The sequence below is a fragment of the Jaculus jaculus genome, chromosome 3, assembly GCF_020740685.1.
Source record: "Jaculus jaculus isolate mJacJac1 chromosome 3, mJacJac1.mat.Y.cur, whole genome shotgun sequence".
NCBI lineage: Eukaryota > Metazoa > Chordata > Mammalia > Rodentia > Dipodidae > Jaculus > Jaculus jaculus.
Window position 1 is genome coordinate 157,642,919 of NC_059104.1, and position 251,744 is coordinate 157,894,662.

General features: G+C 40.4%; 2 protein-coding genes, 1 non-coding gene and 1 pseudogene across 22 annotated transcripts; 2 read left to right on the forward strand and 2 right to left on the reverse strand.

Moving 5' to 3' along the window:
* Positions 1–24,303: 24,303 nt before the first annotated feature.
* On the forward strand, positions 24,304–144,731 carry Picalm (phosphatidylinositol binding clathrin assembly protein). 17 transcript variants are annotated; one of them, XM_045145078.1, is made up of 22 exons: positions 24,304–24,522; positions 61,913–62,055; positions 66,533–66,608; positions 70,081–70,183; positions 78,250–78,343; positions 79,053–79,164; positions 81,622–81,728; positions 84,315–84,356; positions 103,096–103,181; positions 106,224–106,347; positions 106,836–106,972; positions 107,473–107,576; positions 115,738–115,887; positions 123,055–123,162; positions 125,042–125,173; positions 125,262–125,292; positions 125,672–125,771; positions 129,529–129,552; positions 131,216–131,275; positions 133,187–133,291; positions 141,853–141,955; positions 143,382–144,731. In XM_045145078.1, the coding sequence occupies exons 1-21, from the start codon at positions 24,393–24,395 to the stop codon at positions 141,943–141,945; spliced, it is 2,061 nt and encodes a 686-aa protein (XP_045001013.1). In that variant the 5' UTR covers positions 24,304–24,392; the 3' UTR covers positions 141,946–141,955; positions 143,382–144,731. The 17 variants fall into 17 exon arrangements, with proteins under 17 accessions (XP_045001013.1, XP_045001014.1, XP_045001015.1 ...); XM_045145079.1 differs by having other exon boundaries at positions 125,057–125,173; XM_045145080.1 differs by having other exon boundaries at positions 115,759–115,887.
* On the reverse strand, positions 134,672–134,786 carry LOC123459971 (annotated as a pseudogene).
* Positions 144,732–161,402: 16,671 nt separating the features above from the next.
* Ccdc83 (coiled-coil domain containing 83) lies at positions 161,403–207,638 on the reverse strand. Of its 4 annotated transcripts, none has more exons than XM_045145995.1 (12): positions 207,544–207,638; positions 206,818–206,879; positions 199,650–199,768; positions 194,941–195,025; positions 190,844–191,006; positions 187,242–187,409; positions 183,990–184,081; positions 179,307–179,375; positions 169,764–169,885; positions 163,951–164,027; positions 162,662–162,837; positions 161,403–161,619 (listed from the first exon to the last, which is right to left on the reverse strand). In XM_045145995.1, exons 3-12 carry the CDS (start codon positions 199,742–199,744, stop codon positions 161,458–161,460), a joined length of 1,209 nt encoding a protein of 402 aa, XP_045001930.1. In that variant the 5' UTR covers positions 199,745–199,768; positions 206,818–206,879; positions 207,544–207,638; the 3' UTR covers positions 161,403–161,457. The 4 variants fall into 4 exon arrangements, with proteins under 4 accessions (XP_045001930.1, XP_045001931.1, XP_045001929.1 ...); XM_045145996.1 differs by lacking the exon at positions 207,544–207,638 and adding an exon at positions 207,234–207,244; XM_045145994.1 differs by lacking the exon at positions 207,544–207,638 and adding an exon at positions 207,053–207,193.
* Positions 207,639–217,759: 10,121 nt separating this feature from the next.
* Positions 217,760–217,863, forward strand: LOC123459716. Its single transcript, XR_006636470.1, has one exon. It is a non-coding gene; the product is annotated as a U6 spliceosomal RNA (small nuclear RNA).
* Positions 217,864–251,744: the final 33,881 nt, after the last annotated feature.

The following is a 251,744-nucleotide window of genomic DNA, read 5'->3' on the forward strand; positions in this document are numbered from 1 at the left end:
TTAGGTTACACAGCCTAAGAAAGTCAAACACTTCATGTTCTCTCCCATACGTGGCCAGCTGAAGAGGAGTGCAAAAAGCAGTAAGCAGGCCAGGCATGGTGGTGCCTTTAATCCCAGCACTTGAGTGGCAGAGGTAGGAGGATCGCCATGAGCTTGAGGCCACCCTGAGACTACATAGTTAATTCCAGGTCAGCCTGGGCCAGACTGAGACCCTACCTTAAAAAAAACCAAAAGAAAAAAAAAAAAAAGGCAGTAAGCATTAGTACAACTAGAATGAGACCAGGAAAAAGTGAAAACATGGAGGGAGGTGAGGAGGGGATAACAGACAAACTAACACAGGGAAAGACTATTGAAAGGTGGGAGAGGGAGAGAAACCAAGGGATGGGAGGGGGAGGGGAACTACACAAAACTAAAGACTTAAGTGGTTAGCACCTTAGGAACCGCCCTCCAGGATACCAGTATAGAAGATATAACCCCCAAAGGCTAGGGGAGCTACTGTGTGACAATAGTCACCGACAGCACAAGTAAGCAGGATACCCTGAAAACTACCCAACCTACCAGACAGACAAGAAGCACATATGGGTAACCAACTGCCCTCAGATTGAACATGAGGCCTTCTCAGTGTGAGAGAGCTCATAAATGGGGATGGGAACCAAACCAGGAAACTCACAACCCCCAGAGGGAGAGGTTCCTATTGTTCTCTGGTATCCTCATCAAGATCTCTCAGAGCTATGTGCATATGCCTCTTAATCAAAGCTGCTCTCACCCTTGGTTGGAGAATCTGTTTTATCTTACAGAAGGCAGAGAATACCGGGGAGATCCAAGATCCACTAAGTCACCCTCATGGGCTCTAGGAGAAACCACAGAGGAAGCCACAACTCCAGAACTGCTCCCAATGCTAGCCTGACAACCACCTCCAGGGAAATAGCAGCAAATATGGAGGGGAAATCAAATACATCGTTAATAGAAATAGAGGCTGGGCTAGAGAGATTGCTAAGTGGTTAAGGCGTTTGCCTGCAAAGCCAAAGGATCTCAGTTCAATTCTCCAGGACCCACGTAAGCCAGATGCACAAGGGGGAGCTTGCATCTGGTGTCCATTTGAAGTGGCTGGAGGACCTGGCACACCCATTCTTTTCCTCTATCTTTCTCTCTCTGTGCCTCTTTCTCTCTCTCAAATAAATAAATAAAATATATTTAAAAATAAAAAGAAATAAAGAGGCTATAGAAAAATCAACACTAAATTATAAAAGTCTGCTAACACACCCAAAGCTTAGGGATAGTTGTGGAAGGGGGAGTGGGAAGATTTTAAAAGCCCAGAAATATCTGAAGGTATAGCCCTCACTCACAGAAACTAACAGAGACCCTAATTACCTCACAGTGAACACCAAGACCCTTACTGAGGAAGGTCCTAGGGGAAATGGTGACTGGAGGTGAGGGTATACAAGACTATATCCTATGTAAAAAAAAAAAAAAAAAAAAAAAAAGTTACATATGCTAGGGGAGGTGGTGCACACCTTTAGTCCCAGTACTCAGGAGGCAGAGGCAGGAGGATTGCTGTGAATTTAAGGCCAGCCTGAGAATACAGAGTGAAATCCAGGTCAGTCTGGGCTAGAGTAAGACCTTGCCTTGAAAAACCAACCAAACAGACAAAAAAAAAATATATAGTGCAGGAGGGCTGGAGAGATGGTTTAGCAGTTAAGGTGCTTGCCTGTGAATCCTAAGGACTCTGCACTTGGGAGGCAGAGGTAGGAGGATCGCTGTGAGTTCAAGGCCACCCTGAGACCACATAATGAATTCCAGACCAACCTGGGCTAGAGCAAAACCCTACCTCAAACAACCAAAAAAAAAAGGACATTTCTTGAGCCAGAATGCTTTTTGCATAGGCACCTGTGGTGGTTTGATTCAGGTGTCCCCCATAAACTTAGGTGTTGTGAATGCTAGCTCCCCAGCTGATGGATATTTGGGAATTAATGCCTCCTGGAGGGAGTGTATTCTTGGGGGTGGGCTTATGGGGTTTATAGTCAGTTTCCCCATGCCAATGTTTGGCACACCCTCCTGTTGCTGTGGTCCACCTTATGTTGGCCAGGGGGTGATGTCCACCCTCTGCTCATGCCATAGTTTTCCCCTGCCATCGTGGAGCTTCCCCGTGAGCCTGTAAGCCAAAATAAATCTCTTTTTCCCAGAAACTGCTCTTGGTTGGGTGATTTCTCCCAGCAAGGCAAACCAGACTGCAACAGCACCTAAGCCACCTATATGTGGAGCTGCACAGATAAGCAACTCTTTGGAGTTATGAACATATATGACTATCACATATTTAGATAATCCATTCTTGTTATTTTCATGTAGGTTGAACCACATGAAATCTGTTAATTCTGTTGGCTAAATATTGTCTATTTTGGGGTCTCCCAAGTGGTCATGGTCATCTGCATGGACAAGTGAAGCTTCTCTTACACAAAGTGAGAGTAGCATTAATACATGGTCATCAACATAAACGTTTAGTGGGCAGTTTGGTCCTGTACAATAGGAGCAGGAAAATGATGACATCAACACAGAAGGGAATGCAGGGCGTGGTGGCGCACACCTTTAATCCCAGCACTCAGGAGTCAGAGGTAGGAGGATCACTGTGAGTTTGAGGCCACCCTGAGATTACATAGTGAGTTCCAGGTCAGCCTAGGCTAGAGTGAGTCCCTATCTCAAAAAAATATAAATAAATGAATAAAATAAAATAAAACAGGAGAGACACTCGTCGGAAAGAAGGGATTGAGTGGAGGGAGTACTAGGGGGAGGAAAAGGGAGGGCAGTAGGAGGGAAGTATTGTTTATGTGTATGGAGGCTGTCATCAAGAGTCTTAAAAGAATGGAAAAGCCAAAAAGATTGTTGGGTTGGAGAGATGGCTCAGGGGTTAAAGCTCCTGCCTATAAAGCCTAACAACCAAAGTTCAATTTCCCAATACCCACATAAAAAGCCAGATGCGGGCTGGAGAGATGGTTTAGCGGTTAAGCACTTGCCTGTGAAGCTTAAGGATCCCGGTTCAAGACTCGACTCCCCAGGACCCACGTTAGCCAGATGCACAAGGGGCGCACCCACCTGGAAATTGTTTGCAGTGGCTGGAAGCTCTGGCATGCCCATTCATTCTCTCTCTATCTCTATCTGCCTCTTTCTCTCTGTCGCTCTCAAACAAGTAAAAACAAACAAACAAACAAAAAAAGCCATATGCACAAAGTGGTACATGCATCTGCAACTTGTTTGCTGTGGCTATTGGGCCTGGTGCACCCACTAACACACACACACTCTCTCTCTCCTTATAAATAATTTAAAAAAAAAAAGATTGTCTATTATCAGCAATGTCATGTTTGCAACCTACTACTACAAAGTGGAAGTACAAGCTAAGCTGTCTTAGATAGATATTGAGAAAATAAAAACTTAAAACCACTTCATTTCCAGGCACCATTTATGATCACACTTGTGATCCCAACACTCAGGAAGCTATAGCAGGAGGACTACTGCAAATTCAAGGCTAGCCTGGGCTACAGTGTAAGATACTTTCTCAAAAAAAAAAATATATATATATATATATGTGTGTGTGTGTGTGTGTGTGTGTGTGTGTGTGTGTATACACACACACACACACACACACACATACTAGTTAACCACAGTTTCTCTCTCTCTGTCTCAAATAAATAAATAAAATAGATAAACAAAACGCTTAAAACTATCAGGGGCTGGAGAGATTGCTTAGTGGTTAAGGCATATGCCTACAAAGCCTAAGGACCCAGGTTCGATTATCCAGGTCCCATGTAAGCCAGAAGGACATGGTGGTGCATGTGTCTGGCGTTTGTTTGCAGTGGCTGGAGGCCCTGGTGCGCCCATTCTCACTGTCTCTGTCTCTTTCTCTCTCTCTCTCTCTGTCTCTCTCTCTCTGCCTCAAATAAATAAGTAAAATGGATAAATAAAATGTTCAAAACTAGCCAGGCATGGTGGCACACGCCTTTAATCCCAGCACTCGGGAGGCAGAGGTAGGAGGATCGCCATGAGTTCAAGGCCACCCTGAGACTCCATAGTGAACTCCAGGTCAGCCCGGGCTACAGTGAGACCCTATCTCAAAAAACCAAAAAAAAAAAAAAAAAAAAGTTCAAAACTGGTTAACCCTAATTTTAAACAAACCAGAATAAGGGAGTCTTAAGTTACCTGGTTATTTAAAATGCCACTATAGCTTTGATGTTTCTGTAAATTTTTATATCCATGAGCCAAAGACAATAGGATACAAGTTCTCACAGGGAAATAAGTCAGTGTGATCTTTAGAACCAACTTTCTTCATCTGTAAAAAGAAGAATTAGACAAGGTGGCATCTAAGAAGTCTTTCTGTATCACCATTTTTTAAATATATGTTTATTTATTTGCAAGGAGAGACAGAAAATATATAAATATGAATATGGGCATGCCAGGACCTCTAACCACTGCAAACAAATTCCAGACGCGTGTGCCACCTTACGCATCTGGCTTTATGTGAGTACTAGGACATTGAATCAGGATTATTAGGCTTTGTAGGCAAGTACCTTAACCACAGAGAAATCTCCCCAGCCCAACATTTTTAAAACATGTCTTTAGGGGCTGCGCAGATGACTCAGCAGTTAAGGTGCTTGCCTGAAAAGCCTAATGACCCAAGTTTGATTCCTCAGTACCCAACTTAAAGTTGATTCACAAAGTGGCACCTGCAACTGGAGTCCATTTGCAGTGGCTGGAGGCCCCGATGTGCCTATTCTTTCTGTGTCTCTTCTTTTTTTAAAATTTTTTTGTTTATTTTTATGTATTTATTTGAGAGTGACAGGTAGAGAGAGAGAGAGGAGAGTGGGCGCGCCAGGGCTTCTAGCCACTGCAAACGAACTGCCCCCTTGTGCAACTGGCTAACGTCGGTCCTGGGGAATCCAGCCTCCAACCAGGGTCCTTAGGCTTCACAGGCAAGCGCTTAACCATTAAGCCATCTCTCCAGCCCTCTTTTTTTTAAAAAAAACATTTTTTTACTACCTCAACAACAATTTGTTCTTTTTGTTTGTTTATTTATTTATTTATTTGAAAGTGACAGACAGAGAGAGAAAGAGGCAGATAGAGAGAGAGAGAGAATGGGCACACCAGGGTCTTCAACCACTGCAAACGAACTCCAGATGTGTGCGCCCCCTTGTGCATCTGACTAACATGGGTCCTGGGGAATCGAGCCTCGAACCAGGGTCCTTAGGCTTCACAGGCAAGTGCTTAACTACTAAGCCATCTCTCCAGCCCTCTTTCTGTATCTCTTTTAGCTCTCTCTGCTTGCAAATAAATAAAAATATTAAGTAAATAAAACATACAACATGTCTTTATATGCTACATAAGAGCCAGAAACAGTTCCTTTCTTAAACTCATGTAAGAACAGTGTCATATGTAAGTGGATCATACTAAATCTCTTCCAGTAAACATATTCATTTATCAACATACCTAGTATTAATAGTTAAGATCATGTTCCCTTCTGTTTTTAGTATTCCAGACCTACCATCTTCTTTCCTGCTTTGTTCTCTCGAAAGCATAGACTGCCCTTTCGTAAGTCATTTTATTTAATTTAACTTGCTATATTTGACAACATTTTTTGGGTTTACATATTTTTTATGTGCCAAGTCCTGCATTTTTCATTTCCCACAGAATCAGGACAAACTGTACATCCCCTGCAGTGTCCAGAGAAGATCTGGCTAAATGTCAACTATGTTAATTGGTATAGAGAAAACAACAGCTCCATTTTTATCTGATTAAAAATCCCCACAAACATTCTTCTATAAACTAAAGCTATGTCAGTACAAAGCAACTTAATTATAATATAAAATTTGGCAGATGTGTCTCTCCTGCCTTTTCACTGTACCATGTCGAAATCTTACTGTTTCTTGGAATCTTCCAGCATCTAAAATTTTAATTATATTTTTGGAACTTTATAATTTGGTACACAAATCTTTCTTTGGATTACCAATTAGAATGAAATATCCTTATTTAACACTAAGGTGCTTCAGCAAATGATTTACTGAGTATTCTATAGATATTTATCTAAGGTAGTCTGAGATATTTTTTCTACTGTTAAAACGTCTACATCTTTTTAAAAGCTCCAGAATGGGCAGATTATATAATGTAATTGCTTCAGTTAATTGGGGTGTGGGAGGTGTAGGTGTAAAAGAGTAAAAGGTAATGAACTTGATACATTTATATGAGCAATAAGAAGGTACCAGGGGGAAACTTCATTTTTACCAGAGAGATTGTACCTTCAAAGCTTGTTCCTAACCGTACGTCGCCTCTTTAAGGTTAAGAGCTTCCCAGGACTACTCTGCCTTTAGCTTGTTCCTAGGTAACCTTCATATGCTCTGTGATTTTGCCAGTTGCACACTCTTATTGTATGGGTCTGTGTCTCGGGATTACTAAAAGCCACAGTAGCCCTTTGTTATCTTAGCAAGCTAGCTCCATTTGGATGTCTCATGAGCAACTACAAATCAATATGATCAAGATTTTTCATTTACATTCCAGCCTGCAAGTTCCTTAACATTTTACCACTTCAGAACTAGGCATGGTGGCGCACGCCTTTAATCCCAGCGCTCAGGAGGCAGAGGTAGGAGGATCACCAAGAGTTCAAAGCCACCCTGAGACTACATAGTGGATTCCTGGTCAGCCTTAGCTACAGTGAGGCCCTACCTCAGAAAACCAAAAAACAAAACAAAACAAAAAACCTACAAAATTTTGCAACAGTGTTAATTAGAAAGGCATCATAGACTAAGGGGAAATGTTTACTATATATGCACATATATAGTATTGTTTTCCAAAATATACAAAAAAACTAATTTTTTTTTTTTAAAGTAGGGTCTCACTCTGGCCCAGGCTGGCCCTGAAATCATGGCGATCCTCCCACCTCTGCCTCCCGAGTGCTGGGATTAAAGGCATGCACCACCATGCCTAGCAACAAAAAAACCCCTATTTTTTAAAGATTTATTTATTAGAGAGAGAGAGAGAGTGAGTGAGAATGGGCACACCAGGGCCTCTAACCACTGCAGACGAACTTTGGATGCATGTGCCACCATGTGCACCTGGCTTATGTGGGACCTGGAGAATTGCACTTGCGTCCTTGGGCTTTGCAGGCATGCACCTTAACTGCTAAGCCATCTCTCCAGACACACACACACACACACAAAACCTCTTTAAAAAAGAAAATCAATGGGGGAGGGGGTTTGCAGGAAGATGTCTTAAGTGGCTAAAGGTGCTTGCTACCAAAGCCTGCAGTTATGGGTTCCTTTGTCCAGTGCCCACATAGGGCCAGATGGCACATGCTTCAGAGTTCATTTGCAGTGGCAAGAGACCCCAGTGTGTGCATATTCTCATTCTCTCTTTCTGCTTGGAAATAAATAAATAAAATTTAGAAAAACTTACTTAAAATAAAACAAATGTTCTGAGTATAAAAAAAGTCAAAAAACCTGAATAGATACTTCACAAAAAATTACAGATGCAAAGTGTGTGAAAAGATATTTCACATTACATGTCATTGCAAGCTAAAACAACAAGGTAGTACTATACATTTATTAAAATAGATAATCTCTACAATACTGACACCACTAAACGCTGGTAAGAATGTGGAGCTACCCCCTTTGAAAGACAATTTGGCAGTTTCTTTTTTCTTTTCTTTTTAAAAAATATTTTGTTTATTTATTTGCGAGAGACAGAGAGAGAGAATGTGGGTGCACCAGGGCCTCTAGCCACTGCAAACAAACTCCAAATGCACATACCACTTTGTGCACCTGGCTTTATATGGGTACTGGGGAATCAAACCTAGGTTGTTAAGCATTGTGGGAAAGTGCCTTAAGTGCTGAGCAATCTCTCCAGCCCAGGTTTTTTTTTTCTTCCCAATTTTTTTATTTTTTCTTTTTTTTGGTTTTTCGAGGTAGGGTCTCACTCTGGTCCAGGCTGACCTGGAATTAACTCTGTAGTCTCAGGGTGGCCTTGAACTCATGGCGATCCTCCTACCTCTGCCTCCCGAGTGCTGGGATTAAAGGCGTGCGCCACCACGCCCGGCTTTCTTCCCAATTTTTATTAACAACTTCCATGATTATAAAAAATATCCCATGGTAATACCTTCCCTTCCCCCACTTTCCCCTTTGAAACTCCATTCTCCATCATACCCCTTCCCCAACTCAATCAGTTTCTCTTTTAATTTTGATGTCATGATATTTCCCTCCTTTTATGATGGTCTTGTGCAGGTAGTGTCAGGCACTGTGAGGTCATGGATATCCAGGCCATTTTGTGTCTGGATGGAGCACATTGTGTGGAGTCCTACTCTTCCTTTGACTCTTACATTCTTTCCACCACCTTTTCCGTGTTAGACCCTGAGCCTTGGAAGATGTGATAGAGATATTGCAGTACTGAGCACTGCGGTCATTTCTTTCCATCACCATGATACCTTCTGAGTCATCCCAAAGTCACTCCCATCTGAAAAGAGAAGATTCTCTACCGTATGAACATTAACAGAAGTGCTTACTGGGTAATTTGATAAGCATAGTATATACATTTAGCCAGACAACAGCAGACGTTACACCCCTAGGGCTTATGACTACCTGTTTTAAGTTTTCAGTATCAGGGATGTATTCCCTCCCATGGAGCGGGTCTCCAATCCAGTTAGAGAGCAGTTGGTTTCCCCCTTAACAGACTTGCCACTATTGCACCCGTTGGCTCATTTGGCCTGGCTGGCCAAATATAAGGCTTGCAGTGTCCACTGTTGAGTATCTTCACTGGTGATTTCTCTTTCTCCCATTGAACTGCATGCAAAATGGTTTCTTCCAGCTTTCTGTCAGCCAGCTTTTATTTTTAATTATGAGTCTTAATAATGCATCTTCTACATATGATCTCTGTTGTGGAATGCAGCCCTCCAAGCATAACAGCCATTGCCATCTTAAGCAGCTGTGAAAACCCACAAGAGTCCCTCAAGATCAGGCATGTTAATGTTCCCTCATAAGAGGGTGTAGGAGGGTCATTTGACCTTCACCTGAGATCTCAGCCACTTCCTGCCCCTGTACTTCCCTCCCAGCTCATATAATTCTGTCCCATTTTCCCTTGGTCTTGGGAGGTGCTAGAGTCTACAAAATGTGAAAAATTCACCTAAAGGAGTACTACATCTGTGCAGCTAGAGAGGTCACCTTCAAGCTGGGGTGAGACTTTTTGGCAATGCACCACTTCTGGGGTCATCAGTATCCCTTCAATCATTTTCCTGTAAGTAAGCCTAATATATTTATGGGCTCACCAAGCTGTTGTTGGATGGAATCATTGTTTTGTTCAGACAATGGTCCCCTATCTGGAGTGAGTAGATGTTTGCTTGTGTTTTTCCCAGGACAAACACATGAAGTCATCAATCAGCTGTGCTCTTAAGTGGTTAACAGATAAACTGGAAACATGTTTAGCACACACAAAATTCTGAAGATATTTATGGCAACTTTATTCATAACTGCTGAAGGGTGGGACAAACAAAGATGTCCTTCAATGTGAACTGACATGTCCTGACAACAGAAATTATTCAGTGTTAAAGAAAGTGACCTATCTGAAAAGACATCAAGGAATCTTTTTTGTTGTTGTTGTCATTTTGACACAAAGTCTTGCATATGTAGCCCAGGATGGCTTCACACTTGTCCTTCTGCCTCAGCTTCCCAAATGCAAGGATTAAAGGCATGTTCCACCACACCCAGATTGCATGGATGTATCATTTTTAAAAATATATTTTTATTGATTTGAGAGAGAGAGAGAAAGTAGATGTACCAGGGCCTCTAGCCACTACAAACAAACTCTAGATACATGTGCCACCTTGTGCATCTGGCTTATATGAGTACTGGGGAATTGAACCTGGGTCCTTAAGCTTCACAGGCAAGCATCTAAACCATCTCAAAATATTTTTATTTATTTGCAAGCAAAGAGATAAAGGGAGAAAAAGAATGGGCGCTCCAGATTCACTAGCCATTGAAAACAAACTCTAGATACATGTGTCACTTTGCACATCTATGGCTCTACATGGGTGCTAGGGAATTGAACCTGGGTCATTAGCCTTTGCAGGCAAGCATCTTAATCACTGAACCATCTCTCTAGCCCCCATGGAGGAATTTCAATCTCAAATACATATTTTAAAGTGATAGCCAATCTGAAAGTACTAAGTACTATAATTCACAAATATACTATTCTCCAAAAGGACAAATTATGGAGACAGTCAAAAATATCAGTGGTTGTCAGAGACTAGAAGGAAGGTATGGATAAGTAGAGCACACAGTTGGAATGTTTTGTTTTGTTTTGTTTGGGTAGGATCTTGCTCTAGCCCAAGCTGGCCTGGGATTCACTGTACTCTTGGCTAGCCTTGAGCTCATAGCAATCTTCCTACCTCTGCTTCCCAAGTGCTGGGACTAAAGGTATATGCCACCATGCCCAGTGATCATAGAGGATTTTTTTAAGGTAGGAAAACAATTTTGTATATAATGGTAGATTCATGTAATTATTTATTTGTCAAAACCCATAGAATGTACGACACCAAGAATGGGCCCTAATGTAAACTATGAGCTTTAGGTGATAATGATGTACCAATAATGTGTTATTTATTGTAAAAAATGTATCACTGTAGCCTATAATGTCACACTGGGGGAAGGTGTACATGTGTGGGGACAGAAGCTATATGAGAACTAAATTGGGCTTTATATTCAACTTTTCTTTGAACCTAAAATTTCTTTAAAAATAATATACAGTGTTTAAGATGTGAGTGGTGGTTCAGGCATGTAATCCTAGCACTTGAGCATCTTAGATAAGAGAATTTATATGAGTTTAGGTCAGCCTTGACTACAGATCCTGTCTCAAAAAACATCAAAATTATAATAATAGTTTGTGTTGCCTTGCATAGTGGCGCATGCCTTTAATCCCAGATCCCAGGAGTCAGAGGTAGGAGGATCTGTGTGAGTTTGAAGCCAGCCTGGGACTACAGAGTGAGTTCTAGGTCAGCATGGGCTAGAGTGAGACTCTATCATGGAAAAAACAAACAAACAAACAAACAGAAAGACTTTTGGGAGCTGGAGAGATTGCTCAGTGGTTAAAGGTACTTGCTTGCAAAGCCTGATGGCCTGAGTTTAGTTCTCCAATGCCCGCATATAGCCAGATGCATAGAGTGGCATATGCATCTGGAGTTTGTTTGCAGTAGCAGTAAGCCATTTGTAAGTAAATGAATTTTTAAAAAACTGTGGGCTGGAACCAGGCATGATGGTGCACGCTTTTAATCCCAGTACTTGGGAGGCAGAGGTAGGAGGATCACTATGAGTTCGAGGCCACCCTGAGACTACAAAGTGAATTGCAGGTCAGCCTGGGCTACAGTGAGACCTCAAAAAACCGAAAGAAAAACAACAACAACAAAACCTGTGGGAGGGCTAGAGAGATGGCTTAGTGGTTAAGTGCTTGCCTGTGAAGCCTAAGGATCCCGGTTCGAGGCTCAATTCCCCAGGACCCAATTTAGCCAGATGCACAAGGGGGCGCACACATCTGGAGTTCGTTTGCAGTGGCTGGAGGCCCTGGAGCGCCCATTCTCTCTCTCTCTCTCTCTCTTTCTCTCTCTCTTTCTCGCTCTCCAATAAAAATAAAAATAAATATTTTTTAAAAAACCTGTGGGCTGGAGAGATGGCTCTGCAGTAAAGGCACCTGTGTTGGATTCCCCAGTACCCATATAATGCCAGGTACACAAAGTGCTATGTGCATTTTTGAGTTCCCTTGCAGCTGCTGGAGGCCCTGGCATGTCAATTCTCATTCTCTCTCTCTCTCTTCCTCTCCTTGCAAATAATACATAAGTTTTTAAAAAGAAAAAAATAATTTTTTTTTTTTGGTTTTTCAAGGTAGGGTCTCACTCTAGCCCAGGCTAACCTGAAATTCACCATGTACTCTCGGGGTGGCCTCGAACTCACAGTGATCCACTTACCTCTGCCTTCCAAGTGCTAGGATTAAAGATGAGCACCACCACGCCTGGCTAACTGAGACATTTCTTTTGGTAAATTTTTGCCCCAACCTACAAGAAAAGCGCTCAATCCAGATATGCATTGTTATTTGATAAATCACAATTATATGTTGTTTTTGTAGCAACTTGAATGTAAAGCTGTCCCCATAGCCTCATGTATTTGTGATTAAGTCTCATATTTAATCCCCAAGTGGAGCAGCCTTGCTGAAGGAGGTGCATCACTGGGGCCCAGCTGATCTTTGGGGTGCTAGAGTTTCTCATTTGTCACACTCAGCGAGCTCATTTCCTTGGCTTCCTACCTGCTGCTATGGTGATGTGACACCTGGTTGTCTCTTCCTGCCATGCTTTCCCCTTCATGACAGAAACTTCCCTTCTGCCTGGAGTGGTGGCCCATGCCTTTAAGCCCAGCACTAGGGAGGCAGAGGTAGGAGGATTGCTGTGAGTTTGAGGCCACCCTGAGAATACATGGTGAATCCAGATCAGTCTGGGCTAGAGTGCAACCCTACCTTGAAAAACAAAACAGAACAAAAAAAGAAAAAGAAAAGAAACTTCCCCTCTAACTTATAAGATGAAATAAACCCTTCCCTTCCATAATTTGCCCCTGTTTGGGTGTTTTGTCCCAGCAATGAAAAGGTAGCGGTTGCAGTGTTTCATGGTAGTCATGTTGCTCTCTGTGTCAGATCTCCTTGTTCTTTTTGTTAGATGATGATTTGTAAATCATCTGTGTAACACTGATTGTGCAGCAGCATTTAAGACTGAAGAACACAGGGATGGAGAAATGGCTCAGCAGTTAAAGGTATTCACTTGAAAAGCCTGATGGGCTGGGTTTAATTCCCCAATACCAACATAAAGCCAGATGCTCAAAATGACACATGCATGTGGAGTGCATATGCAAAGGGTAGAGGCCTTAGTGCAACCATGCTCACTCTCTCTCTCTCTCTCTCTCTCTCTCTCTAATAAATAAACAAAATAGGTGTTTTTCTGTAAGTTTAAGAACTAAAACAGACTGAAGATTATCTGGTAACTGTATTGCAGAAAGATAATCAGACAAAAAAAATTTGGATTTTCCAGGTATTTCAAAGCCATATCCCCAAATTTCCAAAACCAGCCCATAAAAGCATGTGCCAAAATGTATCTAGATCTTCCTTATAGAATCAAGTGTCTTGTTTCCTTAATCTAGGTATTTGCCATTCAACCTTACCTGAGTGTGAAGAACTAGCCCCATGTCATCATTGTCAAGGTTATGGATCCTAGGAACATCAGGAGCACAGAACGAGGGTGTCCATTAGCAATGAAGGACATCATTCCCTTAGAAGGCTGGCCTACACTCACAAAAATTCTCTTATCTGAGCCTCCCAAGTGGTATTATTCCCTTAGAAGGACATTATTCCGGGGCTGGAGGGATGACTTGGCAGTTAAGGTGCTTGCTTGAAAGGCCAAAGGACCCAACTTCAATGCCCCAGGACCCATATAAGCCAGATGCACAAGGTGGCACATGCATCTGGAGTTCATTTGTAACACCTAAAGCCCCTGGCGTGCCCATTCTCTCTGTCTCTATCTGCCTCTCTCTCTCTTCTCAATAAATAAAATAACTAAGTTAAAGTCTATTAAAAAGAGGACATTATTCCCTTAGAAGGGGATACACTCCAGTCCAATGTCATCACCTTAGAAATGCTCTTTCTTAACAGCAATTTAAATAGGAAAGATAATAAAAATTACAAAGTCGAGAGGACAAGCATGCAAAGAGTGCAGTAATCAGTGGAGTCTTCCTCCACTGGTCTTGCTCGGATGGAAATAACCTACCTCATTGGTCTTCAGCTCATCACAGAGACTCTGAGCTAGCTGCCTATTTTCACATCTACCTGTGGATAAGATCTAGACTTCCTCACATATTTTATAAAAACCCTTCATAGACTGGAGATACCTTTGAGGTCAACTCTTAAGCATCTATTTCTTTATCACTGTCTGGCCCTCTTATTACAAGATAAATCTATGTACTTAATGATGAATGCATGAAGAATAGTTTCTTTTCTTAGGCAATGCTGGGTATAAAACCCAAGGCCTGGATGGAGAGATGGCTTAGCAGTTAAAGTGTTTGCCTGCGAAGACTAAGGACCTAGGTTCGAGTCCCCAAAGCCCATGTAAACCGGATGCACAAGGTGGTACATTTGTCTGGAGTTCAATTGCAGTGGCTAGATATCCTGGTGTGCCAATTATCTGTCTCTCTCTTGCTCTCTCTCATTAAAAGAAAAAAAAAAAAACAAAAAAACAAAGCCTTACATATACCAGACTAGCAGTCTACTACTGAACTACATCCCAGGCCTGAATCTCAATTTCTTTATCAACAAAATAAATAAATTAAGGGGAAAGAAGTATATTAAAAGGGCAGCTAATTATGACAGCAATGAATACAAAAATTTCAGAGACATAATTTAATAAGGCAAATAAAACCTATTTCTGGTGTTCCTGGTCATGAAGTTCTCCTAGGTCGCATTCTTCCAAGGATGCTTTTTTGAACCCAGAGTTCTTCCATTCTGTGACTTCAGCTTCCTTTTTCTTATTTCTTATTCTTTATTCAGGTGGAAGTAGAGAAATAAAGAGAATGTGGAACATGTATTGGAGGTTTTCAGAGCTCATTTCCCATGTCTTCATCATTTCTACCCACATTCTCTTGGACAAAAATCAGTCAGTTTACCCCAATTAATCATAAAGGTGGCAGAGAAATAGTCTAACAGTGTGCTTAAGAGAAGAAATAAACTGTTTGGTGATCAGATGTTCCTGCCATTCAAGGTCATGACTCTGCTTCAGGATGAAAGAGATAATGCATTTAATGTGGTTGGCACAGGGTAAGTAATCATAATTACCTGCTATTATTACCAATAGTACAAATGCTGAGAGCTCAAATAAGTATTCCACTTGGAAGTGGAGAACTTGCTTAAGTTCTAATATGAATAACTAATATATATATATATATATATATATATATATATATATATATATATATATATATCTCCTAAAATGTACCTTATGGGGGCTGGAGAATTGGCTTAGTGGTTAAAGAGCTTGCCTGCAAGGTCAAAGGACCCAGGTTCAATTCCCCAGGGCCACATTAGCCAGATGCATAAGGTGGCACACGTGTCTGGAGTTCATTTGCAGTAGGTGAAGGCCCTGGCATGCCCCTTCTCTCTCTTTCCTTACCTCTTTCTCGCAAATAAATAAAATAAAGTTTGTTTTTTTTTTAACTTCTTACCTTTTCATAAAGTTTTATGAGGTAAGCTTTTACAGGTTTGGCTTCATTGTGAAGTGAAATTATCTACAGGTGAGGGAGAATTGGGTTGCCAGATTTTCACATATGCTTAGTTAACAGAATGTCAAGAGTAGAATTTAGCTGGGTGTGGTGGTGCACACCTTTAATCCCAGTACTTGAGAGGCAGTGGTAGGAGGATCGCCATGAGTTCAAGGCTACCCTGAGACTACATACTGAATTCTAGGTCAGTCTGGACCAGAGTGAGACCCTACTTCGAAAAAGCAAAAAAAAAAAAAAAAGAATGTCACACGTAGAATTTAGACAATATGAAGTTCTGAAAACAGTGAGAATAGAGAACTATTAGGCTCTCTTTGTACCTGAAGATGGGTCTAAGTGAAGTAATTAGTGTAGATATTCTTGTCATTCTTCCATACTCTTTTTTTTCTCCAACTTCTAATCATAGACATGTAAGAAATATACTTTTTACTTCCTTTTTTTTTTTCTAAGGTAGGGTCTCACTCTAGCTCAGGCTGACCTGGAATTCACTATGGATTCTCAGGGTGGCCTCGAACTCTCGGCAATCCTCCTACCTCTGCCTCCCGAGTGCTGAGATTAAAGGCATGTGCCACCACGCCCGGCTAACTTAAAATTTTTAAATGTTTAATAATAGGCTGATGATGGTGGTATGTATCTATAATCCCAGCGCTCAGGAGGCTGAGGCTAGAGGACTGTGAGTTTGAGTCCAGCCTAAGCTAAAAAGTGAATTTAAGGCTATTTTGGACTACGTACGAAGACCTTGTCTCAAAACAAAACAAAACACAAAAATTGTCAAACAAGCACTGCACAGAGACTGTGTTTGTCTTGCACATTGTTGTATCTTTTTTTAAAAAAATTTTATTAGCATTTTCCATGATTATAAAAAAAATCCCATGTTAATTCCCTCCCCCCCCCCCCACACACTTTCCCCTTTGTATATCTTAACATCTGGCAAAGCCTAGCACATTGCATATAGGCAAAAACTACTGTTTGATTGAATTTAATCTATACTGGCAGGTGCTTCAAGTTTTGGCTAAAGCATCTGGAGAAATAATGTAAAGAGAATGAGTTCTTTGTTTTTATTTATTTTTGGTTTTTCGAGGTAGGGTCTCGCTCTAGCCCCGGCTGTCCTGGAATGTACTATGTAGTCTCAGGGTGGCCTCGAACTCATGCGATCCTCCTACCTCTGCCTCCTGAGTGCTGAGAATAAAGGTGTGTGCCACCAAGCCCAGGTGAAAATAAGTTCTTAAACCACTGTTCTGCCACTGAGAATCTGTGGGACTTAGGGAAGTTCCTTAATTTCTAAGGCTCCTTTGTGCTGCTGATTTAGATAACCATAACACTTTCTTGAGTCATTATAATGAACATTAAATGAAAAAAAAAAAAAAGGGTTGTATTCCTAGTATATAGAAGGCATTCAGAAAACTGTTGCTCCTTACCCCTGGACTCCAGGCCTCTCCACATCATGAGTTTTTGTTGGGAGAGCCTGGGAAATAACCTATGCTATTCACATTGTTTCCTTCTGTTTTGGGACTGTTCACTTGTAAAGCAAACAAGCCTTCAAGCTGGTGATTGAAATGGAAGATTGCTTAGTTCTTAAAGAACTAACAGAATTAGAACAGAATGCAGTATCTAAAGTGGTGCTTGACCCACAGTATTTATTCAATACATATTTTTGTTTGTTTGTTTTTTGTTTTTCAAAGTGGTGTCTCACTCTGGCTAAGATAACCTGGAATTCACTATGTAGTCTCAGGGTGGCCTTGAATTCACAGCGATCCTCCTACATCTGCCTCCCAGGTACTGGGATTAAAGACATGTGCCACCACATCAGGCTTCATTTTTTTTTTTGTAAGTGTATATTTTGTTGTGTGTGTGTGTGTATGAGTGTGTGTGTATGAGTGCACCACATATACACATGGGCAGAAGCCAGAGGGAGATGTCGAGTGTCTGATTCTACTATTTTTTCTACAAACCAGGTTTGTCCATCTTAGTCCTGGGAATGCAGGCATATTGAGGTAAGCATAGATTTTTTTTTTTTTCTTTAAAGTAGGGTCTTGCTCTAGCCCAGCCTGACCTGGAATTCACTATATAGTCTCAGGGAGAACTCAAGGAGATGCTCCTACCTCTAGTTCCTGAGTGCTGGGATTTAAAGGCATGTGCCACCATGCCTGGCCAGATTTTTTAAGAATATTTTATTTTTATTTATTTATTTGAGAGAGACAGAGAGGACATGCTAGGGCCTCTAGCCACTGCAAACCAACTCTAGATACATGTGCCACCTTAAGCCTCTGGTTTATTTGGGTCCCAAGAAAATGAACCGTGGTCTGGCCAGATTTTTATGTGGGTGCATGCTGGAGCCAAATTCAGGTGAGCCATCTCCTAAACCTCCAGTACATATTTTCTGAAACAATGAATTAACACAGGACTGAACAAAGATAATGGCCCAGGCAGATAGTTATGGGATGCACATTTGTGAAAAATTGGGCAGATTTTATTAAATGAAAGATTTGGAGTGGTGACCTAGTCAAATGGACTACTTAAGTGTATTCATTCAGCCAACCATCACTCCACTGTGTGTATGGTATACACCAGTTATAACAGTAGCATAGGCCGGGCGTGGTGGCGCACGCCTTTAATCCCAGCACTCGGGAGGCAGAGGTAGGAGGATCGCCAAGAGTTCGAGGCCACCCTGAGACTACAGAGTTAATTCCAGGTCAGCCTGGACCAGAGTGAGACCCTACCTCGAAAAACCAAAAAAAAAAAAAAAAAAAACAGTAGCATAGTGGTATCTATTAGTTACTTTCTCATCACTGTGACAAAATACCTGACAGAAACAACTTAAAGGAGGAATAATTTTGGCTCCTACTTTCATACTATTTGAGTCCATTCATCATGGTAGGAAAGGCATGACAGAGTGGCACTGTAGCGGCAGGATCACGTCATGGGACATCTAACATGGCAGATTGACCAGGAAGCAGAGAGCAGTACCAGAAGTAGGGTCTGGCTATCACCCTGAGGAACCTTCTTCCAGTGACCTACCTCCATCAGATAGTCTCCCAAGACAAAAGTCATCAGCTAGGGAACAGGTGTCCTGTAGAAGACAGCTCAGAGTCAAACTGTAATAGTATATCTAACTGTCCCTACCCATTTAGTGCAATACAGCAATTACAGACATTATATGACTAGCAAAAGGAGACTGCTGCTTGCCTATTGGGGTGTAAAACAGCATGGTATTTCCAAGTCTATAAAGTAGTGTGATACTGGCTACATCTGTGTCAGAGAATGGGAATGAGACTCACCATGTACTTAGGAAAGGCCTAGATCATTAGAGCTTTATGTTAATGGTTCAGAGTCTAAGATAGTGATAGTATAGCCTGTCTTAATCATTTTCTGCCACTGTAGTAGAATACCCCAGACAGGTAGTTTTTTTTTATTTTTTATTTTCAAGGGATGGTCTCAATCTAGCCCAGACTGATTTGCAATTCACTATGTAGTCTCAGGGTGGCCTTGAACTCATGGTGATCCTCCTACTTATGCCTCCCAAGTGCTGGGATTAAAGGTGTGTACCACCATGCCCAAATATTTTATTTATTTGAGAGCAACAGACACAGAGAGAGAAAGAGACAGATAGAGAGAGGGAGAATGGGCAAGCCAGGGCCTCCAGCCACAGCAAACGAACTCCAGATGCGTGCGCCCCCTTGTGCATCTGGCTAATGTGGGTCCTGGGGAATCAAGCCTTGAATCAGGGTCCTTAGGCTTCACAGGCAAGCACTTAACCACTAAGCATCTCTCCAGTCCTATTTTTTTTTTTTATTGACAAAATCCATAATCATAGGGAGTAAACCATGACAATCCCTTCCCTTTTCCTACTTTCCCCTTTATAAATTTACTTTCCATCATATCCTCCCCCCCCCCCATTAGTCTCTCTTTTATTTTGCTGTCATCATCTTTTTCTTCTATTATGAGGGTCTAGTGTAGGTAGTACCAGGCACTGCAAGGTCACGGATATGAAGGCCATTTTGTGTCTGGAAGCCTGCATTGTAACAGTCCTACCCTTCCTTTGTGTCCTACATTCTTTCTACCATCTCTTTCACAATCCACCCCAAGCCTTGGATAAAGATGTTTCAGTGGTCAACACTCCTCTGTCACTTCTCCTTAACACTATGTTGCCTTTAAAAAATTATTTTTAGGAGAAAGTGTGGGGAGGAGGGAGGGAATTAACATGGGATATTTTTTAATAATCATGGACAATGCTAATAAAAATTTAAAAATAATAATAATTAAAAAATATTTTTATTTATTTATGAGAGAGAGAAAATGGGCACACCAGGGCCTCTAGTGCTGCAATTGAACTCCAGATGCAAGCGCCACCTTGTGCATCTATCTGGCTTATGTGGGTCTTGGGGAATTGAACCTGTGTCCTTGGGCTTTGCAGGCAAGTGCCTTAACTGCTAAGCCATCTTTCCAGCCCTTTTGAGTCTTCCCAGAGGTCACCATCATCTGAAAAATAAAATCTTCTGTAACCCAAAAGTGAGAGTAGCATTAATATATGGGCATGAACATTAAGAGAAGTGCTTAGTGGGCAGTTAGGTAAATATAATATATGCATTTAGCCAGACATCAGCTGGCGTTACACTCTTAGGGCTCATGACCTCCTTTGTCATAGGTTTTCAGTACCAGGCATGTATTTCCTTGGGCCTCCAGTCCAATTAGTGATCATTTGGTTTTACCCATAATAGACATGCCATTATTGCACTCGTTGGCTTACTTGGCCTGGCTGGCCCAACTCAAGGCTTGCAGTGTCCACTGTTGTTTATGTCCACTAATGATGACTTCTCTCTTTCATAGGGCTGCATGCAGCGTAGCTTTTTCAAGCTTTCTGTCAGCTGGTCTACAGAGAGGAAGTTTTCAGCTCAACTTCAGTGGTAATTATTTTTACATGTATGTGTGTGGATGTGTTCGTGTGTGTTTGTATTTGTGTGGGCACCTGTATGTCAGGTGTACATGCATGTGTGGGTGTGTATGTGTGAAATCCAGAAGCTGACATTGGGTGTCTTTATCCACCCTTCTCCACTTTTTTTCTTTTTTGAAGTAGGGTCTCAGTCTAGTCCAGGCTGACCTGGAATTCACTATGTAGTCTCAGTGTGGTCTTGAACTCATAGCAATCCACCTTCCTCTGCCTCCCATTTGCTGGTATTAAAGGCATAAACCATCATGCCCAACCTGTTCTCCACTTTTAATTTATACAGAATTTCTAGGAAATTTTAGTGTAGAGAAAAAGATAATCCTACCAGGTGTGGTATGCACTCAGGAGGCAGAGGTAGGAGTATCACTCTGAGACTACATAGTGAATTCCAGGTCAGCCTGAACCAGAGTGAAACCCTATGTTGAAAAAACAATCAATCAAACAAACAAACAAACAAAAAGATAGTCCTATCCACTTTTAGGTTCAGAAAATCTCACTTAGGGGGTTAATAAGGTATGAGAGGCAGAGAAATCAGCTAAGAATTTACTGGAATTGTCTAGAAATGAAAGGGGTCATAAAGGCTGAAAGTAAGAGAACAGCAGTGGTGTTAAAGACAGAAGGCATCTGACAGATATTAGAAGACTGGGTTAAATGATGGAAATAAAAGAAAAGGAGCACATAGGATGAACCACAGGTTTCTGATTTGGGTTTCTTTATATGTGGCGAGGCCATTGATAGACATAGCGAGCAAAGGAGCGGAGCATAGGGATTAAGATGTGGCATAGTGGACAAGAACAATGAGTTAATCTTTAGGATTTCAGGTATAAATTTTTGTTTTTTGTATTTCAAGGCAGCCTCTCACTGCAGTCCACGCTAACCTGGAACTCCTTCTGCAGTCCCAGGCTGGCTTTCAATTTACAATAATCCTCCTATGTCTGCCTCCTGATGAAACTGTAATTTTGGGGTTCCTTGACAAAATACCAATACACCTACCCACCAATAAATTTAGGGTACTCCAGATTCTTGCTTTATGAATTAAAAGAATTATAATCCATAGACCAGAGGGTAAGGTTTAGAATGACTTTATTAGATTAAGAGAAGAAAGTGTAGAGAGCTTCTGTCATGTGGAAGGCAGGGGTTAGAGAGCTCATGTGGGATTAAGGGGAGAAAGGTCTCCCCTTGTTTCAGCCCAGTTGGAAGCTTACCAGAACCTAGAAGTTCAGAAGCCAGCCAAGAAAGAACTTATGCCCTGGTACACATCCATTTTATAGCCTTATTGTGGTGGGCTCCACTTTCCTGCTCAGGTGAGCCAGAATGAGAGTTTATTGGTCTGGGCTAGGGGCTAGCTCAGAAAAAGGCTAGCCATGGCACCAAGTTCTGGGAGCTGAACTTGACTAAGTACAATAACAGGATTAGATTTAAATTCTAGGAAAGGGGCCCTCCCTCAGAAGAGGGGTTCAGGTTGTTTGTGGTAAAACAGATCTAGGCAACTCCTTTGGATAAGAGATAAGAAGTCAGATCATCCTTTGATCTCTAGCAAAGTGGAGATTGCAAGGCAAACTTAAGGACATTCCGGCCTTTACTGTGGGGAGGCACAGTCACCTTAACTGCCTTTAGTGAACGCTAGAATTAAAGGCATGCACCACCATGCCCTGGGAGATATTTCTTGATTATGCAAACTGGAACATAGACAAAATTCAAGCATATAAGATAAGGTAGATCATTAATTACTCTCCTTAAAACTCCTTATCTTCCCTTCCAAATTTATTCATAGTTTTTAGTTTACAAGTGCATATAAACCTCTACAATGACTGCCTTTTACATTTCAGGCATTTACAAAATGTATAGCATTTTGTTTAACTAGTTTGTTAATAAGGTAAACACACTCAAGATTATTTGAATAAAGGTGACTTAAAGGAACCTTTTTGGTAATGGTAAAATACTTCCTTTGAATAGCAGTGCATAAGATGGGTTTCCTGCTGCTTATTTAGGAATAACTTTATTTTTCATAAGGGTAAAATATTTAGCTGATAGACTATGGTAGTTTTGATCTCAAATTGGTATTTATTAGCTCAGAGGCTCTAGCAAATCAATGTCTTAAGCAGTGACCTATAGTAGAGTAGTAATGATGGTTGACATGTCTTCAGAACTGGGTAATTCCACCGCCTGATAAATATGGGGTAGCAAACTGAGCACCAAATTACAAATGGATTGCAGATGCACCAAAGGAAGTTATTAGGGTTTTACGAATTTCAGGCTGGTTTGACAAGAATGAAACCTGCTGGTTTAAGAACAGCAAGTTCTTGGCAAAAGCATGGTGTTGCAGAATTTCAAACAGCCATTGTGTGTGTGGGGGGGGGGAGGGGAGATTTTGTGTGTGTGTGTGTGTGTGTGTGTGTGCGCGCGCGCGCGCGCGCGCGCTCTTGTGCAAAGGATGAGAGGAGACTACAGAATTCCTGATACCACCTAATAAATGTCAAACATTAGTTTTGTATCTTTTGAGAATCACCAGATTTAAGCACAGTATTTTAGATTTGGTTGGCAGATGGTGTACACAGATTTTGAGTATGTTAGCATTTCATTTGAAACTAGCAAGATTATATGTGACTATGATGGTAACAACATTCACAGAGATTTTTTTTTCCTCTATTTTATCCCTAACTCTGGTTTCAATGTAGGGCACTAATAACATTTTAAAAGGCTTTGTTAATAGCTCTCTGGATCTTATAGACCAGACTCTCAGGGTATAATAGGTCTCCAAAAATGACTATAGTGCAGTATTCAGTGTCTTTTCCACGGAAATCTTGGCTCACGCTAGAAAAGAGGCCAAAGGGAAGCAAGACTTAACCTGGGGAGATGGCAGGTACAGATGTCTGACTCTTTGAATGGGACTTCTCCATTTACCAAGCCGTCTCACTTCCTTCTATGGTCTGGACCTTTAATCACCCCACCAGTCAGCCTTGTAGGGTCAAACTAATCACTGTTGACATCATCCCACTACTTCCCTTTTTTAAAAAAAAAAAACAAAAAAAATTCCAGCAAAGCTATGTTTCCTGTCGCGTTTGACAACTCTTCTAAAAGAGAATGAGTTACCGGGGTTGGTTTGTATCTAAATTCAGAGCGACAGGCAGGATCGGGTCCAATTTGAGTGGTCCAGATCAAACAAAACCGGGTGGTGACATGTGTGGTAAAGCCTCCGGGGCGGCGGCGGGACGGGACGGCGAGGCCTGCGCGCGCGCGCTCACCGATCCGGGGGCTCTCTTCCTTCGAAGCCCGCCGCAGGGCCCGAGGAGAGCCACAGCCCCGCCGCAGCTCTTTGTCCAAGCCGTGGGCTTCCCAGAGACACGCGGACACCCTCCCCCCCCAGCCCCCGCCACGCTCCCCCGCCCCCCGCCTCTTATGACACGCGGGCCCGGCCTGACGCGGGCGACCTGTTGGCAAGGGCGGGTCACGTGACGCGCGCGCCGGCCCGCCCCTCCCCCTCCGCACCCCAGGGCGGGCCTCCTGTTGCGCCCGCCGGGCGGGTCCCTCCACGTAGCGCGCGCGCGCGCGGGCGCGGGCGCGGGCGCGGACGAGGGAGGAAGGGAGGGCGGGAGGGCGGTGGTGAGGGAGGGAGGGGGAGGGGGAGAGACGCCGGAGAGGAAAGGGAAGGGAAAGGGGGCGGCGCCCGAGTCACGTGACCCAGGGGCAGCCCGGAAAGCTCCGAGGAGGAGCCTGGCGCCGCCATTTTCCTGCGAGCTGCCTGTCCCTCTTTTTCCCCCCCCTCCCCGCCCACCCCTGCGCGGCTGCCGCTGACCCCCGGGGACGGAGGTGTGGGGTGGCCGGGCTCGAGAGAGCCGAGGCGGGAGCCGACCTCGGGCGCGGGTTCCCGGCTTCGGGGGGGAGGAGCGGGGGGCGACGCGAGCCGCTTCTCTAATCTCCCCCCCCTCCCCAGCCGGCCGGGTGGCAGCGCGCGGCCCTGAGCCCCGCCCCAGGCCGGGGAAGCCGGTGGGAGGAGGAAGAGGAGCAGGGAGGGGAGCAGAAAAAGGGGTGCGGTGCGGGGGGGTGGGGTGGGGACCCTCCGACCCTTGGGGGTCCCGATCCCCGCCGGCTGCCGCTCAGGGACGGGTGGCGGAGGAGCTGCAGAGATGTCTGGCCAGAGCCTGACGGACCGGATCACCGCCGCCCAGCACAGTGTCACTGGCTCGGCGGTGTCCAAGACGGTATGCAAGGCCACGACCCACGAGATCATGGGGCCCAAGAAGAAGCACCTGGACTGTGAGTGAAGCCCGCCGCCCCTCCTCCCCAGCCCTCCTCCCGGCCCGCGTCCGCTGCGCACGGCGGCGCCCCGGCCGGCCGCTCTTTCTGCTCCCACCACACCTGCCTCCGGTGGCCTTGCCGGCTTCTCCCACCTCCTCCAAACACACACACACACACACACACACACACACACACACACACACACACACACACACAAAGTGACAAGCCATTCCCCCGCTGGGGACTCTCGAGTCCCCGGTCCGTGCACCGGCGACCCGGTCGTCCTCGGCCCACTTGCCTCCCCGCCCCGCGGCTCGCCCGCACTCCCCTCTCTCTCTCTCCCCGGCCACCGCATCCCTCCGGCCCGGATCGCCCTCGCCCGAGCGTCTCCCCGCCGGCCACTGCCCTCGCCGCCCCATTGTTTCCCCCAATCAGCCTTTCTCGGTTTCCGTAGTCGCCTGGTTCTAATGGGCCCAGATCCCTGTCATCCGCAGCCCTGGTAAGGGTTCCCACTTCCTTTTCTCTCCCGGATTCTTCTGCCGCCACCACCACCACCACCACCACCACCCCAGGTTCTCGTTCTCCCTTTGGGGGTTACCTTTCTTTGCCTCTGTGGCTTCAGTTAAGTTCTTTTGACTCACCTCCCTCTCCCTCCATACCCAGTTACACGAGTTCTTTATTTTTATTTTTAAGTCCCGTATCACCTTCAAATCGTGGGGAGTAAAACTAAAGCATTCAGTTCGGTGTGAGAGCGTTGTGGGAAGTGACTATTTTTATTTGCCTCTGGTGGACCTTAATCATTGTATTATCCTTTTTTTTTTATTACTAGTGAGTGATGAATGCCAGAACCTCCCCTTCATTTAGATGGAATATCGAAAGGACTCCCCACGCCCCTTGGTATAATTAAGTATCAGTTTCTGAAACTGTTAACCCTCGTTATTTGAATTTAGAAGGTTGATTGTGGAGCGTGGTTATGATTCGAATACGATTAATCAATGTAACTACCAATAATCTGGCTGGAAACGTTTAATGCTCATTATCTTTGGAGTAACTATGTTTTCTCATGCAGCATAGTATTACTCAATTTACTAACTTAGATACAATTAGTAGAACTCCTCCCAGTTTTTTCTCTAACCTGGAAGCCACCTGTAAACCACCTTTTTCCTTACACTCCTTCACCTCAGGGGACAAAGCTCAATGGCTTACTCAGTCCATGACTCAGTAGAGCTTTGACCTGAAACTTTTCAGGAAAAAAAAAAAAAAAACAGATATAGTCACAACAGCAAATTCGCTTTTTAAATGACTCCTGGACACATTCTTTGGGCTGACTTTCATCATACATGAAAGTTACCTTGTGAAGCAAGAGTGAGCTTGTCCTGAAAGGGAATTCACTGTCAGGAATCCTGTTTTCTCATTTGGACTTTGGCTATAAAGGTTTGCACCTAGGGAAAAAGAAGTACTACGTGTGAATTCTCTAAGATACATTCATTGCTCGTGAAGTGCTGTTACAAGTTAACTGCCACAGACAGATCCATTATTCATTGTGATTTGTTCTGCCACTGGGGAAAGCTTTAGAAAAATCTTTAGTTTGGTTATACCCACCCAGGCTACATTTTACCCGGCTTTGCCTGTTTAGAGAGTTGGAGAATATATTTAAATGGTGACACTCCTATAAGCAGAACATTCTTTAAAATTCATTGTGAATACATCATGAATTATTTTCTAATATTTGGAGTAGACATTTCTCTTTTCACCCCTTCAAAGCACTACTTTGTTTGCTTTACCAGATTTTGTCCATTCTCCCCCCCACCCCCCATGCTCTTGAACTTGAGGCCATCTTTTTGCTTGAGCCTTCTGAGTGCTGGGATTATTAGACATGTGCTACCCATGCCTGGCTCTGCCCTCCCAACCTGATTAATTATTTTTCTTTTATCTTTTCATTATTTTTTTTTTCCTGATTCAGAGGGAGAAAGTTTCCTCTCACTCAAAATGACAATTTTTTAAATGACATTTTAACAATAGATGCAGCTTTATAAAGTCCTTTTTATTTATTTATTTAAGAGGGAGCACCACTGCAAACTCCACACATATGCACCACCTTGTGCATCTGGCTTCTGTGGGTACTGGGGAATTGAACCTGGGTTCTTAGGCTTCACAGGCAAGAGTTTTAACGGCTAAGCCATCTCTCCAGCTCTATAAAGTCTTTTTTAAATAAATTTTTAAAATATTTATTTTAATTTATGAGAGAGAATGGGCACACCAGGGCCTCTAGCCACTGCAAATGGACTCCAGACACATGTGCCACTGTGTGCATCTAGCTTACATTGGTACTGGAGAATTGAACCTGAGTCCTTATAGGCTTAGCAGGCAAGTGCCTTAACTCCTAAGCTATCTCTCCATCTATAAAGCCTTTTTTGTGTTTCTTTTTATTTGTTTGTTTGTTTGTTTTTTGAGGTAGGGTCCCATTCTGGCCCATGCTGACCTGGAATTCAGTATGTAGTCTCAGGGTGGCCTTGAACTCAAAGCAATCCTCCTACCTCTGCCTCCAGAGTGCTCGGATTAAAGGCATGTGCCTTTATATATTTATATGTATGTTTTATATATTTATATATTTTATATAGCCTTCATATATTCATATAATGTACTTGATCACAATCCTTTTCCATTACCTTCTTTTAAGTCTTCTTAAAGGTTGTATCTTCAGATGTAACAGTGATTCTTCAAATGTGTTGATAGAAAAAGGTAGTAAATTGGTGGTTTTATCATCGTTTATGATTTTTCTCTGCCACTGTTGTGCTTGCTTGTGGGCTCTCATGGTTCTAGAGCTTGAATATATCTGGTAATGTTTTATCATTTTAAACTATTAAAAAGGTGATTTGATTTCTTCTCAATGAGGTTTTAAAACAGTGATACTGTCTCTGCTCTATTATGTAAAAGAGTCTTAAAACTAGTTTTCATATAATAAAATTTAAGTAAAATCTCACCAATAATTGGTTTGTAGCCCCCTGCCCACTTTAACGTTCTTTGAGAGAGACAATTCTTAGTGTTGACATGCATTTGAGGCTTTAATATAGGATGTGTTATTTCAAGTAATTTTTTTTCTCATTTAGAACTTTTTTGTAACTGAAAGCTTAGTCCTTTTCCACTTTTTTTTTTTTTTTTTTTTTTTTTTTTGGTTTTTCGAGGTAGGGTCTCACTCTGGCCCAGACTGACCTGGAATTCACTATGGAGTCTCAGGGTAGCCTTGAACTCACCGCTATCCTCCTACCTCTGCCTCCCGAGTACTGGGATTAAAGGCGTGCGCCACCACACCTGGCCTTTTCCACTTTTTAATGTCCCCAGCTCCTAATGTCTTTGAATTGTGGGGAGACAATTTCATTTTTAAAAATGGCAGTATGTAACAAAAACCTGTTTAGTACTATTGTTTTCCCTGTAAACTGTTAAAAAGTGTGGAGGTAGTTTTTGTGGATTTCCTTGCCAAGATCTTTCTATATTAGGAGTGATTATTATAATCTACAAATTATGGTTCAATTCACATTACATTATATACTTACTGGAGAAAGACTTTTCTTTTGCTTGTAGGTTCCAGGGTATTAAAATGTTAACTAGTGTTCCTTTTGTGAAAAGAATTTTAAACTTGAAATATGTGTACAAGTGAACATTATTTCCATTTAATTTCAGGTCTCTATATTAAAGACTTCAGTTTTCTACGCACAGATACCTCACCACACCAAAATCCATCAGTGGTTAATTCCCTTATGTGAAATGGTTTATTATTTGCATACAATCTACACAAGACCTATACATATCCTCCTGTATGTTTTAAGTCATGTCTAGATAAATTATATCTGATACCTTGTAACTATTTTTTAAACTTTTATTACATGAGAGAGAGAGAGAGAAAGAGGCAGATTGAGGGAGAGAATGAATGCACAGGGCCTTCAGCCACTGCAAATGAACTCCAGTCACATGTACCACCATGTGTATCTGGCGTATGTGGATCCTGGGGTCCTTTGACTTTGCAGGAAAGTGCCTTAACCACTAAGCCATCTCTCCAGCCCACAGTGTAACTATTATATGGTTGTATTGTTTAGGAAGAATAAGGGAAATGTGTGTGCATGTTCATTATGGACAAAATTTTTTCCTCAAAATATTTTTGATCTGAGTTGGTTGAATTCCAGGATGTGAAACCTATATAAACAGAGGGGCAACTGTACTATGTAGTACAAACAAGAAACTTTTTAAAAGAGAACTGACGTTCACATTTACATTTTTGTAGCTGCCCTGTTTGCAGTCAGCAAATGAATTCAGAAACATCTTTTCAGAGTAATTGTGCTTTCCTGATGGGCTTATTAAAGAGCATCATGCTTCTTATGTTTATTATATATTCTTTATATGTGGGTAGTTTTTAAGTATTTGTATTTAATTTACAGTTGGCTACTTTTTTTTTTCCCAAGGTAGGTTCTTGCTGGATCCTAGACTTATATTTTCTTTCACCTGGTTTGCATGTTATGTAGCTCAAGCTGGCCTTAAACTTTGTCCTGCCTCTGGAGAGGGTATTGCAGGCATGTACCTGTAGGTTTTCCTATAAAGTGGTTGTGTGAAACACATTGATGCTCCATGAGTACATAGTCTTAAGAGTAATCTTAATCATCAGAATTAACTTTAATTAATGGTGCTGGGGATTGAACCCTATTAGGCTCTATTCTCAGCACCCCTTTTACTTTTGAGACAAGGGTCTGTCCAGTTTGCCCAAGAAGGCCTTGAATTTGCTATAGCCCAGGCAGTCTTTGAACTTGTGATCATCCTGCTGCAGTCTCCTGTGTAATGGTATTACAGACCTATGTTTGTAGTCCAGTTTTTGCTTTAAGTGTGTTTAGTTTGACCCGTACCATTTAGAAAATTTCATGTGTACCAGGTGTGATGGCACACACCTTTAATCACAGCACTTGGGAGGCAGACGTGGGAGGATTACCATGACATCGAGGCCAGCCTGAGACTACATAGTGAATTCCAGGACAGTCTAGGTTAGAGCAAGACCCTACCTTGAAAAACAAAACAAAAGTTTCATGTGAAAGTTTGCCATAAAACATAGAAAACTGCCTGTTTATTTTCTTCAGTGTCAAAAGTGTTCAATTTGCTATTTCTCTTTAAAATTGAAAAGGTAAGAAAAATAAGTATAAAGACTTCTTGGTAAGAGGTTACAGCTCTCCCAAGAAGAGGTAGCCTTAGCTGTTCAAAGTAAAGCTTTAATATTTGCTCTTCCTGTTCTTTTAGTGGCTGAAGTGGCATTTCCGTTACTTTGTGTTCTGAGTGTGTTCCCAGTTGAGCTGCTTTATGCATTTCTCTAGAGAATTGAAATTTTGGGTTTGACCTTTTAGAATTTTCTGTGTTCATTGTATATATTGTTTTCATGGAGGAATTATTCCAGTAGATTTGACTAGATAATTCATTTAAAAGGGAATCTTGATGACCTAACTGTATTAAATTATGTTCAGAGTTGTGGTTTGTTGGATTACCAAATCCCTAAGAATTTCTCATGGTGTTTTTTTTTTCTTTTTTTTTTTTTTTGTGGTAGCCCAGGCTAACCTGGAATTCACTGTGTAGTCTCAGGTTGGTCTTGAACTCACAGCAATCCAACTATGTCAGCCTCCCAAATGCTGGGATTAAAGGCTAGCACAATCACACTCAGCTGATTTCTTATGTATTTACTTATTTATTTATCTGAGGGAAAGAGAGGGAATGCGTGTGCAAGGGCCTCTGCCACAGCAAATGAACTTCAGAAGCATGTACCACTTGGTGCATCTGGCTTTAAGTGGGTACTGGGAAACTGAACTTGGGTCCTTAGGCTTTGCAGACAAGCACCTTAAACCACTAAGCAATCTCTCCAGTCCCCCCCCCCCCTTTTTTTTAAATTTGTTAGCACAGAGAGAATGAGAATGGATGTACCAGGGCTTCTAGCCACTGCAAACAAACTCCAGATGTACGGGCCACTTGGGAATTGAACACTGGTTGTAAGGCTTTGAAGGCGAGTGCCTTAAAGGCTGAGCCATTTCTCCAGTCCCCCCTCCCACCGTAGCGTCTCACTATAGCTCAAGCTGACCTGGAATTCACTTTGTTGTCTCAGAGTGGTCTCAAACTCACCATGATCCTCCTACCTCTGCCCCCCCCCCCCCCGAGTGCTGAGATTAAAGACATACACCACCATGCCCAGCTCAGCTTTCTTTTAAATATTTTATTTTATTTGATTTATTTGAGAGAGAAGTAGAGAGACAGAGGGAAAGGGAGAGAATGAGCATGCCAGGGCCATCAGTCACTGCAAATGAACTCCAGATGTGTGCGCCACGTTGGGCATATGGGTTATGTGGGTACTGGGGAATTGAACCTAGGTCTTTAGGCTTTACAGGCAAGTGCCTTAACCACTAAGCCATCTCTCCAGCCCCCAAGTTCTTTCTTTTTAATAGCTTTGTGAAAGGCTCTGTTGTTCCCACAAGATCACACGTCTTAGAAGAGGTGAACTGTGGCTGGAACCCAAGCATAGCATTGGGATTTGTGCTATCATTTAATTGTGATTTTTTTTTTACATAATCATTTTTCAAGTCCAGAAGATGAATATTTTTAGAGCAGTTTTAGATTCATAGAAGCAAAATTTACCTAAGATTGTGTAGAGATTTCCAGTGTGCCTTGCATTAGTTATTATTTGTTTTTAAGGTATGGTTTTACTATAGCCCAGGCTGTCCTGGAATTCACTGTGTAGTTTCAGGCTGGCCTCGAACTCATGGCAATCAGCCTCCCAAGAATCAGGATTAAAGACATGCATCACCATGCCCAGTTTGTTGCTTTTCTTTTCTTTTCTTTCCTTGCTTTTCTTTTCTTTTCTTTCCTTTCTTTTCTTTTTTTTTTTTTGCTACTGTAACCAAATAACTGACAAAAAATAAATGAGAAAGGGTTTATTTTGGTGTACAGTTTGAAGGAGATACTATCAATTATGGTGGGACTGGCATGGAGGCAGGAGCAGGAAACACCTGGTCACATTGCCTCTGCTGTAGGGAAACAGAAACAGATAAATACTGGTGCTCAGCTTGGTTTTCTCCTTTTTATTCAGTCCAGAATCCCAGCCCATGGAATGGTGCCATCCACAATTAGGGTGAACCTTCCCTCCTCAACCTAGTCTAGAAAACCCATCACATACATGCCCAGAAATTTATCTCCTGGGAATTCTAGATCCCATCAAGTTAACAAGATTAACTCTCGCATACCACTATTTTCACATGTCTTATTAACTACAGCCCTTACCAAAGGCATGCGTTTGTATAAGTGAATGATGAACCCATACTGACACATGTTGCTCAAAGCCTACAATTCGCATTAGTGTTCACTCTTGATGTACATTTTATGGATTTGAGCAAGTGTATAGAGTAGTCTAACTGTCCTGAAAAACGAGTTTCTGCAATCCCCTTGAGTCTTCTCATCTTTTCACTGTCTGTAGTTTTGCCATTCCTATAATGTCATATATAGTTGGAACCATGCAATACGTGGGTTTGTCAGATTGTGTTTTTCTCACTTAGTCATACATTTTAGATTCTTCCATGTCTTTAAGTGATCTAATATATCTTTATTTTGTGTTTTTCAAGGTAGGATCTCCCTCTAGCCCAGGCTGACCTGGAACTAAACTCTGTAGTCCCAGGTTGGCCAGGAACTCATGATGATCCTTCTACCTCTGTCTCCTGAGTGCTGGGATTAAAGGCATGAGCCACCATTCCATTTTCTGCATGTCCCTTTTATTTATATATTTATTTATATTTTTTTTTTGTTTTTTTGAGGTAGGGTCTCACTCTAGCTCAGGCTGACCTGGAATTCACTGTGTAGTCTCAGTGAACTTATGATCCTCCTACTTATGCCTCCTGAGTGCTGGGATTAAAGGCGTGCGCCACTGCGCCCAGCTAGTTTCTACTTACTTATTTATTTATTGAAGTAGGGTCTGTCTAGCTCAGCCTGACCTTTATTATGCAGTCTCAGGGTGGCCTTGAACTCAAGGTGAGCCTCCCACCTCTACCTCCCAAGTGTGCCACCATGCCCAGCTTGTCCCTTGTTTTATTTGCCCATTTACTTACTGATGGACATTTTGGTTATGCCAAGTTTAGCCAGTTATGAATTAAGCTGTTCTCTTTCTTTATGTCTCCAGAATTTGCTTAATTTTGTGAAAAATGACCAAACTGCCTGCCAAAGGCACTGCATCATTTTGTAATCCCATCAGTGATAGATGAAAACTGTTCACATACTCTTGAGAAGTTGGCATTGTTATTTTATTCGGAATGTGGCTATTGTCATGAGTGTGTAGGGGGCTGTCACTACTGCTGTACACAGTCCCTGTGTGATGTGGTAATGGATCTGGAGCATCTCAGTTATCTATGTGCATGTACATCTTCTGTGATGAGATTTCTGTTAAAGTCTATGACTCTTCCTAAGTCAGATTCTTTGTTATTTTACTTAATTTTTCTAAAAAGTATTTTCAAATATTTTAAATTTTTATTTATTTATTGGAGACAGAGGGGGAGAGAAAGAGAGAGAGGATGGAGGGAGAGAGGGAGGGGGAGAGAGCATGTGATGCCAGGGCCTACAGTCATTGCACACAAACTCCAGACACATGTGCCACCTTATGCATCTGGCTTGCATGGGACCTGGAGAATTGAATCTGGATCCTTAGGCTTGAAAGGCAAGCACCCTAACTGCTAATCTGTCTCTCCAGCCCTAAAAAAATTTTTTTTAATTTATTTGTAAGCAGAGAGAGGAGAGGAGAGGGAAAGGGGAGAGGGACGAGAGAGGAGAGAGAATGGGCACACTAGGACCTCTAGCCTTTGCAAATGATATTTAGATGTATGTGCCTCATTGTGCATCTGGCTTTATGTGGGTACTGGGGAATCAAACTTGGGTCATTAGGCTTCGTAGGCAAGTGCCTTAGCCACTGAGACATTTCTCCTGTCCTGTTTGTTCTTATTTAAACATTTTAAGTGTTCCTTACGCGACTTCTTGTACTTTATCTTAGTCTGGCATGTCTTTTTGTTTTCTTGACAGTGTCACAGATCAGAAACTTTTCTCAGCCACTTCTTTAATTATAGCCTTCAGTGTTGTATCTGAAAAGCAGTCACTAAACTTAGTCATCTTCATTTACTTTTATGTTGTCTTGCAGATTGCATTTTGCATTCAGTTTGTTGTCCAATTCAAGTTAATTTTTTAAAATCTTTTTTTAAAAAAAATTATTTTTTTATTTGAGAGCGACAGACACAGAGAGAAAGACAGATAGAGGGAGAGGGGAAGAGAGAGAATGGGCGCACCAGGGCTTCCAGCCTCTGCAAACGAACTCCAGATGCGTGCGCCCCCGGCTAACGTGGGACTTGGGGAACCGAGCCTCGAACTGGGGTCCTTAGGCTTCACAGGCAAGTGCTTAACCGCTAAGCTATCTCTCCAGCCCTCAAGTTAATTTTTTTAAACTTACTTGACAGAAAGATGCAAAGAGAGAGAGAGAGAGAGAGACCGAGAGAGATAGAGAGAGAGAGAGAGAGAGACAGATACAGAGGCAGAGAATGAGCTTGCTAGGACCTCCAGCCACGGCAAATGAACTCCAGATGCATGTGCCACCTTGTGCATCTGGCTTATGTGGATCTTGGGGAATTGAACCAAGGTCCTTTGGCTTTGCAGGCAAGTGCTTTAACTGCTAAGTCATCTCTGTAGCCCTCAAGTTAAATTTTGTGAAAGGTATAAGGTCTTAAATTGCCTTTATTCCTTTGCTAGTAGTGATTATTAAAAATGTGGTCCAATCTTTATTACAACTTGGGCTTTATGGTCACAGCTTCAGGAAGTGGCCTTTCTGATTGTGCCACACATTTCCTGGCCTCTGGTTCTCTGGAACCATGATTGTGGTGGTTTGACTCAGGTGTCCCCCATAAACTTAGGTGTTCTGAATGCTAGGTTCCCAAGCTGATGGCAATTTGGGAATTAACACCTCCTGGAGGCAGTGTATTGTTGGGGGCAGGTTTATGGGTATGATAGCCAGTTTCTCCTTGCCAGTGTTTGGCACACTTTCCTGTTTCTGTTGCCCACCAAATGTGGTGATGTCCACCCTCTGCTGATGCCATCATTTCCCCCCACCATCATGGAGCTTCTCCTTGAGTCTGTAAGCCAAAATAAACCTTTTTATCCCACCAAAAAAAAAAAAAAAAAAGTGGTCCAAGGAACTCCTTGTAGTCTCTACAACTTCCATCATGTCTGTTGAGGTGAAACCTATAATTCATATACAAAGACATTCCTTTCCGTTTTTATTCTTTTACCAGTGTGTGGTAGTTTTCCAGAGGCTATGTAATGTGTGATATTGTAACAGATTGAGTATATTAGCAACTAAGAACTCAGCTGTTTTCTGTCAAGCCATGTAATAAATAGGGTCTCACTCTGGCCCAGGCTGACCTGAATTAACTATGTAGTTTCAGGGTGGCCTTGAACTCACAGCATTCCTACCTCTGCCTCCCAAGTGCTGGCATTAAAGGTGCCACCACTCCTGGCACTTTGGAGTTTGTTTTTTTTTTAAATATTTTTTGTTCATTTTTTATTTATTTATTTGAGAGTGACAGACACAGAAAGAAAGACAGATGGAGAGAGAGAGAGAGAGAATGGGCGAGCCAGGGCTTCCAGCCACTGCAAACGAACTCCAGACGCATGTGCCCCCTTATGCATCTGGCTAATGTGGGACCTGGGGAACCAAGCCTCGAACCAGGGTCCATAGGCTTCACAGGCAAGCGCTGAACTGCTAAGCCATCTCTCCAGCCCTTGTTTGTTTTTTTAATGAAGGCTGTTAACATGATGGATTAAAAAAATTCTCAATTTTAATTTATTCTTCTCCTTTTTTTTTTTTTTTTTTTTTTTTGTTTTTTTTCTGAGGCAGGGTACCACTCTAGCCCAGGCAGACCTGGAATTCCTTACATAGTCTGAGAGTGGCCTTGAACTCACAGCAATCCTCCTTACCTCTGCTGGGATTAAAGATGTGTGCCACCACACCCGGCTCATTTTTAATTTCTGAGGTAAATATTGATAGAGAAAATTTACAAACTCCAGATGCATGTGCCACTTAACCCAGACCATCAGGCTCTGCAAGAAGACCTTAACCATGAACAATCTCTCCAGACCCCTACTCCTTTTTTTGAGATAGGGTCTCACTGTAGCCCAGGCCCACTTACAACTCACTCTGTAGTCCCAAGCTGGCCTCAAATTTACAGAAATCCTACTTCCTCTTATCTCTGCCTCTTAGGTGCTGGGATGAAAGGCATGCTCCAGTCACCCAGCAGTTTTGTTTTTTTGTTTTATTTGAGGTAGGACATTATTCTAGCTCAGGCCGGCCTTGAATTCACTGCAGTCCTCTTACCTTTTTTGGGGGGGGGTGGCTGAATTTAAGGCCATCCTCCTACCTTTGCCTCCCTGGTGCTTGGATTAAAGGCGTCATAACCATGCCCTGCCTGGCTTTTTTTAAAAAAAATTTAAAAATAGAAATAATTATCATATTTTAAAACATCTAGTACTCAAAAAAATCAGTGTGATTTAATGATATACACCAAAGAGTAAATAGTGGAGGGTATCTTTCCTAGAGAGGAGTGACAAATCTTCTTGCTAATACTTTAAGCACTTGTTTGCAAGTATTGATTCATTCACTGTATTGAGTAGTTTGAAATAAGAGTGGTTAACTGTGATATGAAAGGGTGATTGTGAGGCAAAGTGCTATGCGCATATGGGTGTGTGTGTGTGTATGTGTATAAAATCTCATGTATTTTTTTAGTTTTTAAATTGAGATATGATTCTTACTTAAAAACTTACTGTTTAAAACATTCAATAGTGTTAAATGTATTGATGTATGCAATGGTGCTGTGTCCATCACCATTATCTAATTCTAGAACAAATCCTGGCTTGGTGTGGTGGCACATGCCTTTAATCCTAGTACTCGGGAAGTTGATGTCAGGATTGTCATGAGTTCAAGGTCATACTGGTCTTCAGAGGGAGTTCCAGGACAGCCTTGGCTAGGGTGAGATGAGCTCCTGCTTCAAAAAAACAACAAAAAAGAAATCCTGTACCTGGTAATTATTATTTCCTATCTTTTCTTGACCTTTCACAACCATGAGTCTAGTTTTTTCACTTAGCATGATGTTTTCAAGGCTTATCCTAACTATCCTAATGGTACTTCATTCCTTCTTACAGCTAATAATATTCCCTTGTAAGGATAGATCGTAGTTTCTCTGTATTTTGGCTATTAATAACACTGTGGTCAACACATCTGTATACCAGTTTTTGTGTCAGCATGTTCATTTCTATTGGGTATAAACATAGGAGTAACATTGTTAGGTCATAAGGTGATCCTATCAACTTTTTGAGAATTGTGTCAATTTTTTCTAGTATAGCAGTGCATGCAGGTTTCAGTTTCTTCATCTTCTTTTTCTTATTATTGTTACTATTTTGGAACATGTATATCATGTGCATGTTCATGTGCACGAGTGTGGGTATGTGTGTGGAGATGAGAGGACAACTATCAGATGTCAGTCCTTGCCTTCCACCTCATTGTGAGGAAGACGCAGGGTCTCAAGTCCTTGTTCACTAGTTTATCTGCCAGACTAGCTGATTTGTGAGCTTCTTGGAAATTCTACCGTCTCCACCTCCTATCTATCTCCATGGTATGTTGGGATTATAGAAAGCCACCGTGAGGCTGGAGAGATGGCTAAATGGTTAAGGCACTTGCCTGCAAAGCCAAAGGATCCCAGTTCGATTCTCCAGGACCCACGTAAACCCAGATGCACAAGGGGGTGCAAGCATCTGGAGTTCGTTTGCAGTGGCTGGAGGCCCTGACATGCACATGCTCTCTCTCGCTCTCTCTCTGTCTTTCTCTCAAATAAATAAGTTATGTATGTGTGTGTGTGTGTGTGTGTGTGTGCGCGCGCATATATACATACATACATACATACATACATTTATATATATATATATATATATATATATATATTTTTTTTTAAAGAAGGCCACCACGGCTTCTGGCTTTTATGTGGGAAACTCGTGTACTCATGCTTATGTGCAAGCACTTTATCCACTGAGACATCTCTCCCCAGCCTGTTTCTCCATAGTTTTTCATATTCTTACTAATACTTGTTACTTCTAGAGTAAGTAGTTGTCATAGTGGGTGTGAGGTGAATCTCACTGTGGTTTTTCTTTGCTCTTCCCTAATCATTATGTTAAGCATCTCTTTTTCTTGCTTTTGTGACTAGATCTCCCTGTGTAGGCCAGACTGACCTCAAACTCTACTTTCTCTTATCTTAGCCTTCCTCATGCTGGGATTATAGATTTACACTTCCACACCTCCCTCTTAGCATTTCTTTTCTGTTTATTGAGGATTTGTGTGTCTTTGGAAAATGTCTATTCATGCCCTTCCTTTAACTTGGTTTTTAATATATTTTGGATTCAATAGTACTGTTCTTTGTGGAGCATAGATATTATTATTTGCTTTTTTTGTTGTTGTTCTATTGTGTACCTTATGTTCTACTTTTTTGTTTTTTTGAGGTAGGGTCACTATAGCCCAGGCTGACTTGAAATTCACTATGTAATCTCAGGTTGCTTCAAACTCATGGCAGTCCTCCTACATCTGCCTTCCAAGTGCTGGGATTAAAAGGTGTGCGCCCTTCCACGTTTTGATAATGGCTTTTGATAGACAAGAGTATTTAGTTTGTGTGTGTATGCATGTGTATGTATGAAATCTGGTGTGTGTGTGTGTGTGTGTGTGTGTTTGTGTGTGTGTGTGATGATACATACTTCTGTATGTGCCCATGCAGTGCCCATGTGCTTTCCTGTGGCAGGGTGTGCTCATCTGCTGTTGTAGCCAGGTGTGGGTGTCCTGTTCCATTGCTCTTCTGCCCTTTTGACTTGAGCTGGAGTGTGATCATGGAACTTGCTGTGTTTATGCAAGTCCTGGCAATTCTGTTCTCTGCTAACATATGGTACAGATTACAGATGTGCATGGCTACAGTTAACTGTTTTATGTGAGTTCTGGGGATCAAAAATGATTAGTCTCTTAGGGTTCTTCTGGCCCTTATGCTTGTAGAAGAAGTGCTATTAATTTCTGAGCCATCTCTCCAGCCCCCAAATATTTTTTAATTTATATTTACTTATTTATTTGTTTGTTTGTTTGACAGAGAAAGAGGGAGAGAGAGACTAGCTTATAAAGGAAATACTTGCATTTTCCACCATTCCGGAGGCTTGGAAGTCCACTTTCAGTGTGCCTGCATTTGTTGAGGACCTTATTTGATAGCTCAGGACATGGCAAAGGACATCTCATGGTGAAAGAACACAAAAGAACAGTTTCTTTTGTTACTAACCTCTCATAATAATGGCATTAGGCCATTCAAGACGGAAGGGATCCTCATAGCTTAATCACTTCTTAAAGGTACACCTTAAAAAACGTTTTATTTATATATTTATTTATGTGTGTGTGTGTGTGTGTGTGTGTGTGTGAGAGAGAGAGAGAGAGAGAGAGAGAGAGAGAGAGAGAATGGGTGTGCCAGGGCCTTCAGCTGTTGTTGCAAATGAATTCTGGATGAATGTGCCATCTTGTGCATCTGGCTTACATGGGTATTGGGGAATCAAACCTGGGTCCTTAGGCTTTGTAGGCATGCGCCTTAACTGCTAACCCATCTCCCAAGATTACACCTTTTAAAACTGTTAACCATGGCAGTTAAAAATCAACGTGAGTTTCTGAGAAATCATTGAGACAAAAGCAGGAGGCAAAAGAAATCTAAGGATAGTTGAGGTTTTTTCCCCTTTCCCTCTTTTGAAGTTTATGTTGAGTCCAGCTCTACCACTTCTATGTAATGTAAAAATAGAACACTTCCTTCACACTAATCTCTAGTACTGGCGGCATAGTTTGTTGATAGATAAGCGGAATACAGCTACTGCTACTAGTAATAATCATACTTACTATTTTTGAGGCAGGGTCTCACTCTAGCTAGGCTGACCTGGAACTCTGTAGCCCCAGGCTGGCCTTGAACTTATGGCCATCCTCCTACCTCAGTCTCTGGAGTGTGCCATTATACCTGGCTGAGTGGAATTATTGGCTTAAACATTTTCTCAATAGGATGGATGACTTAACCTGGTCAGTGTACATTTTTGTGTGTGTGTATGTGTATTCCTCTGTGTGAAGAAATAAAGTATGCTAAGTAGCTGTTTTTGTTCACTGAGAAAAGTGTCTTGGATCCTTCCATATTATCTTGCACTTCCCCTAATGATAATTTTCAATATCTCAGTGTTTTCATAGCTTTTGCATTTATAATTGTGTATATAGATGGTCTCTGTTTTCTTTCACTATACCAATGTGGCAGGTACTGAATCAAGAAGTGATGGATTTCTTTTTTTGATACATTTTTATTTATTTTTTATTGACAACTTCCATAATTGTAAAGAATATCCCAAAATAATTCCCTCCCTCTCCCCCCTTTCCCCTTTAAAACTCCACTTTCCATCATACCCTCTTCCCCTCTCAATCAGTCTCTCTTTTTTAAAAATTTTTGTTAATTTTTATTAATTTATTTGAGAGCGACAGACAGAGAGAGAAAGAGGCAGAGAGAGAGAGTGGGTGTGCCAGGGCCTCTAGCCACTGCAAACAAACTCCAGATGTGTGCACCCCCTTGTGCATCTGGCTAACGTGGGTCCTGGAGAATTGAGCCTTAAACTGGGGTCCTTAGGCTTCACAGGCAAGCGCTTAACCGCTGAGCCATCTCTCCAGCCCTCTCTTTTATTTTGATGTAATGATCTTTTCCTCCTATTATGCTGTTCTTGTGTAGGTAGTGTCAGGCACTGTGAGGTCATGGATATCCAGGCCATTTTGTGTCTGGAGGAGCACTTTGTTAGGAGTCCTACCCTTCCTTTGGCTCTTACATGCTTTCTGCCACCTCTCCCCCAATGGACCCTGAGCCTTGGAAGGTGTGATTGAGATATTTCAGAGCTGAGCACTCCTCTGTCACTTCTTAGCACCATGGTGCCCGTTCTGAGTCATCCCAAGGTCACTGCCATCTGAAAAGAGAAGGTTCTGTAACCATAAGTGAGAGTAGCATTAATATATGGGTATGAACATTAAGAGAAGTGCTTACTGGGCAGTTTGGTGAGCATAGTATATACATTTATCCAGACACCAGCAGTCGTTATACCCTGAGGGCTCATAATTACCCTTGTAGGTTTTCAGTATCAGGGATGTATTCCCTCCCATGGAGTGGGCCTCCAGTCAAATTAGGGTCAGATTGCACCTGTTGGCTCATTGGGCCTGGCTGACCAAATATAAGGCTTGCAGTGTCCACTATTGGGTATCTTCACTGGTCATTTCTTTCTGTCCCATTGAATTGAATGCAGCATGGCTTTTTCCAGCTTTCTGTCAGCTGGTCTACATGGAGGAGGTTTTCAGCTCAGCTCCAACAGGGTTTCTTAGTGACCTTGCAGCCCAAGTATGTAGAGTCGTCAGCAGTAGGGTCTTATTATCTATTCCTGGTGGAAAACCAAGGGCCTTGGCAATGGCCTGTAATGTTTTGGGGGCATCAGGGACCTCCCTGGCCAACAATTCACTGGAAGGTATCGGGTGATGGATTTCTTATGGGTTTCCATGAAGTGTTATCAGACAGTGCATTAGGGTCTTAAGGAAGAGGAACATTCCTTTTGGAATAATTTAAACATTGTTTTCAGGATCAAGTGAGATGTTTTTATGTGCACTGATTGAGAACATAGGGAATATTGGAAATTGGTGAATAAATATTTGGGTTAAGTTACATAAAATTAGGGCAAGTTGACATTCAGAGCATTTATTTCAGGGCCTACCTATTGTTGGTGTACTTGATTTCAAGTATATTTTATCAAATCTCTTTTGCTTTTCTGTCTTTTCTTTTGTACTGTTACTGTGGATGTGTGTTAGAATTGAATTCTAGGCAGGCCTTGGTTTGAGCTTTTTGTTGTCTGCAGGAGTTACTGCTTGTAGTAGGATGTAAGACCTTGTTTGCCAAGTACCTGTGCGTTCTGTTGTAGGACACTGGCAAATCATTTAAAGTCAAAATAATAACAAGGCATTAAGGGTGTATGAAGGACATGTTTTTAGTAAGCCGTTACAAAGTGGGGTGATGGGAGGCCTCAGTGTTTTACTAGGTCTTGGCTCAGATTTTACCAGTATCTGTATCGGCTTGGTATCATCTTAGTTATTATATTACTGTACTGTGTGCTGTCTTTTGCTTCAGGCTTTTAATGTTAACTTTATTTTAGAGTCTAAACAGTGGCTGAGATTTGAGGGATTTCATTGTCTTAATTTCATGGGAGTCATTGAGAAAATTCTTAAATATTTACCTAATTTTGATCTAGAAGCAGAGTTTTTTTTTTTTAAGTTTAAGGAAATTTTAAAGTGTTACACAAAATTGGATATTGTTAATTTAGTTAAGATATATGTCAAGTGGAAGCCCAGTTATTTAAGATGTAGGGAGTTTTTTCTGTGTTTAGTAGTTGACAAGCACTAACAGATCTAATATTTATAAAAACATCATTCAGTAGATAGTTTATTAATGGAGACAATACTGGTAAGAGGAAATACTTTTTTTCTTTTTTGAGACAGGGTCTCATATATCCCAGGTTGGCTTTGAACTCATTTGTAGGGAGACTTTAGAAGAGGAGGACCTTGAACTTTTGGTCCTTTTGCTGGCATGCTAACCCTGCCCAGTTCAAGTTGTGTTGGAGCTCAAACCCAGAGCCTCATGCATGTTTAGGAAGCCTTCTACCAACTGCACTACATCCTCAGCCCAAATTAGAGAATGCATTTCACATTTATTTTGCAATGCTGGTGATAGACTAAATAAATACTCCTACTACTGAGCCACATCTTCAGCCTTAATTTTTTTTTTATCAGAATACATTTAACTTTTAGATGATAATAAAGAACTTTGACTGGAAAAGATAGGAAATCTAGAGAAGCCTCTTAGCTTACCAAAAGCAAACAAAACAAACAAACAAAAAACAACTTAAGAGACAGGGAAACTGGAGACTTGGAGAAAAAGAGTTTCTATGAATATGTATAGTTCCCTTTGGAAATGACAGCTTCCTACACTTCTTGAGTAAATTATTAATAGGTTCAAGAGAAATAAACCCTGCATTGAAATATGAGGTACTAATATAGATATATGATCTTAGGGAAAACCACAATCAACTTGCTTATTTCCTAAATTGCCTCTTCTGCTCTTCTGTGATTCTGCGTTTGTGTTTTTTGAGCACTTTTGGGCTTGGCTTTGGAAACTATGGTTAGAGACCATTTGTCTGTGAACGTTGTTTCATTTTTGATCAGTTCAGTCCCATCTACTAGTATGTAAAAGACAATTTGAACTTTATATAGGAGAGGAGGCATGTTATGTGGTTTTGTTTTAGGATAAAATTATCAACAAAAGTGTGGAGTTTTCTTCTATCTTTATTAAAACTATGCTAGGGCTGGGGAGATAACTTAGTGGTTAAGTGCTTACCTGTGAAGCCTAAGGACCTCAGAGGCTCAATTCCCCAGCACCCACGTTAGCCAGATGCAGAAGGGGTCACACGTGTCTGGAGTTCATTTGCAGTGGCTAGAGGGCCTGGTGTGCCCGTTCTCTCTCTATCTGCCTTTCTGTGTCTGTTGCTCTCAAATAAATAAATAAATAAATAAATAAATAAATAAATAAATAAATAAAGTAAGTAAGTAAGTAAGTAAGTAACTAACTGAACAAAAAAGTGCTAATAGTGGCATTGGAGAGATGGCTCAGGCACTTGTTTGCAAACTGATGACCCAGGTTCAGTTCCTTAGTATCCGTGTAGAGCCAGATGCACAAAATGGTGCATGCATCTGGAGTTTCTTTGCAGTGGCAGGACACTGTAGTGTGCCCATGCTCCCCATACCCTGCCTCTTCCTCTGTGTCTCATATAAATAAGTAAAAAAAAATTTAAAAATATACAAATAGTATAAAATATGAACATACAAATTCTTGGTAATGAATGACTTCCTATAAGCCTTTCAACCACATCTCATGTTTGGTTTTTAAAATCTGTCACTTCAGTCATCCAGATTGATGGAAGGAACTCCCTTTATTCATGTATGTTTAGATCAGATGTCCTTGTTTAGTGAGCAGGTCCTTTCCCCGACTGCAGTTGTCCAAATGGCCCATACCTATGTAGCCACGGTAGTACTTGTAGTTAAATTGCTCCCTCTGCAGAGCTGTTTCTTTTTCTTGCTCCCCCCGCACTCCTTCAGCATCTCAGGAATGTTTGTTATTTTTAAAAACTGGAATGGTTTCAGTTTGGTATATGTAGAGCTCAGAATTGTATATAAAATTCAATATGTCTTCTGCTTGCTTGTGGGTTTTTTTTTTTTTTTTTGGTTTGTTTGTTTGTTTGTCATGGTAGGGTCTTGCTTTGTCTAGCACAAGTTAGCCTGGAATTCACCATGTAGTCTCAGGCTGGCCTTGAACTCACAGTGATTGTCCTGCCTCTGCTTTTTGAGTGCTGGGATTAAAGGTGTGCACCACCATGCCTGGCATGCTTGTGTTTTAGTGTGAGACAGGGTCTCATGTAGTCTAGCTGTTCTTAAAGTCGCTATATAGCAAAGGTAGGCCTTTCACTTTTGATCCTCCTGCTTGCATTTCCTGAATGCTGAGATTATAGGCAAGCCACACACTCTCCATACCCACTCAGCTTTTACTGTCTTGGATGAAGACAGTGGGCTTAGCATACTAGGGTAGTGAACTATTTATTAAGCATTTTGTTGTTGTTTTTTGTTTTTTTGAGGTAGGGTCTCATTCTAGCCCAGGGTGACTTGGAATTCACTGTGTAGTCTCAGGGTGACCTTGAACTCATGGTGATCCTCCTACCACTGCCTTGAGTGCTGGGATTAAAGACGTGCACCATCACACCCGGCTTAATTAAGTTTTTATAAGTGTAATGTTCTTGAGTAGAATTGATGTTATATTGAAAATATTCAAGTAAGGGATTAGTCTCCAGTTCAGTTTAGATTGTTCCTACTGGGATATTATGTATTTGGTACCTGAAAAATGATGTGCCTTTTTAATTATTCCCACGGACTGATCTATAGTGTCTAATTCCTGAATTTTTTGGTCATTGATATTAGTAGGGGACACTTGGCAACTTTATAAGTAATGTCACTAAGCTATCACCATATATTGTCTTCAAGAAAAATCATTTAGAATTACTTGGTTAAGGCATAAATTATATATTATATCTTTTAAACTTTATTTTTATTTTGTAGAACTGTAGGAATATATATTTTGTTAGTATTATTAAGAATCCTGGGCTGGAGAGATGGCTTACCAGTTAAGGTGCTTGCCTTCAAAGCCGAAGGACGCAGGTTTGATTCCCCAGGACCCACATAAGCCACATGCATAAGGTAGTACATGTGTCTGGAGTTCATTTGCAGCAGCTAGATGCCCTGGTGTGCTCATTCTCTCTCTCTATCTCTCTCTCTTTCTCTGCCTCTTTATCTCTCTCTCAAATAAATAAATGAAAATAATCCTGAAATTAAGTTTGCTCCCTGGAAGGACTGTGCTTTTTAAATTATATGCATTTTATGTGTATATGCTGCATGTTGTGGAATTATATATATATTTACTTACTAGAAATTTGTAGTAGGTCAAAGTTAGTTGCCTTTTTTTAGTTATATTGCATAAGTTTGGACAGCAGTCTTTTGCATACCTATGATTGTTTAAAGAGAAACAGACAGACTTTACTTTTAATTTTTTTTTTTTGAGGTAGGGTCTCACTCAAGCTCAGGCTGACCTGGAATTCACTATATAGTCTCAGGGTGGCCTTGAACTCATGGTGATCCTCCTACCTCTGCCTCCCAGCATGTGCTACCACGCCTGGCCAAATTTGTAGTGTGTATGTAAGTATGTTTTAGTTGACTTAAGTGTAAGGCATCTCTCTCCATCTTTAATTCCCTTTTGGTTTGTTTGTCTGTTTGTTTTGGGGCCTCTAGTGACTGAAAATTAAATAAGCAACTTATTAATATAGTTTAGAATAATCTTAATTCAATTTATAGTTATATCTAGGGTTTATTTTTTTGAGTAGGAACATCAAGTGAATTTATTGGCCTATAGTTAAGTAGCTTCACTGAGAATATCATATTGGACAATTCCATTTGAAAGTTTAGAATACACATGAATAAGCATGTTCTTGCATAAATTATGGTTTTAAAATTCAAACATTTTACCAGAAATGCTCATAAACTGTTGGTAACAAATGCTTCTAATTCAAGTATCAAGAAGATTAAGTGGGGGGGGGGCAGACATGAACATCGGTATAGCATTGGCTAAAATGAGTTTACAGACAATAGTGACTACTGTTCAAGACTATGGCCCATAGAGTTTATTTTTAATATTTTATCATTTGCTTCCTATTTAGTTTCTAAGGTTATTTTCAGACTGCATCTCTGGAAAGGAAGGGAAGGAATTTTGGAAAGGTAGCATTTTAAGTCAGCAGAGAAGAAAACTAGTATCACTGATCGTAGTTTGTAGCTTTGTAACAGATGAGCTGTCTAGGGGAATTTATGTAGAAGGCCAATGTAAACATACTGACAAATGCAAATGTAGTGGATTGTTCAATGAGTTCAAACAATCTATTTGTTTCTTAAAATTGTGCAGCCAAGGGAAAATATGTTCTAGCTGCATTTGATACTTAGGCAAGGAATTGGAGCAATGTTCCAATTTACTTTTTGATGTTTTGAGACAGGGTCTCACTGTATAACCCATGCTAGACTGGATGTTACAATTCCTTTTTAGAACTGGAAGATATGTCCATATTATGCTTATTCCCACTTGTATATTTTGTATGGTGATGAACTAGCTGTATAAGACAGAGAAGTTAAAGGCTAGCAGCTAGTATTTCCTTAATTTTCTCTTTACATTAGTTTTTGTCACTTTTTTCTCTTCTCTTAGAGCCCTGGCTGGCCTGTACTTGGCTGTGAGACCAGGTTTTGAATATAAGTTGGGTATTAATTCAGTACAAGGTTTTTTAGAATTAGTTTCCCATTTAGTTTTGTTCTTCATATTTATTATTTTATGAGAGAATGGGCACACCAGGGCCTCCAGCCACTGCAAACGAACTCCAGATGCATGAGTCTCCTTACACATCTGTCTTACATGGGTACTGGAGAATCCAACTTGGGTCCTTAGGCCTTGCAGGCAAGCACCTTAAAAGCCATCTCTCCAGCCCTGCTCTTCATAATTTTGCAAAATGTTTTGGTTTTTATGATCTATAGTGACCAAGGCATTATCCTCAGGAGTTTTTTTGTAGCCTGTCTCAGTTCACTGCATAACAAACACAAAGGAGTGACATTAAAGAGTAGGTGTTGACTTAAAATTTAATTATGGAGTTGCAGCTGGCAGCTAAGTTAGGAAACTGTAAGGAAGCTCAAGAGGCCAAAGATGGTCTTAACGGAGTGCCTGTGCAGGGAGAAGAACCATTTCTTCCTGCTTCACAACACCCATTTGTTTTTAATAGCTGGGAAGTTGTATTTGTTGTGTTATTTATGGATTCTTTAAACTTGCATATGCATTAAGGCTAATGGTTTCTGAGTCATTTGTTGATGAACTTTTAAAATGTATTCTTTGTGATTGTGGGTTGGACAATATGCTGCTTTCTTTATATTTTATCAACTTGAGTTCATTATGGTCAGAATGCCAGAGGGTAAGGTATACTAAGCCAAAGAAGTTATTTATTTATTTATTTATTTATTTATTTGAGGTAGGGTCTCACTCTAACCCAGGCTGCCCTGTGACTCACTTTGTAGCTCCAGGTTGGCCTCAAATTCATGGCAGTCCTCTTCCTTTTCCCTCCTAAGTACCTAGATTCAAGGCATGCACTACCATGCCAGCTTGAAAATTGAACTTTAAAGGGATGTGTCATATAATGGTCTAAAAACAGACATACCTTCTCAAAGAATAAGTTAGCAGATATTCTCCAGGGTTTTTCATGTTTAGAGAGGAATAGCTTGAGGTGAGTCCCACAAAGAACACCAACCCTAAAACCCAGAGAAGCCCTGCCTCCAGTGAGGTGCACAGGCTCACACCACTAACCTGAAATTTGCTGTGTCAGTAAGGATGATCTTGCACTTCTGATCTTCCTGCCTCCACCCTCTAGTGCTGGCATTCCACATTTGTACCACCACTATGACTGTTGTTGCAGTGCCTTTAACTGCTGAGCCATCTCTCTAGGCCACAAAAACTTTGATGGTCAAATCTTGGATTTTTAGTTTGAAATGGGTAGAGTTTTTCCCTTTAATTCAAGTTGTTGGAGTGTAATTTACATGAAATTTCTAAGTTAAAAAAAAGGTAATACCACCTTAGTATGGTAGCTTTTAAGACAAATTTTATCTCAGATGATATTTTATAATATCTTGTCAGAAAGGCATTTGTCAGGAAATTAATCAGTTTTTATGCTGAGAAGTAGATGAATATGGGTTATGGAATCAGAAGAACGGTATGAAAAATGGGAGGATGGAGAATTTTGCTTGTGTTTAATTCCTCTTGTAGAAATTTAAAGGCTGGAGGCTTTAAATAAGGAAGACACTTTGGATTTAATTCATGGTGACTTAGTGTGTTAGAATTGCTATACTTTCCAGTTACAGAGCATTATTCAGAATGTATAGGTATATAAATAGGTTATTATTTGCACCTCAGTATTTCAGCTGCATAGGTATTTTCCATTACTTTTTTAAAAACATTTTTTAAAAAAATATTTTTATTTATTTGATAGAGGGAGGGAGAGCGAGAGTGAGAGAGAATGGGCATGCCAGGGCCTCCAGCCACTGCAAACGAACTCCAGATGTGTGCGCCCCCTTGTGCATCTGGCTAACATGGGTCCTGGGGAGTTGAACCTGGGTCCTTTGGCTTTGCAGGCAAATATCTTAATTGCTAAGCCATCCCTCCAGCCCTCCATTACTTTTTATTTGTGTGTGATGTATGTAGATGAGGGAGCATGCCTGTGTATAGGTCAGAAGACAACCTCCAGTGTTGTTGGTCTTTTGCTTGTAGCAGTGTTTAAGAAGCTGACTTGAGCTTCTGGATTCTCTCCTCCTTCCTCTGTAAGCATGTTAAGATGATAGATGTTTTTGCTGCACATCAGCTTTATATGTGTTCTGGGGAGCCAAACTAGGGTTGTCAGGCTTGCAAAGCAAGCAGGCACTTTCCCCACTGAGCCATTTTCCTTCTTCCCCAGTCCCTAGAAAAAATTTTCTTGTTTTGTTTTTAAGCTTTTTACTTAGTGATCCTGATGCCTTCTTGCCACAGTTATATAGTACTTAATCAACTCTAAAGAATGACTGCTGTTGTCAGGTGTGGTGGTGGTATATGTCTTTAATCCTAGCACTTGGAGAAGTCAGAGGTAGGAGGGCCACGCTGAGAGTACAATAGTGAATTCCTGATAATCCTGGACTAGAGACCAAGCCCTTACCTCACAAAACAACAAAAAGGACTGGTGTTAATTTTATTAATTTTTTAAATTTAATTTTTATTAACATTTTCCATGATTATAAAAAAATATCCCATGGTAATACTCCCCCCCCCACACTTTCTAAAATTTTTATTTATGTGTGCTTGTGTTTATATGCATGATATAAGTGTCAAGATCTCTTGTTGCTGCAAATGAATGCCAGATGCGTGCACTACTACTTGTGTCTGGCTTTATGTGGGTGATTGGGAATTGAATGTGGATGAACAACTTTGTAAGTAAGCGCCTTTAGCTGATGAGCCATCTCCCCAACCCCAATTTTGACTAATTTAAGTTACATAAATTAATTTTGACTCACTTAAGGTATATTAAATGTGCAGTGAGTAATTGCCATTCCACTGTATTTACTATTCTGCAGAAAGTTAGAAGCTTTGCAAAATCATGCAGAGAAGATCCTATTCAATGTGGCTAGTTTGGCAAGGGTGGGATGCCATCATACTTCCCTGCTGTATGAAAGGTGGTGATCATGGCCCAGGCTGGCCTCCAACTCACAAGTGATCCTCCTACTTCTGCTTTCCGGAATTAAAGGTGTGTACCACCATGCCCAATGATTCATGTTCTTATTTTTAAAGTATTTTATTTATTTATTTATTGGAAAAAGAGAAAGAGACAGAATAGGCACTTCAGGCTTTCAGCCACTGCAAAAGAACTCCAGATGCATGCACTACCTTGTGTATCTGGCTTACATGAATCCTGGGGAATCAAACCTGGGTCCTTTGGCTTTGCGGCAAACGCCTTAACTGCTAAGCCATCTCTCCAGCCCTCATGTTCTTATTTTTAAGGAGTGCTTCAGCTTTTTGACATAGATCTAAAAAACTTCTTACTTCTAGAAGACCTTACATTGATTTTCTGAGAAGAATTTTATTTATTTATTTATTTATTTGAGAGGGAAAGGGGAGGAAAGAGAGAGAGAAAGAAAAAGAGTGGGCATGCCAGGGCATCTAGCCACTGCAAATGAGCTCCAGGTGCATGTGCCACTTTGTGCATCTGGCTTACATGGGTCTTGGGGAATTGAACCTGGGTCTTTTGGCTTTGCAGGCAAGCACCTTAACCACTAAAGTAATCTCTCCAGTCCGCTAAGCAGAAATTTTGTGTAATTTGTCTGGGTTTTCAATGAAGTTAGATTACATAAGTTTCCAAGGGTGGGGAGAAAAAAAAGATCAGAGACTAAAGGTTAAATACTGCTTTTGTACACTGAGAGAAAGGATAAAGTGGATAGAGTAGAAGTATGTTTGTGTTTTGGAAGGCTAGGGAAGAATCAAATATAGCACTCAAAGAAAAAGGCAGACACCAAGATGGTAGGATTTTTTTCTGGATCCTTGATCTTTATTTTATTTTTTTATTTATAACTTCCATAATTATAAATAACCTCCCATGGTAATTCCCTCCTTTCCTCCCCCCATGTTCCCCTTTGAAACTCCACTCTCCATCATATCCCCTCCCCCTCTCAATCAATCTCTCATTATTTTGATGTCATGATCTTTCCTCCTATTATGATGGTCTTGTGTAGGTAGTGCCAGGCAGTGAGCCATGTAAGGTGTGATAGGATGGTAGGATATTAACTCCATAACTACTAGGTCATAGGTCATTTAATAACTAGGTTTCCATATAATTTGATATCCACATTGGCTTACTGTATTTATTTATCTGTGGTTTTTCTAGCCCTGACTGACCCGGAATTTACTATATAGTCATAGTCTGTCCTCGAATTCATGGTGATCCTCCTCCCTCTGCCTTTTGAGTGTTAGGCTTAAAAGTATGTGTCTTGATCTGTAAATAAGTTACTTATTTATGTGCGTGTGTGTGTGTGCACATGTGCGTGTACAGCAGGGTCTTTTGCCACTGTATATGGAATGCCAGATGTTTGAGCCACTTTTTAAAAAATAGCATTTTACTTATTTGGCAGAAAAGAGGGAGGGGGGAGGGAGGGAGAATGGATGTGTCAGGGACTCTAGCCACTGCAAACGAACTCCAGATGTGTACACCCCCTTGTGCATCTAGCTAACATTCCTAGGGAAGTGAATCTGGGTCCTTTGGCTTACAGGGAGTGCCTTAACCGCTAAGCCATCCCTCAAGCCACTTTTTGCATCAGGGTTTACATGGGTGCTGGGTAATTGAACACTGATCAGTAAGTAGGCTTTACAAGCATAGACCTTTAAATGCCTGTGCCATCTTCCCAGTCCCCACATAGGTTCACTTTAAAGGAAGAATGCAACACTCAGATGAGTATAAAGTAGGACAGTTTCAGGAAAACCAGGACACTCGGTCATTCCCAAAATTAAAATTTTTCTACAGACTTAAACCCCCAATTCCTTTAACGTCTCCAGATATTTTTTATTTTTTAGTACTTTAAATCTTCAGAGTCTCTTAAGCTTTGGTTCCCTTTTCCTGGTCTTGTTGGAATTTAAGGAGGAATTAAAAAATGTTTTTTTTTCTGTGGTACACTCCTGGATTCTTGTTTATAGCTTTTGTGGAGTATTGTCAGTTCATCATTTAGTTTGCGTAGGAGGCCAAACTTGGTGTAAGGTTTATTATTCAGTACTGGACTGATTTTGAGAATCCTGATAATTATCTCTGTAAGTGGACTGGGTTACTATTACTAGTAAGATTTTAGAATATAATAAAGTCTGTATTGTGGCATATGAGATTTGCTTTTAACCTGCTTGGTTTTCTTTTCTATAGGTGACATTATAATTCTGAAGCTTCAAATATTGAAAGAAGAGAAAGAAATCACCTTGTTTTATACATGGATGACTTATTATTTGATCTTATAGCCTGTAATGTTTTCATTTTTGCTTCCTAATCAGTTTAAATAAATACTTTAAATTTCCACATAAGTGCTGAGTTTTTATTTTGTTAAATTTATGTTGTCCTCTGTTTTTTGATAAATTGAAAACCTTTTGAAGCAGTGCTTGCCAAAATACGGCTTTCCCATCCTTCCATCCTTGTGTCCCATATTTGTGGTTTGAGAATTTGTGATTTGAGGAAAAGGTGTCTAGGTTTAGAAACCACCACTTTGGATTACTAACCTAGAATTTTAATTTCAAAATTAGGGAATTTTTTCTAGATTATCTTAATTTCTTTTCTTGCTGTGGTCTGTTTGTGTCTCTGTATGGTCTGCCATCTAGTGGTAGCATTGCGGAGCCCACCAGACAGCATGATGGAGAAGCTCTAGGTCCAGGTTTTGGGATGTACATTAAGAATGCTTACTTAGAGCTGAGCGTGGTGGTGCACGCCTTTAATCCCAGCACTCGAGAGGCAGAGGTAGGAGGATTACTATGAGTTCGAGGCCACCCTGAGACTACATAGTGAATTCCAGGTCAGCCTGGGCTAGAGTTGAGACCCTACCTTGAAAAACCAAAAAAAAAAAAAAAAAAAAAAAGAATGCTTGCTTAGTAGGCAGAAATCTTTTTTTTTTTTTTTAATTCTTTTTGTTTTGTCAAGGTAGGGTCTCGTTCTAGCTCAGGCTAACCTGGAATTCATTATGTAGTCTCAGGGTGGCCTCGAACTCACAGTGATCCTCTTACCTCTGCTTCCGGAGTGCTGGGATCTAAGTCGTGCACCACCACACCCGGCTACAGAAACATCTTGACAATGTGGGGATGGGAGGGAGTCTTTGATTTACTTATATAAGCCAGTAAACATTGAATATTGCAAAGGAATATTTTTCTATAGAGCATTTTTATAACTGTTTTGTTAAGATTTTTGTTTGCATTTATCAAAGATTAGTAAGTAGGTAAGGAGACAAATTAGATTTAAGAGACAATTGGTTAATCAGAAAAACAAATTACATAGTGGATCCATTAACTAAAGTAATTTATTTTGCACTACTAAAATTGAAAATTGAACAATTCTATAAAATTTGGCTCAGGTTTAGCTATGCTAAATTTCAGCCACAGGTTAATGTGGAATAACCTAGGGTTGGCTTGTGTAGCTTGCTCCATCTGAATTCTTTCCTGTTTAGTTCTCCTTTACTCTGCTGCACATGAAAAGAATTTCTATCAGCCAGGTATATAACTTCTTTGGGGGAAGCTCTTCCTATGTCCTATCCTTGCAATAGAGACTCTATTACTGCAGTTTATTCTATCTCTTCTAGCCCCTCTTAGTTTTCTCTTTTTCAATTTTTTTTTTTTTTTAATTTGAAAGAGAGAGGGGAGAGGGAGAGAAAGAATGGGCATGCCAGGGCCTTCAGTTGCTACAAACAAACTCCAGATGCATGTGCTACCTTGTGTATCTGGCTTATGTAGGTCCTGGGGAATTGAACTGGGGTCCTTTGGCTTTGCAGGCGAGCACCTTAACTGCTAAGCCATCTCTCCAGCCCCCTCTTAGTTTTTGAGTTTTTGAGTGAGTCTTACCATTCATTTTGCAGAGAACACAGTGACATTTGTACTAATAGACTGATGTTTTCCCTACAACTGCAACATGGTTATTATTGTTATTATTATTCTAAAATAGGACTCCGCCTTAGCTTCATTGTAGAGTCTAGAGATTCTTTATGGGTTACTTATGGTGTGAGCTTGACTTGAATTCAAACTACTGACTCACTTGTCTAATAGCGTCCACCAAATTCTCAGCTGTTAGGCTATGCAACTCTTATTTCTCTACCTCTTCCTCACACCCTTGAGGGAACAGCCAGGCCTGTCCTTTCTGCTGTTGCTCATGTGTTCTAACGGGTCTTCTATAAATAACAGTATCATATTGGTGCCTGCTGTTTGACAAGAGGGGCTTACTGTAATTCCTAAGATTACATAGATGGTGGTAAATTGGTTTTCACTCCCTTCATGTACAACTTAATTGCTGAGTGATTGAGGTATTCTGTTCTTTTTGCATTATCTTACATGTATCAGCAAGTAAACAATTAAAATAAGGACTTTCTGTATAAGTCTGCTTTCCTCACTGTGACTTTTGCTTAATATATACTGAACATTTTTTCCTAAATAGCATTTTTGTCATATATTTTCTGGCCTCTTAGTATTGCATTATGAGGCTGTACTGCATTTTAATTATCTCTCCATTATTAGACACTTATATGGTGAATTAGGAAACTTAACCTCATAATTTTACCAAAGCCATCTTGTTATCTTGCCTTTTTTAATTTTTTTGTTCTTTCTTTCTTTCTTTCTTTCTTTCTTTCTTTCTTTCTTTCTTTCTTTCTTTCTTTCTTTCTTTCAGAGCGACAGAGTGAGAAAGGAAGATAGATAGAGAGAGAGAGAGAGAGAGAGAGAAAGAATGGGCCTGCCAGAGCCTCCAGCCACTGCAAACGAACTCCAGATGCGTGTGCCTCCTGTGCATCTGGCTAACGTGGGTCCTGGGGAATCAAGCCTCCAACCAGGGTCCTTAGGCTTCACAGGCAAACGCTTACCTGCTAAGACATCTCTCCAGCTCTTGTCTTTCTTTTTAATAACCTGTATGTTCTCTTCTTTCCACCTCAGATTAACTCGGTCTCTGTCACTAGTACTTAGTATTTTACATTCTATCTATCCTTCCTTCCTTCTTCCTTTTTTTTTTTTTTTTTTTTTGAGGTGGGGTCTTGTTCTACCCTGGACTGACCTGCAATTTACTATGTAGTCTCAGGGTGTCCTTGAACTCACTTCCTCCCAAATCCTGGGATTAAAGGGCATGCTCCATCATGCCTGGCTTACATTCTATCTTTGTAAGAGTCATCACTGTTACTACTTTAAGCCTGATTGGTGGGTTATTAAATTTATTCCTTAAGATATAAATCAGCCTGTGAACATTTTCTATTCTATTCTATTCTGTTCTATTCTATTCTATTCATTAGAGAGAGTGAGAATGGACATGCCAGGGCCTCTGCCCACTGCAAATGAACTCCAGACACATGTGCCACCGTGTGCATCTGGCTTACATGGGTCCTGGGGATTTGAACCCAGGTCCTTCGGCTTCATAGGCAAGCGCTTTAACCACTAAGCCATCTCTCCAGCCCTATTACTATTTTTAAAAGATTGTTTTTTTTAACTAAAAAGGTTGTATTCTTATACCTCCTCACTCCTGCCCTAGTCTGCTGAGGCTCTTTGGTGGGGTTATTGGTATTCATCATAGGGTCTCAGAGGCTATTCCCACCCACCCTGAGAGTCTTCATGATTTTTCTGCTCTTCCACAATGTTCCCTGAGCCCTGGTGGGCAAGCTAGAATCTGATTTAGTGTTTTCTCTGTAGCCTCTGGATCTCTGTTTTGATGAGGTTTGAGTGACCACAGTATCTGTCACCATCTCCCTGGAACTGATTTTTCAGGCAAGCCTTGAGAGCATTATTTGCCATGTCACTGCTTCCTCAGTAATGACTTCTGGGTCTGGGCACTGAGGTGGAGATGACCAATCTCATGGTAGTCACTCAGCTTTCTATTCTTTTTTTGTGCCCCCACCCCTCCAGGTAAGGTCTCACTCTTGCCCATGCTGACCTCAGCGTGCACCACTATGCCCAGTGGCTCCTGGTTCTCCCCAGTTTTCTCCGCTATCTGCCCTGTTCATATATGGCCCACATTCTTTTAATTTTGAGATAGGACTTAATCATATAGTCAGGGCTGGCTTTGAGCTCACTGAGTAGGTCAGGCTAACTTCAACCTTTTTTGTGCCTTAGTCTTGTCTTCTGGTTGCTTGGATTATAGATTTGTGCAACTGACCTTATTGTTTTTATTTTTGGTTTTCTGAGTTAGGGTGTCACGCTAGCTCAGGCTGACCTGGAATTAACTATGTAGTCTCAGGGTGGCCTTAAACTCTTGATGATCCTCCTACCTCTGCTTCCCAAGTGCTGAGATTAAAGGTGTGCAACCCCATGCCTGGCATTATGAGCTTATTTTTAATGAACTCTAATGGAAGTTATGTAAAAATATAGCACTTTGTTTTCATGGGAACTCCACATACTTTAAATGCAATATTTTATCATTTGTGTAGTTTGTGATCTCTTGCAGAAAGATTAGAGTAAGAAGTGTGACCGTTACTGTGTTCCTCAGACATTTGACATTATGATTAGGGCATGTGTGCCTGCTGTAATGTGTTTTGGTTTAAGTGTAATTGCAACTTGCATCTTTTCTGAATACTTTCACATTTTTATTATGTAAAGAAAATGTTTTGGTACTTTGAATCCCAGAAGCTATTCTTGTCTTCCTGTTTCCTTCCTTCCTTTTTTTCTTTTTTCTTTTTTTTTTTTTTGAGGTAGGGTCTCCCTCTAGCCCAGGCTGACCTGAAAGTCACTATGTAGTCTTAGAGTGCTTTTAAACTCTGGTGATCCTCCGTTGGCCTCCTGAGTGCTGGGATTAAAGGAATGCATCACCATGCCCGGCCTGTTACTATCCTGATGAGTATTCACTTTATGTGTACTCCCACTTAGGAAAGGTTTCAATGATTGGAGCAGTGAAGTGGCATTTAATTAAACACTTAATTTGCTTTCTATAACAAATGAAAACCTCTTAAAGAGACGGTCTGTTTTTCAAAGCTTCTCTTCTGAAAAGGATAACATTTGGCTAAGTGACTGTGGTACATTGCTTTTATAAGACTGTTTTTAGCCAAGTTCACATACGTTAGATAATCTGTCTTGTTCATTGGCATTCTTTTTGTATTACTCAATGAGTGACTATATTTACATGGGAACACAAGGCCTTTGCATTCCGGTTTTGAATGCCACTCACTGGGTTGCCTGTCTTGCTGTAGAAATGAGCCCTAAATGTTCTTTCTTAAGTGGTGAACATTGCCTAGGGAGGTCTGCTTGGTTTGGTGGACTACACTAGGCCTACGATGATAAGATTTCTGAGACCTTGTCAAAACTGCCATAAACTTTTTCTACATTGAAAAATACTTTCATGAGTACATACTGTTTTGTGTTTCTCTTTTTATTTTATTTTATTTACTTTTTTTGAGAGAAAGGAAGGTGGGGAGAGAATGGGCACGCCAGGGCCTCCAGCCACTGCAAAAGAACTCCAGATGCATGTGCCCCCTTCTGCATCTGGCTTATGTGGGTCCTACAGAATTGAATCAGCGTCCTTAGGCTTCATAGGCAAACGCCTTAACTGCTAAGCCATTTCCCCGTCCCCCTTTTTCTTGAGGTAGGGTCTCGGTTTAGCCCAGGCTGACCTGGAAGTCACTGTGTAGTCTCAGGGTGGTCTTACACTTGCATCGATTCTCCTATCTTTGCCTCCCAAGTGCTAGCATTAAAGGTATGTCCCACCATACCAGGTAGGGCTTGTTTTAATTGTATAGTTGGTGATGGGCCTTTTGATATATTTCTATAATCACAGTCCTCAGGAAGCTGAAGCAGGAGGATTGTGATTTGTGATGTCAACCTGTACAACACAGTGTCTCCGTTTCTAAATAAAAAAGAAAAAGAAAAATTAGTTACTACATACTTGATCACTGTCTGGGTTTTAAAATCCTCTTCGTCCTTTATAAAAATTGAGTTCTATTCATAAGTCTCGCTTAGTAATAAGCCCCCTGTAACCTTATCTTTGGGAAGGAGCTTGCCTATGTGAATACAGTAGAAATCTACCTTCTCAAATTTAGGTGTTGTTGGATGAACATATTAAGTACTAACAGTATGAACATGTTTGTTTGGTAGGTGTTGATTCTATTTCTCTATTTGGAAAGTAGCATTCACTGTTGTGACGGGGCTGTTTTCTTTATGTTCTTAAATACTACAGATTCTTATTGAGGGCTTTGGTAATTGTTCATGAGATAGTTAAGATAATTCTTGAGATTTTATATTCAAGTTCAGTAATTAGAAGAAAGTGTTATGTCTGGAGGTGTTTTGCTTTCTAAGAATAGTGAGTCCTGGTTGAGAGTGCTGAGTCTCATGCATGTATTTTGTTGCGGATAATTTGCTTTGGTTAGTTGGAGATGAGAAGAATGTTTTCTTTACAGAGTTGTTGGAAGCATTTTTGAGGTGCTCTTGTAAAGATGCTATGCAGAAGAAAAGTGATTAAATGGAGAGACTGGTTGGCTGAGTTAAGGTATAATGGAGAGAAATACTAGGTAGTATACCTTTAAGTAACCCTCCCTCCCACCCCAGTATTTGTATAACTTTGTATTCCGTTTGTTCTAATGCATAATGCCAGTATGCATTCACATTTCACTCTTCCTGTGTTACCTTGAAGTACTACTTTTTATCCTTCAGGTGTTTTTTTTTTTTTCTTCCTTTTTTCTTTTTTGAGGTAGGGTCTCCCTCTAGCCTAGGCTAATCTGGAATTCTCTATGTAGTCTCAGGCTGGCCTCGAACTCCGTGGTCCTCCTATCTCTGCCTCCTTAATGCTGGGATTAAAGACATGCAATCCTTTAGTTTTTGGGTGTTCATTTCTAAGCCTACTGTAGTTTAGAAGAACTAAAATGACAACTTATTGGTGACTTTTAACTTCAAATTTGAAATTTTGCATGTTTTGGGTTTAGTTTTGTTTTCAACCTTTGAGAATGGCAATTTATGCAGATAGATGTAAAATGCTGATTTTTGTCCCTGTAAGAATACCAGTTTTAGATGTTGGCATGTTCAAGTTTGAAAACTGAAAAAACTTCTGAGGAGTAAAATTACCGTGAGTACTATTATGAGGAAGTAGCTACTATATTTCAGAATTGAATACTATATTGAGATAGTTTCTGGAAGGATATAGAAGAACACTATGAGCTATGGTTAGAAATATACTTTAGTTTTTTAGTCTCTTTCTCTGTGTGTTCATGAATAGAAGTGTGGGTGCATGCATGCCATAGTGTGTCTGGAGGTCAGATGACAGCCTTGAGTGTCAGTCTTTCATGGTGTTTGAGACAGGCCTCTTGCTGTGCACAGCTGAGTAGTCCAGGCTAGCTGGCCCACGAGCTTTCAGGATTCTCCCAACTCCACCTCCCAGCCCACTGTAGGAGCTCCAGGATTTCAGGTGTCAGATTTCATGCTGTTATGTTGTGTCTAGCTTCTATATGGGGATCCAAACTCAGGTCCTTGTGTGTGCCTGGTACTTTATCCACTGAGCTGCCTCTCAGCCCAAGGATACTTGGTCTAATAATTAAGAATCAAGTCAAACCAGAGTCATGTGTGGTAGCATATGCCTGTGATCCCAGCACTTGGCTGAGGCTGGAGAATTAAGAATTTAAGTCCAGCTTGGACTGTATAGCAAGACTGTGTCTCAGGGTGGGACAAATAAAGTCTCAGTAGATTTTATTTGGAATAAGGCAAGTATATAGTACATTTAGTGCCACAGGACAGGTTTAGTATGGAAATTCAGAGGAGATTTTAATAGCTTTTTTTATTCTCAGAAATGGAACCACACACACCCAAGTTAAATCTTAATTATGAAAGCTGTTCTCTTCTGTAGCCATTCTGTTCCATGGTTTTGGTGCTTTGTTCTTGAAGGAGCCTGGCTTTGGTAGCTACTTGTCTAAAGGCATTCGTTTAGCAAGTGTTACTTTCTGTAATTAGTAGATCTAACTAAAGCTAGTATTTTTAGGGTTGCAAGCAAATAAACATTCTTAGTGACATTGTCATTTCTTACAAGCAGTTAAGGCCAGGTTGGGAAATTTTCATTCATATGTAACCATTTTATTTTAAATTTTGTTTTAATTTTATTTATTTACTTGAGAGTGACACAGAGAGAAAGAGGCAGATAGATAGATAGATAGAGAGAGAGAGAGAGAGAGAGAGAGAGAGAGAGAATGGGCATGCCAGGGCCTCCAGCCGCTGCAAACGAACTCCAGATGCATGTGCCCTTTATGCATCGGGCTAACATGGGTCCTGGGGAATAGAGCCTCGAACCGGGGTCCTTAGGCTTCACAGGCAAGCCCTTAATTGCTAAGCCATCTTTCTAGCCCATATGTAACCATTTTAAACCAAAGGTTAAGAGTGGATAAATTGCTATTGAGTCATGGATAACTTCTCCCTTTATACTAGTGATAGCTGGTAAGTTTATACATTGATGTATACTTTAAAACAACTCATGTCTCCATTTTCCTTTTCTCTAAATTGGATCCTATTTAATTTTAATTTAATTAAATTTTAATTTAATCCTATTTAATTTCTTCATTGAATTTGCCAGCATATTTTTTTTTCTTTTTCTTTATTTATTTTTATTGACAACTTCCATAATTGTAAACAATATCCCATGGTAATTTCCTTCCTCCTTCCACTTTCCCCTTTGAAACTCCACTCTCCATCATATACACTCCCCCTCTCAATCAGTCTCTTTTATTTTGATGTCATGATCTTTTCCTTCTATTATGATGGTCTTTTGTAGGTACTGTCAGACACTGTGAGGTCATGGATATCCAGGCCATTTTGTGTCTAGAGGAGCATGTTGTAAGGAGTCCTACCCTTCCTTTGGCTCTTACATTCTTTCCTCCACCTCTTCTGCAATGGACCCTGAGCCTTGGAAGGTGTGATTGAGATATTTCAGTGCTGAGCACTCCTCTGTCACTTCTCAGCACCATGGTGGCTTCTGAATCATCCCAAAGTCACTGCCATCTGAAAAGAGAAGCTTCTCTAATCAAAAGAGAGAGAGAAGCTTCTCTAAATCAAAAGTGTGAGTCACATTAATATATGGGTATGGACATTAAGAGAAGTGCTTACTAGGCAGTTTGGTGAGCATAGTATATACATTTATCCAGACACCAGCAGACATTATACCCCTAGGGCTCATGACTACACCTTTTGTAGGTTTTCAGTGTCAGGGATTTATTCCCTTCCATGGAGCCGGCCTCCAGTCAAATTAGAGGGCAGTTGGTTTCCCCCATAACAGACATGCCACTATTGCATCTGTTGGTTCATTTGGCCTTGCTGGCCAAATTTAAGGCTTGCAGTGTCCATTGTTGGTTATCTTCACTGGTGATTTTCTCTCTCCCGTTGAACTGCATGCAGCATGGCTTTTTCCAGCTTTCTGTCAGCTGGTCTACATGGAGTAGGTTTTCAGCTCTTGCTAGCATATCTTTTAGGCAGATTGTAGATAAAGCTCATTAAGAAATTTAAGTTTTCCCCTCATTATTGGTATTAAAATAGTTGCATTCTTCATTGGTTTTTAAATAATACTTTGAATTTGAAATATAAAATTAGAATTTAGATACCTTTAATAGTATTTAGTAATACTGAATTATTTCAGTCATTTCTGACTTACAAACTTGAATTCATTATCAGTTTTGTTTAGCAAAATTAGTAGTTAATATCAACTGATAGAAATATCCAAAGACCATATCTTACCTCCCTTTACTGCAAATGCAGCACTGTATGGTATTACTAATAAAGGTAGTTTTACCTTCATCTTGTTCAAGCTTCTAGATGTATGATTTCTTTGAAAAGGGTTATTGAAGAAATAGCCAAAATCTTATTTATTTATTTATTCTTTTTTTTTTTTTTTGAGGTAGGGTCTTACTTTAGCCCAGGCTGACCTGGAATTCCCTGTGTCATCTCTAAGGGTAGCCTCAAACTCATGGTGATCCTCCTACCTCTCCCTTCTGAGTGCTGGGATTAAAGGCATGTACCAACATACCCGGCTTCCAAAATTTTAATTTTGAAGGGATGAATTATACCTTATTGTAACTTTGAAAGTTATAGGGAGTGAGGCAACTAAAAGTTCTAAGGACCCTAGAACAATTCCTTTTAGGATGAGTCAAGTACTTGAGGGTGAATTATACCAAAGGCAATTGGGTTTTGATATTACTGATAGATTATGTAATACTAATCAGTATGTACTTGTGGTTTTAATTATTCTCCTGGGAATTTTCAATTTCTCCAAACTGCTGTTGCACCCCTTTGTTAGATATTTTTCATTTGTTACTGTGCATATCTGCCTTTAGCAATACATTACAGCCAGAGAGTAAATTAATCTTCTTAACCTTTTTTTTTTTAAATTACAGACCTAATTCAGTGCACAAATGAGATGAATGTGAACATCCCACAGTTGGCGGACAGTTTATTTGAAAGAACTACTAACAGTAGCTGGGTGGTGGTCTTCAAATCTCTTATTACAACACACCATTTGATGGTGTATGGAAATGAGGTAAGAACAGATTTTGAGTAACAAATCTAAGGGTGTAATCACTATTCAGCTTGCTTCTTTCCTTGAAATTTCGACAGTAAGTATGACAGATGAATGGTGTAGATGAAAAGGGTAAGGTATATAGCCAGAAATATGGTATAGACCCTTTAATTTGAAGAGAAATAACCAGTAAACTAGAAAATAGAAAGTAGGTAATCAGAACACAAAGGACTTTAGTGAAGAGATCAAAAAAGCAAGATAATTTCAAGAGGTGGCTACCAGAAGCATCATGTGGAATCTTCATGTATTATGTATTTCCCTATCTACTTGTTTTTTTACTTTATCCCAACGAGATTACTATCTGACTTTATAGAATTGTGTTTGGAAATACTATGGTTTAGTTCAGGATTGTGATATTGAAGTCTAAAGTGATATTTTATTGAGAGGGATGGGTGAAGAATGCCTTTATCTTAGACAGGTGTCCCTGAATCCTTGGTTGCTCAGAAAGGTAACTAGGAGAACCTATAAAGCTTTTGTTATGGTTTGGCCTGAAGAGCATCCTCTTGTTTTCAATGATAGCCTAGTAGTCAATCTTTCCTTTCCTTTCCCTTTCCCTTTTTTAAACTTTATTTTATTTGTTTGAGAGGGAGGGAGGGAGGGAGGCAGATAGAGAGAATGGGTGTTCCAGGGCCTTCAGCCACTGCAAATGAACTCTACACACATGTGCTGTCTTGTGCATCTGGCTTACATGGTTCCTGGAGAATTGAACCTTAACTGCTAAGCCACCTTTCCAGCCCAGTGTTCTGTTTTTAAACCTTGAATAGTTTTCTCAGCCCAATGTACCATTTGTAAAATGATGTTAAAAGAAGCTATCCAATAATGTTTGAATTAAGTTAGATAAATCCTCTGGGAAGATGACAATCCCAAATGGTTCTCATAGTGATGAGGAAGGACTGCCTACTAATCCACTGTGGTAGATTTAACTTATTACCTCATCCTTTTCAGCCATGAGACTAACCTTTTTTGTTTGTTTGTACAAATATCAATGCAGCATTATACTTGCAGCTTTACCATTTCCAACAATTATTATTTTTTTTCCAAGGTAGGGTCTCACTAGTTCAGGCTGACCTGGAATTCACTATGTAGTCTCAGGGTATCCTCGAATTCTCAACAATTGCCCTACCTCTGCCTCCCGAGTGCTGGGATTAAAGGCATGCACCACCACACCCAGCTAATTCCAACAATTTTTAATGATTTATATTCTCTTCTGATCTTTGGGAAGTATTTGTTATTTTTCTTAATAGCTATGAATATCCTATAGGTAAAAATACTATAGTTGTTTTGTTTATATAACATGTTTATTGTAAGCGCATTTATGTTCTATATTTTGTTTATCATATTCATATGATTTTATATTCCATGGTTTTCTTAACTATATTGTTACTAGCTTTCTCTTTTCCCATGTTATTGTGCCACTTTGAGTAGTTTTATTTATAGTTATTTTTAAAATATTTACTTATTAGAGGCAGAGAGAGGAAGGGAAGGAGGGAGATTGAGAGCTTGAGAGAGAGAATGGTTGCACCAGGGCCTCTTCTAGCCACTGCAAACAAACTATAGAAGCATGCACCACCTTGTGTATCTGGCTTACATGGGACCTAGAGAATTAAACCTGGGTCCTTAGGCTAAGCCATCTCTCCAACCTTACTTGTAGATTTTAATTTTTTTTATTATTGACAACTTCCATAATTATAGACAGTAAACCATGATAAATCCTTCCCCCTTCATTTTCCCCTTCACAACTCCACTCTCCATCATATCCCCTCCCCCTCTATATCAATCTATTTCTTATTTTGATGTCATCATCTTTTCATCCTGTTATAATAGTCTTGTGTAGGTAGGGCATTGTAAGAAGCCTACCCTTCCTTTGGCTCTTACAGTTTTTCTGCCTCCTCTTCTGCAATGGATCCTGAGCCTTGGCTTAGATTGTGGTGACTTCTGGGATTACTCAAAATGCACCATAGTTTTTTAATTTTTGAAAATGATTTCTAGGAGTGCTGCCTAAAATGTGATCTCTAACTCAAGAAACACAACAACAGGACATATGTTGATCAGTTGCTTCCTAATTCATTATAACCAGTTTATAGATCAGTAGAAGTCTTTACTAGCTTAAATGTAACTCAGAACATTTTGGCCTTAAATATGATAGTGGTTTCTACTTTTGTTAAAAAGTTTGTTTGGGTCGGGCATGGTGGTGCACACCTTTAATCCGAGCATTCAGGAAGCAGAGGTTAGGAGGACTGTTGTGAATTCGAGGTCACCCTGAGACGACATAGTTAATTCCAGGTCAGCCTAGACCAAAATGAAGCCCTACCTTGAAAAACAAACAAACAAACAAAAAAAAAAGTGTTTGCATAAGGGAATTACTCTTATATAATTTTTAACAATTTTTTGGTCTAGTTTTTCTTAAAAAAAAAAACAAAAACAAAAAGAAAGCTACAAATATATCCACCAACAATACACACAAACTATCAAGTGTGAGTTTTCAGAAGTTGTAAAAAAATGTAAAGATGATAGTACCAGAGGCAAAAGATTGACAAAGGCAAAACAGAGTGTCTGTTGTAGACAGCTTCACCTTGTTGGGATGAACATCCAAATCAGACAGTGTGGGAGAAAGGGGTTTATTTCAGCTTACATATCCAGGCGGAAGTTCCCATTATGGTGGAAGTAGATGGCTCCTATTCATCCAAGCAGAGTGAAAAAACAAAAAGCCAGCAAAAACCAAAGAGCAGAAAGCACGTAAGTGGGCAACAAACAGCAGGGACCCCACCTAGCTCAGACTGTTCTGTATATATATACCTTTTTGCTAGAATTCAGATCTGCCCCCAGTGACACCTCCTCCATCCAGGTGGCTGGAGATCCAAGTTACAAGTTTTAATAAAATACCAGAGTCTATGGAGGACGTATATTCAGAACTACCACACTGCCATTCTAACAGTTAGCTGATAGGAGGAGAGAGCATTTTAGTGTGCTTTTCTTTTTTTTTTTTTTTTTTTTTTTTGGTTTTGTGAGGTAGGGTCTCACTCTGGTCCAGGCTGACCTGGAATTAACTCTTTAGTCTCAGGGTGGCCTTGAACTCACGGCGATCCTCCTACCTCTGCCTCCCGAGTGCTGGGATTAAAGGCTTGCGCCACCACGCCCGGCTTTTTTTTTTTTTTTTTTTTAAAAAAAAAACATTTTATTTATTTATTTGAGACAGAGAGATGGGGAGAGAGAATGAGTGAGAATGGGCACGCTCGAGCCTCCAGCCACTGTATACAAACTCCGAATGCATGTGCCGTCTTGAGCATCTGGCTTACATGAGACCTGAGAATCAAACCTGGGTCCTTAGGCTTCATAGGCATATGGCTTAACCACTAAGCCATCTCTCTAGCCCTAGTGTGCTTTTCAAATAAATTTCCCTTTAGCAGTTAAGGTTTGCCTCTTTTTTTGGTGTTTCAAGGTAGAATCTCGCTCTAGCACAGGCTGATTTGGGATTCTCCTTGTAGTCTTAGGGTGGCCTTGAACTCATGGTGATCCTCCTACCTCTGCCTTCCAGGTGCTGGGATTAAAGGTGTGTGCCGTCAGGCCCAGCTTGCCTTTTTTTGGTTAATTTTTGTTTATTTGAGGGCGACAGAGAAAGAGGCAAAGAGAGAGAGAGATTGGGTGTGCCAGGGCCTTGAGCCACTGCAAACAAACTCCAGGTGCATGTGCCACCTTGTGCATCTGGCTTACGTGGGTCCTGGGGAATCAAGTCTCAAACTGGGCTCCTTAGGCTTCACAGGCAAGCGTTTAACCATTAAGCCTTCTCTTCAGCCCCTGTTTTGGTTATTTTTTTTTTTTTGCTTTTTGAGGTATGGTCTCGCTCTGGTCCAGACTGACCTGTAATTAACTCTGTACTCTTGGGGTAACCTTGAACTCACAGTGATCCTCCTACCTCTGCCTCCTGAGTGCTGGAATTAAAGGCATGTGCCACCACATCTGGCTGTTTTGGTTATTTTTTGTTAGTTTTTTGTTTTTCGGGGTAGGGTTTCACTCTAGCCCAGACTGACCTGGAATTCACTACGTAGTCTCAGGGTGGCCTTGAACTCACGGTGATCCTCCTTTCTTGGCATCCCAGAGTGCTGTGATTAAAGGCGTGCGCCACCACGCCTGGCTTGTTTTGGTTAGTTTTTAAATGCTAGTTTGTACAACTAAGGCCTTTGTGTTGGCAGATGTCATTAGCTAGTGAGAAAGTATATATGTTGTAGTGATATACTATGGAACAGCGATTCTTACACTGGTCAGAGAAAGAAATAATAAGCAGCCAAGTAGATATTTGTTTCCTGATGGGAGAGGTGAGGATGAGAAATTTAAAGTTAATGAAATATGTTAACCATCACTTTGCTCATACTTTCAAATTAGAGTTTGTAAAATGGAAGAACCTTAATTTGATGTAACTGTTTGTTTGTTTGTTTTCCAGCGTTTTATTCAGTATTTGGCCTCAAGAAACACGTTGTTTAACTTAAGCAATTTTTTGGATAAAAGTGGATTACAAGGTAAAAACACCTTATTCATTTTAGAAGATCAAGCGTAATTCCATATGATGATTACTGCAGAATTTGACTCTTTCAGAGTATTGCTATTTCAGATTTCATATAGGAAACAGAAACCTGCCTTTAATTTGAAATTCAGATTGATTTCATACTGTGAGAGGCAGTACAGGGAATTATTTGGATGCATGGATTCTGGAGCTGAACTCCCTGGGTTTGAATCTTCCCCTTCACCATTAACATGTATACCACATACAGTTGCATAAACATGATCAAAGTACCTTCCTTACCTCTGTGCATCTCTCTGTAAAATCAGAAGTGGTAACAATCCCTATGCAATAGAGCTGTTGCAATGTAAAATGCTTAGAAAAAATGTGTGGAATCCAGGAAACATCTACTTGTCTGCTTATTTATGTGTCATTCTAAGAAGTGTAGTTGGCATATTATACATTGTAGTAGCAAAACTGAGTATAGTGTTATTGGGTCCATTGATATACATAGTTGTTACTTTTTAAAAAATATCTTTGCAAGCAGAGAGAGGGGAGGGAGAGACAGAATGGGTGCACCAGGGTTTCCAGCAGATGCAAACAGACTCCAGATGCATGTACCACTTTGTGCAGCTGGCTTTATATGGGTACTGGGGAATTGAACTTGGGTCCATAGTCTTTTCAGGCAGTGCCTTAACTGCTGAGCCATCTCCAGCTGCATAGTTGTTACTTTTAAAAAATCAATATACATGTGCATATTAGGATACTTTCATGTCAATTTTAGGAAGAACATAATAGGTGTGCCAGACTGTATGGAATATAATAACAAGACTCAATCTGAGAAGTGTTTTCAGAGAAGATAAGATTTATGACCAGCTTTGAGAGGTAGAAGACATTAGTTGGCTTAAGCATAGATATATAGATAAACAGAATGTGAAAGTACACAGACTATTTAAGATTGGTAGAGTGAATGGGTGTGAACAGAATGTATGCATGGTATATTGGAGAGCACATAGTGCTAGGTAACCCTTCAAGATGCCATTCAGAGCTAGAATCAATAGAAGATTTTGAGTTAGGATTCTATCATTTTTTTTTTTTTTTTTTTGAGAAGGGAGTATGTGCTATAAAGTATATTTCTTAACTTGGTCAAGTTGGATCAGAGTGGACTGATACTTTACAGTCATTGAAATTGTTGTAGTCATTGCTTGTCCTTCAGTTGGGTTGTTAATTAGTGCCTGAGCTGTGGTTCTTGTGAAGTCAAAGTCAGTAGGCTTTAGTGTTTGGGTTAGGGGCTATCTAGTTCAGTACCTGTTTCCTTTTGGTGAATTGAAGTGTTGCTTAGTATGGGTGGGAAGTACTACTCTTCCAGACTTTCTTTCTGGAATATCAATGAGCACATAGGACCCAGTGTTTAAAAAAAAGAAATCACGATTTTAATGAAAAGTGTAGCACTATAAATTAAGAAACAAAATCAATAGCAAATCCCCTTTTTGTAATTAAAAAGAAAACTCAAGATAGCCAGATAGCTATTAATAAAAAATGTGGTTTATCCTTTTTTTTTTAATCCTTTCTCCTTTCCTTGTTCTTTCCCTTTGCTCATTCCTTTCTTCTGTTCCCCTTCCCCCACTTAAAGACAGGTCTTCACTCTGTCTGGGGCTGGTCTCGTCTCTTAGCAATCCTTCTTCAGCCTCCTAATGATTAGTATTACAGGCGTCACCTAGCATGCCCACATTTTGCTAGCTTATCCTTTTATGTCCTTATTCATCTGACCTTAAGTTTATAGTAATATACAAACCATTACTGTAGAGTTCATAATATGCCAAATGGATGTTTTATGTCTTACTAGCTACTAATTTCTAGTTTTAATTTCCGTTTTAGCAGTAAAAGTTTTTAGAATTCTTTTTACAAAGAAGATAGTATTTTAGAACATCCTTTCTCTTTAAAACTCATATTGTGGGGCTGGAGAGATGGCTCAACGGGTTAGGCGCCTGCTGGTCAAGTTCAAGTTCCCAGTACCCACGTAAAGCTAGATGCACCAAGTGGTGCATGCATCTGGATGGAGTATGATTGTAGTGGCAGGAAGCTCTGGTGCTCTCCCTGCCTCCCTCTCTCTGCTTGCAAATAAATATAAATATTTTTTAAAGACTCATATTATAAAAGTAAGAGTAAATAGTAGTTATGAACATGTAATTCATTGGTGTTTTAAAAAGTAAGTTTGATTTCTCATGAGTTAGGTGGAGTCTGGTATGTTAAATATATGCTGGTACATACAAATATATACAAAGTTTTAGTCTACTGAGTAGGATAAACATTTTACAACTGGTAGCTGCCAGTTGAACATGGGATAAGAATAACATGGGAGCATAAAAAGCTAAAGGAAATTTTTTCAAAGCAATTGAGCCTTGAAACATACCAGGGATTTCCCCTTTCCAAGAAGATGAAGTTGATTCAGTAGAATAGTTTGATCTGAAGAGCCCAGGGGTATGGGTTTAGATGAGGGCAATGGTTTTTCTTCTACTTTGTTCCTTTTTTTCCCCCAAGTAAGCATTTAGTAAGAATATGTTGATTAAAGGTGATGATACTAAGGCTAAGTTCATGCATGTTGTCTTTTGGGGAAGGTGTTTTGGTATTTTTTTTTAATTTAATTATTTATTTGAGAGAGAGAATGGATGTGCCAGGGCCTCTAGCTGCTGCATACAAACTCCACATGCGTGAGCCACCTGAGCATTTTTCTTTCGTGGGTCTTGGGGAATCAAACTGGAGTCCTTAAGCTTTGCAGGCAAACAATAACTGATTAGCCATCTATCCAGCCCTGGTATTGGTTTTTTTAAACATGGAAGATCATCAAGTAAAGTTAAATTTGTTAGATTCAGACAAATTAAAATAAACCTGCTTTTCAGTGAGGAGCAAAGAATTAGACTTCTTGAGCCAGGCAACAACTAAAAGTTTTTGTTGTTAAAAAAAAATCTGTTAGTGGGATTTCATGTTGCTGAGGTTTTCAAATTTCATAATTATGATGAAACAAAATGTTAGCATGACATATATTAATTTTAAAGCTTTATAGATAATATGTATGTATTGGGTTTTTTTATGTCTTGAACTTGCACATTGCCATTTTGTTGTACTGGACAATAATTTTTTAGACTCAATAAGGTTGGCTATATATATGTTACACTTACTCTAAACAATATGCAACTAAATCACAAGTTTGAACATTTAATCACAAGTGTAAAATTTGCTTAAGTTGTTTAAGAGAACATGTTTTTCCAATTCTTGATAAAGACTAGGCAAAATCAACTTTCTAAGAGAAAGGTGTTTTTAAACCAATTATGTATATTCTTAAATAATCTAAAGTGAGAATTCATTAGTTACCTAATTTATATCACTAATTGGAGCTAGAATATCCACACTGTAATAATAAATTAAAAAATAATTGTTTCTGTAGACATTTAGATTTTAATCATTTGTCAAAATTATTTCTTTTCTTACAGGATATGACATGTCTACATTTATTAGGCGGTATAGTAGATATTTAAATGAAAAAGCAGTTTCATACAGACAAGTTGCATTTGATTTTACAAAAGTGAAGAGAGGGTGAGTTATACTATTTTTTAACCTAATTCAAATTCTTACTGTGTAAAACATAGAAATTATTACATTGTACCAGTTCAGAAAGATGAACTTCATTTTTTCTTTAAAGTAGTATCTCATATACTTTTTGTAATGGGATTTAACTTTTATCTTTATAACGACTTTACTATTTACTGTTTAGCATCATTACTGCTATCTAATTTGAGAATATTTTCATCATTCTGTACCCATTTGTGCTGTAATTATTTCTTGTCCCCTGTATCCTCCAAACAATGGTAACATGCATCCATTTTCTGTCTCTTTAGGCTTTGCCTAGTATAGTTCATTGAAATACACTCATATAAATTGGCCTTTTATGTCTGGCTTCTTTCATTTAACACAATGTATTTAAGTTGTAGTATTCATATTGTAGCATATATTAGGATTACATTTTTATAGTTAATATTTAAAATTTTTTTAAATTTATTTATTTATTAGATACAGAGAGGGGGAGAGAGACAGAGAGTGAGAATGCGAATGCCAGGGCCTCTAGCCCCTGCAAATGAACTCCAGAAACATGCCCCTCCATGTGCATCTGGCTTACATGGGACCTGGAGAATCGAATCCTTAGGCTTCACAGGCATGCACCTTAACTGCTAAGCCATCTCTAGCCCCTCAAATAATATTTTTTTTTAATTTTTATTCATTTATTTATTTATTTGAGAGTGACAGACACAGAAAGTCAGAGGGAGAGAGAGAATGGGCGCGCCAGGGCTTCCAGCCTCTGCAAACGAACTCCAGATGCGTGCACCCCCTTGTGCATCTGGCTAACGTGGGACCTGGGGAACCGAGCCTTGAACCGGGGTCCTTAGGCTTCACAGGCTTAACCGCTAAGCCATCTCTCCAGCCCCTCAAATAATATTTTATTGGATGAGTATAAACTACATTTTGTTCATCTGTTCATCATTGGGTGAGCATTCACTTGCTTTGTACTTAGGAATAATGTTGCTGTGAACAATAGTTTACAAGATTTTTGCCTAGAGTGATTTTTCCCCTCCCCCAGTTAGTATATAGCTATTTCATGTGTTTACTCAGGTTTCATGTTTTGAGGGACTACCAAACTGTTTTGCAAACTGAGTGAACCACTTTACATTCTCACCAAAAGTGTAGGAAAGTTTCAACCTACCCATTGTATTTTCTTCATTGACCCATTCATCATTTAGTAGTGTATTGTTTAGTTTCCATGATTTTGTGTATGCCCTATAGCCTTTCTTGCTACTGATTTGTAGTTTAATTCCATTGTGGTCAGATAGAATGCAAGGAATTATTTCAATTTTCCTGAATTTGTTAAGATTTGCTTTGTGTCCCAATATATGGTCTATTTTAGAGAATGTTCCATGTGCTGCTGAAAGAATGTATATTCTGCAGCCTTTGGATGAAATGTCCTGTATATATCTGTTAAGTCCATTCCTTCTATGACCTCATTTAGTCCAGATGCCTCTCTGTTTAGTTTTTCCTGGGATGACCTGTCAATTGATGAGAGTGGGGTGTTAAAGTCACCCACCACCACTGTGTTTGGTGTTATCTGTGACCTTAGTTCTAATAGTGTTTGTTTGACGAATTTGGGAGCCCCCATGTTAGGTGCATATATGTTTAGGATTGTAATGTCCTCCTGTTGGAGTGTGCCCTTAATCAATATAAAGTGACCTTCCTTATCTTTCTTGACTAACGTCAGACTAAAGTCTACCCTGTCTGATATTAGGATAGCAACCCCTGCTTGTTTTCTAGGCCCATTTGCTTGAAAACACCGTCTTCCAACCTTTCACCCTAAGATAATGTCTATCCTTTGTAGAAAGGTGAGTTTCTTGGAGACAACAAATTGTAGGATCCTGCTTTTTAACCCAGTCTGCAAATCTATGTCTTTTCATTGGGGCATTGAGGCTGTTGATATTAAGAGATATTATTGAAAGGTGTGTATTTATGTTTGCCATTTTTGTGTGTGTGTGTGTTATTGGTTCTACCTGTACTCTCTTCTGTTAACTAGTATTTGAGTTTTGCTTGTTTTTTCTAGGTTCCTTATATGTGTGCTTTTCCTTTTGTTCAGCATGGAGGATTCTATCAAGTATTTTCTGTAGAGCTGGTTTTGTCTTCAAATACTCCTTTAACCTGCTTTTGTCATGGAATGTCTTTATTTCTCCATCTATTAGAATGGATAACTTTGCAGGATAAAGTAACCTTGGTTGACAGTTGTTATCTTTCAGAACTTGGAATATATCACTCCAAGCCCTTCTGGCTTTAAAAGTTTGTGTTGAATAATCTGCTGTAATCCTGATGGGCTTGCTTTTGTAGGTAACTTGATTTTTCTCTCTAACTGCTTTCAATATTTTTTCTTTGGTGTGTGTGTTTGGAAGTTTGATTATAATATGGCGAGGAGAGGTTCTTTCTGGGTTTTGTCTGGCTGGGGGTTCTAAAGGCTTCCTGTATCTGTATTGGCACCTCTTTCCCAATTTGGGGGAAATTTTCCTCTATGATTTTGTTGAAGATGCCTACTATGCCTCTGGAGTGGAGTTCTTCTCCTTCTACTATACCCTGAATTCTTATATTGGATCTTTTCATAGTGTCCCGAATATCTTGAAATTCCCACTCATACTTTTCTATAAGTTTGTCTTTCTCTTTGTTGGACTGCATTAGGTCTGCCACCTGGTCTTCTAGCTTAGATATTCTGTCCTCTCCCTCATCCATCCTACTGGTGAGATTTTCTACAGAGTTTTTTATTTCATTAACTGTGTTCTTCATTGCTAGTAATTCTGACTGGTTTTTCTTTATTATTTCTATTTCCTTATTTATGTCTTGTATTGCCTTCTTTATTTCATTAAATTGGTGTCCTGCCTCTTCTTTGATTCCTTTGATTTCCTCTTTGATTTCTTCTTTGATTGTTTTCATGTGTTCTTTGACCTCTTTGAACATATTTATAATCATTCTTTTGAACTCTTTCTCAGGCATTTCCTCTAACTCTTTCTCACTGGAGGACATTTCTGATGCATTAATACTTTTAGGTGGATTTATATCGTCTTGCTTTTTAGTGTTTCTTGTGTTATAATGTATATATTTTTGCATCTTGGATTAAGTTAATGCTTGGATTTTCTGGCTAGCTGTGTATTCTTAGCTGTATCAATTGATTTGATGTAATATATTTTCAGGGTAGGACCTTAAGGTGTAAGGTGTGGCTCTTAAGACTCTCAGAGTATCTACAAAGATGTTCTTAGGGCTTGAGTTTCCCTGCTATAGGAGTATTCAAGCAGGCTAAGTGGAATAAAATACAGGTAGATTCTAAAATTTAACTAAACACTGTACACATTCAATCAAAAACAGCCCCGAGTATGTATGCAAGAGTAGTTATTATAACGACCAGATCTTCTATCAACAAAAAGGTTAAGATTTCTGGTCTGTTGAGGGATCCAAGTCAGCTTGCGACCAAGTGAGACCCTTCCCTGGTGCAATCCCAGTTACCTTGGATGATTTTGGTCTCAGTCAAGTTTCTGCTTGGGTTGTCGGGCTGCTGTTCTGATTTCTGGAGCTGGGCACTGGCTTTTCCTGTGGGGCCAACCGAGCCTGGCAAGTGTGGCCCTGCAGATCAGCTCCCCTGCTGCTGGAACTGCTGCTGCTCAAGCTGCCCCTGCTGGGCTGTAGCCACTGCTGCTGAAGGTGTTGCTGCTGGACCCACCGCTGCTGCTGCCTCTGCTGCTGCTATAGCTGCCACTGCTGGAGCCACCACTGCTGCTGAAGCTGCTGCTGCTGTGTACACTGCCGCTGCTCCCCCTGAAGCTGCTGCTGCCGAGTCTGCCACTGCTGCCACTCCTGGGTCTGCTGCTGCTGGGGTCGCTGTTACCGGTGCTGTAGCCGCTGATGTTGCTACCGAACTCTGCTCCTGCTTGGGTCCCGCTGTCAGCCCAAGTTGGCGTGGCCGGTCCCGGGCCGCTGCTGTGTTCGCTGGAGCTGGGCTCAGGCGGTGGGGGAGGGGAGGGAGCCGCGACTGCTCTGGTTCTCTGGCTGCTCCACATGTTCTTCTACCTCGCGGTCTGCTCCTCCGCTGCTCGCTGCCGCTCTCCCCTCACGTTTCCCGAGTTGCGGAGAGCACGGTGTGAGGGGAAGCTCCCACACTTGGCTTTTCCTGCGGCTCGAGCCGAGTCTGGCGGTTTTCTGGTGCACCGCGGCCGCGGCGGTTGGCCGTGCTGCCGGAGCCGCTTTTCCCGCCTGTGCGGGCTCTGGATGCTCTATAACTCTTCTACTTCTCCGCTGCCGCTTCAATTTCCTATACACCTCACTTTTTAGTAAAGGTGTGTATTTTGCTGAGTTTTTTGGTCTTTTTTGCCCCCTAGGCTGCTTTGGCGTGGTACCTACGATGCCATCTTAACCGGAAGACCATTGTATTTTCTTTATGTACCAAAATCTACTATATTCTTTTTATTTATTTATTTTTTGTTATTTGATATAGCCATACTATTGGGTGTGATGTAATATGTTGCGTTTTGGTTTTCATTTTCCTGAAGGCTAATGATAGTGAGCATCTTTTATGTGTTTGTTAGCCACTTGTAAATCTTGCTAGCCATTCAAATACCTTGGTACATTTTTAAATTTAGATGTTTCTTTTTTCTTTAATTTCTGAGCTTCAAAATTTTTTTTTTTTGCTTTCCTTTTCTAAATTTTGGTTTGCTTAATCCTATTATCTGTTGCTTATTCGGAAGCAGAGAGAGAGATAGTGAGCAAGCACGGACATGCCAGAGCCTCTTGCCACTGCAAGTGAACTCCAGATCCATGCAGTACTTTGTGTATCTGGCTTAATTAAGGCATGCCAAGGCCTCCTTCCAGTGCAAATGACTCCTGTTACATGCACTGCTCTGTACATCTGGATTATGTGGACAATGGGGAATTGAACTCTGGTCATTAGGCTGTCAGGCAAGTGCCTTAACCACTGAGCCATCTGTCCAGCCCACTCATTGCCATTTTTAATACATTCAGTTTCCAATACATTTATATGTGAGGATCATCTCTCATTTCTTTGCTGTTTGTAGCTGGTTGTGGTAGCACACAATTGTAATCCAAGTATTGAGAAGGTGGAAATAAGAAGCTTAGGTTACATGGCAACATTTTTTTTTTTTTTTTCCAAGGTTATGGTCTCACTCTAGTCTAGCCTGACCTGGAATTTACTGTGTAGTCTCAGGCTGGCCTCGAACTCACAGTGATCCTCCTACCTCCTACCTTGGCCTCCTGAGTGCTCGGATTAAAGGTGTTTGCCACTGAACACATAAGAACATTTTCTCCACTTCTTCCTCTTCCACAAAAAGCTAGCTAGATCTCTACCACTTGCTCTGTGATTTTTTGTTTTTATGACAACTTTTAGTTTTGTATACGAAGGAGAATTTAGTTTTGCAGTGTTCTGAGTAAGTCTTCTTCACAGGTGAACTAGCCACACAGATGACAAGACCAAGTACTCCTGTGCCTAATGATGTCAGATATGCAACTTCCCTTAGAATACATGGCAAAAACTCAAGAGGAAGCCACTGGAGATTCTTTTTTTTTTTTTCAAGTTCAGAGTCTCACTCTGGTCCAGGCTGACCTGGAATTAACTCTGTCATGTCAGGGTGGCCATGAACTCATAGCGATCCTCCTACCTCTGCCTCCCAAGTGCTGGGATTAAAGGCGTGCGCCACCACACCCGGCTGACTGAAGATTCTTAAGGGATGGTGATTTCCCTTGATTTTGAAGGCTGTCCTTGGCGGGGGACATAGCATCTGCAGAAATACCCTGGTGAATGCCTTTCTAAATTGCCCTGCAACTTAAACAGCCCCAATCTAAGTAATACGTTCTTTAAACTGTTTTCTTGAAATTAAAAACTGTTAAAGTCAAAAGTTAATAAAAGTAGTTCCATAGCTTTAAAAAAAGAAGCTGAAATCAAATTTCTCTTAACAAGCATTTCAAATCTTTGAGGGATTTATATTTTATATTGGTATTTACTAAGCAAAATGCTACAACTTTTTGGTTTATCTATTTAGGCACCTGTAGAAAACTTTTTTTCTTCTCTATGTTATAGGACCTTTTCAGTGTTTTTATACATACATTTGTCTTTTTAAAATTTTTTGTTATTTTTATCTATCTATTTGAGAGTGATAGAGGGGCCTCCAGCCATTTTGAATGAACTCCAGATGCGTGTGCCCCCTTGTGCATCTGGCTAATGTGGGTCCTGGGGAGTCGAGCCTTGAACCTGGGTCCTTAGGCTTCACAGGCAAGCACTTAACCACTAAGCCATCTCTCTAGCCCAAGATTTGTCTTATTTTTGAGTGACTATAAAGATCTGTTCTAGGTGTACATTTGGTTTTGATGAATGATAAAATTAAATGTGTAACAAAGTAACAAAGAATTGTTTTAAAATCATTTTTAATGATTATCATCAGTAAATGTTTAGTTTATATACCTATTTCTTTTTCTTTTTCTTTTTTTTGTTTGTTTGTTTGTTTGTTTTTGTTTTTCGAGGTAGGGTCTCACTCTGGCCCAGGCTGACCTGAATTCACTATGTAGTCTCAGGGTGGCCTCGAACGCTCAGTGATCCTCCTACCTCTGCCTCCCTAGTGCTGGGATTTGAGGCATGCACCAGCACCTCCGGCTATACCTATTTATTGTATCTGTTAAACTGGAATCATGTAATAATTCTCAGCAGGAAAGGGGTTCCATGCTTTGTTTTGTTTTTTAAGTATAAGAAGTCTTAGTTTAGAAGACCTGTGTTAATGATATTTCCATATTATAGAAAGAGACTTTTGTTGTAATAGGAGCAGATTGGATAGATTATATTTCAGGATCATACCATCTTTCTATTTTTGAATAAAGAATTAATTTGAATCAAATATTTTGATATGAGCTAAACATTCATGAGGGAAGTTTGAAGATGCTTAGGAGAGTTCACTAAGGAGGGATTTAGCTGGGCATGGTGGTGCACTCCTATAATCTCAGCATTCAGGAGGCAGAAGTAAGTAGGTAGGTGGATTGCTGTGACTTTGAGGCCACTCTGAGACTACATAGTGAATTCTATTCCAGGTCAGCCTGGGCTAGAGAGTGAGACCTTGCCTCGAACTCCCCACCCCACAAAGGGGGAGTATCTAAGGGAATTGTCGCAAATATTCATTACCTATTTGAGATCAATAATCATGAATTTGTAGGCTTGTCAGTTTGCACAGTGCTGTGTTTTCTGTATACTGCTGGGGATCAGACCCAGAGCTTTATGCATGTTAGGCAAATGCTTGTCATTGTGTTAATTGTTTGTAAAACAGTGTTTACAATACTTGTCTGTGGAATTCTAAGCCAGGTGAAGCTACAATGAGAAGGACTTGATTTGGGTAATGGTAGAGTTGATAGACTAAGGTTTTTGATGAGGTTAAATGGTTTTTGCATTAGGAATATTTGAGAAAGCTGGAATGTTGAAAGGTTATTGTTACAGAATGATGTGTCTTGAGTTTTTTCATTTGGTTGCTGAGAGGTGAGATAGTAGGTCTAGGAGCAGTAGAGACTTTAGAGGTCAAAATGCTGGATTGGTTTTCACATAGGTGTTCAGTTAACCAAGAAAGACTAAGATAATGTTTCATGCTTCAGTAATGGAGAAACAACCAGAGAGAAGATCAAGAATGACTTCAACCAGAAGAGATTTAATGAGACGTAATTGTAACTGATAAGAGGGGGTGGTGTCCTCATTTGAGTTCCCAGCAGCTGGTACAACCAGTTTAGTATCTCAGAGGAAACAGTATTGAACAATTGATGAGCTGTCATGATTTAGTAGTAAGGTTATTGCCACTATGCATCTGTCTTTACATGAATATTGGGGACTCCAACCCAGGCCATCAGACTTTGCAAGCCAGCTCCTTTGACCACTGAACCATCTCTTCAGCCCCGTTTTTATTTTTGTATGTCATTCTTGTTTGAGATTCCATAATGACTTAAAAATAGTTGCTTAATTGCACCTTTGTTCTTTAAGTAGAGAAGCAGATGGGAGATTTAATAGAAAATTCACTTGTTTCTGTTTTGTTTGTTTGTGTTTTAAATAGGGCTGATGGAGTTATGAGAACAATGAACACAGAAAAACTCCTAAAAACTGTACCAATTATTCAAAATCAAATGGATGCACTTCTTGATTTTAATGTAAGCTGAATATGCTTTTATAATTGAAATTTTTAAAATGTGATATTCTCAAGTTTTCATAGCTCCTTTTTTCATACTATAATACCCAATTTGGCTAACAATTTTTACCAAAAGGAAAAAGAAAAAGCTTTCAGCCTCCAGGAGACTGGTTTAATTATAGAGCATTCTTTTGGTTTGTATAGAGACTCGGGAGTCCAACCATGTGTGTCTTTTATTTAATACAATGTTGGGTAATTTGTTTCACTGTCTTTGTATAGAACAATTTACCTGATCCTACAACTGATAGGCTTTCGCTCTTCTGAGCAGAAGCAGTGCTGAACTAAATACAGTGCTTATCTATCCTTTGGAAATGTGTAGCACTGTAATAAAGTTACCATTAAAAGATGTAATTGAGGAATTTCAAGTGCTTTGCCCTTTATGACTTCATTCTGCACTAAAATGAATGTTCAGAAGTTGGATTTATTGTTTGCTTCTAAGTTTTGACAAAAGTCTAAACTCTTAAGCTTAAAAGTTTTGCAACATTTACCTAAATTCTAATAAGAAAGGGAAATTTATATATTAGGAAATTTATGTGAAATGTATATATTAGGAAGAAGATTCCTTTTTTTTCTCAGTTCAGCTTTAAATCCCTTTTTTTCTAATATGCCTACATGTTTTAATTTGCTGTGTTTCAGGAATAGAGTTAATTGTACTTTGTATTTTCCTGTAGGTTAATAGCAATGAACTTACAAATGGGGTGATAAACGCTGCCTTCATGCTCCTGTTCAAAGATGCCATTAGACTGTTTGCAGCATACAACGAAGGGATTATTAATTTGTTGGGTAAATACAACTGTATCCTAATAATATATTTTTTAATTTTTTTGTTTATTTTTATTTATTTATTTGAAAGTGACAAAGAGAGAAAGAGGCAGATAGAGAGAGAATGGGCGTGCCAGGGCCTCCAGCCACTGCAAACAAACTCCAGATGCATGCGCCCCCTTGTGCATCTGGCTAACGTGGGTCCTGGGGAGACAAGCCTCGAACAGGGGTCCTTAGGCTTCACAGGCAAGCACTTAACAGCTAAGCCATCTCTCCAGCCTTAATAATATTTTAATACTTATCTTGTCACATGATCTATTAGTGTTGACTGAGTTCTTAAAGCTGCCTAAAAATTCACTGAGCTCTATTCTTTCATTGTAGCAATTTACTTGGAGAAAATATTTACATATGCAAGTGGTTACATTTTTACTTTCATAACTGGAATATTCAACTAGAAGAACTTTATTTTTAGAAACATCAGTAAATTTTTGAGCCATTTTATTAATATCTAGAGATGTTTAAAATTCTCTAAATCTTAGTTGGGGAAACATAGTGAGTTTTGTGTCATTTATATATTTAAATTGGGAAATTCTTTGTCCCGGGAAAATTGTATTTCCTATAATTCTACAGCAAACTTATAAAACTGATTGTGGCTGTGTACACACATACCCACACTCATACACACACGCTCCCTCCCTCTTCTAAATTAAACCCAAGGCCCCTTGAGCTTTGCATATAAGCTCTTCCACTGAGTTATAGCTTAACTATTTATCATTTTTATGGGCCTTTTGGAGTACAGGGTGTTTCCTGGTATATTCGGAATGTATTGGAAGCAGTTATAGAAAGTATCTTTTATTTCAGTAGGATTTGGATGGAGTGGAAAAGCAACCACAAAAAGTTTTATTGAGTGTCAGATACCAAGCAAGTGTTTCTTTTTCAGTGTATGCCCTCTCATTAGAAAGTATTTTTATAAATCTGTTTTTCTTGGACTATTTTGTGCATGTTTTTATGTATATTTGTACAAATGTGAGTATGCATGTATACAAGTGTGTTGTATTGGCTATCTTCATCATTCCTCTCCCATAATGTTTTGAGGTGTGGTCTCTCATTGAACCTGGAGCTCACTGATGGGTCTAGATTAGCTAGCCATCAAATCCTATCTTCCTGTCTCTGCCCCCCCCCCCCCCCCCCCCCCGTGCTGGGATTACAGGCATGTGACACCATGCTTGGATTTTGCATGGGTGCTGGGGATCTGAACTCAGGTCCTCATGCTTGTGTGACAAATACTTAATTGATAAACACCTTCCCAGCCCAGGCTTACCTTTTCATAAGTGAAAAAATGAAGTTGTGAAATCATAGTCTTTTATCTGATAATTGGTAAAAAACAAAGCTCTTCGTTGCTGTCTGCATATTAAATTAGCTTTCCAAGTATTATTTGAACAAAGTAGAGTTGTTATCTTAGTATGTTAGTATTAATAAACTGTTAGTAAAACTATTTGGAAATAGATACTAGTATTTATTTTTTTGAGAGAGAGAAAGAGGCAGAAAGAGAGAATGAGAATGGGTTTACTAGGGCCTGCCACTGTAAACATACTCCAGATGCATGTGCCACTTTGTGCATCTGGCTTTACATGAGTATTGAGTACTTGAACTTGCATCATTAGGTTTTTCAGGTAAGTGTGTTAACCACCGAGCCATCTCTCCAGCCCTGATGCTAGTACTTTAAATGGAATAAGACATATGTTCTTGTGCAAATATGTACTTGAAAATTGTGAAGGAAGAAGTATGTGGAGCAAAATAATAATATAAGTAAAGCCCTGCTCCCATTTTTTTTTTTTTATAGTCTTAAACATTTTATTTTGTTTATTTACTTGGGAGACAGAGAGAGAGAGAGAGAGAGAGAGAGAGTATGGGCATGCCTGGGCCTCCAGCCAATGCAAATGAACTCCAGACACATGTGCCACCATGTGCATCTGGCTTAAGTGGTACCTGGAGAATCAAACCTTGGTCCTTAGGCTTTGCAGGCATACAGCATAACCGCCAAGCTATCTCCCCAGTCCTATGCTCCCATTTTCACTGTAGCAGCATATCCAAATTTGCTTTAAATATCTAAACTAATTTAGGTCTGATTTTGTTTTTGAATTTTTATTTATTTGCTAGAGAGGGGGGCACAGATAAAGAAAATGGGTGTGCCACAGCCTCTAGCCACTGCAAACAAACTCCAGATGGATGCACCACCTTGTATATATCTGGCTTATGTAGGTCCTGGGGAATTGAACTTTGGTCCTTTGGCTTTGCACATAAACACCTTTAACTGTTCAGTCATCTCTCTAGTCCTAGGTCTGTTATTTTTGTTGTAGGGTAAGTTCTTTGAGAGACCTATGTGATGTTTTTGGAGACATCATTAGCTAATCTTTTTCTTTTTTCAGCATTATATTTTGATGTGAATAAAAGCATTTTTATACTTAATTTTGGCAGAAAAATATTTTGATATGAAAAAGAACCAGTGCAAAGAAGGTCTTGACATCTACAAGAAGTTTTTGACTAGGATGACAAGAATATCAGAGTTTCTCAAAGTTGCAGAGGTAAATTCCCTTTAAGGAACTATTCCTTTTTTTTGTTTGTTTTTGGTTGTTTGTTTATACATGGATTTGAAGGGGTCGTTATTTAAATCAATTATGTCGATATGGCAAAGTAATATCCAACAATATTAATACACTATATTGAGTAAACTATGCTGTATATTTAAGTCAGTATGGCATATTGAAAATAGCCTTTTTTTTTTTTTAAGGTAGGGTTTCACTCTAGCCCAGGCTGACCTGGAATTCACCATGTAGTCTCAGGGTGGCCTCAAATTCTTGGCAATCCTCCTACCTCTGCCTACGGAGTGCTGGGATCAAAGGTGTGCATCACCATGCCCAGCTAATGTATTTTTAGGTTGTATCCATCTCTACATAATCAGACAATAGGATGCAGTGGTGGTAGTGAGTTTTATGTTGTACCATTTTGTTTGAGGCTTGTTGTGTTAATGTCAGTACAATTTCCCTTTCTGCAGAGGTCTGCAATTAGAACCACACATAGTTCCCCTCCATAAGTGAGTTTTTCATACTTCTATTGATTGTGATAACCATAAAAAGTAGGTTACAGGATAATACCAGTTTTAAAAATATTTTTACTAACCTAGTGATTCTAGTAATATTCTATAGCAGTTGGAATTAACCTTTGGGGAAAAAGTTTTATTTTATAATGCCCACTGAAGTGTTTATAATGCCCACTGAAGTGTGTCTTGGATTAAAAAGATCTTTTAAAGGTAGAAAACAGATTTTTTTGCTCCCATTCTTTTAGGATCAGTCACATAATAAAATTATAAGCAGATAAGATTTATGCTATTAATCCAGTAAATTTTTTAAATGAATTTTACTTAGCTAACTTTGGATCACTTATGTCCTTTGTGTTTGGTTGATTATGGTTCCTGTTACAACATTTAAGCCCTTAACTTTAAGTCTGCTAAAGTGAGGTAAATTACCTGTTCCATATGATCTAAGAAATCTGAAGGTATTCCTCCTCTAAAATACTGTCATGAGACTGTCTTTAGTCTAGCTCTGCCATTAAGAACCTTAATTCCTTAAGTAAAGTAACCTCTTGGCATGTGATTGAAGGAAATAGATATCTTAGATAGTGATGACATATTAATATGTGAGTATGAATGGACTGATTAGATTTTCTACCTGTGAGGTTGAAAAAAATAGAAGGGGGAATGACTGGAAGTGAAATAGTCAAAGGAGGATCACAGTTTACTAGTTTGGGTGCTAAACTAAATAGGAAGTTATTTTTTTGCTGGAAATTGTATAGTTTATTAATATCATTGAAGTATGTTGGAGTTTTATATGGAGATAACTATATCCTGGTTACTTATCACTTGATACTTGTGAAAGATGACCTACCAATAACAGTAAAAATAGGTTGTAAAAAGTGTTATCTCTGGTGATGGGGATTGTTGGCATAAATATATTTTATAGAGAAGGAGAAAGTAAGTTGAAAGCAATTTGATGCCATTGAAGTTGATTGTTAATTTCTTATGTCCCAAGAAACTTGTTCATAGTTTTGCCCCCTAGGTAGGGTCTTACTCTAGCTCAGGCTGACCTGGAATTCACTATGTAGTCTCATGGTGGCCTTGAACTCAAGGCAATCCTCCTACCTCTGCCTCTGGAGTGCTGGGGTGCTGGGATTAAAGGTGTCTGCCACCATGCCTAGCATTAGCCTTTCTTACTCTTTTTTTTTTTTAATGACCATTTAAGTTTTAAGTTTTTTTCTCTATTGTCCTCAAATGGCTCTTTGAAATAACCTCTTTATAGAAGAGCAGATGAGGTTTGACTTAAATTATTTATAAAGGAGCAGATGAGATTTGACTTACTCTTTTTTTCTAAATTTTATTTTTATTTATTTAAGAGAGAGAGAGAGAAAGAAAGGGTACACTAGGGCCTCCAGCCACTGAAAACAAACTACAGATACATGTGCCACCTTGTGCATCTGGCTCACATGGGTGCTGGGGAATTGATCCTTGAACTGGGGTCCTTAAGCTTCACAGGCAAGTGCTTAAATGCTAAGCCACCTCTCTAGCCCCAGCCTTTTGTATTTTTTTAAAAGATTTATTTTTATTTATTTATTAAAGACAGAAAGGGAGAGAGAGAGAGACAGAAAGAGAGTGAGGATGGGCACGCCAGGGCCTCTAGCTACTGCTTACAAACTCTAGATGCATGCGCCACCATGTGCATCTGGCTTATATGGGACATGGAGAATTGAACCTGGGTCCTGAGGCTTCGTAGGCATGTGCCTTAACCCCTAAGACTTCTCTCCATCCTAGCCTTTCTTATTCTTGATAATGGTTTTATTATATAACACATAAGAGAGATGAGTTTTCATATTGTTGCTCTATAAGTGTTCAGAAGACATGGGGATTGTAATTGAACAGACTTGGGAAATTTCCAATTCTTGTTTTCCTATTGTTAAAAAATTTTACAGACATTGAAGACATTGAGTGATATCTTTGGAGATTAAATATTTTTTCTGATTTTTAATGTTCTAATTGCAGTATTCTATTTGCCCAATTTTTATTTATAAAACATTTTTATTGTAATGTCATATGTTAAATAAAGTCCTTCTCTTTATAGCAAGTTGGAATTGACAGAGGAGATATACCAGATCTTTCACAGGTGAGTTTTTTCTTTATGGTTAGTCCTGAGGATTGAACCTGGGACCTTGCATGTGCTAGGCAAATATTCTACCATTGAGCTGTATTCTTAGTCCCTCTACTCTGTTGTGCACTACATTATTAAGATGAGTAATATTGTAGCACCCATTGTCAAGATCAGGGCAGTTTTTCTTCTTTAAAAAAATTGAGTGTGCATATGAGTATGTAATGTGTGTGTGCTTGGGCACAAGTGTGCTACAACATGTATGTGTTCAGAGGACAACCTTGGTCTTCTCCTTCCACCTTGTTTGAGACAGTGTCTCTCTTGTTTGCCACTGGGAAAGCTAGACTAGCTGGTCCCCTAGCTTTAGGATTCTCCTGACTCTCCTCCAGTTGCCTGCCGTAGGTACATTGAGATTACAGAGACGTGCACCACTTTGCATTTGGCTCTACGTTGGTCTCCAGTTGGCAAGATTGCATAGCCAGCACCTTTAATCACTGAGTCATCTCCCCAGCCCCAGGATAATTCTTCTTGACAAATTTTAACATGTGATGTGTTGCTGAAAATAGTCCTAAGGCTCTGACCACATAAAATAATGTACTAATTGTTTAAGAGGCCTATCCACCACCACCACTTATTTATTTAATTTTCTCCCATCATTTTCAAAAGAAAACAACCAAACTAAACAAAATTTTAGAAAAAGCACTTTGGGAATTAAACTCAGAGACTGGCATTTTATTTATTTTTTGTTATACCGGTGAAAGAAAATGATTTTTTATATTTTACTTATTTATTTGAAGGAGAGAGAGAGAGAGAGAGAGAGAGAGAGAGAGAGAGAGAGAGAGAGAGAGAGGGAGAGAATGGGCATACCAGGGTCTCTAGGCCCACTGCAAACAAACTCCAGATGCATGTGCCACCTTATGCATCTGGTTTACGTGGGCCCTGGGGAATTGAACCCGGATCCTTTGGCTTTGCAGGCAAGTGCCTTAACCATTAAGCCCAAGAAAACGATTTTTAAAGAGCAATAGCTTTACTAGGAAAATAAAGATGACTATTGTATCTTAAACAGTAGGTTGTATCTTAAAATTCTTATCTTCATGTCCTGGAAGATTTGACTCCATCTATATGCATCTTGTTCTTTCCTCAGATCTCACTTCATTCAAGCTGGAGTTGAGCAAAGACATGGATTAATTTTCCGGCAAGTAGCGCAGGCAGCCAGGTGGAATAAGAGGCCATGAAAAATTATTTTTAAAAAATTTTTTTTTGTTCATTTTTATTTATTTATTTGAGAGTGACAGAGACAGAAAGAGGCAGATAGAGAGAGAGAGAGAATGGGCGCGCCAGGGCTTCCAGCCACTGCAAACAAACTTCAGACGTGTGCGCCCCCTTGTGCATCTGGCTAACGTGGGTCCTGGGGAATCGAGCCTCGAACTGGGGTCTTTAGGCTTCACAGGCAAGCGCTTAACCTCTAAGCCATCTCTCCAGCCCAAAAAATTATTTTATACAAGACTTTTCTTAAAATTATTTTATTTATTTTTACCCAGAGAGAGAGAAAAGGGACAGAGAGAGAGAGTGAGAGAGACAGAGAAAGGGAGGAAGAATGGGCCCGCTAGGGCCTCTAGTGCTAGACACTGCAACTGAGCTCGTCATTTGTGTGCTACTTGTGTCTGGCTCTACGTGGGTACCAGGGAACCAAACGCAGGTGTTTAGGCTTTGCAGGCAAGCACCTTAACCACTGAGCCATCTCTATAGCCCGAGATTTATTTTCCTATTTTAAATCTTCTATGTTGGCTGTTAGACTAATAGGAGTATTAGATGGGACTAAACCTGAAAATGTAGAATTAAAGAGCAGACTTTAAAATGAGCCTGTCAGAGTTTGAATTCTGGCTACAGATAGCTGGCCTATGCCTTTGAATTTACTTTTATCATTCTGTAAAATGGGACATTGCAGTACCTTTTCATATAGTAGTTTGGAAATCTAGTTAATGACATTTAGAGCATTTAAAAACATTTAATTAATATTAACTAGTTGTCTTTCATCATTTTCACTAAATTTCTGAGAAGGAAACTATATGCTTACAAGGTCCAGTGGCATATTGCCAGCATCATATTTAAAAAGTTAGTGGTTTAAAGTCTGCATAAGACATTTTAACTTGTTCTGATCCCTTGTAAGACATACTTTTACTATCTTTTAATTATTTTTTGTAGCTATGACTAAGAGTAGGCTTCATTATGATATTTTCAACATATATCATTATGTTTTGTTCTTATTTGCCCCCCACTCTTATCTTTTGCTGACCCTCTTCCTTCCCTCAAATATCCCCCATTCTGCTTTCATGTCACATGTATTCCATTACTCTTGCCCTTTTAAAATATTTCCTTTCCCTCTCATGGTCTCCATTCTAGTTTCGTACCTGCTACTGAATGACTATTTTTGGTGGGAAGAACAGTCTGCTCACATCAGATAGGAAAACAGCTACAGACCAAAGAAATGATTCTACCCAAGTCTAGTTTGGTGAACCAGTGAGTTTATTAGTGTTAATTACAGGGTCATGGATAAATTGAAAGCAGCTGCATCACTGGAAACGCCACCCAAACATAGGCAACAGCTCATAAATGTATTCCTGGAGCTCCTTGCTCCATTTCAGGCAGTCCACTGAAGAGTCTTTTCTCTCCTAGCCGTTGTTTTCTGCTTCCATAACCGTGGAAGGGCAGCTTGTGAGTCTTGAAGTGTTCCCGAGTCTGATTAGTCTCCCTTTTGTCTTCAGGAAGAAATACTTCAACTGTGAGGAAATACCTACACAACACCTAGACAAATACATGGAGACACATGCAGGCCCAGGTTAAATATAGATTCTACACATGAAGGTAGATGTGGAGGATTTGTCTTTCTGAGTTTGACCTATTTTAATGACTTCCATCTTTTTCTGCCAATGTCATGATCTCATTTTTCATACCCAAATAAAATTCTTTTGTGTGTATATACATTTTTATTTATTTATTTGGCAGAGGGAGAGAGAATGGGGTACCAGGGCTCCAGCCACTGCAAATGAACTCCAGATGCTTGCACCCCATTGTGTATCTGGCTTTCGTGGGACCAGTGAAATTGAACCTTGGTCCTTTGGCTTTACAGACAAACACCTTAACTGCTAAGCCATCCCTCTAGCCCACATTTTCTTAACCCATTTGTCTGTTGATAAACATCAACAAACCATTGTTTTTTAATTTAATTTATTGGTTTTTTTAATAAAAAGGTTACGTACCTTTTTATTAAAAAGATAGATTCCCACTCTCCCCACCCCAATTCTGCTGAGGGTCTTTGGTGGGGTTACTGGTAGTCATTGCAGTCTGCAGGAGTGGGGGAAACATGGAGTCTCAGGCTATTTCCACCCAACCTGAGGCTCTCCCAGTCTTTGTCGCCCTCGCACCCTGTGATGATACCTGAGCCTTGGTGGGCAAGATAAGAGATCTGGTTTAGTGTTGCTTTCTCTGTAGACTTTGGACCTCTGTTTTTATGAGGGTTGAGTGACCATAGTATCTGTCACCATTTCCCTGGAACTGGTTTTTAGACTTGCCCTGAGAGCAGTATTAGTGTCATCACTTCCCCTGTAATGACTTCTGGGTCTGGGCAGATGAGGTGGAAATGACCCATCTCCTGATAGTTGGCTCTCGCTCTCTCTTTTTTAAAATTTTTTCGAGGTAGGGTCTCACCCTAGCCCGCACTGACCTGGAATTCACTATGTAGTTAAGGGTGGCCTCAAACTCACAGTGATTCTCCGACTGTGCCTCCCAAGTGCTGGGATTAAAAGTGTGTGTGCCACCACACCCTGCAGGCTTTCTTCTTTTTAATTTTTTTTATTATTTATTTATTTATTTATTTATTTATTTGAGAGCAACAGACAGAGTAATAGGCAGATAGAGAAAGAGAGAATGGGCACACCAGGGGCTCTCCCTTCTTGATGTATCCTTGTTCTTCCCCTTATTTTACTCCATGCCACATGTGTGCAAAGGTGTCCGGCAGTCCATACCAGTCTCTGGGGAACTGCCATATCATAAAATGTGAAAGTATCTATGTGGTATATTGGTTTAGAAGAGTCGTTAGGGTAAATACCCAGGAATGGTATTTGTGGGTCATAATATATGCTAGTTGAACTTTTAGCTGTTTTTGTTTTTGTTTTCTGGAGGCAGGATCTCACTGTCTAGTCCAAGCTCACGTGGAACTTACTCTGTATCCTAGGCTGGCCTTAAACTCATGGTGACCTTCCTACTTCAGGCTCTTGAGTGCTAGTTCATAGCATAAGCCACCATGTTCTTCGTGGTTTTTTTGTTTTTTTTTGTTTATGTGTTTGTTTTGAGGCTGACCTGGAATTCATTGTGTATTCTTAGGATGGCTTCCAACTCATGGCGATCCTCTTAACTCTGCCTCCCATGTGCTGGGATTAAAGGCGTGCACCAGCACTCTTTTTGTTCTTGAGGAACATGCACACTGAGTTCCATAGTGATTGCACCAGTTTACATTCTTTTTTTTTTATTTTATTTATTTATTTATTTTTATTAACATTTTCCATGATTATAAAATATATCCCATGGTAATTCCCTCCCTCCCCACCCCCACACTTTCCCGTTTGAAATTCCATTCTCCATCATATTACCTCCCCATTACAATCATTGTAATTACATATATACAATATCAACCTATTAAGTAGCCTCCTCCCTTCCTTTCTCCACCCTTTATGTCTCCTTTTCAACTTACTGGCCTCTGCTACTAAGTATTTTCATTCTCACGCAGAAGCCCAGTCATCTGTAGCTAGGATCCACATATGAGAGAGAACATGTGGCGCTTGGCTTTCTGGGCCTGGGTTACCTGACTTAGTATAATACTTTCCAGGTCCATCCATTTTTCTGCAAATTTCATAACTTCATTTTTCTTTACCGCTGAGTAGAACTCCATTGTATAAATGTACCACATCTTCATTATCCACTCATCTGTTGAGGGACATCTAGGCTGGTTCCATTTCCCAGCTATTATAAATTGAGCAGCAATAAACATGGTTGAGCATGTACTTCTAAGGAAATGAGATGAGTCCTTTGGATATATGCCTAGGAGCGCTATAGCTGGGTCATATGGTAGATCAATCTCTAGCTGCTTTAGGAACCTCCACACTGATTTCCACAATGGCTGGACCAGATTGCATTCCCACCAGCAGTGCAGAAGGGTTCCTTTTTTTCCACATCCCCGCCAACATTTATGATCATTTGTTTTCATGATGGTGGCCAATCTGACAGGAGTGAGATGGAATCTCAATGTAGTTTTAATCTGCATTTCCCTGATGACTAGTGATGTAGAACATTTTTTAAGATGCTTATATGCCATTCGTATTTCTTCCTTTGAGACCTCTCTATTTAGCTCCATAGCCCATTTTTTGATTGGCTTGTTTGGTTCCTTATTATTTAACTTTTTGAGTTCTTTGTATATCCTAGATATTAATCCTCTATCAGATATATAGCTGGCGAAGATTTTTTTCCATTCTGTAGGTTGCCTCTTTGCTTTTTTCACTGTGTCCTTTGCGGTACAAAATCTTTGTAATTTCATTAGGTCCCAGTGGTTAATCTGTGGTTTTATTGCCTGAGCAATTGGGGTTGTATTCAGAAAGTCTTTGCCAAGACCAATATGTTGAAGGGTTTCCCCTACTTTTTCCTCTAGCAGTTTCAAAGTTTCCGGTCTGATGTTAAGGTCTTTAATCCATTTGGACTTAATTCTTGTGCATGGCGAGAGAGAAGAATCTATTTTCATCCTTCTGCAGATATTTATCCAGTTTTGAAAACACCATTTGCTGAAGAGGCTGTCTCTTCTCCAATGAGTATTTTTGGCATTTTTATCGAATATCAGGTGGCTATAGCTATTTGGGCTTACATCTGGGTCCTCTATTCTGTTCCCCTGATCTACATGTCTGTTTTTGTGCCAGTACCATGCTGTTTTTGTTACTATGGCTCTGTAGTATAGGGTAAAATCAGGTATGGTGATACCACCAGCCTCTTTTTTGTTGCTCAGTATTATTTTAGATATTCGAGGTTTTTTGTGATTCCAAATGAAGTTTTGGATTGTTTTTTCTATTTCCATGAAGAAAGCCTTTGGAATTTTGATGGGGATTGCATTAAATGTGTAGATTGCTTTAGGTAAGATTGCCATTTTCAAGATATTGATTCTTCCAATCCAGGAACAAGGGATGTTTCTCCACTTTCTAGTGTCTTCTGCAATTTCTCGCTTGAGTGTTTTAAAGTTCTCATTGTATAGATTCTTTACTTCCTTGGTTAGGTTTATTCCAAGGTATTTTATTTTTTTTGATGCAATTGTGAATGGGAGTGATTCTCTGATTTCATCCTCTGTGTGTTTGTTGTTAGCATATATGAAGGCTACTGATTTCTGTGTATTTATTTTGTATCCTGCTACATTGCTGTAGGTTTTGATCAGCTCTAACAGCTTGCTAGTAGACTCTTTAGGGTCCTTTATGTATAGAATCATGTCATCTGCAAATAATGATAACTTGATTTCTTCCTTTCCAATTTGTATCCCTTTTATGTGTGTCTCTTGCCTTATTGCTATAGCCAAGACTTCCAAAACTATATTAAATAGAAGTGGGGACAGTGGACACCCTTGTCTTGTTCCTGATTTTAGTGGAAAAGCTTCCAGTTTTTCCCCATTTAGTAATATGTTGGCTGTAGGCTTGTCATAAATAGCCTTTATTATATTGAGATATGTTCCTTCTATTCCCAGTCTCTGTAGGACTTTTATCATGAAGGGATGTTGGATTTTGTCAAATGCTTTCTCTGCATCTAATGAGATGATCATGTGATTTTTGTCCTTCAACCCGTTTATGTAATGTATTACATTTATAGATTTGCGTATGTTGAACCATCCCTGCATCTCTGGGATAAAGCCTACTTGGTCAGGGTGAATGATCTTTTTGATATACTCTTGTATTCTGTTTGCCAATATTTTGTTGAGAATTTTTGCATCTATGTTCATGAGGGAGATTGGTCTGTAATTTTCTTTTTTTGTTCTATCTTTGCCTGGTTTTGGTATGAGGGTGATGCTGGCCTCATAGAAGGAGTTTGGTAGAATTCCTTCTTTTTCTATTTCCTGGAAAAGCTTAAGAAGCAATGGTGTTAGCTCTTCCTTAAAAGTCTGGTAAAATTCAGCAGTGAATCCATCTGGGCCTGGGCTTTTTTTTTTTTTTTAATTATTTATTTATTTATTTATTTCTTTGAGAGAGACAGACACAGAGAGAAGGACAGATAGAGGGCGAGAGAGAGAATGGGCGCGCCAGGGCTTCCAGCCTCTGCAAACGAACTCCAGACGCGTGCGCCCCCTTGTGCATCTGGCTAACGTGGGACCTGGGGAACCGAGCCTCGAACCGGGGTCCTTAGGCTTCACAGGCAAGCGCTTAACCGCTACGCCATCTCTCCAGCCCCTGGGCTTTTTTTAGTTGGGAGATTATTGATAACTGTTCGGATCTCCATGTTTGTTATAGGTCTATTTAAGTGATTAATCTCATTTTGATTTAATTTAGGTAGGTCATATAGATCAAGGAAATCATCCATTTCTTTCAGATTTTCATACTTTGTGGAGTATATGCTTTTATAGTATGTCCCTATGACTTTTTGAATTTCTCTGGAATCTGTTGTGATGTTACCTTGTTCATCTCTGATTTTATTAATTTGTGTCTCTTCTCTCTTTCTTTTGGTCAGATTTGCTAAGGGTTTATCAATCTTGTTTATCCTTTCAAAGAACCAACTCTTTGTTTCATTAATTCTTTGGATTGTTCTTTTTGTTTCTATCTCATTAATTTCTGCCCTAATCTTTATTATTTCTTCCCGTCTACTAATTTTTGGTTTGCCTTGTTCTTCTTTTTCCAAGGCTTTAAGGCGAAGCATTAGGTCGTTTACTTGCGACCTTTCTAATTTCTTAATATAGGCACTTAAGGCTATAAATTTACCTCTTAGAACTGCCTTCATTGTGTCCCAGAGATTTTGGTATGTTGTGTTCTCATTATCATTTGACTCTATAAATTTTTTGATTTCCTTTTTGATTTCTTCATTGACCCACTCATCATTTAGTAGTGTATTGTTTAGTTTCCATGATTTTGTGTATGTTCTATAGCCTGTCTTGCTACTGATTTGTAGTTTAATTCCATTGTGGTCAGATAGAATGCAAGGAATTATTTCAATTTTCCTGAATTTGTTAAGATTTGCTTTGTGTCCTAATATATGGTCTATTTTAGAGAATGTTCCATGTGCTGCTGAAAAGAATGTATATTCTGCAGCCTTTGGATGAAATGTCCTGTATATATCTGTTAGGTCCATTCCTTCTATGACCTCATTTAGTCCAGATGCCTCTCTGTTTATTCTTTCCCTGGATGACCTGTCAATTGATGAGAGTGGGGTGTTAAAGTCACCCACCACCACTGTGTTTGGTGTTATCTGTGACCTTAGTTCTAATAGTGTTTGTTTGACGAATTTGGGAGCCCCCATGTTAGGTGCATATATGTTTAGGATTGTAATGTCCTCCTGTTGGAGTGTGCCCTTAATCAATATAAAGTGACCTTCCTTATCTTTCTTGACTAACGTCGGACTAAAGTCTACCCTGTCTGATATTAGGATAGCAACCCCTGCTTGTTTTCTAGGCCCATTTGCTTGAAACACCGTCTTCCAACCTTTCACCCTAAGATAATGTCTATCCTTTGTAGAAAGGTGAGTTTCTTGGAGACAACAAATTGTAGGATCCTGCTTTTTAACCCAGTCTGCAAATCTATGTCTTTTCGTTGGGGCATTGAGACCGTTGATATTAAGAGATATTATTGAAAGGTGTGTATTTATGTTTGCCATTTGTGTGTGTGTGTGTGTGTGTGTGTTATTGGTTCTACCTGTGCTCTCTTCTGTTAACTGGTATTTGAGTATAGCTTGTTTTTTCTAGGTTCCTTATATGTGTGCTTTTCCTTTTGTTCAGCATGGAGGATTCTATCAAGTATTTTCTGTAGAGTTGGTTTTGTCTTCAAATACTCCTTTAACCTGCTTTTGTCATGGAATGTCTTTATTTCTCCATCTATTTGAATGGATAACTTTGCAGGATAAAGTAACCTTGGTTGACAGTTGTTATCTTTCAGAACTTGGAATATATCACTCCAAGCCCTTCTGGCTTTAAAAGTTTGTGTTGAATAATCTGCTGTAATCCTGATGGGCTTGCTTTTGTAGGTAACTTGATTTTTCTCTCTAACTGCTTTCAGTATTTTTTCTTTGGTTTGTGTGTTTGGAAGTTTGATTATAATATGGCGAGGAGAGGTTCTTTCTGGGTTTTGTCTGGCTGGGGTTCTAAAGGCTTCCTGTATCTGTATTGGCACCTCTTTCCCAATTTGGGGGAAATTTTCCTCTATGATTTTGTTGAAGATGCCTACTATGCCTCTGGAGTGGAGTTCTTCTCCTTCTACTATACCCTGAATTCTTATATTGGATCTTTTCATAGTGTCCCGAATATCTTGAAATTCCCACTCATACTTTTCTATAAGTTTGTCTTTCTCTTTGTTGGACTGCATTAGGTCTGCCACCTGGTCTTCTAGCTTAGATATTCTGTCCTCTCCCTCATCCATCCTACTGGTGAGATTTTCTACAGAGTTTTTTTATTTCATTAACTGTGTTCTTCATTGCTAGTAATTCTGACTGGTTTTTCTTTATTATTTCTATTTCCTTATTTATGTCTTGTATTGCCTTCTTTATTTCATTAAATTGGTGTCCTGCCTCTTCTTTGATTCCTTTGATTTCCTCTTTGATTTCTTCTTTGATTGTTTTCATGTGTTCTTTGACCTCTTTGAACATATTTATAATCATTCTTTTGAACTCTTTCTCAGGCATTTCCTCTAACTCTTTCTCACTGGAGGACATTTCTGATGCATTAATACTTTTAGGTGGATTTATATCGTCTTGCTTTTTAGTGTTTCTTGTGTTATAATGTATATATTTTTGCATCTTGGATTAAGTTAATGCTTGGATTTTCTGGCTAGCTGTGTATTCTTAGCTGTATCAATTGATTTGATGTAATATATTTTCAGGGTAGGACCTTAAGGTATTAGGTGTGGCTCTTAAGACTCTTAGAGTATCTACAAAGATGTTCTTAGGGCTTGAGTTTCCCTGCTATAGGAGTATTCAAGCAGGCTAAGTGGAATAAAGTACAGGTAGATTCTAAAATTTAACTAAACACTGTACACATTCAATCAAAAACAGCCCCGAGTATGTATGCAAGAGTAGTTATTATAATGACCAGATCCTCTATCAACAAAGAGGTTTAGATTTCTGGTCTGTTGAGGGATCCAAGTCAGCTTGTGACCAAGTGAGACCCTTCCCTGGTGCAATCCCAGTTACCTTTGGTGATTTTGGTCTCAGTCAAGTTGCTGCCTGGGTCGTCGGGCTGCTGTTCTGATTTCTGGAGCTCGGCACTTGCTTTTCCTACGGGGCAAACCGAGTCGCTGCTGCTGCCTCTGCTGCTGCCGTAGCTGCTACCACCGGAGCCACCACCGCTGCTGAAGCTGCCGCTGCCGTGTCCACCGCTGCTGCTCCCCCCGAAGCCGCTGCTGCGGGATCTGCCGCCGCTGCCGCTCCTGGGTCCGCTGCTGCTGGGGCCGCTGGTACCAGTGCTGGAGCCGCTGACGTTGCTGCCGAACTCTGCTCCTGCTTGGGTCCCGCTGTCAGCCCAAGTTGGCGTGGCCGGGTCCCGGGCCGCTGCTGTGTTCGCTGGAGCTGGGCTCAGGCGTTGGGGGAGGGGAGGGAGCCGCGGCTGCTCTGGATCTCTCACTGCTTCACGTGTTCTTCTACCTCGCGGTCTTCTCCTCCGCTGCTCGCTGCCACTCTCCCCTCACGTTTCCTGAGTTGCGGAGAGCGCGGTGTGAGGGGAAAATCCCGCACCTGGCTTTTCCTTCGGCTGGAGCCGAGTCTGGCGGTTTTCTGCTGCGCCGCGGCCGTGGCGGTTGGCGGAGCTGCCGGAGCCGCTTTTCTGCCTGTGCAGGCTCTGGATGCTCTATAACTCTTCTACTTCTCCACTGACTCCTCAATTTCCTATACACCTCACTTTTTAGTAAAAGTGTGTATTTTGCTGAGTTTTTTTGGTCTTTTTCTCCCCTAGGCTGCTTTGGCGTGGTACCTACGCCGCCATCTTCCAGTTTACATTCTTACCAGCAGTTACCTCCACATCCTCCCTAGCATTTGTCATTTATTATCTTGGTGATTGCCATTATGACCCGTGAGACGGAATATCAAAGAAGTTTTAATTTGTTCTTAATTTCATAGAGAAGTCCTTTTGGTTTCTCCAACTTAGTATCATGCTGGCTGTAGCCTTTTGTATGTTGAAGTATTTTCCTCCTGTTCCTACCTTCTTCACAGCTTTCTTCCTGATGGGATGCTGAATTTTGTCTAAGTCCTTTTCATCTATTTAGATGACCATAAGGTTTCTGCCCTTGATGTCTGTTTATGTACTTTGTTACATTTATTGTTTTGCATGTGTTAAACCAACCCTGAATCCTTGGTGTGGAATCATTTTGTTTATGGTATATGATCTTGTGTTCTGAAATTCAGTTTGCAAGAATTTTATTAAGAATTTTTGTGCCTTTGGCCTGGAAAGATGGCTTAGTGGTTAAGGCACTTGCCTGCAAAACCAAAGGACCCAGGTTCCACTCCCCAGGGCCAACATAAACCAGATTCACAAGGTGGCACAAGAGTATGGAGTTCATTTCCAGCAGCCGGAGGCCCTGGGGTGCCCATTCTCATTCTCTCTCTCTCTCTGTCTCTTCCTTCTCTCCCTCTCCCTCTTCTCTTTCAAATAAAATATTTTTAAGAAATAATTTTTGTATCATTCTGTCAGGAATAATGTCCTGTAGTTTTCTATTTTTGTTGTGTCCTTACCCAGTTTTGGTATTAGTGTTATACTGGCTTGCTTTTTTTATTTATTTTTTCTATTTTTCGAGGTAGGGTCTCATTTTAGCCCAGTTTGACCTGGAACTATGTAGTCTCAGGGTGGCAATCCTCCTACCTCTGCCTCTCGAGTGCTGGGATTAAAGGTGTGCAACACCATGCCAAGCTATACTGGCTTTTTTTGAGTGAGTTGGTAGTGGGTTTCCTTTTCCCATTGTATGTTATAGAACATTTTAAAAAGCATTGGTGTCAGTCCTAAAAGGTTTGGGTAACTTTTTTATATTTTATCAGTCTTTCTATTTTGGATCTACTTAAGGTGTTTATTTCTTCTTGATTAATTTTGTCTGGTCATATGTTGTTGCAGTACAGTTCGCATTGCTGGTAGAAATCACCCAACCAAGAGTAGCTTCTGGGGAAAAAGATTTATTTTGGCTTACAGTCTTGAGGGGAAGCTTCATGATGGCAGGGGAAAGACGATGGCATGAGCAGAAGGTGGACATCACCCCCTGGACAACATAAGATGGACCACAGCAACAGGAGGGTGTACCAAACACTGGCAAGGGGAAACTGGTTATAAAGCCCATAAAACTGCCCCCAACAATACACTCCCTCCAGGAGGCATTAATTCCCAAATATCCATCAGCTGGGGAGCTAGCATTCACAACACCTAAGTTTATGGGGGACACCTGAATCAAACCACCACCTATGTCTAGGAATTTTCCCATTGTACACTTATCAGTTTTGGGGAATATAAATTTTCAAAGTATTTCCTAATGATGCTGAATTTCATTGACATATTTGATAACATCCTGTTTTCATGTCTGGTTTTTATAAACTTTAGTCTTCCTTATCTCTTGATTAGTTGGGACAGTTTTTTAAAATATATTTTATTTATTTGCAAGCAGAGAGAGAAAAGAGAGACAGATATTGGGCACACCAGGGCCTCTAGCCACTGCAAACAAATTCCAGATGCATGTGCCCCTTGTACATCTGTCTTATGTGTGTCCTGGGGAATCAAACCTGGGTCCTTTGACTTCGCAGGCAAACACCTTAACTACTAAGCCATTTCTCCAGCCCTGGGACAGTTTATTTGGTGTGTGTGGGGGTTGTTCATGCATGGGTATATTTACGTGTGTGTGCAAGTGCACATACATGAATGTTCATGTCCCTGTGGCAGCCAGAGATAACTTTAGATGTCTTCCTAAATCAGACTCCACTTTATTGTTTGTTTGTTTGTTTATTTATTTATTTATTTATTTTTGGTATTTTGAGATAGGGTCTCTGTAGCTCAGGTTGACCTGGAATTCACTATGTAGTCTCAGTGTGGCCTTGAACTCACGGCAATCCGCCTACCACTGCCTCCCAAGTGCTTGGATTAGAGGTTTGTGCCACCATGCCTGGCTTTCCACGTTATTCTCTGAGATAGGGTCTTGCACTGAACCTAGAGCTTGCTGATTTGGCTAAACTTGCCAGTGAGTCCCAGGGATTCTCTGCCCTAGCACTGGGATTATGTGCACCAGCATTCCTGGCATTTCTTGTGTGCTGGGTATCTAAACTGAGGTTCTCATGCTTGAGTTCCAGGCTCTTTACCCACTAAGCCATCTCACCACCTGTTTATTTTTTTCTAAGTAATTATTTTAATTTAAGAGAGAGAGCAGGTATGTCAGAGTCTGCAGCTGCTGCAAACGAGCTCCAGACAAGTGCCACTTTGTGTATCTGGCTTACATGGGTTCTGGAATTGAACCTGGGTCCTTCGGTTTTTCAGGCAAGCACCTTAGCCACTAAGCTAACTGTCCAGCCCCTTAACTTTTTTAAATCAAAGTACCAACTTCTTTGATTATATTATCGTTCTTTTATTATTTATTTAATATTTCTGTGGTCTTTACTGTTTCTTGCCACCTCCTGCTTCTGTCTTGTTCTTGTTTTCTAGGTTTTTGAGGTACATTGTTAGGCTGTTTTATTCTAGTCTATAGTCCACTGTAAAACAGAATAGATATGCTTGTATTTTTGTTGTTGTTGGTTTTTTTTTTCTTTTAATTAATTTTTTTTCAAGGCAGAGTCTCATCTAGCCCTGGCTGACCTTGAACTCTCTCCCTAGTCCTTGGATCTACTCAAATTCCCTGCAGTCCTTCTATCTCAGCCTGTCTAGTGCTGGGGTTAAAGGCATGTGCCACCACACTTGGCAGGTATGCTTGCTTTTTTCCATCATCCATTTGTGTTCTAGATTGATTATTGTACTTTAATCCTCAGTCTGCTGATGTCTTTGTCAGTGAGATGCTTTTCTTACAGTCAACTTTATGGTTGGATTTTTTTTTTTTTTAAATCAAATCTGCTAGTCTGTGTCTTCTAAAAGTCAGTTAAAGCCATTTGCGTTGAAGGGTGTTATTGAATAGTGTACTAATTCCTATAATTTTGGGGTTATTTTTCTGGTTGGTTGGGTTGTTATTCATTCTTCCTTGTTGGTACTAGTGGTTTTGTGTGTTGGGCATGATAGATGCCATACAATGGCTCCCTTGATTATTTTTCTAATGCAGTGTTCTGTCTTAGTTACTTTTCTCATTGCTGTGTAAAATACCTGACTTGAAGCAACGTAAGTGAGGGCTTATTTTGATTTACAACTTTTATTTTTATTTAAAAAAAATTTTTTTTAAATTTATTTATTTGACAGCGACAGACACAGAGAGAAAGACAGATAGAGGGAGAGAGAGAGAATGGGCGCGCCAGGGCTTCCAGCCTCTGCAAACGAACTCCAGACACGTGCGCCCTCTTGTGCATCTGGCTAACGTGGGACCTGGGGAACCGGGCCTCGAACCGGGGTCCTTAGGCTTCACAGGCAAGCGCTTAACCGCTAAGCCATCTCTCCAGCCCTGATTTACAACTTTTAGAGCCTACAGCCCAGCACAGCATGCATGAAGTGATGGTCACATAGGGTTCACAGGAAGCAATGGGAAAGGAGTGCTGGTGCCATAAGCTTGTTTTTTACTTTCTTTTAAGTGTGGTACCACAGCCTAGGCATGGTGCCTCCCACCTTAAGGGTGGTCTTCCCTCAGTTAAACCTTTCTGGAAAAATCATCATGGAGGAACTCACAGATGTGTTTCCATGGTGGTTTCAAATCCAGTGAAGTTGACAGCAAAAGTTGGCTATCACAGTGTGCTTTTGTTATTTTGCTTTTCTTCCTACTCTGAATAGTATTCCTCTCAGTGTTTCTGAAGTACTGTCTGTGTATGTGGAATGAGGTGTGTGTTTGTGTGTGCGCGCACACATATGGGTGTGGGAGGCCAAAGGAAGATGTTGTGTGCCCTTTATTATTATTCTACCTTATTTCACTGTGATAGAATATCTCACTGAACCTGGAGCTACCTGTTGTTGTTTTTTTTCTTTGAGATAGTGTCTTGTAGTTCAGGCTGACCTTGAATTCACTTTGTGGTTAAGGATGACCTTGAACTTCAGATCTCCTGGCCTGTACCTTTTGAGTGTTGGGATTTTAGTTGTACACCACTGTAACTAGTTTGTGTTGTGCTGGGAATTGAACCCAGGACTTGGCATGCATTCCACCAGTTGAATGACTTCCCCATTACCCCTCCCCCCCAAAAGAATTATAGTTCTTGCTTGCAAATATTTGAGTCCATCTAGTTGTAATGTGACTTCCATATATTCTTCATGTTTGTCACTCTAGGCCCCTGATTGAGAATCTCAGCTTCAGCATCTCACATCTCAGGCTTTTGCAGTCATTGCTGTAGACATCTTTCTTTTTTTCTTAAATTAAAAAATTATTTACTTATTTTTATCAAGCAATTTGAAAGTCACATGGTTTACAAAGTGGAGTCAGGCCATCACATTGGAACCTTGAATTGGAGATCCTTTTGTCTCAGCTTCCCAAGTAGCTAGCATAATAGTCCTAACTCATTTTAATGTTTATCTTTTTTTTTCCCCTGAAGATCTTCAAAGTGCTTTTTAACAAGTTTTAAAGGAGATTTTTTAACAGAATGATTTAGACCCATACCTTCAAAGACGAGGACAAGACAAATGAACACACCACCAAACACAAACATGCTATCAATAAGGGCTCTCCTGACACTGCCACGTGGCTGCCAAACCAAAAGTGAACCAGAAACAGAAGCATTGTCAAACCGAAACTGAACCAGAAACAGACCTCCGTTTGAAATCTCTGAATGGAGCCAGAAGGGTCAAGGGCGGCTTCTTGATCCCTTGTCCAGGGGAATTAATGCTGCATCCAGCTTCCCTCTTGGACTTAGAAAAGTGCACAAAACCCGAAAACCCAAGAAAAAAAAGAAGAAAAGAGAAGGACAAAAAGAGTAGACAAAGCACCTCTGGAGGTATCTTACCCAATATAGGAGGGGACTGGCAGTCTTTGGCAAAAGTTCTCTGTCAGCGGCTTGCTACCAGCTCCAAAACTAGGAACATGCAGATGGATGGAAACACGGTTCTCCAGCCTAGGCTAGGGGCCCTTCCCCAGTTCAGTCACCCCAGAGTAGGGGAGGGAGGTCTTGAAATGTGGATCCAGGGCAAGCCCCCAAGATGTTCTGGAGTCTGGTGTCGCAGAAGTAAGACCATTGACTCACAGAATGTGAGGGAGAGTTTTATTGGGTAAAAAGAAAGAAAGAAAGCTGGTGCACCAGGTCTGCATCCCAGCGTTTGGGATCTCAAGATGCAGCCTGCTATAGACATCTTTCTGCCTATGATATATGCCGTTTCCTGTCTGCCTCTGCTTGGACCTCTCATACCTCCCCATCTTTTTAGTGCCACTGTGCCCTGGAGAGGATAGTACTTCTCTCTCGTTTTTTTATTGCATCATTTGAGTGTTTTGGTATTCACTTAATTTTTTGGTTTATTAATTTTTTTTCTTATACTACTAGATCTTGCTTATCTGTTATTTTATGATTGCTGTGACCAAAAGTGGGTTAGGGAAGGAAAGGGTTTATTTAGGCTTCCAGTTTTGAGGGGAAATTTCATATGGTAAGGAAAGCACAACAGGAGTAAGAAGCTTGGTGACATCATAGACAGGCAGTAGAGGAATATGTGGGGCTAGGCTGTGGTACCTCCAGGTGCACAGTGGCCCACTTTGTCCAGCAAGGGTGTACTTCCTAAAGGTTCCACACCTTTCCCAGATGGTGACATCAGTTGGGGTGTAAGTATTTAAATGTGAGGCCATGGGGGACATTTTATGTTTAAACCATCACATCACTGGTACTCATTTTTCAACCATTCTTTAGGCCATCTCTTCACTACATTGTTGCCTTTGCTGAGCAGAATCTCATTTAATCCCATTTGTTCATAGTGTTACTTATAAAGAAATCAGAGCTACATTGATATTCCATATCCATTCAGAATAGCTATTGCCAGGGAGACAAACAAATTCTGGAAAGGTTTGGTGAAGGTCGAGAGGATCCCTTATCTACTGCTGGCAGGAATGTATGTTAGTGTAGCTACTATGAAAATCAGTATGGAGGTTCCTCAAAAAAACAAATTGGCCCAGGCATGGTGGCGCACATTTTTAATAATAAAAAAAAAAAAGCAACCAAAATGGAACTACTATATATATAGCTGTACTACTGCCAAGTATTTAGCTAAAGGAATCTGTGTCAGTATATAACAGAGCTTATTTGCACATCCCTTGCCATGCTACCTACAATCAGTCCAATTGCCCATCAACAAGTGCATGAATAAAGAAAATTTAGTATTCCTTAGCTACAAAAAAGAATGAAATAATGTTATTTGCAGTAAAATGAATGGAACTAGAGATGATAATGTTCAGCAAAGTAAGAAAGATTCAGGAAGGCTAATAATGTTTCTCTTATGGAATCTAGATTTAAAAATATCCTTCCTCTGCTGCCTGGGTGGGTGTGTGGGAGTGAGAGCGAGAGCGAGAGCGAGAGAGAGAGAGAGAGAGTGAGTTATGAAAATAGAAGTAAAACTTGGGAAAAGAGAGAGAGAGAGAGAGTGTCTGTGTGTGTGTGTGTGTTACGAAAATAGAAGTGAAACTTGGGAAAAGGAAGCTGCTGGAAATAGAGCGACAAAGGGAAATAAGATAGTGAGGAGTGAATATGAACAAGGAACAATGGTATACTGGGTGAGAATATCAAGCCCCCTTTTTTTTTTTTCGGGGTGGGGGCAGTTATGAGGTAGGGTCTTACTCTAGTCCAGACTGACCTGGAATTCACTATGTAGTCTCAGGGTGGCCTTGAACTCATGGCGATCCTCCTACTTCTGCCTCCTGAGTGCTGGGATTAAAGGTGTGTGTCACCATGCCCGGCAAAGCCCATTATTTTTTACAATAAGTATGTATGCTCAATAGTATGTATTTTACAAGTATGTTTCTGCTTAAAATTTAAATACATTAGGCCGGGTGTGGTGGCGCACGCCTTTAATCCCAGCACTTGGGAGGCAGAGGTAGGAGGATCGCTGTGAGTTCGAGGCCACCCTGAGACTCCATAGTGAATTCCAGGTCAGCCTGGGCTAGAGTGAAACCCTACCTTGAAAAACCAAAAAAAAAATATATATATATATATATATTAGGTGTATAAGACAACCTTAGGCTCTTGAAAGATCCTTTTTTTGGTTTTATGCTTGTTTTTAGTTTTTATAATTTTGGTAATGTTTATCAGTGCCTCTTCCTGGGTCATATTTTCATAGTAAATAATCATCATTCTGTTCTAAAACCCCACTATTTACTAGTACATGAGGAACATACCTATTTGTTTTTGTTGTTTGTACATTAGATGGCACGGTATTCTATTCAATGGTCAAATTACAGTGAAAGTCTTAATATTTACATAATTTCAGGCACCCAGCAGTCTTCTTGATGCTTTGGAACAACACTTAGCTTCCCTGGAAGGGAAGAAAATCAAAGATTCTACAGCTGCAAGCAGGTACATTATTGGAAGGGTAAAGAATGATTTTCCTAAGGGAGTAGATGAAACCAACTCAAATTTTAAGTTGTATAATTTTTGTCTTGGTTTAATTATCTATACATTTTTGTGACAACCTCTTGGAGTTGGTAAGAAGATTCATTGAATTAATATATATGTAAATTCTTGCAAGAGTTCCTGACCCTCAGTAAGTCAACATATTTTAAAATAATGGTGCCTTGGTTTAGAATTGTGTTTTATAAAATTTTTATTTATTTATTCATTAGAGAGAATGGATGAGAACGAGAATGACCATGCCACAGCCTCTAACCACTGCAAACAAATTCCAGATGCATGTGCCCCCATGTTTATCTGTCTTACGTGGGTTTGGGGATTGAGCCTGGGTCTTTAGGCTTCACAGGCAAACACCTTAATTGCTAACCTATCTCTCCAGCCCATAGACTTGGGTTTTTAATGTGAAAACTTCATAATATAATATTTTGATATGTAGGGGTCCTTCATAATTATAAGACGTTTCTGTTAATTTGCTCAACACTTAATAATAGTCCTGTAAAATATGCAGTGATAATACCAAGACTCAAACCTAGTATGTCTGATAGTACATTTTATCATCTTTCTCTAAAGCTAGTTAGTGGCATTGGTTTTTGTCATGTCCTATATGAGCTAGTGATACAGATAGAGATAATTAAAAATGATACAAATTACTTCATATTGATCCTATAATATGATAGGAATTTTGTGTCTGGATTTGGTAGTTATTTGAATAATAGTTATGTTTTCTCATGAAGAGTTGCCCTTTTTATGTAAATTATATCCTGTGAATCTTCCCTTCTTTATATCTTGAATTTTTTTCTTTTTTTAGCAGTATAATTCAAGTAATGCCAGGCCTAATGGCTGACACCTATAATCCTAGCTCTTGGAAGTTTGAGGCAGGAGGATAGCTAGTTTGATTTTAATTTGGAGTAAATAGTGAGTTTACTGCTAGCCTGGACTATGTTGTCTCCTCTGTACCATTGCCCCCACCAAACAACCAAAAAGCAAAGGAAAAATGCATTCATAAATTTTAATAGTTAATTTTTCATGTTATATTTTAGTTTTTCTTTTTTTTCTGTATGTGAATGCATGTGCATATGTGTCTGTACACATGGAGGCCAGAGGAAAACATAAAGGTCGTTCCACAGGAATGTTGCCTATACCTTATTTAAGTATTTTATTTATTTATTGGGGGCGGGCAGATAGAGAAAGAAAGAGAATGGACATGCCAGGGCCTCTAGCCACTACAAACTAACTTCAGGTACATGCACCCCATTGTGCATCTAGCTTTACATGGGTACTGGTGAATCTAGCCTAGGTCATTAGGCTTCACAGGCAAAAACACCTTAACTGCCAAGCCATCTCTCCAGCCCTTTTTCTTTTTTGAGACAGGGTCTCTCTCTTACTGGCTAGTGAGCCTGAGGGAACCTCTTGTTCTCCTCTCCCAAGTACTGGGATTATACGTGCCCACCACCTTGTCTGGCATTCTCGCCCCAACCCAGGTAGTGTCTCACTCTAGTCCAGACTGACCCGGAACTTTGTAGCTCCAGGCTGGCTTGGGCCTTACAGTGATCATCCTACCTCAGCCTCCCTGGTGCTGGAATTGAAGGTGTATGCCACCACACCTGGCTTGTCAGGCATTTTTACAGTGGTTTTGGAGGACTGAACTCAGGTCCTCATGCTTGCAAGGTTCAGAGCTGTCTCCTCTGCCCCTACATTTTGCATTTTATAGTAAGTTTTTATAAGCAATATAATTGCCAAAATGTTCTATAGCCATTAGTTATTGGAAAGTAATGAAAAATAGAGTCAAGCCCCCATACGTCAGGTATACTAATTTTCCCAAGATATTTTTCATAAAATCAGTTGGGCTTTAAAAAATTCCCGTCACTTACTTTCTTTGTCTTCTCAGTAGCACATTTATCAAATCATTTATAATACTGGTTATACATTAAAGTTTTTGCCACTTTATTTATAGTAGAATTAGTGTTTTATAAGTTGAAGGAAAAGGAAACTAATAAAGGCCAGGGTAGTAGTAGTTCTCTTACTTCCTCTTCCCCATCCCATTCCTCCTCCACCCTCTCCTCCCCCCATTGCTGGGCACTCAGTCCAGGACTTTGGGCTGCTTGCTTGGTATCAGTGAAGTAAATCCCCAACCCCGGGATAGTTTGTTAGGATTCTTTAACATAATATTCTCTTTCATCTTCATATTTGATGTGGTAGCTGATTGTGTGGTATAGAGAGAGCTTTGATAAAGGTGATATTAGTCAGGTGATGCAGTGTACATATATGATAAGCTTAGAAAAGATACTCTAATCTAGCAAAAAGGCAGCATATTAGAAAGCAGGTACCATAGACTAAGGACTGGTTTGGAACTGATACTTTTTTTAATTTGAGAGAGAAAGACAAAGAGAATGGGCAAACAAGGGCTCTAGCTACTGCACATGAACTTCAGATGCATACGCTGCTATGTGCATCTGGCTTACATGGGTTCTGGGGAGCTGAGCCTGGGTCCTTAGGCTTTCCAAGCAAGTGTCTTAACTACTAAGCCATCTCTCCAGCTCAGTAACTAATAACTTTTTCAAGGAATTTGAAATCTTTTGGGACAACATTTTGATTATTGTTATGGAGAAACTTGTAAAGGCATACTTAGAACCGGTGCTCATGTGTTGATGGTGCCAAAACCCAGCATCTTAGTTAGCAGAGGATCTTTCCCTGAGAGAAACTCAAATAATTTCCTCTCTGTGTTTTTAGAGAGGCAGTGTGCCTTCTGTTTTCAAAGTGCAACAATTATTGTAAAGGCAGTGAATGCATGTGTCAACAGTGGTATAATGGTTATAGTCTTCTAGGTTATTGGGTAGAATATTTGATCTGAAGTGCTTGTTTGGGGTCCATAAGTTTATAATTATAATTATAATTTATCAAAAGCGGGGTTGCCATACTATTTTATGATGTAGCCTGCATAAGAAGAGTTTGGCACAGAGCCAAATTTCCTTTGTCCTGTTATCCTAGGGCTACAACACTTTCCAATGCAGTCTCTTCTTTGGCAAGCACTGGCCTGTCTCTGACCAAAGTGGATGAAAGGGAAAAGCAGGCAGCGTTAGAGGAAGAACAGGCCCGTTTAAAAGCTTTAAAGGTAAGTGTACACATTCTCTTTGGCAAATCAAATACAGGTGGTTACTAAGTAAATGAGCTTCAATACAGACTTAAGTGAGAGAGAGAATGAATTATGCCCTAAACTTTTATATATTTTGAGAGAGAACAAGTGTGTATGCGCAAGAGCCACTGAAAAGGAACTAACTCCAGACTCATTTGCCACTTTATATGTCTGGCTTTAAATAAATACTAGAGAGTTGAACCCGGGCCAGCAGGCTTTGCAAGCAAGCACCTTTATCCACTAAGCCATATTCCCAACGCCAGACTTAGGGTTTAATGTGTAGCTACCCTGCATGCTGAAACAGTCTAATTTTTCATCTTTACAGAAAATACTTGCTGGAGAGTGGGGACTGGGTAGGGGGGGATACCCTTTGGCTATTAAAACAAAATTAGGCAATGCCTTTATTCAAAATCCATGCAACTAGATCTGGTTTCTGGATTCCTTACAGTAGTTTCTTATCTCTACAGGAGCAGCGTCTAAAAGAACTTGCAAAGAAACCTCATACCTCTTTAACAACTGCAGCCTCTCCTGTGTCCACCTCAGCAGGGGGGATAATGACTGCACCAGCCATTGACATATTTTCTACTCCTAGTTCTTCTAACAGGTACCAGGAGAGATTAAGGTTACCTTTGCCGATTTAGGTACAAATTGCCATCCTCTATTAGACATTGTGTAGATCTTTTTAAGCTTACTTTAATTTATGATTTTATAATTACAAATTAATATAAATATATAATGATAAATGTTGTAGTTGGTATAATCCCTAAAGGGAAGAATTTCTATTTTGTATATTTCAGAAGATGGAGGATGGCTAAATTACCAATTTATACTAGTTGGAATATGCTACAAGGGAAATCAGTACTTTCCTGGGAAAGTAATCGAGTTTTTCCCAGGAAAAAAAAATTCTTCCTGAATCCTATAAACTTAATATATGGTGTTTAAAGTTTTTCTGGACCTTTTTACGGTTGTGCTGTTATATGAAGGGTATGCAAGTATTACCTTGCTAAAATTGTTGCTCTTTGATGCTTTTATTTATGTCAGGAGGGTGGTTAAATAGAAGAGCTTATCTAGGAAATAAAATGTCTCTCCAAAATATTTTCCTAGCACATCTAAGCTGCCAAATGACCTGCTTGATTTACAACAGCCAACGTTCCATCCATCTGTACATGCTATGTCTACTGCTTCTCAGGTAGCGAGTACATGGGGAGGTAAGCACTGATGAATTAGCTCAGATGTTATGTAGGTGTCTTCTCCTTCCTTTAGGTAATTTTTAGACTTATTTGTGTGCTTTCTGGTTCCACTTGATACACGAGAACTTGAGAAATAGTAAAGTGACAGTGAAATACTTATATCCCTTAAAACACTGTCATTTATGACACATACAGTTCTGAAATTAAATATGCAGAGTGGCCATTTCCCCAAGTGTGAAACCATTCCTTTAATGTACATTTCATATTTATAGTAATTTGCCTTTTGCTTGCAGGTAAACAAACATTCTCTTTGTGTACATATATCATAAGGTTCTAGTTAAGCTGAGATGGCATGCATCATTAGGCAGTGAAGTATGTTGTGACCAGGCATGGGCAAGACCCTGGATATAATACCTAGTACTAGAAAAAAATGCATAAAAATATTTTTTTAATCCAAATCATTAACTAGGAAAATAATCTAGTTTCACATGTAATAGAAATTTACTGAATAATCTGTCTGCTATGAGGTAAGCCTATCGATTCAGATGTGACATGAGAGCCAATCTAAATTTTGATATTTTATTTATTTATTATTTGAGAGAGAGATAGAATGGGAGAGAGAATGGGTGTGCCAGGGCCTTCAGCTGCTGCAGACAAACTCCAGATAAATGTGCCACCTTGTACATCTGGCTAACGTGGGTGCTGGGGAATAAAACCTGGGTCCTTTGGCTTTGCATACAAGTGTCTTAACCATTAAGCCATCTCTCTAGCCCCTAGAATACTTCTTGATATTTAACAAGTACCTTATAAATAAGCTAATAGGCACTTTATTGGTAAAGTGTACATTTTCTTCTGGACAGGTTATTTCTGGTTTGGAGTGGGATAGGGAAGAGAGTGAGTAAAGCTCTAAGTTTGTTTTTTTTTTTTTTACTATTATTGTAAACATTAACTAGATTTTTATTTTATTATTTATTTATTTATTTACAAGGGGAGAGAAGGAAAGAGAAAATGTGGGAATACTAGGGCCTCTTGCCACTGCATACAAATTCAGGTGCATGAGCCACTTCATGCATCTGGCTTTACATGGGTATTGGGGAATTGAACCCAGGTCATCGGGCTTTGCAAACAAGCACTTTAAACTGTTGAGCCATCTCTCTGGCCCCTAATTAGATTTTTAAAACTAAAGACTTGGCAGTAATTTCTAAAAATGATGCTATAGTTTAAGCTCAATAATTAATTTAAAATTTTTTTTAAGATTTTTATTATTAGGGAGTGAGAATGGGCATGACAGGGCCTGTAGCCACTAACAAACTCCAGACACATGCACCACCCAGTGCATCTGGCTTATGTGGGACCTGGAGAATCAAACCTGGGCCCTTAGGCTTCGCACGCATGGACCTTAACCGCTGAGCCATTTCTCTAGTCCAATAATTTATTTATTTATTTATTTTTGGATTTTCAAGGTAGGGTCTCTGGTCCAGGCTGACCTGGAGTTCACTATGTAGTCTCAGGGTGGCCTCAAACTCTGGGCGATCCTCCTACCTCTGCCTCCGGAGTGCTGGCATTAAAGGCATGTGCCACCATGCCCAGCCAGTAATTTATTTTATTTATTTGGTTTTTTGAGAACTCTAGCCCAGGCTGACCTGGAACTCACTATGTAGACTCAGGGTGGGCTAGAACTCACAGCAATCCACCTACCTCTGCCTCCCAAGTGTTGGGATTAAAGGCATGCACCACCATGCCCAGCAATAATTTATTTTTTTAATCAACAAGTTAAGGTTAAGGAGTTTCTTACTGTCTTAATAAGTCTTGATTTTAGAATTTTGAAACTGCTAAATTATTCTACATCTTTACTGTTGATCACTAACTGTTAGAAAATATTAATTTAATAAGATTAGTCTTAACTTGTTTGCTTTATTTTTAATGAGCTTAGACTGAAAAATTTCTCTAAGTAGGCTAAAAATTTAACAGAAGTCTTAATGAAATTAGTATATTTAGCATTTTAAAGCAATGGAACAAAATCAGTTGCATAATTTTAACAACAAGATACAGAGTGGCTGAACTCACGGCAGCAGAATAGACTATTACTAGGGAAAGTAATTTTAAGTATTCTTTAAAAATTTTTTTGTTCATTTTTATTTATTTATTTGAGAGCGACAGAGAGAGAGAGAGGGAGACAGAGAAAGAAAGGCAGGTAGATAGAGAAAGGGCATGCCAGGGCCTCCAGCCACTGCAAACCAACTCCAGGTGCATGCGCCCCCTTAAACATCTGGCTTATGTGGGTCCAGGGTAATCAAGCCTCAAACTGGGGGTCCTAAGGCTTCACAGGCAAGTGTTTAACTGCTAAGCCATCTCCACAGCCCCAAATTTAGGTATTCTTAATCTTTCATAATTATTCTTTATCTGCCTCTTTCGCAAATAAAATAAATAAATAAATAAATAAATAAAAGAATATGTTTATGACAAATTTTCTTTAAAACAGTACGTGGGGTGAGCAGGCTAAACCTAAGACCTTACATATACTAGGCCAAGTACTGTACCTTTGAGCTATCTCCCTGGCCCATAACAGCTTTCTGTTTTTGTATTGAGAGTTTTAGAACACAAAGATACTATAATTTGATCATAATCCTCTTGTTCTAGAGGATAGTGTGGCTCTATGGCTTTGTGCTCACTCTTCTGTGATGTTCCTTGAACTTTGGAGGGTTTGATAAAAGATATCTCATGTAGTGCTGAGTTCTCAAGAGCCTCTGGTTTTTCAGCACTTTGATGAGTTTTGTATACATAGGTATCTCCAAAAATGAACTTTTTTGGGTGGATGAAAGAATGTGAGAACCAAAAGAAGGGGAATAGTACTTACAGTACTTACACACTGAAGAAAATGTCTTTACTTCCCCTAGGAACTACTAGCTGCTAATCACTTCTCAGGGATGGGGTGTCTCATGAACTATTCCTGTCATATATAAGATTTTCTTATTGTATAACACAATTTTTTTCAAAAATAATCTTAACCTAAACATCATGGATATGAGCATTGAATGAATTAGAGCTATTAAAGTTGCTTAAAATATTTATCAGTTACCTACTCATACAGAAATCAAAATACTTTCCAGATACAAAGTGGTTGTGGTATTCATGATTTCACAATGCAGACACTATCTATACAAGACCTGCATAATAGGGGGAAAAAATGACTTCAAATATAAGAGACACTAGTTGGAAAGAAGGGAGGGATACTTGGTGGGGGGAAGCGGAGGGGGTAAAAGGGGTTATGATGATGGTATATTGTCTATATTTACGGAGGTTGTGAATTAAAAGGGGTTTTGGGTTTTTGTTAAGGAACTTTGTTAAATGGCAAGAGCAGCACTAATATGCTTTGCCACCAGTTCCTCCACCTTGTTCTGAACCCTGGCTGATGTGACAGAGATGTCTCGTCCAGTACTGAGTATTCATGTTACTTCTAACCTTGATGACTTGAGTCTCTGTAGTTGTAATTACCATTTACAAAAAGAAGCTTCCACATAAAGTCAGATGTACTAAGCGATGTATGCTTCTGGATTTTGTTTCTAGTGGCAAGAGGCCTTGATGCGCCCATACTCAGTGTATTTCTGTTTGCCTCTCTCTGTAAAATAAATAAAAATATTCAAAATAGCCAAAAAAAAAAAAAAAAAAAAAAAGAAGCTTCCCTAACCAAAAGTGAGAACAGCACTAATCTATGGGCATAAACAAAAACATTTATCCAAAGAGCAGTGATAGCTTCCCCTATCACCTATGGCCCTCCAAGTCTTAAGCTTTTCTTTTTTGTTTGTTTTGCTGTGTATTTTCAAGGTAGATTCTCACTCTAGCCCAGGCTGATTTGGAATTTACTCTGTAGTCCCAAGCTGGTTTCGAGCTAATAGTAGTCCTACTTTTGCCTCCCTAGTGCTGGGATTAAAGGCGTGGGCCACCACACCCAGCAGTCTTGGGCTTTTTTTAAAAAAATTATTTTATTTATTTATTTGATGAGGGGTGGGAAATGGGCACACCAGGGCCTCCAGCCACTGCCAACAAACTCCAGACACATGTGTCACCTTGTGCATCTGGCTTACATGGGTTCTGGGGAATTGAACCTGGGTCCTTTATCTTTGTAGGCAAGCACCTTAACTGCTAAGCCATCTCTTCAGTCCAGTTTTAGGATTTTCATTCTATTTTTTAGTACTAGCCATGAATCCCCTCACATGGAGTGGTCCTTATATCCAATCAGAGCAGTTGGTTATCCCATAATTTATAATTAATGTGCCACTATTTTAAAATATATTTATTTATTTGAGAAACAAAGAGATTGATAGACCATGGGCATGCCAGGGAACTTCAGATACATGTGCCTCCTTGAGCATCTAGCCTGTGTAGGTTCTGGGGAATCAAGCTAGGGTCCTTGAGCTTTGCAGGCAAATGCCTTAACCAGTAAGCCATCTCTCCAGCCCTTGTGCCACTATTGTACTAGTGAGCTCATCTTGCCTGGCTGCATAATAAATAAGGTTTTTTGGTAAGATAATCTTACTGTGTGACTCAGGCTGGCCTGTAACTCACTGTATAGTCTAGTCTAACCTTGAACTCACTAACATCCACCATAACAGTAAGCTCTTAAAGTATTGTGAAAATAACTGTTTCCCTAAACTTTTGCACTTATTTATTTATTTATTTATTTCTGAGATTGAGTCTGGCCATGTAGCCTAGGCTGGTCTCTTGTTTGCATCTTCTTGTCCTAGCCTCTAGAGTGTTGAGATTATAGGTGTGTGCTACCTACTTTGAATATAAAACATTTTATATCACACTGCTTTTGTAGCATGTGACAAAACAAAAATATGGCTTTAAAAATATTTTTTTGAAATATATTTTATTTATTTGAGAGAGAGAAAGAGAATGGGCGCGCCAGTGCCTGCAGCCATTGCAAACAAACTCCAGATGCATGCACCCCTTTGTGCATCTGGCTTACGTGGGTCCTGGAGAATTGAACCAGGATCCTTTGGCTTTGCAGGAAAGTACCTTAACCACTAAGGCATCTCTTGAGCCCCTGTTGTTTTGTTTTTGTTTTTTTAAATCCTTAATCTTGTTCCATGATTTGCCTAAAAATGGCTGTTGAGATCTGAGAAAACTTAGGTTCTCATTACTGAATTGTAGTAGATTATCAGCTCACTACACTCTTAAAATAGATTTATATTACTATTTGCAGCAAGATTTTTGCTTTGTTTTTGTTTTTTGAGGTAGGGTCTCTAGCCCAGGCTGACCTGGAATTCACTATGGAGTCTCAGGGTAACCTCATACTCATGGGATTCTCCTATGTCTGCCACCTGAGTGCTGGGATTTAAGGTGTCCAATGCCCAGCTTGCAGCAAGATTTTGACATTTATATGTAAATAAACGGTCCAATCTGAAGTTGAGCTTGTTTTTCTCTTAACTTGCTTGAAATGCACACCATTCATGAAAGCATTCAGTTTCTGTATGTAAAAATTGATGACCAGTTAGTTAGGACCTCAGCTATCCTACTGTTGTGTTATTTTATAATTATGCTTTTTGTTGTTGTTGTTGTTGTTTTTTCAGGAAGGGTCTCACTCTGGCCCAGGCTGACCTGGAATTCACTATTTAGTCTCAGGGTGTCCTCAACCTCATGCAGTCCTCCTACCTCTGCCTCCCAAGTGCTAGGATGAAAGGCAGATGCCGTCAGGCCCGGCTCCTATTATTGCATTATCTTAATGCTAGCCGTAACTGCTTTGGATTGCTTTTTTATGATCTTAGAATGGCACAAGGTTAGGCTTTCATAAAAATAATAATTAAAAGTAATGAACAAAATTATCTTTTTAAAAATTTTGAGGAATTTGCCAACTATAGACAGTGTTTTTGGAATACCTAGAATATTATTATAACTTAATGAATATATGTTTGTTATTATGATATACTCTGCTAATATATCAACACTGGCTAGGTGAACTGCAGTGTTTAGTCAAATAGGCTAAAAGCTGGTTTTCCTTATTATCTGATTGGTCTAAGTTAGTTTACACATTTCTGTATGTTCTTTTCTATGATGTTTCACTTGAACCTAACAGCTGTTTCTGAATGTTGTGTTTTGTTTTTTTTCTCGTAAATCCAAGTACTCTGTTACAGAAATGCATGTACTGTTACGACTTCTCTTACAGTTTTAGGGGGTGGTCATGGAAGATTAGAAAGGTATTTTGCATTCTCTGTTCAACAAATTATAATGTACTTTAAAATTCCATGTCTCTATTTAGTATTTTGAAAGAATACTTTCAGTCTGACAAATCAACTCTGAACTGTATAAGTAGAGTGAATAAAAATTTTCATTTTGTTTTAGTGAAAAAACCTAACTTACATCTTACTGTTTATCTCTGAATTTCTTTTCATTCTTTTCTCACTGGTCCAATTTTGGGAGAGAACATGAAAGAGAAAGATGTTAAAGCACCATTTGGGTTTGAACAATGTAATGAGTATATTTTTATCAATTCTGTAGGTTCTTATTTTTGTGTGAGAATTTATGTGTTGGAAAACTTACTTCCCAGGAAAAAATTTATGATGCAAAAATTACTAAGTTTTATTTTATTTAAAATATATGTTATATTTAAGCCCATGGCTGCATTATTTTCTTGATGATTCCCTTTTCAAACAGTTGTGTTTTCAGTTATGAGACACTGTCCTTGAATTTATTGACTTTTAAGGGAAGTATGCCTGTATCATAGTAAATGAAGTGGTCCTTAGGTCATTACTACACTCTATTGTTCTCTCATACAACCTTAAAAGTAAAATGAGTACTTGTTTTTCATTGAAGGTCAAGAGCCATATTAACAGCTGGTGTTTGGGTATACAAAGTGTCTTCTTGTTAATAGTGTTATAAAGAGAAATACAAGCTCTATTTTTGTTTCTGTTTTGTTGACTCATTAAATATTTAGAAATGACCGTGGTCACTGGGATGGTTATCTATAGGTACAGTAGATATCTTACTCTTGAATAATTTTTGATACAGAATTTGATTTTTAAAAATAGCATTTCTTGCTGGGCATGGTGGCACATGCCTTTAATCCCAGCACTTGGGAGGCAGAGGTAGGAGGATTGCTATGAGTTCAAGGCCATGCTGAGACTCCATAGTGAATTCCAGGTCAGCCTGACCTATAGATAAACCCTATCTTGAAAAAATAAAAAATAGCATTTCTTGGTAACATGGTAGAAAATCACTTAAAGAGTAAATCTCCTGGCTAGTCTTTCCAAGCTGTTTCCAGACTACTATGTGAGAAGTTTTTCATCTCTGTTCTGGTCAGCAGTCCCTTTCTCTATCCTTAAATCTTTCCTTCATCTTTATTCTTTACCTTTGAAACTAAACAGATTTTTGCTCATATGAGAAACAGATTTTGACCCCAATTTGAAATTGTCCTTAACCGTTTTTGCATGTGTATGTTTGTGATATACATGTGTGAGGGTGGTAATACATGTGCACATGTGTGTGCATGCATGTGGAGGCCCAGGGTTGACATCAGGTTTTTTCTCTGAGTGTGTTCACCTTATGTATTGAGACAGGGTCTCTCACTTGAACCTGGAACTTGTCTGTTCAGCAACCTGATAACTAGCTTGCCTGGGATTCCCTGTCTCTGCCTTCCTAGTGCTGGGATTACAGGTAACCTGCCAAACCACCCAGCAATTTATGTTGGTACTGGGAATCCCAATTCAGGTCTTCATGCCTGTGCAGCAAGTGATTTTACTGACTGAGTCATGTCCCAGGCACTTCACCCTTTCAGGAAGTTTACTTACACTCCACACTTACCAGGGGTTACTTCAGTTAATTGAGTAAGCACAGTTGTGCCACCAACACTAGTAGTCTCCCACTTAGATTAGGTACAAGGTGAGTGCTCTGAGTTCCTAGTTTCTTACCTGTCTGTCTGTTGGCTTTGTAAGGTGGTGAGAAAAATCTATCCTGAATGTGCTGCTTTTGTTAACAGACACAAATGCTTTTTGCCTTAAGCATTTCTTTTAAAATGTGTTCACTGCAGTTCTTTCCATCTTGGTAATTAGATATATTTGCATTTAAAACTAATAAACAGTAAAGCTACTACTTTTCACTTTGCATCTTTTGACTAATTGCCATACTAATTTATTTACTTCCTTTTTTCATTTTGCTGTAACTCACTTGGACTACACAGATCCTTTCTCTGCTACTATAGATGCTGTTGATGATGCCATTCCAAGCTTAAACCCTTTCCTCACAAAAAGTAGTGGTGATGTTCACCTCCCCATTTCTTCAGATGTGTCCACTTTCACTGCTAGGACACCAACTCATGAAATGTTTGTTGGTAAAGTACCATTTAACCTTTTTGTTTCAATTACTGTTTATACTGCCTGTGTATTTTCTACCTATCCATCTGTTACTTTAAAATACTGCAGTAACTGCCTTGGGTTTTAATATGAAATTTTAAAATAAAAAAGTACTAATGAGGTTTTAAAACTGATAGCTAATATCCCTAATTTTGGTTAATGTAAATTTTTAGGAAAGAAAAATTTCTTTTGCCTGGCGTTGTGGCTCACGCTTTTAATCCCAGCACTCAGGAGGCTGAGGTAGGAGAATCGCTGTGAGTTTGAGGCCAGCCTGAGATTATATAGCAAATTCCAGGTCATTCTAGCTCAAGCTGACCTGGAACTCACTGTGTAGTCTCAGAGTGGCCTTAAACTCATGGAGATCCTCCTACCTCTGCCTCCCAAGTGCTGGGATTAAAGGTGTGCACCACCACACCTTTTTTTTTCTCTGTCATAATGTATCATACTTGAGCTGCATCCTCTTTATTATTCAGAAAGCTAATGAAAAGTTATATCTAAACTCACATGTTTATGTATGCTTGTATTTTATTTCCTTAGTGGTCGGGACAGTGATTATCACCCTTCAGAGGAGTGTTCTTGATCTTTCTTTTTTTTTAGCTATTGCATTTTCTTACTGTCTCATATTTATATGTAGCCTTAATCTTCTTAAGCCTTTAACTTCTTTGCTTGCCTGAAATGAATAAATGAAAAAAGGAGGAAGTGTGTTTTCTATTTAGAAGATTAACTTGAATAACTGCTCATTGTAAAGTGAAAAGGCAATATTTTACACTAGAATTATATAGGGAAAGTAAATTTCTAAGAATACGGTAACTTTGGGGAAAACAATGTACTCAAGGTCCTGGGGAGATGACTCAGCAGTTAAGGTGTTTGCTTAGAAAGCCTAAGGACCCATGTTTGATTCCCCAGTACCCACGTAACATCCAGTTGCACAGGGTGGTCCATGCATCTGGAGTTCATTTGCACTGGCTGGAGGCCTTCACGTGCCCATTCTTTCTCTCTGTCTGCCTCTTTCACTTTATCGCAAATAAATAAATAAAAAGTATATTTTTAAAGGTATTTTAACTCTGCTTAAGAACATACACTGTACTTCCTTAAAAGTCATGAAACTGCTTTTTGTTCTAGGAAACACTTAAGGTAATGTGAATTTAAATATTTGGTTAAAGCAGCATGCAGAAGTCACTCATATACCCACAGCAGGTACATTGGCCACATTTTACATATCCTTTTAAATATATATGAAACACAAAGAAACAAAAGGGAATCTAGTGCTAGCTTCAAGTCTGCTGTACTAGGTATATGTAACTAGTCTGAGACATCACCATATATATCCAGTATTCAATGATTGAATATATAAACTTCCTATTGTTTAATATAAGATTATCAGCCCCTGTTCTGTAGGATTAAAAATAACCTTTCGTATCGAGACAGGGTCTCTTACTTAAACCTAGACCTTGCCAGTTCAGCTGGCCTAGATAACCAGAAGGTGTTGGCCAGGGCTGGAGAGATGGCTTAGCGGTTAAGGCATTTGCCTAAAAAGCCAAAGGACCCAGGTTTGATTCCCCAGGCCCTATGTAAGCCAGATGCACAAGGTGGTTCATGCATCTGGAGTTCATTTGCAGCAGCTAGAGGCCCTGGTGAACCCATTCTCCCTCCCTCCATCTCTCCCTTTCTGTCATAAATAAGTAAATAAAAATACTTTGAAAAATAGAGCAGAGCATAGCTTTGTATCTCTATACTATCCAGCCTTACCAGAGGAAGATAGGTTTAATTTGATATTGTATATAGTTGGTACTTTACTAGATGTGTAAGAACTTTTTAGTGTTAATTGTTAGTCAAGGGCAACCAGTGGTAGCTGTGTACACTGTGTTTGCATGTCTGAACTTATCCAGGCTTGCTTCCTTATTTGTAAAGCTAGGCTGAGAAGACAGACACATTAGTATTGGTTGAAAAGTCGTGTACTTCATATTACTTCTCCTAATGAGATATACTATTTTTTTGTTTATTAATTTGACACAAACAGTAATTTTTAGTCCCTTTCATTGAATGCTCATAATTGAACCTTGGGTTTTATAAATTTATTTTAGTAAGTTTTAATTTGAATACCAAGTGCTTGGACTCTTCCCTTGTTTGTTTTTAATTAATTTTTCTTGTTATCCCATCTCTTTACTGTTGCTCCTTTTGTCTCCTTGTTCCCTTTCTATCTCCCCTTTTCTTATCTTAGAATTGCTGCCTTTAAAAGCCATGTGGTATATTTGGACCACTTTTTACTCCAAATAAATTGGTTACCTAAATTATTTAATCATCACACATTCTTGAGTGCTGTTATTTTTGCATTGCTTTAAGTCATTTGCTTTTGGGGCTCAGAATTAACAACAGAAAACTCAAATTCATAAAAATTCATTAACAAGTGTAATAAAAATTTATTTTTCTACTCACTAGTTAAGGATAAATGAAAACCCCAAGTAGATTCAAAATCAGACAAATGGGGGTTCAAGTCTTAGTTGCCTTATCTAAAAATTGGGGTTAATAACAACTACTTTGTAGGGTTGTTGTGAGGTTTAAATTGTATACTATTTGTAGCTGGGTGTGGTGGTGCATGCCTTTAATCCCAGCACTGGGGATGCAGAGGTAGGAGGATTACCGTGAGTTCGAGGCCACCCTGAGACTCCATAGTAAATTCCAGGTCAGCCTGGGCTAGAGTGAGACCCTGCCTCAAACAAAAAAATTGTATCCTATTTGTAAATATCCTGCATAAAGGATTTTTTATTGACAGCTTCCATAATTGTAAATAATAACCCATGGTAATTCCCACCACACCCCCTGCTTTATCCTTTGAAACTCCACTTTCCATCATAACCCCTCCCCCTCTCGATCATTCTCTTTCCTGCATAAAGGATTTCATAAATGGTAGTGATTACTTTTTAAAATTTTTTTTTGGTTTATTTTTATTTATTTATTTGAGAGTGACAGAGAAAGAGGCAGAGAGAGAGAGAGAATGGGCACGCCAGGGCTTCCAGCCACTGCAAACAAACATCTGTGCCCCCTTGTGCATCTGGCTAACATGGGTCCTGGGGAGTCGAGCCTTGAACTGGGGTCCTTAGGCTTCATAGGCAAGCGCTTAATCACTAAGCCGTCTCTCCAGCCCCAATAATGATTACTTATACAGAAATTGTGGAGCCCAGTTAATTATCAAACCACCCAAATCTATTAACAGCCCAGTTATTTTTTCATAAGGTATTTGGAATGTGTTTTATAATGTCCTCTTGAATTTTACTCTGCAGAGCTATGTTTTTTTGTTGTTGTTATTGTTGTTGTTTATATTTGTATATTGATGCTGATCATTGATAGTTTTTACTGGGCCTTGTGAAATAATGAACATTCATGACAATGTAATGAGATTTCAGAGAACCTGGGTTTTGTTGCTATTGTCTTTTAATTTAAAATTCCCTTTTGAAGTAGTGCTGTGGTTGGGTTTGTTGAGACAGAGCCTCAAATTTATGATCCTCCTGCTTTAACCTCCTGAAGTTTTTTTCTTTTATATGTATGTATGTATTCTTTTCTTTTCTTTTCTTTTCTTTTCTTTTCTTTTCTTTTCTTTTCTTTTCTTTTCTTTTTTCTTTTCTTTTCTTTTCTTTCTTTTTTTTTTTTTTGAGGTAGGGTCTTTCTCTAACCCAGGCTGACCTGGAATTCTCTATGTAGTCTCTAGGTGGCCTTTATGAGAGAAAGAGAGAGAACGCACACGTGAGCATGTGCCAGGGCCTCCAACCACTGCAACTCCAGATGCATGTACCCCCTGGTGCATTTGGCTTACATGGGTTCTGGAGTATCGAATCAGGATCCTTTGACTTTGCAAGTTAATTCCTTAAATGCTAAGCCATCTTTCCAGATTCCTCCTGAAGTTTTATGTTTTTTTTTTTAATATTTTATTTTATTTATTCATTTCACAGAGAAAGAGAGGGAGAGAGACAGAAAATGAATGGGCGTGCCAGGGCCTCCAGCTACTGCAAACGAACTCCAGATGTGTGTGCCCCTTTCTGCATCTGGCTAACATGGGACCTAAGGAATTGAACTTGGGTCCTTTGGCTTTGCAGGCAAATGCCTTAACTATTAAGCCATCTCTCCAGCCCAAGTTTTATGTTTTTAAATAGGTTTTTTTAATTTGTTTTGTTGTCAATGTTTTCGAGGCAAGGTAGCACTGTAGCCCAGGCTGACCTGGAACTCACTCTGTAGTCCCAGGATGGTGATCCTTGTGTGTCTGCTTCCCAATGCTGGGATTAAAAGAGTGTGACACCACACCAGGCCTTACTTAGCTTTTGAAAGGTAAAAGTTGGTGGTCCTAACAAGTTCTCCAGAAAGTAACTGAAGATAACCATTAAAATGATACTTAAAAACTATTATCTTGAATGTGTGAGTCACAGACATTAATTACTTAAAACATAATCTTTTTTAAAAAGTTTAAAAGATGTTCAGAAATACTTCCTATCCTTTTTAATTTTCCCTTTTGTCCTTCTAGGTAATAATATTGTAAGTTCACAGATTAATCCCCCTTGGGCTTCAGGAATGGCTCCCTTCCTTACAGGAAGTAATAAAGTTGTTTTTGTATTACTATAAAAGATAGGCTTTTTCTATTAAAACTTTAAAAGCTGGGACAATGGCTGGATAAAATAGGAATCAGATATATTAGCCTGGTTGTAAATTTTGTTTCTTATTTGACCTAAAGGTTAATGGTAGCATAGCCAAGATTCTTCACTGAGTCATATCTTACACTGTGATGATAGTAGTGTATAAAAATAAGTAAACAACATGATGTCTTGTTTTTCTTGTGTAGATGCACTGGCTCTTTAAGATGTTATAAGAACTGTTAAGCTCATGGTATGATCCAAAATGCTGTTTTAAAACAGCAGCTTTGATAGACACCACTTTGGATGTGTTATTGATGTTAATCAGTTTGCTGTTTTTCTCTGGTTTGGAGTACCTTCTTGAAATTCTCACCAAGTCTTGTTGTATTTACACTTTTTAAGATTAATATACCTCTGTTCTTTAGATCCTTGTGGTAGCTATTGAGAATTTAAGATGAGATTCTAACTCAAGGTCCTTTTGTACAAAGCTGGGAGAAAAGGGAAGAGAGTACCAGTGTTCAAGACTCCAGAAGTCCAGCTTCTTCCTAATGGTGTCAAGATAGTAACCTTAAGATTGGGTGGTTTTGTTCAATTACATTCTGACTTGATTGAGTGAACGCATGACCTTCCTTTCACAAGGTGAAAAAGTTCCTTTGTTTGTGATCCTTGCCAGACTACTATTGACTTGAATATAGTGATTCAAAGTTACTAAAGTCATGTGATGGACCTAAGTACTTTTAAATGTCTGTTTCACATGAAACTTTTTGTTTTGTTATTTGAGGTAGGGTCTTGCTGTAGCTCCGGCTGACCTGTTATTCACTGTGTAGTCTCAGGATGGCCTTGAACTCAGAGTAATCTTCCTACCTCTTCCTCCCAAGCACAAGAGGAGGAGAGAGTGGGAGAATGGGTACACCAAGGCCTCTTGGTGTGCTATAAACAAACTCCAGATAAATGCACCACTTTGTATATCTGGCTTTATATGGGTACTGGGAATCATACCCAGACTCTCAGGATGTGCAAGCAAGTGACTGTAACTGCTGAGCCATCGCTCTAGCCCGTTAGATGGTTTTAATTCTTCCTTTTAGCTTCTAGAATTTCAAAACCTCAATTAAGAACACCAGCCTCAGAGTTAAAATTCCTGCATGTGTTATACCAGTATGGGCAGTTCTCAAAGATTTGAGCTTGGTATTTATTTGCTAAGCACCACTAGCACCAGTCTAACCCAGTAGGAAAGGGTTTATTTTGTGTGGGTTCATGTTTCAGGCTTAAGTCAATTAAGATGTTTGAGTCTATACTTGTCATCCTTACTGTTGCATGTAGTAAGTTGAAGTTGGTGCTCAGCAACTGAAAATGGCATACTTGTGTGAAATTGTAACTGAGAGCTCTGCTGTCTTAGATTAACTTAAATTCTATAGTTAAAAAAATATATTTTTACTTATTTGTAAGTGGAGAAAAAGAAAATGGGTATGTCAGTCTTCTGTCCACTACAAACAAATTCTAGGTGCATCTGCGCCACTTTCTGCATTTGGCTTTATGTCGGTACTGGGGAATCATACCTAGGCTGTTAGGCTTTGTAAGCAAACGCCTTAACTGCTGAGCCATCTTTTCAGCCCAAATGCTGTAGTTTTTAACTATTATAAGAAGGTAGGAAAAAGCTAAGAAAGGTGAGAGTGATATAGACGGTTCCTACTCTTTAAAAGTACCACAGAGCACTTTCTGGGTTTACTGCTTCTCAGGTGCTTATAACCTCCTCTTTTGTCCCCCCTTTCTGTGGAGCATGCACCCATTTCTTCTATCTCTTCCCCTCTCTGTCTACCCCCTTCTCCTTTTCCCTTATTATAATCATCTCCTGCTTCCCAGGTATGTGTAACTCCATCTTTTCTGTCGTTCTCCCACCCCATTACAGTATATTTAGATTCACTTCAAAAAGTAGCCCAGAACACTTTATCCGCAAATGATTCAATACCTTGTGCTACATACTTTGCTTCATGCAAAACCTTGGAGTTTTTGATAACTTTAGCTTTTAAAAGATTTAATAGTATACAATATTAAGGTAAAAGCATTTGTTACTCATTCATTAGTTTTTGTAGTAGTTGCTTTTTATGATGAAAGAGGTAGCTGGAGCTGGGTGTGGTGGCTTACTCCTATAATCCTAGCCCTTGGTAGAGACTGAGGCCAGACAATTTCCATAATAAGTTTGAGGCCAACACAGTGGTGGTATAGGAAACATTTTACTTGAAGAGTTAAATTATATATATATATAATTTTTATATATATCTATATTTATCAAACGTACATACATACATACCTGGAATTCACTATGTGTTCTCAGGCTAGCTTCGAACTCACGATGAACCTCCTACCTCTGCTTCCCAAATGCTGAGATTATAGGCGTGAGCCACCATACCCAGCTAGTTAACTATTTTTTTTTTAGTTAAAGAAATGTATTACTTTTTCCATTCTAGTGTCATTATTAAGGAGCTATAAATCTAATTTTGAGCATTTTCTCCCTTTTGTTTTTCTTAGGGTTCAGTCCTTCTCCAGTTTCTCAACCACACCCTTCAACTGGCCTTAATGTTGACTTTGAATCTGTGTTTGGAAATAAATCTACAAATGTTATTGTGGATTCTGGTGGTAAGAAAAGCTTTTTAAATTGATAGTAGTATGATATGCTAATATATACTCAAAGTTAGTACTACTTTTTAGCATTTATAAGAGATGAAATTTGGGTAAGAGTGAAAGTCCTCCACACCACTGAGTGGGAGCTTCAAGTTGTACTGTTGTTTCCTTGGTGGTGGATTTCTCATGTAGGAAGATTTTGTTTGTCTTGCAGAAGAATTTGTTTGGTAGAATGTTCGTATTAATTGCTATATATATTAACAGATTTTTAAAACATATTTTTGTTTGAGAAAAAGTGAGTGTGAGCAAGCCCAAGCCTTTTGCTGTTGCACGTGAGCTCCAGACACACGAGCTACATTGATGTGGGTACAGGAGCACGTCTGAGATAGTCCTGGGATATAGTAAATTTTTAGTTGCTATAATTTTTATCTTACTGAAATGAAAATAACCATATTGTGATGTATTAAATTGGCTATTTTTTTGTTTGTTTGCTTGAGGTTAGGGTTTCACTCTAACCCAGGCTGACCTGGAATTCACTATGTAGTCTCAGGCTGCACTATGTAGTCTCAGGCTGGCCTTGAACTCACAGCGATCCTCCTACCTCTGCATCCCAAGTGCTGGGATTAAAGGAGTGTGCACCACCACACCTGGCCAAAATTGGCTATTTTAAAGATTGAAAATAAAACCTGTGCCACCCTAAGTTGTTTAGATAATCTTTATATATAAATGATTAGACTATATTAAACAAATGTATGGGTACAGGAATTTTTTTTCTTGTTATAGGGGTTATTATATCTGTGAATTTTATCTTAAATACTCCCCTTGAATTTGTCTTGCCTAGAAAAAAAAGAAGTTAGAAACTAATTGCTCATAGCTTATAAACCACCATCCTTGGTGATTGTCTTTTTTTTTTTTTTTTTTTTTTTCAGAGGTAGGGTCTCTCAATGTAGTCTCAGTGTGGCCTTGTACTCACAGTGATCCTCCTACCTCTGCCTCCTGAGTGCTGGGATTAAAGGCATGCACCACCACACCTGATGTGACTGTCTTTTTTGAGGGGAAAGAAAGGGTGTGCCAGGACCTCTAGCCACTGCAAACAAACTCCAGACACATGCACCACCTTGTGCCACCTGGCTTATGAGGGTACTGGGGAATCGAAACTGGGTGCTTAGGCTTTGTGGGCAAGTGCCTTAACCACTAAGCAATCTCTCCAGCCCATGGTTGTCTTTGTTAAGCTTTATAGCATTCTTGGATCATGCTGTTGAGCCCCTGAGTGGGTTGGTTTAGTTGGATTTGTTTTTACCTTTACAGTTATGTAGAGAGTCTTCAGAGTTTTATTTTTGTTTTTAGTAAATGTTCTGTATCACTAGGTGAGTTTTTGTAATCTGAAGTTCAGTAATTTCTTAGGTATGATTTAGGTTCTTACAGCCTCAACTTTGAAGAGCATAAAAATGTCTCTAAAATGTTACTTCTCAAAATTAAAGAATTTTGTTTTTAAGTTGTGGAGATATTTTCTACTTAAATTGTTTCAGGTATATTTGAATGTTCAGAAAATTTTTGTGATTCCATTTCCTTCCCCTCTCTTTACCCTCTTTATTTAACCTTAATATAATTTTCTAGTCCATCATCTTAACCACTTGGCCATGACTACATACCTTAATATAATTTTATTATGAAAGAAGACAAATGATTTTTATCAAAGCAAGTGTTGCTTTCTCAGTGACTTCGCATTGAGATGGCAAATTTCCTCCTTTTCTGATGGAGGGTATTTACTGCTGACCAATTTGGGAAGAATTTTTTAGTGAACAAACAAGAAGAAAGGGAAAGAACTCCTTCAGAAAGTTGTAGCAACATAAAGTTCCTTACACGTGCTATTTCATCTGTTTGTAACTTTAAGGCTTTGATGAACTAGGTGGACTTCTCAAACCAACAGTGGCCTCTCAGAACCAGAGTCTTCCTATTGCCAAACTTCCACCTAACAAACTCGTTTCTGATGACTTGGATTCATCATTAGCCAACCTTGTTGGGAGTAAGTGGTCTTGGATTCTTTGATCATCTTTAAAGTGAGCTTTTATTAACATGCATTGAGTTTTAAAACATTTCTTTATCTTTCCTAGATCTTGGAATTGGAAATGGAACCACTAAGAAGTAAGTGCTTTATTTGTATTCTTTGTCTGTGTACCATTTGGAATTTGATTTTGCTTTCACCTCAAAAGTGTGTCTGGAGATGTCAGGTCTCCTTTGTAAATGCCCAGCCTGTGCATGTAGGGTGAAAACTTGTTTCAAAATATTTCATTTATTTAGGTAGTTCGTTAAAGAGAGAGAATGGGTGTGCCAGGGCCTCTAGCCTCTGTATACAAACTCCAGATGCATGTTCCATCTTGGGCATCTGGCTTATGTCGGTAGTGGGGAATTGAAACCTGGGTCCTTTGGCTTTGTAGGCAAGCATCCCAATCACTAAGCTCCAGCCCTAGTGTGGAAATTTTTATACTTAGCCTATAATATTCTCACTTATGTTTGTTTCAAGTGATGTAAATTGGAGTCAGCCAGGTGAGAAGAAGTTAACTGGAGGATCTAACTGGCAACCAAAGGTTGCACCAACAACTGCTTGGAGTGCTGCAACAATGGTAAGTTAGAAAAGCTATGACATGTTAACATGTGAATATTTCAGCACATGTATAATGTAAAAATGTCTATAAAGTGACAGACATAAATGTTACTGAGTTTTAGTAAGTGGGTTATACTTCTTTTGAAGCTTGTTGATTATCTTTGCCAGGTACATTTTAATGTTCAGCATGTATTTGTGGATTACTCTGGGCCCAGACATCATTCTAATAAGTAAAAACATGGTTTTGTTTTGTATAATCCTCGGATAAATGAACCCTGTGGGATCTGAACTATTCTCCATCTTACAGATGGAGAAATAGATGCAGTTAAGTCAAGATTGTCAGAGTTCTTAAAAGCTGTAGATCATGTGCTCCTCATCACCGTATTGCTAGTCTCATATTTATTACTTACTTGTCTAGAATATAAAACCTTAGCTTTCTTCAGACCTTATCATCGATCAACAAATGTTCGCTTGGTTTTTGTTATACTATAACTTATAGTTCTGATTCTCATCATTTGTGGCAGTTACATATTTAAAGTTACCCTGAACACTGACTTAGTGAGCCTTTAATACTGCTGGGAGAAATGCATTCACATTGTAATTTTAAATCCTAAAAAAAAGTCTCATTTTAAGCTAAGTATGGTGGTTCATGGCCTATAAGCTCAGCTACTTGGGAGTTTGAGGTAGAAGGATTATAATTTCAGGGCCTGGTTAGGCTACATAGTAGTAAATTCAAGGCTGGCCATGCAATTCGGTGAGACCCAGTCTCAAAACATTAAAAAGGGTGGGAGGGGTGCTGGAGAGATGGCTTAGCAGTTAGGGCATTTGCCTTTGAAGCATAAGGACACAAGTTTGACTCCCCTGAACCCACCTAAACCAGGTGCACAAGGTAGTGCATGTGTCTGGAGTTTGTTGGCAATGGCAAGAGAGGTCCTGCGCGCGCGTGCATGCACACACAAACACACATATTCTTTCTCTCTCTCTTTCTCAAATAAATAAAATACTTAAAAATACAAAAGGCTGGGGTGTAACACAGTGGTATAGTACTTGCTATGCACATGCAGTGTCCTGGGCTTAGCAGTAAAAATCTTACCAAAACCACTAAGCAAACAAAAAACTTACTATAGTAGATTCTGTTTTCATTATGTTTCAAAAGAAAATGAGGATCAAAAGTATTAAGTGACTTGCCAGAGACATCAGGACACCACTAACCTATGTCTGCATTGGAATTCTAGCCCTACCTATGTGTTTCTTGAGATTCTTGCAGGACACTGGGCTCCCTCCTTCCCCTCTGATCTTCTCCATCCTCAGGTCTTCTTCATAGAAGACCTGAAGCAGTCCAGAGTATCCACTTTGCTCCCTTGACTGCATCATGCAAGCTAATACTTTCATACCTCTCTGCACGTGTGCATAAATAACTTTGAAAGTACCACAAATACTGTTAGAGGGTTGATAAATTTTAGCAAATAGGCAAGTATACAAATACAGAATCTATAAATAATGCAGATCATTAAGAGTGTTTGCTAATTAAAAAGCCTCTAGTACTAAAAGAGTTTTTAGTGTTTTTAGTTACTTTAAAGATGATAGCCACAGAACTTCCTTACCTTTGGTCTACTGTTGTCTTACCAATGTAGGAAGTCTCATACAATTGGGGAAAAGCATACTCGTTGTAGAGAACTGAAATGTGGTTTCTACGTGGTTTGATAGCATGGTTTTGATTGCATAGGCTATATTTTATAACCTCTAATTGCTAGAAATCTCCATTGTCACTGTTAAAGTAGCTTTCTTGTCATTAAATCCTTTTCAGAACATTGTTTTGTTTACCTGGGTTACTTGTATTTTAAAATTAATGACCTGAGCTAAAGATAGTATGCTAATAAAATTTTATGTATCATTACCTAAATTAGATTCAAACTATATAAAATGAAAATGATACTAAAATTTAACTACTTTTTTTTGTTTTTTTTTTGTTTGTTTGTTTGTTTTTTTGAGGTAGGGTCTCACACTGGCTCAGGCTGACCTGGAATTCACTATGTAGTCTCAGGGTGGCCTCGAACTCACGGTGATCCTCCTACCTCTGCCTCCCAAGTGCTGGGATTAAAGGCGTGCGCCACCACGCCCAGCTTAACTACTTTTTATGGTAGTAGTTTTTCATAAATAATTTTCATTGCCATTACTAATAACAAAACTTTATGGGCTAGAGGGGTGGCTTAGAGGTTAAGGCACTTGCCTGCAAAGCCAAAGGACCCAGGTTCAATTCCCCAGGACTCACGTAAGCCAGATGCACATGGTGGCTCTTGCGTCTGGAGTTCATTTGCAGTGGCTGGAGGTCCTGGCATGCCCATTCATATTCTCTCTCCCTCTCTCTCTCTCTCTCTCTCTCTCTCTTTCTCTCTCTGTGTCAAATAAATAAATAAAAATAAAATATTAAAAACTTTATACTTAAATAGTTTAGTGATATTTATTTAGCTATATATTTTTCTTATTTCTTTATTTGAGAAAGAGGTGGGCGGGGGAGAGAATGGGTGTGCCCAGCCACTGCAAATGAACTTCAGATACCTTGTGTGTCTGACTAATGTAGGTACTGGGGAATTGAACCTGGGTCCTTTGGCTTCACAGACAAGTGCCTTAACTGCTAAGCCATCTCTCCAGTCCAAGTTGTATATTTTTAAAGACAGTGTCTCATTATATAGGCAAACTAGCTTTGAACTTACTATGTAGCCCATACTGACCTCTAACTACCCTCCTCCACAGCTGCCTAAGTGCTAAAATTACAAATATGTGCCACCATGCTGGGGTTAATAGTTTAAGTTACACATACAAACATGTAAGTGTGTATATATACATGTTCTATTTTAAGTAGTGTTCTTTCAGAGTTTGAGCACATTATCATTTCAATTTTATGTCTGACCTCTAAGACTTTTTCCCAAGTGCAAAGCAATTGAAAGGCAGGTTCAAATTGAAATATGATTCTGAGTCCAATGTCTTCTAAATAGGAGCTAGCATCAGTGTAACTTCGGTAGGTTATATAGTCTCAGGTGGAAATTTTACATTAGTAAATGTAATATAAATACATAGGCTTACACATACAATGCACTAAATTAGCATTCACCTATATGAACTATGTCAAGCTCTTTGATAGTGTTTGTCTTCAGATTGACTAGAGTGTAATGAACATCTAAGCATCTAGAATTTGTATGTACATTGATGATACAGTAGACATATTTATGGGGCAGTGCTGTATATAATGGTGTATAGCAGTTCTTAGAAAGATTTTGTTTGAAACTTTTGTATTTTATAAGGCTTCTAATGGCTAATGTGTGGGGCTAATAATGTGATTCACTGAAGTTAAACTGCTGCTTGTGACATTTCTTCTTTACATTTCTAACCTTTTTATTCTTAAACACTGTCAAGGTTTTGAACAAAATTATGAGAATTTTATTAAAATATGTTTTTATTACTTCTCCCCTCTGCCCCATGTATAACCCTAAATATGGGAATTTTGTTCAACTGACATTTCTCACACATTTTATGTTTTGTTGACTTTGTAATCAGTTACTGTTGAGTATAGAGAGGAAGGAAGCTGAAGCTTCAGTTTTCCCCTATCAACCTTGATAGTGTTTTGGTAATAGATGTTCTTTCATTAGACTATAAATACATGGGTATTTAGATAGTGTACATGTAAACTAAAATGCTCTGTGTGTATTTTGTTGTGTAAGTACTTGTTCTAATCCAGTGTTATTGCATTATGTAATTGTTCTCCCTGGGAAAAACAGAATGGCATGCATTTTCCACAATACGTAAGTGACCAAAAACTAGCCCCTCCCCCTTTTTGGCAATAAATTGGCATGCTATTAACCACTGCTGCAGCAGAATCTCATAACCTTCCAGCTATTACTTGTTTTCACATTCAGATTTTCAGTGTGCCAGAAATTCTTTCTAGCATCTACCAATTTCATGGGTGTGTTGCAGAATTGATTCTGATGGTGGCATGGGAAATATCAATTTTTCTTTCTTGCTTAATATTCTGCCATTTGCTGCCAGATGGCTGGGTGTCTGTGCGTGTCTGTGCTGCCACTCTGCACTTGATGACTTCTGAATGAAGGGAAATGTTGGTTGTGGTAATGTGTAAGATAACAACTGCATGTGATCTTACAAGGCTTCTGCTATACTTGGCAGTTTGTCTTACTGCTCTTGTAGACCTCAGGTTTTAAGTAGGGAGAGACCAATACACCCTTACATGCTCACCTATATACTAAACTTTATGCTCCTTAGTTTTGTTTTTTTTTTAATTTTTGCTTCTGTTAACTTCTCCATGCATAAATTCAAATTGCTACATAATTTTATTCAAAAAATATTTTAACAGTGTTATTGGTCTTTCACCTGTATTCAGTTTTAGTCTTTGTTATGAGAACCTTACACAGGGAATATTGTTAAGACAGCAACTATATCTAAAATAATGCGGTTCCCAGATTGTATAATTATCAGTCATTTAAACTAGTAGTAGTAGGGGGCAGTGGAATTTAGCATCTTGTAGTATATGGTTCTTGGTCATTAAAATATAAACCTAAAATTTGATTGTTGTTCTTAATTTATATTTTAGAATTAAAAAGCTGACAGATACTATTGTGTGAAAACTGTTTCATGGAAATAGTTATAAACTCAATAGTGTTTGAAATCTTTTTGCAGCTCTGTAACAATAATGAATGAGAGCCTTAGAAACTACTTTTTTTCCTGCTCCTCCCCAGCACACCAGTGCTAAAGAAGTAAACTAACAAGAAACCATATACTATCATCAGTTTTTTTCTTGTTAAACATTTTTTATGAGAATGATAGCCTTTAAATTTTGGGACTTACTAGTGTTTTTGTTTTGTTTTTCTGAGGTAGGGTCTCACTTTAGCTCAGGGTGACCTGGAATTCACTATGTAATCTCAGGGTGGCCTTGAACTCATTGCAATCCTCCTACCTCTGTTGCCCAAATGCTGGGATTAAAGGCGTATGCCACCACGCCTGGCAGGAATTTACAGTGCTTTAAAAAACTTTTTAAAAAATCTTTTAAACTGGAAAACATTATACGAACTATAAAGAAACCAGAATTTTAGAGTGTCGTAAATCTCCAAAAATTTACAAGTACATACGATGCTTGCTTGTTTATTTTGAGTAGCAATAGAGATAGAATCCAGGGTCTCATGCAGACTAGGCAAGTGCTCTTAAAGTTGTAAAAATATGATGAAATCTTAGACCACTAAGTATCCAAGTGACAGGTATTTTTTTTCTTTTAACATTTCTGCTTTTCTGCTAACATCAGGATACTTTTTTCATTATTTATTGACAGTTACCAAATATCATTTAATCATAGCTGTCTTAGCAATTTTTTTTTTAGAACTATAGCTATTAATTCCTTGAACTCAATTGATACCTTGGAGTTACATTTACTTGTTTATTTTTATTTTACCATATCAGGCACCCCCTGTAATGGCCTATCCTGCTACTACACCAACAGGCATGATAGGATATGGAATCGTAAGTATATTTTCAAGTAAAACTTTTGGAGAATAAGTTAATTCATACTTAACATACTTTTATTACAATTTTAGAGTGAATGATAATTAAGTGCCCTATATACCACTGGGCCTACAAGCAGAACAGTGTTATCACAACACTACTTCCTTAAGTATTTCCATCATGATAAAGTAGATATTATTAATGTTCAGCATTACTTATTTTTCTCCTTATAACTTGGCTATGTGTAGTGTTTTTTATTAAAAATTCAAGTAATTCTGAGCTTTTGTTGTTATGACCTTACGCTAAATACCAAACTTATTATCTTAATAAGAGAGAGGAATAAATTTTATGTGGTACAGATCAGAGATATTTTCCTGTGACAGTGATCATTACAGTACGAGAAGTCTTTTTTTTTTTAATTAAAAATTTTTATTAACATTTTCCATGATTATAAAATATATCCCATGGTAATTCCCTCCCTCCCCACCCCCATACTTTCCCATTTGAAATTCCATTCTCCATCATATTACCTCCCATTACAATCATTGTAATTACATATATACAATATCAACCTATTAAGTATCCTCCTCCCTTCCTTACGAGAAGTCTTTTTATTCTTTTCCACACACCAGCTCCACATTTTGAATGCGGCTTTAGCCCCTCTTACCTTCTCCTATAGACTTGGATAAAAATCGACAGTTGTGACATCATGTCAGCAGTATGCTTGAGGAACTGTTACAAGGAAGGCTGTATTATGTCTCCTTCACTATGGGTCCCATGTTTTCTGTACATTGATGAGGTTTCAACCATAGTTGTTAGATTGGTGGGCTTGGACATAACTTTAAACTAATGTTGATGGAGTGGTCATCTTGAAATGTTAAATGGAATTTCTTGAAATACAAGGCTTCAGAGCACTTCAGAGTGATATAATTGGTAGTATGTGCATTATGGTCAAAGAAATACATGGTTGGCTAAAAAAAAGAATAGTCTCACTATGTAGCCTAAGCTAGCCTCAAAGTAAAAATTCTGCTTCACTCTCCTAAAGTACTAAGTGAGCTTCTATTTTCAATTACTCTAGAAGGGAATTAACTTTTGTGTGTGTGTGTATAATTAAGGTCCATGTTGAGTCTTTTTTAAAATATCTGAAATAAACATGAAAGAACAAAAGAAAACAAAACATCTTTAAAAAATCAGGTTACCACTTACAATCATTTGCATAGTTGCATAAAAACTTGATTTGATATACAAAGGCATTTAGCCTGCTCTGAAATATGTTAATCAAGATAAGAGAATCTATAGTTTTCTTTATATTTAGACCTGGAAAATCTGGTTCTTTGGAAGTTTGATGGTGTAAGTTATTTTTTCTGATACACTACAGTAAAGTTTAACTGTGTTTGCATATATGTGTGTGTGGTGTGCAGGCATACACGTGGAGCAGAGAGGCTGATACTTCCTCAGTCACTCGCCACCTTATTTACTGAGGCAGGGTCTCTCACATAACTACAGCTGACTGATTGAGCTAGTCTACCTAGCCAGCTCACTCTGAGGACCCGTCCTTTCTCCACCTCCCCATGGCTGGGATTACAGGTGTGACCCTCTGGCATTTCTGTGGGTGCTGGGGATCCAACCACAGATGACCATGCTTATGCAGCAAGCATTTTATCCACTTAGCCATTTCCCCAGACCCAGATTTAACCTTTGTATTTCCATTGAACAGAAAAAGTTACACATTATTAGCCACCTTTAAAAATGAGCATGATATTTTTCAGACAAGAAGTACTATTAAAAATGTTAGTCTTATTTGTATGCAGAGAAATTTTCCTTCAAAGCAAAGGTCCTATTACTTCTCATTCCTGTTACCCTGCTTGCTTACAGTGAGGAAGGTGGTCGTCCACATCTCTTAACTTACTATCCTTCTATTTTTTTTAGCCACCTCAAATGGGAAGTGTACCTGTAATGACACAACCAACCTTAATATACAGCCAGCCTGTCATGAGACCACCAAACCCCTTTGGCCCTGTATCAGGAGCACAGGTATAATGTGTGTGGTATGTGAGTGTTGGAATGTGCTTGACTGAGAAGACTTCTGTGACATTAAAAATTCCTTTTATAGAGCTTAGGAAATAAGTTACTTATGCTTTCCCCTTATTGCTTCATATCTTTCCCATGTAAGAACTTTTAGGAATATTGATTATTAGGAAGGAGGTAGATGGCAAGTATTAAAGATGGGAAATTCTTGTAACTTATGGTTGGTAGATCCAGAGTAGTTCTTTTGAGGTTGAGGGAACTTGATTCTTGCTGCTGCTTTGAAACCTCAGCTCCTTAGCTTGAGTGACGCTGCTACCCATGCTGCCACTAGGATGTCTCCAAAAGTTTTGGCTGTTACTTTTCTTTAAAAAAATTTTTTTTATTTGTTTATTTATATATTTGCAAGCAGAGAGAGATAGAAAAGAGACAGAGAGGATGGGCTCAGGGCCTATTAACTTTTTATTAAGTAACTTTTTTTCCCCCTGAGAATTATATTCAAAAACAAGCAAGAAAAGGGGAAGAAACCCTTGAAATGTCATTCTAACTTAATTTCTTTAAATGAGATTTTCTCCTAGTTCCTAGAAATTCACCCTCAGTGTATACTCCATGTTAATTTGCTACCTCCCTGTTTTCTCTAGCCGTGTACTGTGGGGTGAGTCGCTTCTGAAGAAATGGGTAGCTTATGTGTCTATGGCTCTGCTCATAGTATTTAACAATTAGAAATGGCTTGTTGTATGTAATTATCAAAGCACTCCTGTTTCCTGAATGGTTTTCAATGCCAACAAATTTGTAGACTATATATGTTTAAAGTGTATTTGAACATGTTTGAGTAAGTAATTCCACTTGAATGCACACATAGGTTTGTCAAGTTGACATTACTGAGAGCATTTGTCTTTTAAAAGCTGCTATGATATGAAATAACACTTTTTAACAAGTGGTTATATATGATGGCTTTAGATACTGTTGACCCTCTGTGGGTGGGAAGGGTTGTTTGTCATGGCTTTATATACTTGCTTACTTACAAGGAACTTTACATTGATCCCACAAAATGAAAAGTATAGTGCTAAATTTGAGGATTTAGTTTAATCAATAAGCAAATTAAAACATTTTGTTGATTTCTTCATTGGTATTAGGCGTTTTTAATGGAATACTGCTAGTTTTATTTAGGAGGATATGGCTAAAGATGTAAAATGGCTGTGCCTATTTTTGTTTTGCAGTAGCCAATTTTAAGTTAAGTCTGACATCAGTTTTAAGTGTCTAAAGGAAACAATGACTTGTTTGAATGTTTTTTTCTTTTAACTCTTCTAAATAGAGGCACTGTTCATTTTAGATACTGGAATAATTCAAGCTTTGCAAAAAATAGTCTTTTTTATTTTTATTTTTTATCTTATTCTTTCTTATATGTATCAAAACTCATACTTAACAATGAGCTCTGGGTTGCAAAAGAGAATTTATTTTTGCACCTGTCTTTGTCAGTTCAACAAAGACACATATAAGTGCTAAAAAAAAAAACACCAAAATAGTCATTTAACTAACCTTCTAGTATGTAAAATCCACTGGCACTTTAGGCTGAAGGTGGATTGATTATTTATCTGGAATGTTGGTAGTGCATGTCATGTCAGATGATCTTTGTGGCTGGATTTCTGTGGCGAAGGCAGTTTGCCTTGTTAGCAGTGTTTTGCTTACTTACTAGAAGACAGTATGAAAGAATTAACTTCTAGGAGTCAAATTTAATACTGTAGATCTTCTTTTTTTTAATGGTTCTGTAGCCTCCATCATACACCTAGATGAGACATAACAAGAATGTTCGGAGACCAACATGCTGACTGTTGTCCTCAGAACAACCTGGACAATGAGGTTCTTGCTTACTAGATTTTGCTAAGGACTTTTTAAAAATTGTTTTCTTTTTATTTATTTATTTGAGAAAAAGATGAGGGCATGTGTTTTTAAAGGTAGAAATCTTAATTTGTCTTAAAGCCAGAAAGTATTGATAAATCCTTAAGTGATGAAAGTTCTGTGCTGAACATCAATGACCATGTAGCAGTGTATGTAGGAAAGCACAGGAACATATTAATTGCCTAATATTCCCCAGGAAAAAATCTTAAAAATCAGGCTGGAGAGATGGCTTAGTGGTTAAACACTTGCCTGTGAAGTCTGAGGACCCCGGTTCAAGACTCGATTTCATAGGACCCACATTAGCCAGATACACAAGGGGGCACACGCATCTGGAGTTCGTTTGCAGTGGTTGGAGGTCCTGGCACGCCCATTCTCTCTATCTACCTCTTTCTCTCTGTTGCTCTCACATAAATAAATAAAAATAAACACAATAAATGCTCTATTTGAGGGCTGGAGAGATGGTTCTGCGGTTAAGGCACTTACTTGAAAAGATTAATGACCTGGGTTCCATTCCAGCACCCACATACAGGTGCACAAAGTGGCACTTATGTCTGGAGTTGGTTTGCAGTGGCTAGAAGTCCTGGTGTACCCATTCGTTCATTCTTTTTCTCCTTGCAAATAAATAAGTTGTTTTTTTTTTTTTTTTTTGAGGTAGGGTTTCACTCTAGCTCAGGCTGACCTGGAATTTACTGTGTAGTCTCAGGGTGGCCTCAAATTCATGGCGGTCCTCCTACCTCTGCCCCCCTGAGTGCTGGGATTAAAGAAAGGCACCACCATGCCCTGCTAATAAATATTTTTTTAATGCTCTGTTTAACTTCTTCCTACATGTTAAATGTCATGATGAATTCTGAGTTGAAATTAGTAAGAAAAACAAACTTCAGAGGAAAAAAAAAATGGTCTTAACAGCCTTCGAGCCAGCAGATCTGTGTTGAGTGTCCTGTATTCCTAGGGCTGCCATGCATAGTGGCTCAAGACAACAGGCGCTTATTTGCTTTCAGTTCTGGAGGCTGGATGTCTGAAATGAAGCCATTAGTAGGGCCATCCTCACAGTACATCTCCTACGGGAGGATCTGCCCTTGCCGCTTGCTGCTCATGGAGACAGCTGAGGATTCACATGATTTATTATAAAAGAAGTGGAGTGCAGCATGATATTTATGTTCCCGTGTAACTAGATTTGGATATGCCACCAGTGACCTAGCCATGCTCTGAACATTATCCCAAAACAACCTACCATTAACTGTTTCTGTAACTGAGCTTTTAGGCTGTTCTCTCTGGGCTTCTGTTGAGTTAGGACTATGATCTCTGGCTCTTTGGATGACATCAGCATTAGGAAAATGTATTTTAATGGCTGTATTTGTTCATTTGTGCTACTAAAACAACAGAGCAGACTGGACAATTTGTAATGCATGGAAATGTGTTGTCTCACAATTCTGGAGTCTGAGAAGTCCACTGTCAGGGTACCAGCTTCTAGCTAGGACCTTCATACCATACCATAACATAGGGAAAGCATCACATAGAAGAAGGGCAGAAACAGTGAGCACACAGCCTGGAGCAAATCCATTAATTTGTAAGGGTCCTACTTCTTGATAGGCTGCTAATAACTAAATTCCCTTCTTTTTTCCCCTTCATCCTCTCTCTTATCTCTCCTTCCCTCCTACAGTGAAAAAGATAAAACCCAGTATCTTACACACAAAGCCCATTTTGTATGCTGTGCTGAGCCCTCATCCCCTAAGTTTAACCTTAGTTTTAGTTAGAGTCAGTGAGTTGATCTGGATCTCTGCTAAGCGTAAATGGATGAGCAATAGGGAAGATTAAATAATATTTAAATTAATGCTTTTTCATTTACTCTTCAAGGCAGCCAGAAAACTTCATGCAGATAATAGCCTTAGGTATTCTAAACTCCATGCTATAGGAGAGCTAGAATTCAGTTCAGTTCATAAATCTCAGTGGGTCATTCTAGGAAGATGATCTGCGTCTATTTTTTTTCTTGTGTAGTTATTTTTCCTATTTTAGTGATGTGAAATTGAGTCTCTGCAGCATTGCTATTGAATGACAGTCTAGAGAGTTTTTTTTTTAATTATTTATTTATTTATTTGAGAGCAACAGACACAGAGAGAAAGACAGATAGAGGGAGAGAGAGAGAATGGGCACGCCAGGGCTTCCAGCCTCTGCAAACGAACTCCAGACGCGTGCGCCCCCTTGTGCATCTGGCTAACGTGGGACCTGGGGAACCGAGCCTCGAACCGGGGTCCTTAGGCTTCACAGGCAAGAGCTTAACCGCTAAGCCATCTCTCCAGCCCAGTCTAGAGAGTTTTTGTGTAAGGTTGTGGAAAAATTGTTTCCCTAATACATTGCTTTTTTTGTTTGTTTTGGTTTTTGGTTTTTTTTTCAAGGCAGGGTCTCACTCTAGCCCAGGCTGACCTATAATTCACTCTGTGGTCTCAGGGTGGCCTTGAACTCACGAATGTGAGTGCTAAGATTAAAGGTGTGCACCACCACACCTGGCTTTTTTTTTGTTTTGTTTTGTTTTGTTTTTGAGAGTGACAGATAGAGAGGAGGAGGCAGATAGATAGAGAGGGAATGGGCACGCCAGGGCCTCCAGACACTGCAAACAACAACAGACACAGCTTTACAGGCAAGCAGTTTACCGCTAAGCCATCTCTCCAGCCCCTATTTATTTATTTATTTATTTATTTATTTATTTATTTATTTATTTATTTATTTATTTATTTTAGCCAAGATCTCATGTAACACAGGTTAGCCTCTAGTGTGAGCTATGTAGCTGAGGCTGATCTTAAACTTCTGATCCACCTGTCTCTACCTACTAAGGGCTGTGATTACAATTTTAAGGTCAAATTTAAGAATTTTAAGTATGGAACTGATGATGTGTTAGAGAAAAATTTCCCTAAATATTCACTGTTTTACTCATTCATAAGCTTTTTTTTTCCCCCTTTAGTCCTGGGGGCAGACCTCACACATGACAGGTCATTGCTCTACCAGTGAGCTGTATATCTTCCCACCCCTTTTAAATTCTATTAATTTATCTACGGGAAGGGGGAATGGGGCCTCTATCCACTGCAAATGAATGCCAGATGCTTGTGCAATTTTTTGTGTCTGGATGGGGAATAGAACCCTGGTGTAAGCATGCACCTTTAATCACTGAGCCATCTTACCACCACCACCACCCGAGCCCTTTTTAATAAAATTTGAGACAAACCTTACAAAGATGCCCAGGCTCGTGGAATTTGTGATTGCCCCATGGCTTCTAAGACTGAGCACATACCTATACTTTTTAGACTGCTGCTGTCTGCTTTCTTTAGTGTTATCCAGGAGAATAACAGAGTGACCTTTCTTATTTATGGAGTTTAATCTCAGCCTAGAAATATAGTTTAAAACATTTATTTAGGTACTTGTCTTGTTAATTTATGATTTCTACACTGTTTACTTTTTAAAATACCATAACTATAAAAGAAAACATTCTTTGAAGGTAGTAAAAGCAAAGATTTCTGAAAATGTTAGAATTTTTTTTTTCATTTCAACATGTTTCTTTTTCTATTTTCCTTTTTATTGACAGCCTCCTTACATGTGCACAGTGTACCCTAATCATAATCCCTTTCCACTTTAATTACTCACACATTTTGTATTTTTATTTGTATGCTGCTCTTCTTAATATCCAGTGTTCTTATAATGAGAAAAGAATGAGTGTGTCTGCATTGGAGTAGTGAGACTGACCACTTTGTTTAAAAGACATCTTTAGTTGTGATATAAAGGTCACTTTGATTTGACCAGACTGGTGGCTATACTGAGTCTTCAGCTCTGTAGGAACTTGGAAATAGAGAATAAGACTAAAAAAAGGAGAATGGCAGTTTTGGTTTTATGTGTTACATGTGTACTGTATTTGTAGTAGGATTGAGGAGAATGACAGTTAGGATTTGCCTTATGCTGTTCTGTCAAATGTGATTTTGTGATCAATGCAGACAGTTGAGTTTAATTCCTTTTCCTCCAGTGAATTAAATTTCTTTTTATGTTCCTTAGCAGCTTTAAGCATTTTTCTTTAGTTTACTCAAAGATGATAAATAAAGGAGGTCTAGCACTTGTATTTCAGTTGCCTTTTTCATTCTTAAAAATCCTGCAGCTTCTTAACCCATTGGGATCCCATTTCCCTGTTGAGGTCTTGCTTCTCTTGAACAATAATGTGAGCAGCATATTTCTTATTTACTATGTCTTGATCTTGACTACTTTCTTACCAGTGCATGGTATGTCTGTGCTTGGTACTGACACTGGGGAGGGATGGAGGCAGGTGTTAATGCTACTGGATGTTTCAGCTCCCAGAGTTGCATAGCAGTCAGATCACTCTGGGATATGGTTTCATTTGCTTCAGGTGGGTAATGATAAAATAATGAATTTTGTTTTAATACTGGTGGTTTCAAACGTGTTTTTAATTTTACTGAGCACTCTCGATGTATGTAACTGAAAGACTACTAGAAGTTTTCATTAAAACCAAAACTCAAGGGCAATTGATCCTCTTCAAGATTATTTGTAAGCATCTAGGACTTCTGTCTGGCAGCTCACTAATTGAGAATAATAATGCTTCCCTTTGTATTCTCTTTTTAAAAAAATTTTTAAGTATTTTATTTATTTGAGAGGGAGGATGGGTGTGCACCAGGGTTTTCTGCCACTATAAACAAGCTCCAGACACATATGCCACTTTGTGCATCTGGCTTTACTGGGAAATGGGACCCTGGGTATTGGGCTTTGCAAGCTCCAGCCCCTCTTTATATTCTTCAGAGACATTTTCTTCTGGAACTATCAGATCTTTAAATTGCTGCCTTCATGAAAAACTATGATTTAAGAAGACAGTTTTAATGTGTGTCTCTCATAGGAGACATGTCATTTAGATGCAGTGAATCTGTAGTAAGGAAGGTTTGCTACGTTAACTTGAACTGAGAGAAAACTGCTTGGGGAAAAAAATATTGGAGGTCTCAAGTGGGACTCCTTCAGAGCTTAGCTTTTCTTGTTTTTGGTTTTTTTCAAGGTAGGGTTTTACTCTAGCCCAGGCTGACCTAGAATTCATTCTGTCGTCTCAGGGTGGCCTCGAACTCAGGGTGATCCTCCTAACGATGCCTCCCAAGTATGTCACCATGTCCAGCCTAGAGCTCAGCATTTAATGATTGCTTAAAGACATTCTCCTTCCAAATGGTTATACATTTCGGGATGGAAGGGGTGAAAGTAGTAGCATCTTTTCAGTCAAGTTTCCAACTTAATCTGTCCTCTGCATTGCTTGTATTTGGAACCTTCAGCCCAAACAGGCTACCCTGTCCTTCCTGAAGCTACCTGGTTAGTTCACCATCCTTCTTATCTCTTCCTGTTGTCTTTGAGCATTTATTTCTCAAACAATGTATGGATCAGAAAAATAATTAGACTACTAGTATAATTGATGGTTTCCAGCTTTCCAAGTTGATCTGAGAGCCCTGAATGACAGGTGGCTTTAGTGCTGCGGAAACTCATTGCCTGTCATTCTTTATGATGCTTTTCTTACAAAACAACCAAATGAAAGAGAGAAAAAATACTTGAAAGGTAGAAAGAGATGATTCATTTTAGACTAACAAACATTTTTGTGGCTTAAAATTCTTTATAAGATTTGACTATTAGAAGGGAGAATTGAAGTTGTTTTTACCTAGCCTTAGTTCTCAATTAAACATCCCTAAAAATGGCTCATTTCATAATGACCCTGTTGCTTACATGCTCTACAATCACATATTGAGGGAGAAAAAGAATAAAATTTTGTTCTAAATGAAAGTAGCCTATGTTAGGATTTGTGTACTCATAGTTCTGCATGGTGGAGCAGATAGAAACACATACACATATCAGTTCTTCAGAACTATCTTTTGGGGGAGATTCTAAGATAATGTTACTACTTAAGTGTAATGGTCTTTCAGCCTTACATTCTAGTTAAAGATAGGGTAGGCTGTAAAAGTCAAGCATATTTAAGCAGGGAACACAACAGAGAATTTATATGTTCCCCTTACTTGGCATGATGGATTTGTCAGCTTCAGGCTGTCTACAAGCAGGGGACAACTCCAAATGAAAATATATGAGAACCGAGAGCAGGAATTATACCCTGTAGGAAGAAGAAAGGAAAGAATATTGCAGCTAACTGTGTTGGGTCTGGACTGAGGTCAGTGTGCACACCTTTGGATGGATGGATGGATGGATGGATGGATGGATGGATGGATGGATGGATGGACGGACGGACGGACGGACGGACGGACGGACGGACAGACAGACAGACAGATGACAGGAAGCCATCTTCACTAATTTTTTTAATTACACAGTTTTGCATCCCGACTCCTGTTCAACCTATTCCCTTTCTCTAGCCGTCTACACACTAAGTCTTAACTGTGGGGCAGCTTATATCAACCTTCATGGATGAAAGACTTTCTTTCATGTTTCAGAAGCACAAGCTTGTGTTTTGAAAAACATGTGCCATTGGCTATTCTTGACATGCAATAATTTTTTTTGTTTTAATCCCATTTTCTGCAAAGGCTGTCTTCATATTTATTAAATGTGACAAAACAAAAACCACTCTTCTTTCATTACATTTTCTGCTTTCATGTTCTGTCATTCTGAGATCTTTTTTTCTTTCCCTGTCTCTGTCTTCTTTCCCCCAGCTGTCGGCAGCATCCAGCCCCTCCAGTCACAGTCCTCACAGAGCTTCAGGAAAGGATCCTTTTGCAGAGCTCTCTTTGGAGGATTTCTTATAAATCACTTTAGGTATTGCTGCTTGTTGGGGGAGATGGGGACTTAAATACTAAAAAGCAAATTACTGAACAATTGAGCACTCGTCTTCTTCCTTGTTTCTTTAGAGGAGTCTAGGTTCCCTCCGAGCCTCAGCTACCCACTCTGTTCCTAGAGGAAGAGTAGAAATAGGTCAAGATAGGACATAAGAAGCAACACCCTTGGAAAATATCTTTAACATAGGTAGAAGGTGTGCCATCAAAGGTCCATTTTTTTTTTTTTTGTTCATTTTTATTTGTTTATTTGAGAGTGACAGAGAGAGAATGGGCGTGCCAGGGCCTCCAGCCACTGCAAACGAACTCCAGACGTGTGCGCCCCCTTGTGCATCTGGCTAATGTGGGTCCTTAGGCTTCACAGGCAAGCGTTTAACCGCTAAGCCATCTGTCCAGCCCCAAAGGTCCATTTTTAACATGTGTAAGCATCCATCATTCTCAACAGATGGATGTGATCTAATACCAATTTTAAAAACTAGCTGTTCTGGCCAGTCTTAAAAGAATTGAGAAAGATACTCAGTTTTACAAATTGTATTAGGACTTGGTTAGGAGTAGCTTGAGTTTTAGTAAAGTGGCCGTAATTTTGAATAAATCATTTCCATAATTCCTTTAGAGTTGTATTTTATGTATTACTTTTCATTTAAAAATAATAACTTAAAAACAGCATTTTTTTTAAATCACAGACAAATGATTGCTTAAGCCCTTTTGACTATGAGGGTTTCTGATATGCTCCACACTGCCTTTGTGTACTGAAGACAGAATAATTTGCTCTTCTTGATACTCTAGCCTCCAGTTTACTTTGACCTTCTAGATCTTTGGGAATTTGCACTCTTCTTATTTGGCAAGTTTGTTGCACATCTGCCTCAGTATTGGTTTGGGGTAGGCAGTTTAAGAGAAGTCATGAGTGAAGCATCTGAGTGAGCAGTGACCCTAATTGAACAATGTTCCTTTAGAGTTCTTCCTAGTTCTGATTTTATGCTGGTAAAGAAGTAATTTGGTTAATATAATATCACTCTTCATTATACTCTCTTTAATTTTGTATCTTTTAGAAATAAGATTTTACATTATGCTTTCCCAAATGAGATTTTACATGGAGTATGCCTGATTTTGGATAAATAATTTTGAATTAATGAAAAAAGAGTTCATTGTTCTTAACCCTCCCCCACCCCCAACCAAAACCCCTTGGTTTTTAGTAATTAAAAGTTACTATAATTATACTTCAGTATGGAGTGTATGAGTATACATGATAAGCTGATAATACTGACTGTGTTTTTAATCAGGGTTTTTGTCAATCATGTTGTGAATGCTTCTGGGCAGTTTGAATAGTAAAGGCCACAATACATTTTTATTTGTGCAAAGATACTCCACAATGCAGTGAACTAACATACATGCCCACTTTTTTTTTCCAGATACAATTTATGTAACTAGATGGAAGAGAATGGAATTAACCCAAAAACACAAGTGCTCAAATGGCGAATCCTTACTTCCAGCAAAATCCAGACTGCTGTCTCGTAAACTCTTCTTCCATTAGAATGCTACAGTAACCAGTGAAGGCCCACGAAGGGACTTGGGACTAGCTTATAGGAGAACGTTATCAATACAATTTATAAAGCCAAGAATTGCCATGATTAAGACTAAGATCTTTTTGGTGACTAACCCTTCAGTTCTTTCAAATCTTATTAATACCCATAATCAGTAACCTACCAAGAAAAGCCCTTACTTGGAGAGTGTGACATTTGTATTTGGAAAAGCTGCCTGGAGAGAAGAGTTGTGTCCTTTACAGCAATTCAACAGGACTCGATGGGGGATCAAAATCATAATTCTGAAGTATATATTATCTTTGTTTTTTCCAGTCCTCACAAATACAGAAACCATAACTGAAATTAACTTTTCTTTTTTAAAAAAAATTATATTCAGTTTGCAGTAGACATTCCTTAAGTATTTGTATTTATTTATGATTATCAATTTTACATAACATTAATATTGTATCAAACCTCCTTATGAGAATGAGTATGGATGTTCACAGTATGTTTGATTTTTATCCACAAGAATGAATCTGATTCAGAATGCTTTTCAGCTGACATACAGAGCACTAAATAGTTTAAAGTGAGTCCATAGGTCTGAATTTCTTAAGAATTCTCAGTCCCTATGGAATTTAGGGAAGCATTATAAATGCATTAATCCTTATAGTCAATTCTGTGCCTAGGATTTTGCAAGGGAACAGTTCACTGACTAGGACAAGCACTACATTTAGAACGGAGCATTAGTGCACTGGGAGGGGTCTTTACCGCTTGTGCTTGGCATGTCATTGTTTCCATTTGACATTAGGCCTTTCCAAAATGAATGTGAGGAATTGCTTTCACTTCAAGACTTTTCTTCTTTTCATTAAAACTTTAGGAGGTGTTATCGGGGACGGGAGGGGAACAAAAATCCTTGAACTTTTTATTTGGCTTCTGCCATGTTATGATCATGTACCTTTTAAATAAGGGGAAATAGTATCTTTAAAGTCAATGTCTAGCTAAGAGTTTAGCTAATGAAGAATTCAACTGCACTGTTGATCGGTGCTTCGTGTAAATACATCTTATTGCTCGGGTTGAGAGGGGCCTTAAGAAGGACAGTTCATTGTAGGAAAGCAATTCTGTACATGAGTTTAAGCATACTTGTTGCATTGTCTCTGCAGATTCTATTTTTGTTTACAATATTAAAATGTATGTTAGCAAAATGGGTGGATTTTCAAATAAAACGCAGCTTCCACGAAACTTGTTATGGCATTCTGGTTTGAGGTGCATTTTCCTTTCTTTTATTTTTTACCATCAATATCATCAATTTTGCTAATAAAAGTATACCCAGGTGGTTATATTTGCTGATTTAATAAAGTGTAAAAATTTTTATTTAAATATCCAAAAAGATTTATGCTTGTAGTTCTTGTAGTTCTTGTTACCATCTAGAGTTATTTGATAAACTGAATAACTTGTTAACTTGTTCATGTTTGCTTTTTTATCAGTTGTCTTCAGTCAGGTAAGTTTTCAGGAAGAAAGTGTTCTTCGGTGCCTGTGATTGTGCTGCGAACAAGCCTTTATGAACCCTGTGTCGTCGCATGGCAGAATGAACTGGGAGTAGAGTTCTCAGAATACCAGATACTGAAAACTTTGTGTTGGTAAATGTTTGCCATGATTAGAAAAAATAGTAATTAGCCAATGTGCTTATTAATCTTACTGATCTTTAGGATTTATTATTATTAAATGTTTCCAAGTTAGCTTCCTTAACACCATAAATTTTGATTAATCTCTTCTGGTACTTGAGTAGTTGTAAAATTTAAGGTTTATAGCTTATTTCTTTTGAATGACTTTAGTTTGGAAGTATGTTTCAGTATGTTGAGTACTTCATAACTACTTCCATTCTGTTCAGAGTACTCTTGGGCTCTAGTTACAGACAGAAATCAAGAAGAAAAGGAACTTGCCCAAGAGGACTAAGTTAGCAGGGTAGAAGAGCCAGATACCTGGTTTCGTGGTCCATCGACTTGCTGTCATTAATTCAAAACTGAAATGGTGATTGTGTCCCTCTGCAGCGTAGCCTACTGCCCATTCTTTACCCCCAGAGGCTCTTTGCTGTATCCTCTGATGCCTGACCTCATTGCAGGGAAGAATGGAAATGTGATCATGGTAACTTCAGTCCAAATACAATGGGAAAGGTAAACCAGCTCTGCATTACGCACCCACGTCATGTGAGAAAGCCATGCATGCCCACACATTTTACTTCTTGGTTAGCAGACTGGTGATAGCTGCAGAGAAAGATGAGGTTGTTAGCAGGGGGCAGCTGGACCTGTCTCAAATGATTTCCTAAACTAGCTTTATACTTTTGATTTTCATTTCATTATTAGCATTCAGCATTTTTTTAGAGGCATCTTTTAACCAGTAGCTATGAAATTCCATGTCTAGGCTTTATATTACATTACACAAGTAATCTTTTACTTTTCCACAAAACAAAACAAAATGACCCCTGTAAAATATAGGCCTTTATGGGTATCCAGTATCCAGTTCATCAGGAAAACAGCACCCTTACTTGTTTTGCCAATTTTCCTTAGTTTCAGCCAGGGCCCTTTTGAGGTATGATGGGGTGGCTCTCTCCTTAGGATCTGCATCTATCTACCATGCCTGGCTTTAAAAATATTTTTAAAATAACTTTTCTAGCTTTAAATTTTTTTATATTATTATTCATGCTAAGAATCATACCCAGGGCCATTTACTTGCCATCTCCCCCTGAATCATCCCTCCCTCACCCCAGCCCACAAGAACTAATTTGAAAGTTGGTTTTAAAATAAATAGTATGAGATTCACTGTGGGAAAAACACCTTAACCATATGGAGCTTTTTGCACTCAGGTATCCTGCCTGCCTTCCTTAAGCCAGGGCACTTGGTGACTGTCCTGTGCTTGCTCCTGATGAACAAGCAACTGAGTGGCCATGTTCTTACAGGAAGCTTGAAGAAGGAAACACCAGAACTAAGCATCCCTACTCCCTGCCATTCACCTGGAAGTTGATTTCCTTAGCCTTTCATGAGCACTACTGGGAAGCATCAAGCTCACCATACTGGCACCACCAGCCAGCTTTGTGGCTACTTTAAAAAAAAAAAAAAAAAATTCCAGTTTTTTTTTTTCAAATATATATTTTTTATTTTTATTTTTTTTATTTTTGAGGTAAGGTCTTGCTCTACCCTAGGCTGACCTGGAATTCACTTAGTCTCAGAATGGCCTCAAACTAAAGGTGTGTGGCACCACACCTGGCTCTATTGATTTATTTATTAGAAGGAGAAAGAGAGGGGCAGATAGAACAGACATACCAGGCCTCCAGCCACTGCAGACAAAGTCCAGACACATGTGCCACCTTGTGCATTTGGCTCACATGGGTCCTGGGAAATTGAACCTCAGTCCTTCAGCTTTGCAGGCACGTGCCTTTCCACTAAGCCATCTCTCCAGCTCTTTGTAGCTGTTTTGACACAAAATGTAATCCCTGGTCACTTTTGTCTTGAAGAAGGGTAGGAGATTAGAGCTCCATTAAGTTACTATTGGAGAGAGGCTTCGGGGGCAGGAAGCAGGTAGAAGAGAACAGACTCACTGGAGACCACAGGAAGCCCAGCAAGCTGGTCTGAGGCAGGCATGAGAATACCTCACTCATAGCTTGATAGTTATAACAATTATCACAGCAGCAGCTTATCTTTCCAAGGACTATTTGATAATTTATGATGTTGGCCTAAAAGAAACAGTAGGACAGTAAAGCTATTAACAGGTGTTGAAATAGCACGTTGGAAAATTAGAGGTTGTGGTGTATGGCCAGTAGTGCATGAGCCCTGGGTTCAAGAAAAAGACAACAATTTTATCAGCACCAAACACCTATTTAAAGAACAGCAGGGGAGAGGTAGAGTCCCCAAAATAAGCTGTAAAGGGTTAAATCAACGTAAGGAATTAAAATGATAGATTACTAAACATCCACAGTCAATTCAGGAAATGATGTATTTAAAACAAATTACCAAAGAAATACTAAAAGCACAGCAGAATCATATGGTAGTTCAATTTTCAACCTTTTAAGAAGCCTCCATGCTTAGTTCCATAGTGGCTGTACCAGGTTATACCCCACCAGCAGCGAGTGAAGAGTTCCCTTTTCTCACATCCTTGCAAGCATTTTGTTCTTCAGGGTATATGAGAAAGGGTGGGGTGGGCAGGGAGAGGACATGGTAGAGAGGGAAGGGAAACAAGACTTAGAATTTTTAAATGTGTGGTAGGAACTTCAAAGTGGAGATGAAAATGCTTTCTAAGTGTGAGGCTATAATGTCTTCATAAGAATTTATCCATTTGATCAAGTTCATTAATGAGGCACATTTATTAAGCTTAGATTAAGTTACTGTGTGATCACTGGTAAATCACTGTTGAGGGTTTTTTGTTTGTTTGTTTTTCGTGGTAGAGTCTCACTCTAGCCCAGGCTGGCCTGGAACTCATGGTGATCCTCCTACCTCTGCCTCCCCAGTGCTGGGATTAAAGGCATGGGCCACCATGCACAGCTGTTGAGGAGTTTTTGTTTTGTCGCCTCACACCCCCTGGGTCTCACTCTAGCTAGACTGACCCTGAACTTACCCTGTAGCACCACACTGGCCTCGAATTAATAGTGACATTCTCAGCTGAGACAAAAGACACCATGCCTGGTTTTTTGGTTTTTTTTGTTTTTTTTTTTAAATAGGAACTGGGACTCACTGTTATAGTCCAAGTTAGCCTCAATTTCTTGATCTTTTTTCATCTTCCTCAGTGTTGGGGTTACAAGCGTGCACTGTCACATCTGCTTTCCTAGTTGAGACTTGATCCTGACCCCATGTGGTCTTGTTCAGCATCTGTACGTGACCATTCTCTCTCTCCCTCCCTCTTTCTCTGTCGAATAAGTAAATAAAAATAAAGTATTAAAAAAAATTACTCGGAAATAAGGATGGGAAGTCAGGTAATGGGATATGTCGTCACTGGTGTCCTGAAGCTCCCCTTTGAGGCCAATCCTGTAGCACAAAACAGCCTTGGTATCACAGTTATCTTTGTGAGCAGATAGACTGTTGGAAACTCACTGCAGGTCTTGATTGTTGTAGGAAGAAGATATGTTTTTCTGGGGGGCTAGTTGTCAGTGCAGGAGGACAGGAAGAACACTGTTCAGTCTCCTTAGGAGAAAAAGATCCGTCACCCAACTGAGAAGCATGCCCCTACTCGTCAGCATTATCTTACTGTCTTATACAAGATTCAGGAGGGAAATGGAAATTCTCAAGTTGTCTATTGTTAACAAGACACTTTTAATTCCCCATTTATTAGCTAACTTTTAGCAATAGTTTTTTTTATTATTCAAGATTAGAATAATTGTCTTATCACAAAACTTTCTTGATAATTTTGGTTTTGTTGTGTTTTGTTTTCTTTTTGTGAGGTAGGGTCTCACTCTAGCCCAGGCTGACCTGGAATTCACTCTGTAGCCTCAGGCTGGCCTTGAACTCAGTGATCCTCCTACCTCTACCTCCCAAATGCTGGGATTAAAGGAATGGGTCACCTCACCCGGCTTGATTGATAATTTTCTACCCAAATATAACTTTCTGAGAAAGGAGTGGGTGACCCCCCATGAGAAGGATTTGGGTATTTGGTTCGCTTTAGCCCCTTTTTATCTGAACCTTTGATTTCACTGTTGGAATTCTGGAATCACATCTGTATGACTCACTGCTTATCAAATATTCAAGCCTGCCACCATTGGAGCTTTTCTTGTACCTCAATTCTTGACTCTTCTACTCTGGCCAACCTTTTCCCCAGCTCTTAATACAACTCTGGGATTACCTGCCACCTTGTGGCCTTTACTTATCTCACCTGTTCAACTTCTACTATGGGCAATGTAAACTGGAAAGGATTTCCAAAGTTCACGAAAATGGTTTTGTTTTGCTTTTTTTTTTTTTTTTTGGTAAATCTAAAGAAATTCCAAGTATAGTAAAGACAATACACAATGATGGTTGAGATGACCAAAGTAACAATTTAGTGCCAGAGTAAGAGGCTGGCGAAGGATTTGTCCCAGTGTGCAACGTGAGAGGATTGAGGGAGCGCAGGGATGAACCACGACGGCTGAGAGAAGAGGACCGGGAAGGAGACTTCACGGACACAATCGAATGGGAATGGTCAGCCCAAGTGAAATAAAGATCTAAAACTGTCCACTCCTAGCCGGGCGTGGCAGCGCACACCTTTAATCCCAGCACTCAGGAGGCAGAGGTAGGAGGATCGCCATGAGTTCAAGGCCACCCTGAGACTACAGAGTTAATTCCAGGTCAGCCTGGACCAGAGTGAGACCCTACCTCGAAAAACCAAAAAAAAAAAAAAAAAAAAGTCCACTCCATCTGCCATTTGGGAACTTGAACCTTTCCTCCTAATAGGCAGGGGCATAAGCCAAATCACTCATAGTTGAGGAGGTAGAAAAATGCAGGGTTAAGAAGCTTGGCTAGGAACCAAATGAAGTAAGGGACAATCAGGGAGTTTACAGTGAGGTTGATTGATTTCATTCAGCTATCCAACATACTGAGTGCCAGGTAAGCATGAGAGTGGAGAAACAGCAGAGCTGTGAATGGAGTGAGGAAGCGAGATAATAAGATGAGAGAAGGGTTCTCCCACCTCGCAGGCAAAGACCTGAAGGGGGCCTGGGCAATGTGAGTTAGAGGAACTTGGTGGGTGCCGAGGTCTGGGCAGCAACAGCCAGGGCTTTCCAAGACAGGCCGAAGCTTAGATTGCTTTGTAAGGTGAAAAGACCCTAAAAATGTTGAGCTGGGAATTACTTTTAAACTTTTCCTAAAATGGTCACTGATTTCTCTGTCAAGAGAGGGTAATGAGAGAAAAGAAGACATAGACCAGTCAGAAGTAATCGTAGTAGTTGAGGCATGATCACATCTGGGGCCTTGAGGTGGACTAAAAGAAAGAGATTGCAGTCAGCTGGAGAAAGGGGAAGGATGCTCAGTGTTTAGGCCTGTGGGTAAGACAGAACAGTGGAGGCAATCCTGGAATATACACCTGGAGGACAGCTTGCAGAAATTCCCCTTTAGGGAACATTCTCTCCCTTCAGAGTGCCTCCTTAGGGCAGCACCTGATGGGAAAGTAAAGGACAGCAGCTGCACTCTGCAACTGCTGAAAATTTAAGTCCATTCGAGCCCATTGCATAATTTCCCCAGGCCTCAGTTTCATGTGTGAAGTGTAGGTATGATAATTGTGCCTACCTCATAAGAATGTTGTGTGTAGTGAATACACCTAGAACAGCCAGGCACATGGTAAAGACTCAATGTCTTTTTAGTTGTTTTTTTTTTTTTCTTGTTGTTTATTTGTTTTGTTTTTTCAGGTAGGGTCTTGCTCTGTAGCCCAGGCTGACATGGAATTTATTATGTAGTCTCAGTGATTCACAGTGATTCACCTCACCTACCTTTGCCTCCCGAGTACTAGGATTAAAGGCATGTGCCATCATGTCTGGCACCTAATTTATTTTTTACTTTCTTATTTTTGAGGTAGAGTCTTACACTAGCCTAGGGTAACCTAGAACTCATTCTGTAGCTCCAGGCTGGCTTCAAACTCACAGTGATTGTCCTGTCTCAGCCTCCAGAATGCTGGCATTAAACACATGTACCACCACACCTGGTTTTGTCTAACATTTCTTTAATATTTTATTTGAGAGAGAGAATGGACACATCAGGGACTTCAGCTGCTGCAAATGCTCCAGATGCATATACCACCCTTGTCCATCTGGCTTTATGTGGGTACTGGGGAATCGAACCTGGGTCCTTAGCCTCTCAGGCAAGCACCTTAATGCCTGAGCCATCTCTCCAGCCCATCTAATTTACTCTTAAATGTTCCAGAAAAACTTTCGGTCAGAGCCTATCTGGGTGGCTCTGGCCGTGTTCAAATCCTGTTTCTAGTGACTAGCTGAGCAACTTAGGAAGTTACTGAATTTACTCTAAAATGATAATTTAGCTTCTGTCTCCTAAGATTATAATAATTGAATTAATGTGAGAAGTGCCCACAAGAAGCATGTTTATGTGGTTGCCTTTACATCATTATCAGTGGTCCTGTGGGTACTGCCAGAACATAGCACCAAACCTTGATCCCACATGCACTGTCACCCAAGCTCAGTCCCTGGTCCGGAGGTGGCTTTTTCTTTTCTCCTTTCCTTGCCTTATGCTGCCCTGAATGGAACCCAGAGAAAGCCTTTCATGTTAAGCAAGGGCGTGCTCGCTTGCTCGCACCCTAGTCCCTGAAGGAATATTTTGGTAAGTTTATTTATTTATTTATTTATTTATTTATTTATTTATTTATTTATTTATTTATTTATTTATTTGAGAGCGACAGACACAGAGAGAAAGACAGATAGAGGGAGAGAGAGAGAATGGGCGCGCCAGGGCTTCCAGCCTCTGCAAACGAAATCCAGATGCGTGCGCCCCCTTGTGCATCTGGCTAACGTGGGACCTGGGGAACCGAGCCTCCAACCGGGGTCCTTAGGCTTCACAGGCAAGCGCTTAACCGCTAAGCCATCTCTCCAGCCCTATTTTGGTAAGTTTTACAAGAGCACTTGGGGAGATGGCTCAGTGGATAAAGGCCTTGTTGCTCAAGCTTGAGTACCTGTGGTGGGGCTGTCTAATCTCAGTGGGCCAACTAGCCTGGTCAACAAAAGAAACCTTGCCCCAACCGAGGTGGAAGGTGAGGGCACCCAAAGCTGTCCTCTGACTTCCACGTGTGCCTGCGCGCGCTTGCGCTCTCTCTCTCTCTCTCTCTCTCTCTCTCTCTCTCTCTCTCTCTCTCTCACTCACTCACTCACTCACTCACTCACATACACACAAAACACTTTGGGGGTAAGGATTAAACACACAGCTCAGTGCATGAGATCCTGGGTTAAATACTCAGTATTTTAGGGTATGCTTAGGTCAGCAGTTTTAGATGCCCAGAGATACTCTCTAAAGCAGAATAATGCAGTTCGAGCAGTTTTTCCCCCAACAATAAATTACTGAGGCCTTAATGCCTTAAAGATTGCATTTGTTATGAGGTAAACATGGTGGCCTCTGTGATTAGGATTCATTCTGCTTGTGTACAACAGAAAACTTACACGAACAATGGTTAAAACAAAAGAGACTTGTTTTCTTTCATATGTGACGCGTAGTTGGCACTATAGCTTTCTTTGCCCCACCAGATTGTTTGGGATGTCTACTTTTAGTGTGCTTTGTTTCGTGGTCCTTTAGGTCTGTCTGTTTCCCTTCCCTCCCCTCTCCTCAGTTAAAACAACTAAATAAATACATTATTATATGACAAGGAATAGAATAGATTTGATGTTAAATTAGCTACTATTTAAAGACATGTAATTTTTATTAAAAGATTTCTCAATTTTATAGTTTTTTTCTGATCAGTGACTTCAAAGCCCATGTCACATGTTGAAATTAAAATATTTTTTCAATTTTTTTTTGAATTTTATTTTTCTTTATTTGACAGAGACAGAGTGAGAGAGAGAGAATGGGCACACCAGGGCCTCCAGCCACTGCAAACGAACTCCAGAGGTGTGCACCCCCTTGTGCATCTAGCTAACATGGATCTTGGGGAATTGAACCAGGGTCCTTTGGCTTTGCAGGCAGATTCCTTAACTGCTAAGCCATTGCTCCAGCCCTCTTTTTCAATACTTTAATGAAAGTGATATCAAAGTCTCAAAAATGAAAAGCAACCAAATAAGACTACTAGGCTGGATGAAGGTTACAGATTTTAGATTCTGCCACACAGTGGCATTGCTTTGTAAGTATAAAGGTCACAGAATATACAGCCAGGAGAAAATTGGTTGGTGGAATATTTAAGTGTGATTGTCAAAGGGTATCATATATGCAGGTTAGTCACTCGCTGTAGAACCTCAAATGAGTCCAGTGTGCTCTCCCACCCCACCTAGCTTTGGAGCGGGGACTTTATTTGAAGCAGTCCTGTAGAAGTGAATCCACTATGGTTAACTTCATTCCCCTTAGGAGAGGGTAATGTTGCACAGGCTGGCACCTTCTGTTGTTTCTGTTTTTTTGAGATAGGGTCTCACTCTGGCCCAGGCTGACCTGGAATTCACTCTGTAGTCTCAAGCTGCCCTTGTACTCATGGCAATCCTCCTACTTCTGCCTCCCGAGTGCTGGGATTAAAGGCGTGCACCACCATGCCTGGTAGGCTAGCACATTTTTATAGCTGAGACATCACAAAAATGACAACAGTAAACCATGAAGGCAAGAGAGGTCAGTGAGTTGACAGCGGAACTTGGGAGGGAATTGCTGGCAGGGTCTGATCCTCGACATCTGTGAGCGTGTCTGAATCTGCACTTATCGCAAAGCTCATGTGCCTGGCTGGAAATCTGAAAGCATTTCTATTCAAAGAATTTTATAAAGTATCTTGAAAGTCTTAACACTTTTTCAGATCATAACAGTAGAATGACCTAAAATACAACTAATTTTAAAAGTCAGGATTTTTTTTAAAAAAAGCCTTTCTGGGAATTTTGAGTTTCACAGAGCCATGGAATGGGAAATGGAGACAGTCCAATTAAAGTCACTAATATTTAGAAAGCCTCTGTTGCTGAAGGGCATATTTTCTTGCTTTTAGTGCAAGAGCCTGTTTATTCCAAGAGAAGTATAGAGAACCGCTGTGTTTTATGTCTAGTGAAACCAGCGAGGACCAAGGTCTTTAACAAACAGCCTTTTATTCCCTCAAAAATTCCCTAGTTTCTTTGCTTCCTGAATCGTTCCAGTGTCTGACTACAGAGCTCAAAAAGAAACAAAGATGCCCTGTGCGTCCCCCTGCCTTGTACACATAAGCACTTTGGAGCTAGTTTACTACTTGGACCCATGGCCTGCTGGGGATCAGCAGGTCCAGGGTGGAGCCTCTGAGATCCACCGAGCAGCTGAGTCACATCAGGCCATGTCGAGTGTAGAGTTCAGCCTTCCCCAGAGACACTGCACAGTGGAATGTTCACGATGTACCACCTAGACAACCTAACATCTCTGGCTTTGTTTCCAGAAAGTCCTAGGTGACTGGCAGAGCTGCCACGTGCAGGCCACATACTTTCTTTTATTATTTCTTTTTTTTTTTTTTTTTTTTTTTTTTTTTTTTTAGGAGGTAGGGTCTCACTGTAGCCCAGGCTGACCTGGAATTCACTATGGAGTCTCAGGGTGGCCTCGAACTCAAGGCGATCCTTCTACCTCTGCCTCCCGAGTGCTGGGATTAAAGGCATGTGCCACCATGCTTGGCTATACTTTCTAAAGTGTCCTACAGACCAGGAATTGGGTCCACAAAGTACAGATGAGGAAACAAGGGTTTAAAGAAGTTAAGTAACTGCCTGACATTCAAAAATAGCCTGATTCTGTATGTAGTCCAAACTTGTCTCTTTACACCATTTTAATCTTTTCAAACCTAATTTGTACACCAAGGCAACTTTTCCATGTTAATGCTACTACTGTCTAATCTCCGGTGCCCCCAAATCTAGAATAACAACATGTTACTCTGAGAACTAAAACCTATATAAAATCCACCTAAGCTCATGTAACTCTTTCCTCATACCTATTACTAAAAGTGCTAAAAACCAGTGTGGTTTAAACATAAGATTGCCTCTCTCTACCCAGTTGCTTGACTTGTGTCTGTATTGCTGAAGACCAAGAGGAGCCACAGTGGTCCAGGCAAGTTAGTGGACCATAAGATCCTTGAGAAAGGGCAAGCTGATGCTTCATCCTTCAACCTCACACAGTACCAGGCTGGAGGGATTTGTCCCACTAATGCTTTGTTGGATGACACTGACAGAAAGGTCAGGAGTAAAGCAAGTTCAGATTTGCTTAGTGATGTGGTCATCTAACAAAGCTGCCACTGTGAGCTGCTGGGAATTGGAATTCATCAAACAACAGCAACAAGAAAAAACCCGAAGCTTTTCTCGGCAGGTGCTACTATTCTACAAATCCAGAGGTCATTAGCACTTTATTTCTGCTTTAACAAGGGCTGTGTGTGTCCATGTGTCCACCTGTGCAGCACTGCACACTGAAGCAAGCCTTGTGCTCCTCTGCATGGAGCTATGGCCTCAGCCCCAGGCGCTGTTGCTTTTGGACTCTGTCATCTTGAGAGTAAACAAGGTATCAGTCACGTCACAGGGGCACAAGTTATGTCATGTGAACACAACTCACAGGAATCCTGCTACATTAAATCACTTGGTCTGAATTTCCCAACCAAGAGAAAAATAATTCTGCTGGCTTACAGAAATCACTTCCTTTATTGCTGATTTGAAAGTGTTGGATTTATCCTGGTGGGAAGTCAATTTATTTTATTTTTTTGTTTTTTTAATTTCAGAGAGAGAGAGAGAGAGAATTGGCACACCAGGCCCTCAGCCATTGCAATCAAATTCCCAGATGTTTGCACCACCTAGTGGGCATGCGTGACCTTGTGTTTGCCTCACCTTTGTGCATCTGGCTTACTTGGGATCTGGAGAGTTGAACATGGGTCCTTAGGCTTCGCAGGAAAGCGCCTTAACCACTAAGCCTAAGAAAACAATCTTACCTATGAAAATGTACCTTTTTGTTGTAGTTTAAATGTGAAATGGCCCACACTGGTGTATGTGTTTGAGCACTTGGCCTGCAGCTGGTGGTGCTGGTTGTGAAGGCAGTGGAGCCTGGAGGAGGAAGTACGGCATCGTGGGCAGCCTTAAGCTTTCATAGCCCAGCTCCACTCCTCATTCTGTGTGACCTGCTGGTCTGCTCCTGCCACTGTGCTTTTCCTGCCACAAAGAAATGGATCCTCTAGAAACGGTACGGCAGAGTAATCCCTTTCCTTCCATCAGCCGCTGCTTGTCAGGTTTTGGTCATAGCAATGAGTAAAGTAACCTGTAAACTTTCTTAAAATGAATACTGGCAAATTGACCTCTGGCTCCCCATTCTGTTGACCTGTGAAGGACTACCTAGAAAGGTGTTTTGCCTCCCTGTCAGGAAACATACTTGCTACCCTTCCACCAGAGGACCTAATAATCATGGCCTTCACTTTATGCAATAAGTTAGGCAATGGACATTTGAGGGACAATATTTTGAAATTTTTTTGAAGTATAAAAATATATCCAAGCCAAGGATGGTGGTGCATGCCTTTAATCCCAGAACTTGGGAGGCAGAAGGAGGAGGATGGCCATGAGTTATATGCCATCCTGAGACTACATACTGAGTTTCAGGTCAGCCTGGACTAGAGTGAGACTACATAGTGAGTTTTGGGTCAGCCTGGGCTACAGTGAGACCCCACCTCAAAGATATATACATATATGTATATATATAATATGCATATTACATATATATATACACACACACACATATACAACAAACATATACAAACTCAGAAAATGAGCCAATATCATTCTAATATCAGTAAATCAATACTATTATATCATTATAAGAAAATAAAATTATAAGCCAGTGTATCTCATAAACATAGTTGTAAAACACTAATCTATGAAAAGAACCTATGTGTATGTGTATCCAAATACTTAACTCTTATTCTGCCTGATGAATAAATGTTTAATTAACATGGTGAACACATCCATGTCAACTATTACTCACATCAAGATTTCCAGAAAACTTCATATTTCATCCTAGTCATTATCCAATGTAAAAGTAACCCCTGTTGTTTTCTTTTTTTTAAAGATTTATTTTTATTTACTTATTTGAGACAGAAAGATGGGGGGAAAGAGTGAGAATGGGTGCATAGGGCCTCTAACCACTGCAAACAAACTCCAGATGCATGCACCACCATGTGTATCTGGCTTATGTGGGACCTGGAGAATTGAACCTGGGTCCTTAGTCTTCACAGGCAAGCACCTTAATCACTAAGCCATTTCTCTAGCCCTTCTTTTTATTTTATTTTGAGAGAGAAAGAGGCAGAAAGAGAGAGAGAGAATGAGCATGCCAGGGCCTCCAGACACTGCAAATTCTAGACGCATGTGCCACTTTGTGCATCTGGTTTATGTGGGTCCTGGGGAATCAAACCCAAGTCCTTTGGCTTTGTAGGCAAACACCTTAACCACTAAGCCATCTCTCCAGCCCCCATCCCCGTTCTTTTCATAGGTTAGTGTTTTACATTTATGTTCATGAGATATACTAGCTTATAATTTTATTTTGTAATGAAATACTACTATTGTACTGATATCAGAATTATATTGACTCAGAATAATTTGAAAGTATTTTTCTTATTTTCTGAGTTTGTGTATGTGTGGTGTAATTTCTTTCTGAAATATTTCAAAAACTTACCATGCGGTCATCTGTTTGAAATATTCCCTGTACATAAACACGTTAAACTTGATTTCTCTAACAGATAAGATTAGGATTGTTTCCTCCTAATCAGAAATGGTTTTCTATATTGTCAGATTTATTGGGAAGGTGTTTTTCTTTGTATTATTGTTTTAATATCTGTAAAATTATTGGTGATATTTCATATATTTTGTTTTGTTTTTTGAGGTAGGGTCTCTGGCTGACCTGGAACTCACTATGTAGTCTCAGGCTGATCTCGGACTCATAGCAATTCTACTTCTGCCACCTGAGTGCTGGAATTAAAGGTGTGCACCACCACATCTGGCTTTTCGTAGTTTTTGTGTTCTCTCTCAAAGAACCAACTTTTGGCTTTGTGGATTTTTGCTTTTATTAGGCTTTATTTTTTAATATGTGAGAGAGAAAGGAGAGGGAGAGAATGGAGAATGGGCATGCCAGGGCCTCCTGTTACTGCATATGAACAACAGACACTTGTACCATTTTGTGCATTTGGTTTTATATGGGTACAGGGTAATCAAACTGAGGCCATCAGGCTTTGTAAGAAAATGCCTTTCACCCGTAGAGGCCTTCTTCCCACCCCTTTAAAATATTCATTTATTTATTTCAGAGTATTTTCTACTTTATGTTTTTGGTTTTTTTTTTTTTTTTTTTAGACCTTTTGGCAAAACCTTAAAATTACTGATTTCTTTACCTTCATTTACCATTTCCCCATAAGCACTACTTTAGCTGGATCCCATGAGTATTGGTATGGTGGATTTGTCTTCAATTAAAACTTTTCCACGAGTTCTTGAAAAGTATTGGATGGTCTGCCTGTAGCTTATTTTGCAAATATTTTATGTACATATGAAAAGAACGGGCATTTTCAGACATGTTTCTTAAGGGAAGTTTAACAGAGAGAGTATGTACAAAGGTGTGAGTGGGGTTACAGAAGAATGAAAAGATGGTGGTGAAATTCCCTTGATAAAGCAACTGCTAGAAAGTGCAGCTGCTTCTAGCCTGAAGGGACAAAGGCAGGGAGCAGTTACCAAACCTGGAGATAAGCTCTACTAGGTGAGCCACATCCCAAATGGAGCTGTGGTCTTTGGTGTAAGGACCCTGCTAACTGACATGCCCCAGAGGAAAACAGCTGCAGCTGGGGTGGGACTCTCACACTTCTCCCTGTACTCATCTCCTGACAGAATCCATGCTGGGGTGAAAGTGGGGTGGCTCTTCGGCCAAGTATGGTTGAATATATCTGTAATCCCAGTGCTTACGGGGAGGTTGAGGCAGGAGATTCAAGAGACCAGCTTGGGTTACACAGTGAGACCTTGTATCAAACAAGCAATTAAAAAAAAACCTGTTGGGGCCTGGAGAGATGGCTTAGTGGTTTTGGCGCATGCCTGCAAAGCCTAAGGACCCAGGTTCAATTCTCCAGGTCCCATGTAAGCCAGATGCACATGGTAGCACCATGTGTCTAGAGTTCATTTGCAGTGGCTGGGGCCCCTGGCACACCCATTTTCTCTCTCTCTAATAAATAAATAAATCTTTAATAATAATAAGCTATTGGAAGTTAGAAGGCCTGGGAGATCATCAGTCAGCCACTGGGATACAAAGAGAAGGAGAGAATTAGCCTACAATGGTCAAAAAGAAGACTCTTATATCCTATAGTTTTCTACATATAAGTGGCCAATAGACATCTCAATAGATGGATTTGGTAGGGCTTGGAGTAGAATGGAAAGGAAGCCAGTGAATCAGTGCCAGTTTTTAGCATATGTGCTGCTGACACACAGGCCTGGTGCCAAGTTCAGGATTATGGAAGATGGTGACAAGGAGACTTAGCAAATGATAGAAAATGTTGATGATTGAAAGTGGTACTTATGCAGAACTTCAAAGGAGTATTTTTATGTAAGAGTGGAAGAATAGAGTTGTGGAAGAGGCAGCGTTGTAGAAAACATGGGCTCTGCAGACTGGGAGGAATAGAAGAATATGCACCATCTGCTTGAAGAGGGTACAGAATCAAGCCTCTGCAGGAGGAACCAGACACCAGTCTAGGCCAAACAATAAAGGAATTCTCCATCCTTGGCATTTGCTTGGCAGTTGGGGGACATGTGGAAGGGTTGGCAGAGTAGGAAGGGGCAGGAAGCACTGAGCACGATGGAGCCTGAAGTATAGGAAGCTTAAAGGTATTCATTCAGTAGACAGTGGAACTCCCTTCATGCACAGTGTCCAGAAGTATCAGCAATATCTTGATGTCTACAATAACTGTGGATTATGTCATGTCAGCAGCACTTGAGACTGAAGGACCAGGAACAGGAACACGCTTCAGGCAGACGGTATGGCACATTGCTCCTACTCACAAGGCTGGTAATGTCTACCATTGTTAAACAAGGATTCCAGAATGTGACACAGGGATTACATATATGTGGTCTTGGGAATTCAAAGGAGTGCTGCTGTCACATTCACATCTTAGTGTCTTTGGACTGTAGTGCCCGCAATGGGGAAGTGGTAATTGCTTTGCATGGGGACTTGAGATGGCTGCTGGAGTGAGGTGGAAGAGATCATCCTGCTGGTGGAATATTTTTACATAGGAAATTACCATCTTTAAATTACTTGTTTTTATTTTTATTTTTTTGCTACTCCTTGTAAGTTTGAATGATATGCGTCTATCATTCAGTACCTTGAAGGGAAAAGTGCATACATAGAAGGAACCTCAGCATCTGCTCTGAAACCCCCATCTTGCTTTTGAATATTTAAATAAAAAACAGGGGTAGGGGGCTGGAGAGATGGCTTAGCGGTTAAGTGCTTACCTGTGAAGCCTAAGGACCCCGGTTCGAGGCTCGGTTCCCCAGGTCCCACGTTAGCCTGATGCACAAGGGGGCACACGCATCTGGAGTTCGTTTGCAGAGGCTGGAAGCCCTGGCTCGCCCATTCTCTCTCTCTCCCTCTATCTGTCTTTCTCTCTGTGTCTGTCGCTCTCAAATAAATAAATTAAAAAAAAAAAAAAACAGGGCTAGGGCAATGGCTCAGTGGGTAAAATTGCTTCCTAAGCAATTGTGACAAACTAAGTTCAGAGCCCCAAGACTCATGTACAGCTGAACCCTGTATTGTGTACCTGTAATCCCAGCTCTCCTACAGAAAGATGGGAGGCAGAAACAAGAGAATCCTCTGATATACACAGGGGTGAAAGAAGATCTTGCCTCAAACAAGGTAGAAAGCCATAACTGACACCTGAGGTGGTCTCCTAGCCACCAGACATGTGCCAATGGCACATATACATCTATTCACACATCTACACAATGATTTTTTGTTTTGTTTTGTGTTTTGGTTTTTTGAGGTAGGGTCTCACTCTGGCCCAGGCTGACCTGGAATGCACTCTAATCTCAGGTGGCCTCGAACTCATGGCAATCCTCCTACCTCTGCCTCCCAAGTGCTGGGATTAAAGGCGTGTCCCACCATGCCCAGCTAACAAAGATTTTTTTTTAAGTGTGCTCTCCTTTTTGTCACTTCTACCATGAAAATAAATGGATAGCTGAATACCAGAAATGTTGATTTTAAAGGTAATTATGACTTTTGGAAATAAGGGTTTTGAAAATTAAATGAACCAAAGTCTAAATAAAATGGGCAGCTTGTATACTTCAATTCACAAAGAATTTATAAGGAAAAGATGTTTTCACTTTGTAGTGTTAGTCTCAGAGAAAAGACTTCATCATCTTATATGTGATATAACTTTCTGGACTCCCGACATCCTCATAGAATTTCATAACAATTTCCTTTTCTTGAAAATGAATGGGCATCTTCTTGCTGTCCACACACATGAGTTTCACTGCCAACGGGCCCAAGTTGACATGATCCTGTGGAAAAACAAGTGGAGAGGTTACTGGGTGAGTTAGCTTTGATATATTAGGTCTTCTTTAGTCTTGCTGCCCTTTACCACGCTGATTTCATTACTGCCTTCCTGATTGTATGAATGCTGGATAACATCACCCCCTGGCCAACATAAGGTACACAATAGCAACAGGATAGTGTGCCAAACACTGGCAAGGGGACACTGGCTATAACATCCATAAGCCTGTCCCCAACAATATACCACCTCTAGGAGGCTTAAATTTCCAGTTGACATCAGTTGAGGAACCTAGCACTCACAACATCTAAGTTTATGGGGGACACCTGAATCAAACCACCACACTATCTTACATACATATGCAGCTGCCCAAGTGAGAACTGTCCAGTGGAGCTCTCACTCAATTCCCAGCCACAGGAGTCCTGAAAGAAAATTAAAATCATGGCTCTAAGCTACTAGGTTTAGGGATACATTATTATGTAGCTTTAGATGCCTTACATTCTGTTGCAGTCAGGTTCACATTGCTGGTAGAAATCAACCGAGCAACAGCAACTTGTGGGAAAAAAGGAGGTTTGTTTTGGCTTACAGGCTTGAGGGGGAAGCTCCATGATGACAGGGAAATGATGGCATGAGCAGAGGGTAGACATCACATCCTGGCCAACATCAGGTGGACAATAGCAACAGGAGAGTGTGCCAAACACTGGCATGAGGAAACTGGCTATAACACCCATAAGCCTGTCCCCAACAGTACACCACCTCCAGGAGGCTTCAATTTCCAATTGCCATCAGCTGGGGAACCTAGCATCCAGAACGCCTAAGTTTATGGGGCACACCTGAATCAAACAACCACATATTCTATACTAGTAATAGAAGACTGTAAGTGAATCTTTCAGCAAATTGGTTAAGAATATGAGTGGTGAGAGCACACAATGAGCTGTGAAAGGTGAGCCAATGTTACTAAGAATAACAAGTAGATTTTTCAATATTCATACTTTAGGTTTTCTTAGTAAATAAACCAGCATTTAAAGTTGTAGTCAGCTCATGAGTCTTACCTTGAAGTCTTGTTCATCTTCATGTAGTAAATTCTTCATAAACTCTGTGCATGAGCCATCTTCCTGGTCTAAATTTAGGGGATGGGCATCTTGGATGCTGTCTTTGTGGATGCTCTCACATAAGCTCCACCTTTTCCCTCTGTCTCTTTCTACAGGTTGCAAATTTGACTCCTCTTCTGAAATGAAAGCAAAGAAACACATATACATTTTGGCATATAAAAATGTGATACATCTTTCGTCACACCTTTACTTTGAAAAGACTCTGAACTTAGACATGTAAATTTTGGGGATGGCAAGATAGCTCAGTTGGTAAAGTACTTGTCTTGCAAGCATGGAGACCTGAGTTCAATCTCCAGAACCGACATAAAATTATCCAGATGAAATAATGTGTATTGTAAACCCAGCACTGGGGTGGCAGAGACATATGGACCACTGGCATTCACTAGCCAGCCTATCTAGTCTACTTGGTGAGTTCTGGTCCAGTGAAAGACTCTGTTTCAATGAAAAAGGCTTACAGAGCTTAAGAAATGACACTGAAGGTTATCCTCTGGCCTTCACATGCACGCACATCCATATGCACATGCACTTGTGCACGTGCACACGCACACACACACACACACACACACACACACACACACACACACAGAGGTGTACAATTTGGTGCTATTGTCTAGCTTGGGTATCATGTTGCTTAGTGTGTGTGAGGACCTGGGTTCAATTCCCAATGCCACTGCTACCACCACATAAAAGAAAGAAAGGAAGGAAAATAAAATGTAGAATTTAGGGGATACAGTAAGAGGGAGCCCCATTTGAAGTAACTAAGCTGTTAACCGATGTGTGTGCTGGTGTTTTGGCTGGGGGAATTGGGACCCAGACTATGTCAGCGTAGGCAGCACTCAGCACTCTATCACTCTTCATGAGATCGACTTAATTCATCGTAAAACACGGGGAGCTTGGTCAGCGAACGAGGTTAGAAGCCTGGCGTAGCGGTGTGCACCTGTAATGACAGCCCTTCAGAGGCCGAAACAGGAGGAGGAAGGTAAGTCAGGGTTATAAAGAAAGACCTGGATAAAGAAGGGGGATGGAGGGAAGGAGGTAAGGGAAAGAGAGGGAAGGAAAAGGAAATAAAAGAAAGGGGTGAGAGACAGGAGAACGCCTAGGACAAGCATCACAAGAGGTGTGTAGAGGAGCCGTGTCCTCTACCCCTTCCACAGCGCCCACGCCTGGCCAGCACAGGGCTCAGAGAGTTGCTAGTTAAATCAAGCCAAAACTCTGTAGTAAAGGGACACCTTTATATATCTTTTGCAACTCTGTAGGCTTCTCAGCTTGCACTTCCTGCCCGGTGGCTTGAGTAAGAAATAGTTGCCTAAAGGAAAAAATAAGAAAACATTTTGTCAGTCAATAAATACTACTTGGGCACCAGTGCACATTTCTCTCCAGAGTATTGGAGACAGATTAAAAAAGGACACAGTTTTTATGCTTGAAGAGCATAAGGTCTGTTGGAATGGTAAAAGGTATTGTAGCATTTAAAAATGACAATTTCCAGCATGATGGGTAAGTAGCATAGTATGAGAATGCGGGGGAGCAAAGAGAAGCACCCCGAGCCAGCCTAGAGGAGAGGAAACCTGAGCTGAGGCCTGAAGAAACAGAAATTCACCAGGGAAGGTGCTGGGAACCAGGGGAGAGCACTCCAAGACAGGGAAAAGCCCCAGAAATGAAAGTCAGAATAATTCCACTTTGCCCTGTTGTAGTAAGGAAATGCAGCGTCTTTAAGAGGTGGTTCCACAGAAGAGAAAATGAGAGAGCAGTTTGACTCCAAGGTGGCACTGGGTCCTGGCTTTCACTGAGTGGTGTTTCAGCCCCTCCCAGGGGACTGGGGTGCGCATGCCTCTCCAGCTCTCTCCACTCTGCGCTCTGCTTGTCAGAATGCCCACGGAGTTTTCAGTAAGAAAATATGTTGTCTTGGGCTGGGAGTGTATCTCAGAGATAGAGTACTTGCCTACTATGTGAGGCCCTAGGTTCAATACCCAGCACCACACACACACAAAGGGGTAGGAGGAATAGGAGAATAGAGGGCAGGGAGGGAGGAATGAAAGAAAAGAGAATGCCTTGAAAACTGGGTTTGTCATTTCCATGTGGTCTGCCTTTTGATAAGAACCTGAAACAATTGGACCCTTAGGTGTGCAAACAACACCTGCTTAGCAGATCAACATTCAAGACCACTTCTCTGGATGAAGTTATTTAAAGAACACTTGTAAGTTGCGATCTAGACACACATGGCTCTAGCAAAGAGAGTAACCATGTGCAGTATTTATAGATACACAATCCCTCAAGACAGTAAAGATCACTGTTACATGTAGCTCATCCAGAGCTCTGATCCATGTTTTCAGCTACAGGATGCTTCTCTGGTTGTATCATAATAAATAATTAAGATCATACTAAATGGCATAACCTTCATAAATGTGCTTTCTCTTTTAACTACTTATTGTTACTTCTCTACCACTTCAGGACAGCAAAAGTCAATATTTTCTTAAAGATTTATTTTTATTTATTTATTAGATACTGAGAGAGAGAGAGAGAGAGAGAAATAGAGAGTGAGAATGGGTGTGCCACTGAAAACAAACCCCAGACTCATGTACCACCATGTGCATCTGGCTTATGTGGGACCTGGAGAATCAGACCTGGGTCCTTAGGCTTTGCAGGCATGTGCCTTAACCTCTAAGCCATCTCTCCTGCTCAAAAGTCAATATTTAATGATAAAGAAAACAGTTTTAATATGGCACTATATTTAGTGTTAGGTGTTAGCTCACTTCATGTCAGCCCTGTGGCACTGGAGTCCCAAGAAGTCACCTCAGATTGACACTTGCATCATCTGGATACCTCAGTGTCTCAACGAACACTATGATGTTCACGGTTACTTGGGATGGGAAAAAGCTGGAGGAGGCATGCATGGGAAATGTCGGAACTATTAATCAGAACACCCGAGTCCTCACCCAAATAGGAAAACAGCCTTTTCTGTGTCGTAGGGGAACAGTTCATTTCTCTTTCTCACTGTGCTCTTAGATTAAGCAGGACTGAGTTCTCAGTGAGAAAGGAGAACTATCTGTACAACAGACCGTATGTACTGTATTTCTTTGACTTGGGAATGGATACAAGAAAGTGAATACCCTCATTCTTTGTCAATAAGACAGCCAACAGATATTGAAGGTTCACCCATTTTCTTTCTGTGCATGTCTTTCTGATGCATTCTCTGAAGAAAGCAGTCACAAAATATGAATGACAGAACTGACACAGGGGAAAAGACAAGGTTCCATGGAAGCAAATAGCAGGGACCCTTAGCCTGGATCTTAGAAATAACACACTATCAGGCTGCAGAGATGGCTTAGCGGTTAAGCGCTTGCCTGTGAAGCCTAAGGACTCCAGTTTGAGGCTCGATTCCCCAGGACCCATGTTAGCCAGATGCACAAGGGGGCGCACGCATCTGGAGTCTGCTTGCAGTGGCTGGAGGCCCTGGTGTGCCCATTCTCTCTTTCTGTATCTGCCTCTTTCTCTGTTACTCTCAAATAAATAAACAAAAATGAACAAATGAACATTACATATGTGTATAAATATTGTCAATAAAATTGTAGTTTACAAAAAAAAGAACACTCTATCGACATATTTTTAAAATATTTTATTTATTTGAGAGAGAGAGAGAGAGAGAGAGGGTATGCCAGAGCCTCCAGCCACTGTAAATGAACTCCAGACATATGCACCCCCTTGTACATCTGGCTTATGAGATTTTAACCTGGGTCTTTTGGCTTTGCAGGCAAATGCCTTAACTGCTAAGCCATCCCTCCAGCCCCTATCAATATATTCTGATTTCAACTTTTCCAACTCTGAAACAAGACTAAGAACTCAAAAAAGAAAACTAGTCTTAGCCAGGTGGCTCACACCTTTATTCTGAGTACTTAAAAAGTCAAGAGGTAGTGGCAGGAGGATTTTGAGTGCAAAGCCAGCCTGAGCAAGACCTTGTCTCAAAAAGAAAAAAAAAGAAAGAAAGAAAGCACTCTATGCAGGGGAGGGCCACGGTGTGTTGGGGGCCTGTGAGCTCCAGAAAGCAGTGAGAACTGAGGACAACCAAAACCTATCAACAAGATAAGAATAGACAGCTGAGTCCCTGGCAGAAGATGAACCACCCTTGGCACAGCATCTAGGACCCCGGTGACCCCACAGAGGAACTTGGTGGATGAGCAAGAGTGCTGCTTCTATGGCGAGCCTGACAACCTGGGCCAGGGTGATGGAGATGGACACTGAGGATACTCAAAATGCAGAAATCCAGAAGCTGCTGAGAGCTCAACACCGAAGTAGGCTTAAAGTACACCTACCAAGGCTCAGGAAGTTTTGTGGAAGAGGGAGCAGAAAGAATGTAAAAGCCACAGGGTGGGAGGGAATATCCAGAGACACTGACATTCCCCCCCCCCCCCCATGAACAATGTAGATCTTACTGAAGAGTTTAGGTGTGACTGCAGAGGGTGGGGTTTGCATACATCATAGAAAACAACTTTAGGATATTTCCAGTGAAATGTTTCACATTTGGGCTGGGGGTGGAGATCAGTAGCAGAGCATTTGCCTGGCTTGCAGGAGGCCCTCAACTTCATCCCTAGCACTGGAAGAGAAGGGCCACCTCTTCCTTCCTGTCCTTGCTAAGCAGTCTGTGACCAATGAAAGAATTCACTTTGTTATAATCATTAGCAGGATATATTTGTCACAACACCACATCAAATCAACTAGACTGGGCTGCTCCAACCACAAGGGAGCTGGCAGTTGGAAGGTGGACCTTCTTAAGGTTTACCTAGTTAAGAACAGAGGACAGGTGGTTAGAAGCCACACACTAGCAACAACTGTCAGGGATTAGAAATGATTAGATAACGACAATAGCAGCAGCAGATGCCAAGAATGAGAGGTTGGATGGGAATGTGGAGCTGGAGTCCTGATAGCATTGAGAAGCCTACAAAACGAAGCACACAGCAGACGAAGAGACATGGCCTCTTGTCTGCCCTTCCTTTTCTCGCTGACAGACCACACCATTTCCTGATTGTTTTGTGTGCGTGCGTGTGTGTGTGTGTGTGTGTGTGTGTGTGTGTGTGTGTTGTTTTATTCATTTATTTGTGATAGTGTCTCATATATCCCAGGCTGGCTGCAAACTCCCCTACCTGTGTATCCAAAGATGGCCTTGACTCTCTACTTTCATCTCCTCAATGAAACACGTTCCACAAAGTCCTGATTATGTGAACCTGGGGCCTTGCACATGCTAGGTAAGCATGCTGTCAACTAAACTGCATATTCAGCTCACATTTTCTCTAATCTACACATATATATCTTTTTTTTAAATATTTTTTTTGTTCATTTTTTTATTTACTTATCTGAGAGTGACAGACACAGAAAGAAAGACAGGTAGAGGGAGAGAGAGAGAATGGGCGCGCCAGGGCTTCCAGCCTCTGCAAACGAACTCCAGACACGTGCACCCCCTGTGCATCTGGCTAACGTGGGACCTGGGGAACCGAGCCTCGAACCGGGGTCCTTAGGCTTCACAGGCAAGCACTTAACCTCTAAGCCATCTCTCCAGCCCCATATATATTTTTTAATTTAAAAATTTTTTGAGGCAAGCCCAACAGTCTGGCCTGTTTTTCTATACTGAGGGTGAGAGAGAGAAAGAGAGAAAGAGAAATAGAGAAAATGGGCATGCCAGGGCCTCCAGCCACTACAATCAAACTCCAGATGCATGCACCACCTTGTGTGCATGTGTGACCTTACATGCTTGTGTCACTGTGCGTCTGGTTTATGGGACCTGAGGACTCAATATGATATCCTCAGACTTCACAGGCAAGCACCTTGACCACTAAGCCATCTCTCAAATCCTCTAACCTGTATTTGACAGCTATCACTCAAGCCTAGCAAACAAAGACCCTACCACTTACTTGTATCCACCTTTTTTTTTCTCTCTTTCTCTGCCTCTCTTTTGCTCTTTCTCAAATAAATGAATCAAATATATTAAATGATCTAGAGCCGAGCACGGTGGCACACACCTTTAATCCCAACACTCAGGGAGGCAGAGGTAGGAGGATCACCATGAGTTCAAGGCCACCCTGAGATTACATAGTGAATTCCAGGTCAGGCTGGACCAGAGTGAGACCTTACCTCGAATTTTTGGTGGGGGAGAGCTTAGGTAAGAAAACAACAGCTAATCTAAAACACAAAGCCAGAATGATATTTAGATCTGATTTCTCCTGTATGGTAACAGATGTGAGTTGAAGTCCTGTTTTCTATGTCTCCAAAGTAGTTTGACTATTTCATCAGAGGAAGTAATTCTACAGTGCAAAAGGTAACCAGAAGCCAGAACTCTCCCAAGAACCTTCCCAAAATGTGAAAACCCTCTCCCTGTGCTAGCTCTCAATGCCTTCTGTTGCACTGTGACGTTGAGAAATGTATGTTAAGTGTTTGCTATTTTCACTAGTTGACTTGTGAAAAAAAAAAATAAGCCAAGGTTCACACTGTACCAGTGCTTAGTAGCAATAATCCCATCTCTCATCATGGCCAGTTAATGAACTTTTTGTTGTTGCTGTTGTTGTTTTGTTTTTTGCCTACTGTAATCTAGCAGAAGCACTAGAGAACAAAGCTATTCACGTCTGTTGGTTTTGAGCATGGTCACGTGCACTCTGGTTCAGACTGGCTGAGCACTGCTTATGGAGGACCCTCTTCTTCAGCCACTCAGTGCTGGAGAGCAATCATGCCTGGCCAAACTTCCTTTTGACAAGACAACATTTTGAAAATTATTTTTAAAATTTATTTGAGATCTCTCAAATAAATAAATAAAAATAAAATAAAAAGAGGCCTATAGAGAGAATGGGTGCACCAGGGCCTTTAGCTGCTCTAAACAAACTTCAAACACATGCACCACCTTGTGCACCTGGCTTATAGGGGTCCTAGGGAATCAAACCTAGGTCCTTTGGCTTTGCAGGCAAGTGCTTTAACCACTGAGCCATCTGTCTAGCCCCATAAGCTGAATTTTTAAAGATCCAATGTCTTCAAAATACTTTCTAGAACTGTTAATGAATTTCACCTGGGTATTTTGAGATCCACAAGTCGACAGTTGAATAATTGCTCAATAAGTAGCAGATTTTCTTCTTCCAGCCGATGAATTGAATTTTCTAATTCTTCCACTTCTTTCCTGTGAATGACAATCTGTTTGTAGAAGAGGAAGGTAGGTGTTAGTACTTACTGACGAAACTCACTGGAGTCTCTACAGCCACCTCAACTCCTAAAGTCCATTTGCCTGTGGGGGGTGGTCTATCATGCATTATTTATTACTGGGGTCACTTAGCCCTTTCTTGGTAAGAAGGACCAGGTAGGACTATTCCTAGGCCATGAGCAGAACTTGTTTTAGAGATAGGCAGTTATTTCGGAAGAGAGGTTGTCTTTTTTTCTGCCCTTCAGAAGCGCTGCTGAACTTTGATATGAGATAGAGGCAGAGATTGAAAACAAAGTTAGTTAATTTAGCAATAAGGCATGTTGGTTTCTAAATGACCCACAGGTGATTATAAACAACATAATAAAAGCTAGTAACACTGGAATAATTTACACATGTGTGTGGTTGTGTATGTATTTTCAGAAAGAGGCCCTTTCTATCCACCACTATTACATAATTATGTTCTCTTTGAGCCTAGAGTAGTTCTTAGAAATGTCAGGTACATGAAATATTTGTTAATTCATTTATACAGTTGTACTAATATTTGTTGTATGTTAAAAGCATACTTTGGGAGCAAGATGCAATAACCTCCTGGCATCTCTTAGCCTGGTGGGAGATGCTGATGAAAAGAGAAAACAAGGATATCATGAGGGGGAAATGGCTCAGTTGGCAAAGCTCTTGCTATGCAAGGATGAGGACCTGAGCCCAGACCTCCAGCAGCCATGTAAATGCTGGGTGGGCATGGAGGCTGCCTGTAAGCCCTGTGTGCTGAAGGCACAGATAGGATCCTTGGGGCAAGTTGGCTAGCTGGACTCACTGAATCAGCGAGTTCTGAGCTCAAGTGAGAGACCTGCCTCAGTAAATAATGTGGACATCCATCAAGGAAAGTATCCAGTGTCAACCTTTGGCCTCTACATTCAAACACATGTGCACATGTACTCACACACATGCACACGTACACACACACACCATAATCAAAGCTGTCCAGCTACTATAGGAAGAGACACACACCAGTTTTTCAGATACTAGGATAAAAGAATTTACAGAAGAGATACCAGGTTAGATGTAATCTGGGTCTTGCCAAGTATGGATTCTCTATGCATACACAAGATGGTATCTTCTAGGGAGAAGGAATCACATGTTTGATGGCACAGTGATTGCATACATATCATACATGTATTCACTAATGTATGCATTAGTGTGTGCATGCAAGTGGAGTGGGGAGAAAGAGGAGAGGAACTGGACAATTAGGGAGGAGTAAACTGTGCTAAACAACCTAGTTTTTATCCTCTCCATGATGGCAAGTCATTGCTAGTCAGAGCAGACTCTATCAATGTTTACTGAAAAATTATGACTAACTCAAAAAACTATGACTACCTCAAAATATGAACAAAATTTGTCATGTTCGTTGAAGTAATTATCATCAGCCCTTAAGTACCTTTGGGAGGGTTTGTCTAAAGAAGATGGGGCAGCCACGAGTATGTGCACACTTCCAAAGAGGCTTGCCTCTTGGACCCCAATGAGCCCCATGACATCACGAATGCCAACTGCTGTTAGCCAGTGCAGAAGCTGATCAAAGATAGGTTGATCATCCACAAGATTCTGACCATTCCTGGGCTCCACATCCAAAAACCACATTGGCTCACAGGCACATGGGCACAGTATGTGGGTATGTGGTCCTGTGAATGCCTAAGCATCCAGGAAGGGAGAAGTGAGAGGATCTTGCGTAGGCTTCTCAGGAGGTACTGTGAATCTCTGAAGATGGACCTCTACATGTACCGCGTGCTGTATCTGAAGGTGAAGGGGAATGTTCATAAGCAAGCAAATCTCATGGACCACGCCTACAGTCCGAGGTGAACAGGGCCCGCAGGAAGCTCCTCGCTGACCAGACTGAGGTGAGCAGGTCTGAGGCCAGGAAAGTGCCTCCAGGTCAAGAAGGAGGCATTCATGATGATGCTATCCAAGGAGGAAGCGACAAGAATGAAGCTCCCCTCTCCTTTCAGCACATAGCAACTTGCTGAATGATCACAAAGGTCAGTAACTAAAATAAGCCTTTATCTGTTAAAAAAAATTTTTTTTAAAGGCTTAGCAGTGGGAAGAACACACTGTAGACTGATACTCAATCTCTATCAACTCCTACCAGCATGAGTAGTTACACAGGCGCAGAGCAGCAGGTGCTCATGGGGAGAGATCAGGAGAGCAGAATTAGAACTCTGAATATAAAACAGGGGCAGACAGGTAAGAATAACAGAAAGACAAGCAGGAGCAAGGAATGTGTTCTCAGGGGATGAGATGAGCTTAAACTCAGTACTTCTAGTCAGGAGTTACCACAAGTGCAGAACAAACTGACCACTTTTGCTTTGTTATTTATATTTTGGAATCTTGAAGAATTTGGACTATTGCCACATGTACACACCTCACTAGTCATTTATTAAAACATGTGAATCCTTTCAGGTGCAAGCTTATGAGGTAGACATACAGGCACACGAAGGTGCCACAGGGCGGCTTATAACACAAAGAACAAAACCACATGGACAACCAGAAACAGCCTCCATGTCCCAGGAAAGGATTAGACCTGCTGGTGGCTTGGGGTTAGAAAAAAAGGCATATGTTATTAACCTGCCTCGAGCAACTTAGTGAAACCATTCAGGACCATAATACTCAACCAGAAAGCCAGGGGTTGGTGTTTTAGGATTCATATTAAGTTGATTACGAACTTGAATGCCTTAAGGAAAAAAAATTATGATTGTCAAAGGATGAGGAATAAATTATAGTTTGGTTGTAAGCAAAGAAAAATAATAGAACATTTGGGTATGTTTGGCCTAAGGGCTTGGCATGCTTTGGAGGCAGTGCACATAGTTCTTGATCTCTTTCCAAAGTTGAGAATAAGCTCCCCTTTGGGGAGTTACATCTAGTTTTCCAGGCTGTGGATATCCTCTGGCATCACCTCCTTCTCCAGAGCAGTAAGAATTGTTCTCATCAACTGTTCTCTCTCTCCAGCCTTTTAAAATAGTAGGGAAATGAAAACTAATTCCTTTTCATAATCATGCAAATACTATTAAATTTCTGGGATAAGATAATGAATAAGGTTTGGAAAAGAAAGAAAACAATTTTCCTCAAAATACATAATAAAGGTATATAGAAATTCGAAAAGGCCACTTTTTTGGCAGGGGGGAGATGGGGAGTTTGAAGTATGGTCTCACTCCAGCCCAGGTTGACCTGGTATTCACTATGTAGTCTTAGGCTGGCCTTGAACTCACAGCAATCCTCCTACCTCTGCCTCCCAAGTGCTGGGATTAAAGGTGTGTGCCACCATGCCAGGCTAGAAAATATCACTTAAACTATGTTAAGTCAGACCCTGATAAAATATACATTCTTGAAATTTTCCTTTGAAACATCCACATTGGCTCTATGTCTTCTGTTGAAATTGATTAGCAGCTCCTTGAATCCCCTTGCCTGGTTTCTTTGCCTTTCCTTTTAAAGTATTTGTTTATTTGCATGTGTGTATACATGCACACATGCACATGCTAAGGTCTCTTGCTGTAGCAAATGAACATCCAACATCCATGGGTGGCTGGGTGATTGAACCTGAGCTGACAGGCGTTGTAAGCAAGTGCCATTAACTGCTGAGCCACCTTACCAGCCCTGGTTTTCCATTGTTCTTCATTTTCCTAAGAAGCATGCTAAAAGAAACCAGTAACAGAAATGGTGCAACAAGACAGCTCCATGTTTGGCCTAGAGATCTCTGTTTTAGGTTATTGCTGAGAGACAGTGGAATGGAGAGAACTGCTCTCAAGAGCCCCATAATTAACAATACTTCTTCAAAGAAATTAATTGACTCAATTGTTCTGTTTCTGGGCAATTTCTGAGTATTGTGATAATATTTATATTAAGAAAGAGTTGTCATTAATTTTGTGAGTAAATTTAATAACGCTAACTGGTTTTTGAAACAGAGAAATTAAATCTATTGAATTTCCTTATGATGATTTATCCTTTATTACTCAGTTGGTTTTTCAATGATTCAATTAAACTTGACCTTTTCCCTTTTATTTCCATTGGGTTGTTTATGAGAAATAAAGAGTAATACCAAGAAAAACACAATTTGTGTCTTTAACAGAAATAATAAGGGCATCAATACAGTCTTTCTTATCAGTTAAATATGTATTTTTGTAATTGTTTCCCCTAAACATAAGACCTATAATGAAATTAAGAATTGAATAGCTATTATGTATAATAAAAGTATAAGAATTTCTCCCCAATACTCTATCAACCAACCTTGGCTTTTTAATTTTTAAACAAATTATTGATACTTTGTTTTAAATAGAAGTTCATCCTGCATGCTTGGTGGGAATAGTATGAGCTGTCTTTACCATGACTTTATAAAGGCATTTTACAGGGTGTTGTCACACTTGTCCTAGTGACACAGGCCTGTAATCCCATCTGTAAGTATCAATAATAAATAAATAAATAATAGGAGGAGGAGGAGAAGCAAAGGAGAAAATAGCTGGGAATATAGCTCAGTGGTAAAGCCCTTGCCTAGCATGCGAAAGGTCCCAGGTTCAATACCCAGTACACACAAAAAAGGATAGCTGTCAACACCATGAAAAGACTCCACTCAGTCAAACAGGATAACAATGAAAAAGAGAAAATTGAATAAGGAATATAACAAGTCCCACCATAGACATACTGAGTTTGAAGTGCCAACTGGTCCAAAGCTGAGGACACAAATTAGTGATAAAGAAGGACTTTGGAGAATCACAGAAGACCAGCTTCCTTGTAAAACTCATGCACAGTTAGCAGTGAGTTCTCTCAAAAATAGTGAGTTTTGTTTCACAGACATTTATTTATTTTCTTTTTCCTTTCTTTCTTTCCTTTTTGTTTTTTGTTTTTGGAGGTAGGGTCTCACTCTAGCTCAGGCTGACTTGGAATTAACTATGTAGTCTCAGGCTGGCCTTTGAACTCAAGGTGATCCTCCTACCTCTGACTCCCGAGTGCTGGGATTAAAGGTGTGAGCCACCACATTGTGCGCACAGACAGCACTTCTTCTTCTTTTTTTTTTTTAAATTATTTATTTATTTGAGAGCAACAGACACAGAGAGAAAGACAGATAGAGGGAGGGAGAGAGAATGGGCGCACCAGGGCTTCCAGCCTCTGCAAAAGAACTCCAGACGCATGCGCCCCCTTGTGCATCTGGCTAATGTGAGACCTGGGGAACTGAGCCTCGAACCGGGGTCCTTAGGCTTCACAGGCAAGCGCTCAACCGCCAAGCCACCTCTCCAGCCCCAGACAGCACTTCTTAAAGCAGAGGAGGATGGCTACTTTTCTATATGGAAGGGACCTGTCAGGAGAGGAAGGGTAATTGGCTATGCCTAAGGTCCTGCTCAGGACCCAGAAACTCAGCTGTTAGTGAAAAGCTGAGTGATCATCACCACTAGGTAGAGTCTCAACCTGTCTGCATGGCACACCATGTGCACCTAACCGCCTTCTCCAGGAGACTCTCTTCTGTGTCCCCTGGCACTTCTGAACTGACTTCAGAAAATGTACATGATCATGTTGATGTTTTAAACATGTGTCTCTGAGCTCATGTGAAGGAAGAAGTTTCTAGATTAAGAAGAGGAAATGGAGGAAGGCATGTTTTCTAGTTGTGGGAATTAGATGAGAGCCAGGGCTAGAGCAATGGCCAGGAAGCAAATTAAAAGTGATGGGAGGTAAAATCTGCGGGACTTATAGAGGCCTTCTGGATGCAGGTACTGATAAGGACATGTGCGAGCTACTGTGTGGCTTTGGGTGACCAGATGATCCTTCACTGGGAGAGGCAGTTTGAAGGGAAGGGGAAGGTGGAGAGACGTCTGGTGTGGTTAGATGGAGCTGCAGATTGTTGTTGAATATGTGGGTTTGGAGCCTAGAAGTGACATCATTTTCAATCTGGATACTTTTAAGGCCCAGAACACAATTATCTTTCTCAGATATTTCTTTCCTGGCATATTGGGAAGTACAGCCTTTCCTGTTTTTTCTTTCTTTCTTTCTTTCTTTCTTTCTTTCTTTCTTTCTTTCTTTCTTTCTTTCTTTTTTTGAGGTAGGGTCTCTCCTGTTTTTCTTTTACTCAGTTTACTACCTTGTAAATTCATGAGGAAGATAGAAAAGTCAATATTGTGAGCTCTTGGATTTCTGAAAATAGCTTTATTTTTGTACTTAACCTAGTTATATATAGAATTCCAAGTTTAAAATAACTTTCCATCTGAACTTTGTTACTGAGAAACTGAGTGTCAGTTTTGTGCTTATTCCTTTACAGTTAGCTTCCTTCCTAACCCACTACCTTCCTCCCTAAAGTTGTACGATTTCCCCTTTTGTTCTTGGTGTTTTGAAAATTTATGCCTTTTTAGCTCCCAAGGATTTTTATATTATTTCCTAGATGGGGCCCTTCTTCCTGCTTTATCTTTCTGCATAATCCTCTTTAAATATCCCTTTTTATTGCATATCTTGCATAGTGCTCTTCCCCCTCTTTCTTATATTGTCCTCTTCATGCTGATTGTATTCTGGATCATTAAAAATTTTTTTAATTAATTAATTTGAGAGACAGAGGCAGAGAGAGAGAGAGAAATAAAAAGAAAGTGAGAGAATGGGGTGCCCCTGGGCCTTTAGCCACTGCAAACAAACTCCAGATGCATATGCCACCTTGTGATCTGGCTTTACATGGGTACTGGGGAATTGAATCTGGGTCCTCAGGCTTTGCAGGCAAGTGCCTTAACCACTGTACCATCTCTCCAGCCCTGGATCTTATTTTATATTTGATTATTTTTGTCTGAAAAGCATTCTGTTTTCTAAGTAAACTGCCTTCTCAAATTTTTAATATTATTAAGAGGCATTTCAATCCCCTGAGTCCCCCTCCCCCATCATTCAATCCAGCTTTTATTAGATCATTGGCTTCTACTTGATTGTTAGTTCAGTTGTTTTTTTCTCCTTTGTTGTGCTTGGTGGTCCATCATGGTTTACTCACATTTAAGAAAGGTCAGGGGAACAGTGTTGATTTTCTCTACCACTGTGTAAGAAGGTCTGTTTTCATGTTTCTGCTCTGAATGGGAAAGTTAACTAGGGACAGACAGTATGTCACATAGGTGGACTGACATTGTATTTGGGGATGAGAACACAGAAATCGTGGCCTCCTAAATGCTATGATGGGAACTCTATTTCTGCATAGTAATGTCTAATGTTTATACTAAAAATTACCAGATCATCTCGGTATTCTCAGAGCACAACCTACAGGTCCCTACTCCAAGAGCAATTGCTTTGGTTGTGTGTGAGGGAAGTGGTGGTGGGTCCCAAGGACGCTTATTGATGAAGATCAATAACACTCTTGTTTTCTACTCCTGCTCCCATTCCTAACATCTACAGTACCCACAGACTCTGAGTAGACTTTCTGGTGCTTCCTAAAACAGATTGATTTTTGCATACCCTTTGTAGCACACTTATAGCATCTGGACCAAATGTTATCTTCTAGTTTCATCCAAGAACATGCTTTCACACCTGCTTTTTTTTTTTTCTTGCCAAAATACTGTTGGAATATCACCTGCTAGTTAACTCCTCCCTCTTCTCTTTGTAGATGGATTCCTTCTTGAACTGCTATAATTTTATTTCAGGGCACCTTATGAGAGACAAGATGCTGTCTGCCATCTTTAATTTTTTTTTCTTTTAGAGAGACAGAGGGAGAGAGAGAATTGACACACCAGGGCCTCAGCCACTGAAGTTGAACTCATGCACCTGCTCTACTTAGTGGGCATGTGTGACCTTGCGTGTGCCTCACCTTTGTGCATGGGGCTTATGTGGGATCTGGAGAGTCGAACATGGGACTTTAGGCTTCGCAGGCCTTAACCGCTAAGCAATCTTTCCAACCCCAGTCTGCCATCCTGAACCACAAAATAAGTCATGAAAGTTTTAGGAAGTACTTCCTTTATGCAGACTCAAACTATATATATAATTCATCCCTATTATGAGTGCATCTATAATTACTGGTATTCTTTTTTGTGTTTGTTTTGTTTCTTTGTTTTCCAAGGTAGTGTCTCCCTCTAGCTCAGGATGACCTAGAATTCACTATGTAGTCTCAGGATGGCCTCAAACTCACAGCAATCCTTCTACCTCTGCCTCCTGAGTGCTGGGATTAAAGGCGTATACCATGACGCCTGGCTTTACTGGCATTCTTTAACATTCATTTACTTTGTTAATATTATAAGCACAGATTACATATCAGACACCACAAATGAAGAGACACAGCCTGCTCTATGTATTAAGGACACAGATGAATAAACAGACAATTTCAACATCTTTCAGCAAGAATTCAGTGGCGTAAGAGAACACTGGGAAGGAGCTCTCATGACTTCCTGAGGGAGCTACACAATGATTCATGTGGAAGTTGGTCATCAAAATCTGTGCCTAAAGGAAGAGCTGGGAGTTTTCTTGGCAGATGAGAATAAGGACACAATGATAAGGACAAGGGACCAGCATGGATAATGTGCATGATCCAGCTCAAAGTGCTGACAGTGTGGACCATGAGAGAACCTGAAGTCCTCTCATGACCACATCCAGGAGAGCAGTCCTGCCACACTGGCACAGGGAGACAGGCACACATTGAGTTTAAGGAGACACCTGGCTCAGAGGTTCCTGTGTGCTCTTGAGAAGGTGTAAGAAGATCAGATGGGGTGAGATATGGGGCTTCAGAGACATCTTGAACATAGGAAAATAGTTGTACTGTGAGTTTGGTATGGACTGCAACACAATCCAAAAGACCAGCCAGGCATGGTGGCACATGCCTTTAATTCCAGCACTCGGGAGGTAGAGGTAGAGGAATGCTGTGAGTTCAAGGCCAGCCTGAGACTACATAGTGAATTTCAGGTCAGCCTCTCTAGAGTGAGACCCTACCTTAATCCCTCTGCTCCTCCCCCCAAAATCCAAAAGACCAGATAGAGCAAGCCATGCAGTAGTCTCTAGTAGAGAGAGAGGACCAGGAGGACTTCTCCCCAGCTGATGGGGAGGGGCCAAAGGAAGCAGGGCTTTAAGGTAATATAAGCCCTCTGCTCTGTTAATCAAGGACTGTCCTGGAGGTCAGGCGGAGGAAAGGAAGTCTAAAAGACTGAACACATTTCTAAAGGAGGAAGCAGGCTCAGAGAAAGGCAGATCCATCAGAACACAGAAGAAAGTGCACATTTCAGCGTATTGTGAGGATTGTAATCTCAGTGTTCTTTCTGGTTACCATGGAAATGATATATGATAAATGTGTAACAGTTTACCATACGATTAGAATTTCACTCAGTTTTCCTTTATGTCAACTAAAGTCCCATGCTTTTCCTATTCAATTTTATAGTTAAGTCATTTCCAGTTCAAAGAAATGTGGAAAGAAATATGATTTTGATAAATTCTACTTACTTCTTTTTTTAGCCAGTCATTCTCCCAGATCTCTCTATAGTTGCTCCTGTCAATGTACTTTATTGCATTCTAAAAGAAAATTTATGCATTAAGGAAGAGTTGTCACATGGTTAGTCACAGTTTTGGTGACAGTGGCACATACTTTATCTTAACATACATTTAAATGATGTCTTGCAATTACTTTGGGGATATACATAAGAACTTTGGTTCCATTGTTTCTTCTTTTCCACCCTGTTGTATTGTTTTTGCTGATTTATGTCATCTACCTCAGGGGTGGGGAGAAGTAAACCCTTTCTAGGTGCCTGTACATTTGTCTTTTTTTTTTGTTGTTGTTGTTTTTTTTTGAGGTAGGATCTCACTCTAGCCCATGCTGACCTGGAATTTACTATGTAGTCTCAGGCTGGCATCGAACTCACAGTGATCCTCCTACCTCTGCCTCCCAAGTGCTGGGATTAAAGGCATGTGCCACCGTGCCTGGCTTACATTTGTCTTTCAATTGTGACTGAATCTGACTATCATGGTAAAAATCCCTCATAAAGTGATCTGCTCCATAATTTAAATGGCTAGCCTGCAGTCACCATTCTTCAAGATTATATTCAATATAACCCAATAGATAACAAAAGTATGAACAGATTAAATTGTTATTTTTTTATTTATACATGTCAGTACTAACAAGTACATCCTTACAAACATAATGAGCAGATGCTTTCAGAATATCTGGCTATAAAGCAGAGAAAAAGTTTCTGGGAGAGAGGTATTTCACACACACACACAAAAAAAAATCAGGAAAAGACTTACTTTATAAAGTATAAATATTTATTTATTTTAAAATATTTATTTTAAAATATTTTTATTTATTTATTGGTGAGAGAGAGAGAATGGGAATGCCACGGCCTCCAGCCACTGCAAACGAACTCCAGATGCATGAGCCAACTTGTGCATCTGGCTTATGTAGATCCTGGGGAATCAAACCTGAGTCCATAGGCTTTGCAGGCAAGTGCCTTAACCATGAAGCCATCTCTCCAGCCCTATAAATTTATTTTTAATTACCTGGATACTTACAACATTTTTTGTTGTTCTGTGATATTGGGTAAGGTTTCACATATTCTAAGCAAGCCCTCTACCATTGAACCATATTCCCAGCTTCAAATTTATAGTCTCACTCATAAGAATTTTGTAGTAGATGGCATTGTATTTCTTTATTAGATGATTCTACATGGATATCATGTTGCAAACTTAATATTCAGTAAGTGAATGTAAAATCTTTCTTTTGTCCAGATTTTACTTATTTGTTGTGTGTGTGTGCATGCATGCATGTGGGTGTGTATGCCACTGAGTGCATGATGAGGTCACAGGACAACTTCTTTGAGAAAGGGTTTCTGGCTATTGCCAGATTGCAAACGAACATCAGTCTAGCTGGCTCAGGAGCTCTGGATTCTCCTGGCTCTGCATATTGTCATGTATGCCTTGGGATCACCGATTCATGTGCCACCTTGCATCCAGCTTCACATGAGTGCTGGGGAATTGAACCTGGGCTGGCAGGCTTTGCAGGCATGCAACTTTAATCACTGAGCCATCCTCCAGACCCCAAGGTCTCTTAAAAAGAGAGAAATTAAGAAAAATATTCTAGAGGAAATAATAAACAGAAATAATATAAAGTAAGTTAAGGGTAAATTTATTTGGAATAGTTTCAGTTAGAAATCTTTAAATCATGTTTATTCACTTAAGAGGAGATATATACTTCCTAGGAGCTCTTCTGTTCCAGCTGCAACTAATAACTCTTTGTTTCCTCCAACATAAACTATCAGCTAAACAGAAGCAGGAGCAGTTCCTAACAGATGAGTGGGCTTGTAGCTTAGTTTCCTAATAGTGGAATAGTGGTTTCAACTTCAGTTAAACTTTGGAAAACCTCCAACCCTCAGCAACATCCCAGAGCACTAGCATTTCTTTAGGACCTAGGCAACACAGGGTTAAAAATGTACTCAGGTGATATGCAGCTGAGGCTGTACAGCCCTGGAGTATGGAAGTGGAACTGTTTGCTGCAAGAACCAGCTAGTAGATGGAGAACTCATTCCAGAACGTGTGTCAGCAGGACGTACAGTGAGATGATAATGAACAATGATCTGAAAGAGATCTCCTGGGCAGATGGATTCTCCCATTTGCTCCATGAAGTCATTTTCTCTATGCTTCCATCTCATCAGTATGTCACCACAGCTTTTACAAAAGCTGGGAAATTTAACTATCAAGTTAGGAGAACATTTGGAATAGTCTTCAGAATATATACTTGAAGTTATATACTTATTTGATTTACATAAGCATTTAAAAAAATTTTTTTACAATCAGAGAGACACAGAAGAGAGACAGAGAGAATGGGTGTGCCAGGGCTCAGAGCAACTCACTGTAAATGAATTCCAAATGCATGTGCCACTTTGTGCATCTGGCTTTACGTGGGTACTAAACAATCAAACCCCCTCATCAGGCTTTGCAGGCAAGTGCCTTAACCACTGAGCAATCTTTCCAGCCCTATGTATACATTTTTAAAAATTTCATTTATTTATTTGAGAGAGGGGAAGAGGCAGACAGAGAGAGAAAATGGTTGTGCCAGGGCCTCCAGCCACTGCAAACGAACTCCAGACACGTGCGCCCCCTTGTGCATCTGGTTTACGTGGGTCCTGGGGAATCAAACTCAGGTCCTTTGGCTTTGCAGACAAATACCTTAACCCCTACGCCATTTCCCCAGCCCCTACACATGCATTTTTAATTATCTTAATTATGATCGGATCTTATCAGTTGCTTTCACCATTTAGTCACACTCACTCAAGAAGTAACCCAATTGCACAGACAGCCAAACCATTAACTGGTTTTCTATAATCCTTTTTTGCATTTATGTAAATTAGTAAAAATTGTTCACATAAAGAGAGTAACACTATAAAGACATCTGAAAACAAACAATTGTAACTGAAATCCAGACCGGATGTTAAAGAGACCAGAGGCTCTGAAGAAAGGATGCCCTTTGTGAATAGACATTAATTCCTTTCAATTTAGGAAAGTGTGGATACAGGAGAAGGACCATGGGGGCAGGTGAAAGGTGAAACATTTTGGGTGAAACAAAGTAATGAGAAAATACATATGACTTAGAATGTTTTGTCTCCCAAACTTTTAAAGTACCAACAATAATCTAGACATGGTAGTGCATTCCTTTAATCCCAGCACTCTGAGAGGCAGAGGTAGGAGGATCACTGTAAGTTCAAGGCCAGCCTAGGACTACAGAGTGAATGCCAGGTCAACTTGGGCTAGAGTGAGACCCTACCTCGAAAACAACAACAACATAGTACCAACAATATAGAGGGTTAACCAACAATATGTAGAGTATTAACTTCAGATACATAAGAAATGCCGTTTAGATGAATTATATTGCATTCAAAACATTTATTTTAAATATTTTGTTATAGTCATATGCTTTTAAGATAACTGAACAGAGCTGGAGAGATGGCTTAGCTGTTAAGGCATTTGCCAGGAAAGCCTTAAGACCCAGGTTCGTTTCTTCAGTACCCATATAAGCCAGATGTGCTAGGTGGCACATGCATCTGGAGTTTGTTTGCAGTGACTGGAGGCCCTGGCATGCCCATTCTCTCTCTCTCTCTATCTCTCTCTCCCTGTCTCTTTCTTTCCCTCTCTCTCTCAAATAAATAAAATAAGAATCTTTTATAAAAATAACTGAACAGGAATTTACTTGCTCCTTATGAGACACTTTGCTACTTAAATAATCTGACTTTGTCCTCACACTGTCTTTAAGGTAAATATTATAGTTAACTCTTCTATAAACAAAAGCCCAGTTAAATGAAGAAACAAGTTCAGTTATAAATGTAGTAAGTGGTAGACCCTAGCACCTTGAAGCTGCAGAGCTTCAGAACGCTAGGGTGTTTTTTGTTTGCACTGTTGTACTTGTGCTGCTGGAATCAAACCCAGGCTTTGCACATGCTATGCAAGTACTCTAGCACTGAGATGCAGCCTAATCTTTTTTTTTTTTTTTTTTGTTTTTTGTTTTTTCAAGGTAGTGTCTCACTCTAGCTCAGGCTGACCTGGAATTCACTATGGAGTCTCAGGTTGGCCTCAAACTCACGGCAATCCTCCTACCTCTGCCTCCTGAGTGCTGGAATTAAAGGTGTGCACCACCACACTGGCTTTTGTTTTGATTTTTAAACTTACTTTTACTTTTTTGCTTGAGACAAGGTCTGGCTATGTAGCTCAGACTGGCCCAAAACTCATGATCATCCTGAAGTACAGGGATTATAGATGTGTGCCATCATGTCCCACATTGTTGACCACAATAATAAATGAACATGAAAGAACAAGGGGAAAGTTCTAAGAAAATTGACAGATGGCTTAGCTGGTTTGGTTTTTTTTTTTTTTTTTTAAAAAAAAAAAAAAGCTTAAGAATTTAGGTTTGATTCCCTAGTACCCACATGAAGCCAGATGCACAAAGTGGTGCATGCATCTAGAGTTTGTTTGCAGTATCTCGAGGCCCTGGTGTACCCATTATCTCTCTCTCTGGCTCTTGCTGTCCTTGCAGATAAACAAATAAGTAAGTAAATAATTTTTAAAAAGTCAGCCTGGGCCAGAGTGAGACTCTACCTCAAAAAACAAACAAACAACAATTAAAGAAAGAAAACAGACTTATACCTGTGTGGACCATTCCTTCCTTTGGTCCAGTTGAAATAGTGTTTCTCTGTTTATTCTCTTCTTAGCATCTTCCAAAGTCAGTTTATACTGTTCTTTAGAAAGAAATTACAAGTGTTAATTATTAGGTAATACTATAATGTTAGAGAATTTCACCATCCATAATCCTCATTTCTCCCTTCTACACACATTTTTTTCTAAATTCTCAAGAATATATTTTTCTGATACATCTAGTTTCTTCTATTAGAAGAAATGCTCCAATAATGGGAATTCATCTAAGATATTTGTATTTTCAAAGGGCTGTCTCTGCACAGGGGAGATCTTAAACATTGATATTTGTATGATAATCTGTCTGACTCCACATCAGAAATACAAAGAAGATTTCATGATCTGGGTTGCGTCATGTACATTTGACCTCATCTAATTAGATCTCGAGTGTTCCTACCATGGGTTCCATGCAGGGAACAGAGTGAGGAGCGGAAGGGGAAGACAGCTGGGAGGCAGAAGACCCGAGTCCATGCTGGGGGTGAAGTACAAGATTCCCAGCCCTGCTGCATATGCTTATGCTCAAAAATGTGGGCATGGTGGCGCACGCCTTTAATCCCAGCACTCGGGAGGCAGAGGTAGGTAGATTGCTGTGAGTTCGAGGCTACCCTGAGACTACATAGTGAATTTCAGGTCAGTCTGAGCTAGAGAGCAAGACCCTGCCATGAAAAACCAAAACCAAACAAGCAAACAAACAAAAAGAAACCAGTCATTGGTGGGCTGGAGAGATTGCTCATTGGTTAAGGTGCTTGCCTGCAGAACCTAACAACCAGAGTTCGATTCCCCAGAACCTATGTAGAACCATATACACAAAGTGGCACATGCATCTGGAGTCCATTTGCAGTGGCTAGAGGCCTTGGTGCACCCATTCTCTCTATCCCTTTTCTATCTCTCTCTGCTTGCAAACAAATAAATACAATTTTTAAAATGTCATGGGTGAGATGGCAAAAAATTAAAATTTTAGACCTTAAAAGAATGCTTGAAATCATATAATCAATGCTCCTTTTTATGGAAAATAGAACACAGCGACATTAAGGCTGCATCAGAGAGCAGAAAGAAACAAAGCTACATAATTAAATAACTATTTTCAAAACTAGTTGTCACGCTCTTTATGTGCTGATATTACTGCAGAGTAAGACAACGGCCTCTGCCCTTATAACCTGTATGTTCCAGTGAGCAAGCTAGATTACAAGAACAGCACTCGTCAGGAGGTGGCGAGCATAATGAACAGCTTCATAGGGCATCAGAGAGCTGTTCTGAGGAGGGAACATTGGAGTGGTCTAACTAACGTTGTAATCAGCATTGACTATAAAGGAGCTAATCAGACCATAGTAGTCAACTAGTTGTGCTTTATTATATAGTATCTGTACTCCATGTCTCCATAAGTTGTGCCTTATTCATGACATATGCACAATAGCTATTTGAAAGTCAAAATGTATTTCCCATAGAAGTAATGTTGAAAATCATGTTTTCTTGATTTCTGGATAAGTCCCCAGTCTTATTTAATTTATTCTATTACTGAACAAAGATATGCTAAGAGTGCTGTAGGACCTGCTGGAAAAAGCAGAAATTTTCTTAGTAGACCAAAGCAAAGCTCTGGGCTGTCAGGCTGTTTGGAAGGACATCTCAGGTTTGTTCTTCCAACAGGGAGCCAGGGAGCTAGGCAGGTCACTCAGCCCTCACCTAGACAACTTTACATTGGTGTGAGCTTCCTCTGCTAGTTGGAGATTCTGTAAAAACGACTCTTACATATCTTTGTGGTACCGTGTTCCTCAACACAATTTGAACAATGTTTTGGTGAACAGTGTGGCAGATTTCTGGTCTTTGGTGGGCAGTGATCTGAGGCTTCAGCACGAGGGTTGTAGCAGCAAATACAAGTGCAATGGAGAAGTGGAAGCAAAAAGAAAGGAGAGTTCATCCCACTGTGGAGCCACCAGAAAACAGGGTCCAGACAGGGCCTAAAACAAGGCTGGACCAACGGGGTCTGACTGAGGCTGTGTCATGAGCGAAGAGGCCATCAGGTTTGGAGAACTAGTCTAACTAGATGTGTGAAATATGAGGAATGCAAGCCTGCATCACGCCCGACTACACATGTGCACCTACCAGCCTATCATTTTCTTACTTGCCTTTGAAGTTATCACAATATTTAATGCCCCAGTTTCATCCAGATGGAATTTATTTATTTATTTCTAGATGGAATTTCTTCTTTTAATTCAGGCCCTAGCCCATCAGGTCAATGCTAGTTATTTGATCCTTAAACAGAACAATCTAAAAGTTGCAATGTGTCAGGAGTTTAGCTCTAATAGGGTTTTCAATCTTAGCATTTGAAAGAAACCATAAAACCTGGAGTTTGATGATATTAAAATATTAACTCTTTGCTATAAATTACAAAAATAAAGGATTACCTATACACTTTGAGTGAAGTTTCATATTAATACCGAGAAGGCAATATTAACATCTGGCACTGCTCTGAGCTCCATAAAGCATGCTGCGGCCCGTTTTTCTTATGAAACCAGATTAAGCAAGTAAACAAGGTCAATTGTGAAAATCTCATTGCTGCCCTTTCACGTGGTGCTCCTTGTAGCCTGGTGACTTTACAAAGCAAGTAGGGGTGTGCAAAATTCCCTAGAAGCTTGCCACTACAAGTGGGAATTTAGGAGATTGGGTTTATGCTACAAGACTTCTGGCTGCTCAGATGACCAGTCTAATGCAATCACTGCTGAGGAGCTAAGTCCAGGCTGCGCGGGCCACCTTTGCTTTCTGACATTCTACCTTCCCCATCTTAAGCTCTGTGTCTTTTTTCAGCCAGCCTGCTGGGAGTCATTCACCTGACTGACACTGTCTCAAGCCCATGTCTCATGCCTGGTCCTCATTAGCATCCAAGGCTGACTGTTGGACCACACTCTGTCACGGGAGGGTTTGCGTAGGTTCTCTGAAGTCTCCTTCCCTATCTCCAAAGACACTGCACCTGCATTCCTTTGATGCAGGGGACATACTGTCCTTAGAGTTTGATAACCGCTTTTGCTTGGGCCCCCAGCCTCGGTACTGCTGCTGCTCCACACGTGTGCAGAAGCCCTGCCTTCTGCAGGTTCACAGCTGGTTGTGTTGACAAAGAAGGGTAGTGAATGATTTAGGGAGTATGCCTCTTGAGTGAATGAACACCCTCTGGGCCTCTGTTGTTGAACTTGAACCAGCTCTGCTGCCACTGACCTGACATTCTGTGTGCATTGTCTTTAACTTTTTTGATGTCATTTTGTAAGGAGGCAATGAGTTTAGCATGTTGTAGGCTCCCTACATTCTTGTACTCCTCCCAATATTCCTTTTCACCGAGTTTCTGAAGAAATGATTTCTCAGCATTACTTATTTGTACACGCATATCTGTTGGAAAGAAAACAAGACACACCATTTCTATTGTCTTTGCAACATCATATGTTACCACCTGTTTTCATAAAGTTAAGTTCTGATATTAAAAAGCTGTTAGCTCATAGATGTTATTTCATATATACAGTTATCACATATATATGTATATATTACATATATATAGTTTTCTGCAGATTATTATATATTCATCATGATCATAAACTTAAATAAAACTAAACATTCAACTATAATGCTGATGTGTGGCTTGGGGCTATGACTAAAAGATATATATGCCTATGAACCTACAAGTATTTAAACTCCTAAGACTTTAATAAGGGTCCTATTTTGTGCAATGCATAATGTCATATGTTTTCTTTACTTATAGTATCTTTTTTCAGATATTAAGCCTTCAGGCGAAAGTGATTTTTTTTTTTTTTTGTTTTTCAATGTAGGGTCTCACTCTAGCTCAGGCTGGCCTGGAATTCACTATGTAGTCTCAGGATAGCCTCGAACTGATGGCGATCTTCCTACCTCTGCCTCCTGAGTGCTGGGATTAAAGGCGTGTGCCACCATGCTCAACTAAAAGTGATTTTTAACATGTCCGTTTTTAGGTTTTTAAAAAAATATTATTTACTTACTTATTTGAGAGAGAAAGAGGCAGAAAGGGGCAGGGAGAGAGGGGGGAGAAAGAGAGAAATAGAGAGAGAGAATGGGCACACCAGGGACTTTAGCTTCTGCAAACAAACTCCAAATGCATGTACCACCTTGTACAGCTAGCTTACGTGAGTACTAGGGAATTGAACCTGGGTCCTTTGGCGTTGCAGACAAGTGCCTTAGCCATTTCTCTAGCCTCTTTTTAGGGTTTTGGCGATCCATTTTATAAGCAAATTGTTTGACTCAGTCATATTAAGTCATTTGCTTAGATGCCTAAATGACAGCATATGACAGTCAAAAGTGTCTTTTCTTATTTTCTCACTTTGTAAGACTGTAGAGTGAAAGACAAGTTCTCCAATTAATTATATACAAATACTGAACTATCTCAAACATGTAACCTTTCACCCTGCTCTGGCATTTTATTCAGTTTTTAGGCCCAGGTATAATATTACTAAATGTCCTGAACAGGAAACAGTACACAGAACCAAACACAATGGCCTTAATAGCTGTTTGGCACACTTCCACACACCCCCTTGTCTAAGAGTGCCTTGAATGCAAGAGTACTGTGGTGGTTTGATTAGACGGCCACCAATATACTCATTCTTTATTTGTTTGTAGTTTGCATCTGCAGCCACCAGGCTGGAGGCAGTGTCACTGGGTGGATCTTAAGGTGTGGTGGTGGGTTTCAGATTTAAATCTAAAGTTAGGCAAAGTGTACCTAGCTGGAGTTCCTGAAGTGTGCTGTGGCTTTTGGCTTTTAGGCTTGTGCTTCTCTTTCTCTGCTTGGACCTGTGAAGGCAGGCCAGCTTCTTCTGCCATTTATAGAACTTCCCCTGGATCTGTAAGCTCTAATAAATCCCTTCCTCCATAACTGTGCCTGGTCTGGAAGTTCATCTCAGTGAACCTGAAGCTGTCTGCTACAAGTATCTACTCATTCCTATAAATCCAGCCCTCAGTGCATTGCCTGGCAAATCACTTGGTGTTTATTGAATGGCTGAAACATTTATTTATTTCTTTATTATTTGTATATGTATTCACGTGTGTGTGATCATGCCACAGCCTCCAACTGGAGGTCACAGGACAACTTTGAGGTCTTTCCCCTTCCACCTCATTTAAGGCAGGGTTTCTCTGAATCTCGCTCTGTTGTTCTTTTGGCTGCACCTGCTGAGACCCTTTGGGAAATTCTCCTGTCTCTGCCTCCCTCGTCACTGTCAGTTTGCCAGGATTACAGAAGCTCCACCACAGCTTCCAGGCTCTTTTTATTTTCTTCTAGGAGGCAGGGTATCATTCTATCCCTGTTTGGCTTTGAACTCACAGTAATCCTCCTACTTCAGCCTCCCCAGTGCTGCTAAAGGCATGTGCCACCATGCTCAGGGCTTTTTCTTTGTAACAATATTTCCAATTTTCATATAGCTTTTTACTTAATATTGTGAACTTTACTTATGAACATATTGCATGTTGGTCATATTCCCCTTGGGTGTTCCCTGGGCAAGAGATACACACCTGTGCAGTAGTGGCACACAGGCTATGAGGGTAATCAACTGTTTTCTGTTTGAAGCCAACTCAGTGACAGGGAATTCATACCTGGTACTGAGAACCAGGTCAGAAGCTTATGACTTATGGAAGGTCATAGACTCTAGAGGGAAGCTCTCGCTGTTTTTTGGCTAACAAGAGAGAGTATGCCTGTCAATATGTCTTCTAAGTGTGTGTGCTTATCCTCTTTGATCTATGCTGCTCTCAGTCTTGGTTAGAGAATCTGCTTTTAACAGATAAAAGTGAATACTGGGGAGACCCAAGACTTATCAGTCCTACAAAAGAAAGCTGACTGCCTAGCATGAGAAGAGCCATCTCTATCTGACAGGTGCCAGGATGTTCTTTGATTCCCTGGTGAGATTCTGCTTTGGTTTCTCCTCCAATGCGTGGCGAGGAGCTACTCAGCAGGCTCACAAACAGTGCTCTCAGAAGTTGTTTCCTGAAGCATCTCTTGTCTTACTTTGCCTCTTCCTCTCAGCTTCTGTGAGAGCCTTCCTTCCAGTCATAGCCTTACATGCACTTATCCAACCCAGCCCCAGTCTTAGATGACACCTATGGCCCACTGCGTAGCCCATCTGAGAACAGCACACCTCAACTACCACTTGGGTATCCTTTGGGCTTTAATTCACACTTCAAGGAACATGTTTCACTATTTTTGGCAAAAGTGGTTTCACAAATCTTAGCAAGAAGTTTAGGATGAAGGAATAGCAATAAAAAATGCATATATCACAATGGCATATGTTTGAGCCCTGGGTTTGTGGTTTTCCTAAGTCAACAGTAAGAATGTGTGTTGGGTCTTTCACCATCCACCCCTAGCATCATCTCCATCCTCCAAGCTCCCCTTTTCCCAATCTCTTTCCCTATCTAGCTGGGGGCTTAGTTCTTAGGGAGACTGGGGTATGTTGTTTCATGGTTCTAAGCTAGGCTGAGGCCAATGAAGTCATTAGGCAATAGAATTTCACATGAAAAGGAACCAGTTCTTTGGTGAGGAGCTCAGAACACATCTAAAGGCACACCATCCAAGGCTGGGAGATGGATGGAGTGGTCTGTGCTTTCTTAGTGCTCCATTCCTCCTCACTTGGCTTCAGTGCCTCTGCACTTCATGCTCACCGTCCCTGTCTCTTTACCTGCACATGTTTGTGGTTGTTCTGGTGATGATGTCATCTGAAATACATGCACAACATTTTGAACACACTGGAAGATAAAGATACTAAAATTCATGAACTGATAGTACTATTGTAACAGTTTCTAAGTTCCTAACTCACCTTTCAAGTTTTTTTCCTTGTCTCTTTCAAACTTCCATTTTTCCTTCATTGCTTCCTCAACATCCTCTCTGGTTACAACTGGTGACCCATCAGATTTCTCCTCACTCAGCTCTTTCAGTAGGCTCTTGATTTGCCAATTCTGCTCCTCCTTTAAGCGTTGATTCTGCCAGGAAAAGCAATAGTAGTTAACATCTGCTATTTACACAGAATAAGGCATACACTGAAGCTTGGAGAGAAACATTTCAGTAAGTAATTTATCCAGTAATGTCACTAAGTGCTGACAAATCATGGTAGATACAAAATAAAACTAAGTTTATCAATGCCATAGTCATTGATAGAACCATTGCATTTTTTACATCATACTGGGAAATTTACCAGTCTGTCACCCTATTGCAGGCTCTAAGAACATTAAAGCTCAGCCTTGGAGGGCATCTTTCTCAACCTCTCACCAATGTGCCAGGCCATGCTGGGTATAAGGACTAAATCAGCTACTGAAACAGAAACAGGTCCTGCTTTATGGAGCTTATCTTCTTTGCTTCCATCACAAATGACCCTAATGCTCTTCTTCTGCAGTGATGGTTACTCACCATTCAAAAAATCACACATAAAATATTGACCAGGTTATTCTTGTAAACATGCCATCAATGTTTCTAAGATGCTTATTTAATCAATTTAAAGTTTCTTTTTGCCTTTACTATATCATTACATGTATACAGGGATTAAAACATGAGAGAATTGGAGAGGTGGCTTAGTGGTAAAGGCATTTGCCTACAAAGCCAAAGGACCCAGGTTTGATTCCCTAGGACACACATAAGCCAGATGCACAAGGTGGCACATGCATTTGCAGTTTGTTTGCAATGGCTGGAGGCTCTGGCATGTCCATTCTCTCTCTCTTTTTCTGTCTCAAGTAAATAAAGAAAAATAAAAAATACTGAGAGGATTAATCACACACAAACTTAGCCTATAATAATAATTTAAAGTGAGTCATTCACAGTGAAGTAAAGGGCATTAGAGAATGACTTGAATCCACAAGAAAAATACTTTTGTAACTGCATACCTAAATATCAAATTTATGTGATTATTTTTCCTATTTTATTTAAAAGACAACTACATACAGCAATAATTATAAATCTGTATTTACTATGGATTGCTAAATTTCATAAAGTGTGCTTTGTATGATAATATAAATGAGTAGGGAAGGAATGGAACAATTTTGTATGTTATTTAAAGTTAAGTTGGGCATTAATTTTAACTAGCTTGCAATAAATGAGGATGTTAATTGGAATCCTCAAGAAAAATCACTAATAAAATAACTAAAACATAACAAAAGAAAACAGAGGAAATGAAAAAAAAAAAACAAATGAAGATTTATATCCATTAAGACTTAATAAGGGAGGGAATGATTGGCTATAAAAGGGCACCCTGAGGAGGGCTTGTAGTCATGGGTGTATTCTTTTTTAATTAGGACCAGGTGTGGTGGCACGTGCCTTTAATCCCAGCAATGGGGAGGCAGAGGTAGGAGGATTCTGGGGAGTTTGAGGCCAGCCTGAGACTACATGGTGAATTCCAGGTCAGCCTGGTGAGACCCTACCTCAAAAAACAAAAACAAGAACAAAAAAAGAAAGGAAGGAAGGAAGGAAGAAAGGAAGGAAGAAAGGAAGGAAAGTTTAATTAGGACTAGAGAGATGACTCAGAGGTTAAAGGTACTCGCTTGCAAAGCCTGACAGCCTGGGTTTAATTCCCCCTTACCCACATAAAACCAGATGTACAAAGTGGTGCATGTGCCTGGAGTTCATTAGCAGTAGCAGCATTCTCTCTCCCCTTCTATTTCTCTCTTAACTAATTTTTTAATTTTATTTTTATATTTTATTTTTATTTATTTGACAGAGACAGAGGGAGAAGGAGAGGGAGGGAGGGAGGGAGGGAGGAAGGGAGAGAGAGAGAGAGAGAGAGAGAGAGAGAGAGAGAGAGAGAGAGAGAGAGAATGGGCACACCAGGGCCTCCAGCCACTGCAAACAAACTCCAAATGTGTGTGCCTCCTTGTGCATCTGGCTTTTGTGGGTCCTGGGCAATCAAACCCCGGTCCTTTTGCTTTGCAGGCAAATGCCTTAATGGCTAAGCCATACTTCCAGCCCCTAAATAATTTTTTAAGAGATTTATTTATTAGAGATGGAAGAGAGCGAATGGGTGCACCAGGGCCTCCAGCCACTGCAAATGCATGTGCCATCATGTCCATCTGGCTTATATGGGACCTGGAGAATTGAACCTGGGTCCTTAGGCTTTGTAGGCATGTACCTTAACTGCTAAACCATCTTTCCAGCCCCTAAATTAATTTGTTTAAAAAAAAACATTTAATTAAAAAAGGGTCAATTAGGGGCTGGTGAGATGGCTCAGTCAGTAAAGTACTTGCCATGCCAACGGAGGACCCAAGTTCAGATCACCAGCATCCACATAAAAGCCAGGCAGGCCAGCTTGGTGCATGCTTGTAATCCCAGCACTCAGGGGGCAGCAACAGGCAGATCCCCACAGACAGATGGCTAGACAGACTTGCTGAAGTGGTGAGCTTTGGCTTCAGTGCGAAACCCTGAGTGACAGTGGGAGACACATAATGTCAAACTCCGGCCTCTACACCCAATGTGCACCTAGGTGTATGTGCACTCCCACACACACATTTACCCACCCAGAAACATACACACACACAATACCACACACTCGGGTGATAAAAGGTCAACAGTATTAACAACCGAAAAACACACACTGTATTACCATTTAAACAATTCTCAGATACTCCATTTTTTGAATAAAATAGATTTGTGTTTTGTTGGTTATAAAGAAATTGGATTACTTTGCTTGATTTCAGTTATTTTAAAATGAAAATTTTATAGTAATGGAAACATCAATTGCCAAACAACTGAATTGCTAGTACTTTTCCCAAAAATGAAGTGTAGAAATTTCCCATACAAAATGACAGGGTAAACCAGGGTCACACTTAGTGTTCCTTCTGGAAGAGCTGCTCATTTACTGCTTCCAAACCTTGTGTCTGTGGGTCCTCAGTCCTGGTTCAGTTACATAGCACCCCTTTGATATTCATCTTAGCTTGAGTTTATTCAGGATTTTATTAAAGTTTGTAATTTAGATCTGTGGCCACGTGGCTGGAGGAAGTGTCACTGGGCAGATCTTAGTGTCCAGCCCTAAGGACTCATGATGGGTTTAGAAGTCCAGGGCAAAGATATGCCAAGTGCCTGAGTTCTGCCTGGCCTTCCGAAGTTGTGCCTGTTGTGTGTGGCTTCTGGGCTTTGGCTTTTGGCTCTTCTCACTCTCTTCTCAGGCCTGTCAAAGTGGGCCAGCGTCTTCTGCCATTATGGAATGTCTCTCCTATCTTCAATAAATCCCTTCCCTCCATAACTCTTCCTGGTCAGAGGCTGTCTGCTGCACAATGTATCAACTTATGTATCCAATGAGTCATTTAACAAATGAAATTATACTATTCAAAAGTCATTTACATATATGCGTTCTCAGATAACTTAAAGATTTTTTTTTTTAAAGAATGACCAGTGTTTGGACTGGAGAGATGGCTTAGCTGTTGAGGCGCTTGCCTGCAAAGCCAAAGGACCAAGTCTGGACAACCCAGGACCCACGTAAGCCAGATGCACAAGGGGGCGCACACAGTGGAGTTTGTTTGCAGTGGCTGGAGACCCTGGCACACATACTCTCTCTCTACCTGCCTATTTCTGTATCTCTCTCTCTCTCTTAAATAGGTAAATAAAATAAACAAACAAAAAAAGAAAGACCAGTGTTTTATTGTTCAGACAAAACAGAAGTCAAGGGTAAATGAGGTTTCCAAGCTTTAAGTTTTCTTGCCATTGTCTTCATGTAGCATAATTGAATTGACTTCCACTGACATTACTGTTAGCATAATGGGAGCATTAGTTCCCTCTTGCCTCACATGTACAAAGAAACTTAAATAAATTATAAGTCAATAAATTCCAGGCTTTGAAGAGGTTACTTCCTAGGGTATATTTCATCATAGTTCACAGTGTTTAAAGAACGTGCGTTAGTACTTGATGATGACCCATGACTCCGAGTTTTGTACTCACTCTTTCTTGATACTTTTGGTTCTTTTCCCTGAGCTTCTTGATTTGAAACATGTATCGTTCCACTGAATTTTCCTTTATTTGTTGGCTGAGAATAAACACAAATAAGATGTGTGAATAACTATTTACCTTAGGAAAAATTAATGAGACCAGATTTAAAAATTAAATTAGATTAATTGAACTCAAGTCAATTATTAAATATATTCAAAAGCTATGTTGAGAGGTGAGAATCTTTCCTAAGAGATTTTTTTCTTTTTAATTAATTAATTTTTATTAACAACTTCCATGATTGTAAACAATACCCCATGCTAATGCCCTACCTCCCCTCCCCCCACTTTCCCCTTTGAAACTCCATTCTCCAATATGTACCCTACTCCTCAGAGTTTCTGTTTTTTAACCTACTTGATTCATTAAAATTATATGTTGGAGAAAATGCCCAGGGTTTTTTTTTTTCTGAAAAATCACCTCTGTTCATATTTTATAATGTGATTTTTTTCTTTCTTTCTTTTTATTGGTTTTTCAAGGTAGGGTCTCACTATAGTCCAGGCTGACCTGGAATTCACTGTGAAGTCTCAGGGTTGCCTCGAACTCACGGCAATCCTCCTACCTCTGCCTCCCGAGTGCAGGGATTAAAGGCATGTGCCACCACATCTGGCTTTAATTCTTATTGAATCTGAATCTGACATACTCTTGGTTCTCTCCCCAAATTATCATTGATATTTATGACCTGCTATATTTAGTAGAGAGAAAAACAGGACTCCTTTCATGGGCTGGAGAGATGGCTTAGGAGTTAAGGCCCTTGCCTGCAAAGCCAAAGGACCCTGGTTTGATTCCCCAGGACCCACGTAAACCAGATACAGAAGGTGGCACGTGTGTCTGGAGTTTGTATGCAGTAGCAGGTGGCCCTGGTGTGCCCATTCTCTCTCTCTGTTTCTTTCACTCTGCTTTAAATAAATAAAAAATAAAATATATAAAAAAAGACTCCTAGCTGGGCATGGTGGTGCACACCTTTAATCCCAGCACTTGGGAGGAGGCAGAGGTAGGAGGATCACCTTCAATTTGAGGCCAGCCTGAGACTACATAGTGGATTCCAGGTCAGCCTGGGCTAGAGTGAGACCCTACCTTGAAAAACAAACAAACAAACAAACAAACAAACAAACAAAGACTCCTTTCTTCTACATGATGAGAAAACACAAGTCAAGCAAATCATTAGTGGCAGAAAGCTATATTTGAATACGAAGCAGCTTTCAGTTTTGTCCTGATTTTCCACAAGCACATAATGGTACTTAATCTCTTTAGGCTTTGGCTTACTTTTCTGTAAAAAGAAGATTGAAGGAGATGAGCTCCACAGATTATTTCAATTTCAAAATACTGAAATTTCTGTGGGCCAGTGTCCCCTTTGATTCAGTCATACATGCAACATAAATTCAGTGGGCTGCCACCAGGCCAACATTATTTTGGTCATTACAGAGATAGCTCTGAACAAGACCTTCATGATCCTTGCATCAATTTACTTGATGATAAACCAGGTAACACAGACATTGTTGATACACTGTGATAAATACTGTGGGGGAAATACCAGGAGACACAAGGACAGTATGTGGACATAAGGGATTGCTGTAGCAGTGGCTCCATACCAACACACACCATCTTTCACTTCTTCCTTGAAGCTTAGGTGTGCCAAAATTTTAAAGAAGTGATTTCTTTACTTCCCATGTCCTGCTTTTTTTCTTTCTTGTGTGTGTGTGATGGTAGCAACTGAACCCAGAGCCTCATTTATATTTACTACACAATTGCTCTACCACTGAGCCATTCCCCCATTCCTCTCTCATTTTTAAGGAGAAAAATAAAAGTATTATAAACAAAAGTTTTATAAACAAAAGTTATCTGAAACACAGCTGTGCAATGTAAATTTATCACACAATTTCTGTAACTTAAGTGTGGAAAGTAGGCAGATGACAGTTTCAAGTATGTTATGTTCACTGGTCGAGACAGAGTAGATGGACTTTAACAGACTGACTCTAGGCTCAGGGCAGCCAGCCTTTGGCTGTTCTAGTCCATGAGATTATTTGCCTTTAGCAAATGACAGGCATGGGATGTTAATTTTATATCTGTCACTAAATCATGAAGAATCTTCAGTGTGGGCTGGGGAAATGGCTCAGCAGTTAAAGGCATTTGCTTGCAAAGCCCAGCAACCTGGGTTCAATTCCCTAGTACCCATGTGAAGCCAGAGGCACAAAGTGGTGCATGCATCTGGAGTTTTTTTTTTTATAGCAACAAGAGGCCCTGGTCTGCCCATTCTTTCATTCTCTCTCTCTTTCTCTCTTACTTCCTTCCCCTTCTCTGCTTGCAAATAAATAAATAATTCTTCAGTGTTTGCCTCCATGTAAACCTCTGGTAAAAGGAGAAATTCTGGCCTCCATTTGACTCCAAAAGAGAAATAGATCGCTGTAACTGGATGTCATCACTATCAACCATGGGAGCAAATTAAAAACCAGGCTGTGTTCATGGTTGTACATTTCTCCTAGGATGTGAAGAAAGTTTCCAGTGGTGTTGAGAAATGATGGAGAATAGTGCTATTGTTACTTAAGTAGTTTAAGTAGTTTCTTAAGTAGGAACTAAGGAAAGTGTTAAAAGTTTTTTCCAATGAATGTTTTCCTGTGAGAGCTCTGACCCTTCACTCACTGCCTTCTAAAGCAAATGTGAACACATTTGGAATTTCTCAAGAAAGGGATGGATTTTCCTGATCGACACTGAAACCAGTTTTCCTGATAAAGACCTTGATGCTAAGTATCATAGGCTCTCCACTTCACCTGACATCCCTTACATCCCCGTTCCCCAGTCCCGAGTGTTCTGCTTGGTGTGAACCTTGCTTACATCACCTGAGTCTGCCTTTGTCCTCTGTTCCTCATTCTGTTTTCTGTCATTTCCAGTACTGTGATAAGCTGTTTAACACCCAAGTGTCTTTCTCTTAAGCCATTCTCCCCACCACTTTTTTTTATTACACTGTTTCTTTTCCAGAGATCAGCACATATAGTTTTCTCAACCAAGCTTTTTAAAAATTTTTTTGTTTATTTTTATTTATTTATTTGATAGTGACAGACAGAGAGAGAAACAGACAGATAGAGAGAGAATGAGCAGGCCAGGGACTCTAGCCAATGCAAACCAACTGCAGACTTGTGCGCCCCCTTGTGCATCTGGCTAACATGGGTCCTGGGGAGTCGAGCCTCAAACCAGGGTTCTTAGGCATCACAGGCAAGCACTTAACCGCTAAGCCATCTCTCCAGCCCTTAATTTTTTTAAAATTTATTTGAAAGTGACAGACAGAGAAAGAAATAGGGAGAGAAAGAATGGGAGTTCCAGGGCTTCTAGCCACTGCAAACAAACCCCAGATGCGTGCACCCCCTTGTGCATCTGGCTAATGTGGGTCCTGGGGAAGAGAGCCTTGAACCGGGGTCCTTAGGCCTCAGAGGCCATCTCTCCAGCCCTCAACCAAGCGTTTTCAAACTCTCTGACTATCTGAGTAGGTTAAGTTCTTTAGTTAACCATTAAACAGCACTCTATACTAAATCTCTCTCTCCCCCTCCCCCTCTCTGTAAATGTATGACTCCCATTCCTCCAGGGCCGGGGCCTCATGTGTTCCTATCCATTGCTGTATTCTAGTACCCAATACTTGCCTTGGACATGATAAACACTCAAGTATTTGATAAATGAAAAAATAAAAGAATGCTTTCAGTCTTATTTGGAAAATGACTGCCATTTCTCCATACACATTAAATACACATTAAAACACCTACCCTGGGCCAAAAAATTGTAATTAACAAGCTCTCACGTGGCTTGAGAGCTTATCAGTTATAATAAAACACCAACACAGAATAAGTGTCACCTCAAGTATTGTCTCCAGCTCTTAGGAGTGAGACAGTATGAACTGTTCTAATTATTAAAAATGATTTGTAAGATAGGAGTGGAAGCACATGTCTGTAATTTTAGCATTTAGGAAGCTGAGGCAGAAGGATCACGCAAGTTCAAGGTCAGCCTGGGCTGCATACTAAGTACCAGGCCAGCTGAGCTACCTGGCAGGACCTAGTTTCAAGAACAAAGTCAAACAAAAATTTCTAAATCACTTGGACTTGATATGTAACTATTTAACAATAATATAAGTTGAAATGTCTAAGAAATAAAAAATTAAATAAAGGGAAATGGCCTCTTGCATTCTATTAAGGTACAATAATGATTGTCCACGATGTACTTTGAGAGGCAGGCCAGCAAGCTGTTGTCTACACAGGGAAGAGTCATCACTAGCACAATGGAAGGACCCCAAACCACATCAAGGAATGCTACATCATAGATGCTATTTGGCCTATTCAAAGCCTCGAAACCTTTTAAAAATAGGCATATAGCACAATGGTGTAAGTATGTCTCTAATCCTTCTCTATTTTCTTGCCAGCCACTAAATATATCACTTCCATTTGAAGTTGCATAGTCTATTTTTTTTTGTTGTTGTTGTTTGTTTGTTCTTTGAGGTAGGGTTTTGCTCTAATTCAGGCTGTCACTATGTTGTCTCAGAGTCACCTCAAACTCATGGCAATCCTCCTACCTCTGTCTCCCAAGTGCTGGGATTAAAGGTGCATACCACCACACCAGGCTGGCATAAATCTTAATAATGATCACGTCTTCAGGAGAACACTTGCGGATTCAGAGCATAGACTTACTGATACTCCAGAAGTGCTTCGCTGATAGGCATCTTCGCTTCTTTTGGTGGTCCATCTGCCATATCCTTTTTATTTGCTTTGCCCGTGCTTTCCATCGTTCTGGTTAGCTAAGAGCACACCTGCATAGAAAACAGACATAGGGGCTGGAGAAATGGCTTAGCAGCTAAGGCACTTGCCTGCAAAGCCTAAGGATTCATGTCCAACTTTCCAGGTCCCACATAAGCCATATGCAGTGATGCAAGTGTGCAAGTTCGCACGTGCACCAAGGGGGTGTTTATGTCTGGAGTTTGACTGCAGCAGATGGAGGCCCTGACATGCCAATTCTCTCTCTCTCTCACACTCTTGCATTTGAAAAAAAGGCAGCTTGTTGGGCTTGCCTCAAAAAAAAAAAAAAAAAAAAAAAGCACAAAAGGGAACAGACATAGGAAAAATGAAGTGGTTCCACCTTTGCCCCTCTGCTCATGTTTACTGTGGATAAGGCACCTCTGGACATACGACTAGCTTTTCTCTCGCTACTGCTTCTTATTCCCAGACCAAATATGAAACACAAAGAAGGGACATAATGATCTAGTGGATTCCTAAATATGTTGAGTTTCATGTTTAGTCTAGGCATAACCCCCCACCCCGCCTCTCCCTCCCGATCCACCCATCCAGAGCTTCATGTTCTCCACGTATGTGGGTTGCCCCATCCAGCTCATTTATGAACAAAGGCCTGAATTTTTAAAACCATTGTAATGTTTCTGCATGTTTGGAAAAATGCACTATACATAGCAGTAGTTCAAACAGTATTGATTAAATTTCAAAGAAAACATCCTCACCCTTTTCTATGAGAGCCAAGACTGGAGTACCCAAAAGAAATAAGGTTAGGGTTACCAGCAAAAAGCACACTGAAAAGCAGGGTGTGGTGGCGCACACCTTTAATCCCAGTTCTTGGCAGTCAGAGGTAGGAGGATCTCCATGAGTTCGAGGCTACCCTGAGACTACACAGTGAATTCCAGGTCAGCCTGGGCTAGAGTGAAACCCTATTTTGAAACACAAACACAAACACACACACACATACACAAACACACACACACACATACACATACAAACACACACACACACACACACACACACACACAAAAGCACACTGAAGGATAAAAGCACACTGAGGTTTTTTTTTTGTCTTTTAAAAATCTTTGTGGCATGTGTGAATGAGTGTGAGTGTGTGTATATATGTGTGTACCACAGTGGACATAGGGAGGTCAGTGGACAGGTTTGTGTGTCTTGCTTTCTACCCATCTGCGGCACGGTCTCTTGCTGCTTGTCAGGGTGTATGCTAAGCTAGCTGGCCTGTGGGTTTCTAAGAATTCTCTTTTCTCTGCCTCTCATCCTGTGCTGGGATTAGGCACGTACACCCCTCTGCGTGGCTTTACATGGGTTGTGGGGATCTGAACTTAGCTCATCATGCTTGTGGAGTAAGTGCTTTTTATCTAATGAGCAGTCTCCCCTGCCCCTTGAAGTGTTTTTCAAGTGGCTAAGAGATTTATAAGTACAAATACTAATGTTGCATTATTAAGGATTGGTTTTCATAAATTGTTTTATACTTAATTAAAATTACTAATAATATGAAAAAAGGAAAGTCAAGATTCACTATTCATAGATGTTTAAGCAAGAATAGTTCATGATTTAAGTATTGAAACACACTTTTCAGGGTGTATTGTCCTTCACAGACTTTTATCTTTTATTTTAAATAATATTTTGTTTATTTATTTGAGAGGGAAAGAGAAAGAGAACAGGTATGCTAGGACCTCAAATAATTCCAGACACATGCACTACCTTGTGCATCTGGCTTTATGTGGGTACTGGGGAATTGAACCTGGGTCCTTAGGCTTTGCAGGCAAGTGCCTTAATCACTGAGCCATCTTTCCAGTGCCTATTTTTATTTATTTATAAACAGAAAGAAAGAGAGAAAGAATGGGTATGCCAGGGCCTTGAGCCATTGCAAATGAACTCCAGATGAATGTGCCATGTTGTGCATCTGGCTTTACATGGGCACTGGGGAATCAAACCTGGATCATTAAGCTTTACAGGCAAGCACCTTAACTGCTGAGCCATCTCTGCAGTCTGATTCTTTTTTTTGTTTGTTTGTTTTAGGGAAAAATTTTAAATTTTTAAAATATTTATTTCTATTTATTTATGAGAGAGAGAGACAGACAGACAGAGATTGAGAATGGGCATGCAGGGCCTCTAGCCACTGCAAACAAACTCCCGATGCATGTGCCACCTTGTACATTTGGCTTATGTGGGACCTGGAGAATCAAACATAGATCCTTAGGCTTTGTAAGCAAGTACCTTAACTGCTAAGCCATCTCTCCAGCCCATAATTAATTAATTAATTCTTTCTTTCTTTCTTCCTTTCTCTCTTTCTTTCTTGTTTTGAGGCAGGGTCACACTCTAGACCAGGAACTCACTAGGTAGTCTCAGGCTGCCCTTGAACTCACAGTCATCTTATCGCTGCCTCCTGAGTGCTGGGATTAAAGGCGTGCACCACCATGCACAGCTCCAGGCTGATTTTTTTTTAAATCTTAATTTCCACTATTTTCATAAGATTAAGGGCCCCAAACATAACTTTAGTAATAATTTGTTTAAATGGCTGGGAACTCTTCACAGTGAGGATGATGTAGTTTGGGCACTGTTGTGTTTCTCCACCTACCAAAACAGACACACCATAACTCTTTGTTCAGTGAATACTGGGGCAGATGGATGAACCAGGCAGATACGTGTTTTCATCCTAGACCACCTATTATTTGTAGGATCTCCAGAAGGTTAATTTATCCTTTTGAACTTCGGTTTCCTTATCTGTAAAGTGAGGATGATGGCTATCTTATTCTAAGAGCTGTGATAACGATTAGATAAGTGCATACATAAAGCACCTGGCATGGTGCCTCATGTATAGAAAGAGCTTACAGAATGGGCTGTCTCCTCCACTTTCTCTTCAGTTATGGCTCCACATTATCCTTCTTTAAAGTCCAGAGGAGCACACAGAAGCGGATGCCTGCCTGCCACCAAGTGCAATGATGAGTAGGATTCCCATCCACGAGGCTTGCTACTGTCCACCTGCCACCATTCAGATCACAGATATCTCATCGATCTATATAGGTTTAGAGCCACAGCACAAAAACTTACTTTTCTTTACAGACTTGCTCCTCATATAGCTAGTCATTCAGCAAGGCTATCATTTATTATGTGTAAGAATTTCTAGCCAAGTGTATTTACATCCATGCATGCTAACAAATTTAAGCACACATAAGTGCTTTCCAACTGAAAAGTACACAGGTGACAGACACAAGAAAATAATACATTAATTTTATTTTTCTTTTTTTTAAAACATGATCTCAACTATGTAACCCAAACTGGCCTGGAAACACTGTATTGTCCTGACTGGCCTTGAACTCATAATTCTCCTGCCTCAGCCTGTTGAGTGCTGGGATTATAGATATGAGCTACCATGCCTGGCTGGATGGTGCCTTTAAAAAATTTTTTTTATTATGATTTATTTGACAGAGAAAGAGGGAGAGAGAGAGAGGTACAGAGAGATAATGGGTGAGTCAGGGCCTCCAGCCACTGCAAACAAACTCCATATGTTTGTGTCCCCTTGTGCATCTAGCTAATGTGGGGTCCTGGGGAATCAAACCTGGGTCCTTTGGCTTTGCAGGCAAATGCATTAACTGCTAAGCCATCCCTCCAGCCAGGATGGGGCCTTTTTTTGGGGGGGGATTTTTCAGGTAGGGTCTCACTCTAGCCCAGGCTGACCTGGAATTCACTATGGAGTCTCAGGATGGCCTTGAACTCATGACAATCCTCCTACCTCTGCCTCCTGAGCACTGGGATTAAAGGCCTGGCTTGGATGGTGCCTTTTTTTAAAGTGTGAAAATATTGAGAATAATTCAGTCAGTTTTGTGCCAAAATGTATTATCTCTATGCCAACACAGTCCACGGGAATTACCAGCTAAGAAAAAGCTATTTTCAGAAAAATCCTTGTTTCAGAAGCAGAACTGAATGTTTATTGTTTTTCATTTTAGAATTAGAATTTTCATCTTGACTACTGTAGAAAAGGCATGCTTATAGTTTTAAAACAATAACTTACTGTTGAATAATAATTTTTATTATGAAATATTTTAAGGTTAAATGTCAACATGAATCTTTTACTTTCTGAGTCATATGGACAAATTCAAGTGTTGTGGTCTGCCCCTGTGGTGCCCATCTGGTGCTGGAGAAAACATGACCTCATCTTTTCAATGACCTCACTTACCTGGCTCATATGTTTCTAGCCCTCTGAGTGTATAATTAGTTACTTAACTGCAATTTACCACAAAGGATCTGAATAAAATATGAGTGAAATGTGAAACCACTAATACACAAATGACATGCATAAACTACATTGCCATTGTTGCACACACTTTCGAGAAAACTAGTAAGGGAACTGGATTGCCTGTTTATGGCATTTTTGTCACAAGCTAATGATTTTTGTATTTGTTAATGTTCTTCAAGCAGTGGGGACTTTCATAGACACAGTTCTTGACTATCTGAAGGTTTTCTATTCAATAAAGAGTGAGAATCCTAGAAAAGTATTCACAAAGCAACTATTAATGTCTTGCAGGCAAGATACACTTAGAATAATTCTTGACAAGTAGGCAACTAATCTGTCCGTAACTACAAACATTACTTCAGTGCCTGGTGTGTGCGTAGGATTTAACCTGGTCCCCAAGTGAACGAGAGAGAAACAAGGTCCCAATTCAGAAGGATATGAAGAAAGAATCACACTATAGCAGAACCTGAAAAGACTTTTGCTAAACCATGCAGGTGATGTCATGGAGATTTTCACCCCAACTCTGACATGTCTTTTGGCCACGTGTATTTTTCCTGGCCAACAGGAAACTACCTGGGTTTGAAAGGCTTGGGTCTCCAACCTTTTCTTACTATACTCCACAGTTCCCCCCCCCCCCAAGGTAGGGTCTCCCTCTAGCCCAGGCTGACCTGGAATTCACTATGTAGCCTCAGGGTGGCCTTGAACTCACTGTGATCCTCCTATCTCTGCCTCCTGAGTGCTGGGATTAAAGGTGTGAGCCACCACACCTGGCTCACAATTTTCCTTTTCCTGTGAGATGTTTTAAAACAATATCCCCCAAGTTCTAATAAAAGGGAACACCTATGTTAATCTTCAAATATAATGTTATCCTATGATGCTCTGGCTTTGCGAAATCAGCCACAGACAGAGAGTGTCTTCCTTTCTGTGGTCTTGGTGAATGGTTTCATACCTAGAGAGTGCCTAGTGGACTCCTCATAGCTTCACAGGCATGCGCGTCCAAAAGCCTTCTAATGCCCCCTTTCATAATTTTGTGGAGGCTGGGACAGATGGACATTCTGTCTTAACACCTTTCTGGACATATGAAATGGATCCTGATGTTGGTTGGTTAATGTTTTATACAAACATAGATTAAAATAAAAAACATTATTGAGTGTAGTGGCTCACACATTCTCCCAGCTCTCAGGAGGAGGTTTGCCATGATTTTGAAGCCAGCCTGGGCTTCAGAGTGAGTTCCAGATCAGCCTGGGCTATAGTATGATCCTGTCTAAAAAAAAAAAAAAAAAAGAAAGAAAGAAAGAAAGGAAGGAAGAAAGAAACTGGGCACGGTGGTGCGTGCTTTTAATCCCAGCACTCGGGAGGCAGAGGTAGGAAGATCACTGAGTTCAAAGCCACCCTGAGGTTACATAATGAATTCCAGGTCAGCTTGGAATAGAAGAAACCCTATCTTGAAAAGCTCCCCACCCACAAAAAAGCAAGAAATTAAAGATATTTACATAATACTACTAGGTATGACAAAAAATTCTTTTTTTGTTGTTTTTGGGTTTTTTTTTTTCAAAGTGGGGTCTCACTCTAGCCTAGGCTGACCTGGAATTCACTATGTAGTCCCAAGGTGGCCCCAACCTCACAGTGATCCTCCTACCTCTGCCTCCCAAACTCTGGGATTAAAGACCACCACGCCTGGCTAACAAAATCTGAGTAAGAGACCATCAGGAGATTAGAACATGATGTAGTTAAAAGACATCAGGAAGAAGATGTTCACATGGGCAACTGAGCCAAGTTACAGAACCATCTCCTGTCACAGAACTAAAGATGCTGTTCGTGGTCTGGATAAAGCCAGACAGCTGACTTCGGTGGTTACTCCAGTTACCAAAGTTTTGGGAAGATGGTGGTCTAGAAACCACATCTGTGAGATCGAATGGAAAAGTTAAGATAAAGAACCAACAGAGCCCATTCCTATAGCAATAAAGAGAAGCAATCTGGGCAGGAGTTGTTCCACGAAGAAGGCAATCAAGCCCTGCTGCTCCCTTCCACCAGGTCCAGCCGTAGCTGCTAGGGAAATGAGTTAAGGGTCAGTCCCAGGCCTGGTAGGCGAGAAGCAGGACTGCCCGGAGTCCGGAAGTTACAGAAGTCTCCCATCCCCACTCCACTGGAGCTGGGAGATGCTCATTGGCTCTCAACCTCCACCCCCTCACCATTTCCCAGAGGATCCTGTGAAGTGGCCAGCAGAACTTGGTATTCTGGAAGGCATGAAAAAAAAAGTACACATGGGCGGGCTGGCCTTGCACGTTTCCCAACAGCTTCAGTAAGAGAAAGTCCCGGACCCCCAAATACTAGAGACAGTGTTGTAACATGCAGACAGCGACCTCGGATCAGTGGATTCTGGCAGAAAATGGACTGGAGTCACAGGAATCCTCATCTGGAAGGACACACTGACAACTCATTTGAGTTACCAAGCATATCCCCCACCCTTAGTGGAGACTGAGAGAATGGGCAATCCAAAGAGAGGGAGATGAGCTCCAAGTCATACAGTGGATGTCTGAAACAGGACACTACCAAACCACAAATGGAGGTACATACATACATTATATATATAAAACCTTGGCTTATCAATTAGGCAAAGAGATTAACAACATTAATACCGAAGTAGTCCATGTATAACAACATCTGTCCTAAAAGTTATTTTAAACTCACGAGTTTTCCATTTAATACTGCCTCAGCAGCAGAAGGCCCCTGAAACGGCCCTGACCCGCATGAAGGGGATGACCACGCACGGTGGACGGGGCACCTCCTGCGTGCCGGGGGCTGAAGTTTACAAACCTTTCAGAGCCCGTCTCTCCAGGAGCTGATTTAAGGGGGGGCAAGAAGAGGCCCCGGCTGCACTGCAAAGGAGGAAAGAGAGGTCAGTATTAGGTCAGATCAAACCAGGCCAGTTTCCCTGTCTCCTGGGCACTGAAGACGGGTGGGTCCTGACCACCCCTTCCCAACAGCGCCCAACCGCCCAGAACAAGGCCACGCGGGGTGGGAGGGGAGGAGGGGAAGGCCGGGTGCGAACTCGGGACCCATCTTGGGGTGGGGAAGGGTTTTCTGCAAAAGCCTTCAGGGACAGCCTGGAAGAAGTCAGGGGAGTTCAAGGCCAGCCGTCCCCCGACATCCCCTCCGGAGTCTTCGGGTGCGGAAACTGGGCTGGCGGCGGGTACCTTCCCTCTGCGGTGCAGCCCGCCAGCCGTGCCCACCTGCAGCTGCCCGCGCCCCGCCCCGCCCCCCGCCGGTTTCCAAGGCAACCGGCTTCCCGCGCTCCTCAGGCTGCGGCCGGGCGCGAGCAGCGGCGCGGCGCGCCACCTGGCGGCCACGCGGGGAAGAGCCCGGCGAGCCTGCGCCCCTCGCGTCTGCCCCGCGCTTCCCCCGCGCGCCCACCTTGGGTCACACGTCCCGGCGCGGTACGGGGTTCGCGCCAGCAGGACTCCGGCTGTGAGCCGAGGCCTTGCCCGGGCCATTCTAACGTCTGTGTGTCCTAATGTGAAATGAGAAGCGTGGCCTCCTCACCGTCCGCTAGGGTGTGCGCGAGCCGCGCTGTTCTGTCCGCCCTGCGCTGTCTGTCTGTCCAGTGCCGCAGCTCCTCTCCTGACTGCGTGTGTTGTCCACACACATCGCATTTGGTATTTAGCTGAAGACAGGATGGCAAACACTTGAATTCAATGCTGATAGGATAGTTCTGGGTTCTAAAGGCTTTGATTCTGCGTATTTTCTGTCTCATTTTGCTGTTTTCTTCTTCTTTCAAACCCCAAAGCAATAGAGATCAAACAATAAAGATTTTTTTTCAAGGTGGAAAAACAACCTTGGAAAACAAAACAGAATAAACAAATAAACCAGCACCATAGTGCATAAAGTTCCCTTTTCTGTCCAGTAGCTTTCTCATCTGAAGAAAATCCCCATCCTGGGCTTTCTTACTTCCTGTCGTTACATCCCAGGCAATTATTTTTCTGGCCTACAGGATGTCTGGTGTGGCTCCTTTAGGTCTCTCCTCTCCTCAAGTGCTCTGTTTGGCTTGTTGGAATTTTTAAAAATAGATTATCTTTTTTGTTTGTTCTTGTAGGTAGGGTCTCACTATAGCCCAGGCTGACCTGGAATTCACTTCTCAGGGTGGCCTCGAACTCACTACAATCCTAGCTCTGCCTCCCAAGTGCTGAAATTAAAGGCATGTACCACCATGTCCAGCAGATTATTATTATTATTTTTAAATTATGCTGTTATATAAACATTGATATAGGGAAAGGACCTGAAGGAGTCAATAAAAATTATCTTTTGGGGGGAGGGCACACAAGGGCTTCCAGCCACTGCAAATGAACTCTGGACCCATGTACCACCTTGTGCATCTGACTTATGTGGGTCCTGGGGAATTGAACCTTGGTCCTTTGGCTTTGCAGGCAAGCACCTTAACCATTAAACCATCTCTCCAGCTCCAAAAAAATTGTCTTTTTTTTTTTAATTTTTATTAACATTTTCCATGATTATAAAATATATCCCATGGTAATTCCCTCCCTCCCCACCCCCACACTTTCCCGTTTGAAATTCCATTCTCCATCATATTACCTCCCCATTACAATCATTGTAATTACATATATACAATATCAACCTATTAAGTATCCTCCTCCCTTCCTTTCTCCGTCTTTTGTTTTTGTTGTCGGTTTTTTGAGGTAGGGTGTCACTCTGGCCCAGGCTGACCTGGAATTCACTCTGTATTCACAGGGAGGCCCTGAACTCAGCGTGATTCTCCTACCTCTGCTTCCCAAGTGCTGAAATTAAAGGCGTTCGCCACCACACCTGGCTTAAAAAGTAACTTTCAGTTAAGTGCATTTTTTTACATCAGTGAAAAAAGATCATCCAAGTCAGGCGCGAGGGCGCATGCCTGTAATCCCAGCACTCTGAAGGCTTGAGTCGGAAGGGTGGGGACTGGGAGGACACCAGGTGCTGCCCAGGAAATTCGAGGTTGACCTGGCCTACTTCAGTGAGACCCTGTAGCAAAAACACAAACCCAACCAAACAACAAAAGTCATCTAAAATCTAAGCAGTTTGAAATAATTTAAAACTCCCTTTATTTATCAGTGTGACATATTTGCTAAGTAATTTGCTTTGACTTATGCATGTGAGAAATGTGTTTTTAGTCCACTGGACTCCCAGGTAACAATAATAGGCACAATTGTGAAGCCAGCTTAAAAAGAGCAAAATTCAGGTGACAGAGAGCAACCACCAAACACTTGAAAGCATGGAGAGTTGTTTTTTTTTTTTTTTAATTAAATGGAAACAGTTTGTGATTCTTAGCACTTTGAATTCATTCCCACATCATTTCTGATAAATCTTGAGCCTGATTCTTTTACGAGGGCCTGGGCCTGTGATCAAAAATGTACTTTTAGCCTATCATTTATCCTCTCTTCAGTTTTTCTTACAGTGTTTGCCAGTCGGTGGTCAGACTGTGAAGCCAGATAAAAAACATTTGCTGAGTTTCCTTATTTGACCCCGATTTTCTGTAGCCTTGCCATGTTGAATGAAGTGCAAACAAAGATAAATAGGAAATAATCTATGGGAAAAAAGACTACAGAGAACTTGTTTGGTATGAATAACTGCTAAGCATAAAATATGTATATATATATGTATGTGTGTGTGTGTGTGTGTGTGTGTATGTGTATAAAATTTTTATTTATTTATTTATATATTTGACAGAGAAAGAAGGGAAGAGAGAGAGAGAGAGAGAATGGGCACGCCAGGGCCTCCATTCTCTGCAAATGAACTCCAGATGCACATGCCCCCTTGTGCATCTGGCTTACATGGGTCCTGGAGAACCAAACCTAGGTCCTTTGGCTTTGCAGGCAAACATCTTAACTGCTAAGACATCTTTCCAGCCCTCAAGATATATATTTTTAATTGCAGGGCCTTTTAAACAATATTATTTTTTAAAATATTTATTTATTTAGAGAGAAAGAGACAGAGAGAGAGGCAAGGGTAGGTGTGTGTGTATGTGTATGAATGGGCATGTCAGGGCCTTCAGCTGCTGCAAAAGAACTCCAGCCATATGCTCCACTGTGCATCTGGCTTTACATGGTTACTGGGGAATTGAACCTGGGTCCTTTGGCTTTTCAGGTAAGTTCCTTAACTGCTAAGCCATCTCTCCAGCCTCACCTTTCTATTTTTTATAAATTCTCAGTTTCCAGGATGGCATGATGGCACACACCTTTAGTCCTAGCACTTGGGAGGCAGAGGTAGAAGAACTGCGGTGAATTCGAGGCCAGCCTGGCGCCATAGAGTTCCAGCTCAGCCTGGGCTAGAGTGAGACCCTACTTTGAAAACAAAACAAAACAAAACAAAACAAAAATCTCAATTTCCTCATTGAATTTTTCTTCCATATGTCTGATTTTTCCATCTATATGACTGCATTTTTCACTAATTTTGTCGACTTTTCCCTATAGGTTGCTAATTTTCCTTCAAGTCCTGGATTGAAATCATCAGTTTGCTTGTATTCTCTTTGAGGTCATCCATCCATTTTTACTGGTAAACTTTTGAAATTTTTATCTGGCCTTATACCTATTTCAGTTTCTTTGGATTGAGTATGTGAGAAGTTAACGTCTTCTGTAGGAGTCATGTTGCCTTGCTTTCTCATGTTCTTGTGCTGTGTTGCAGATGTATTTGTTGGCTTAGACATCTCATCTATTTTCACTTGGATGTTGTGGAGGTTTGATTCAGGTGTCCCCCATAAACTTAGATGTTCTGAATGCTAGGTTTCCAGCTGATGGAGATTTGGGAATTAATGCCACCTGGAGGCAGTGCATTTTGGGGGGTGAGCTTATGGGTGTTACAGCTAGTTTCCCCTTGCCAGTGTTTGGCACGCTGTCCTGTTGCTGTTGTGTTCCTGATGTTGGCCAGGAAGTGATGTCCACCCTCTACTCATGCCATCCTGGAGCTTCCCCTCAAGTATGTAAGCCAAAATAACCCCCTTTTTTTCCCCCAAAGCTGCTCTTGGTCGGGTGATTTCTGCCAGCAATGGGAACCTGACTGCAACAGATGTCTTATTGAGCAGCCTACTCCTGAGGGATTAACCCACTTTGCAGCACTTAATGAAGAGAAAAGAAACTGTTGTGGCAGCAGCCATATCAAACCATAGAAGACATCATAATATACTTAAAATGGATCAAAACCCATTTGTTTATGGAAGTACAGAGCCAAGGAAAGGCACCCACATCGCCAGAGATCCTACATGGAGAGCCTGGGAAAACTGTGGGAAGAAAAGGGAGAAAAGGAAATTGAAAGAGCTCCTACCATGTGGGGGACTTGAGGGGGATAAAAAGCCCATGTGGAGAGTAAGGGCTAGGGGCCTTTCCCCTCTGCTCAGGCTGTAGTCAGGCAGTTCGGAGAGTGTGCCTTCCCCTCACAAATGTATTTATAACCTGATAGTGGTGGGCTGTCTTCCTGCTCAGGTGAACCAGAGGGACAGCTGGTTGATTAGGGTTAGGCACTGTCTCAGGAAGAGGCTAGCCCTGACACCAAGTTCCAGGGCTGAACTTGACCAACCACAATGTTTAAATCCTATGAAAGACCTCCCTCCCAGCAAGGGGCCCAGGTTGTTTGTGGAAAAACAAGTCTAGAGAACTAGGCAAGAGATAAGTCAGGGCATCTTTGACTTCTAGAAAGTTCAGACTTTCCTGTCTTTTTTTTACTTTCAGGAGCCCAGTCATCCTAACTGCTTACCCCCTCTCATTCCCCATTCTCTTGAGAAGACCTTTAACTACTGTTAGAGGAAAGAGGATGATGACTGGTTAGTCTAACTGCTTCTGGCTGGACCAGGGTGTAGAATTATGGCAGAGAGTCTCTCTCAGAGAGGGCAACTAATGAATTTGTGTTTAACAATGTTCTATTTATTTTTTTGTGAGCAGAGAGAGCGAGAGAAGGAGAGAATGGGAGAATTGGTATGCCAGGGCTTCTTGCTGCTGCACATTCCAGACACATGTGTCATTTTTGCATCTGGCTTTACACGTGCCCTAGGAGATCAAGACTGGGTCAACCCAGGTGAGAGGCTTTGTGAGCAAGTGCTATTAACTACTGAGCCATATTCCCAGCCATTAATTTTTTTTTTTAAAGGATAAAGTAAAGTCAGAATCCTACTGAAAGTATAGTAGAAAGAGAAGAAGAAAAAAAAAAGAGGCAACATTAGGGGACAAAAATAAAACAAAAGATGAGAAAGAAAAAAGAATGCCTCACAATGAAAACCATTGTATAAATCAGAGCGGATAATATATGAAGATGAATAAGTGAAAAAGCATAAAAATTGCATACAATAGGGTAAAAGTACTTTTAAAAGTGTAATAAAAAGAAAAAAAGGGAGAAAGAAAATAGAGGAAAAAAGATGTCTTACAGCAGCTTCTTTCTGGGTCCTCAAAGGCTGCAGTCTACAAGTTCCATGCATGAACAAGTGTGTGGGTGTGGGGAAGGGCTAGTTGAACTGGTGGGCTCTTGCCTTTCCTAAGTGGTCTGTGCGGAGATGAGCCTGTGGTGGACAAGTGTCTGATGCCTTAGAGCTGTCTTCATTTTTTTTCAGTTTCCCATCTTTGTCTACCATCGCCCTCTGCTGGCCACACTTATGTTTGCAGTTTGTGATCTCCAGATCCTACTCCACAGGGTGGCTAACTCATGTTCTACTCCCCGGGTGTCCCCCTCAGTGTGCTTGGCATACTGGAAGTTATCATAGCACTAACTCCGTGCTGGTGGAGGGCCGGTCTTCGTACTTGAAAAGTCTCCTGAGTATTAGTTATCTATCAGTATTACCTATACCCCGCTGGGGGCAGGTGGGGGTAGGTATAGCTGTGGGTTTCAAGACCACCTGAGCTTCAGGGCTATAGTGAATGACTGATAGGTGCCGCAGGAGTTGACCCACCCCTTGACTTAGGCTTAGGGCTACCGGACTTCTGCCTTATTCTCACCTTGTTTCTCACCTTATTTCTGGTCTCTGAGGTCACCAATTCCCTGTGCATTTCAATGCCTTAAGCAAGCCTCTCCAGCTGCACTTTTTAGCTTGTCAGAACCTGACCCTCCTGCCCTCAACTGCTTCCCAGGGTTGTGGCAAGATGGAATTCAGCCTCCCTGATGTGTGAGCATTCTCTGTTCCAGGCCTCAAGGGTGGCCTAGTTTTAAAAAATGGGTTTCTTCTCAAGGTGGTACAGGCTATTCATGTAGTGTGATGGAAATGGAGTTCCTGTCCACTGCTGACCCATGTAGCAGAAGAGTCACTTTCTCACTGCAGCCTGGGCTTGTGAAGGCTGTGGTCCCGAGCTGAGCTGAGCTGAGGACTGCCAGTCCCTGCACCAGCCCTGCCTAACCCACCTCCTGGACGAGGCTTCTGCTTTCCGTCCCCCCAGCAGGGAGGCATGGGTTGAGCTGTGTTTGGCTGGGCTAACTTCCTGCAACTGTGGCCTCTGTCTTTTTCTCTGCACTGTGTCATTGTCTTTGTGAATTTCCAAAGCACTTCTCTTTGGAATAGAGACAACCTTTTCTCATTCTGACTCTTGAACTTCACTGGCTCACTGGGAGGCAGCTTTTAGTGCACCGCATTACCCTGAACTAACCATTTTGGAAAGCAGTTTGGTAGTCTCACATACGAAGGAAAATGCAGTGTATGGACCAATGATGCCACCACGTCTACATATTTCCTGAGGAGAAATGAAAATGGAAGTTCTTAGCAGGTTCATGTCTAATCAACTACATGTGGAAATATTTCAGATATTCACCAGCAGGAAACTATATAAACAGACAGTGGAACACCTCATCAATGGCATGCCACTTAGCAACAAAAAGGAGCAAATTCACAATACATATGATAACATGGATGGATCTTATAAGTGAAGAACCTAGTTGCGACTAACTATATCACATAAAATTCTACAAAAGCCAGAAAGCAGGTCAGTGTTGCCTAGTACAGAAGGGACTGAGTGCCAGGGGCCAGGTGAGGGCTCTCTGGGATAAAGACAGTCTCTATGTTTTGAGTGTGATGGTTGTTACAAGGGTGTATGTTTTTGTTAAAAGTCATTGAACTATAAAGTGACTGCAATGTATTGTATGGTTACTATTCAGCAATGTTAATTTTCACAAGATAGCTTCAAATTCTTTGATAGCCCTCCCATCAGGAGATGGAAATACTATTACTGCTGCCTGAATCTGGTTAATTTTATGACTGCAGTAACTAATAGAGTGTAAGGGGAATGATTGTATTGGTACTTTTGAGGCTAGGTCATAAAAAGTCATTCCTCTGATTCCTTAGGATATGTGCTATGGAGGGAGTAAACTTTCATGTAATAAGTATCTCTTTTATGGGATAACCATTCTAAGTATTTACTATAAGCGTAGGCACTGTGGTTAACAATTCTGAGATCACCTTGTAGCCCACAAAATGCCAGACATATGAGTGAAGTCATATTGGTCTCTCTCTACCAGTCTCTTCATTAGCTAAGTATTGCTGAAATGATAAATGCTGTTAGGAGCAAGAAACTGCCAGCTACTAACCTATGAGATCCATGAGATATAATAGAGTCATGGCTTTAAAACATTTAGTTTTACTAGTATATTAGTTACCTGTTGCTATATAAAATTGCTCCAAAATTTGGTGCTTCATTACCTCACAGTTTCTGTGAATGAGGAATCTGGAAGCAAGTGTACCTCATGAGGTCAGACATTGGACAGATTTTAGGTCTGTCCCAGGGGAACTTGGTCTAGGTGGAAAGAGCAGATGTCAAGTTACCACACACTTGGAGAACCCATGGAGGGGGGGGCAAGCAGGGTATCCTAGCAAACCCAGCTCAGTTTCAATGTCTGGGAGTAATTGCTGGAGGAAGGAAGCCTAATGAGCAGAGATTAGTCATTTTGGGGTATTGAATGGGAGTTTCTGGAGCAGATGGCTTAGCATATAGAAAGGCCTAGAGGTAAAAGTGGAAACAGTGAGTCCCCAGTGGAGCTAAAGATGTTTTCTGTGGCTAGGTGATATGGTCCCTGGGATAAGAAAGGAGAAAGAGCAGGGCATGGTGGCACATGCCTTTAATCCTAGCACTTGGGAGGAGGCAGAGGTAGGTGGATCACTGTGAGTTCAAGGTCACTCTAGGACTATATAGTTAATTCCAGGTCAGCCTGGGCCAGAGAGAGACTGTACCTTGGAAAACCAAAGAGAAAGAGAGAGAGAGAGAGAGAGAGAGAGAGAGAGAGAGAGAGAGAGAGAGAGAGAGAGAGCTGAAGAAGCAAGCAGGGTCCTGTAAGCCAGGCTGAGGGCGAAGGGCTTCCTATGACGACAGAAGTTTCCTCTGGCTTGTGTGGAGGAGGATGGGTGGGAAGGTAAGGACAGGGTTGGATTCCAGGATGAACTTCACTGACCACATTTCTAGTCTTTCTTTTGCCTAAGGCCTCTCACTTGGCTCCAGTTTCTGGTCCAAGGAAAATGTCTTGGGCACTTTGCAAGATTGCAGGGACTGGAATCAAAGAATGATCTCATCTCTCTGGCTCCAGTTGTTAGCTTGCCTCATCTCTGGAGCCTTCTGTGACTCAGGTGAGATGCCAGCACCCCTCCCTGCACACACTGGGAAGTAACCTATGAAACTCTCCCATCACCATGTCAGCAAGCATATTAATATAGACTTAGAACATATGGAATAGCTTCACATCTAGAGAATGGGGTGGTGTCAGCAATAATGCCCATGTCTTAAGAACTGCATTTGTAAGAAGGGAACATAAAAAGGCATATTAGCTCATACTAGCAAACCCAATGTAGTACACTGCATTTTTTAAAGGAGAGGAAAAAATGAGGGCATGGATTGCTTCCTGTGGTTTTGAGTATATATTTTACCTTTTACCCAACATTCTAGCTGAGAAAATGATAACCAAATAGTCAGAGTATGTTATTTCACTGAAATTCCCAGAAAAAGCAATTCTAAAGAAATGGAAATTGAGACTTCAGCTGTAGGATCATTGCACATGACCATTTCCAAAAAACAAGGGTGTGTTGTAAATTCAATGACCCTCTATTTCCTGCATTTGCTATACTTCGTAGTACCTGATGGGCTACCAATTTGTTAATCCAGGGGGGAATAAAGCTGACTTTGAAGAACAGGACACTCCTTCAGCATTCAGACACCTCCAAAAGAGTCCGCATTCTTCCTGTCGTCCCAGTGCAGGTCAGCTGGCCCAATCTCAGTAGTTATAATCTCTCAAACAATTGCAGCTGATTGGGCAGAAGTTTTGGCCCAAAGATTTCCTTTCTTTCTGTGCGATATCCCTCTGTTCACTTCATCCCATTTCTACACAATGCAACCCTGCACAAGTTCACAGGACACAGGCAGGCGCAATGCAACAAGCCTCTCACACAAACTGCTTATGTACTAGTCCCAACAAAGTCCTTTCTCACCCTCATAAGCCAAACTTCAGGTCTTTCAATTCTGATCAGAATAGTACATTAAGCTGTATTCATAGCACTGCGAGGCATGTATCTGTAAGGCCAAGATTTCAAATCCATCCACATTTCTCCCTCAAATTAGTACCAAGGGCCAAAAGGACACAGGTTTCTAGCATTAGCACCCCATTCCCCTGGCACCAATCTTACAGTCATCTTCCCACTGCTGGCAAAGAACCCAACCCAGAGCACCTTGTGGGAGAGAAGGGTTTATTTTGGCTTACAGATTTGAGGAGAAACTCCGTGATGGCAGGGGAAAATGATGGCATGAGCAGAGGGTGGACATCACCTCCTGGCCAACATCATGTGGCTAATAGCAGCAGGAGAGTGTGCCAAGCACTGGAAAGGGAAAGCTGGCTAAAATATCCATAAGCCAGATCCCAACAATACACTGCCTTAAGGAGGCTCCGATTCCCAAGTTTCCACCAGCTGGGGACCTAACATTCAGAACACATAAGTGTATGGAAGAACACCTGAATCAAGCCACCACAGATGATATCCAACTTCTGCTTGTGCCATCCTTTTCCCTGCCATCATGGAGCTTCCCCTTGTGTCTATAAGCCAAAGTAAACCTTTTCATTTCATAAGCTGCAGACAAACAGACAGACAGACACACACATACACACACACACACACACACACACACACACTAGTGTCAAATTCATAATTCTCCTGCCTCACTCTCCTGAGAATTGGGGTCATAAACATGTGCCACCATGCTTGGCCATCATCTATATTTTATGGTACCTCACTATTCATTTCTAACCCAGCTCCAGACTTGCATCCTCATTTACCAACTGCGCATCAATTTGATGTTCCACAGGCACATCCTGAAGTCATAATCTCCTACCCTTTCCATTTTGTACATCCTCTGCGAGGCTGTGTTCCATACTTAGTACATGACCCAACATCTACTTAGTTATTTAAGCTTGAAGGCCAGAAATCATTCCAGACTCACCTCCACATTAGCCTTCAAAATTTGTCAGTCGACCAAGAAATTTCATAATTTTTATTCAAAAATATTCGTTGAGCAGCTATGTTGTGGGCGTTCTCTGAGGAAATTTAAAAAAATGAACATCTAACTTTCAAACGGAGATGACCAACAGTGAAAGAATGAATCATTCAGTCATGCTGATGAAGAAAAGGAGTGTCCAGCAGCAGGATCAAAGTGTACAGGTATAAGTGCATACTTAAAAATTGGCAACATCCCACTAATACATCACCAATGGCCATAAAGTAAAAAAAAAAAAAAAAGGCAAATCCAATGTAGAATACAGTTAAAAATTTGTGCTCACTTCAGCAGCACATATACTAAAACTGAAACAATATGGGGATTAGCACAGCCCCTGCACAAGTATGCCATGAAAATTTGTGAAGCATTCCATATTTTAAAAATTTAGGGTAAATGTAGAAATAATTAGTGATTGAGATAAAGGATCAAATGATAGGTCTATTTTCAGCTTTTTAAAAATATATGTTTTAATTTATTTATTTGAGAGAGAGAAAGAGACAGAGGGAGAGAGAGAATGCATGCCAGGGCCTCCAGCCACTGAACTCCAGATGCATGTGCCCCCTGTGCATCTGGCTTACAGGGATCCTGGAGAATCAAACCGGGATCCTTTGGCACCTTAACCACTAAGCCGTCTCTCCAGCCCCCATTTTCAGCTTTTTGCGGAGTCTCCACGTTGATTTCCATAGTGGTGGTACAAGCTTGTACTGAGATAAAGGAAGGAAGCCTAAATAAAGGGGAAACGACAGAGAAGCAACATTAAATAAATGGAAAGACAAAGAAGGAGCAGAGAAGAATGTTGTGGAGCAGAGAAACAGCATGAGATTAGAGAAAAGGAAAATGTGCCAATAATTATAGAGTTGGAAGACAAAATTAGATAAATGTAGTAAGGAGAAGAAAACATGAATGTATCAGTGACTTTCTAATTGTTGTGACAAAACATGCAGTGATAGTACAGGGCTGGGGAGATGATCCCACGGGAAGAGTGCTTGCCATGCAAGTATGAGAGCTTGGGTTTGCTCCCCAACACTCACTTAAAAAGCTGAGCACTTGGGCTGGAGAGATGGCTTAGTGGTTAAACCATTGCCTGTGAAGCCTAAGGACCCTGGTTCAAGGCTTGATTCCCTGGGACCCATGTTAGCCAGATGCACAAGGGGGTGCATGCACCTGGAGTTCATTTGCAGTGGCTGGAAGCCCTAGCACGCCCATTCTCTCTCTCTCTATCTGCCTGTTTCTCTGTCTGTCACTCTCAAATAAATAAATAAAAATAATTTAAAAACCAAAAATAAATAACTAAATAAAAATAAAAGCTGGGCTTGGCCATGCATGCCTGGAGCCCCAGTCCTCAGGTGGTTGAGATAGGAGAATTGCTGATCAGCTAATCTAAAAATGATGTCAAGTAAAGCAAAAGCTGGAGATTGGCAATATTAATTCATTTTCGATATATTCAGCATGCAGAACTTTGACCTACATGACTAGACTGGTTGGGGGCAAGAGTCACTCCGGTGAACAAATTGTAGGATTTTTTTTGTTTTGTTTTGTTTTTTTAAGGCAGGGTCTCACTCTAGCCCAGCTGACCTGGAATTCACTATGTATTCTCAGGGTGGCCTTGAATTCACAGTGATCCTCCTACCTCTAACTCCCCAGTGCTGGGACTAAAGGCATGCACCACCACACCCAGCTTGAACTGTAGTTTTAAAAGTGTACTTTTTTCTTATGTGTGTATGTGTTTGTGTGTTGTATATGCATGTATGTGCAGATACATGAATCCTATAGCCCATATGCACGTGTGTGGTGGGGAGGGAAGGGGGAGATGGCATGCATGCTACTCTATTTCTCTTCCATCTTGTTTCTTTTTATTATTTACTCCTATTTATTTATTTTTAATTTTTATTTTATTAACTTGAGACTTTGTTGTATGGACCAAACTTGCGTTGGTCCTATCCCCCTCCTCCCCACTGCCATTCCATTGAGGGCCCTCCTCAGTGGTTTACTGCTATTCCTGGTGGGTTTGTAGGTTATGAGAGTAGCAATTGGGTGGGGGGGGGGAGAATGCCTCTGGATACTTCTTCCCACCCTGCTCTTCCGTCTTATTTTTCCTAGACAAAAATCTCTCTCTAAACCTGGAGATTTCTTTCTGTTTTTCAACTAGACTGGCTAACCAGGGCGCTCCAGAGACCCTTCTTGTGTGTCTCACTTGGCACTGGGATTACAGGCAAGTGCAAACATGCTGGCTTTTTCATGGGCATATAGGATTGAATTTAGGTCCTCATGATTGGACATCAAGCATTCTTCTCCACTGAACTATTTCCCCAACCCTGTTACCTGATCTGTGATGTTATTTCACCAAGCAATAGTGAGATGCTTATAAGAACACAGTGCACAAATGCTGCCCTCCAAAATCGAGAAAATAATGCAAGTTTCCCCTGCTTTTATGTTTCGGTATGTTTATGAGATAATATATGAATGACTGCTGTGTATATCACATGACCTTCTTTGAAGTTAAACACTGTGCTTCCCTTAAACTAATCTAAAAATGTTTTCCTTTCAAACATTCTGTAGCTTGATTGTGGAGTAAGTTTTGTGGCTGTTACACATGTCAGTTCGTGACTATTATCCATCTCTATATATTTCTCTAAAGGAAACAGCCGTGTGGGCATTTAATACTTCCCCTAGATCAGTGTCTCTTTTCTTGGCATCACCAGATTCTCCTTTCTTCACGAATTCGTGTTCCAAGGCCGGCGTTTGAGAGCAAATACAGTGTCACTTTTCACCATCCCTTATTTTTGTCCCAGATGATTGTTGGAGTTTCAACAAATGTAGAGCACAACCTCTAAAAGCTTCCAGCCCTGCTTCTCAACTGGGGGGGGGGAGGGGGGGTGTTTGTCCCACAGGTCCTATTTAGCATTGCCTGTGGACATGTCGTGGCTGGGTGGGGCGCTGCCGGTAGGTGGGCTATAGAAACCAGGATGTGCTGGTGAGCATCGCACAGTGTGAGGGCATCTTCCCACAGCTGCCCTAATCATCAAGGAGTGCTGAGATTAAGAAAGCTTAGTTTAGAAAAAGACTAAGTACAGAGAGGTTTCAATTGTTAGGGGCTGGTAAAAAAAAAAAAGTTCCGTCATCATTTATCTATTCTTTAAAATCATCACTATAATTTATGTATCTTATAGTACCATAAGCATGCAAATATAGCACTATGGAATGCAGATGTTCAGAGAGAAGGCTAGGCATTTGAATACGTTTCCCACCAACCTTGGAAATCAGGCCTGGAACCGTTGCAATAGACAGAAGCCCCAGGCTCAGCAGAGTTTAATTTTGTTGTCAGCAGTATCAGGAATAGCTGCTTCATATGGTTTTCTGACTCCTCTATTTTGCCTTAAAAAGGACGAATTAAGGAAAATATTAGCACTTTCACAACAAAACATCACAGACTGGGTGGCTTAAAGAATGGGAAGTGTTTTCACATTGCTGGAGGCTGGAAGTCCTGGGGCAGAGCACTGTCAGGGATGTGCTTGCTGAGGGTTGCTTTTACATAGTGCCCTCACACCTCCCATGGCCTGACCTTTCTTCTGTGCACACAGGGACAGAGAGGGCCTCCTAAAAGCCCTGGTTCCAAGTACCATCACTTTGGGAGTTAGAGCATTGACATATGAATGGAGGGCCATATAATTCTGCCTAGGACAGAAGCATTGAAAATAACCATGTGGGACAATGCTGACTAAAATTGGAGACAGACTCTACAAGTGGAAAGATAACAAAAAATTGATACATATGCACCACTTGAGGAGAAAGTTTAGAATTTTCTCTCTTAGTCAATTTTTGTAACGACAACAAAGCAAGCAAAAAGTTTAAACAACAACAAAAATATATATATAATGAAGCCATGGTATGGATGAAGAAAAAGTCAGTTCTGAGATTTAGGAAAATGCTAGGAAGAATGTATGTTTATATAACTGTATGTCTAGATACTTATGGCTATTGTCTAAGAATATATTACACACATGTATATATTAAAATCACTTTATTCCTTTTGAGGCAAAAGATGTATTATGTATAAGTAAGTTTTCCTTAAATACAATATGTAACATATCTCATATTTGGTAGCTATAAATAAGTTTTCTTGGCTTGAATTACCAATATTTTTTTCGTTCTCATATTGCTCATCCTATCTATATCTTATGGCATATATGTCAAAGGTCATGATGCAAATGCACCTGAGAATCCTGGAAAATTCAAAATGGGACCTTGTGGGCTTGAGAGATGGCTCAGTGGTTAAGATTCTTGCTTGCAAAATCTAATGACCCTGGTTCGATTCCCCAGTACCCATGTAAATCCAGATGTACAAAGTGACATGCATCTGAGTTCATTTGTAGTGGCTGGAGGCCCTGGCATGTCCATTCCTCTCTCTCTATTCCCTCTGTCTCTTTCTGCTTGCAAATAAATAAATGAATAAATAAATAATTTTTTAAAATGGAATCTTGCAAGAAATGGTAGAAGAGACGTTTAAGACTTATTACCATTATTTATAATATATATTATCATCACTATAATTTATGTATCTTATAGTACCATAAGCATGCAAATATAGCACTATGGAATGCAGAGAATGCCAGTTCCACATGTTAAGAGTTTTTTCCTCCCCCTCTTGAAGCCTCAGTCATGGATGGAGAGTGTAAATCCACAAAGGCAGAATTGGAAAAAAGACAACAGAAAATGGGAAATTTCAGCCAAAAAAATCTTGGAAAGTGGAAAATGAATAAAGGAGAAAGACATGATATCTTTTCTTGTCTTCCATCCCTCCTTTCCTTTCTCTCTTCCCCTCCTTTCTGCCCTTCTTTCCCCTTCTTTCTCCTCCCTTTCTTCTTCCTTCCTTCCTTTTTCTCTCTCCATCTTTCATGGTGAAGTTGTGCAGTCTAGACTGACCTCAAACTTGAGATTCTCTTGTCTCAGCCTCCCATAGCCTCCCAATTATAAGCCTGCACCACCACACCTGGTGAGTGAGATGTAATTTTTAGCAGAGGCACTAACTAGGTGAGAGTCTGTTCTGGATCATGCTTTAAACCCATGCAATTTATTATATGTCAATTACTCTTCAGTTAAACTTGTTTTTGCATTATTGAAGTATAATTGTTATACAAAAATGACATCCATTTTGATGTATACTTCTGTGTGGGTTTGGACATATGAATACTCCATGATACCATCACTATAACCAAGGCACTAAACATATCAAGACTAAAAAAAGATTCTTTATTTGTTAAAAGCTGTTTTTAATTTAATTTCTTTTCTTTTCTTTCTTTCTTTTTCTTTTTTTTGGTTTTTCAAGGTAGGGTCTCAGTCTAGCTCAGGCTGACCTGGAATTCACTATGTAATATCAGGGTGGCCTCAAACTCACAGCAATCCTCCTACCTCTGCCTCCTGAGTGCAGGGACTAAAGGTGTATGCTACCATGCCTGGCCTGTTTTTAAATTTTTAAGCTATATTTATCTTTTATTGGTATATATTCATTGTACATACTAGTGAATTTCATGACAATTTCTTTCAAGTATGTATTTTGACCTTTTTCACTCCTCACTGTAATCTCCTTCTCCCCCACCAGTATCCCTTCTGTCTCAATATATATGGTTTTGTATATCTATATAAAAATCTTGGATTGACAAATGTGAGAAGACATGTGGTACTTGTCTTTCTGAGTCTGGCTTATTTTGGTTAGTATGATGATCTCTAATTTCATCTATTTCCTAGCATCATATGAATTAGTTTTTCTTTATGACTGAAAAATTGTGTATACATAACACTTTCTTTTTATCAGTTATGTATTTATTTGAGAGAGAGAAAGAGAGAGTGAGAGAGAGAGAGAGGGGAAGAGGTAGGTAGAGAGAGAATGGGTGCACCCGGGCCTCCAGCCACTGCAAATGAACTCCAGACACATGTGCCACCTTGTGCGTTTGCTTACATGGGTTCTGGGGAGTTGAACCTGGGTCCTTAGACTTTGTAGGCAAACATTAACCACTAGGCAACCTCTCTAGCCCCATACCACTTTCTTAATCCATTCATATGTTGATGGACATCTAGGCTGACTCTATAACTTGGCACCATAATAACTCATGAATAGCGCTACAATAAACATGGTGTAAAGTTATCTCTGTGGTATGTTGGCTTAGAGTTCTTCAAGTATATACCTAGAAGGAGCACAGTGGGTTCATAAGAGTTCTAGTTTTAGTTGTTTTGAGCAGTCCCCAATACTGATTTCTATAGGGATGGCACAAGTTAGCATTTCCCACCAGCAGTGTATAAGGATTCCTCTTTTCTCACAACTTTCCAGTCTTTGTTGTTTTCTTGAGGACTGCTATTATGAGTGGAGTGGGAGGGACCCACAGCATAATTTTAATTTGCATTTCTCTAAGGATGGTGAACACTTTTTCATGTTCATTGGCCATTTGTCCTTCATCTTTGGGGAAATATCTGTCCATCTAATTACCCTGTTTATTGATTGCTTGTTTGGTATTCTGGTGTTTAGGTTTTTGAGTTCTTTATGAATTCTGGGTTTTTATTCTCTATTAGATGTGTAGCTGGAAGGTTTTCTCCCATTCTCCCTTTCTCAGTACTCTGTTCATAGTTTTGCTGTGCAAAGACTTTCTAACTTCATGAATTCTCATTTTTCAATTCTTGGTATTATTTCCTAAGTTACTGAAGCACTTTTCAAAAAGTTCTTGCCTTTACTTACTTCTGGAAGTGTTTTCCTCTAATTTTATAAATTCGTTTCAGGTCTTTGATCCATTTTAAGTTGATTTTTTGTAAAGGGTAAAGAAATAAGGATATAGTTTCATTCTTCTGCATGGGGATACCCAGTTTCCCCAAAACCATTTGCTGAAGAGGCTATCTTTTATCGAGTGTATATTTTTGGCATCTATACAAGGTCAGGTGGTTTAGCTGCATGGGTTTAACTTTAGGTGCTCTATTCTCTTTCACTAATCTGAATGTGTAGCCCTATTCCAGTACCAAGGGTTTCTCTTGATGATGTCTCTGTAGTATTACTTGCAGTGAGGCATTGTGACATCACTAGCATTTTCTTTTAACTCAGGATTGCTAGGACAAACTGTCTCTTGTGCTTCTATATGAATTTTAGGATTTTTTTTTTCTAGTTCTATGAGGAATGCCATTAGAATTTTGATGGGGTTCATCAAACTAGTGGATGGCTTTTTGTAATACAGCCTTTTTTTGTTTTGTTTTGTTTTGTTTTTTCGAGATAGGGTCTCACTCTAGCCCAGGCTGACCTGGAATTCACTATGGAGTCTCAGGGTAGCCTTGAACTCACGACAATCCTCCTACCTCTGCCTTCCGAGTGCTGCAATTAAAGGTGTGTGCCACAATGCCCGGCTTAGTACAGCCATTTTTATTATAGTAGTCTGCCAATCCATGAGCATGGGAGGTCTTTCCATCTTCTACTGTACTCTTCAATTTCTTTTTCCAGTGTTTAAAAATTATCATTGATTTGTTCCTAGGCAATTTTGAGGACTTTGTTTTCCTCATTTCTTTCTCAGAATGCTCACTACTGGTAGATAGAAAACCAGCTGACTTTTGTATGGTCGTTTGTTTGCTGTCCCTTTGCAGAGAGTATGCACCAGTTCTAAGAGTTTTCTGGTGGTGTCTTTAAGGTCTCATATACAGGGTCATATCAGGATAATGTGAGTTCTTCCTTTCCTATTTGTACCTCTCATTTCTTTCTCTTATTGCTATTATTAAGATTTTAAGGACTATGGGCTGGAGAGATGGCTTAGAGGTAAAGGTATAGGCCTGTGAAGCCTAAGGACCTATGTTCAATTCTCCAGGTCCCATATAAGCCAGATGCACATGGTAGCACATGTATCTGGAGTTCATTTTCAGTGGCTAGAGCCCTGGTATGCCCATACTCTCTCCCTCCTTCTCTCTATCTCTAATAAGTAAATAAAAATGAAAATGAAATCTTAAAGGAAAGATTTTAAGGACTATATAAGAAGAGAAAGTGGACACCTTATCACATCCCTGATGTTAGTGGGCATGCTCTGAGTTTTTTCCATTTAGTATAGTGTTGGCTATAGGCCTGTCTTATGTATCCTATGTTATGTTAAAGTGTGTTCCTTCTTGTCCTAGTTTCTTTGAACTCTTATCATGAAGGTATGTTGAACTTTCTTAAAGTCCTTTTGTGCATCTATTGAGACGACCATGTGATCTTTATCCTTGAGTCTACTAATATGGTGTATCACAGCTATTGATTTCTACATGTGAATTATTCTTTCACTGCTGTAATGCAATCTGATTGGTCATGGTGAAAAGCTGCCTAGTGGGCTGGAGAGATGGCTTAGCGGTTAAGCGCTTGCCTGTGAAGCCTAAGGACCCTGGTTCGAGGCTCGGTTCCCCAGGTCTCACGTTAGCCAGATGCACAAGGGGGCGCACACGTCTGGAGTTCGTTTGCAGAGGCTGGAAGCCCTGGCGCGCCCATTCTCTCTCTCTCCCTCTATCTGTCTTTCTCTCTGTGTCTGTCGCCCTCAAATAAATAAATAAATAATTAAAAAAAAAAAAAGAAAAGCTGCTTAGCCACTGACTCAGCAGAGGTCTTTTGAAAAGTGATTTCTTGCCTCTATGAAGAAGAGAGGACTTTCCCAGCATCATTCCTCCCTCTGTGGGTACAGCTATTGCTTGAGGCTCTTTCTCTCTTCTTCAAATTATTTGATAGAGTATAAATTTCTCTCTCTGTCTTAACTGTGGTTCTAACTTTCTAGTGACGCTCTGCACTGGAAGGAGAGCGCTCCCTGAGCAGGGCTGAGCACTCTGGAGTGGACTCTGGACTCTCTTTTTATTTTGTTTTCCAAAATTTCCTATTTTTTTCATTGCTACTGAAACTAGTATTTTTCTGGTGCCATCCACTTCCTAGTATGGCTGTCCTCCAACTATCCTGGGTTTATTTCCTGATGATTCTAGTAGTCTATGAAAAGATGTCATCTACTTTTTTTTTTTTTTTTGTGGGAGGTTCTCACTGTAGTTTAGGTTTACCTGGAATTCACTATGCAGTCTCAGAGTGGCCTTGAACTCACAGCAATCCTACCTGTGCCTCCCAAGTGCTAAGATTAAAGGTGTGCACCACCATGCCTGGCTATCTGCTGTTTTTTAAAAATATTTTATTTATTTATTTGCGAGAGAGAGAAGGAGAAAGAGAGAGAGAATGAGAATGGGCATGCCAGGACCTCTAGCCACTGTAAATGAACTCCAGATGCATGTGCCACCTTGTGTACCTGGCTTACATGGGTACTGGTGGGAATCAAACATGGGTCTTTAGGTGTTGCAAGCAAGCACTTTAACCACTAACCTACCTCTCCAGCCCTATTTTATTTTTTTTTAATTATATTTTTTAATTTATTTGCAAATACATGGGTACTGGGGAATCAAACCTAGGTCCTTAAGCTTCACAGGCAAGTGCCTTAACTACTAAGCCATCTCTCCAGCCCCTATTTTATTTTTTTAATTAATCCACTGACACTGTGTGGAGTGTAATGCATGCATTGCTCTAGTAGTTTGATTCATTTAATTTTTTTTTTTTTTTTACCCAAAGTATCTATTATCCTTAGTTGGCTTCCATTTGAGGACAACTTGTCTTCTTGGAAATTTGCACTGCAGTTTGACAATGTTGATTCTATCACCACTGAAACTCCACTCCTCAAATGCTAATACTTCTAGTCCTTATCTACATTTCAAAATTGGCAGATGCTTTTTATGGTGGTAAAAATACATTATGTTAGGACTTTTTAAAATGTTGGGTGACATCTGTCCTAAATCTGATATTGGTGAACTAAGGCCTCTTTCTGAACAGTGACTGCTCAAGCATACAATTGGTGAATCATGTATTCATACATGATCCAACAATCTGTATTTATGCTGCTGTCAAGGCATTAGCAATCTGTATGATTCATGTACAAACACACATCAAGTCCATCTGACTTGGGTTAGCCAGTCCAAGACCGTGAGTAAGACGCTGGGGCGCAGAAATGGTCCCCGAGAGCAAGAGGAAGTGCTGTTCCACTGGGAAAGAATGTTGAGATAGGCATCCTGCTTTTATTTCCTCTTAAAGCTGCCCAGAGACAACAGCTTGGTATCAAGGTAGCTTGTTTAGGAAGTGATCCCAAGTAGTACAAATGAGGAAGTGTGCAGGCAAGAAGAAATACCAAGAAAGGGTGGGTTGATGAGTGAGTAACTATATTAATTCTGCCAATCCATGAGCATGGGGGGCTTCCCATCTCCTAGTGTACTCTTCAATTTCTTTTTCCAGTGTTTTTAAATTTTCCCTGGTTTATTCCTAGGCATTTAAAAAATGATTATTTAAATTTTCATTTATTGATTTGAGACAGAGAGAGAGAGAGAGAAAGAGAGAGAGAGAGAGAGGGAGAATGGGTGCACCAAGGCCTCTAGCCATTGCAGACAAACTCCAGATGCATGTACCACCTTGTGCATCTGGCTTATGTGGGTTCTGAGGGATCAAATCTGGGTCATTTGGCTTTGCAGGCAAGTGCCTAAACAGCTAATCCATCTCTCCATCCCAGTTCTAGGCATTTTTGAAGTCCCCCCCCCCACCTCACACTTTGAAAACCAGGTTCTACCTCATATGCTGAAGGTTCATTTGGAAAAAGTTCATATTGTCTCATTATGGCATGGAGCAGTCATGTAGGATGGGTCTGGTTTCTATCCTACTGGTATGAATATTGACAAATTATTTGATCTTCAATCTGTAAAATGAGAACTCTGGACTAATAATATATGGGTATTTCAAACTTTTTTCTTTTCAAATTTTTTTATTATTAACAACTTCCATGATAATAAAAAATATACCATGGTAATACCCTCCCTCCACCCAACTTTCCCCTTTGAAACTTCATTCTCCATCATATACCCTCCCCATCTCAATCAGTCGCTCTTTTATTTTGATGTCATGATCTTTTCCTCCTATTGTGATGGTCTTGAGTAGGTAGTATCAGGCACTGTGAGGTCATGGATGTCCAGGCCATTTTGTGTCTGGGAGGAGCACACTGTAAGGAGTCCTACCCTTCCTTTGGCTCTTACATTCTTTCTGCCACCCCTTCTGCAATAGACCCTGAGCCTTGGAAAGTGTGATAGAGATATTGCAGTACTAAGCACTCCAGTCATTTCTTTCCAGCACCATGATGCCTTTGGAGTCATCCCAAGGTAACTGCCATCTGAAAAGAGAACATTCTCTACCAAAACTGAGAGTAGCATTAATATAAGGGTATGAACATTAAGAGAAGTGCTTACTGAGAGTAGCATTAATATAAGGGTATGAACATTAAGAGAAGTGCTTACCGGGCAGTTTGATAAGCATAGTATATACATTTAGCCAGATAGCAGCAGCCGTTACACCTCTAGGGCTCATGACTACCCCTGTTTTAAGTTTTCAGTATCAGGGATGTATTCCCTCCCATAGAGCAGGCCTCCAGTTCAATTAGTGGGCAGTTGGTTTCCACCATGACAGACATGCCATTATTGCACCCATGGGCTCATTTGGCCTGGCTGGCCAAACATAAGGCTTTCAGTGTCCACTGTGGAGTATCTTCACTGGTGATTTTTCTCTCTCCCATTGAACTGCAGACAGAATGTCTTTTTCCAGCTTTCTGTCAGCTGGTCTACATGGAGGAGGTTTTCAGCTCAGCTCCAGCAGGATTTCTCAGTGGTCTTGCAGCCCAAGTATGTGGAATCTTCAGCAATAGGGCCTTACCATCTATTCCTGGTGGGAAACCAAGGGCCTCAGCAATGGCCTATAATGTTTTGGGGGCATCAGGGACCTCCCTGGCCAACAACTCACTGGAAGTTATCCCATCCCTGGCACTGAAAACTTTCTAGCAACAATCTATGGCTCCTGAGTGTTTCATTGTCCAAAAAAATAGGTTTTCCATATGCTTTGTTTATATCCTCTTAGATTTTGTAAGTAGAAGACTAGATTAATGGGGGTGAAAGGGCCCAAAGTGAGGTCACAGGAAGAGATTGAATAAAGAAAAGGTGGAGGGAGGGCTAATCAAACTTAAAAAAAAAATTACACAAGGTTTATTAGGAAGGAGGGCAGTGGAATAAGGAGACCTACAACTATGTCCTAAACCAGTACCCATAAGCATGCCAGTTGGCCCTGACACTTGTGGCAAGGCTAAAGTCTGGGTGAATGACCATGCCCTATTAAAACACAAGGCATTCCAAACTGCACGTATCTTTTTTTCTTTTTGGATTGTATTGTGAGGTTTCTCGGGAGAGCATGGTATGAGCACTGGAAGCTGTGGGTGCAGACCTTGCCACTTGTCCAGGTGATCACGACTGGGGATAGACTTGACCCCACAGCCATCAGGGATGAGCTGCTCCTCAGCCATCAGGTCTTCAGATTCATCTGCATTGGACTTGGCGAAGCCCACTTCTTTGAGATGTGGATCTTCTGATGTCCAGGGGGCTTGAACTTGGTGCTGCACAGGGCCTCAATCACATGCTTTTTATTCTGCAGCTTGGTGAAGATGAGCATGAAAACCTGGCCAATATGAGCCCTGACCACTGTGTCCTAGGGCTTCCCAAAAGCACCCTGCATACCTGTCTGGAGCCTAGACTGGGAATAGCATGAGATCAGAAATATGGATATCCAGTAGAAAACTGTTTCCAAGGTCACCTTGGGCCACCTGCACAAGTAACAGTTTGAAACCTTTTTAAAAAATATGCTTTTTATCTATTTGAGAGAGAGAGAAAGAGCAAGGGAGAAAATGGGCATGCCAGAGCCTCCTGCCACTGCCAACAAACTCTAGATACATGTGCTACTTTGTGTATCTGGCTTTACATAGGTACTGGAGAATCAAACCCAGCCCTTCAGGTTTTGCAAGCAAGCCCCTTTAACAGCCATCTCTCCAGCTGTGCAAACCTTTTTGTTGGCATATGCGTATGTGGATTTTGTGCTTATGTGTATGCATGTTCATATGTGTGGGCACGTGTGTGTATCTGCAGGTGCCTGTGTGTGTATGTGTGTACATGCAGAGGACAGAGGTTGGCACTGGGTGTCCTCTTCACCTTGTTCTCTGAGAGTCTCTCACTAAACCTAAAGCTCACCAATTTAGCTAATCTAGCCAGGCAGTGAGCTATAACAATCCACCTGTTTCTGCCTCCCCAGTGCTGTCTTTGAAGATGCACGACATTATGCATAGCATATTAAAAGCTTTTTTATTGACAATTTTCAAACCTGCATATAAATGTATTTTAATCATAATCCCCTTCCATTACTTTCTTCCATTCCCTTCCAATGAACACTGTCTTTCCAAGCAATCCTTTTTCTACTCTGATGTCTTTTGTTCTTGTCATCTGTCACTTGATGGGCTCAGTATTGTGTAGGTAACAATAGCTGCTGTGGGAGCATGAATGCAATGACCACTTCATGTCCATGAGACAGCAATTCCAAAGCACTTCTCCTCATCCTCTGGCTCTTACATTCTTCCTACTCTGTCTTCCACAATGTTCCTTGAGCCTCGGAGGGCTTCGTAGGGATGTCTTTTGTAGTGCTGAGCACTTGAGTCTCTCATTCTCAGAACTTTGATGAGTTTTGAGTCTCTGCAGTAGACATCACCATTTTAAAAAATAAGCTTCTTTAAGCAGGGCGAGGTGGTGCACACCTTTAATCCCAGCACTCAGGAGGCAGAAATAGGATTGCCATGAGTTTGAGGCCAGCCTGAGAATATGTAATGAATTCCAGGTCAGCCGGAGTTAGAGTGAAACTCTACCTTGAAAAACTAGAAAAAAAAGCTTCTCTGATCAAAGGAGAGAGCAGCATTAATATTTGTGCATAACCATAAATATTTAGAGAGGCAATTTGATGGGTACAACATATTGATTTAGTCAAAGAATAGTACAGCTGCCCCACTAAGGCCTATGACCTTCCAGGCCATAGGCTTCTGACTAAGTCTTTAGGACCAGGCATAAATTCCTTCCCGTGGAGCAGGCCTCAAACCCAAATAGAGATCAGGTTGGTTAACTCTGTAACTGTCATGCCTCTATTGCACTGGTGGGCTGGCTCATTTTACCTGGCTGGCTGGTTGTGTAGCTTTCAAGGTCTATTGTTAGGTAAGTCTGTTGATGACCTCTTCTCCCCCAGCAGGCTGAATTGCACTTTCCGGCACCATGACAGCTAGCTAGCAGGGAAGATGTTTCCAACTCAGCACCAATTTGCTTTCTCGGTGTCCCGCTGCTGAAACATGTGGTGTTTTCAGCAGTAATGCCTGGCATGTTGCATAGTGTGGTAGTTTGAATGTATGTCCCCCAATAGGATCAAATGTTTTATGAAAGCTTGTAACTTGGATTTCCAACCACCTGGCTGGAAGAGGTGTCACTGTGAGTGGATCCTGGGCTCCAGCCTTAAGGTGTTACTTGGGTGGATCTGTTTCCAGCCTATGGTATGCAGAGTGAGCTCTGCCCGGGTCCCTATTGTGGATTGGGTACTTGCTTTTGGTGGTGCTGATGGTTGTTTCTTCTCTGTCTGCATGGATCTGTGAAAGGAGGTCAGCATCTCTCACCATTATGGAGCTTCCCTGGATCTGTAGGCCTGAAGTAAATCCCTTACTCCCATAAACTGTGTCCAGTTTGGAGGTTCATTCCAGCAATGTAGAGGTGACTATAATACATAGTTTCTGGGGAGCTGAATTTAGAACCTCAAGTTTGTAAAGCAAGCACTCTACCTACTGAGCCATGTCCCTAACTCTCAAACTTAAAAAAGAAAATAACATTAGTAGACTACTTTCTCTGACAGAAAGTCACTGGAAACACCAGTAGCTCTGGATAGCATGTGAGAGCACATATTTCTTAGCTGGGATAACAGCCCAGGGCTTTGTCTTCCTACCATGCCTACAGGGTTACCACACACAAATATGGACTTCCAGAGTCTTTAAAACATGATGCAGAATATTTTATTTTATTGTTAGATTTTTGAGGGAGGGTCTCATGTAGCCAAGTCTACTCTTGAACTTTAAAATATTTTTTTTGTTTATTTTATTTACTTATTTGAGAGTGACAGACAGACAGAGAAAAAGGCAGATAGATAGAAAGAGAATGGGTGTACCAGGGCCTCCAGCCACTGCAAATGCACTCCAGATGCATCTGGGTTACGTGGGATCTGGGGAACCAAGCCTTGAACCAGGGTCTTAGGCTTCACAGGCAAGCACTTAACTGCTAAGCCATTTCTCCAGCCCCACTGGACTTTTTGTATAACCTGAGGATGACCTTGAACTCCTGATCCTCTTGTCTCCATGTCCCAAGTGCAAGGATTATAAGCATGTCCCACCGCAACAAACTCAGGTGTATAAGATTTTATTTTTAAAAAAAATTTTTAATTAGGGGGTGGGGAGGGAATTACCATGGGATATTGTTTACAATTATGGAGTTTATGGAAGTTGTCAATAAAAAATTTAAACATTTAATTAGTTAATTAATTTTTATTACAGAGAGGGAGAGAGAGAGAAAGAATTAGCATGCCAGGGCCTCTAGCCACCGAAATTGAACTCCAGGTGCATGCACTACCTTGTGCACATGTACAACCTTGCACATACATCACCTTGTATGTCTGGCTTACATGGGACCTGGGGAGGTGCACATGGGTCTTTAGTCTTAACAGCCAAGCACCTTAACTGCTAAGCCATCTTAAGTTTATTTTTGAAACAGGTTCTAATATACCACAAACTGGATTTGAACTCACTATGCAGCTTGAAAATAACCTTGTAAGAGTTCAAGGGAACTGCCCTCTCTTCCCATCACCATCTCTCCTACCTCTCACCTGGCCTTGCTCAGATTAGTTCTAGGATTTTGAATTATCTACTATTATGGGCGCCCCTTGCATCTCAGTCACATTGTGCATGGCTCCTCCATCACAGGGCATTGTGCTCTCCCCTCCTTATAATCCTTAAAACCTCTTTCCTCCCTTCATGGAAGCCCTCCCCTTCATCCCCACCTCACCTTTCTCCAGATCCTTTCAGTTTCTACTGACATTAAAGAAACTCACTGGTTGAGTTTAGTGGATTTTTGGGACACCTACCTTCTTTTGAAATTTCCACCTCAAACCAGGTAACTATCCACCACCAGGCAGAGGTTCACAGCCTCCATTGCCCTGAAACCAGTCAAGATTTTAGGACACTTGTTTTTAAGATTTTAGAACACTTGGAATTTCTCTGTACTGGGAAATCTACAGAGATATGGAGACATTCATATTTCTCCCCACTAGATGGGTTTCCAGGGCCTATTTCCCCCACCAGCCATCTTGTTCTTCTGGAGCTATCCCTCAGTTAGGACCCACATAGGTCTCTCTTCCTTCAGAATTCAACAGCAAATGGTGAGACCTGTCTCTTAAGTTGCCCCTGCTGTTTGGAAGTCCTTCTAGCTATCTCTTTCCTGCTATGCTTCCTCTGCCCCAGCCACATTTTCAGCTTGTGATTTCCTCCCTGCTCTGATCAGATGTCAAGATTTTCAGCTTTTCTCAAGCAAAAAGGAACAGCATATGTGGCTCTTGGCTTTGTCTACAATTTACCCGCACTAAAGGACCAAGATCCTGTACAGTATGACCTGAGACATCAGGCAGACTTAACCATGACCTGATAATCATAGCAGTGAGGTGGATGTGGGATCATAAACCTCTGCTGTTCCTTTGCTATCAGGGTACAAAACATGTCTCAGTTTCCTCATTCATAAAATGACATTGATGCTAATTGTTGTCATACCTGTCTTAAAGGGCTATTGAGAGGATCAAATGAAATCATGTATGTGAAAATATTATATACACTGTTAAGTCCTATTTACTTGACAGGGATTATTGTGTGAGAAATTATCCTTTCAGAGAGTTTTCCTTTGTAGAGGGTGCCAAAGATATGTAGAGATAGAGAATGTAGGTAGATGTTAAGTGGTTTGTAGTTTCTTCTCTTAGAGGGATACAAATATAATTTTCATTTTTAATTACAAACCTGTTTACCAAGATGAGTTACTCTAAATAAAATTATGCTTAAGTAAAGACCTGAAATAACTGGTTGAGTCATTCTACAAAGCTTGTAAAAGAAGTGTTTGGGTAATACTATCTAAAGAGATAATTAGTTTTTCTCAACAACTTACTGCCCACATGCTAATAAAGGAAGCCAGTTTTAGAATATGTTGGTTTAGCATTTTTCTTTTAAAATTTTTTGTTTATTCTTATTTATTTGAGAGTGACAGGGAGAGAGAGAGAGAAACAGGCAGAGAGAAAGATAGAATGGGCGCGCCAGGGCCTCCAGCCACTGCAAACGAACTCCAGACGCATGCGCCCCCTTGTGCATCTGGCTAACGTGGGTCCTGGGGAACCGAGCCTCGAACCGGGGTCCTTAGGCAAGCGCTTAACTGCTAAGCCATATCTCCAGCCCTGGTTTAGCATTTTTAACTGGTTGCATATTTAGAAATATTGTAGTGTAACATTAATTCACATGCATGCATCTTGTCTTTTCCTGTCAAGCAAGGCTGCTGGGAGAGATTTGTCCACCACAGAGATGTATGAGAGGTACCAAACAACATAGTCTATGGCCAAATTTTGTCATTAAGGAAGCCATGAATAATTCCTTGTGGCTCTTTGGTAAGGCTATCTACTAGGAATGTCAAATATGGTTCCTGGAGCTAGAAGGAAGCCAGATTTAAGACCTACTTATTTCAAAATACTCAGGATGGCAGAAGGTCAGGATGATGTCTAAAAACTGTCATCATAACAAACAGGTACATCAGCCAGTAACTCTAGTGGCCACTTTGAAGGCAGCTGTCACTTGGAACCATCAACATTTGCCTCTTGAGTTACTTTGCATTTCCTAAGCACATTCCTCCATGACCTAGATCTGCAGCCTAACACTGTTGTGGTTCAGTCAGAACTCTTTAAGTGGCAATCCACACAGACCTGAAAAAGACTTGCTCATGACCACTCCATATTTGAGTGGAGGCGCTATCAACATTCCTGGACCTTGGAGCTGGCTAGGCAGCCTTGGAATAAGCTTCCTATAAGCATGATCACTCATTGGTGCAAAAAAGAGAGAAGAAATAGCCAGAACTTATTTATTCATAGCTGGGCTGAACACAGTGAACAAAACAGAGAGGTGTCTACTGAGATCCACAGGATATGGAAGACTGCAAGGGTCAGGCAGGCAGACATGGACATAGAAAGACAGAGGCATGGAGGGCAGCAGAGAGTGTTCCAAGCAAAGATAATGTCATCTAGAGTAAGCCAGAGGGAATGGCATGCTCTGAAGATTGGAGGAGTTCCACACAATAGCTATCATGTAAGCACCACATTGGGTAGTGAGGTAAGCTGGTACCAGGCCTTGGAAGGCTTTGATGGTTGGTATGAGTCTCCTTTTTCTCATTTTTATGAATATGAGACTAGTGTGACTCATCTTTGTTTCTTTGATTGTTTCTTTCTTCCTTCTCTTCCTTTTTTTTTTTTTTTTTTTTTTTTTTTTAGGTAGGGCTAACCTGGAATTTACTCTGTAGTCTAAGGGTGGCCTTGAACTCACAGTGATCCTCCTACCTCTGCCTCCTGAGTTCTGGGATTAAAGATGTGCACCACCACACCCAGCCTCTTCCTTCTTTTTGCATTCCCTTCCTCCTTCCCTCCCTTCCCCTTTCTTTCCTTCTGTTTTTTTCTTTATTTACCTACCTACCTACCTACCTTACCTTTCTCTCTTTCTCTCTTTCTTTCTTTCTTTCTTTCTTTCTTTCTTTCTTTCTTTCTTTCTTTCTTTCTTTCTTCTCTCTCTTCCTTCCCTCCAACCCTCCTGGGTGTGCCAGGCTGGGTCTTTAGGCTTCACAGGTATGTGCCTTAACTGCCATGCCATCTCTCTAGCACATTTCCATTGTTTTAAATGTCAAACAGTTTGTTATCTTCCTTCCAAATGCTAATATATTTGATAATAGTTGCTTCAGTAGCCAGTAATTTTAAACTTGCTTAAGTTTTTCCAACTTTAAATCTTAACACTAGGCTAGAGAGATGGCTTAGCAGTTCAGGCACTTGTCTGCAAAGCCAAAGGACACAGGTTTGATTCCTTAGGACCCACATAAGCCAGATGCACAAGGTGCCACATGCATCTGGAGTTCATTTGCAGTAGCTGAAGGACCTCGTGTCTCCATTCTCTCTTTCTCTCTCTATCTGTGCCTCTCTTTCTCTTAAGTAAATAAATAAACAAAAACTTAAAACTTAAAAACAAAACTTAACTCTTCCAGTCCTGTATCTTTAGCCAAGCTCATCAGTCCAAATTTAACCTTGATCAAACTCTCTGGCCTGGGCAACAGAATGTAGCCAGCCTTTATGCCAGTATCCCAGTTCAAACAAAGTCCTTTGCAGTCTTTCCTTCCCCTTAGAAAGTTCATAAGCTAAGCCTCCAAATAATATGCACTTAGCATTTTCAAAATCCATTCAGAATAGTCCATAATACTTGACTTACTGTACCAAGTTTCCCGTTTCTCCAGCACACAAGGACCAAAAACCAAAATCCACATGGTCAGATTTATCTTATAGCAACTCTATCTCACTCCTTGGTACCAATTTCACTGTTGCAGTCATCTTTGTGTTCTTAGCAGAAAACCCCCAACCAAGAGAAGCTTGTGGGAGGAAAGGGTTTATTTTGGCTTACAGACTTGAGGGAAAGCTCCCTGATGGCAGAAGAAGTTGTCCCTTCTTTCATGGGTCCATGCACAGGGAGAGAGAGAGAAAAACCACCACCAAAAGCCAGCAAGCATACTTCAGAAACCTCAGGCAAAGGTCAAGCACTTTGTATGACTTTAACTAGAATTCCAAATCTACCCCCATTCCTTAGAACTGGACCCTTGGATCTGCCCAATGATTTCTCCTCCAGCTAGGTGTCTACAGATCTAAATTATAAGCTTTAATAAAATCCTGAATATGTTAGAGGACATCCATTCAAACTACCAAAAGCAGCAAGTGATCTTATTTACTGAACCATCTTCCCAGACTCTGTGAGTACTCCTCTTTTGTATATTTTATTTATGAGAGAGAGAGAGAGAGACAGACAGACAGATAAAATGGGTATGCCAGGGCCTCCAGCCACTGCAAATTCCAGACACATGTGCCATCTTGTGTACCTTGCTTATGTGGATACTGAGGAATCAAACCTGGGTCCTTAGGCTTCATAGGTAAGCATCTTAACCACTAAGCCATCTCCTCAGCCCAAATACTCCTTCTTAAACAGCCCCATGGAATCCAGGGGAATGCATTAGTGAGACCCAGAAGGCCTTGAAGAGTAAGGGGTAGTTCAAGGGAAAAGTTCTGGCTTCTGACTTCTAGCACAGTAAGAATAGCTTTGCTAATATATATTTTAAATGTTGAAGATTTAAGTAAACAGTATTGGAAGATGGGCTCTGTGGATTAAAAACTGACTGAAAACCACCAGGTGGCCTTCAACTCTGATGTCCCCTATTGCAGGGTTCCATACTGTTCTCATGAGACCATGATATCTGCATTTTGGGGCCATTGTCTACTTGTCTTCTGAAGGCCAGTTGGTTCTGGGCTGAAGTCCCTGTTTAGGATGGGAGTCAAAGTCCTGGGAGTTAGTCTTGTGTCTTCCAGGTCTTCCTGCTTTCCGTGTTCTATTTTTATGTCAGCAGGAGGAAGGAGACTTCCAGAAAGTCTTGCTTCCAGAAGGAGCAAGTGAGTAATGCTGGATATTTCCTGACCAGGAACACATAAAAAGCTGAAGGGCGGTGGCAAGGAGGCACAGCCACTCCTGAGGGGAGAACTCACTCCACGTCACCCCGGAGGGTAGAGCTGCCTGCCTATTTTCCCTGACCTCGTGCTGTGTAGGCTCTGGCTCTCTAGACAGGTATAACCTGTTTTAGCTTCTCTTTCACCTGACCCTCAGACTTGGCTCACTTCCATGACCACTGGACATTGGTTTGAGTCCAGAGTGATATTGTGAAACCCACCCTTGCTTATACATGCATGGAATCTGCAGACTGGCATTGCTCAGCCAGACTCAGATCTTGGCATCTCTGATGCAGAGCAACTTGGCTATCATCAGCCCAACTCCTTACAGACAGTGGTGGCTTTTTTTTTTTTTTTTTAAGGGGTGTTGCTTCCAGGTAGGGTCTTTCTCTAGGCCAGGCTGACCTGGAATTAACTATGTAGTTTCTGGCTGGTCTCGAACTCCTGGTGATCCTCCTACTTTTGCCTCCCAAGTGCTGGAATTAAAGGCATGCACCAAACCTGGCCAGTGGCCATTTCTTGAGGAATTGGTTTGAACAGTATTTGATAGCTTTCCTCAGCCTCTTCCACCTTCAGCTAGTAAATGCCCTCCAGCTGGTGATACAGGCTCTCATTCCTCCTGTCAATCCTGACATAAGCAGGGCTTCTCACAGTTCAATGTGCATGGCTAACAAGAATGGGCCTGGGGTGAGGCCTGAGATCCTGTATTTCTAAGAAGTTCCCAGAGGACGTCTATAGTTCATGAACTTCACTTTGAGGAATAAGAAAAACAAAAGTAGCCACTCTAGCCTGGCTTGGGAATATGGGATGAAATACACTTTTAGTTACAAGTTAACATTCTTTAAATATGTGGCAGTTGCTGTGCTGATAAGACCCACTCTTTGTCTTCTGGGAGCTTATAGTTGAATAAAGTATTTATTTTGAGTTTATAAGCTTTGTAAAGCACAAGTCCCATAGTACACATATAACGGGATTGTTATCCCTCAGTTCCTACATGAAGTGACAGTCTTAGAGAAGCTAAGGCATTTGTGAAAGTACACACCAACTGGAAATGACAGCCTGGATTCCAATTCACATCGTTCTGGCCCTTGGCCTTTATGCTTTCTAGGATTTTGCACACAGTTTTTCAGAGCTTTTTTGTTACAAAATCCATGCAGCTGGGATTCTGCCTCAGCTTCTTTCTAAGATGGTGGTTCCTAGCTTAGGCTAAACCCTCCACTAACTCAGCAGTCAGGGACCCAGCTCGTTCCAGCTCCTCCTCACTGCCCTTTCCCACTGCTGCCCTGCTATATCAACAGTCCAGTTGCCTGGAAACACAGGTTTTGATTCAAGTTATACTTTCAGAAAATAGCAGGAGGAGCATTCCATTTTTTTTTTTTTCTAGTAACTTACCCTCATGATTCTTTGGACATGTGTACTCATGCCAGGTGCTTCAAAAGCCATGTAGTAGGCTCAGTGAAAAAACATGGAAGTTTCACTAAGTTATACAGCATTTATTCTCCAACTTATTACCCCAGGGTAGTTATATTAATTGTCTAGCTATCCTCTTCCTAGGGGTGGCTGTGGAAGCAGCAAGTAGAATTCTGAGATGATGATGTCCCATACCTCATCAAGACTGTTCTAGGCATTGCCAAGGGCCTGGGCTATGCACAAAGGTGGGAAGATTATTTATTTATTTATTTATTTTTGAGGTCGGGGTCTCACTCTAGCCCGGGCTGACCTGGAATTCACTAGTCTCAGGGTGGCATTGAACTCAATCTTCCTACCTCTTCCTCCTTGGTGCTGGTTTTAAAGGTGTGCGCCACCACGCCTGGCTTAGGTGGGAAGTCTTGTGGAGTCTCGTATGAGAGAGACTGCAGCTGCTCTCACTGCTCTGTTCTCCCCGCACCTCCTGTCCTGCTCCTCTAAGCAAAGAGCTCAACTCCTATTGGCTCATTCACACCTCTCAAATTACCCAGCAGGCAGGGGAAAGGACAAATATTTGCTGCTCTATCTTCCTGAAGTAGCAGAAATTTAGACACTGTTACAATTAAAAACAGACCTTTGACAGTTCTCAGCAACCACTGCGACACTGTTCTTATCCAATGCAAGCCATTCTACTCCAAGACAGTAAGCATTTTAGTGGAAATCATCAGAAAAATTCCGTCAGCATTCCTCCATGCTCAGGCTGACACTCTCTCCCTGCCTGATCTCAAGGAAGATGGCTTCTGAAGACTGATGTCGCCCAATACTTGTGCGTCTCTTCCCTCAAATGTCCAACAGATAGTCATGTCCACCCTAGCCTAGCCCAAGATTACTTTCTAGTGGGGTGTCAGCTGTACCCTCTGGTCTCTTCCCTCCAGTTCTCGTCCCCACTCCCATCTCCATTTGTGAAGCCCCAGCTTGTTCTGCTCATTGGCTACTGGAGCAGTGACACAATTAGGTTGTCTTCACTACATCCTAAGTGACAACTTTTTTTTTTTTTCTTCGGTTTTTCAAGGTAGGGTCTCACTCTAGTCCAGGCTGGCCTGGAATTCACTATGTAGTCTCAGGGTGGCCTCGAACTCACGGGGATCCTCCTACCTCTGCCTCCCAAGTGCTGGGATTAAAGGCTTGTGCCACCACGCCGGGCTTAACACCTGTTTAGTCACTGACACTCCCTGTGAACTCACTTAGATGAAATATAAACGTGTGTTTGGTTAACAGTATGGTGGTTTGTGGCTTCCTTGATTTCAAAATTAGAAGCCCTCGGCCCCTCACCCCTCAGGGTTTCCCATGGTTTCTTTGCAAGTCCAGAACTGTTTGTTTACCCTGAACATGAAGGTGGCTGAAGAGCTGCAACCGACTAACCACGGCATCCTGCAGTCAGTGCGCTGATGGTTTGGAGCTTGTGTAGAGTTACACAGCTTGGAAACCTTTGAGTGCCCTAAGAAGTAACCCAGAGTGAAACATCAAAGCTTTGCATCAGAGTTTCCTTTTTGATACTCCACTCATGTAAAAAAAAATTGTCAAGCTCTATGATTTTAATCTAAAAAGTAACTACAATTTTGACAATTTCAAGACATTTTATGTGGAAAATTATTTGGACCTTTGTGACAAATGTTTAGTAGTACTGATAATATCGACTACAAGATTAAAAAAAAAATAGTAAAACTAAACAACAACCAAGAAAGGGAAAAAAAATCTAAGTTAGTACATTTTTGTTGTTCTAAAGACTCAAGTGTATTTTTACCATGTTTTAAGTTTACCTACTATATCTTGTTTTGGAAAGCTTCAAATATTTTAATGTAGGAAGTGTTTGACTGAAGGCTGAAGCTGACAGTAGTGTTTTCTTGGACCTCTGATTTTCTTGTTGCTGTCGACAGGCAACCTGTGCTGTGCTCTGCTTCAAGCTGTTACCACAGCACAGAAGATACCCAGGACTCAAGAGACTTTCCAAAGAGTCATTCACTATGCATTTATTCTACCAACACACACACACACACACACACACACACACACACACACACACACACGCTGTAAGCCTTAAAATGATGAGGAAAGGCTGGGTGTGGTGGCACATGCCTTTAATCCCAGCACTCGGGGGCCAAGGTAGGAGGATTGCTGTGAGTTTGAGGCCACCCTGATATTACATAGTGAATTCCAGGTCAGCCTGGGCTAGAGTGAGACCCTTATTTAAAAAAAAAAAACAAAAAAAATATAACTAAATAAACAAAAGGGCTGAAGAGATGGCTTAGTGGTTGAGGCTCTTGCCTATAAAGTCTAAGGACCCAGGCTTGATTCTCCAGTACTCATGTAAGCCAGAAGCACAACGCTTCCACTTCTCTATCTGCCTTTCTTTCTCCAGTAAATAAATAAAATATATCGTTAAAAAAAGTAATGATGAGGAACCCAGTGCTAATTGAATGAGTGAATGAATGAAGGTAGTCAGAGGGAGGAGGCTAGGACTGGTTAGATGATGGTAAGTGCAACTGAAATTGCATTCCATTGCCCAAGGGCCTGGTTAAAGCCATAAGGAGGCCTTGGACAGGTGCCTGAACCAGTTTATCTACCTACCTTATGCACAGGCCCTGTAAGCAGACAGCATCCCTGTGGTGTGGGGCTTAGGAAATGTCTGCTGCCTTTTCTCTATCTCCCTTTTGTACTTGCTCCTGAATGAGGTTTTGGACTGCAATCTTACTTTTTCTTCACTAATTTCTTCTGTCTGTCAGCCAAATTGGGATTGATGAATCTTGGAACTGGCTATTAGCCCCTTTCCTTTCTTTTGCCCCTAGATACTTTAGGATTCCTTCTTACTTCCTCCCCCCGACCGTTCCCCCCCCCCCCCCCCCGCCACCGTTAGTCATCTTTATGACAGCTGAGCTAGCTGTAGTTTCTGGGTTGGAGTCTTATGTGAGGAAACACCAGAAGTTCCCATACACTTAGGCATAGTGAGGCAGAAAGGCTACTTTATGAAGCAGAACTTTCTGGGGAAGGAACTGAAAGGGGCAAGCTAAGGGTTTAGGAGTTCAGGGTAGGATTTCTGCCCTGGCCAAGTAACTAAAGTGTGGAGCAATGGCCAGGCCCTGTGAGGCTACAGATATCCAGGCCATTTTTTTTTTTTGTCTGAAATATTGCATTGTAAGCAGTCTTACTCTTCCTTTGGCTCCTATATTCTTTCCACCACCTCTTCCGCAATGGACCTTGAGCCTTGGAAGGTGTGATTGAGATGTTTCAGTGCTGAGCACTCCTCTGTCCCTTCTTCTCAGTACCATGGTGCCTTTTGCATCATCCCAGTGGTTACTGCCATCTGAAAAGAGAAGCTTCTCTAACCAAAAGTGAAAATATAGCATTAATATATGGGAATGAACATTAAGAAAAGTGCTTACAGGGCAGTTTGATAAGCATAATATATGCATTTATCCAGATAACCACAGGCATTACACCCCTAGGGCTCGTGATCTCCCCCACCATAAGCTTTTGACTAGGTTTTCAGTACCAGGTATATATTCCCTCCCATAGAGCAGGCCTCCTGTCCAATTAGAGTGTGGTTGGTTTCCCCCATAACAGACATGCCACTATTCTACTAGTTGGCTCATTTGGCCTGGATGGCCAAACTTAGGGTTTGCAATGTCTACTGTTGTTTATCACTGCTGATGATTTCTCTCTCTCATAGGACTGCATGCAGCATAGCTTTTCCAGTTTTCTGTCAGCTGATCCACAGGGAGGAGATTTTTTTTTAGTTGAGCTCCAGCTTGACTTCTTAGTGACCTTGAAGCATTATGTGGAGTCTTTGGAAATAGGGTTACTGTCTATTTCTGGTGGGAAACCAAGAACATTAGCAATGGCCTATGATGTTTTGGAGCATCTGGGACCTCCCTGGCCAACCATTCACTGGAAGGTTTCCCACCTCTGGCACTGAAATTTTTCTAGCAACAATCTATGGCTTCTGGGTGTGCCATTATTAAAAAAAAAAAATAGGTTTCCGTATGTCTTATTTGTAACATCTTAAATTTTGATTAACCTCCCACCCTTCCCTTACTCAATCCATTTCCATGACGTCACATAGGTCATTGTATCCCCAGTAACCTGTTCATCCATTTCCATATATACAGTACCATCTCCTTAAGTCCTCTTCTGTCCTCCCTCCTTTACAGCCCCCTTTTAGCTTACTGGCCTCTGTTATGGACTTATACTCCAATTCCCATACAAGTCTAAACATTTGTAGCTAGGTTGCACATATGAGAGAGAAAATGTGGCATTTGGCTTTCTGGGCCTGGGTTACCTCACTTAGTATAATCCTTTCCAGATCCATCCATTTCCCTGCAAATTTCGTTTTTCTTTACTGCTTTGAAATCACTCAAATTTGCATACACCTCCTTTAACTCAAGCTGCTCTCACTCTTGTTTGGAGAATCTGCTTTATTTTACAGATGGCAGAAAAAATGGAGGAGAACCAAGATCCATCAATAAGACAAGAAGTTAGCCGACTGCCCATCATGAGATGTGCCACCTCTATCACATCTGCTAAGGCCCAGGAGAAATTGCTTGGGATGTGATGACGTGAACACTGTTCATACTACCAGCTTGACCACCAGCCCCAGTTTGATGGTGACAAACATGGTGATAATCAAAATCTCTCAAAATAGAAATCCAGAGGCTACAGAGAACTCAGCACTACATTAGACTGCCAACAGGTCTGCTTTGGCTCAAGCAACATTGCGGAAGAGGGGGTGTCAAGGTTTTAAGCACAGAGTGGGCAGGAATATCCTGAGCATGGTTCCATACTACCCCACAGGGACTGCCTGAGGCCTTCATGACCCTTCAGTGAATATCATAACCCCACTGAGGAAGGTCTTCAGGGTAACAAGAGCTGAAACAAGGTGATAAAAGAGAACGACCTGTTATAATTAATATAAAATAAAACTTAATATAAATGACACCCCAGTATGTCCATACACAGGCACACAGATAAGTAAATAAATAATAAAAAAGAAACTAAAGTATGTCTTTTTACCCTGTTGCATTCTAATAAAATGATCTTCTTTGCATTTAATTAAGTTTCAAACAATTTACTTCAGTGTGTCATAGACAGCACCACAATGCTGTGGCAAATAGCCAACTAAACACAGTTAATGGGAGGAATGGGATTTACATCAAGCTGAAAGATTCAAGGAATGTTTCATCAGTGGTGGAAGAAGCTGGCTTCCATATGACTAAAAAGCAAAAATTGCAACAAGCAAAACATCAGCACTAGAACATACAAACCTGCCAGAGTTTGCTCTCTCACACCTTTGGGCTAGAATCAGATCTGTACCCTATGACACCTTAGGGCTGGACTCTAGGATATTCTCCCAGTGATACTCCCTCTAGCCAAGCAGCTGGAGACCCAAGTTACAAGCTTAATAAAACACCTGAGTCAGTGGGGAACATACATTGAAGCTACAATAGTGTGTTTCAATACCATTAACTATTTTTCATGTGGAGACACTGTTCTATATTCTAAACATTCAAAACAGATTAAAACATTGTCTTTTGGGCTGGAGAGATGACTCAGTGATTAAAGGCATTTGCCTGGGTTTTATTTCCCGGTATCCACATAAAACCAGATGCACAGTGTTGTGTACATCTAGAGGTCATTTACAGTAGCATTAGGCCTGATATCCTCATACTCTCTCTCTCCTTCTCTCTCTCTCTGCCTGCCTCTTTCTCCACTTATTTCTCTCTCTCTCTCTCTCTCTCTCTCTCTCTCTCTCTCAGATAAATAAATAAAAACACTTACAAAACACTATCTTTTTTTCTTACTCAACAAACTTTCATTTAGACAAGAGAAGACTGAACTATACATCCATGGTTAAAGTGGAGCATGACACACACAAATATAGACATGCAAAGAGCTCACATGTAAAGAATGGAATGTTTGATGCTATAGAATGAGATGGTAAAATCACAAGCAACTAGAAAGCAGTGGAATAGCAGTTGTGGTGGTAGATTATTGCATCAGTGGCCTCCTATAAGACAATTTCTAGATAGCTGAGTTCTTATACATTAATCCAGAAATTGACTAAACAAATATTAGAAAACATAAAACACATACATTGGAACTTGACCTTTATTATACTTGAAATCCAGGTGGTATGCAAAAAGCTCAGACAAGTTTACTGCATGAATAGAGGCCATGTGGTGAAGGGTCCTGGGCGAAGGGGAGCCATGTAGGAGTCCTACCTGTTTTACAATTTATTATAAATTAATATTTATTTTTTAAGTTATTATACAGTTGAATGTATCCAAATAGGCTTACAGAATAAGAACAGCAGCAGAACTTCTGCCAACCCAATTGATAGAATTGTGAGAAATAACTTGTTTTAATCTTTGTGTGTGCAGTGGTTTTCTATATACTCACTGATAACAGAAACTATTATTTAACATTTGATATTTATTCTCATCTAGGCTAATAAGTAGTTCTAAAAAGTTGAAATACAAATGACCAATAAACATACAGAGACATTTTCAAACTCACTAGCTATCAGAGAAATGACAGTGAGCCATAGGAATGGCAGTCATTAAGAACAATAACAAATGCTGGTGAGGTATGGGCAAAAGGGAAGCCTGTACCCAAAGGACTCCAAATCAATATATCACAGAGATACTTGCATATCATTGTTTATTGAAGCACTATTCACAACAGCTATGTTCTGAAACCAACTGAGGTGTTCAGTGATAGAGGAACAGATTTTTAAAATGTGGTATAGGGCTGGAGATATGTCTTAGTGGTTAAGTTGCTTGTCTGTGAAGCCTAAGAACCCAGGTTCAATTCTCTACTACCCATATAAGACAGATTCATAAGGTGGACAATGTGCCTGGAGTTTGTTTGCAGTGGCTAGAGGCCCTGGAACATGCATTCTCTCTATCTGCCTCTTTCTCTCCTTCAAATAAATAAAAAATAAAATATTTTATAAAATGTGGCAAATACACAATGATTTTTTCAACCACAAAGCTGAACAATGTTACATTATTTGCAGGAAAATACATGTGATTGGAGATAACATATTAAGTAAATTAAGTTATTCTTATAAAATCAAGTAGCCTATGTTCTCTCTCATTGGTTGTTCTAAGAGTTTATGTACATACAGAAAGAATATATTTGTATATGATATGAAAGTAGAAGTGAAACTGTCTAGGGGAACAAAATGGACCAACAGGAGTGGGGAATGAGGTGAGGAAAGGCAGTGAAGAAATTGAGATTTTGAAAAAAATCCAAATAGATATACTGGATTTGTAACAATCAACAGGATTTAAAGAGCAATCACCTCCCAGAGAGATGCATTGTTGAATTCTACCAAACCTTTAAAGAAGAGCTAACACTGATGTTTCTTAAATTGCTCCATAAGATGGAGAGGTTAAAAAAAGAAGCTGTATTACTAAAGACAATCTAGAGATTTAATACTTTTGGGTGATGCAATTGCGTTTTGAGTTTTTCATGTTCCTGTAAGTAACTCCAACAAACCCACTGGTTCACCACACACACAAAAAAATTTTAAAACCTCAGTGGCATTCTTTGTAGGATTAGAAAAGTATTCTAAAATTTATATGGAAACCCCAAAGACCTCAAATAGCCAAAACAATTATAAAAAGAAATAGCAATGGCTGAAGTGTGACAATACCCAATCTTAAGTTATACTACAGAGCCATAGTGATGACCACAGTATTGTGCTGGCGTGCGCGCGCGCACACACACACACACACACACACACACACACACACACACAAACACAGTTTAATGGAAAGCCACATAATTACAGCCCATTAATATTTGAGAAGTAGTCAAAAACATACATTGGATAAAAGACAGTCCTCTTCAACAAATGTTGCTGGGGAAAATGGATTTCCACATGTAAAAGAAGGAAACTAGTTCCATACATGTCACCTTGCACAAAAATCAATCCAAAATAGATCAAGACCTTAATGTTAGAACTGAAACTTTGAAATACCACCAGCCAGCTCTAGAAAATTTTCATCATCCCATTCTAAAACTCTGTGCCTATAAATAATCTCTCTGATTATGAGCCCCAACCAGGACTATTATTCTGCTTTCTCAGTATTTGACCACTCTGGCTACCTCATGTAAGTGAAGATCTTCTGTTTTTATGAAGTAACATTTTTTCTTTAAACATCAACATAACAAAAATTTGTTTTAAACCACCAATAGAGTAAGTATAAAAATGTATAATTAGTAATGTTGAAATGCATACTAACATGCACAAATAAAAGGGACTATAGTAATAAATAATGGCCATTGTATGTATATATGTGTGTATGTATCTGAGAGTGATAACTATGGAGGTTTTCTTTCATTTTAAAGGAACTATGTATGAAAAAGCATATGTATATAACTTGATACATGTGTGCATATTGCTCACAAAGATGACAAATAATCATGCCACCATGTATTGCAGCTCCCTAGGTTCAACCTTGATTTTGTTCCTCGCTTTTCACTTGGCCTATGATCAAGGCCTGATCCTTTAGAGTCCCTCCTCGCTTCCTCTGTGAAATGCAAATAGTAACAGCTGTCCTTAGTACAGTGCAAGGTTGATGTGAGGATCAAAAAAAGTTAATCAAAGTGAAAGATAGTCAAAAAACACAAAGACCGGTAGAAATGCCAGGCATTATTAAAGGCTGTAGAGAGATGGCTAACACAGTTTGCTTCAAGGACAAACTTTTGTATTTCTAAAAGTTAGAAAGATGTTTAGCATTTGCACACTATGTAGAAAACCAAATTCTTGTTTTGGTGACCCAGAACCACAATTAAATTGTGTTCTAAGTACTGTACATTTGATAGCTACCACTATAAGTAATCCTACCACGTTCTCACACCAGATGCAATTATACAACGTTAGAGCAATGACAAAAAGTTTTAGTAAGAAGTTACAAACCCACATAGCATGAAGATAAAGTCATGTGTTTAAAAGCTCTTTGACTTTTTCATGGTGGCAAAAGTGCTATCTCTATAACAGATCTTCTAAGAGAGACCCGTCTGCAATTAAAATTTAACAAGCATCTATGGAATACCTATGGCATATAAGTTTTTTTTTTCTTTTTTCTTTTTTCTTTTTGGTAGAGATGGGGTAGGAGACAGGATGAAAACAGTAAAGAGAAATGCAGAAGACACAAAGGGTTCTTGAAATGTGTGAAACTGGTCGGAAATGGCAGTCTGTCAATTAACTATAAAGACAAGGAAATCAGTGCCAAGAAAATGTTTAAGGGATATGCCTTGGCACTTGGAAAGGTTGCAAGAATTAAATTAATTCAACGTAGGAGGGAAAAATCTGATTACATTTCTCTTATGTTTTAAAGCATGGGGAGGATTCCTTGTGTCAGAAATAGAAGGGAAGATGCTTCAAACCTGAGGGAATGACACCTATGCCATCCCACCACTAAATATGAATAAATTAAATAGCTCACAAAATTCAACAACTTAGCTGTGTGCTGTGACTCTATAAAGTCATAGTTGAGTGAGGTTAGGGGCTAAATTCCACAGAAAGTATGTTTATGGCATTTCTGTTTATCAGGGGGGCAGCTCAGACAGTACCATAGTAAATCCTGCAAACAATGTTCGATTTTATTTCAGCTCCCAGAGATGCCAGAATTTTGTCCTTGTTCAGACAATCCAGGCTGAAATAGAAACCTCTGCACCCATTCTCCATCTGTAGGTTGGCACTTCTACTCTTGTCCCAGTCAGTTCTCACAGGTTTAGCACTAACTTTTACACTTAATTTTCTTCTGGAAATACACTTTCCTCTTCTTGTACATTCCTATAGGATTATTCTTCTTTTTCCCTAAAGTGTAAGAACTCTTCCGACCATAATCAAGCTATTAATTCACATTTATTGAGACCTTATCTTGGGCCAGGTGAGGTGCTACATGGGTTGCCGCATTGTATCCTTTGCATGAGACAGACACATTACCATTTCTATTCCATAGGAGAATAGTTCCTAACAGAAGTTTAATGACTTATCCAGAATCACATAGCTACTCCGGTGTTGTCACTGGGATAGAAGTATGTTTATTTAGCCATGCACTGCACCATCCCTTCCCTTTCACTTCAATGTCAGTATTTAATTCTGTGAAGTTTGTGTCACTTTATGCAAACCATTTTGAAGTGTGGCCATTACTGACTTGGTATGATCACACGAACTAAGATTTATCCTGCACTTTCCCTATGCAAGGCACTGTGTTACACATGCACACTTTCGTATTTTAACCATCATAGTCAGTCTAAGAAAGGAGAATAATTATTACTGCTTTTTTTTTTTTTGAGGTAGGGATCTCACTCTAGACCAGGCTGACCTGGGATTCACTATGTAGTCTCAGGGTGGCCTCGAACTCATGGCAATCCTCCTATCTCTGCCTCCCAAGTGCTGGGATTAAAGGCGTGCGCCACCACGCCTGGCTATTATTGCTTTTTTTTTTTTTTTGACACTGGGGATTGAACATGCTAGGCAAGTAGTTTGATCTATATCTCTAGCTCTCTTTCTGCTTTTTATTTTGAGACAGAGTCTCATTAAGTTGCCCAAGCATGCCTTTGAATTCATTCTGTAGCCCAGGCAGGCTTTGAACCCATGATCCTCCCGGCTCCCTGCTAAATAGCTAGGATTACAGGCCTCATCACTAGACCTGGCTTATTGTTCTTGTAACAAATGGGCAAATTGAGATACAGAGAGGTTGACTAATTGGGGTAGAGTTTTAATAGAAACTGATGAGGCAAATGTTTAATTCTTGGCCATTTGACATCAAAGCCCTGGCCTTTAATCTTTGAACCATGCAGGGATTGGATGAGGTGAGAGCTCAGAAAGACACTGCATCAGCCTTTCTTCTCCTGCCTGCCCACCCCAGAGCCTGAAATGAGGCTCTTGGGGCCTTCCCTTGTGGTTAGGCCTTGCTGTTTCCTTTCACTCTAGGAATAGCAAGGGTTGCATTTCTTCAAAGCCCTGGCCAGATGAAGCAAGGCACCCACAGGTGAGCAGCACTCCTTGTCTGCCCCTCAGCACTCAGAGGGACAGGAAGAAGCTAGCCAAAACAAGTACAATCAACCACTTGTGAGGTACCAAAAACATCCTGCCAGCACCCACAGGACACAGCCCACTTCTAGCAAAGCAGACATGATTACTCTTCCAGCACGTCACCAAGCTCAGCTTTACTGTCAGATGCTGAAGTAGTTGCATTCTGTATTCTGTATTTTCACTTGCCTCTCTCCACGTCTCATCCCTTCCACCTGACCTAACTTGTGTCCCTCTTTCAACAACTACCTTGGTCACATTTGTATTTAAGCTACCCTTCTCCCAGTGTGTGTGTGTGTGTGTGTGTGTGTGTGTGTGTGAGAGAGAGAGAGAGAGAGAGAGAGAGAGAGAGAGAGAGAGAGAGAGACGGAGGGGGGCGGGGGGGAACCTGGTCCCTGTACAGCTGGATGGACAACATCAATTCCTGGAGGTGAGGAAGAAGCCTCAAGGTTCAGGCTGATTTGATCATGGGTAGCTTTAATAGAAGTTGGCCACGCTGCAATATTGCCTTCATGTGTGTGCCTGCTCCGGAGCCAAAACATTAGGGAGGTAGCAGTTCTCTTTGCACAGAGATTTGGGGATTCCATGGCTCAGGAATTTCACACAGCAACTTCTTGTTTATCAAGGCACTATTGTATTAGATAGTTTCTTTTTCCTTTTTTGTTTTGGATTTTTGAGGTAAGGTCTCACTCTAGCTTAGGCTGACTGGAATTCACTATACATAGTCTCATAGTCTAAGGGAGGCCTTGAACTCATGGCAATCCTCTTACCTCTGCCTCCCAGAATGCTGGCATTAAATGCATACGCCACCAAGCTCGGCCCCTTTAGATACTTTCTAAAAATCTTTTAACTTTTTATTTATGTATTTGCAAACACACACACACACACACGGTGAGAACGGGCACGCCAGGGCCTCTAGCCTCTGCAAATGTACTCCAGACGCCTGCGTCATTTTGTGTTATCTGGCTTTAGGTGAGTA

Excerpts from the sequence above, each read along its gene's own strand:
- Picalm (XM_045145078.1), top strand. The coding sequence starts at position 24,393 with ATGTCTGGCCAGAGCCTGACGGACCGGATCACCGCCGCCCAGCACAGT. Across the intron at positions 62,056-66,532 it reads TGATGGTGTATGGAAATGAG|CGTTTTATTCAGTATTTGGC; the intron begins GTAAGAACAGAT and ends TTTGTTTTCCAG. Across the intron at positions 129,553-131,215 it reads GCATGCATTTTCCACAATAC|GCACCCCCTGTAATGGCCTA; the intron begins GTAAGTGACCAA and ends TTACCATATCAG.
- Ccdc83 (XM_045145995.1), bottom strand. The coding sequence starts at position 199,744 with ATGGAAAGCACGGGCAAAGCAAATAAAAAGGATATGGCAGATGGACCA. Across the intron at positions 169,886-179,306 it reads ATGACTGGCTAAAAAAAGAA|ATTGTCATTCACAGGAAAGA; the intron begins GTAAGTAGAATT and ends TTCTACAAACAG. Across the intron at positions 162,838-163,950 it reads GTTGCAAAAGATATATAAAG|AAGAGGAGTCAAATTTGCAA; the intron begins GTGTCCCTTTAC and ends CTTTCATTTCAG.